The sequence below is a fragment of the Toxorhynchites rutilus genome, chromosome 1 (genome assembly GCF_029784135.1).
Source record: "Toxorhynchites rutilus septentrionalis strain SRP chromosome 1, ASM2978413v1, whole genome shotgun sequence".
Lineage (NCBI taxonomy): Eukaryota > Metazoa > Arthropoda > Insecta > Diptera > Culicidae > Toxorhynchites > Toxorhynchites rutilus.
This window is the reverse complement of record NC_073744.1, coordinates 177833676-178110331: the sequence shown is the minus strand read 5'-3', so window position 1 is coordinate 178110331 and position 276656 is coordinate 177833676. Positions and strand designations below refer to the sequence as shown.

General features: G+C 39.6%; 8 protein-coding genes across 11 annotated transcripts; 4 read left to right on the top strand and 4 right to left on the bottom strand.

Annotated features, from left to right (window-relative positions):
* Positions 1–9945: 9945 nt before the first annotated feature.
* LOC129761608 (leucine-rich repeat-containing protein 38-like) lies at positions 9946–11657 on the bottom strand. Its single transcript, XM_055759343.1, has 3 exons — positions 11568–11657; positions 10445–11414; positions 9946–10358 (listed from the first exon to the last, which is right to left on the bottom strand). The coding sequence occupies exons 2-3, from the start codon at positions 11397–11399 to the stop codon at positions 9946–9948; spliced, it is 1368 nt and encodes a 455-aa protein (XP_055615318.1). The 5' UTR covers positions 11400–11414; positions 11568–11657.
* Positions 11658–22281: 10624 nt separating this feature from the next.
* On the bottom strand, positions 22282–46248 carry LOC129777162 (uncharacterized). Of its 2 annotated transcripts, none has more exons than XM_055783373.1 (2): positions 38215–46248; positions 22282–22386 (listed from the first exon to the last, which is right to left on the bottom strand). In XM_055783373.1, the coding sequence occupies exon 1, from the start codon at positions 44657–44659 to the stop codon at positions 39425–39427; it is 5235 nt and encodes a 1744-aa protein (XP_055639348.1). In that variant the 5' UTR covers positions 44660–46248; the 3' UTR covers positions 22282–22386; positions 38215–39424. The 2 variants fall into 2 exon arrangements, with proteins under 2 accessions (XP_055639348.1, XP_055639273.1); XM_055783298.1 differs by lacking the exon at positions 22282–22386 and adding an exon at positions 35306–37785 and having other exon boundaries at positions 37883–46248.
* On the top strand, positions 24664–64544 carry LOC129777267 (actin nucleation-promoting factor WASL-like). Of its 3 annotated transcripts, none has more exons than XM_055783572.1 (10): positions 24664–24894; positions 25382–25710; positions 56808–57035; positions 57111–57243; positions 62296–62412; positions 62472–62698; positions 62859–63005; positions 63087–63260; positions 63323–63493; positions 63558–64544. In XM_055783572.1, the coding sequence occupies exons 2-10, from the start codon at positions 25591–25593 to the stop codon at positions 63840–63842; spliced, it is 1602 nt and encodes a 533-aa protein (XP_055639547.1). In that variant the 5' UTR covers positions 24664–24894; positions 25382–25590; the 3' UTR covers positions 63843–64544. The 3 variants fall into 3 exon arrangements, with proteins under 3 accessions (XP_055639547.1, XP_055639624.1, XP_055639476.1); XM_055783649.1 differs by having other exon boundaries at positions 24665–24894; positions 57111–57210; positions 63084–63260; XM_055783501.1 differs by having other exon boundaries at positions 24665–24894; positions 63084–63260.
* Positions 64545–77577: 13033 nt separating this feature from the next.
* Positions 77578–78831, bottom strand: LOC129761738 (splicing regulator SDE2). The gene is made up of 2 exons (XM_055759484.1): positions 78648–78831; positions 77578–78590 (listed from the first exon to the last, which is right to left on the bottom strand). Exons 1-2 carry the CDS (start codon positions 78741–78743, stop codon positions 77880–77882), a joined length of 807 nt encoding a protein of 268 aa, XP_055615459.1. The 5' UTR covers positions 78744–78831; the 3' UTR covers positions 77578–77879.
* Positions 78832–94551: 15720 nt separating this feature from the next.
* LOC129762042 (high affinity copper uptake protein 1) lies at positions 94552–115728 on the top strand. The gene is made up of 3 exons (XM_055760012.1): positions 94552–94969; positions 95035–95222; positions 115337–115728. Exons 1-3 carry the CDS (start codon positions 94910–94912, stop codon positions 115536–115538), a joined length of 450 nt encoding a protein of 149 aa, XP_055615987.1. The 5' UTR covers positions 94552–94909; the 3' UTR covers positions 115539–115728.
* A 3700-nt stretch (positions 115729–119428) lies between these two features.
* LOC129761607 (uncharacterized) lies at positions 119429–120118 on the top strand. The gene has a single exon (XM_055759342.1). The coding sequence runs from the start codon at positions 119429–119431 to the stop codon at positions 120116–120118; it is 690 nt and encodes a 229-aa protein (XP_055615317.1).
* Positions 120119–141437: 21319 nt separating this feature from the next.
* Positions 141438–263559, bottom strand: LOC129775645 (paired box protein Pax-1). The gene is made up of 2 exons (XM_055780628.1): positions 262513–263559; positions 141438–150852 (listed from the first exon to the last, which is right to left on the bottom strand). The coding sequence occupies exons 1-2, from the start codon at positions 262520–262522 to the stop codon at positions 149975–149977; spliced, it is 888 nt and encodes a 295-aa protein (XP_055636603.1). The 5' UTR covers positions 262523–263559; the 3' UTR covers positions 141438–149974.
* Positions 168405–169136, top strand: LOC129775654 (uncharacterized). Its single transcript, XM_055780641.1, has 3 exons — positions 168405–168545; positions 168604–168801; positions 168865–169136. The coding sequence occupies exons 2-3, from the start codon at positions 168665–168667 to the stop codon at positions 169061–169063; spliced, it is 336 nt and encodes a 111-aa protein (XP_055636616.1). The 5' UTR covers positions 168405–168545; positions 168604–168664; the 3' UTR covers positions 169064–169136.
* Positions 263560–276656: the final 13097 nt, after the last annotated feature.

The window sequence follows — 276656 nt, the reverse complement described above, 5'->3', positions numbered from 1 at the left end:
GGTGGTACGATCCCGCTACGTTCAGTTCACTCCAACCCAGTCGCAGGACTCCACAGCCGGATCTGAGGAGGACGGTGCAATCGGCACGAAGGAGGAACCAGCGGCCCGCGAGAACGATTCGGTATTCTACCAGCAGAACGCAGCGGCGACGGCAGCTTGTACTTCTATGATTTTCAGGGAAACGACGGTGTAAATCCGGACCCAAACGGCTAAAGTATCGTTTATTTAAAACCGAATAAGATGAGATATTTTTTAGGTTAATAACTTATTCCAACAATCGATATTCCTCAACCTGATTTTCGTCTAATAACATACTTATTATTTTGAGCAGGGAGAACTTAGTCAATTGTACATTTCCAAAGAATATAATTGAATGTCATCTAATGTATGCCAAAGTATCATTATACACAGATATAAATATGAACTAAATTATATCTGCTAGAGACAAGTACTCTGAACAGATATATACTCGATACTCTAACGAAACATTATGATAAACCATATCCACCAGACAGTAGAATACAGACGACAATTCCATCTTAAGGACAGAATGAACTACACACTAGTGCCAGAATAGCATCCAGCCTCTGAAAAAAGAAAAATGTTTGAGCTTAGTAAATGTTTACGCTTTTATACGCCGTCCCATCTTCCGGTTGGTACCGAAAGTGGAGAACGTCGAATCAGATCGATCACACCTCTAGTCAAGCCCTTAACTTGCCCAAAAACATGTTAACCAGTCGTACAGAAGAAGATACCTTCCTTAAATAATAATTAAACAGAACTATCCACCATATTGACTTAAGCGCTCATCCAATGCAGCATTTCATTTAGACCAGAATATGTAGTGTGTTGAAAAAGCAAAGGAGGCCATAGAAAGTTATACGCATAATCCAAGTATGTCATGCCATTTACAACCGGCTTTCTCGGTGAGACAGGTTCTGATTTCATAATCAAAATCGTAATTATTCAGTTCTAATTTTTGTGAAATAGGACAATTATTTCACCCAGATGTTGTATCCCAGCTGAGTAGTGAACAAACTCCTTGAATAGAGTTTAATTTTGTGTAAATAGGCGAGTCAAACATTCGAGATTTGATAAGATCGTTCGCAAAAATTATGGAGTGAATGGAATGTGTCGCTGGAGTGATCTCACAATAGGCAATATGTTGATATTTTTCGGGATATAAGCGTTGTTTTTTTTATGATTGAGTGTACTTACGTAGGAATGCTAGGATTACAAAAGTACTTTTTTCGTCGTTCAAAACTGATTGACGGCCGCAAAACCAAAAAGAAAAACGGATATGTATTTCATGAAGTGATTATTGTTGGCAATAATTTTTAAATAAACGTAATCAATATTAAACAAATTGAGCTACTGTAAACAGGTAAATATGAGAGATTTAACATAATGTTGAAAACAAGATATCCAAATACCACGTTTGATGTGCAATAAAAAGCTGATAAAGTTATATTTTGTTCTTTCGACTAAACAATGGAACAAGAGAAACCCAAATAAGTCAATTTCGGTTGGTGGTTTCACCTATGTTTATTTATTTGATTATTTCATTTCTTGTCTTCGGAATTATTCGGCTCTCAGAAACGCCCTTTTGGCCACCGTGTTTTACTTGTCAGTCCGGTTTGGTGCCTTCCTGACATTAGAAACACGTAGCCCAGCCTACTTAATTGTCTGCTGGACGAACCACTTCGACGAGTTGACCTTTTTGGCCACGTCTCGGGTGGAAAGGTTCGGGTTCTTCTTAAAGTACTGCCTTATTTTCCGCGCCTTCTCTGGGTATTCCGTTTTCGGTTTTCGGCCGCTTCAAAAGTTATGTATTTAAAAAAGAATTTTTTGGAAAAAAATGATTTTTTGGGCAACCCTAAAATGGAAATGATCACCCTAATGATAAAACAGGAAGTGGGTTATATCTATGGTATAACCGCAAGGGTGACGTAGGACTATCGTTGATTTAGTGATCATTTGTATGAAGTTGAATCTGAATTCATTCTGAATGAATGAATATTTGGAGAACTTCGAAAACAAGAGCGTTAAGGCCCATTTATACGTTGCTAGTAGCTGACTTGACAATGAGCAGCTACTGACCCGGTGGACTCGCTTGACAATTGGTTGACTCGCCTTGTCCGTTCACACAGTGTGAGCTGCTGGCGAGAAACTAGATACTACGGCACGGGTTTACCAGGGATGCCAGGCGACTTTTCAAATGTCCATCAAATAGTCAGAAACAGCAATCAGGTCCGAATTTGTCAAATGATTGGTCCAAAATCGACTTCTTTATTGGCAGTTTTCATCTTAGGTTTTCAGTTGAATGTATCATCACACAATTTTATAGCAAAACAAACGCTGATCGTGTTTAAAAATACATACTTTGTGCTGAATTTCTTTGAACTGAAGGTACTATCCGAAAAAGCAGAAAGAGAAAAGGATTCGGGCCAGGAATTAGATGCAAAGAAAAAGAGCAACAAATACAATATTGAAGGAACTCTACGATGAGGATCCCCGAGATTACAGAGCAGTGTTGATAATAACACCTGAACAAGTGAAAAAACTGTTGGATTTAATTGCTCCACGAATACAACGCCAAGATACAGTCATGAGGGATGCTGTACCTGCAAGAGTTAAATTAGAAATGACATTGATGTGCCTTTGTTTTGGAATATCGTTGGGATTGTTGTCGATATTTTTTAGAATCTCGAAAACATCCATAGCTCAGATAATTCCGAAAGGATGTGATGTTATAAATGGTAGTCTAAAAGATTTTTTTTTTTAATTTTATTTATTTTGTGAAATGAAAATGATAGTCGATTTGCAGGTGCAATAAATACGCTTCAAAAATTTTAATAATGAATGAAAATGTACTTTTTTAAATCGAATATGTATTCTGTTTCTTAGAACAATACTTTTTTTTGTAAGTTGTGATCTGATAATGATTCTATATTAGAGATTCTCAAGAAAACTATCTCAAAAAGAAAGCGTGCCCCGCCAGCGTGCAAAACGAAATAACAATTATTTCGTTTAGAAACTATGAGGGTTTTATTTGTTTTTCCAATAATTTTCAAGTCTATAAATATCTTCACATATTTTCAAATATCTTAAAAATAGAGACATTTCATTACATTTGGCATCACTGATTCGAACGCTAAATTCTGTTTTTGACGTTGTGAAGCATGCAAGTGCGAGTAAATTCAAAAAACTTTGAAGTAGCTCGCACGCCGGATCACACATGACAATAACTGGCATGATGTGTTCACACGGTGTGAGTAGCTGCACTGCAGTAACTGACTAGACCGACTCGTATGCTTACTCGCACCGTCTGAACCCGGCTTTACGTTGGAGGCACAAGGTTTTATGCATCCAATATTGGATACGGAAATATCCTACTGATGGGGAAGAATAATCTTCAGAAGCTATCCTGTTGATTGCGATTGATTGAAAAATCACAAAACCTAATGTATTTGGTCACAGTGTTACATGGATAGAAAACATTAAAATAAACTCTTTCATATGAATGTAATTTTAAATTCCCAGAGGAACTGGCAGATTATTTCCAGTAACGATTAGATATTTCCACATTTTCCTCGATACTGGAAGCCCACCAGTGGTTAATGCTAACTCGATAACCATCTGTTAATAGCACTTGATTGAAACATATTTGGTCACAGTGTTACATGGTTAGAAAACATTCAAATAAACTCTTTCACATGAATGAATTTTTAAATTCCTAGAGGAACTGGCAGATTATTTTCCGGATCTTTCTCGATCCAAACGGAAAGAATTCCGTGCGTGTATGTGTGTGTGTGTAGCGGCTGCTTCGAGATCTTCCCGGGGAACCGTTTGTAGCATCACTCTCCTCCTGATGGATTCCCTTCTGGCCTAAGGTGCACAAACAGGCTCTTGGTGACACCGTTCATCCGCGCTTGCATGATAAATGAAGAGCTTCAGGTGAAGGTGGAAGCTAGCCATTGTAGTAGTATAGGTAAACCCACGTGTAAAAATGGGGTAATAGTGTTTGTGAGAGAAGAGCAAAGCACACGTAAATAGATCAATTCACTTATCTGACTGTGTGGCGCTTCATTGACGCGGGTCTTTGAATACATGTGAAAAAAAATTAAAAACTCAATACTGAAGTTAAATGTATGAACGATATGTTCCGATGAACAATTTCAAACATAAATATATATAGAAGGTGCATTTGCATATGAACTAAAATTCTAATTATACGCGAGCGTAACATGAGCAAATTTATAACACATGCGAATTGGGGCTTTTTTGATATTAACAGGTTCTTCCGCATCCGCATATTAACTCGATGCTGATCATTCCCTCATATTTTCCTTCGTTGGTCGTATTGTTTTCACACATTCACGTTGGAGAGCCTTAACCCTTCTCTTCGTTGGCCGAGGCATTTCGATTGAATGTAATACTTTTCCGTTTATTGTTTTTGAAAGCATAGGCAGCCGTGGCAGTGTTCCGAGCTTTGCAATACAATTTTCTTACCCAATGTTAAAGTTGCTAAAACTTACATTATAGACCCATTAAACGTAAAAATAATTATTGTATTGATATCAACACAATTTTATGCTATTGATTCTCATGACATGAAACGCTATGACTCAGGAATATCATTTTATTGAGTGGTTTTGATAGCTGTTTCGATGATGTTGTCTGGCACCAGTGTTGAAAATATAACGATGCTTTCACCTATACAAACAAAACGGTGACCGGAATAAATCGCCACAGTAAACAACTGCAACAGAAACAACCGCTTAGAAAAAGTGTAGTAGGCTAGAAATATTTGGCGCGGGAAAAACATCATGTGCCTCACATTTCTATTATAAATTTATTCTCTTGTTCTCGTTTTTCGAAATTTATTCTGAGGACAATGTAATGGGGACGAAGTCCCCATTTGGCGAGGATAAGGAATCGAGGCGGCCCATGCCGCCAAGATGACGCAATCCGAGTCCACCGCCGACCCGCCGTCGGAAGCGGCGGTGTCTCGCACGCAAACCTGGGATCCACTGATTGCCCGGTTAGTTTGAAACATAGGATACGATCCTTTAGCAATGTCCGACCGAGCTCTAGCGAGCGTCGGACGGTATACGTCTGCCCGGGGCGTTACGTTTGCCTGGGGCGATACGTTTGCCCGGTTAATTCTTGTTTTGAAATACAATACCGCGCCACAATATTTATAGCCTACTACACATTTTATAAGCGGTGGTTTCTGTTGCAGTCGTTTTCTGTGGCGATTTATTCCGGGAACCAAACAAAACCATGGCCGAAGATTGAAAAATGAAAATCTAACTTTCAGAGCACTTGCTCGAGTTTTCCGACGTTTTTCACTATACAGTGCGACAGCTGATGAAAATCTAATATCTTGTGAGTAATCGATTAGAGTTTGAGTTTTTTGCGAAAACGATCATTTTCTTCACACTGTTTCGCAAAATTATTGATTGTCGGGCGAGGGGTGAGGGAGGGAGATGAAAGAAATGAGCGCCATTGTGGCAGCCATTTGTGGCTAGCTTCCACCTTCACCTTCACCACAACAGCGACAACATGCTCCAATCGCTGTTCAATTAGAACTGAGTGGATTTCCGAGCGGCGCTCGCTTATATACCGATTGGTGATTTCAATAGCCTATTTTGAAAGCAAATTTAAGACTATTGAAACAAGTTTTTGGATCAGAAAGTAACAAGTATAGAACGCGTAGACATTTTATCTTTCGAATGAAGTGTTTATCATACCATTTCGTTCAGTTGTTTAGGAGCTATTAACACTCAAAATCTCGGTCTCCGGCGTAACGCTTTCGTTTTCGAAACTTTGATTTTACACCCCGGTATAGAAATGAAAGACGTAGTCCTACGTCAAAAAATACGGGTCTAATGTTTTGCGATAATGATCAAAACTACCACTTTACACGAAAATCTGAGAACCACTGTATCGGATTAACACGAATGTTTATATTCATTTCCATTGCACTCCTAGGTGGATTGACACTGTTTTCGTAACTCACATAATCATTCAAGACACTTACATGTTGTTAAATTATCTTGAAATAACTGAGAAAATGGTCTCTAAACACAATTCTTAATAGAAAGTAGTGAATATTACTTTGACCCATTGTCACCCCCGCTGAGCGATGAAATTAGGTCAACTTTCATGTAATCGTAGTTCAGTGAAAAATTAATATTATTCAACGATTCCTTGAACACTCACAAGTGTTCATCATTAGAGAACATTTCTATGTAAGCTAAAGTGACCAGATGGTCAGAGGTCTAACGCGGGACACAAACAAACAAAACGTTATCTATATACGTTATTCGAACATAAACCATAGTTTAGCGAGTCTCAACTGATCAGTATTATTTCTTTCTGAATATCGACACTCAGTTGTGATTTTTCGGTGGTTTAGATTTTGTTTACGCTCGAAAATCACCAGCTCAGTCAGAGCATTTACGCCTAGCAAGCACGATTTAAATTCTACAATTTTTTTCAAATTACCGAATGGAATGCTCGAAAATTCCAATTCATTTTTCATCTACACAAAAAAATGGACTAATTTCGGATGGCGATGAAAGATAATTTATAAGAACAAATTTTCTTTAAATCTTACGTTTATTAAGTCTACAACAAAAATGATTCAAGGCCTTTGAACCGCAGCAGCAGCATTGTCAACCAACTTGATGATTTTTCCATACTGCAAGCTCCACCCCACAGTGAAGGAGTTGGACATCCTGAGGCACTTTGTGTCCGCCAGATATAGCCGATCTGGTATTTACAATATCATCTCTTTGCCGCTCCTTAAGCCGGAAGATCGAAGCAACCGGCCAAACGGTGAAGAAACTTTTGGGCGAATGGCCAAAACAGAGCGTCAGACGACCACCAAAGCCACGAAAAGGTAAAATAACACGCCGATATACATCTTTTCATCGGCTATGGTTCAGGTTCCGGCCAACTTCCGTAAGACCGCCCAATGCTTCATTTACGATACTTCATCAAACAGCTCTGCCTCTTCCTGTCGAGTATACACTAGTTCTCCCGGCTTATTTAAGACGTTGAGCCCGAACCGAGCTAGGGGACCAAAGATGAACTTTTCGTCTGATTCACGTTGGTCCCTGCGGACCAATAGGGGACTTTTATGAAAAAATCATTTTACAATTTTATTGCTGTCGCTTCCAGTTGACACTCTCTAAACAAAAAGCCTAAGGCGGCGGTGACACTGGATGCAGAAAAGTGGTCGTACGAATTGTATGCAATAGTGAAAGTAAACAACCACATTGAGTTGTATTGGTGTGGTTACATTGGTTCCCCCTTGCTTCGTTCGAATTCGTCAGCTTCTATCGAACAAAATTGTTTGTTTCTATTCGTACAATCAAATTTTCGTGCGTACTCCGAGCCAATGTCACCTTACCCTAATGTCGGTGCGATGAAACCAGCTCAATGTATTAATCTTTGGATGCCTTAGAAGCGCTCTTGAACATCCTGCCAAATAAAAGTTTTTTTTTGAGGTTCATCCATTTAAGAAAATCAACATGATCAAATTGTGATATTGAAATATATAGATATCGCGGGACATTTTCGTTTCTTTTGCCAAATGCGGGACATTTTGTTGAAATGCGGGACTGACGTCTGGTCAGTTTCATGTAAGCGGAATTGTGTTTTACTCTAATTTACGATAGTTATTCAACAAAAAGTTCAGAAACTACTTTTTTTGACCCATTTTCACCCCCCATCGACGGGATTTCAATAATTCGTTGTGCTCATTCAAATATACTTCCAGCTCGCCGCCGATACGCCTGTCCTTAGGCGAGGTGAGGTTATTTGCGAATATGTGGATGAATGTTCGATGTAGCGGGCGTAGAGCCATCTGTCATTTAACAACATAAATAAATTCGTTCTGTTTGAAAAACGAACGACGGTTGAATTATTTGAATATTTTATGTACAAAAATACTAAAATCACGATTAAAAATAGGGTATGGGGGTTTAAATTTGTGGTTATATGAATTGTTTGAAGCCACATTGAAGAAAAAAAAAAGATTTTTTTTTTGCATAAGGCCACCCCAATGAGGTACATATCGAGGTGAAGCAGTAGGCGTAGTATACTTGTATTCGCATGCAAAATTTCGTATTTCGTATTCGTATTCTAAGTCTTCGGAAGCATCAACATTTTCGGTGAAATGCTGCTTAATTGAACACTATTTTCCCACATCACAGACACCAATACTGAGAGCCATAGTAATATCTATATGGAACGGTAAAACTAACGAAACTTTGTTCGTTTCTATGGATTCTATTATAGAAATCGAATCGAGGATTCGATACAATCACTATCACTATCACACCGAGTAAAATCTGGAATTATAGAAATCGAGGAAAACTGCTCGATTCGTATCTCTGCTCGAATGTCAGTGGCGATGCAGAAATATTTGGAACGAGTTTGAAATGTTTCACAAAGCACTATAGAAAGGATGCCAAATTTTTTATTGGGACATCTGCTATGCAAATTATAAATATCTATATTTCCAAAAGTGTTAATATGGTTATGTTATGGCAAAAACTGATATTCCCTCAACGAATGAAGCTTAATAGGCGTAATGCATACATGGATGTGTAATAAAAACGACATCATGGAACAATTTGCTTTACAAAAAATACAATTATTGGAAAATGAACTTTTTCATGTATTCTCACAACTGCAATCTATGCATATGGTATAGAAAGTTTGGTATAGTATAGCAATAAAAAAGAAAATTTCAGACAAAAGTAACACGTAATAATGTACGCTAGCAGGAATAAGCAATCTTTAGGTAGGAAATTGGGTTAATAGTAATTCAAAGAATATGATAAAATTTACTTATGAAGTTATATGTATCATAGAAGAAACGCTTACTTTCTGCCATTCTGAACCAAGACGCATTGATGGTCTCAGTGCATTAAGCTCCTCACTGAATGGCTCCCAATTTTCCTTAACCGGGATTCTATTTGAATTGCCTCCACAAAAACCTCGAGCAATGTTTACATTCGCTTTTATTGGTTCAACGAATCGTTCAAACTGCTGGTGATTTGTCTGTCCATTCATTTTCAGCCACTGAAATATACGCTGGAAGTAAGTTCTGCATTGTAAATTGTAACATGATTAATATAAATAATGCTGGATTGTACACTTTCCTTGTATAGACTATTCTGGCAGCACCGTAAAACAAATACTGATCAAAACAAACGAATATGTGTTGAAAGTTGCATATATCTAAGCGTTTCTGAAATGTTTCCCAAAGGGAAATATCAGGGACGCAAACCAAAACAAAATAATTCTCTGAAGATATGCAACAAGCGAACCAAACAGCCCGACAAGTTCTGACACTTGCATCGATAGCTATCACTCGCTCGGTGCTATCGAATTGCTCGATTTCTATAATAGTTAAACAGAGCTGACGAGCAAAATTCTTATCGCCTCGATATCTATAATAGGGCCCTATATTCATAATCAGCGGGAGCTTCAATAAAATGTATGTTTTTTATTGATAAAACACATACTGAAAATAGCAGTTTCACATGGACGTGCTAGGCAATCGAATATAAACACAACGACTGACGTCACTATTTGAGAAATAATTATGGCAGCGCATGCTATGTCGCTCGAAAAATTACCATCTTCATTACGTTTTTTCCAGGACATTGGGGCCACCCTAATCTGTATATTAAATATATAGTAATCGGTATCCTATCGGTATCGTATATAGTTTACAACCTATTTTCATGCCTACCAAGTTTTTTTTATGCAAAATTTAATCAAAATCGGTTGAGGCGTTTCGGAAGAGTTCAGTAACAAACACCGTGACACGAGATTTTTATATATATAGATAGATTTCTTTCGAATTCAATTTTTATTTATTTTGTTTTTGTTCCATATCATCCTTCGATTGGTAAGTACTTAAGTGTCGACTTCGAGATCGGGCTCGGATATTTGGCGAGGCAGCGAGGTGGTGGAAGGGGACCATCTAACTGTGCGACGTCCTCTCGGCATGGTGGCGTATTCGTGAGCTGCACTGCCTGCTAGCGTTCGGTCCTCCGTTTTCTTAGGGTACTGCAACGTTCTGAAATCGGCAAAAATTGTACCACCGATAGAAGCTTCCAAAATATCGTCAATGTCGTCCAGGCTGAGCTGACTGGATAGCGAAAACGACTTGTCGAATGATTGATCATGCATGGGTATGTTTGACTCCGGATCGAGTGACTGGGGGAAACAAGCCCGCAGGAGATCCCGCAAATCCGATGGCAGATCGTCTATCGATTGGGGAGTTATATTTGACAGACGAATCGAAGCCGTACTTTCTTCCTGAGTGGCTAGATGAAAAAATGAAGATATATATATTTTTGTTAATTAATTTTACGAAACAACACGATATTCCACCCATATTATGAAGACTCACCGAATCTGGTTTGTCCTTCCACGTTTGTCTCCGCCTTGGTCTGCAAATTTTCCTCCAACTCAATCGCGACCGAAGTTACTCGATACTTCGAATTATTCAGTCCTTTCGCGATGATGGATGTGTATTCCCTAAGTATCCTTGTTTTACAGTTGATGTAGCATAAGATCGCAATTGTAATGATCATGAGTGATATAACAATTACGGAGTATATGTGGTTCATTATAGCCAAAGGATTACAGGATAATTCATCCAGTTCGATGGTGTCGTTCAATCTCTTGCCGGTCAGAAGCGGGGGATCAGCACATATTATTGAATCGTTGTATAAACCACGGATTCTAGCGAACTCGGCGAAATCGACGAAATCACAGCTGCAGTCCCAGGGATTGTATCGCAACGAGAGGCTGTTCAGCTTTGTCAGATGTATAAATGTCACAAGATGTAAACTTCTCAGCCCATTAACGTCCAGGTTCATATAAGACAGCATTGGAACGTGCAACAGCAGAGTGTACTCTATCTGCGTAAGTTCGTTGTTATTCAAGATAAGATGACGTAATTCTACCATATCGTCAAACAATCCGGGTTCCAATCTCTTTAGTTGATTTTCCTGCAGATCCAACATAATCAGCATTGACATGTTCCGAAACGCATCACGATGCAGTCGTTGGATCGAACTGTTCCTGATGTATAGCTCGAGTAGATTTTCCTGGTTGCGATACACAATCTCATAGGCTCTGATTTCTACGATCCGATTGTAGGACAAATCGAGCGCTTGTAGGTTCGAGCTCAAGTTGTACGGGATGAACGACAGCTGCAGGTTGGAGCAGTCCGCCCTCATTATCTCACAGCGACATTTGCCGCACTGTTGGTCGCGATTCTCTACATCTGCGTGCGCACCGCTCGTCAGCAACACGGCCACCACGATTAGTGTCCAGTAAACCACCAACTTTGTGATCATATCGCTCCCGGTATACTGGGATAAAAAATGAAGTCTTAAATTATTAAACGGATGTATTAGTCTTTAAAAAATAAATATAGAGAACATATTTCAACTTGTTCCAAATTTAACTAATCCGGAAGTGTAGTTAAATATGCTTTTTGCGAACAATATGAAATGCCCGTTTACCTTTTCGCTACAATTAGATAATAAATTAACTTTTAGCACATTCAAACTTTACGTTTGAACTGAATTTCAATAATGGAAGAATTCAAAAATTTGAAAACGCGCTTGGAAAGAAGATCAAACACTGCAGCACTACGTAAACAATGCGAATGAACGGAGTGCAGAGTTGCCAGAAGCAGATACATGTCTTCATTTTGAAGACATTTGGATTATGGGTTCAGAAAGCCACAATGTCCGTCACGTTCCGTTGACGGTCTATTTTTAAGATGTGTGTTTCCATAAAGGCGCCGAAATGACGCATCGTAATGAAAAAGGTTGAACATTGTTATTACTGGATCACTTGGAAAGTTTACCCGTTCGTAATTTAATTTTTGAATGAGAAATTTTCTTTTATTGAAAACCAATTTCAATTAAGTACAGTAGAACTTCGATTACCCGCGAACGGGTTATTCCGGTTGAAGCTTACTCAAATTGAGTCAGTCGGATTGCAGAATGCAAAATTGCATAATTGCAAATTTTCTTCGATCAATTCCAGCAGAACCTTTTCCCTGCAAAAAAAAAAATCATAAAATAAACTGGTCAGCTTGTTTACCAAATCAAAACCCTATCAAGAACTTATGAGGAGTGTTCGGACGGTTAGTAGATGCAGCTTACAAGCAGTATGAGTGTTTTGAAGAGCTTAAACGAGCAGTATCCTTTGCATAAAACGAGATACGCATTACAACATGGCCCAGCTTGGTCGAAACCACCCCGAATGGGTTATTTGAACGGATTACCCAGCAAACATTAAATCGTAAATCGTTTTGCACGTGCCAAGTCTTACAATAAATCCGAATAAATCATAATCGCATATAATATCAATCAAAGTATGTTTCGTGTATATTTGATATCGCATAAAATGTAAAAACCCGATTTTATATACCATTATCAAATTAAGTCGCAATTCGGTATAATAAACATCAATTTTATGATATACATTGTCGTAAAATATATTTAATCCGTATTTATTTAATCCGTGTATTTAATGTCGTATAAGCGTATAATTTAAATCGATTCAGTACTGTAGTAAATCGTGTTGCATGCTGAAGAAAATCATGAAACAGTTAATCATATTAGATCCTAATAAAGAACATATTACATCATATTGAAATGTCAATGAAATGCTGATGCACTTTTAACCGCTGTTGAATTAAATTCAGATAGCTTCAGATAGCCGCGCGAGATAGCTGGTGGATGATAATCCAGACGACCGGAGTTCGAACCCACATCGGAGCAGTTTTCAGTGCCATTTTGAACATTCATATTCCACTCCCAACACAAGTCAATCAAACAATTATTATTTTTACAAACATGAATACTCATATATAAAAATGGCAATTCGTGAGGCTATAATAAACATTTCACGAAAATATTTTGCGCCGTTTGTTTTTTTTTTCTATGTCTGTAATAAATCGTATATGAGTATGGCAAAAGTTGTATTAGGTGCTTTGACAATTCATGTATATATTCATATTAGATCGCAATTCAATTTCAACATAATCGCTATTATAGCCGGTCAAAGTTGCATATTCATCCAAACAAATTCGGTAAGCATTTGCCATGTATGTATATGGCCTCCACTTTTGCATGCATATGCCAGTTAGGCGCATCATATGCCAACCAAATTTTAGGACATATGATGTTATATATACGCTTGTTATGCGATTTAATGTTTGCTGGGTTAGAACAAAAAAGAGTTTGTGAATTGATCGATCAAGTACGAATTATATTGTTTGAAGCTAAACAAGATTATTGAATAACGCTTGTTCTAGGAAGTTGAGTTCGTTTAACCAGGTTCCGAACATTCAGCCTCAGGATCGCGAATCTGAAATGATAAAAAAATAATTAATGGAATTCGATAAAAGAAAGGTAAAATAATAATTGAAAATAATCTAAAGAAATATTCAATTGATCATGAATTAAATTCAAACAGGCTCAGTAGAATTTAGAGCAAAATTACAAATTTACGATTCGGGTAGAACATTCGAGAAACCACGAAATGTAAGCAAATCTACCATGCATTTTATTAATGTCTAATAACGAATAATTGTAATTAATTACAGGAAATTTTAACCGTGCCATCAGAAATACACGCGTTTAAAATTCATAAACTTGTTTTTCTCGTTGCTAAGCAATAGTGTTTTTGCGTCAGTTCTGTCACGCGTAAATACGGTTGTTGGTTTGATGTGCTGTCTGACAGCTCCGCTTAGTGTTGTGAAGCATTATTTTCTACAACCAGGAAGCATCATGAATGAAAATCAGATACACTCCATTTTTTAGAAACAAAAAAAAAGTTGTATGAATACATATCGTTCGAACAGAACCTATAATCATTTTAGCAAAGTAAATATAGTTCAAGCTTCTCTTTTCGAAAGATCTTATTCAGTAGATTCAACAATAAATAAGAATAGGGAATTCATTGCCAAAACTGGAGGCGATATACTTGATGTTTTTTTTATTGGTTGTAAGCGCCAATACAGCACCATGGTGATCAAGTAGGCTGTAAAAATGCAGTGGAGGAAAATCGTGGCATGTTAAAATTATAATTGAAGACTCATCAAGAGGTGTTTATAGATAGGAGTTGGGTGTCAGAGAACAAATAGAGTAGAGCATTTAGAGAGTTTTAACTTGATCAATAGAAAACAAATGATCTAACATTCATCCAACGTTTAATTACTGACGACGAGACATGGGTGTGAGCTTTTCCTTTTTCCGAAACTCAAATTGCCGCTTCGTGGGACCCGTTTTGACAGCATTGAAGACATAAAAACGAATTCGCTGCGTAAACTGAGGGCAATTCCTGAATAATAGAATATAATAAAAATTTAGACGATAAACAAACACAAATTTGCGTTTATATTTGACAGAAAGTTTTTTTTGGAAAAAATAATAAAAACGCATAAATGAACATTAACTTCCAAGTTTTTTACTTCTAAAGTTTTACTTTACAATAATTTGAATGTTTCACAGCTGTATTTAGTACTAAATTTCTTTCATCTTTCAAATGGAAGCAATAGAATCGTTTTAAATAGCGCACTTTTTGGAAGCCAGTTAAAGGCAAACAGTCAGTCAAGAGAAGTGTAATAACTCTGTCATAGTTGAGATCAGGGCACGGCATAGCCATAGTCAACTGAGGATAGTCGGCTGACCAACCGACTGAATATATCCGTAGTCAGTTAGTAATGGCTTTTGGCTTCTTCACGCAGTTTCTCCGCCAAAACGACTGAACAGTCGGGCGTTTAGTCGCTATCTCCCTCTACCGACTCGACTATATCATATCCAAGGCGGTATAATAAGGTGGAACGTTATGTCAGAATTGCCGGATTTGAGTTCAAATTGACAGCGACCAAACGCATTAATAAACAAACGGAGAGTTTTCCGAGGAAGAGGACAACAAAAGAAACATTCATCAATTTGTTAATGGTGTTCATTCAGAAAATTACTGTTTGAATAGCTCAAACTGATGTTTGGAAGATTTGTTAGAGTCTATTTGTTGACTCATTTCGAGGTGAGGATTGTTTTTCGATTTTCGGCTTATCGCTATTCTTATAGTTGCTACTATTATTGGATTTGCAGGAGGACGATGATGACCTATCCCTAGTGATTTGCTGTACGGCTACCTGTTGCGACCAACAATTTTACTAATACTGGCGATCAAATCGCCACCATCTCCGATAGTACCATCGTTGGAATTACGGTTGCTGTCGATGCCTGTACCGCAATCCATCATTGCTGAGTTCAGCACCGGAGACTATTCGGTAGCAGTAATACTGCCGCTGCCAGCTGCCAGTGCTGTATGATTAGGCTGTTTTCGAGAGCATGGCTATACGACAAAATGACCGTGTTGTTGCTGAACCAGTCCCTGTCCATAGACTGAACCCCTGGACACAAAACATCGATATATTCTTGTTGTTTTTACAACCTGTCTCATCCGGAGCATAGTGAGAAGCAACGGTTTATTGTTTAGAAAATCAACATAAACATCGGTAATTTTGAACCATGGAAGTTAAGGTTATGTTTCTGGAAGTGAATATGTGTGTTGTTTATTTGAAAAAAAAACAATTTATTGAGGTGATTTTCAATGAAAGTGATACGCAATGCATTGGTTAGGTTTTGGTTCGTCACCTCTGGTTTCAGGTATAATAACAAATAAACGCTTTCCAATATTATATTAGCATAAATATGGATCTCATGTGTTAACCAGTTGGCTGAAGACCACCACCAATCACGTCCCTCAAATCGTTTTTATTCATGATAATAGTTTAGTATTTTTAATTCACACATTCGGATTGGTTGAAAATATCGACCGATTGTGAATGCCGTCAATGTCTCTTTGCTACTGCTGATGACCACCGTTGTGATTGATGAACTGGTGTTTGCATGGGCAATGGAAAGTGCATACTGCTGTCTTTGCTGCGCATAAACGTTGTTTTCGTTTACGCTGTTGGCACCATTATTGTGATTCGGTGACTGCTGCAAATTATTGCTGATGGTTATATGAAAGAGCAACTACCGGCGGACTTGTGTGTCCCATTCGCTTTGATCACAATAGTCATTGCCGAGCTGTCTATCTGTCTGCCTGTTGCTGATTCTTGTTGCTCTGAATTCGGTTGAGACCGACTTAGCGGTGCGGAGGAAACACTCTGTAGCATAAAGTCAAAGCCGTCTGTTTGTGCGGAGAAAACGCTCTGTAGCATAAAAATTAGACCTGGTTGATCGGTGTTATCTAATTGGTTTGGAATTCATATTGCTGCATCTAAATTGAAAGAAAAGAATGTGCGTTCATTTCATTAATGATATTTTCGGATGTAGGCAATGAGTGTTAGTTTAAAATGGCTTACTATTGTTTCCATACTTTGTTTTACACAAAAGGGTTTCCAACGCTGAAATATCCAGATATTAATGTTCATAAACAAAAATAGTCGCTGTCATTTTTCATCCCCTCGCGCATCTTCCATGCCTTATCCTCATACTGTCGAAAACGAACCACCTGTCAATTCCAGCTCCTTGGAAGTGACTTCCCCCAAAACGAATTCGTTCCTCTCTCTCTTTCCTATGTATCTTTATGCATAAATCGATGTTTGAGTTCACCGTAGTTTGACAAACGCTATAGGTGAGCTAGATTCTTTTGTATCGTACACGAAAATTACTCACACGTATAAAATAGAGTGCTGTGTGTGAGCTATTTTGCACGCCTAATACTAACTGATACTAACGCGAGGACCTTTATAGCATACTTGATAAATGTGTAAATCCGTTGGTTTGAGTTCACGATGGGTAGAAAATAAACCGTCCATTGATGGGGTAACTTCTTTTTTGCATCAGGAGTCAAGTTTTGTTCCTCTTTATATGGACGTACAATAAGATTGCATACGGTGGAGGCAAAATTAGTGTCAGGGGGAAATGGAAATGTGGATTGAAGTCAGTTGAATGAAGAGGCAGATGTGTATTCATTATGGGCACCTTACACGATCAAACTGATTGACAATAAGTGTCTTCAATATCGTGACAGCTAGGCTTTCGACATCCGATATAATCTCAATCAATATTTTGCCACCTTACACGGTCAATATCGCCTTCAACCCGAGACAACGAAAATATCCGCGATGACTAGTGACGACATTCGAGTTTGGGATCCAAACTATTCTCCATCAGATTAGAAGGCTAAAAGGCAATTTTCAATTGGTAAAATTTGAATGAAAATTTATACTTGGCATTATTCAATTATTTAAACCACGTAGTTCTGACCCTAATTGAACCTTTTTCCTTTAATTTTTCGGATATTATTACTAAAACATACTATTATAATATAAAATCAATTTCAAATACAATTTTTGAATAGGATTTTCTAATCACTTACAAATAGAAGTAATTTGCATTAACATAGAATACTAAATTGATTCAGAAAAGTTCATTTTTATTCATAATTATTGTATTGAAAGTATGCCAATTCTACCTGGAAATCGTTTATTGCCTGTGTCAATACCCAAATTCGGATTACAAAGTTCAAAGCGTCAATGCCAGCCTGAGGGCATCCGTATACTAGCACATAGGATTTGACAGCGTCAAACATGTCCGGGTCGCAAATGCAATTTGCGACCACTGTCAAGCCGGGTTCAGACGGTGCGAGCAAGCATACGAGTCGGTCTAGTCAGTTACTGCAGTGCAGCTACTCACACCGTGTGAACACATCATGCCAGTTATTGTCATGTGTGATCCGGCGTGCGAGCTACTTCAAAGTTTTTTGAATTTACTCGCACTCGCATGCTTCAAAACGTCAAAAACAGAATTTAGCGTTCGAATCAGGGATGCCAAATGTAAAGAAATGTCTCTATTTTTAAGATATTTGAAAATATGCGAAGATATTTATAGACTTGAAAATTATTGGAAAAACAAATAAAACCCTCATAGTTTCTTAACGAAATCATTGTTATTCTGTTTTGCACGCTGGCGGGGCACGCTTTCTTTTTGAGATAGTTTTCTGGAGAATGTCTAATATAGAATCATTATCAGGCACAATTTTCGTTCAAAATTCACTCACAACTTGCGAAAAAAAGTAAGGTTCTAAGAAACAGAATACATATTCGATTTAAAAAAGTACATTTTCATTCATTATTTTAATTTTTGACGCGTGTGAATAAAATTTTAAAAAGTCTTCTAGACTATCATTTAAAGCATCACATACTTCCGGAATTATCTTAGCTATGGATGCTTTCGAGATTCTAAAAAATATCGACAACAATCTGAACAATATTCCAGAAGAAAGGCATATCAATGTCATTTATATTATCACTCTTGCAGGTACAGCATCCTTCATGAGTGTATCTTGGCGTTGTATTTGTGGAGCAATTAAATTCAACAGTTTTTCCACTTGTTCAGGTGTTATTCTCAACACTGCTCTGTAATCTCTATAAAATTGTAATGATTGTAATGATACATTCAACTGAAAACCTAAGATGAAAACTACCAATAAAGAAGTCGATTTCGGACCAATCATTTGACAAATTCGGACCTGATTGCTGTTTCTGACTATTTGATGGACATTTGAAAAATCGCCTGGCATCCCAGGTAAACCCGTGCCGTAGTATCTAGTTTCTCGCCAGCAGCTCACACTATGTGAACGGACAAGGCGAGTCAACCAATTGTCAAGCGAGTCCACCGGGTCAGTAGCTGCTCATTGTCAAGTCAGCTACTAGCAACGTATAAATGGGCCTTCACTCGCGAGAACTGCCAAACTCTCAAGCTGGTGTAAAACAAGGCACTTAACATACTACCAGGTGGGTCAAAACGTGAAGTGGTTTTCTGCAGCCATTTAAAAAATACACAAAAGTAAATTAAGACGATTGAGCACAATTTGTGGAATATACTGATACTTTATGAAATACTCATTGCTATATTCATTATATTCATTACGTTTTACGCTGCAAGCGTTTCATTTATTGTCTTTGCGTTGAAGGCACCATAATGATTTGCGCCATTTGGAAAACGAAATTAACACACTTCTAGAACAAAAAATAATGAATGAAAATTTACTTTTCTGTATTCAATATGTATTCTATGTAATAGAGTAATACGTTTCCTCGAAAATTGTGAAATAATATGAAACTGAAATTGTGTTTGATGCTGATTTTATATTATAATGGTGAGTTTTTGTGATTATTGTGTTGTAAAATATTTGGAAATATACAACCAAATGGCTAAGTAAGCGTCAGGACTACGTGTTTTAAGTAATCGAATAACTTAAAAATCTACATACTATTTATAAGATTTCAAAACTACCTTCTTTAAATTTTCACGAATTTAACGATTGTTTCGAGTTAAATATGACGTTTACGTTTACGTGCGTTTTAAGCCAGATGTAAAGAAGGTATTTTAGTGCGGTGATAGCTGTGTTCTTCGGCTGAAAAGTAAAGCTAAAAATTTGTTTCGTTTCGAGTGATGTCGTCACACAACTGATCCGGTTCGAATTTTCGATTGTCATTCTGTGAATGGTGCTGCATAGTATAAATTGTGGATTAGATTTTTACGGAAATGATGTTTGATGATGAGCGTTGGAGATGTTATTTTGCAAAGATATACTAAAAAAACTAATCAAATATTCAATAATTCGTTTAATATGAGAAAATTAGTTTCAAAAAATTATTTCTTTTTATTTTTGATTTGCGTATATTATATTATCATTCAGACCCTTGTGATCATCATGATCATTACATTTCACATAAATTTTTTTTTCAAAAAACAATTCTTTTTTTAGTTAGCGAATGGGCGCACCTTGTTCCATAGATTTGCCTTGAGTTCGCCGAGTAATTTGATAGGTTTGGCAATGACAGCTAAATTTGTAGCACATCTTGACTCGCGGATCATATCCCCTTGCCCGGGGCTTGGTCAATGCGGATGATTTAAGCATTTGCGATGACGACGGTACGGTGTCGACATCTGTGTGTTTATTGGTTTGTGTGAGACAAACTATTCTCTATCAGATTTGTCGGCCCGAAGGCTGTTTTAAATTGCTAAAATTTGTATGAAAATTTTTTCTTGTTATTATTTAATTACATTAAATACGTTGTCCTGAACCTAATTTGAACTATATTCTATAAATTTCCAGATACTCTCACTAAAACTTAGGCGAACCGTCAAGACAAATAGCAAATGAGATTGCTCAAAGCTGTCAAACTTAGCTTTGTAGTAGCACTCTCGAAAACAAATTTCAGCAATTACAAGTGGTTCGAAGTGATTCATTTTTTAAACGTTTTTTTTTCGGTTTCTATCTACATAATGGATAATCGCAAAAAAGCTTATGTAGCTATCATTTTGGCACTAGCAACTGCTCGTCGTGTTAAACGCAAGAACTGGATGAAAGAATGGCTAAAAAAGAGAGATGAATATTCTCATCTAGTGCTGTTAAATGAAATAAGCTTTTGTGATGTTGCGGATTTCAAAAACTATTTCCGAATGGATGAGGGAAGCTTCAACAGACTATTGATGCTGGTTGAACCGTGTTTGAGAAGAAATGACACGAACATGAGGGTCAGTATAAGTGTAAGGGAAAAACTAGCTCTAACCCTAAGATACTTGGCGACAGGGAGAAACTTTGAAGACTTGAAATTCTCTGCTATAATGTCTCCAGCAAGTATCAGCAAAGCGGTCATAGAAACCTGTGAAACCTTAAGATATGTTCTACTAGACTACATGAAGGTGAGATTTATTCCATTTGCTTTTTTTTTAACAATGAACCTGTATATTGCATTTATAGTTTAAAAAAATACTATTGTGCATGTATCACGCTATTTATTTTTTAAATTTCGTGTAATTATGATCATCGATTCCTGTGATTCCTTCACTTTCTGTATTATGATTTGGAGTGCTTGAATGACGTGAATTTATCTGGATGGAATCTCGATGTAGAGATCCCATGCTTGCTTCGAAAAGAATATCATTAATTCCTTTCTCTGCAATGGCTCGTTGTCTAGAATCCAGTGTCAGCAACTTTTCCCCCCAAGCTCTTGCAATTGTCGGGATTTCAGGGTTCGAAGAAGCTTCCAGGAGTGAGCAAGCTTTTTGCAAAAGCATGTTTTGCTTTGATATCGGACCTTGCGATTTCATCTTCCTGTTTTGATAAGTTTGAGGCAAGGGTGGAGGTAGTATCGAAGATGTTGACGACAGGTTATTTACAGATGTCTGTCGAACATGTTCGCCATGACTATCCTGTTGTTGCTCCAATTCCTAAAACATTAAAGATTACAGATTATATTTTGGTCAAATTTTTAAGATAACACTCAAACATTTTTTCACATATTGTCATTTTGGTTGTTTTCTTTCAGTTTCCGTCAACTGCAGAAGAGTGGGATAACATAGCAAAGGATTTTGGAATGCGACATCAATCCGACATGCACTCTTGGTGCATTGGATGGAAAACATATAGCCATAACAAAACCATACAACTCAGGCTCCTTGTATTATAATTACAAGGGATTCTTCAGCATCGTATTGTTAGCGCTTGTTAATTCGAAGAAGGAATTCATTATGGTTGATGCTGGAATGAACGGTCGCATTTCGGATGGAGGAGTTATGTTTTACTCCAAATTTGGAGAATTGTTCCAGGAAGGAAAGCTGAATTTACCAGCACCTACACCATTGCCGAATACAGCTGATCATTTCCCTTGCGTATTCATTGCAGACGAGGCGCTCGCATTACACTAAAATTTATTAAAGCCTTACTCTCAGAAATCATTGAATGAGTCTCGACAAATATTCAATGAAAGATTGTCACGAGCTCGAGTTGTCGTTGAAAATGCATTCGGAATTCTAGGTTCACGGTTTCGTGTGTTTCAAAAACCGATTAATCTAGAACCGAAAAAAGCTACATCGATTACGATTGCCTGTTGCTACCTGCATAATTTTTTGGCGAAATCAAATCCACAGTACCTCACCCCAAATGATGGCGGTCAAGTAGAAAACTTGTCAACATTGCATAGCACATTTCAACGGAATAGTTCAACGGTGGCCAAGACGACCCGCGACAAATTCTGTCATTATTATAATAATGAAGGGAAATACTGACAATCCCATCAGAAAGAAGAAACCAAAATGACAATAAAATTATGATTTGTATTCAACAATAAAACATACCTGCTCAATTACTTCCTCTGTTTCCTTTTGTTCAACCGGTTTTTCGAACCTCTCCAGAAAGGACAACGCGAAAAAAATCCATGACGAAGGCGTGTAGATTTCGTCTGCACTTCTCCCCGACCTCTTAGATGCGCAATTCTTTTTTAGTTCTTTCCTGTAATTAGTTCGAAGACTGTTTATTCTTTTTTTGACGTGCTCCCTTGTGTTGTTCGTTGGATTTATCCGCTCCAGAAAGGAATGAGACGATCAAGAGCTAAATTTCTTGCAGTCTTGTTCTTATATTTCCCGTTGGTTTGATTCCAAAGTTCTGGTGACAATTCATATTGCTCGATGAATTTACGCAGAGTTTCATTTTTTTTAATATCAAAACTGGTAGATTCTTCGGAATAATTTTCCATGAGATCATCTTCATGAAATGAGTCGACCATTTTTAACACGTCTACTGCAATGGGGCGTGAATTGAACTAAACAAAAATGGAGCAAAGGACAAACAAAGCAACTCAGATAAGAACAGATGAAGGCAGTTCCAAATTGTGAAAAATTGAATGAAAATAAATATTTGGTAGTATTTTAATACTAGAAAAAAGTAGTCTTGGTCTTTCTTTACTTATTATTCAAAGAATTTTCATAATATTTTCTATATTCATCATTATAATAATTATAATCATTATAATTCAAATTAGAAATTTATTTATATTCATATTTTTTTACTACTCGCAAAAAATGTGTTATTATACAACATAGAATATTCTTTTAATACAGAACAGTTGATTTTCATTCATGATTTTCACTTTAAAATGAATTTTTCCTTCTCAAAAACACATCATAATACTCGCTTCACAAATACAGACTGTTTCTTTCAGTTTTTAGAGATGCCAGATTATTTTAATTTGTGAAAATATATGCAAGTTATATTATTTGCAAGCAAATGTTTTTATTCCATAAATAAGACTATGACAGTAGAACCCCAATTATCAGCGAGCGGGTGATCCTCCCTGTGGATAATTCGCGACTGCGAGTTCCATAGTAAATCAATAGGCCTTTCCGGATTTTGTTAGTGAGTGGTAGGCACACGCTCTTTTGTTGTGGTTATGACTTTTACATTATTTAGCCACGGGTGTACACGACGTTACAGATGGATAGTTTAATTATTTCTGTATTAATAATACATAGTTTTTATGTTGAAACATCATCCCGACTATTCGCGGATAATCGGGATTCTACTGTAACCTGAACTAACACGTGATGTTTTTACACCTGTGATTTCTCCAAATTTTATAGCGGAGTGTGAAGAAACACACCTCTACACAACTTAGACTAAGTGTATTCGCTAGCGCAAAGAATGACCGAGTTCAACGTTAGAAAATTTCTAAGACGTTGTTAATTTTCATTCACTCTCTCACCATCACATTGTCAGTTTACTTTGAGGTTTTGATTTGTATCGTGATAGTACTGTATTTTGCAATTTAAAGTACAGTAATTTACATTTTATACGACACTTTTCTAATTGGACAGACCTGTAATGCTTTCATTTATGATTCCTACAATTTCAGAAGTTTATAAATTTTAATTGCAATCGCAAAAAAAGACTAACAAAAATTAAATGTCCGCTTGCAAATCTGGCAACTCAGTTTGGAAGTCCGTGAGGTAAAACGTCAACATCATGCATCCATATGAAATGTCACGATATTGATGCCCGAAAATCAGAAAATCCGGATTTCTGCGTTGTCGGCCATGTTCAGCTGTCATTATGCTCTCAAATGTTATCATATTGTCAATAAATTTGACCGTGTAAGGTCCGCTTTAGTCGAGTCAGTTAAAATAACCACTGACTGGACTAGTTTACCAGTCATCCTCGCTAGTCAGCGCTAGTCAATTCATTTTCTAGTTAAGTCATTTTTTTGTTGGCGGTGACTGCCGAAGCAGCTCTAGTCGAAGCGGAGCTACTGGGAGTAGAGTCGGTCTTCATTTTTCACCGTTGAAGATTTCGGGCCCTGGTTGAGATTCGACCATTTGCGTAGAAGAGTCTTTTTCGAAGCCATATCTGAAATATTTCATATCAGCTACCTAACACCCTGTAGAAAATAATTTGCGTTGATCGTCATCCCAGTAATAATTCATACCAGCGAGCCCCTCGCCCAACAAGCAATTTGATACCAGCCAACATGCTAGAGAGTGTTGCTGGTTATATTCGTGAATGATTATTTGTATCCGTTTATAATTATAAATGTTGGAATAGGTGTTCTACAAAAATCTTTCGTTTAAAAATTATTGTTTGTTAACCTTATTGAAAAGTTGTAATGGATACTGCAACCGAAAAAGTTGCGAGCAATTTGTTCTGTTTTGAATGCCATTTTACACAATAATCGAATAAAAGTTGCACATTACCCCGATGGTTGTCAGGAATGGCACCACTGTACCCAGCCAGCAATCAGAAGTAATCAAGAAAAATCCATCCTTGTCCGCAAGCGGAACACATTCGAAAGTTATCATTCGAAGAAGCGAGTTGCATATTTACGGTCTAGACGAAAATTTCCGGAACGTCGGGGGTGATTTGTGTCGAAAAGAATCTAAAGTTGTAAACTGCCTGCCAGGCAGGTGAAAGGCTGCAGGAAATATAGAGGAAAACGACTGCTCAGGGCTTGGAGCTCAATTTCTCAAGGTCTGTGCGAAGTGGAACCGTCTCCAGACTTGGTGACATCATTCTTTCCTAAAAGTCCTGCGGGATGATATCTGGATTGGTAGAAGGATTGTTTTCATTGTGCTCCTTCGGTATGAGGAGACGCTGACAATGGACTGCATTTCGCAAATCGATGTGTTTATCTTGAGAGTGTTCTGAGAGCTGGTTCAATAGACTAAATACAGTGTTTTGTGATAAGTATTGTAGGCTATCGTTCGCACTGAGGATCGGATTCGGGCTTGCCGTATTTTCTACCTTTTTTCTGGAAGAAACCAATTTAACCATCTGTTATTGGTTCGATACAGACGCGATCATATTTCCGTTCTGAACGATTCTCATAATACAGTTACATTTTGTGCAGTTCATTATCCCCCGAGGCGATAACGGAAGATAATATTTTGCTTCACCAATCATTTCATTAAGATCTTCTGAGCATAATGCATCAATGTTGTTATATACTCTTTTGCAGCACTGACCGTTAGTTCCACCTGAGACCGGACAGGCGAACGAAGAATAACTAATTCCATGTGTTGTGTGTGTGTGTGTGCATTGAAGAAGTGTTCAAGTGCTTCCGTCACTATCTAGGAATGATCGGTGGAAATAACTAGGAGGGCGTACACGAAAAACAAAAAAAAAGCGATACAAGTGCTGTGTGCTGCAGCTAGCAAACCCGCCGGTATGAAACAACCATCGGCCGCGGCAGATGTGGACCGGGCTGGCAAGGCTAATCGTCCCAGCCAGCTGCTAACCAATGACGAGAACGAACAGCTGTTTGGTCTGCTCGGACGACGATGTCAGGTGAGCTGATGATTAAATACGCGAGCGCGAGTGCGCTGATAAGTGCCGTATGAGTCAGTCCCTCTTGTGGGCGTGGAGTCGCTTATTTCTTGACTGACTAAAAGCTGCCAATTTTATTACCATTTTTCTGTTATTGCTTTGGATTGGTGTCGGAGCACAACACAATTTTCTAACTTCGTCATGTCCAAAGAAGCGCAGAAAAAAGATACAATTTTTGTTTAATTTTGGCCACTTCATCTCTTTGTTTTTTTTTTGGCACGATAACGGGTGGAATCTGAAAATGAAACAGCGGCGCAGCATCATGTTGCTATTTTGTTATGCAAAAGCTTGAACGCTTAGCTTGTGAACTACATTTGTTTGATATTTGATGAATGTTGTTGCCTCACAGATGTGAGCGCCGCTGGCAGAAAGGTGAAAAAAAAAGAATGAATACACAACAATGAAGCTTATGAGCATACGCCTGGGGCCCCGAATTGGTTTGATCCCAGTGATTACGCGCAAGCATTAATGAGCACTGCGAGTGTGGGACAGGTGAAAAAAAGGTATGCGAAGGCGTGAGATTAGTTTCAGTATGTGATGTATCTTATCTGCTTATCTGAGCAGTCTACATGAGATAGTTCTGCAGGCTCGACAGTGTCAGTCGTAACATGTATTTTAGTAAATGAGTTTGTTCAAAAGAAAATCATCTTATCTTTTAATTGGACTGTTCATCGAGTTCATCGTTCATGGGTCCATCTTATTATTTACATTAATATAAAGAAGGGATTCTCAAAATAGACACAAACAAGAGACCCTTTCCAGAATGTAGTGATACCATCGATTCCTCCAGCTAAAACTCTTTAAAACAATTATCTTCATCTTACTCATACAAAATACAGGATGGCGCATAAGTCACGCAACCGATTTGCACAGAAAAAAATCGTATAAAAAAAAGTCTCACGACACAAAATCTTTATTCTCGAATAAAAAACGATACAAAGTCGACAACTGAACCGCTTAGGAACCAACAGGCTCGATAGCTGCAGCGCGAGCGTTGCGTGACTTATACGTCAGCCTGTACTTGCTAAAAAATTTGCGTTAAGTGAGTGAACTTGACATTATTTTCTCATCAATAAATAAACGTAAATAAACAAGTGTAATCATTAATTATTAATACTAATTACAACAATAATACTTTCTACTAAATTATTAGTCGTTCTTATAATAAGTTGGTTCACGAATCACAACCCGAGAAGAGTTAGTCTTAGGATGTAATATCTGTTCTAGGAATCAATATTTACATTTACGTGAGATTGTCTATGCACCACTAGTCGTTAAACTTAAAACGATTGAGCCAGTATTCTGATAAAAATATACATGAAATTAGGTAGCTGGTTCGGAATATTTCAGGAGGTTTTTTTTTTGTACTAAATTTATTTTCAAATGGCTCAGCAACATTAAGTAACAATGAGCCGTGTTTATGAATAGGAAAAAGCCTCTTTGAGTAGAACAATGCCAATGTTCTTTCTCAAAAAGAATATTTCAGGAGGTGATAAAGGATAATATTTGGTGAAAAAGATCCTTCTACGCATATGCTCAATTCTCAACTATGAGAGAGTTGTTGAACTTTTCTTGAGCCTAATCTTATGTCTTGAACTGACTCTATTTTAGAACGTGCGCTACTTAGAATGATTATGCTGCTCATTTGATAGATATTTTTTTTGCGTAAAATGCAGTTATAAAACATTCAAATTAATGGAACAAAGAAATTTTTAAAAAGTCAAGAAGCTGGATTGTTTCTATCAACCAAATTGAAGCTCTCCACTTCACTCTACAATTTCTTCCTTGATGCCACACTGTTATCCTTCTTGTTATCTTCCACTAATTCAAATGTGTCACAACATAATTTTATGCAAAATTTTCTCAAATGGAAATCGTGCTTAGCAGCGTACTTTTTGAATTAAAGTCAGTTTAAGGCAAAAAGGAAAGTTCAACAATTCAAGTTTGACCATAAGCGTGGACAATTTTTTTAATCAAATATCTCTCACCTGAAATATTCCGGATCAGCTACCTAACAACCTGTATATAATAATATTTCATTCAACTTATATGAAAGTTTCTTTGAATTTTCATAGAAAGTTGATTGATTTCTCAAAAACATGTTTGAATCGGGCAGCAGGTTTCAGAGCTATGATTTTTTTGGGAAACAAATTTAATAGAAATGGGAAGGATCGGTGCAGTGGCTGATGAATCTCGTAAGTGATGTTTTGATGAGGATTTAAGCGGAGGAAAATCAAAACAACATAAATGGGAGAAACTAAAGAGTAGCATAAATAACTTTTCGGGCAAGGTTAGTAATACATCGATGAGACGTGAGTTTTCTGATGTGATTTTTCCCCACGAGCACTCTGGAAGCCATCTAGACACTCAATGCAGAATGGCCAATAAGCTGTTGAAAAATAAAAAAAATATATATTGAAAATATTCTAATACCCTATTAGTACCCTTAAAAAATTATACAAAGAACTACACTCGATCAAAAAATAGAGGAGCAACATGCGCCATCGATTTGAGTGATTTTTGAAACGCTGTAACTCTGTTTAAAAAAATGCAATAATGTCAAAGCAGCAACTGGACCTTTGTTCCGTCTGGTGGGAACTGGGGGTGGACTGTATATCGAGGGTTGCTCCACTCATGGAGACAACCGGGTGCGTGGAAGGAACCCTTGTGTTCCTCACGCTTTCCTCTTCCGGGTGGGAGCCCTTGGGCTCCACTCCATGCTCTGAAAAGAGCATGTAAACTCTTCCGGAATTGTTTAAGAAAACTTTTTATGGAATGCGGGTTGGAGTAGCGCAGAGTGAAAGCATGGTGCTCAAAACTATTTACACTGTATTCATTTTCTCTGTTTAATACTAATTTACAAGATATTCACAAGTTGTTGCTGATGTTCTTATTTCGCCACTCTGTGATGATGCAGTACTGCCTGATGTTCTTGCCAATTAGCTGCTACTCTTGCTGTCGCACTTTTGCGATGATTTGTTTGCTGCTTCTGTTGCACTCTTGCTCCTTGTTGCTGGTTCGACGATTGGATTGAAATTTCTTGTTGCTGCTACTGAACTTGATGTGTATTGCTTGATGGTTGAAATTCGACTTACCTCCGCGCTTTTTTTTTCACTTAAATTCTTTTTATTTCTTAATTTTACATGTATTTAATAAAGTACTACATATCAAGTGATCAACCTAGGGTTCTACATCTTTAAGTTGCAATGTCAAGTTTTGTAATGATTTGTATCATACACATTATTCGATTGTTTCATATTCCTATTGTAAAATCATGCCTAAACTTTTCTAGTTTTTTGTTACCTTTTTTACCTAAATCTAACTTATAAGATACCCTCCCCAAATTATTTACATTATCCCAACTTACACTACTTATCTAACTGGAAATAAATATATCTACCCTAACCCAAAGCCGTTACCTTGAAAGGTAACGACTATGAAGTCAGGTAGCATACTCATACAGATTTTGTATTATTCCGTGTGTTGAGAGAGCGCAACTCTGTTCAAATTTCATACAATTGTTATTGATAATTTCATCCAAGGTTTTAATCCCGGCCAGCTGATGTATCTCCGAATTTCGCGTTCTGGGTGGAGAGTTTAGAATCATACGAAGAATTTTGTTTTGTATGCGTTGAAGTTTTAATTTGTGAGTTGGAGCACAGCACTCCCAAATGGGCATCGCATATGCGATAACTGGAAATATTATTTGTTTGTATACTGCAAGTTTATTCGTTAGAGATAATCGAGAGTATCTATTGATCAGGGGATACAATGACCTGATTAAAATGTTGCATCTTGTGTCTGTTTTGTCAATGTGTGCTCTGAAGGTAAGCTTTCGATCGAAAGTTAGACCCAGATACATTACTTCTGAAGACTATTCAATACTATTGCCATTAAGACTGACTGTCATATTTTGAGGGGGAACAAGTGTAAACGAGAAGAAGGATCTTACGCCATTCAGTGGCGTCGACTTTCGGATTTGGTAAATTAATAAACACAAACGCTATTCGTACAAGCGTCGCTTCTCTACTGTATATTGTCAACTGGCATCTGTGTCCAAAGAAAAGACTCTCGGGGCTTAAATACTAGTTTACAAAAATAGGCTTAAACTCTACACAGAATATTTACAAATTATGCTGGGCGGAGCATCGCACCAGCAGTTAGAGTGGGCTGTGATGGCCTTGGTCAGACGCGTTCTTCGGAGAGAGAGAGAAAGCACTTCTTTGTGGGTCAAAGTAAATAGGAAAAGAAAGTGCTGAAACATGTGTGCCGGATGCGCGCCACATGTTTGGTTAAATTTCTGCTGCTAGCTAAACTCGCAGCGGGGCGGAAGGAAGACAAACTCGCCGCTGCCGTTGGTGCGCGTCGAGTTATACAATCATAAATAGTAAACGAACCCTTGGGCCAGATTGCTGGCTCGGGTATCGTATCACATTTTATGTTTATATCGCCCAGCGCCCTCGGGGGTGGTTTATTGCCTTAGAGGTCTTGAATATTGATGAGTTGGGTTTAAGCGTGATCATATTACACCTTTCCCCTTTCGGAGAATGACGTAACATTGAGAAGTCATTCAAGTTAAATTAGGTGGAAAGATTCGTCTGACCTTACAATTTTAGTGTTTATTCAATGTTTGTGATATGTACATTTTTCGTGTATTCAGGTAAAAATTAAGTTTGTTTATAAAGATTATCCTTATAATATGATTATACGGATTGTCTTCGTTGGGTGTTCTATTTGCTTATAAATATATTTATTTTTAATATTTGTTTAATATATACATTTTACATTTGATAATAACTGTCGGAAGGATTAACTGCTAACTAGGTATCCCTTTCCCCTTAGGGTGGGGTTGCTCATATGGTATTATTCTGTTTTTATGTACAGTCTGGACTTTATTGGTTTGATCATCTCTTATTGTTACGTTAGGGTGTTTAATGTCAATTATTATATATGGTCCTACGTATACTTTGTCTAATTTGGATCTGTTTTCGTTTGATAGAAATACTAGATCATTAATGGCTACTTTTGATGGTCTAGCCATGGTTTTCTGTGTCTCATTTCTGGCTTTTCTTACCTTATCAATTATTTCCCTAGCGGTATTTGATGCTATTTGTAGTTTATATTTAAGTTCTTTGTAATATAAATCCATGTTGTAAATTGGTTCTACATATGTGCTTGTTGTGAGGTTTTGTGGTAATTTAGCATTCGTTCCAAAAACTAACTCGAATGGAGTGTATGAGAAATCTGTGTGTGGTGTTGTGTTGTAGCAGAATGTGTAGTAAGGCAACCATTCATCCCAGTCACTCTGTGCTTGGTTGACGAATTGCCTTACGTACTCGTTAAGACAACGATGGTTCCTTTCCAGGCTTCCTATTGATTGAGGGTGATATGGAGTGGAAAAATTTTGTTTAAGCTTCAGTAATGAAGCTATGTTTTCGAATAACTCGTTCTTATATTCAGTTCCTTGGTCTGTTTGGATGAGTTTTGGAATTCCATAGACCAGAATTAAGTTTTCTATGAAGGCTTTGGCTATGGTGGATGCTTGTTTGTCTATTGTGGGTTTAATAATGATGTATTTTGTTAAGTTGCATTGAATGGTCAGTGCGTATCGGTTTCCATTATTGGATCTGTTAAATGGTCCAATTGTGTCAATCGATACGCAGTCGAATGCTTTTTGGGGTGTTTTAATTTCGACGAAATTTTCGTTTGTTCGTATTGTGTGTTTATTTTGCTGGCATTTTATGCACTTCTTGATGTAGCTACTGATATCTTTTTTCATGCCACTCCAAGAATAGAGTCTGCTTAATTTTTTGTATAGTCTGGTGACTCCTGTATGTCCACCAGTGGGTGTATCGTGATTGTTTTTTATAATTTCGAACCTTTCGTTTTGGCTTTCTATCACACGCTTGGGTGTGTAGAGCACTATTTGCAAGTCTTTGAGCGTGTCATTACAAATCTTCTTAAAGGTTTGCACGCTGCATATTTGGAAAATTACGCTTGATAACGCTAGAGCTATCATGCTAATTTTCAAGTTTTTGGCCATATTTTCAACTTTCTTTACTAGTTTTCCCAGGGATTCTTTTGTGTTGCTTGCATTTTCAATTATTGTCGACGACTTTTCTTCGGTTCTTTTTTTATTCATTATTGCGCATTTCAAATTTTTGTTTCCGCTAGCGTTTGTTTCTTTATTCATTTCTAATGCGCGTCCGCATAGAAGTTTAGGTAGGTTTTGCCATTCTCGGGGTTCAATAGCCTCGTACGCTCTGAGCTGATCAGACTCAGTATCGTCGGGGTTTGAATTATTGTCTGTAATTTCTGTGTCGTTATTCGTTTCGTTTAGTTTTCTAGTCATTGCTCTGGTTTGTATACCCAGGACTTTTATAGTTTTAAGTGCCTCGGAATTAATTGCTATTCGTGATAGCGCATCTGCAGTCACATTTAGCTTACCTTGAACGTGTTTTACATCAAAATGGAATTCTTCAAGATCCAACCTCATTCTTGTGAGTTTTGATGAGGGATCTTTCATTGAAAATAAATATACTAACGGTCTGTGATCCGTTTTTACTGTGAATTTCCTCCCGTAGAGGTATGGTCTAAAGTACGTAATTGCCCAGTGAATTGCTGTCATTTCCTGTTCAATTGTCGATTTATTGGCTTCACCTTTTGTGAAGGCTTTGCTTGCGTATGCAATGGGTAGTTCTATACCGTCGTTTTCTTGGGCTAAGACGGCGCCGCATGCTATTTTTGAAGCATTGGTTATTAGGGTGAATTCTTGTGTGAAATCGGGGAATTTGAGAACTTTTGGTGAGATAAGTTCGTTTTTCAATTTATTGAATGCATTTTGGCATTCGGGAGACCAATCAAATTTTGCGTTTTTTCTGAGCAATTTGTTTAATGGGTACGCTATTTCTGCGAAATTTTGTATGAACCTCCGGTAATAGTTGCAAAAGGCAACAAAACGCCTCACTTCATCTGCTGATGATGGTGTGGGGTAGTTTGTTACCGCTGAAAACTTTGATTGGTCGGGCTGTATACCTGCCGCTGAAATGTTGTGACCTAGATATGTTACGTCTGGTCTGAAGAAGGAGCATTTTTTGGGATTTAATTTTAAGTTGTAGTTTTGTAATTGTTTGAAAACGTTTTCCAAGTTAATAAGGTGATGGTTTATTGAGCAGCCGACGACGATGATGTCGTCGATGTAAAGGAATGCACATTCAGGTGGGAGTCCGCTAAGTGCTATGGACATCATTCTCTGAAAGCTATTTGGTGATATATTTAGACCGAATGGTAACCTATTGAATTCGTAGTGACCGTTAGAGGTCGAAAATGCTGTGTACTTTTTTGATTTTTCGTCAAGTTCGATTTGGTGGAAACCTGACATTAAGTCTAGGGTTGTAAAATATTTGGCTCTGCCCAAATGATCGAGGATTTCGTCGATTCTTGGTAGGGGGAATTTATCTGGGGTTATCTTTTTATTTAGTTGTCGAAAGTCAACCACTAATCGCCATTTTTTATCTTGAGTATTTGATTTCTTTGGGACTAAGAGGATGGGAGAATTGTATGGTGAGGTGGAATTTTGGATTATTTTGTTATTTAGCATGTGGCTGATTTGGTTATTTATTTCTGAAATTTGTGCTTCCGGGGTTCGATAATTCTTTATGTAAACGGGTGTCTTGTCTTGAAGGTGAATGGTTTGCTTGTAGAAGTTGTTGGTTGTCAATATGTCGTCTTCTAGTGCAAAAATGTCGTTGTATTTAGTGCATAATTCTGTTAATTTCTCCTGGGCATGTTGGGGTGTATGATTCAAATTGAGTTCCTTAATCAGTTTCTCGTGTCTACCTTTTGGGTTTTCTCCTAATTCCGTTGTAATGTGATTTATGGTGTATTCTTTAAGGGGGATAGTGGTGGGGGCGAAGGTTTTTGGGATTGATGTTGGTGTGGTATTTGTGTTAATTATTGTAATGAATTGTGAGTTTGGGTTTATTATTGTGTTTGCGCAAAAAATGCCTGGTTTGATTTCTTGTGCGATCACAAGGGCATCATCGTTTAGGTTGAGTGACGGGAAGTGTTTTATAATTTGGCATCTAGGGGGAATAATGTAATTGTTTTCCCAGCTATCTTGAATCGGAATTTCAATTTTGGTGTTTTCATAGTTGAAGGTCATTAGCCATGTTTTGAGGCATAGGTTACATTCATATTTGGTGAGGAAATCTCTGCCTAAAATGCCATCTGCAATTATAGGAAACTTGTTGTTGACGATTTGAAATTGGTGTGGAATTTGGATATCGTCAAAAATGATATTTGTATTTGTGCTCGCTATAGATTCGGTCTTTCCCTCCGTAACTCCATTAATAATGCATCTATTTCCGGGGTGTATTAATTGTTTTCCGTTAATTTTTTCTTCTTTTACTATTGAGATGTCAGCGCCTGTATCAATTATTAATATACATGGTTTGCTTGACATTTGTAAGTATAGTGTAACGAACATTGAACAATTCACGTCGCATTTAAAAATATTTAATGTTGGTCTCCGTAATGTTTGTTTTCCTCCAATGTCAATGCCGGTTCGGACTGGAGGGCATCCGTCGGTTGTGACTCGTTTCCCGTTAGGCGGATGTATTGCTGAGGGCGGTTAAAATTTGTATTCCGCCTATTGTTGTTGTTGTTATTTCGCTGTGGGTTTATGTTTGAGAATTGGTCTCGAACTTGGTTTTGTTGGCCAAAACGGTTATAGTTATTACGCGGTTGGTTTTGGAAATTATTTTGGTTGAAATTGTTGCGGTTGAAATTGTTTTGGTTTCTACCGCGGTTATGGAAGTCGTTTGGCCTGCGCCTGTAATTATTATAATGTGTGTCAACGTTGTTGTTGAAACGGTTGGCGTTTCTGTTGGTTTGCGAGTATGCAAATACTGATGCGCTCGCATTATTTAAGTTTTCCTCCAACGCTTTAGTCATCGCGTCGGAGTATGAATTGAAATTCCCTGCTCTTATGATGAGCGAGGTTTTTTCGTTTTTTAACCCTCCGGCTAAATGTTTGACGCCTTCTTTGTTTGCCATAGATTTGGCAACTTGGGGCGGAATTTCTTTAGCGGTGTACGCTGTTTCCAAACTGAACACCAATTTTTCTAAATCCAGGCAAAATTGTTCGATTCCACCGTTTTGTTTCAAGTTAGCCATTTTAGCTAGAACTTGTTCCGGTGGGCTGGTCGTTATTTTAGCTTTTAAAATTTTGCTTATCTCGCTCACCGATGTCGGTGTTTCAGTGAATGCATTTCTCGCCCGTCCCTCTAGTTTGGTTAGTATGACGTTAATTATGGTTGCTTTGTTTTCCGGTGTTTCAAATGTTTTCACCAAGTTTAAAGCGTCAGCGAAGGCTTTCAGTTTGTCTATGTTTCCGTCGAATTGCGGAACTATAGACGATGTAGTCTTGATTATTTCGAGTATGCTAGCCATTTTCGGTTTTCTTTGTAACCTGAGGCAAAATAGGACGGCTAGCGCAATTTCCTTGAGTGTTCTTGGTCTACCCTTTTCGATTGACGCCTTAATTGCGTTCAAAAGTTGGTCCGCCTTTTCGGTTATTTTTATGATTTCTGAGCCGTGGGTTGTGTCTAGTAACGTAGACGACAATTTTTTAATCTGTTTCACAAGCGCTTCCGCTTCCGTGAGGCGTTTGGCTAAGGTACTTTTCCTTAGTTTTCTGACCAGTTCCTGTTGTATAGTCAGGTGTATATGTTTTAGTTTTTGTATATTCAATTGGATGAGCTTTGTTACTTCGTCCATTCAAGGAGACAAGGAAAAATGGTTATCGGTAAAGAATTTATTATGCTGAGGCTGCGTTCGAACGCATGTTTTAAAATTTTCGAATTCTTTTAGACGGTGTCGACTACGGCTGCGTGAGCTTTTGCCGCTTGCATAGCATGTGCATTCATGCATGCCTTATATGCTTTGTATATTTTCGAAATTAGTAGTATGGATATGAGGGCAAGTGTGACGCAGATAATCGCTCCTTGAGCTTCGTGCATTACACTGTGGTTCTCTAGGTGATTTAAAATTTGGATTTGAGCGTCGCCCGTGTTACTAACGGGTTTGGTATTAAATAACCCCATTTTCAACGGTACATATGTAAAACCAATTTTGTGGGTATTGTAATTGCTTTTTTTTTTTTTCTAATTCCTACTACCTATTCCTACTGCCGCGTGGGTATTACGATAAAAAATATTTTGTGCCTCGACTATAAATTTATTACATGATATCCGTATATAAAAGGATTAGACTAACTCGAGTCTGACTTACGCCACGTTTTCTCCGCAAGTGTCCTCTTCTCGGGGGTGGGGGGGGCGTGGGTGCCTCTGCGTCCGTCAGATCTCAGGGGTGTCCAGTTGGATCCAAATCGATGTTCATTTTTTTTTTTGAAATACTGCTTGGCTTGTAACTGCTATTTATTCTGTTCCACTACTTCACTGTCCGCTGTACGATTGTGGTTCCACTTATGTTTTATGCTCGTACACTGGTCATTCGTCCTTCACTTCAACGTGGTTACAACCACTTTACACTAACGGTTTTTCGTGGGGTTCAATTTCTTCGCCTTCTTGGCGATTTTCACTGAATTTTTCTTTATTCAAATTACCCGCACTCACACTGCACCCGGGACGGTTCAAAAGTTCGTTTAACTTCTTTTTTTTTTTTTTGTAGAGAATTTTTCAGTAATAACCAGTCGGGTCCAAGGTCCGCATTTTAGGCTGACTTCAACACGCGATCACGGAATCGGTTCACTGATCGTAGAACTTGGTTAACTGATCGTGGAGCGCGGCTATTGGTTTCTGTAACGATAGCGATAACTGGCCATTTGCCACTTTGCCATCACGCGGGCCATTTGCACTTTTTCACTAGTTCCGAAGTGACTCGGTGTCACTGGTCGCCATGTAAACGAGAAGAAGGATCTTACGCCATTCAGTGGCGTCGACTTTCGGATTTGGTAAATTAATAAACACAAACGCTATTCGTACAAGCGTCGCTTCTCTACTGTATATTGTCAACTGGCATCTGTGTCCAAAGAAAAGACTCTCGGGGCTTAAATACTAGTTTACAAAAATAGGCTTAAACTCTACACAGAATATTTACAAATTATGCTGGGCGGAGCATCGCACCAGCAGTTAGAGTGGGCTGTGATGGCCTTGGTCAGACGCGTTCTTCGGAGAGAGAGAGAAAGCACTTCTTTGTGGGTCAAAGTAAATAGGAAAAGAAAGTGCTGAAACATGTGTGCCGGATGCGCGCCACATGTTTGGTTAAATTTCTGCTGCTAGCTAAACTCGCAGCGGGGCGGAAGGAAGACAAACTCGCCGCTGCCGTTGGTGCGCGTCGAGTTATACAATCATAAATAGTAAACGAACCCTTGGGCCAGATTGCTGGCTCGGGTATCGTATCACATTTTATGTTTATATCGCCCAGCGCCCTCGGGGGTGGTTTATTGCCTTAGAGGTCTTGAATATTGATGAGTTGGGTTTAAGCGTGATCATATTACACAAGCTTTGGAGTGTTCTTGTGGGGAAACAATATAACTTGTGTCTTTGCGGCATTTATGCATATTTTCCAATTATTGAAACATCCAGACAAAGCGTCTAACCCTCTTTGAAGTTTAGATCTTAGTTCTGTGATACTTCTGCCCTTGTAAATGATGGCAGTGTCATCTGCAAATAGTGACAGTTTCCCATCAGATGGGAGTGCGGGAATATCTGAAGTGTAGATATTGAAAAGTATTGGTCCCAAGATGGATCCTTGAGGAACATCTGCATTCACAATGAATTTCTCCGATGAAATATTGTTTATAGAAACATTGAACGCTCTATCAGAAAGATAATTTTTGATAATTTTTATCAAGTATGTACTTACCTCCGCGCGGTTTTTATACCCTTACTCTTGTGCAAGTGCACCGCGATGAAATCAAAAAAGGGCGTGGCTAACGAAGCGAGTTGTTCTTCCTTTTCCGTTCGTTTCGCGGACGGAACAACCTTGTATAGAATATTTTCAAGTTTGCAGCTGGCAATTTTGGCCATCGATTTGTTGTGCGTTCATTATTTCATGAAAAATTCTTAATTCAAAATTAAAGCATAATTTTTCATTCGATAGAGAATACCTCTATAATCTAAGGAACTGGAGTTCCCTAGATGCTTGCTATGAAGGCAAGGCTTTTCGCTCGTCCTCTCTCGAGCGCTTCGTGATTAATCTAGGGAACTTATTTCCCTAGATGTCGGCAATTGAGGCCTGAGAATCACGGTTTAAATTTATTAAAGCCAGGGATCTATTTCCCTGGACTTGGTTGGTCTCTTATGGGCTAAGCCCCTTTGCGTGAACAAATCCCGGCTAGGGCAGCCACAAAACTTCAACCTCTTCCGGCTCCAGTGCGGTCCGGTGAAGCGAAGCAAATGGTCTGCTTTTCGGATTGGGATTTGTTCCTTTTGGTTATACCTTTTATAGCGTGGCGCCTGGTTGCCAACGCTTGGGTGTATCCGGATTCTGATGCGTGACGCCTGGTTGTCAACGCTTGGTGGATTTTCGGATCACGAATTGAACTTTGAACTACGAACTTTGATTTTGAACTAACGAATTAGACTTCTGATTTGAACTGTTTGATTTGAACTGTTTGATTTGAACTGTGAAATTGAACTGTGAAATTGAACTGTGAAATTGAACTGACTTCCTAGGCCAGAATCCCCAGTATATATACCCAAGAATTCATTCCTAGGCGTTAAAACTATAAAGGAGAGAAGAGATCTCTCTTTCCTTCTCAGACAACCGAGCCCATATCGATTGTCTGCCTGCTATTTCCCTACATGTTATTACTACCCGCTTATCTCTGCGGACCTTTGTCGCTCTCGCTAGAGGGGTACAATTTAGAAAGTTTATTACTCATCGTCGGCTTAAAATGTTATTTTTGTTTATAGCCCTTCGTATATTCGATAATGGGCGAGGCCAGGCTTATTACCAGCAATAATCTTTCGCCTGGTGCCTTGTTGTCTTTGTGTATTCCAGGCGCCTTATCTGTCTATGCTGCCTGCTCACGGTCTCAAATGAACACGTGATTTCCTATCTTGTATGCCTGCGCTACACTATGAGTAATACGATCTATTCAGAGGATCGTGCGGGTCACAGATTTGTTTATTTATTTGTCCCTACTTTCTGGTGCGTCATGCACCGCTTGTCTGAAGCTATACAAAAGGAAAAGAAAAATAAGAAAGGGATGAATCACATGGCCGTATCTGGTGATTCATTGGGCTATAAATTTTCTATGCGCTCGTTTGCACTTCAATAACATTATTTTGTTTATTGGCCGGCCTTGCTATCTAAATTGGGTCCGTAACATTCCGGCCCTGATAAATCTACTTGTTCGATTTATAAAATTCCTGAACGGACCCTATGCTACCTGTGTTACTTATATCTCTATTTGTTTACATGTTTTCGGAGCATCATTTATTTTACATTCATCCTTATATTCTAACAGAGTTTAAAAACACTTTTAAATTTCAATTCTTCGGCACGTTGCCTGGTTCCAAAGGATGTCCTCTTCAATGCTTGGTCCATGGATCATACATCTTAGCTCTGACGCGAGCTTACATCAGTTGGCTGCATCTTTCGGATATTGGTGCTCTGGTAGCGAGCACTGACGTCTTCTTCCTGATTAGTTGATGGCTGGATCATTTCCCTTGATAATGTCCAGTACTGCAATTTTAACTGCCGGTCGTTTCAGGACACCTTTCGCGGTTTGGATCTTTGCTTGGCGAACTTGCCCGTCGCTCGCCACAAACGTTTCGATGACTCGTCCTTTAAGCCATTTTCCTGGTGGTGCGTCGTCGTCCGTGATTAAGACGATGTCGTTGACTTTGATCGGTTCTACTTTCTGCGTATTTTTATTACGCTTTAACAGAGTTGGTAAGTACTCCTTCTTCCATCGGTTCCAAAACAACTTGGAATAATGTTGAATGCGTCTCCATTGCGCTGTGTCATACTGACTGGTCGTTGGTGCATACGGTGGGGCATACTCTCCTGCTCTTCCTATTAACGCGTGGAATGGCGTCAACACTTCATCGTCGATGCAGGAGACTGGTATGTGTGTCAACGGTCGAGAGTTGACTAAAAATTCCGCTTGGATGAATGCAGCTTGCAACGTTGCTGCTGATGGCTTGCTCCTACCCCAAACTTTCAGGATCTCTGCTAGTGCTACTTTGACGTTTCTTATTAATCTCTCCCAAGCGCCTCCAAAATGTGGTGCTGAAGGTGGGTTGAATCTCCACTGGATTTCCATTTTTGCTGCTTCATTTTTGCCCATCTTCTCGTTGATTTCATTGACTAGCGACTTTAACTCTCGCTCTGCTCCAACGAAGTTCGTTCCGTTGTCGCTGTAGATACTGGTGACCTTTCCTCTTCGGTTCTGGAAGTTCCTTAACACGACCATGAACGCATCAGTACTGAGATTTTCTGCCATCTCAATATGTACTGCTCTTGTTGAGAGACAGGTGAATATGACGCCCCATCTCTTCTCGAGCGATCTCTTTACCGCTACTTCGAAAGGTCCGAAGTAATCTACTCCGCAGTTTGTAAATGGAGGTATATGCGCTTCTGTGCGGAAATGTGGTAAATCTGCCATCATCGGCTCTACCGGAGTTGCACGTCGTATTTTGCACCTATTGCAATTCTTCTTGACGTTTGCTAATACTGTTCTTATATGCAGTATCCAATACTTCTGCCGTAATGCTGCTATGACGGTGTTTTCGCCGTGGTGGAAATATCTTTCGTGTGTTGCTTTCACGATCAAATATGTATATGGATGCTTTTGTGGGAGCAATATTGGCGTTCTTGTAGTCCATGGTACTGACATGGCTTTCTTCAAACGTCCTCCACTTCTCATTACCCCTGCCTCGTCTAGGAAGGGTGCGTAACTGACCAATGGTCCTGACGATATTGTTCCGCCATTGAATAAAGTTTCCATCTCTGTTGGAAATGCTTCCCATTGCATCTTTCTATAGAGCACGTTCTCAGCTCTTTGGTAGTCCTTGTACTCAATGTCTGGAATATATCCACGACGTAATCTTTCCTTTGTCCTGTTTAATACACAAAGGTTCTTCACCAATTTCCACCAATCTGAGTATTCCTTGTACTTATCGATGAAACTAAGTTTGCTTAGTTCTTCGTGAACTAGCACTGTTTCTCTCAACTCTTCGTCTGTTTCCTTCTCTTCAATGGAAGGCCATGACGATTCTGAGAGCTTTAGGAAATCAGGTCCCTCAAACCATTGTGATTTTCCTAGCTTTTCCTTTGTGCCTTCATCGGCTGGATTTTCATCTGTTGGCACCCATCGCCATTCATTTTTCCTGTTATCTTCCAGGATTTCACCTACTCGATGCATCACAAATACGCTTCTTCGTTTTGGACTCTTGATCCATGACAATACGGTCTGTGAATCACTCCAAAATGTTTTGCTGACGATTTTCAACCTCGTTTCATCTATTATCGTTTTGGTTAATCGGCTTCCTAACACGGCCGCTTGTAGCTCTAGGCGTGGTATGCTCAATGGTTTGACTGGTGCTACTCTAGACTTTGCTGATAGAAGTCTTACGTGTGGTGTGTTTCCAGATATACTTCTTACGTACACACATGCACAAAATGCTTTCTCAGAAGCATCTACAAAGGTGTGTAGTTCTACTTCACCTGTTCTTTCTTCGAGGATGTATCTTGGTATCGTTACGCTATCAGCAGATTCAATAATTTCTAACCAGTGTTGCCAGTCTGACTGCAACTTCTCGGGAATTTCGTCATCCCAATCTATATTTTCTATGTGCAGCCTTTGCATGAGGATTCTTCCATGCACAGTTATATTTGAGATGAGTCCAAGTGGATCGTAGACACTCATCACGAAAGCTAGTACCTCTCTCTTTGTTGGTAAACGTAGCATTTGTGTAACATCACTTCCTAGCTTGTCTAATTTGATTTGATAGCCGAGTGTGTCAGACGTGGTGTTCCAATATACACCAAGTACCTTTTCTGTCATTGAATCCTTTTCTTCGAACATTTTGATTCCGGAAATTTGTACACGTTCCGAGGGTAAACTTTGCAGAAGTTCTCTGCTGTTTGACACAAAGTTTCTGATGTGGAAACCCGCGTGATCGTGAATTTTCATAACATGTAGTACTATCTCTGCTGCCTTATCAAGCTCTTCGAAACTATCCAAATAATCGTCGACGTAGTGTTGCTTGATGATTGCTTCAGTCGCCACTGGACAATATTTTCTGAATTTTTCTGCGTTGTGGTTTTTAACCGCTTGTGCACATGACGGTGAACAGGTTGATCCGAATGTCATCACCTGCATTACGTATACATCAGGTTTCTTACTGCTATCACAATCTCTCCATAAGAATCTCTGAGCGTGTTGATCTTCAGCTCGGATTCGTACTTGGTGGAACATCTCTTTGATGTCTCCACATACAGCAATTGCTCCTTCTCGGAATCTTACTAAAACACCGAACAATGACGTAGTAGCATCCGGCCCTGATAACAGTTCCGTGTTGAATGATACACCTTGTATCTTTGCCGCCGCATCGAAAACCAACCTTGGCTTAGGTGGCAACTTGTTTTTGTTGTGCACAATAAAGTGTGGAAGATAATACACTCTTGATATCGGCTTCATAATTTCTTCCTCTGACAGTTTGCGGATGTAGCCTTTCTTCTCGTAATCCGCAAATGTTTCTATTGCCCATTTTTTCAACTCTGGGTCTTTTTTTAACGTTCTCTCACTCGTTGTCAGCCTCTTTGCTGCATTGTTGTAGCTATTTGGAAATTTCGTTTCCTCATCTTTCCATAGAAGTCCAACTTCGTATCTACCATCCTTGTATTTCATAGTACTTCTTAGAATTTGTTCAGCCTTTTCTTCTTCAGCTGATTTTGGTAGATTCTTGACTACCTTAACGCCGAAGTCTTCGGTGGAGAAATATTTCTGCAAAGCCTTGTTCATTTCATCTTCTTGCTGAATGACCATGATGTGTCCGCCTTGCACATTGGACGATATGTTGCCGAACATGAACCATCCAAGTTTGGTTCGTAGCGCTGTGGGCTCGTTCGGTTTTCTCATTCGCCTTTCGAATGGAATTAACAAGTGACTGTGACTCAGTCCAATTAATATCGTCGGGCGTATACTGCTGTAACTGCTCAACGGCAGATTCTTGAGGTATGGATACCTTTTCTCCATCACCTCCTTGTTGAAGCTTTGCTCTGGGAGTTGGAGATTCTTTATCGTTCTCACTCCTTTCATGACGTATTCTTTTTCATTGTTGCCGTTGATTCGTACCTGAACTCTACGGCTGTTTTGTTCGTTTCTCGTGACGTTCTGCGTCCACTTTAGCATTAACGGATCAATTCTTCCGTTGAGCCCTAACTTGTTCGCAATCTCCTCGTCTATTAGAGAGAGTGATGACCCCGCATCCAAGAAAGCGAACGTGTTGATGATTTTGTCATTATTTTTCAACGTCACAGGAACTATTTGGTAGAATACGTTGGATTTTGTTAGTTGTTGGTGATTGTGTATCTCACCATCTGCTTGTGTATCTGGACTATGCTGTCCTTCCGACTGATTTGAATCACTTGATTCTCTCTCATGAGATTTATGAATTAATGGATGATGTTTGAACTTACATCCATTAATTCCACATTGTTTTGCTCTTTTGCAGTCTCGCATCATATGGTTTGTAAATGCGAGACAGCTCAAGCATACCTTTGCCTTAAAGGCTAATTCATTTCGCTTTTCAGGCTTCATAGCCTTAAATCTGGTGCATTCGAGGAGTTTGTGGTTTCCCCGACATGCTTCACAATTGCGTTTTATTATTGTCGATCTATTTTCCTGATGCGTATTTACGTTAAATCGACGCTCAGGCCTCGTGTCTCGCGGCTGCGATCTGTTAATTTCTCGCGGCTGCGGTCTGCTTGTTTCTCGCGGCTGCGGCCTGCTGGTGCCATTCAGCAGTCTATTGGTTCTCGAATGAGGCTTCAGCCACTCATTGAGATCAGCTAAAGTCTTTGCCCCGTCGTACATTTCTTCAGTCCACTTCACCTGTAGACCGTAGGGCATTTTCCTTATGATCTCTTCCACCAATCGGTGGTCAATCAGGAATTCTTCTCTATCCATAAGAGAAACATTACAGACGAGATTATCCAGTGCTTCGGATATCTCGGTAATCAAATTCCGACTCTCCCTTTTGATATTGGTGAGTTCGGCTAGTAGTTCTTTATAGACTAGTTCGGGTCTTCCGAAATTATCTTCTAGTCTATCAATTATTTGGTCCATATTATTTGGATCCATCATTAACTGTCGGACGCTCCTCTCTGCGTTCCCGTACAGCACTGTTTGCAGGCGATTCAAATTTTCAAGCCTGTTAAATTGACCTTGTTTTGTGGTCTCATCAAAGGCTTTTTTAAATTTCGGCCATTCTCTTGCCGCACCTCCAAATCTTGGCAAGCTCATCAATGCCTGCCGCTTCAGATAGACAGTCCATTCTGGCTCTGCCTCCTGATCTTGACCTTCGTTACTTTCATTCATTTTTGGAATCTGCGTTCCTAAATTTACTGTCCTCACGGACTTCACCAGAGCTTCCATCGCTGCTCTGTTCTCTTGCAAAATTTCTTGCAAACTATTTCCGGAAACTGATTGTCTGACTTTGACTTTCAGTTCCATCATTTCCCTTTCTGTGCTCATGCACTTAGGGCATACCCACCTTTCATCTTTCTTGGGTAGGTATGTGAGTCCCACACATGAAATGTGGAACCACCGATCGCATTCATCGCATGCGACCATGTCCTCTTTCTTGTCTTTGTCCGTACACAGACGGCAGTGCCCATTAGGGTTGGCTTTATATGCATATGTAGCCATTTTAATTAACGTGATTCCTTCTTGAATACACGTGAGTTCAATTCAGATCTTTTTTGAGTGCTTAAATTTTCAAGTCTTATCTCTTTCTTATAAACGTGATTCCCTTTTGAATGCACGTGTGTTCAAATCAATTTCTATGAGTGCTTGAGTTCCAAGTCTTATCTCCTCTTACAACGTGATTCCCGTTTGAATACACGTGAGTTCAATTTCACTCTCTGGCGCGAGAGTTCAAATTTCAATTCTTGACTTCTTAGTCTTTTCAAAAAGGCGTGATTCTGAGCCTCCCGATTTACTCCTCTTGCGCGAGGGATCGTGGTTCTTGTCTTGGCGAAGGTGTGAGTTTTAAATCTCCTCTCTGGAGCCACCAAAATATAATCTAAGGAACTGGAGTTCCCTAGATGCTTGCTATGAAGGCAAGGCTTTTCGCTCGTCCTCTCTCGAGCGCTTCGTGATTAATCTAGGGAACTTATTTCCCTAGATGTCGGCAATTGAGGCCTGAGAATCACGGTTTAAATTTATTAAAGCCAGGGATCTATTTCCCTGGACTTGGTTGGTCTCTTATGGGCTAAGCCCCTTTGCGTGAACAAATCCCGGCTAGGGCAGCCACAAAACTTCAACCTCTTCCGGCTCCAGTGCGGTCCGGTGAAGCGAAGCAAATGGTCTGCTTTTCGGATTGGGATTTGTTCCTTTTGGTTATACCTTTTATAGCGTGGCGCCTGGTTGCCAACGCTTGGGTGTATCCGGATTCTGATGCGTGACGCCTGGTTGTCAACGCTTGGTGGATTTTCGGATCACGAATTGAACTTTGAACTACGAACTTTGATTTTGAACTAACGAATTAGACTTCTGATTTGAACTGTTTGATTTGAACTGTTTGATTTGAACTGTGAAATTGAACTGTGAAATTGAACTGTGAAATTGAACTGACTTCCTAGGCCAGAATCCCCAGTATATATACCCAAGAATTCATTCCTAGGCGTTAAAACTATAAAGGAGAGAAGAGATCTCTCTTTCCTTCTCAGACAACCGAGCCCATATCGATTGTCTGCCTGCTATTTCCCTACATGTTATTACTACCCGCTTATCTCTGCGGACCTTTGTCGCTCTCGCTAGAGGGGTACAATTTAGAAAGTTTATTACTCATCGTCGGCTTAAAATGTTATTTTTGTTTATAGCCCTTCGTATATTCGATAATGGGCGAGGCCAGGCTTATTACCAGCAATAATCTTTCGCCTGGTGCCTTGTTGTCTTTGTGTATTCCAGGCGCCTTATCTGTCTATGCTGCCTGCTCACGGTCTCAAATGAACACGTGATTTCCTATCTTGTATGCCTGCGCTACACTATGAGTAATACGATCTATTCAGAGGATCGTGCGGGTCACAGATTTGTTTATTTATTTGTCCCTACTTTCTGGTGCGTCATGCACCGCTTGTCTGAAGCTATACAAAAGGAAAAGAAAAATAAGAAAGGGATGAATCACATGGCCGTATCTGGTGATTCATTGGGCTATAAATTTTCTATGCGCTCGTTTGCACTTCAATAACATTATTTTGTTTATTGGCCGGCCTTGCTATCTAAATTGGGTCCGTAACAACCTCTGTGGTAAATAGTTCTACTGAAACTTTCTATGAATCAAATGGAAGCGAAATAATTAGGTTGATTGGATTGTTATTGGGAATATATTTTTAAAAACGATAGAAACTTTGAAAGCAAACCAAAATCGCTTTATTTAGTGTTGCAATGTCATTCGTCTACAACGCATATACACATCAAACAAGTCAAGTAAAGATCTATAGATATCAGTACATGCTTCCTACTTTTTTTTTCTTTTCCTGAAATTCTTTTCAATTGATAAAAACATCTATGCATATGAAATTGTTCAGTTAGTTTTTGTGCGCTCTCTAGAATTTCGGCACTGATGGAGCTCATATTATGATACAATATACAATTCACTTCAAGGATTGTTGTTGCTACTGCCAACACCTCAGGTAGCCTTAAGGTCCAGGTCCAGATGGAATAAGCACACTTCTGAAATAAAGGCTGTGAACGTAAATTAACTTACTAGTATGTATTATATATACCAGAAATCTATCTTTGTATGTACAGGTAAACTTCGATATAACGTACATTTCACTTTCAAAATTGTACGTTGTACCAAATTGTACGTTATATCGAAGCATAATAAAGTACTCACAAACGTAGTCTATAATACATTATTGTGTTGCTGTTTTAGTACAGTTAATGAATAACTTCAATCAGAAAACGAAGCCAGCCTTTCTCATGATGTTTCCCTTCGTACTGTTGATTAAAACTTGATTCATTTAGAATCCGGAATTACAAAACCAGCTGTATTTCGGGATTGATTGAAGGTACAAAACTTTTTTTAGCATCACAATACAGATAATTCATTGTTCTATCAGAAAAAAAAAATTGAAAACAAAATTTCTTTACACTTTGGAAATGTGTACGTTATATCGAGGTAAAATATACGTTATATCGAGTGACGTTATATCGAGGGTACGTTATAACGAGGGTACGTTATATCGAAGTTTCCCTGTATGTTCGGAATTGTGTGGTTTATATTCGATTGTGGATTGTTGAACTGTATATTGCGCGTTTCCGTGTTGACTAGCCAGATAGCCTTTACATCTTCGCAGATAATAGAAAAACAAAGTATTACTAGTATTTCAAAATTAAACTCATATGAAACATATGCTTTGTTTTGATATTCATTTAAAATTGGACGGTTTCTGTCCACGTGGTATGAGGACAGCCCCTTATTGTTTAATTATTCATCAAAGTTTTTCTCTGGTTTTGACCCATTCTCACCCCCATTGTAGCTCCAAATCTTTCCGCTGAACATTTTTCAAACTTATTTCTTTTAGTTGGTACTACTGTCAGTATTCTTAATGTCAATTTTGAGCGCGTTTGGTTTTTTTACAGCATCATTGAGAACAAACTTTTTTTTGTTCGGCGGTTTTTGATATAAACGAATTTCATGCCAACTCGCCTGGTCATTGGCAGCGCCATCTCAGATTGAAGTGAAACGTTGTGGGTGTAAAAACATCGGTTATTTATACTTATTTGCATACTTGAAATCTAAAAAAAATAAGACTACTTTTCGAAAAGGGACAATGTTTTTTCTTTTAATTTTTTACAGAAATTTATAACTATAAACCTATAATACCTACACAATTCTGGTCAAAGATGAAATGTAGAAAATGGTTTGAATAAAAATTATAGGAGGTTGTGTTCAAGACACGACCGCATTGTTGATGTGAAACTACGCTGTTGTTTAATGCAAGTCGCTTGTTTATAACTGCGGATATTATTTTATAATGCGACGAAAATTTTGAAATAACCATTCTACCAGTTTGGTCGCCCTGAAATGTTTTTTTTTATTGTAGAATTATTTAACTATAATTGTTTGATGATTCATACTTGTGTTCGCAGAACAATACATGCTCGAGATAAGCGCAGCTGTCATCCTTAGTGGAGGCAGAGCTGCAATCCATCACCGTCAATGTCACAAAAAAGCTTTTTATTTAGAGTTAATCATTACCAGAACTATTGAAGTTTAGTTAATAAACGTGAGATGATCACACAAATTAAAAATTCAACTCGATGTGGTAATTACTGCTGATGGTCCTGATTTCCACCTTCAGGTTCGCGGGCGTTGTGAAGTTCATTATATCATTGCGTAGTCGTTTCGCGCCCGATTGGTAGTTTCCGCAGCAGACACATGATGCGAGTTTTCTTACTGGCCTGGAAGGACCGTAGAACATGTGGGAAGTCTCCCTGGGAGCAAAGATTAATCAGATGCGTAACTTGCGTTTTGTGGCAGTCCAGTTTGGACAGCTGGCGCGGTCGGTAGCGGTCAACCCAGAGAGACATAGTACACAAAACTATTTGATGTATAATGTATACAAAAATACTTGGTGACTTGTCATTTTCGTGTTGGCATTTGTCAGAGTAAATGTCATCATCTCCAGAGATGCCAGATGATTTTTTGTGAAAGCCTTCGACAAAAAACTGAAATGTTGATGTGTATAAATGGCAGATATTTTTGTAACCGCGAGAATAGCAAAGTAATGTATGAAAAAAGGGGTTGTTAGCGCAGGGAATCAAGTCATAAAGAGTAGAAATACCATATCCCTGCAGTCTGCAACTGAAAATATAAGTCTGCAACAGAATAGACAGGACACTAAATATCAGTAAAATTGCGAACATGTCTGCTGATTTAGTATCCTTACAATGATGAGAAACAAATTTGGTAAAAAAATCGAAGTCGAACGGGTTACAAAATGCATCATTTTGCTAATTTCAAACCCGATCGGGAGCCGGAATAGAGGGGATACGCAAGGCGTGTTATTCCACGAACTAAGTACTAATACAAATGACACGTGTATTACTACGTATAGTCGGCGAAGTGCCGCTAAAAACGTTAAGGCCGTCTGAAAAGTTGAAAAGAAAATACATGCCTGAAAACACAATATTCTTCAAATTGTATTTAAAATGAAACTGTATATTCACATCTGGCATCCCTAGTCACGAAGAACGAACACAAAGAGGCGAATGTTGTGAATATCGCCAAACACCAAACCCTCAGCTAGACTTTTGAGTGTCGCACTATTCTGACATTTCAGCGACAGGACACTCACCAAGGAGCTCGGATTTCTACTGTCAAGTAGAAGCTCACCATGTGTTAGTGTTGTGATAATACTCTTCTCACACTATTGGACTGGCTTTGGGATGGTCACCAAAGATAATCGTAGCACAAAATTTGTTGATTATCTTTGTGTGAGTACCATCACTTGATTCTCACGACAAATCGCAGCTCTGAGTGGAGGCTACTGGCAATCGAAACCAAATCACATACAAAATTGACTTTTTCTTTCTAGGTGACTAATTAAACGAAATAAACTCTATCTGTTAATCTCCATAACCTCGGAAAGAGTAGCACTGCTTCATTATGATCAAGATTAGCGCAAATGCAATCCTAATTGAAAGCAGTTTTGCGACTGGCACGCGAGCCCAAATAAAGTAATAACTTAATATAACTTATTGAATAACTTGGTATTCCCCAAATTATTTTTTGGTGCACAACCTTAACAGCTTCTTCGCCATAGCGTCAGTTCAATACATTGATGACAGAAAACAAACAATGTTAACTGCTTGGAAAAAGGCTGAATATTTGCCTCAGCAGAGATTCACTACTAATACCCTACCGTTAATATTTCCCCTCCCGCTATCTCTCCTCCTTTTTTATATTTATCATTATGACTGCATAATTTGCAACACCAAACAATCGTCAATCATAGCCTAGTCTAGCCATGGATAGCCTAGCTTGATGATTCCCCACACAATTGTGTAGCTCAGGACCTTACTGTAATGGCGTCAGTTTGATGCAATGATTGCAACGCCAGAGACATCAGCGAGTGAGTAATTTGGTCGCGTCCACAGCTCAATCCGGAACGAAGACATGTGATGACGCAAAACAAGGAAGAACAAGCGATGTTCATTGCTTTGAATACAGAACGATACTGAGAGTTTGCCTTCTTTCCTTGCTTGGGACTTTAAACTTCTTCAGTTCATTCGTCGCTAACCTTCAAAAAGGCCATTGGTGAACTTTACTTTATACATCATATTACTCCTCCACCCCCATTGCCTTGAGAAAGGCAATCGATCCCTCGCCTTCCAGCTCGCCCAGCAACGATGTTGTTCAGTCGATTTACTCAATGAAGAATGAAGGATTGTCGTTCGTTCGTTCGTTGTTGAATTATAGAGGCTCTAAACTCATAGAGTTCATTCGCCTTTACGAAGGTTTGTCTCAGCGAGGTCCACTGTTTAAACTCTAGGCAAATATTCCCCTTCGTTCTTCTTCTGTTCCTTTGGGAAAAGTCGGGAATCAAAATCCATCGGGAAAAATGCGGTAAAAAGTCGGGAATTGTTTCGTGACGTCGGGATTTTTTTGTTCAGTGTTTTTTTTGGCGTTCTAAAATTTTAATGCATGTGTTTTAGCATGTTACGAACTTCAGCGCGAATCTGCGTTTTCAAAGAAATCAAAGTAATTCAATGTTCCACGGATGGCCCAGCAGTAAACTGGAAAATCTTTAAGGATTTTACAAGCATTGGAAGCTGTGGACTCCATATGGTTCATAATTCTTCCAAGGAGGGGCTGCATCCCTCTGAAAAGTGCAGATTACACGGTCGTAACGGGTTCAACTGTATTTCCGTTGAAGGTTTGTGATGTTCGCTGAGTGGAGAACGAACGTGTTGCGGGACGTGCAGCTTAAATGCTACCCAACCTCAGACGGTTTGTCGGCGAGGCAAAGAATTCTCCTCTTGTTTCTTTGCCTCGCCTAAGATTAAGAAAAGCCATCCAAACTTTAAACGGAGTTTTGCAGTTTTCCGATTAAAGGTGTTCGAGATTATCGTCAATGCCGTGGATGAAAGGCTGCTGGGACCGAAATTTACTTTTTGTATTACGGCAGCATCGACAGTTGAATCGTTTTTGCATGAATATCAGACAGAGGTACCGATGATTCCTTGCTTTGTGATTGCCTAAGTTGTTATGGACAAAATTATGTCCGATGTTATGTCCGAACGACTAAAAGTGGAATCCGAATCACTTGTTGAACTTGAACTCACAGAAACCAATCTACTGCTACCTGGAAGAATTGCAAGTATTGGAAGTCTTTATGGGACGCAGTTTAAAGAAAAAGGAGTTAGATTCAGGGTAATTAAAAAGTGCAACTTGCTTCGTGTTATTTACTTTATCTCGTCTTTTCTGCTCTTCTGCTTCTGTTTTTGATAAGCATTTTTGTTCAACGTTATTTTAACAAGACAGGTTTTCTGTGTAATTTTATTTGTGATAGTTGATGAAACAATTAAGCGCGGGTTATTACTTTAAATAAAAACCTGAACAATTCTACATAACTCACTGAATCACGTAATGAGCTTTAAAACATGATTGCTTAATCTTTTCATTCTGATTGTTCAGGTATGCTGATGAGATTTGATTCAAATAACTTACTTACTTAATTTGACTTACATCTTACATTCATTGTAGAATTCCGATTGCATAGAAAAGTCGCATTATAGATTTTTGGTTCAACTCAGGAACTGATCACAGACGGTATCCGAGACATGCTCAAAATATGTTTGGATGTGATCAATGATGTTCTGGCCTGTTATTCGGATAAATTAAAGTTTTTGAATTCTAAGTAAGTAGAGGTGGGGTGGATCTGACATGTTTTAAAGCGCTTCAGGTCCCAGGTGCATATATCCCAGAAACAATGCCGATAAAAAGTTGACGTCTTCGAAAAATATTTTCATATTTTAATAAGATCTAAAACTTTGTCGAATACATTATATCGCTATCTTGACTGTACACATAATTAGAATGCGTTATAATTCTTTCAATGAAAACATGAAAAAGTTTCTCCATGTAAAAGTGCCCATCTTCCGATGCATGGGTGACATGTTGGTAATTGTATGGGCTACTCATATATTTTTTTGAGAATTACAAAAATACGTTCTTGAGAAAATAAATTTCAAACTTTAAAATATTTTTCTTCAGTGTAATTTTAATTATTTGACCAGAATTTTGTAGGTACTTTTGTTTTTGAATTATATTTTTTTGTGATAAATCAAGAAAAAAAATTCTTTGCAAAAAGTAGTCTAATTCATTTTTGGAGATTTCAAGTACGCAAAGTTGCTTAAATCACCGATGTCTTTATACCCACAACGTTCTACTGCAATCTGAGTCACATACATCCGGGTCTCGATTGTTGGGACCTCAATAAAGACGCCCTAGTTGGCCGGAAGAGTCGTGGTGTCCAAGATATTACAGAAATAAATATGCAACATTCACGCGGTAAGTGCTAAATCGGCTTTGACCATCTCGGCTGATAAAATGTCGATCCCTGGGGCTATGTTGGATTTCATACGTCAGATTAATCGGATAACTATTGACCACTCGCGTCCTTTACAGTCATCTTTGTATTTATCCTGGCTTCTTTCAGGCATCGTGAAATATCATAAAGGAGACGGATGTCACCTGTTGCGACGGCTCTTTCCCCTTCGCTGGCAAGGGAAAGTTTCCATTAGTCGGCGTGTGTTGAGTCGACGCCTGAGTTTTGCAGGAATGATGCTTGGAAATCGTCATTTAAATTTGAGAGAGCTAGCCCGTGAATTGAATATCTCTCACGAGACCTCTGGTCATATTTTGGTTGATGTTTTGGCATAAGAAAAGTCGCAGCACGACTAGTGCCAAAAGAGCTTAATGTTATTCAAAAATTAGAACGCTATCAAGTGGATGAAAACATGCTTGAACAATCAAATTTTGATCCCACCAGCTTCGTGGGACCCATTCTGACAACATTGAAGACTTGAGAACGAATTTGCTCAATAAAGCATTTTATTCAAAAACACAAATGTCCGGTATATATTTAACAGAATGTACATTACAGTCCACCACTACAGTCGTATCGCGTTTCATTCATATTTTGAAGTTTCAAAATGAAAATGGGGGGGGGGGGGGCGGTTATAAGAACGCTTAAAAAATGACTTTTGACGTAGGACTACGTCTAACCGGAAGATATAGGGTGTGAAATGGAAATCTAGGCACTGAACAAGTAGGAAAAAATGCTAGATTTGGAACGCTTATAACTCGAGCATTTCTCAATAGATCGCAAAGTTTTTTGCATCAATTGATAGGAAATATATCTACGCATCTATCATAACGAATAACATTTCATTTTTCTTGAGATAAATAATTGAATAATTGTGAAATATCAAGCATTGTCCAAATGCACTATGTGCCCATTTTTGATTGGTCCATTTTGTGCTCCTCAAATCGTACCGACCAAAACGGGCAACCAGAGCAGCAGCGAAATAGAATGAAGCACGATTGGAAAAGAAAAAGAAAAAAATGAACGAAACATTGGTCGCAGTCTCACACATGCGTAATTCTCGAGCCAGCCAGTCAGCTTAAAAATCCCCGCTCCGCTGCCGTAACGATCATTCTTTGTGTGGACACCGACTGGACAACATCGTTGCTGGACGAGCTGGACGGCGAGGGATCGACTGCCTTTCTCAAGGCAAGAGGCCGGAGGTGGTAGCGCTGGAGTAGAGTAGCGTAGAGTTTTCAAAGGGCCTTTCTCAAGGCTAGAGACGAATGAACTGCAAAAGTTTAAAGTCTCTATAATTCAAGACCTTCCTTCCTTCCGTAACGATCATTCTCATCCAAACCGTACACCACATCGGTTCGCATCACAACACATCAACAAACCAACCCAAGCAGCCATGTCTGGACCTGGTAAAGGAGGAAAAGTGAAGGGAAAGGCAAAATCCCGCTCGAACCGTGTTGATCTGGAGTTCCCCGCAAGGGTAGCTAGGCCGAGCGCTTTAGTACCAGTGCACCAGTCCACCTAGCCGGCGTTATATAGTTTCGGCCGCCGAAGTGATCGAATTAGCTGGCAAAGCTGCTCGCGACGATAAGAAATCCCGCATTCGGAGCAGAACACATTCGGTTCGGTGGACATCAAGACAACAACAGGCAGTTGCAGCGAGTGGCGAGTGGCAAACGCAATCGCAAAACGGCATCAGGTAGCAGAAGAAAAAAGTTTGTTCTTTATACAAACTGCTTTGGTGGCAAATCCAGAACAAGGTGGCATCGAGGGCGTTCGAAATGGTTTTTTTCAAAACCACGAGTACTAAGTTTTCTAAATTGGAACCATTCCATAAAACAAGGCGCTTTTCAGGGCCATTAAACCTTCCAAAAAAGAGTTTAGGAAATACAGTTCAATGCTTTCTAAAACATTATCCAAAATAATAATAAAACACAAATTGATGTTTTCATAATTTTTTTTGCCAGGATCTGATGAGTATGTGAATTTGGCAGTTGTTCTGAGCTTATTGATAGTTGGGGCCTTTCCTGATTATTGAATTTACACCAATTCTTAAATTGTTTCCAGATTAAAAGTACATTAATTTACAATTAGTTCGACATTTAGCTAATTGGACGGCATGTAATGCGACTTATTTAGTTGGACATTTTTGTAAACATAGAGATCCAAATTATGACCCCACATTGAAAGTCGACACTGTACCACTGTCATCGCAAATGTTCAATTACAGGCTAAAATCGCCTCCAATGTGACACTGAGTGGCGCTTCGGCATGTCGCATTGAATGTAATTTACTGTACAACATGTCACAAAGCTGGATGGGAAGAAATTTTCCAACTGTGAAAGCTGTGGCGAGTGGCAAACGCAATCGCTAAACAGAAAGGTTTAGCCGAACAAGATGGGGATATCGAGAGATAACAAAACAATAAACTCTTTAGATTGAAGATAATGTTGTGATCCTGCAAAGGACCCTTTTTAGCCTGCATGTGAATCCAACGAGCGAACAAACCGTAATGAATGTATTTTTTTGCCATCGCTCCCTTTTAACGCTCATTCGTTCGTCTCGTTGGACTCGCCCCTCTGGCTGAGTCTGTCGATTTGTCTCTATCCTGTGAGTGTGTACCGCTAGAGTACAAAACGCGCGCTGATGACCACCTATGCATTCCCTATCACAGCCATCATTTTGATTGTACGATATGTGCATACGCCAAAAGTTGCCCGGCGTTGATAAGTACAAAGGTTTCAGAAAAAACGCAAAAACACACCGCCAAAGGTTTTTTTCAGAACCACCAACATGTTCATAAAGAGTAAACAGTAAACTAATCCATTTTTCAGGTAGATAGGTAGGTATTCACGTAGGAGAAGAAAATCAAACAATATATTTAAAATATATATTTAACAAAAGCTGTCCTACGACACTCCGGTTATGTCCCCGACATTACCCACCCGTCTTTTTTTGTTCCTACTTCCGATGGATATCCATTGAACCATAACTTATTGTTAAAACAATGTTCAAGGCTGGTAATCACTTACTTCCTGAAGCAAAACAGTACACTGACAGTCAACCTATTGCATGCTATCCGAATCGGTTTATTGTCAATACGATAACAGCTTTCGAAGCAAGTTATATCAAATTACTGGGAGCACTTTAACGAAATTACGAACCGAGTACAGTAGAACTCCGATTATGCGTGAGCGAATGATCCGCGGTGCGGATTATTCATGACAGCGAGTTCCACAGTAAATCTATAGTCCTTTCCCGGGATTTGTCAGTGGGTGGTAAGCTCATGCTCTTTTGTTTTGGTCATGGCTTCCACATTATTAGACCACTGATATACACGACCTTATCGATGGATAGTTTAATGATTTCAGTATTGATAAAATACAATTTTTCATCTGAAATATCATTTTTTCGAGTTTGCACCTCATTTTAAGTCCTTTATTGCGTTATCCGCGAATTTGGTTACTCGCGGTGATCTTGCCAGACTATTCCCCGGATAATCGGGGTTCTACTGTACATTTGTCCCATACGCTGCATAATGGCGAGCTGAGTGGATTCATTCAAATTCGTGTGATAAAAGCACTAAACGCTTGCCAAACTGCTGCAAACTTTCAGCAGACGGAAAGCTTATCCAGTTTGAAGTAATCATTTTGAAATTCAAGCTTCCATCAGTGCCCCTAGAGGTACAGACCCTTCTACTCTTAGTCTTTTACACTACAACTTATCGTGCATCCCTAGTTTCGTTGACTGAAGCTGGAAGTGGTCACAACCAGTGGCATATCAGGAAGCACTGAATCTGAGACAGCATTCTGCAAATATTTTTTCCAACAGACTTGCCCTGGAAAGCGCCACCACACTTGGTCACTGCTACTGCCAGCTAGCCCAATGGGGGAACTAACGAAAGTAAAATCTGTTTCAGAAACTAGTTGTTGCCAGAGAAGAACGCGTTGAACGTGTTGTGCAACAGGTTCACCGTCCCAAATAGAGTCAACGCGCAAAGCTGTGGTTGCATCCGCACCACCACCATTCGTGTATACATCCTTCCGATACGTAACGGATAGCAGATAAATACAAATTCCCCCACAGTTTTATCATTTTTCCTCTCACAGCAGCAATCTATCGCCATAATAATAATAATTGTCTTTTACCTCTTCCATACCGTTCGCCACCGTCATCTGTGTGATCTCCGGCGCGGTTCGACCACCAACCACCAACCGACACAACACACCAATCAGACCCAGTGCACCGCGGTGGTGCAGCTGTACGTGACGCAATCGCCAGCGCACGCTTCCTGGGTGAAGAAATGGACCGGTGCGCTTTGCTTCATCAAGGACAACATCCGCAAGTCGTACTTCTTCCGGCTGTACTGCCTGAAGGCGAACAAGCTCGTGTGGGAGCAGGAGCTGTACGACAAAATCGACGTCACGAAGCCGCGGCCGTTTTTGATCGTGTTCGAAGGGCATGTAAGTAGAGTGATGGGTTGCTACGATTTGTGGGTTGAAATTCTGTTTAATGTCGTTTTTTTTTTCGTTTCTTAGGATAGCATTGTGGCGTTCAATTTTGCCACTGAGGAAGAGGCGTCCGCGTTCATGTCCACCACCACTTCAACGATTACGAACAGAAATCGTCGGAGAGATGGTAAGGACGGGAGTATTTGTTATCCGTATCAAGGTATTGAAAAGACTATGTGTTTTGCTTACTAACAGGTTAAGTTTCAATAATAGATTAGATAGCAGCCAGTGGAATTCCGTTGCGATAAAATTGGAGCATCCGTCCTCCCGGGGTTCATTTTTTAAATGTTTCGATGTTTAAAATTCAGATTCCTTCACAGCGGATTATTGATTCTTTCTGCTATCGGTTGAACCCGTTATCATTTGTTTTAATGACAATAAGTTTGGACATGTCACATGATCTCATGGTTCGCTTGTACCTAAATCTGAATATCGGCAAATCAAAATTTATTCTGAAACCATTATTAGTTTACAATATTAAGGTGAAGGTGGAAGGAAGCCACAAAAAGCTGCCACAATGGCGCTCATTTCTTTTATCCCCCTCCCTCACCCCTCGCCCGATATGCAAAAAAAAATCAATAATTTTGCGAAAAAGTGTGTAGAAAATCAGCGAAAACGCACTTCCTATCAAGTAATCTCAACCAAACTCTAATCGATTACTCACAAGATATTGAATTTTCATTTTTCAATTCTCCGCAATGGTTTTGTTTGTATTGTTATTTTTTCGACACTGATGCTAGACAACATCATCGAAACAGCTATAAAAACCGCTCAATAAAATATTATTCCTAAGTCATAGCGTTTCAAGTCATTAAACTCAATATCAATACATTTATTATTTTGACGTAGGACTACGTCTTTCATTTCTATACCGGGGTGTAAAATCAAAGTTTCGAAAACGAAAGCGTTACGCCGGAGACCGAGATTTTGAGCGTTAATAGCTCCTAAACAACTGAACGAAATGGTATGATAAACACTTCATTCGAAAGATAAAATGTCTACGCGTTCTATACTTGTTACTTTTTGATCCAAAAACTTGTTTCAATAGTCTTAAAATTGCTTTCAAAACAGGCTATTGAAATCACCAATCGGTATATAAGCGAGCGCCGCTCGGAAATCCACTCAGTTCTAATTGAACAGCGATTGGAGCATGTTGTCGCTGTTGTGGTGAAGCTCTTCATTTATCATGAAAGCGCGGATGAACGGTTTTACCAAGAACCTGTTTGTGCACCTTAGGCCAGAAGGGAATCCATCAGGAGGAGAGTGATGCCACAAATGGTTCCCCGGGAAGACATCGCTACACACACATACACGCGCGGAATTCTTTCCGTTTGGATGCCATTCAGCATCGAGAAAGTTCCGGAAAGATCTAATCATTGCTGGAAAATAATCTTCCAGTTCCTCTGGGAATTTAAAAATACATTCATGTGAAAGAGTTTATTTGAATGTATTCTATTGAAGTAACACTGTGACCAAATATTTTTCAATCAAGTACTATTAACAGGAGGTTATCGAGTTAGTATTAACCACTGGTGGGCTTCCAGTATTGAGGAAAATGTGGAAATATCTAATCGTTACTGAAAATAATCTGCCAGTTCCTCTGGGAATTTAAAATTACATTCATGTGAAAGAGTTTATTTTAATGTTTTCTATCCATGTAACACTGTGACCAAATACATTTGGTTTTGTGATTTTTCAATCAATCGCAATTAACAGAATAGCTTCTGTAGATTATTCTTCCCCATCAGTAGGATATTTCCGTATCCAATATTGTATGCGCCCGCAATCGATTCTTGCTCGGTCGCCGAAAGTTCCGAGCTCAGAGAGTTCATTCCCCTCTAGTTTGCCTTCCAAATTGCCATCGTAAACCACACCTTCTCTCGATTCAATCACACACAAAAAGCATACTTAAGCGATATTCTGGTGGTGAGACACATTCATTTTTCGTGAGGACATCGACAAGACAACATCGTTGCCTAACGTGCTGGAGGAGGTGGACGGCGAAGGATCGACACATACACGCGCATAATTCTTTCCGTTTGGATGCCATTCAGCATCGAGAAAGTTCCGGAAAGATCTAATCATTGCTGGAAAATAATCTGCCAGTTCCTCTGGGAATTTAAAAATACATTCATGTGAAAGAGTTTATTTGAATTATTTCTATCCATGTAACACTGTGACCAAATATTTTTCAATCAAGTACTATTAACAGGTGGTTATCGAGTTAGTATTAACCACTGGTGGGCTTCCAGTATCGAGGAAAATGTGGAAATATCTAATCGTTGCTGGAAAATAATCTGCCAGTTCCCCTTGGAATTGAAAATTACATTCAAGCGAAAGAGTTTATTTTAATGTTTTCTATCCATAAAATATCCATATAATACATTTGGGTTTGTGATTTGTCAATTAAGTACAGTTAGCAGGTTAGCTTCTGAAGATTATTCTGATTATTCTGAAGATTGTGCCTCCAACGTAACGCTCTCGTTTTCGAAGTCTCCCTAATATTCATTTATTCATTCATTCAGAATGGATTTAGATTAAACTTCAAACAAATGATCTCTAAATCAACGATAGTCCTACGTCACCCTTGCGGTTATACCATAGATATAACCCACTTCCTGTTTTTACGTTTAATGTGTCTATAATGTTAGTTTTAACAACTTAAACATTGGTTAAGAAAATTGTATTGCAGAGCTCGGAACACTGCTACTAGCTGACCCGGCGAACTTCGTCTCGTCCAAAATTATTGTTTTGATATGAATTCTTTAGAACAAATTTCTAATCTTTTTCTCATCATAACATTGTTCTATGGGCAGAATACAACAAATACAACAAAATGAATATGGCTCGAAAGGGACCTTTCCTTCTTCGTATTTTGCGATTAGCAACACATTTGGCTTTCCATTTTTATTTATATAGATAGAAGATATATGAAGGCGTTATTTCGCCTGAAAATCAATTTCCACCTTCGAACAAAGATCAATTTCGTGGGCGCAAACATAGAATGGAAAAAATATAGCGCCCTCTAGTCCAACGCCATGTATACAACAAAAAACAAATATTATCAATAATAACGAAAACCAAAATGAAATTTTTTACTAGTAAAACATTTCTCCAAAAAAAAAGTATAGCCAACTGGCTTTAATTTGATATATCGATCATCTGAATCGGTTGAGTATTTAGAATGTTACGATTTTTTTTAAAAAGTCATTTTTGGATAAAAGGGGAAAAAGTTGATTTTTCGAACCACCCTCAAATGGAAATGGGCACCCTAATGAAAAAAAAAATACGGGTCTAATATTTTGCAACAAGGAACAAAATTATTACTTTTTATGAAAATCTGAGAATCACTCTATCGGTTTGGCATTGACTGGCTGTATTGTGAAGTGCAAAGTTTTTTTTAAAGGTCTAGTTGATTTAGGAGAAATACAAGAGGCTATTAAAAAAAAAAACTACAGAATTTTTTTTCGATAGTACATTGGAAAATGGAAGACCAGTCTACAGGAAATACAATAGTAAATTGTGTTTCAGTTAAAATTTGGTCGCTTATTTTTATTCATTACAGCGACCCTAGTTGTCATGTCGAGAAACTAATGTCAGCGTGTTGATTCGGATGGTTTATCTATTCAGTAGTGCAAACTTCATCGAGATTGAAGCACACATTCAAAAGTTATCGACGATAGAACACGCAAGGCGGGGAAATGTGCAAACTCACGTTGAGAACCCGACGTGATCAGGAAGAAAGATTCCAAAATTCTTGTTTGCTAAACCAGAGAAGCTGCTCAAGACACTCTCGGTGAAGGTTAGGCCGTCCGCACACGGGTCAACTGACACTCGATCTCAACTTGTCTTCATCTCAGCTGTCAAACTTGAACTCAACTTCGATCCGCACACAAAGCAACTCGAAACTGACAGGCGGTGTTGCCACACGTACAGACTTAACTGGAATGGTACAGATTTTTTCGTTATTTTTGGTACAGATTCTGTACGGTACAGAGTACAGATTTTCGTCAAAAAGTACAGATTGGTACAGCATTTCTCCATTTGTCAAAATTATTCCATCTGAACAAAGCAACATTGAGGTACATGACGACTTTTACGCCGCAGTATCGCTTGTTGTTGTCAGTTCCATAAGGAAGAAATTCCTCATAAGGATCGTCTGAAAGGATTCGCGTTGGACGGTGCGACGTATATTTTGCTCCAGATCAACAGAAACGATTCAAGTTTGTTCCAGGCTGAAAACCCTGAATTCATGAATTCATTATGCTACATGAAGAGCAGAAAGATTCTTATTTGATCATTCTCACTAATATTGCCACTTGAGCCATGTCACCTCATTCGCATTCAATAAAGGGGATTGTGTCCTTCGCGCATAGCAGAAATAGTCCCCTTTATTCCGCGCGGCGAATGAGGTGAGATGGCTCAAGTCACTGCATTCCCGTAGACGAATGGCGTGACTATAGTTCGTCACTAGGTGAGATTTGAAGTCGTGAATAAGAGGGAGTGTTTCTCTGTGTTGGGTGTGTTGAGGTGAACACTTTGAAAAGACCCAAGAAAAGGCAATATTCTGAAGAAAGCCAAAATTATGAATGGATGAATATGATGACAGTAAACTCAAACAATGATAAATGCATTATCTACTTGAGAATTCGAATGTTTTCATTCATAAATGGTGATTCCTAAAACCGGACAAACCATGATCATTTATTGGACAAACCATGATCAGAGGTGGTCAAACCATGATCATAATTTCTCTTTGAGGAAAGTCGTTAAAAAACATAAAAATTCGAATAATCTCAACGGCTTATGGTAGTATTAGCAACTAGAGACTTGAGGCTTTTCAACAAACCCAAACTCGTATCGATTGTATTTGATTTCAATGAAGAAAAATCGATTTGCATTTACTAGTTGCGTAAAAACACCCCAAATCGGACAAATCAAGATCATTTACCTTCACATTTATTGAAATAAACTTCAAAACCTCAAGGTAAGTTTAATGAACGGAATTTGCGAATGAATGCACTCAAAACTATAGTCAAAGTAAGCCACTTTAATGTTTGTCAATTTCGTTCGGGGATGCAAGATGCACTGTGGAAATTAAATTTTGGTAAAACTGTGAATTTTCATTCATTGAAAGTGAAAGCTAACCAATTGCTATGATAGATGTCGGATAAAGTAAAACTTTCCCTAAATTTTCACAATCTCATTCTAGAGCGGCTCAAGCGGAACAGCACCCGCAAGGATCCACCACCGGCCCGGCCGCCTCCGGTTGCGAACCAAAACAATGCATTTAGCGATAACACGGTTACACTGCGTAACAAACCATCGTGTAAGTGCTGTGCTGGGTGCGTTTTCAACTCCGATAACCCAAATGAATTCTATCCGCAGTTACCGCTCCGGTAATTCCAAACACGGCCTTCGTCCAGCAGAACTACCAGCGGCCATCCAACAAAGCCAAGGGTAAGACTCGCCTCCGCAAAGAGGACATTGGCATGCCGTCGAACTTCAAACACGTGACGCACGTTGGCTGGAGCCCAACCAGCGGTTTCGATCTCAGCGGCGAGGAGGAAACGCTCAAGCCCTTCCTCGAGAAGGCTGGCGTGAGAGATCAGCATGTAAGTCCGAGAGTTGCTTCATCACGCACCGCATATTGGTTGTTGGGGGTTGGGTTGTTTTGCTTTCACAGCAGCGATCTGCTTCTTTAACGATGCTCTTTCGTTCCCTTTCGTTGTATCCCCGTTCGAATGGCGCTGCTTGTCTGTGGGGCGTATGCAGTTGAAGGATCGTGAAACGCGGGAGTTCATCTACGACTTTATTCAGAATCATAAAGTGCTGGATACGATGAAGTCGGAACAGAGCGGCAATCGGAAGCAGAAGCCACCGGCTCCACCACCTGTCCCTTTGCGAAACCATCACGATCAGGTTGAACATGAATGATTATGAAAGTGGTTCTTTAGCTTGAAATGTTTCACTGAATGTATTTTCTCTTCCCCCTTGTAGCAGCATGTCAACGGGAATGTGCAGCATCGTAATCCGCCGCCTCCACCTCCAAACAGGACACTGCCACCATTACCAGCAACAACACCGCCAAAGGTAAACCAGGCACCTTCACGGCCGCCTCCCATGCAGCAACAGCAACATGGTAATCTTCCAGCGGCAACCACCATTCCGGGACCAGTAAGTGTACCTTTAGAATGTTGGTTAAGCCGTCGTTTTGTACTTTAATCCCCGTCAAACAGCCTCCACCACCGCCTCCGCCTCCTGTTGCCACTGGACCAATTCCGCCTCCCCCGCCGCCGATGATGGCTTCACCTTCGCTTAAATCACCCGCACCCGCTGCCCCCGCGCTAGTGATAGATGATGGCAGATCGGCACTGCTGGACAGCATTCGTAAAGGAACGACACTCAAGGTAGGCCAGTCGCATCCTTTGGAGACGAATTAACCCAAAATCTTGATCTCCCATTCGTTTGCAGAAAGTGGACCAAAGCGCACTGAGTACCGGCAGCGGTGGTAGTGCCGATCCGCGCAGTGATCTCCTGTCACAGATTCGCGACGGCATCGAGCTGCGGCCGGTCACCGATAGGGAACAGGGTGCGCAAGTCGATCGCAGCAGTGGCAGTGCCGGCAGCGGAGAAGTCGGCACCGATGCGCTCGCTGACGCACTGAGACGGGCGCTGGCTGAGCGGGGCCGAGCGATTCGGTCATCCGATGAGGACGACAGCGATTCCAATTCCGCTAACGACGAGTGGGATGATTAAAGCCCGAGGGGCCCGGGGGATGGGAAATTTTGGCTTGGGATTTTAATGATTAGACAACACGGTGCCAAATTTATGGAATGATGATTAGCTGGAGCAGCGAGCTGAAGCGATAATAGGCCTTGAAAATTTTACTGTTCAGAATTTTATGTATGTGTCAGTTTGTGTTTGGCAATGTTTATTGTGTATTACTGTTCATTTTTTGTTAATTCCGCTTCCTTCGAGAACTGAGCAATCAGACCGCACAAGGTTTTAATTTCTTATCTTAGCTCTTGATTTTATAACCTCAAAGTTAAACATTTTACCCATTTTGAGTTGTCCTGTTTCGTTGCAAGTGCAGAAGGGGAAGCTCCTGATTATCATGAACAGAGCAACCGACATTCGTCAGCCAAATTCTGCACACAAGAGTTACATCAGTCGTTATAAGCTTTCTTATCGCGGTAAAACAAAAACATAAAACTGGTCTCTGTAACAAAGACCAGTAGGTATTGCCCTAGCCTCAAAAACTACATTTATTAACAGCAACTAATTAATATCTAAACAATCTATTCGCACTACCAAAACGCATGTCTTGTATGCGTGTATTGTAACATATACGGCTCTAGTTTATCAAGAACCAACTTCTTGGTCTCGTTGAATATTTTTTTAACCTTTTCATTCTGCATTAGAATCATTTTTACAGTAAAACTAGCAGTATAATTCACAGTTCAATGTTTGTTCGCCCAGGAATATTTGAGAAAGCCTTCTGTATAAGTTTCTTGTTCGAAGATGGGCGTAATGGGAAGCGACTTTCGTACGGTGGCAAATTATGCGGATCACACCATGCCGTAGGCGAGTCGATACAAGAGAAGTGGTTTCACCAGTAGCTTTAAAAAATCGCGTTCGGTGCACAATTTGAAAAATCTTTTTTTTTGTGCGGTAGATAGGGACTGCATAAGGAAAGTTTCCTCCAAGAATTTTTTTCGGTTGCGCATGACTGTGATGTGTTTTTAGTTGCATGTCGAAACTTGTTGCTGTTAGAAATCATGTCATGCGCAGCTTATAGCATTCGATGGAAGGATGGGAATGATTTGAGAAGTGTATAATTTAGACGCAAATATGCTTTGTTCGCACTGAAGTGCATACGGGAATGCTTCCAATTTTCATAATTTAACCTATATACAGACTATGGGATTGTAATGTATAGTATATAAAACAAATCTTAGAAAAATTCCGATTCGATTGGTATACGAATCGTTTAAATCCGTTCGCATCAATAATAGTTATTAACGTTAACTTTATTTCATAAAAACGTGACCTGTGTTTTGATTCGTCACCCTTAATGAAAGACGTAGTTCTACGTCAAAAAGTACGATGTAAAAAAGAAATTTAAGTGCCCGACCTATTCCGAATGTTGACTGTGGCATATGGTGAAGCTATCTTGGACCTACCTTGAATCGATCGACTTAAATTAGTGAACTTGCCATCCAATTAAAATGTAACTGGGCCTGTATTGAACTGGTTCGAAAGTTGCCTGGAAAGGCAAACACAAGTCACTATTTATACAGACATCAAATCATCGGCGGAACCAGTGAATCTGGGTGTGCCTCAAAAAAGTGTTCCGGGGCCGCTATTTGTCATGCTTTATATCCATCTGAGTCGAGACATGACAACTGATGAACAACAGGGGTGCCGAACCATGCGAAATGTGAAGTTTCCTAATAAGATAAGCAGCCCAATTCTCTATTCCGACGGATTTCCATTTCGTTCGAAACCGTTATTTCGTTCGAGTTATAATTTTGCATTCCCTATTTTGAACATTTTGCCCATTCAATGTTCGAAGAGAAACAGATCGAACGGAATACAGAATGGAATTTCATCAAGTCGCTCGAAATATTTCGAATCGGTCGAAAAACAGAATAGGGATGAAGGTTTCTGGAGATTATTTTTCTACGCCTGTAACATGTTTTTCGTATCATATGTTCTATGAATAGTTACATTTGGATGATGTAGAGCAAAGTTGTTTGATGTTTTGCAACAAATTATACTTTTCTGTTATGCTTTGTCATGAAAACTAGTTTAAGAGTATTCACCATGAGTTCATTATGTAGAAGTGTATTTTGAAATATATTATTTAAATAATAGAAATGATCAATCAGCAGCTGGTCCTAAAACTGGTCCAAATTCGATCCCTATATTGTCTAGTCTCGTCTTAGGACCACACAGATTTTTCAGACTTTTTTAAACCAAGAATCTGTAGATACAGATTAAAGATTTTTTTTTGGTTTTCATACAGATTTACGGATACTGCTTTCTCATGCTCAATCTAAGGCGAAAAGATTCTGTTACAGCTGAATTGCTAAATGAGCCTGATAAAATAAACTGTTGGGTTAAAAAAAGACGAAAAGATGCAAAAGTCGATGACGTAGACTTTTGCATCTTTTCGTTAGCTTTACAATAAAAAAATTTCACTGTTTATTTTTTCCTACTAAAGCATAGTGAATACGAATGTTTATGTGGTTGATGGTATCCACGTAAACATTCAACATTCAACAAGATTATGCTTCAAGATTGAACTTATAAATATAACCCTTTGCGGTCGTATTAAATTACGACATGTGTGTCGTACTGGTCCCATTTTTTTACATGATGTATAACTTTGTGAGATTATGAAAGATGAACAAGATTCAATTATTTTTTTTTGTAAAGTTCTGATAAGTATTTACTAAACCTAGGTAGTGCGGACTGAATCAAAACGACTGTCAAAAAAGATCCAATTAAAATGTCAAAAGAGATCCAACGATCAGAAGTGTTATTTCTCTTATGATAATCTACACTATAAAAAGGGTATTGTTATCAAGGGCAAAAATAATTAAAATTATAAAATGAACGAACTACATTTTTCCGTCAATTGTTTAATTGACCATTGCATCTCTGAAAGAGCATCTCAGCATTTCACTGAGCAACGCATTTTGAATGTCCCCTTTCTTTGACATAACGTTTTTCCGAACGAAATAAAAACAAACGAAGTCAGAGTCACGTAAATGTTTACTCCTGCGATTTGAAAATATTCGATAAAAAGTGGAACGAAGAGATGCCAGATGATTTAAAAAAAAAGTCTGTAAAAACATGTGAATGTCTGTTAAAAATATGGAAAAGTCTGTAAAAGTGTGCAGATCTATAGAAATGTCTTTTAACGATAATTTTCACATATTCATTAATACTTTGTACATTGCGATGCACGTAAGATTGTATTTTTTATATATACAGCCATTCCATGTCAAACCGATATAGTGGTTCTCAGATTTTCGTCAAAAGTGGTAATTTTGTTCTTTATCGCAAAACATTAGACCCGTATGTTTTCATTAGGGTGTTCATTTCCATTTTAGGGTGGCCCATAAAATCAATTTTTTCCACTTTTTTCCCAAAAATGACTTTTTTTTAAATTCATAACTTTCGAACCACTTAACCGGATTTAGATGATCGACATATCAAATTGAAGCCAATGACCTTTGATTGAAAAATATTGACCTTGCAGAGAATATGGATCCTATTTTCGTAATTATTGATTGTAGTCGTTTTTTAATGTTTTAATGGCTTTGGACTAGGGGGTGCTTTTTTATATTTTTTCTTGAAAGCTGAGAATTTTTTACACAAAATATCTCGATATCAGAGATACTATTTTTTCGTTTTTGAGATTTTTCTAAACTAATCAATGGTTCGGAAAACAATTTTTTCCCATTTTTCCCACTACAAAAAGTCATAACTTTTGAACTATTGGACCGACTCATATCATTGACATATCAAATTGAAGCTTATGAGTTATTCTTCTTTGAAAAAAAAAAACTTGCGAAAAAATTGAATTTTTGTTTTTGTAATTATTGATTGAGTTAGTTTTTCATAGTTTTCTCGGTTAAAGATAGAGGGCGCTATATTTTTTTATATTTTTTATGGAAAGCTAACCTAAAATATCTCGATATCAAAGATGCTATAATTATCGTTTTAAGTTACAATTTTGTAAATTTAACATGTTTTATGTCATCGATCAATATTCCTATGTGACTAAACTAAACCTATGCGACTAGAATCCAATCTTCCAGCAAGTGTGATATTGTTTTAAAATTTTGCTTATTGGCTTCAATTTAATATATCAGTCATCTAAATCGGTTCAGTAGTTCAAATGTTATGATTTTTTGCAGTCATTTTTGGACAAAGGGGGAAAAATGATTTTTCGAACCACCGGTTAACTTTGAAAAATAATATCTAAAAAACGAAAAAATAGCATCCATGATATCGAGATATGTTATGTAAAAAATCCTCAGCTTTCAAGAGAAAATATAAAAATATATAGCGCCCTCTAGTCCAAAGTCATTAAAAACACTAAAAACGACTACAATCAATAATTACTAAAATAAAATTATTTTTTTGGCAAATTAAATATTTTTTTAATAAAAGGCTAGGTCATTACCCAGCAAACATTAAAGCGTATAACTTTGCACATGATAAGTCACATATAATTTCGTATCAAATCACAATCGCATAAAATATCAATCAAAATATCGATCATATATATCTAAAATCGCATAAAATGCAAAAACACGATTTTCCATGTCATCGATGGATTGAGTGGTAACGTTGTCGTATCAAATCGCATATCAGTCCAAAAAGCATCGCATATCGTTATATACGGCTTTATATGCGTGCAAAATATGGCATATACGTATATCGCCTCCACTTTTGTGTGTATATGCTAGTTATCTGCATCATATATCATACAAATGTGTCTTGGTTGTATGTATATCGCCTCCAATTATAGCTATTCATACGACTTAATGTTTGCTGGGTAGTTTCAATTTTATATGTCGATCATTTAAATCGGTTCAGTGATTCAAAAGTTATTAATTTTTATTTGTCATTTTTGGGAAAAAATCTGAGAACCACTATATCGGTTTTGCATGGAATGGCTGTATACAAACCCGGAAAACGTTCTTCTGCAATAAAAAATATTTCTAGTGAATATGTTAGTTGTAAAATAAAAAACAACTTATGTGTTGTAAGTGTGTTTAAATGTTTCAACGATCTACACATACATACATACGTTGTTAATTATTATAAAAATCAGTATTACTTCGTAGATATATTGGACAACCACCAAGGCTTGCGGTCTCGTCGTTGGTGAAATTTATAAGAAAATGTAGTGTATCTTTTCCATCCGCCATGCAATGCTATACAAGTTTTAGATCACCACACGGCCATGAACCATGTCTGTGGTAACAATATCGAACAGTAACCCATATTTCAGACCCGAAAGCAAATGTAAGTTGTTGAAAATAAAGGGTGTGTCACATCAAATTGCATCACGGAAAAAACGCTGTAGAAATTTAATTTTTAGGAATTATATCTTCAGCTTTCGCTTATAATCAGATAAGAGTGTATAGATCATGTTGGCCATGCTTCACTGTCAATTTTTCGTAAATTTGGAAAAATGTCGTCGAACGAAAAAGAGCGTCGTGAATTAATCCTGTGCACTCATTTCGAGAATCCGGAGTTGTCACATCGGGACATCGGTAAGATGCTGGGAATCGTCCAATCCACGGTCAGCAGAGTACTAAAACGATACTTCGAGAACCTAACCATCGACCGGAAGATGGATGCTTCGTCAGTGAAAAAGATCACAAGCGCGTAGTTAAGCAGTTTAGACGTGATCCGAGAAGTTCGGTCCGGGATGTCGCCAATAAGCTGAATTTGTCAGGTTCATTCGTCAAGCGGACCAAGCAACGGGAGGGCCTGCGTACATACAAGGTTCAGAAGGCTCCTAACCGCGACGAAAGGTAAAACATGGTGGGGAAGACGCGAGCCCGGAAGCTGTACACCGAAATGCTGACGAAGCCGCATTGCCTGGTAATGGACGACGAAACCTACGTCAAAGCGGACTTTCGTCAGCTGCCAGGTCTGTTGTTCTTCTCCGCAGAGGACAAATTCAGCGTTCCGGAGGAGATTCGCAAGCAGAAACTATCCAAGTTTGCCAAAAAGTACAAGGTGTGGCAAGCGATCTGCTCTTGCGGAAAGCGGAGCGCCCCCTTCGTGATGACCGGCACGGTAAACGGGCAGGTTTACCTTAAGGAGTGCCTACAGAAGCGCTTACTACCGCTATTGAAGCAGCACGAGGGCCCGACCATCTTCTGGCCGGATCTCGCTTCGTGCCACTATTCAAAGGACGTGTTGGAGTGGTACGAAGTCAACGGGGTCACCTTCGTGCCAAAGGATATGAACCCGCCCAACGCGCCGGAGCTTCGCCCAATAGAGAAATATTGGGCGATTATGAAGCAGGCCTTCCGGAAGAACCCAAAAGTTGTCAAATCGGAGGCGGACTTCAAGAGAAAATGGATTTCTGTTCAAAAAAACTACAACCTGACGTTGTACAGAACCCTATGGACGGGGTAAAGAAGAAGATGCGAGCATACAGGCCTGGGCTCGAAGTATGAATAAAAAGAAAATGCCAAAAGTTGTTTAATAGTTTTTATTTTACTGTCTAAAATTCTCAAAAGGATCGGTCTACTGGGTGAATTCCTACAGCGTTTTTTCCGTGATGCAATTTGATGTGACACACCCTTTAGAATGAAAATTTTTACTCGATGTTGTTTAAATACTTAAAAGACATAGTCCTGACCCTAACTTAACTATTTTTCTATAAATCTTTTTGCATTTCAGCAAAACATTCTTATCCAGAACAGAAAATAATTATCAGAGACAATTTTCGGTCAAGATTTTTCCCTACCTGCAGAGAATGCCATTTTTCATTAATTGTGAATAATCCGTATCCTCTTCGTCTGCAATGATGTCAGGGCAAAAGTACTTATGTGTATGAGTTCTAAACTTCATACACACCAGATGGACTAACCAGAAAGTCTGCCGGGTCGCAGGTTGAGTATCGCTGGTCTAACGTCATGTGTATTGATATAAACTAAATATAATTACTTTTCTGTATTAAAACTATGGAAAAATGTCATTCGGTGAGTCAAATGTATTTGAAGTGATGAATAGAGCCTCTTATTTTTCAAAAACCTGTGAAATATTGTTATATCCAAAAAGTCTGCAACAAAAAAAAAAAGTTGTTTCACAGATATGTCTGTAAATTTACAAACATATTTGAAAAACTGGCATCTCTGGTGGTCTGAAAATTGATTGCAAGAAAACGTTTGAAAACATGCAAAAACATGCATGAATTTGCTTGAAAATGAAGTGGATTGAGTCCGAACACTTAGTACTAAACAATGTTTTTATTTTTATGTTTAAAAAATATTTGCCATAATTCTTCTTCGTACAGAAAATAACTTTCGCATATATCACAAAAATAATTAATCTGACGTCTTTTGCCTTTTATTTTTCTGTTTGAACATACAGAACAATACTCGTTACAACTACACAGTGCCGCAATACATGGAGTTTTCCTTTGATCCTTTCCTCAAGCATGAATGGCAAGTTTTGTTTATACTGAGTACCGTTATCTATTATTCATAGCAGCAACGTTTTGGTTCGAAAATAAGTTCACAAGACATTAAAATTTGTTTAGAAAAAGTGTGAACTGGTATATTGTTGCATAAATTATATTATTAGTATACTTCTTTGCTGTGGTGGCTGAAAGCAGACAAACGACTGCAATTTTCTGAGAAAAAACACAGATAAAAGGATTTTTTGAGACCAAAAACACAGATTTTATTATGGCAACCCTGGTACTCGGCTAAAACAATGAACATACCTTTTTTTTTAGCGATTTTCTATTGGACTTCTATTTGATGCAACTGAAAAGGCAAACTATGTCGAACGATAAACCATAAGCGCATGACAAGCGCAATCAGTGTATTCTGGATAGTAGGTCCAGCAAGAAGAACGTCGTTTAGTGAAACACCTGACTGAGATTTGCAGGACGCATCGAATACCGTCCGCAATTTTGTCGTAGAGCTTTCCGGGCGTAATATTGCATGGTGCGGCAAGAAATATTGAGGTGAATCATCGATTTCTTCGGGGGAAATTTCCTTCATATGCCCAAGGTTGACATATTCATGAATAAATTCACGATATAGTTGTTTCATTTCAGAATTTGAATCAAATTTCCGCTCTAGTGCTAGGAAGCGACGCCGAGCATTGAATTTGTTATCAGTCAGTTGTGGTAATAAATCGTTTCTTTTTGGAAGTTTCACAACATATTTTCCTTTAGAGTCCCGCGAGAAATTATTTTTGAAGTGTGTTTCACATTGCTGCTCTGATGGCGACCAAGCGTTTTCCGTTGAGCAAGATTCAATTTCCAAGAATTTTTTCACTAAATTGTCGATATTATCGAGACGACTGATATGATATGTATGATGAGGAACGGAGTCAATATTCTCTTCGCATTTCCCCGACACAACCCATCCAAATATAGTTTTTTGTAAAATTGGGTATTCGTTCCCGATTATTTTTCTACCGTATCGTAGTATTTCGGAGAAGATTTCATTGCCGAGGATAGCATCAATAGGACCTGGGATATTAAATGTAGGATCCGCTAGTGTTGCGTGGGTGGGAATATTCCACTGAAAACAATCGACGACCCGAGATGGCATTACATTAGAGATCGACGGCAGGACGAAGAACGACATTTTCTTCCGATACAAAGCACAGGTTCGTGATGAGATGACAGTAACTACAGAATGTTCGATCTTAGTGATACTGGAACCAATTCCAGCTACATTCATCGGCGAGATAATAGTATCGAGTTTCAGTTGACGGCGTAACGATTCGCTCATAAAACTGCATTGTGAGCCACAATCCAGCAGGATGCGAGCGGGAAATGGATTTCCATTTTTATCTTCGAAGATGACCAGTGCTGTCCATAGGAACACAATATCCTTGTTGGTACAATATTGAGTTGTGAGTGTCTCAGGTGGGTTGTTTGTTAACTCGTCAGGTGGGGAAAAATCTTCTACGAAAATTGATGTGTGTGATGTGTTTTAGTTGGAACATCATTTTCCAATATATATAAAAATGGTCGATTAAGCTCAGCACTATATGTTTTTATTAATCAAATAACGTGATTTTATTTTTATTCAATTTTCAATATAAAATTCAATTTTTATTCAAATTTCAACAGTTTAAAACTGCCTTCGGGCCTGCTAATTCGATAGAGATTAATCTGCCTCCCTAAATGAATATTACCAACAGATGTCGACACTGTAGCCAAGCGTAGCTACCTGTGGTTGAACCGATGCCGAAACGAAGAACGACGAACGCACCCATACCACGAACTTCGACATTTGATTTGTATGTATAGCGCTACTACGTTCCGCTATATACATTTGAAACACGCGATAATAGGGTAGATAGAGGCAATATGGTCCCCCTAAGAACGGAACGTCCTAAATCGTGTAGGAACATCTATGAATTATGCTACATATTAAAACCTCACGATTTGAAACCTTATTGATCGATGTAGATTGTATGAATACGTTTTAAAAATGATTTATGTGGAAAAATTACACTTTTTAAAATGGGACCCATGCGGGGCAATATGACCAAGTTTATTGTTTCAATTATTTAAGCATGTTTTCGTAGGAGAATAACGTAACGAGTTCATAAAACGAAAGATTATTCTATTTTGCAACTTTTACTTGTATTTCATTGGATTCCATTTAGTTTGCATGTACAGAAAATAACAATGTGATCAAAGTGATTGGACTACAATTTTACGTTGCCCAAATCAGGAACAAAAAATATCTGTGCATCGATAGCATTGGTTCCGTTTATCGCCACCCGAAGAGGAACTGAATTGTGTCCCACAGTAGCAACGTAAGGTGTCCTGTGGAATATTCTATAATGGTTATTCCTTGCTCAGCACCCTGCGCTCATCTGCCTTTTTCTCCACAATTGCTGAGATTTTGGAATTTTTGGTCTGCACCTGTTGAATAAAGATAATAATTTTTAGTTTACTTGCTGCTCCTATGGAAACAAAGATAAAGGGTGTGTCACATCAAATTGCATCACGGAAAAAACGCTGTAGAAATTTTATTTTTAGGAATTATATCTTCAGCCTTCGCTTATAATCAGATAAGAGTGTATAGATCACGTTGGCCATGCTTCACTGTCAATTTTTCGTAAATTTGGAAAAATGTCGTCGAACGAAAAAGAGCGTCATGAATTAATCCTGTGCAATCATTTCGAGAATCCGGAGTTGTCACATCGGGACATCGGTAAGATGCTGGGAATCGTCCAATCCACGGTCAGCAGAGTACTAAAACGATACTTCGAGAACCTAACCATCGACCGGAAGGTGAAGAACGGCAAAAATGGATGCTCCGTCAGTGAAAAAGATCACAAGCGCGTAGTTAAGTAGTTTAGACGTGATCCGGGAAGTTCGGTCCGGGATGTCGCCAATAAGCTGAATTTGTCAAGTTCATTCGTCTAGCGGACCAAGCAGCGGGAGGGCCTGCGTACATACAAGGTTCAGAAGGCTCCTAACCGCGACGAAAGGCAAAACATGGTGGGGAAGACGCGAGCCCGGAAGCTGTATACCGAAATGCTGACGAAGCCGCATTGCCTGGTAATGGACGACGAAACCTACGTCAAAGCGGACTTTCGTCAGCTGCCGGGCCTGTTGTTCTTCTCCGCAGAGGACAAATTCAGCGTTCCGGAGGAGATTCGCAAGCAGAAACTATCCAAGTTTGCCAAAAAGTACATAGTGTTGCAAGCGATCTGCTCTTGCGGAAAGCGGAGCGCCCCCTTCGTGATGACCGGCACGGTAAACGGGCAGGTTTACCTTAAGGAGTGCCTACAGAAGCGATTACTACCACTATTGAAGCAGCACGAGGGCCCGACCATCTTCTGGACGGATCTCGCTTCGTGCCACTATTCAAAGGACGTGTTGGAGTGATACGAAGCCAACGGGGTCACCTTCGTGCCAAAGGAAATGAACCCGCCCAACGCGCCGGAGCTTCGCCCAATAGAGAAATATTGGGCGATTATGAAGCAGGCCCTCCGGAAGAACCCAAAAGTTGTTAAATCGGAGGCGGACTTCAAGAGAAAATGGATTTCTGTTCAAAAAAACTACAACCTGACGTTGTACAGAACCCTATGGACGGGGTAAAGCGGAAGGTGCGAGCATACAGGCTTGGGCTCGAAGTATGAATAAAAAGAAAATGCCAAAAGTTGTTTAATAGTTTTTATTTTACTGTCTGAAATTTTCAATCGGTCTACTGGGCGAATTTCTACAGCGTTTTTTCCGTGATGCAATTTGATGTGACACAGCCTTTAGTTACTGGAATCACTGATGTTTTATCGACGTTGAATTGCCTTTCTGGTGGAGTGTTCTATTTCTGCTGTACGTCCTCCAGTAAATCGTTGAATTTCCCAACTGCAACGCGATTGAATCATTTAGTCCTAGCGGCGGATATTGCTTCTGGTGTCCGAAGTGAGATTTGTGGGTGACACTTTCGAAAACCAGCCAGCCAATCTATTCCGGCTAATTGCTTTTGACTATTGAAAGGGTGAGAAATATGGAGCAGCAAAGGGTCTGCACAACGTAGATAACGTTTAAGTGTTTCGCGTGACACACTGCACTAAGGATGCTTGTCACACTTTCGTACTTCTCTTCGCTGCATCGGTGACCGCGTTCAAGGTCTGTGACCACTTCTTACAATCATATGATCTGATATAATTTCGCACCATGATTCCACATTTAACTGTTACTAACCATGTTTACAAATTTTGACAGATATTTTTACAGGTGATGTTGAAGAAATACCTGGTCATAGGGCCCTATTCCAGAAAACGAGACGAGCAATTCGTCTCGTCTCGGCTTCAGTCACTGTCGAGACGAGCAAAATATCCCATTCCAGTACACGAGTTTCATTGAAATGTTTTATTTGGTAGACTGGAGAGACTTCAGTCGGTTTTTCTCGGTATGATCAGTGATGTCAGATGAAAAGACATGTTTTTGTTTTGAGAAAAACAACAAACAGTTTTAAAATTGATCAATCGATACTCTTTTCTCAGTGCCAAAATATTAAAAAAAACATAACAAAAAGGAATAAGTTTCATATATCTTTTGGTTTCATTGATATTTTTCCTCGATCATATGGTTTCATCACTCAGAAGTTTTGTTATTATGGATTTATTGTTTGTTCACTTAATCAACGTTTTATCAAGAAAAGTTTTATCTCCATATATATGTATTTCCAATAAAGTAGTTGTTTTGAATTACCCATTTTCGTTCAATATGTGAAGACCCTTTTCGTACCGTGTTCATATATTAAAAACAGTCATCTAGCATCCCTGGATATGAGTTTAATGTTCACATTTGGTTGTGTTGTTTGGAAGAGGCCCACTTGAAAATCTGTAAAATCTTGCAATTACTGAATTGAATTTGATGGTTGCAGTTGAAAACATACATTGCTTATGCTATACTAGTTTAGCCATGAAACAATTTTTGAAGATAAAGGCACATCAAACAAACTAGACGATTCGACTGATTCATCGACGAGCGCGGCCAAACGGTCGTCGAGCCAGACGAGCTACTGGTCTGTTTTTAGTCGAGCTCGGCTTCTGGAATATAAAAACAAACGAGACGAGCACTCGTCTGCTCGTCTCGTTTTCTGGAATAGAGCCCATAATGCCCCAAACAGGTGTGCCCATTCCGCCCCGTACATTTACGCTCAATAAAAATGAACCGTTCGTTGACATGAAACGGCAAAGCAGCGCAATAAATCAGTGAAAATGTTCAGAAATAATACCAGTACGAATTGATATAAAGAGCAGAGCCATAAATTTCAACATAGAGCGTACAGAGCTTATTTCGTTGACTGTGTTTTTATGTTTTTTTGTGATAATCAGTCAGTGTGATATTTCTCTCAATATCTTTATACAACAATTGAATTTGAATACGGTTTTCACGGAACATAAAAACGGATACTTAATAAAAGTATTTTTAACATATTTGTTGGCAAATATGTGTTATTGGCCCAAACGAACGGTGGCCCATTTCGCCCCGCCTGGTCATATTACCCCTATCTACCCTATCTGTCTTGCATGAAACGTGCCGTGCCGGTTACGCTACGTGCCGGATAGTATAATATTACCTTTAATCGCCACGAACGCGAACACAATACATTTCTACCCAATATGCAAAGCATAAACACATGCTTGTAGCGCAAAAGTTTGTTTTATACGTCATAAATTTAACCATTCGGTCGTATTAACTTTGAACATGGGTATCGTACCGGTCGTAATAATTTTTACTTGAAAAAGCAGTGATGCATAACTTTGTGAGATAATATGCAGTGTATTCATAACTTTTGAGATTATGAAAGATAAACATGACTATTTTTTTATCTGTAAATTGCAGATAAGAATTTATTAAACAAGTGTTTCAATGTGTTACTTTCCTATAAAGAATATGTGTAAAAAATGTTCTTCGTGTGATATCCTTCGAAACAGTCCCTAACAGCCCTGGTTTTCGAATTTATCACAAAAAAAAAAATAGTTTGGTGCTTCCGCCTTTAATCTTTCTGTTTGAACATACAGAATAATGCTCTTTACATCTACACATTGCCGCAATGCATGAAAAACAAGTTTCTTCTGTAGGAGCATTGTACCACTGCGACCATTAGTTTGATCTAAAAACAAGTTTACTAAATATTAAAATTTGTTTAGGAAAAGTGTGAACTGATAAATTGTTGCGTAAAGTATAAGATTAGACCCCAAAGAGTTAAAACCAAACAGAAGAAAAAACTTTGAAATTAATTTCCTCATTTATTTCAATATTTAATTAAACTTCCAAACAGTTTGGAATGTTATACAACATATGTTATAAACTAAATATTAGGGTGTGCACGAGTGTCCTTGTCGCATGATGCAAAAATCTTATAAATCCATCAAAATGATTAAATGATTAAGAATCAAAATGATCAAAATTGAACAATTTTGGTGACGCTACAGATTTTTCCTTTTTTAATTTGTATTCCCAATGTGTTGCAGAATGCAGAATTACGTAATCCTACGTCAAAATAATGGATTTATTTTTCCCCTGATAGATTATTGCGAAACACCTTGTTCAGTGTTCCCTATCTTTTCTCCATTTTTATCCTCATCAGATGTAACGGTTTGCTGGGCCTCTAGGGACGAAGCAGACGTCGACGTTCCGGCAGAGGAACAGGCAGAATCCGAACCTGATTCGGAATCACTATCGGAAGACGATCCCAAGTCATCAGCTCCGAGCCAAAGTACTCCTTTGACTTTCTTTTTCTTGGTTTTATTCGCTGCCCCCTGCTCTTCCAACTTCCTCTTGGCACTTTCCTGGCCAGCTTTCTCTGCGCTCGCGGCCTTCAGAAAGCCCTCCTGGACGGCTTCGTCTATGTTCTGGGTTAAATCACTTCTCGCGCGGTTGTAGCCTTCGTCGTGGAATTCGTGCTTTGGCTTGGCCAGCAGTTTGTCGATTTTCTTCTGCAGTCTTGCAGCCTCATCCTCCGGGGCTTCCCGTTGCTTCTCCAGGTACGTCTTCAGTCGCTTTTCCTCGTTTATGTCACGCAACCGACGACCGCTCAGATCCCGACAGGCTTCCCTGTTCGTGGTCTTCTCGATTTGTGCCCCGATCGCCCGGAGCATAGAACCAAAGCCACCCTTTCCTCCGATGAGGCGTTCCTGCAACCGAAGGGGAATTCTCGCGTCGAGACGACTGGAAAATGTAGAATTCGCTGGAAGACGTTTCCCATTCTGGGTTAGATAGTATTCCGAAGGTAGCAAACCCTGCAAAAGATGTTCATTATTTATTCCGAATACACAACATTTTCACAAATTACTTACCGTCTCATTCGCAATCAAAGACTGAAAATCACTTTCCGTTAGTGATCCTGAATATTCGATGGGAATTGTTCGATTGTTATAAACAATCTGGATCATTTTAACAGCTGTGGGGTTGGAAATTATCGCAAAAATATATTCACACCAAATATCAGATGCTCTAGCGTACAATTTGTTATGATTTGAAGGTGTCAACAAAACAAAACAACCTGATTTATACACGTTAAAATGGACTACCTGTAGAGTAGGTAAATATTATGCTTCATAAAATATGGGATGTGAGCAAAGTAGCAATGGCCTTCATTTGGTTAACAATATCACGTACAGATGGACTCAGAAATTATCATCTCAAGAAATTGACGAATTTACGTTGGATTTACTACCGGATGGCGCAGCGAGTAAAATGATGATGTTTTGTTTTTTTTTCTGGTGTGAAATTTGCTCAAATTAAAAAAAAAAATCAGAATTTATCTTCCAATTTTCCGGTTTCACGTATTCTTTCTACGCTTTCTATTTAAAAAGGTTAGAAAATCGCCATTTTACAATGTGGTATGTGTATTTTGAAGAATTGCTTGGTATAAGTATCATAACTTTATTATTTTTCAACTAGGTAAATGATGAGCAGCATGTGTTGCGCTAAAAATACTGCAAATCCTTCTCGTATCGGCCTCTATATAATCAATGATATCAGCAAATTTGATATGATATCGATTTCATCGCAATTATCCATAGTATCAATAGCCGGTATGCCTTATCAAACTTCAAATTTTCGAAGATTATCTATGACATTGGTCAAATCGCGTCTTGAAACCATCGTAAATATACAAAACTCCAAATTTCTTACCATATACTGACGACATTAAATTGCTAAAGTGAATCTAAATTGAAATAAAATGAATAATCACAACCAAATTTTGCTTTTCAGTGCGTAAAATAAACAAACACCCTCACTTTTGTGGTTCTGAGCTCTAATGTAGATGTCTCATGAGCTGATTCAGCTTTGCGTAATTTCGTCAATATGATATTGGCGATCTAACGCAAAACGTAAACGATCGGTGAGACATCTGGATTTTGTTTTTGAACTAAGAAAATGATACTAATGTAACCTAAAACTCAAAAAACAAATCACGTATATTTTACTTCTGGACATTCCAAGGTAGTTCTTACATGCAGAAATCGTGCATTTTTCTACTTGTGTTTGATTGTGCTCTTGAATTTCCTTCTTTAATTCAACCATTATCAACATTTTTATAGTTTTCACTACTGAAAGAGGTAAATAAATAACATGTTATATATAAAATTGCGCAGAATTAAATTTATTACACACTCATCGCAATCAAATATTCTTTTATGATTATAACATTGTAATTTGTGGAAAGAACTACAAACCTTCCATAAGCTCACATGGCAAAATTTAAAACCATCATCACTTTCACCGCAGCGCCGCCTAGGTGTAGATTTGTACGTTAGATCGCCATTTTCGTAAATAGACGAATTTACGGTACATTCACAATCAGATAGCGCAGCGAGTAAAATGATGATGTTTTTTTTGTTATGAAATTCGCTTAAATTTGTTTGAATAATTCGAATTTTTCTTCGAAGTTCCCGGATTCAAGTATTCTTTCCACGCTGAAAAGGTTAGAAAATTATGATTTTGAAATGTGGTACGTATATTATGAAGAATGGCTTGGAATTGACGAATTTACGTTAGATTCACAATCAGATGGCGCAGCGAGTAAAATGATGATGTTTTGTTTTGTTTTGGTATGCAATTTGTTTAAATTTGTTAGGAAAATCTGAATTTTCTTCAATTTTTCAGGATTCAAATATTCTTTCCATGCTGAAAAGGCTAGAAAATCATCATTTTACAATGTAGTATGTATATTATGAAGAACGGATTGGTATACGTGTTGTAACTTAATTTTTTTTTCAACTAGGTAAACGATGTGTAGCATGTTGCGCTAAAAATACTGCAAATTCTTCTCGTATCGGTCCCTACATAATCAATGATATCAGACAACTTAATACGATATCGATTTCATCGCCATTCTCTACAGTATTCATAACCTGTATGCATTATCAAACTTGAAATTATCGAAAATTATCTATGACTTTGGTCAAATCGCGTGTTGAAACTATCGTAAATACACAAAACTCTAACATTCTTACCATATACTGGCAACATTTAATACTTGAAATGAATCTAAATAGTTATAAAATGAATAATCCCGACCGAATTTTGCTTTTAACTGCACTGAAGTCGCTTTTTACGCGGATTATGGAATTTACGCGGTTTCTTCACGTGGCACGTATCAATCGCGTAAAAAAGTAACTCCAATATAAGCATATTTATTGAGCGGATTTCGTAATTTACGCCGTTTTCTTTTACGCGGCACGTATCCCCCGCGTAAAAGGCGACTCCAGTGTACGTAGAATACACAAACATCATCACTTTTGTGGTTCTGAGCTCTAATGTAGGTATCGCAAGAGCTCAGCTCAGCTTTGCGTAAATTCGGCAGTACGAGTCGATAATATTCCATCATGACGACGCCCGGCCTCATGTTGGTGTTCGAACTAAAAACTATTTGGAAAATAGCGGACTGGAAATTCTGGTTCACAGCCTTAACCTTGCCCCTTTCGACTACCTTTTGTTTCGATCGAGGCAGGTTCGAATAGAATAGAGCAATTCCAAATGAAATCGACAAATGACGAAACATGAGTATTGTTGATTCGAATGAAAATTTGTATTCCGTTTGGGTTGGAGGAAATATAAGTTTTCAACAGCAATTAAGAGTTTTTTGACTTAAGTGTAACTTTCTAGAAGGGCTATCGATTTTAGTAAGAGAAATCTTTGATAATTTATATTTTAAAAACTATGAGACGTACCGAAATAGAATCTTATAAAGAGTTATAGAGTATTGATGTTAAAATCTGAAAAAAATATACACTCATAAGAAAATTAGTACACTGAAGTCGCTTTTTACGCGGGGGATATGTTCCTTGTAAAAGAAAACTACGTAAATTCCAAAATCCGTGTAACAATCTAACAAACAGCGGATTATTAGTTTAAAATGCAACCCATATTCTAACACTTAATTTACTGAATTTTTTTGCATGCTACAATCATGATATCTGCATCTCCTTTTATTTCTCAGCTACTAATCAGTGATAGAATACAAACTTATTTGGTCATATCAATCATATCAATTAGCATATTGAATTTTTTCGCGGTTGATACGTGTCGCGTAAAAAACCGCGTAGATTTTGAAATCCGCGTAAAAAAAGCCACGTAAAATAAAAGCGCGTATAAAAAAACCGCGTAAAAAGCGACTTCAGTGTATTTTTTTCATTTACAAAAAAAAAACAATAATTTGCAATATCTAAAATATATATATTTTTAATTTTATTATATTTGTTTCATATAAAATAGAAGTCATGTAGAAAATTGAAAAATTAGTCCAAGATGGTAAATCTGTTTTAACGAACTTTGTGGAACATCGAATTTTTATCAATTTTCGAGACTTAGAATTTTTGTATGTTAGTAATCATTTTTAGCCACAAATTATGAATTCTGATGTGATTTAAAACAAAAAAGCTCTTCATCAATCTCCTTCTAAATGCAGCCATTCTCGAGATATTTAAAAAAATTGTTTAATTTATTGTCTTTTTTATAGTAAATAGGCTCTTTTAATAAGTTTGTCGTGTTATACCGTCATGTTCATGTAATTTTATGATTTTACTAGTAATTTTCAACAAATTTTATAAATACATCATTATGGTAAAATATATATTTAGAAGTTACTCATGCTATGTTTAGGAGCTTTAACCCACATGTCTTCAATTGTTTTTCAACGTTCAATGAAGCAAATGTCTCCTCTCCGTCGTGCATGCTCTTTTCACTACATATTCCTTTTTTATCCTTCCTTACAATGAAGTTTGGTTGGTAAATGACTGGACTAAGCGTACCATCGGTACTTCGCGTACCTGCAGGCATAAAATAGACCGCATTCGTGGTCCTTAGCTTCCTGTCCAGTAACTCCTATCCCTACCTCCCCGTGGTACCGGCTGGGGTACGAGTAACCATAGTGAAGATCGGGTAACCAACCCCGGTGGGATCTTGGTCGTATGCTGACAGGGAAGGGGGCCTATCCGAGCGTCTGTTCACCATGGAGGTGCGGCTCAAAACAGCGTCTGATCCCCATGTTAGGGGCGGCTGATCAGTGTCTTCGTGCCAGCGGGGACTCTAAAAAGAGCTGTGCACGACGGTCCTCCGGCGAGACAGGGGGTTGGTGCAGGCCCTGCAAGCCATCCGTAAAAATAAAACGCACAGGAAAATTCACAAAGAAATTCGAGACAGGACAATCGGACTAGACCTACGCAAAGAACACGGACTAGAGATTGGAAACTCGGAACATGGAACTGCAAGTCTCTCAATTTTCTTGCGAGTACCCGAATTCTTTCGGAAATATTGAGAGCCCGCAATTTCAACATCGTAGCGCTGCAGGAGGTGTGCTGGAAAGGTTCGATGGTGCGATCGTTCCATGGTGGATATACCATCTATCAGAGCTGCGGCAACACACACGAGCTGGGTACAGCTTTCATCGTGATGGGGGAGATGCAAAAACGGGTGATTGGTTGGTGGCCGATCAATGAAAGAATGTGCAGATTGAGGATGAGAGGCCACTTCTTCAATATCAGCATTATCAACGTCCACAGCCCCCATCTAGCTAGCACCGATGACGATAAAGAAGAATTCTACGCGCAGTTAGAGCGTGAATACGATCGCTGCCCTAAACACGACATCAAAATCGTCATCGGTGATTTGAACGCTCAGGTCGGCAAGGAGGAGGAATTCAGACCGGTAATTGGTAGGTTCAGCGCCCATCAGCGAACCAACGAAAACGGCCTAAGACTTATCGACTTCGCTGCCTCCAAGAACATGGCCATACGTAGCACCTTCTTCCAGCACAGCCTCCAATACCGTTACACCTGGAGATCAACACAGCAAACAGAAACACAAATTGACCACGTTTTGATCGACGGTCGGCACTTCTCGGATATCATCGACGTCAGAACCTATCGTGGCGCTAACATCGATTCAGATCACTACCTGGTGATGGTCAAACTGCGTTCTAAACTGTCAGTCGTCAATAACATAAGACACCAGCGCTCACCACGGTACCACCTACGACGACTACAGGAGTCGAACGTTGCTGCAACATATTCGCAGCGTCTTGAAGCTGCGTTACCGGGGGTAGACGAACTAGATGCTGTTCCCCTCGATGAATGCTGGAACTCCTTAAAATCAGCAATTAGCAGCACAGCAGAGACCGTCATCGGGTATGAACAACGAGGACAACGGAACGAATGGTTTGACGACGAGTGCCGAGCGCTCCTGAACGAGAAGGATGCAGCACGCGCAGCCATGCTGCAACGAGCGACTCGACAAAACGTGGAACGATACAGACTGAAACGAAGGCAGCAAACACATCTCTTTCGGGAAAAAAAGCGCCGCCTGGAAGAGAAAGAGTGTGAGGAGATGGAGCTGCTTTATCGTTCTCGAGAATCGCGGAAGTTCTTCAAGAAACTAAACGCCTCGCACAAAGGCTTTGTGCCGCAGGCCGAAATGTGCAGAAACAAGGAAGGAGGCATCTTGACGAACGAACGCGAGGTGATCGAAAGGTGGAGGCAGCACTACGATGAACACCTGAACAGCGCGTAGACAGGAGACCTAGACGGCGTTGAGGAGGACTACACCGGTGCAATGAACAACGACGACGTACCACCCCCGACGATGGGTGAAGTTAAGGAGGCCATTAATCAGCTCAAGAACCACAAAGCAGCTGGTAAGGATGGCCTCGTAGCGGAGCTCTTCAAGGGAGGTCCGAGAAAACTTGTATAGTGTATGCACCGGTTGATAGTCAGGATCTGGGACACAGAACAGCTACCGGAGGAGTGGAAGGACGGGGTAATCTGCCCCATCTATAAAAAAGGCGACAAGTTGGATTGTGGGAACTATCGTGCCATCACAATCCTGAATGGTGCCTACAAAATTTTGTCTCAGATCCTCTTCCGCCGCCTATCGCCAATAGTAAGTAGATTTGTGGGAAGTTATCAGGCCGGATTCATGCCCGGTTGCTCGACGACGGACCAGATTTTTACACTGCGGCAGATCCTCCAAAAGTGCCGCGAGTATCAGGTCCCTACACACCACATCTTCGTCGACTTCAAGGCCGCATATGATACAATCGACCGACGACAGCTATGGAGGATCATGGACGAACACGGCTTTCCCCGAAAGCTGACAAGACTGATTCAGGCAACGATGAACGGTGTGCGGTGCAGTGTGCGGATCTCAGGTGAGCTGTCGGAATCATTTGAGACTCACAGGGGACTTCGACAAGGCGATGGAATCTCCTGTCTGCTCTTCAACGTGGCGCTGGAAGGTGTTATGCGGAGAGCGGGCTTCAACATGCGGGGCACGATTTTCAACAAGTCTAGTCAGTTTATCTGCTTCGCCGACGACGTGGACATAATCGGAAGAACACATGCGACGGTAGCCGACTTGTATACCCGACTGAAACACGAAGCAGGGCTGATTGGGCTTGGGATCAATGCGTCTAAGTCTAAATACATGCTAGCTGGAGGGACTGATCGCAACAGAGTTCTTCTTGGTAGTAGTGTTGTGATCGACGGCGACGAGCTCGAGGTGGTAGAGGAATTTGTCTACCTTGGCTCGTTGATAACAACTGACAACAACAACAGCCGTGAAATTCGAAGACGCATTGTCAATGGAAGTCGTGTCTACTATGGGCTCCGCAAGTCCTTGAGGTCCAACAAACTCCGACCCCGTACGAAGTGTACCATGTACAAATCCCTAATTCGACCGGTTGTTCTCTATGGGCACGAAGCATGGACGATGCTTGAAGAGGACTCAAAGCGCTTGGAGTTTTCGAACGCCGAGTGCTCAGAACAATATACGGTGGTGTACAGGAAAGCGGAGTATGGAGAAGGAGAATGAACCACGAACTGGCGCAACTCTACGGCGAACCCAGCATTCAGAAAGTCGCCAAGGCTGGACGAGTGCGATGGGCAGGGCATGTTGCAAGATTGCCGGACAGCAGCCCTGCAAAGATGGTGTTCGCATCGAATCCGGTAGGAGCAAGAAGGAGAGGAGCCCAGCGAGCGAGGTGGTTGGACCAGGTGGAGCAGGACTTGGCAAGAATCGGTGCAGCCGGGAGTTGGAGAACTGCAGCCATGGATCGGGACTATTGGCGAAAAATTGTGAAGAAGATCTAATCTCTCAATGGGATGTAGTATCATTATAAATAAATAAATAAATAAAATACAATGAAGTTTCCAGTTTTTAAAGCGAATTGAAACAGTAATTTATTCGAGACTGTGATGTTAAAATGAAAGTTTCGTCGAACACCCCTTTTCGATAGGGCTTAGAACAATACATTTTGATGGTATGAACCTCTCAATTTAAAGCTGCTGGCATCCTTTAACTTTCGAAATTAATCTATTTGCCAATGGTAGTGAATATAGTTCATTCGAGCAGTTTCAATCATCAACGAATGTTTCTGCCTTCCGAATAGAAAGTACAAGTACGGCCCATTACACGAGTAATGGGCCTTCATGATCTAGTTGTTGATGGTACAAAAGTAAGAGAAGCCGAAAATGCTATCGATCTGCTATTCTGCTATGTCAGCTGTAAAACAATGTGGACCCATGTGCAGAGTTGCCAGATGTGAAGACAAGTATTTATTTTATAGACATTTGACTAACTCCAAAGCTATGAAAATATTAGCGAATTCGTTTTTGAAACTGAGTCAGTGCCAAACTGACTCTGTAATAAAAAAACTTTTTCAGTTTCACGAATGCGGTGGTTTGTTGGTGTGCGCTATATAGTCTGATTTGTTTATATTTGCGACGACAAATGTACAGTGTCGACGTCTGGTGGCGATATTAGTTCTTGGGAGGTAAATTATTCTCTATCAGATCAGAAGGACCAAGTGCAGTGTAAAAATATAAAAGTTTGAATGAAAATTTTTACTTCATATTGTTTGATTACCTAACACATGTAGTTCTGACACTCACTTAACCATTTGTCGATGCATTTCCTGTTTGTTCCACGAATAATTACTATTATAATATAAAATCATCATTAGACACAGTTTCCGTTCAATATGTTTCTGAGATATCGGAAAAAATCTCTTATTTCCTAACATAAAATAAATATTCGATACGTTAAAGTAAATTTCCATTCATAATTTTGATTTTGAAAGCAGGTTTATTCCACCTGGATATCCATCATTATTTTCGCCTCCCAATGAAAGCACAAGTAGCTTAATGCTGTCTACTCGAATATACTCTTCAAAATCAGAATCCGAATTGGATTACGATTCCAAAAATACACAAGCAAAAGCAGCAGGTTTTCCATTTTCATAGTCTTTATTTTTAGATTTTCCAAAACAATACTCGAAACTTGACAGTTCAGTGTAGTTGTATTGGTGAACCCGAGTGCCAACCCGTAAAACATCTCAGTGCGAAACTAACAGTTTCGGGGCGATCTTAGTGCGACACTAGGTTGAAACTGGGTGAATAAAAAAACATTTTGACAGCAGTTAGTGCGGAACTAGGGTTGAAACTGAACAAAAACGAATTCGCTATATGTAAAGACACTTTGAAGGCATTTAAGAAATATGTGAATACATCGACAGACTTTTCAAATTTGTGTTTGTAATTTTTTCTAAAGAGAACGTGACAGTTTGTTTAGTGTTAGGCCATGTTCTCACTGCAGCGGGGCGTGTTCACTTCTTGCTCCGATATTTTAATTCACTCACATTGCACCGTGCCAGCGGCGTGTCTTCGGCGTGTTCTATGAAAATTGTCAATGTGTGTTTTTGAATGAAAGAATGAAAATTGGTTTATTTTTCAATATTCCAACATCGTTGGATGTATCCGGCTAAAAACTCGGAGGGTGAAATTCGTAAAAAATAAAACAAAACAAAAACTTTTAAATTATGTCACTACTACAAACAAACATATGCTAGAGAGAAGCGGAGAAGTACAAATATCGCCGGCGTGAAGTGTTTTCGTTTGCACGCCAGCCACACGTCAAAACCACGCTCACGACACGTCAGTCTGGTGTGAACACATCAGTAAGAACACACACGATTAATCGTAAGCGTCACACGCCCCGCTCAAGCCACGCTGACGCCCCGCTGCAATGTGAACAAGGCCTTAGTGTTAGGTTAGGATTCTTGATATTAAAACATGTGCCATTTATGGGCGAAGACATTTTTCCGTGTAGTGTGAAGACATTTTTAAAATAAAATTCGCATTCCTGCCCATGTGGTTATGGTTGTGTCAGGGACATGACCGCATAGTTAATGTAGGATTGCATTACGATATTTGACGACATTGTACAAACTGCCAGATTTGTGAACTGGAATCATAGAAGCGGTTTTCCATAAACTCGGGAAGCATCTCTGTTCAATTGAGCTGTTGAATAGCATCGTCAAAGGAACCGCCAACGATGCCGCACATTTTTTAACTAACAACGGCGGCAGAGCATCCACCCCGGCTCCTTTTGAAGCATCCAGTTTAACCAGTGCACCGAGTACTTCTTCGTTGGAAAAGCTGAAGATCGGAAGGTGGATATTATGAGTTGGTACGTTGTTGAAACATCCCGGCCGAGGTACAGGTGAAGTAGAACAAAACACACTTTGGAAGAAGTCAGAAAAAAGATTGGCGGCTTCGTCAGCTGTACTGGCTGTGGAGTCATTGTAGACCACATTGATTGGCACGAGGTTGGTAGCCCTTTGTCCTTTAACGTACCTCCAGAACATCGATGGGTTTTGTTTCAAGTTAGATTCCAGTCTGCATATATATTGTTGATAACTGGAAGTGTGTAATTCGTTGTATGATGATTCAATTTGACGCAACCAGTCTCTATTCACATCTGATCTGAGAGCAAAGAATCGTTTACGTGCTTTCCTTAGTCGGTTACGCAAGTTGCGCAGCTCAGCTGTCCACCAAGGTTTCCTGCTAACGCTGCTTAAGTTACGACGACGGCGCGGGACATTTGAGCGAATAATTTCGTTAAGTTTGTCGTAGAACAGAAAAACATTTGCGTCAACAGACCGTTTGCTAAGAAAATGCTGCCAGTCGATGGACGAAAACGCGACGTTCAGCGAATCAAAATTGCATCGCCTGAAGTCCATGTCGTTCTCATTCGAAGCTGGGAAGATTTGGTGGCAAGTGACCGAGCTTTGTAAGTCCACGAGCAGGATGAATGGAGGGTGATGTGCGTCAATGGGCAGCAGTGGTAGTGGTGGCTGAAATACCTCAGTGATATCCGGAGAACTCGTGAAGGCTAAATCCAGAAGCCTGTTGTTCGAATTGACATGCGAATTCACTTGAACCAAGCCACACGACGAGATGGGATCAGCTAGATTTGTCTCTTGTTCACTGGACGCGTTTGATGGTAAGTATCCGTTGATGTCCTCCTCGAAACACCATTGTAGATGAGGAAGATTATGATCACCAATAAGCACGATAACGTCGTTCGGTGATGAACGATTCAATAAATATTGAGCAGTCACGGCGTGAGCTGAATATAGCCCAACATCTGAGCCCGGAGGAATATAGACAGCAGAGATAAACAGCGATCGGTGAGGAAGTAATATTTTTACAGCAACCTGTTCTAGCTGATTGCAATCAACTATGGACACCGCCGTGCAGTGCAGTGTCGGTTTCACAGCAACAAGGACGCCACCTCCTCTCGAGTGGTTAGTAGCCTCGTTGCGATCGCACCGGAATACGGTGTAGTCCGATGTAAGCTCTGTGTTGCAGATATCGGATTTGAGGCACGTTTCGGTAAACACGATTATATCGTAGTCACAGCACGATAGTTTCAGCTTTAGTTGTGTCGTTTTAGTGCGAAGGCCTCTGACGTTCTGATAGTATATAGATAAAGAGCTGTGATCAGGTTGAGGCACTCCGTTGCTGACGCTGACTGTTGTCATGGTACGTGAACAATCGAACCCGCCGGCGTGGCAGTTGGACATAACGTTGCCGGGAACTGCAGGTTTGTTGCGTCCTGGAGTTGAAACACGTTTTGTAGAGAAACTCGAGGGTTGACGATTAAACGGAATAGTACTGAAACCAAACAACGAATCAGGGGCTGTACTGATCGGTGAATTAACGTACTTGCCTGATGAGACAGGCTGGACAGCCCCATCACCATGTTCGAACACAGGGCCGGGACGACTGCGGCAGGAACCGATGAAATATGGCTCGACTGTGCTGAAAGGATAAGGGCTGTCCATAGAGCCTGTTTGTGCGCGTCCCGGGTTGACCACATTGACAGATTTACGTGCTGGTTGATCGTTCTTTACAAGTTCTAAGTCGAGTTTTGACGAGATGAAATATGACCGTTTTTTGGTCGTGATCGAAAACACGAATGTTAACTCCTTCTGGCCAGTACCAACCATCGCCGACCACGTTGGATATAGCTTTATTAACGGTCACTTTGAATGATACAAACGATAGATCATAAAAAAAATTTTCCACGAGGAACCAGCTTGACCACCTTGACCAGCGTTGAGTCCACGTTTGTGATGTCATGAATGTGTTGTTTGATGTCACTTTCTTTCTGGTCTGGGGTGAATGGTGTCACGTAGTAATCGATTATATCGTCAGTAGTCTGCCTAACTTTGGCAACGCTTAGAGTTCCAGTTCTGTGCCGATTAACATTGTCAGTATTTTGATTGTCGTTGATGGGTAGGGTATGACCGGAGATAACTGAAATAGACCGGTTACTATTTCCTCCGTTCTGAGCGTGAGGTGGAAGTTCGTTGCCGGATAATTCACAGGGCTTTTCGATTGGTGCTGCCGGTGTGGATGCAGTCGCCTGAGAAGTGGACCTGGAATGATGATTGGACAAAATTTTCACACGTCTATTTCCCACAACGAGTTTGTCAGGTTGTGCAACTGAGCTATTGACTTCGTCCAGAGCTTCGAAAAACGATGATTCGTCACATGATCGCGAGCGGTTAATAGGATCAATGGTGTCATCTAGGTTGAGCTGATCGATGTTGTTGAGAAACGTTGACTTTTCGAACGATTGGCTGGTTTGTCTGTGTTGCTGTTGTGATCCAAAGAGTGTTTTGTTGATAGTGCGGAGATTGTCGCCGTAGTTGCCTAAACGTGTGTCCATGGAGTCCGTGCGTATTAACAGCTCACGTAACGTAACAAAATGTCGAGTTTTGTTTCGAACAGAGAACATTTTCGGCATTTGCTATTTTGACGTAGAACTACGTTTTTCATTAAGGGTGCCAAATCAGGAAACAGGTCACGTTTTTATGAAATAAAGTTAACGTTAATAACTATTTTTGCCACGAACGGATTTTGGCGATTTACATACCAAACGAATCCACTAAGATTTGTTTGATATGCTATACATTACGAATTCATGAAAACTATAAGCGTTTCCATTTCCCCATACATTTGTTCTGTCCATTTGTGTGCTTTCCCGAACAGAGCTGTCAATGACGGGCAACTTATCGACGAGCAACGAAGAGAAAATCCGTTAATTTGAAGTTCTCGTGAACAAAGGAAAAGATGTAGAGGCAAATGAACTGGAAAGTTTAAAGCCTCTTTGAAACAAAGAATGTAAGGTAAGGAAAAGATCCTTCTTAGTGTGGATACCGACTAGACAACATCGTTGCTGGACGAACTGAACAACGAGGGATCGAGTGCCTCTCTCAAGGCAGCGAGGGTGGAGGTGTAATGCAGGGGAAGTTTTTCCAAGGGCCTTTCTCAAGGCTAGAGAAGAATGAACTGAAAAGTTTAAAGTCTCTTTAATACAAAAATCTAACCTAACCTAAGGAGAAGAAGAAGAAGAATGAAGGGGAATACTTGCCTAGAACATAAACAGTGGATCTTGCTGAGGCAAATTTTCAGTCAAGTTCTGTATTCAAGGCAATGAACATCTTCGCTTGTTCTTCCTTGTTTTGCGTCATCACATGTCTTCGTTTCGGATTGAGCTGAGGACGCGACCAAATTACTCACGCGCTGATGTCTCTGGCATTGTAATTTTTGCATCAAACTGACGTCATTGCATTAAGGTTTTGAGCTACACAATTGAGTGGGGAATCATCAAGCTAGGCTATCGGCGGCCCATCAAGAAAATAAATGTTCTGGAATTTTGGTTTCGCAAACTCTCTCCACAAAGGATGAGAGCTAAGCTAGACCGGCAATACTAACAGGAAGGGCTTCTGTTGAGAAGAGCGCAAAACGGAGATAAGTGTGTGTATATTTAGTTGCTTCAAGCCATCGATATATGGATATTTGTGTGCGTACGTGCGTGCTTCATAATCCGCACGTAAAAATAGTGCATCTTCGCTACGCTGAAACTCCATTTGTATCTGCGCCCGTGTGCTTGGCCCTGTCACGAAATGTTAAAAGTTATTTGGGTTCGCGTGTCAGTCGCAAAACTGTCTCCAACTAGACTTGCATTTGCGCTAATCTTGATCATAATGCTACTCTTTTCGAGATTATTGAGATTAACAGAAACAGTTTCTTTCGTTTATTTAGTCAGCTAGGAAGTAAATTTCGTTCTGCAATTTTGTATGTGATTTGGTTTCGCTTTCCAGTAACAAAACTTTCTCCACTAAGGATGTATCCGAAGTTATAAACATGCGACTTATATAAAATAACAGCGTCAACAATGCGGTCGTATCTTGGACACAACCACCTATGATTTTTGTTTTGACGTAGAACTACGTCTTTCAGGAAGGGTGCCAAATCAGAAAACAGGTCACGTTTTTGTGAAATAAAGTTATCGTTAATAACTATTTTCGCGGCGAACAAATTCTGATACTTTGCACACCAATGGAATCGTAAACTTTCTAAGATTCGTTTGATATACTATACAGTACAATCCACTAATGCCTAAACAGTTTAAATTAATGAAAACTGGAAGTATTCTCATTTTGCCATACACTTGTTCTGCCGATTTGTGTGCATTCCCGAACAGAGCTGTCAATAACGAGCAACTGATACATTCGTAAGCCATCCGCGATTTGAAGCCACACCACTTCTCGTTTGGTGGTCATCGAAGCAACATGGTTGCCGCAGAGCGTTTTTATGTCGAGTGAAAGAGGAGTATGGAATATAGTTTCTTTTCACAAGGGTCTTTCTCAGTGCTAGAGGCGGAAACCAAAAATAGAATAGAATGAAAACATAGATGCGAGTGAGTATGCGACGAGCGAATATCATTCATGTCTAATGCTGATTTCATACACATACATACACAGCCCGATACAAGGAGAGGAAGCCCTCTGTATCGAGGTGTGCTACGACAAAGAAGAGCAGCATACGAGAATCTTTTGTGCGGATATGGAAGAGTAACCAGAATTTTGGAATATAGATATACACTGCATTTATTTAGGTAAACGTATATTTCATAAAAGTATGCTTTCCAGCAGGGTAACCTTACTGTTGCATGTTGTGGGGTTCGATCACATCTCAAGCGGAATATAGGAGCAAAAGGGTTCATAGTTTGTGATCAATATCTGAGTGGGAAGGAGAAAGTCTGATGAAAGTTGAACCAAATAAACGGGAAGTGCTGATAGCTTTCGACTCTACTCGACTCTTTCAAGTCTACTGAAGTGATAAAAAATTAAATAGCTGAAAAGATATTACAAAAATTTCGATACATTCTAAAACAATATCCGAAGTGATAAACAAGTGGATCGAATAATATAATTCCGTAGTTCTGTCGAAAACTGCGGTCGTGTTTTAGATACAACCCATTACATTTTTTTTTCATTTGAAGTTAACGTTATTCCGAGAACACTGAGCGCAAAAAATCATGGGTTCCACCTGGTGAAGCAAACGAAAGACTCGCTGTGTGTGGTGGGACTAGGAGGGTATGGTGTACGTGGCTACTAAAACCGAGTGATACGGTGATTCCGACAACAAATGATAAATTTAAACTTTGCATTGATGGAAAAAAGATTGGAATGTGCTCGAAGGCACGGTAAAGTGATGTTACAGTATGACAAAGTCCCGGCGTACACCGCTAAATTCGCGAAGGACGCAATAATAACCCTTAATTTGGAAACGTTATCGCATTCACCGTATTCTCCAGACTTGACCACGTTCGGTTATCACCTTTTGCTTCGATGGGACATGCACTTTCAGAGAAACACTTCGCTGAATGTAAAGATGTCGAATGGTCGATGATGGGTCGGCGAATGGTTCTCGTCGTAACAAAAAAAAAGTTTTATTGGAAAGGAATCCACAATTTGTCTGAGAAATGGGCGAAATGTGTACAATCAAACGGGGATTACTTCGAATATAAATATTTTGTGGTTCTCCTGAAAATTATGTGTTTTTCTGGTATGATACCATCGTTTTTATAAATACATTTCTAACGCTGCTTAAGATGATTTGCTTTTTTTTGTATGTGCACAACTCTCCGCAATATTTATAAGGGCTTAGACGCTAGAGGAAGATTCTTTTGTAAACGTTGTTTAACAACACTTTCAAAACGATTTGAAGATTTATCGCTTACACGAGTGTGTGAATCGATCAAACCTCCCACAACAATTTTGTCAAACTTGCTTTAATTCAAGTCATCGCTTGTTATCACGTTTGAAAGAAAGAAGTAAAAGTCGTTGAGTGGGAGGAAAACAATGACCTGGATGTTTACCTGGTAACAATCGGTATCGGAATGAGCTCGGGTAGAGTAAATGGGAACGGGTGCACTTTTGCGCACGACTTTGACCATTTGATGCGTTCCACACGGCACCACAGTGGTGCGACAGTCCTTATCACGACGCGCGCGTCGATCAGAGACTGATTACCATTCGCTTGGGTCACTGTCCAGCGCACACAAGTGCCCCGGACCCACCATTCGTTCGGAGTGCTGTTGATTATTTTGGATATAAACCTGGCCGTTTACCACCGCGCCGATTGATAAGACGAAACCCCGTAGCCTCAATACATGTTTACAGAAAAGAGATTATAAACTTCAGTTTCAACTTTCCTTTATCGGGATGGGTTAGGAAGAAACGCTATCAATCTCCAATTGCTTCGGTATTGGACATACACCGGTGCTGTTATCATTTTTTTCTATATAACCATGCCGCAATCGAGGGTCACTCAATCAGTTGTGTAAGCCCTTTCCGCCTGACCGGATTCCCTTGTGCGTAGTTTTTGGAGTGCGTGAGCAAGTTCTAGGTGGGAAAATGGATCATAACCATGGCGCACCAGATGATATGGAGATGGCATGTCCGATGCAGATGTCTGTACGTTCTTCAAAGCATGTTGGGTGGATTGTGTTGGTTGTTGTTTACGCTTTGTGTACTTGTAGTTCCACGGCGGGACCTGTGAGATTATTCTGTTTCCATCGTGGGCCACGACGGACGTGGGGAAGTTTGTCGGAGCGTGGCTTGGATTTTTCCTGATGGCGCTGCTGTACGAAGGACTGAAGTTCTATCGGGAGATCCTCAGTCGCAAGGAGAACAAGAGGGGAGATTTGAATGAGCAGAAAAGTATCAGGTGAGTGGAATGTGAGTTGGTGTATATCAAATAATAACTTTATTCAAACATCAGTGACAAAATAATACACGACCTTACACTGAATACAATTTATATGTTAAAAAGTAAGGTGAATAAGAATTACAAACCGTTTGTATCTAGATCCAAGCAGTTTATTGTCTCATCATTATTTGTATTCAATCGGGACTAATAATTCGTAGATTATGTTTTCGGATACTCCCAATCGGCGCCAAGTTTTGTATTTAAATCGACATATCCTAAAAAATTTGCATTAAAAAATGACGAGTGGGTAATGTCGGGGACATAACCGGAGAGACGTAGGACTACACCAAGAGATGTCAATTTAAACAACTTATCGAATGTCTGAGTAGTTTTTCTGTACCTATTAGCAAAATTACATCCCCGACGCTCCCAAAAACTTAATTCCCAAACATGTAATTCACAAATTATACTATTTATACCACAAATTATATTCTAGCTGTAACGATAGCTAGAATATAATTTGCTAGGCTATGCCTTAGCATATGAGCTCTGCTTCGCGGTTAGAAAATGAATGATGTTTTCGAAAAAAACAACTGTAAAATTTATTTGATTCGACTAGCGGTAGAATCACAAGTGGCTTACAACACAATTCTTTGCTTGTATTCAAATTGTATTTTACCGTTACTCCGGTTGCTCCTGTTGGTCGGAAGCACAAATTGGACCAATCAATAGCATTTAGACAATGCTTGACACTTCATAATTTTTAAAATTGTTTATCTCAAGAAAGATAAAATGTTATTTATTGTGATAGATGCGTAGAAATATTTCCTATCAATTGATGCAGACATCTTTGCGATCTATTATGAGATGCTCGAGTTATGAGCTTACAAAATCTTTCATTTTTCCCTACTTGTTTAGTGGCTAGATTTTCGTTTTACCTCCTAAATCATCCAGCTAGACGTAGTCCTCCGTCAAAATGGACAATTTTCGGATGGCGATGAAAAACTACAACTAGAACTTCCGCCATTGCTGTCAAAAACAAATTTGTTCGCATGTTTTTCAGTTCTTTCTTAGCTTGATTTATTGATTTCTCCTCCGTTTTCGCCACTAAATTGTTGGAGTAGACCCTACCGTACCTACGGTTTCTATAATTACAGAACTCGATGTTTTTGAAGTTCTAGTGTAATTATAATTTTCCTGTGAACTTTAATATGTTCATATAAGTTTTTTTATTTTTTTTTATTTTAATTTGAATGTAAGAGATAATTATTTATATTAATTCTAATTGCAGGTTAGATTACAACAACTGAATAAGTTTTCTTGTCATTGGCTTACTCAAATTCAGATTATTGTAGTTTATAATTTCATCTAATTGTAAAGCAGGATCCAGATCTAGTTCTATTGTTTCTAGATTTTATTAGGTTATGTGAAATCGTAGGTAATCCTTGTAGTAATAATAAAATTAGGTTTAGGATATGTTCAGAAGTTATATCTATCTATATATATATAAAAATGGATTTCTGTCTGTCTGTCTATCTGTCTGGTTCTTATGGACTCGGAAACTACTGAACCGATCGACATGAAAATTGGTATGTAGCGGTTTTTGGGGCCGGGGAAGGTTTTCATGATAGTTTGAGACCCCTTCCCCCTCTCTAAGGGGGAGGCGGGGGCTGCCATACAAATGAAACACAAATTTCTGCATTGGCATTCTGCATTCTGGTGGCTAGATACTCCTCCCCTTTCTTTTTTTGGGGGGACTGCCATACAAATGAACAACTAATTTCTGCATAACTCGAAAACTAATCAAGCAAATGGAGCCAAATTTGGCATGTGAAGATTTAAGATGGCACGAAATGCTTCTATGGTGAATGGACACTCCTCCCCCTCTCTAATGGGAGAAGAGGGGAGAGCTGTCTTTATTTCATCATATTTTCTGTATCAAACATTTATTCCATGTAACGGAGAAACATGTTATTTGCAAGTGGTTGAAAAATCTTGAACGAGAATTGTGTCTGAAAATAATCTGATATTATAATGTTGAGTTTTGGTAGAGATACTAGGATTTTTTTAGCAAAAGGCGGATTCATGAACTTGCGCTTAGTAAGAAAACGTGAATGTTTGAAGGTATTGATAACGAAAAACAAATTTTGGGCGAGACGAAGTTTGCCGGGTCAGCTAGTTTAATATAAGTATAATAAGTATAATATAAGTATAGTAAACTTTCCCCAATTTCTGGACTAAATTATTAAAATTTACTACGGTTATTTCATAGAATTGTTTGTTAACTAATGCTCTTTCAAGTAATTAACAAGTTTTGCCATTTTTGATGGATTTTGTTTAGATTATGTTTCTTGCTGATAAACGGACGTTTTATTGTGAATATGCTCTTGAGTCCATGTTCAGCGAGTCTGCGGCGTACGGCTCTTGCCGATACCGCGAGAGGTTTTCCTGAATTACTTTGACTGATACTTTTGGAGATTTCTTTACTTTCCGGATGATTCGTTGATCCGTCCGGCTATCGGTCTTCTGACGACGGCCTCTTTCGGTTCTGTCAGCGAGCGAACCGTATGTTTTGTGCTTGAGCACAATTTCACGCACTGCTCCCCGGCTTATCCTGAACTTCTCTGCAATCTTTCGCTGTGAAATCTGCTGCAAATGAACCTGAGCAACAAGATTTCGGAGTTGCATGCTGTTTTCCTTTTCACCCATTTTGATTTTGTTGAAAACTCTTTGTGTAGACAACAACAATCAACTTTTATGTGCCAACGTAGAGAACACTTCATTTATATCGCGTCAGCCGATTCCCTGAGAAAGGTTGTAAATAATATCGCACAGCCCTAACTGTCATAACATGTGGAAACCAGGGGTTAGACATCAATTGAATATAGGCTACCCAAAATCAAAATCAATATGGCGTCATTTGTTTATCAACATATCATTTACGAGGATTGAAATCGAAAAATGCGCTGCTTTATTCTAACTGCATGAGCGATTTTCATATTTCGGTTTCACATGGAGGTGTTCACATTTAACATGGAGTTTAAAGTTAGCCACTATTCGACTATATAACCGGACCGAGTTGTAAACAACAGTAATAGATTGAACCAAAATGTCAGTAAACCGCAGCAATATTGGGTACACTGGCAATATGAGGGATTTGACGTTTTAGTCGTACCCCTGGTGGAAACGAAGGGTTACTTAACGGTTTGGAAGGATCTCAATGTTATTTTTTGAGGATGGGCTTTTGACATAGGACTATGTCTTTGATTTCTATACAGGGGGGTCACTCTACGAAAAATGTAACGGTTTATTAAGAGTTTTCAAACGCATATTACTCAAAATGGTTATTGCGACATATGTTGTGTTATATATCATTAGACAGGAAATTTATCCAGATTTTTTTTGCTTGAAGCATGAACAGAGAATATAGTAAAAAAGGTAAACAACGAGCAATCTTTTCGCCTAAATCCGGGCGTTAGCTCATAATGTGAGTTGATGCGTAAAATGAATTATTCTCCATTTACCGATAATAGGCATTAATTTTATATTATATTGTATGTTGTCCGATTGGACTCAATTCATGTTTTTGTCGTGTTTACAATTTGTGTAATTGTGGTCTAGGATGTCAAAATATCGAGTATGTTGTTTGGTAATGTGAAAATGCAATAAATGGCTGCTGATTTAGAAGATCGAAAAGGTATACCCACGTAAATCAGATCATGATCTCACAGGGCTATAAAGTTATTACAAACAATGTTCCGGACAACGTGGTAACTAAGAAGATAATGCTATTTTTATCTATAATATTAGGCTGTCAAAAAAGTCCTGCGGTATTTTTTTTGAATTTTTTTTTATCTTTCCACGCAAGTTTAGTTAACACAATTGAGAAGTTATTTTGAATGTACAGCTGAACAATTTCAGCGCGTTGTTTAGGTGTGTATTGTTCCATGGTTAAAATTGTACTGAAATGACGCTTCCAACGCGGTATGACATTTGTTAATCTGACATCTCTGTCAAAAGTTATGGGGTTGCCAGATGCTTCCACTTTAAATGGCCCACCCTGTATTAGTCTTGTAACTTGTAACTTGTAGATTACTGTTGCATAATACAGTGACAGGCATAAAAAAGTCATATTGCATTTTTTAAAACTTTTCTCAATTTCTGGACTATTTCATCAAAAATTATTACCGTAATTTCATAGAATTGTTTATTAGCTACTAGCTGACTCGACAAACTTCGTTCCGCCCAAAATAGATTTTTTGGTTATCGATACCTCCAAACATTCACGTTTTCTTGCTAAGCGAACGTTCATTGGTCCAATCGCAGAACTTTTGATTGATTGATTTTCTAATTGACTCCCTACAATTTCCTCTTACTATAAATTTTCTAGTACTTCTACCAAAACTCGTCATTGTAATATCAAATTATTTTCAGACACAATTCTCGTTCAAGATTTTTTAATGACTTGCAAATAACATGTTTCTCCCTTACATGGAATCCATATTTGATACAGAAAAAATAATAAAATTATGACATCTCAAATATGACATTTCCTTTCCAGAGTTTTGTGCTTACCCCTTTGCTTGATTAGTTCCCGGGATATGCAGAAATTTGTGTTTCATTTGTATGACAACCTTCCCTTGAAGAGAGGCGAGGAGTGTCGTACCACATTAAAAACATTTCTTGCCTCTTAAAACCTTCATATGCCACATTTGGCTCCGTTTGCTTACTTACTTCTCGAGTTATGTGACCTCCTCTTCCCCTCTTAGAAAAGGGGAGAAGTGTCGAGCCACCATAGATACATTTTGTTCCCCCGAAAACCTCCACATGACAAATTTGATTCCATTTGCTTGATTAGTTCTTGAGTTATGCATGACTTCCTTAGAGTGTGCAAATATGCGATTACAAAACTAAAAGTTGATGGGTCTGAGCCTAGGGGCACGGATGGGATCTGACATAGGACTGTAATTGTGTGTAGTAATTGCATTTAAATTGAGTTTTTCATTGTTCAAAATTTGTATTTTTTTCTCTCCTTTGATACATCAAATGGAAACCCTGGAAAAACCGTTTCCTGTATGTACTTGTATCCTTTAAACGGGTCAGATGACATAACGTGGTAGAATTCGGTACCGCATTCTGTTCACAAATGTACACAAAAATACCATTAAAGCCATTGCTACCCTTTTCTTCTGTTTATTCAATCATGCAGAAGAAGACAAAGAGTCATCTTGTATCATTTTTAAACACAAGTCTAAATAGTTAATACCTACATAAATATAAGCCTGAGTCAAATCCATCTTTGACTACAAAAATATATTAGGCTGTCAAAAAAGTCCTGCGGTATTTCCGCGAGGTGTCGTGTAGAGGTCGTCGAAGATGCGCCCCAATCCGGAAGGCCTGTCGTCGAAAATTGCGACAAAATCGCTGAATTAGCCGAGAAAGACCGGCATAGTAGCAGCCGTAGCATCGGCCAAGAGCTGGGGATAAGTCATCAAACCGTTATTAACCATTTGAAGAAGCTTGGATTCACAAAGAAGCTCGATGTATGGGTGCCACACACGTTGACGCAAAAAAACATCTTTGACCGTATCGACGCACGTGAATCGCTGCTGAATCGCAACAAAATCGACCCGTTTCTGAAGCGGATGGTGACTGGCGATGAAAAGTGAGTCACTTACGACAACGTGAAGCGCAAACGGTCGTGGTCGAAGCCCGCTGAAGCGGCTCAGACGGTGGCCAAGCCCTCATTAACGGCCAGGAAGGTTCTGCTGTGTGTTTGGTGGGATTGTCCAGGAATAATCTATTATGAGCTGCTTTCCTATGGCCAAACGCTCAATTCGGACCTGTACTGCCAACAACTGGACCGCTTGAAGGTAGCACTCATGAAGAAGAGGCCATCTTTGATAAACAGAGGCCGCATTGTCTTCCATCAGGACAACGCCAGGCCACACACTTCTTTGGTGACGCGCCAGAAGCTCCGGGAGCTCGGATGGGAGGTTCTTTTGCATCCGCCGTATAGTCCGGACCTTACACCAAGTGACTACCACCTGTTTTTGTCCACGGCGAACGAGCTAGGTAGTCAGAAGTTAGCCACAAAAGAGGCCTGTGAAAATTGGCTATCCGAGTTTTTTGCCAATAAGGAAGCGAGCTTCTATAACAGGGGTATTATGAAGTTGGCATCTCGTTGGGAACAAGTCATCGAACAAAACGGCGCATATTTGACTTAAAACATTGTAACTATTTTATGAACAAATCTCTCTAAGGGGGAGGCGGGGGCTGCCATACAAATGAAACACAAATTTCTGCATTGGCATTCTGCATTCTGGTGGCTAGATACTCCTCCCCTTTCTTTTTTTGGGGGGACTGCCATACAAATGAACAACTAATTTCTGCATAACTCGAAAACTAATCAAGCAAATGGAGCCAAATTTGGCATGTGAAGATTTAAGATGGCACGAAATGCTTCTATGGTGAATGGACACTCCTCCCCCTCTCTAATGGGAGAAGAGGGGAGAGCTGTCTTTATTTCATCATATTTTCTGTATCAAACATTTATTCCATGTAACGGAGAAACATGTTATTTGCAAGTGGTTGAAAAATCTTGAACGAGAATTGTGTCTGAAAATAATCTGATATTATAATGTTGAGTTTTGGTAGAGATACTAGGATTTTTTTAGCAAAAGGCGGATTCATGAACTTGCGCTTAGTAAGAAAACGTGAATGTTTGAAGGTATTGATAACGAAAAACAAATTTTGGGCGAGACGAAGTTTGCCGGGTCAGCTAGTTTAATATAAGTATAATAAGTATAATATAAGTATAGTAAACTTTCCCCAATTTCTGGACTAAATTATTAAAATTTACTACGGTTATTTCATAGAATTGTTTGTTAACTAATGCTCTTTCAAGTAATTAACAAGTTTTGCCATTTTTGATGGATTTTGTTTAGATTATGTTTCTTGCTGATAAACGGACGTTTTATTGTGAATATGCTCTTGAGTCCATGTTCAGCGAGTCTGCGGCGTACGGCTCTTGCCGATACCGCGAGAGGTTTTCCTGAATTACTTTGACTGATACTTTTGGAGATTTCTTTACTTTCCGGATGATTCGTTGATCCGTCCGGCTATCGGTCTTCTGACGACGGCCTCTTTCGGTTCTGTCAGCGAGCGAACCGTATGTTTTGTGCTTGAGCACAATTTCACGCACTGCTCCCCGGCTTATCCTGAACTTCTCTGCAATCTTTCGCTGTGAAATCTGCTGCAAATGAACCTGAGCAACAAGATTTCGGAGTTGCATGCTGTTTTCCTTTTCACCCATTTTGATTTTGTTGAAAACTCTTTGTGTAGACAACAACAATCAACTTTTATGTGCCAACGTAGAGAACACTTCATTTATATCGCGTCAGCCGATTCCCTGAGAAAGGTTGTAAATAATATCGCACAGCCCTAACTGTCATAACATGTGGAAACCAGGGGTTAGACATCAATTGAATATAGGCTACCCAAAATCAAAATCAATATGGCGTCATTTGTTTATCAACATATCATTTACGAGGATTGAAATCGAAAAATGCGCTGCTTTATTCTAACTGCATGAGCGATTTTCATATTTCGGTTTCACATGGAGGTGTTCACATTTAACATGGAGTTTAAAGTTAGCCACTATTCGACTATATAACCGGACCGAGTTGTAAACAACAGTAATAGATTGAACCAAAATGTCAGTAAACCGCAGCAATATTGGGTACACTGGCAATATGAGGGATTTGACGTTTTAGTCGTACCCCTGGTGGAAACGAAGGGTTACTTAACGGTTTGGAAGGATCTCAATGTTATTTTTTGAGGATGGGCTTTTGACATAGGACTATGTCTTTGATTTCTATACAGGGGGGTCACTCTACGAAAAATGTAACGGTTTATTAAGAGTTTTCAAACGCATATTACTCAAAATGGTTATTGCGACATATGTTGTGTTATATATCATTAGACAGGAAATTTATCCAGATTTTTTTTGCTTGAAGCATGAACAGAGAATATAGTAAAAAAGGTAAACAACGAGCAATCTTTTCGCCTAAATCCGGGCGTTAGCTCATAATGTGAGTTGATGCGTAAAATGAATTATTCTCCATTTACCGATAATAGGCATTAATTTTATATTATATTGTATGTTGTCCGATTGGACTCAATTCATGTTTTTGTCGTGTTTACAATTTGTGTAATTGTGGTCTAGGATGTCAAAATATCGAGTATGTTGTTTGGTAATGTGAAAATGCAATAAATGGCTGCTGATTTAGAAGATCGAAAAGGTATACCCACGTAAATCAGATCATGATCTCACAGGGCTATAAAGTTATTACAAACAATGTTCCGGACAACGTGGTAACTAAGAAGATAATGCTATTTTTATCTATAATATTAGGCTGTCAAAAAAGTCCTGCGGTATTTTTTTTGAATTTTCATTTGTTCATAAAATAGTTACAATGTTTTAAGTCAAATATGCGCCGTTTTGTTCGATGACTTGTTCCCAACGAGATGCCAACTTCATAATACCCCTGTTATAGAAGCTCGCTTCCTTATTGGCAAAAAACTCGGATAGCCAATTTTCACAGGCCTCTTTTGTGGCTAACTTCTGACTACCTAGCTCGTTCGCCGTGGACAAAAACAGGTGGTAGTCACTTGGTGTAAGGTCCGGACTATACGGCGGATGCAAAAGAACCTCCCATCCGAGCTCCCGGAGCTTCTGGCGCGTCACCAAAGAAGTGTGTGGCCTGGCGTTGTCCTGATGGAAGACAATGCGGCCTCTGTTTATCAAAGATGGCCTCTTCTTCATGAGTGCTACCTTCAAGCGGTCCAGTTGTTGGCAGTACAGGTCCGAATTGAGCGTTTGGCCATAGGAAAGCAGCTCATAATAGATTATTCCTGGACAATCCCACCAAACACACAGCAGAACCTTCCTGGCCGTTAATGAGGGCTTGGCCACCGTCTGAGCCGCTTCAGCGGGCTTCGACCACGACCGTTTGCGCTTCACGTTGTCGTAAGTGACTCACTTTTCATCGCCAGTCACCATCCGCTTCAGAAACGGGTCGATTTTGTTGCGATTCAGCAGCGATTCACGTGCGTCGATACGGTCAAAGATGTTTTTTTGCGTCAACGTGTGTGGCACCCATACATCGAGCTTCTTTGTGAATCCAAGCTTCTTCAAATGGTTAATAACGGTTTGATGACTTATCCCCAGCTCTTGGCCGATGCTACGGCTGCTACTATGCCGGTCTTTCTCGGCTAATTCAGCGATTTTGTCGCAATTTTCGACGACAGGCCTTCCGGATTGGGGCGCATCTTCGACGACCTCTACACGACACCTCGCGGAAATACCGCAGGACTTTTTTGACAGCCTAATATATTTTTGTAGTCAAAGATGGATTTGACTCAGGCTTATATTTATGTAGGTATTAACTATTTAGACTTGTGTTTAAAAATGATACAAGATGACTCTTTGTCTTCTTCTGCATGATTGAATAAACAGAAGAAAAGGGTAGCAATGGCTTTAATGGTATTTTTGTGTACATTTGTGAACAGAATGCGGTACCGAATTCTACCACGTTATGTCATCTGACCCGTTTAAAGGATACAAGTACATACAGGAAACGGTTTTTCCAGGGTTTCCATTTGATGTATCAAAGGAGAGAAAAAAATACAAATTTTGAACAATGAAAAACTCAATTTAAATGCAATTACTACACACAATTACAGTCCTATGTCAGATCCCATCCGTGCCCCTAGGCTCAGACCCATCAACTTTTAGTTTTGTAATCGCATATTTGCACACTCTAAGGAAGTCATGCATAACTCAAGAACTAATCAAGCAAATGGAATCAAATTTGTCATGTGGAGGTTTTCGGGGGAACAAAATGTATCTATGGTGGCTCGACACTTCTCCCCTTTTCTAAGAGGGGAAGAGGAGGTCACATAACTCGAGAAGTAAGTAAGCAAACGGAGCCAAATGTGGCATATGAAGGTTTTAAGAGGCAAGAAATGTTTTTAATGTGGTACGACACTCCTCGCCTCTCTTCAAGGGAAGGTTGTCATACAAATGAAACACAAATTTCTGCATATCCCGGGAACTAATCAAGCAAAGGGGTAAGCACAAAACTCTGGAAAGGAAATGTCATATTTGAGATGTCATAATTTTATTATTTTTTCTGTATCAAATATGGATTCCATGTAAGGGAGAAACATGTTATTTGCAAGTCATTAAAAAATCTTGAACGAGAATTGTGTCTGAAAATAATTTGATATTACAATGACGAGTTTTGGTAGAAGTACTAGAAAATTTATAGTAAGAGGAAATTGTAGGGAGTCAATTAGAAAATCAATCAATCAAAAGTTCTGCGATTGGACCAATGAACGTTCGCTTAGCAAGAAAACGTGAATGTTTGGAGGTATCGATAACCAAAAAATCTATTTTGGGCGGAACGAAGTTTGTCGAGTCAGCTAGTAGCTAATAAACAATTCTATGAAATTACGGTAATAATTTTTGATGAAATAGTCCAGAAATTGAGAAAAGTTTTAAAAAATGCAATATGACTTTTTTATGCCTGTCACTGTATTATGCAACAGTAATCTACAAGTTACAAGTTACAAGACTAATACAGGGTGGGCCATTTAAAGTGGAAGCATCTGGCAACCCCATAACTTTTGACAGAGATGTCAGATTAACAAATGTCATACCGCGTTGGAAGCGTCATTTCAGTACAATTTTAACCATGGAACAATACACACCTAAACAACGCGCTGAAATTGTTCAGCTGTACATTCAAAATAACTTCTCAATTGTGTTAACTAAACTTGCGTGGAAAGATAAAAATAAAGTTAAAATCGCCTGGAGACAACACTATACGTCGATTATATGCCAAATTTATATCGTCTGGTAGTGTTGGTAATGCCAGTTATCTGTCCAGACAACGACCAAGACGTTTCAACGAGAAAATTGATGCCGTTCGAGCCAGTGTTGCAGAGACTCCATCGACATCAGGTCGCCATCGTTCGGACAATGATAACCGATTTTTTATTGCCATTTGTTCGTGAAAATGAATTGGACAATTACTGGTTCCAACAGGACGGCGCTAAATGCCATACAGCGGCTGCCACGACCAAATTATTGCGCGAAATGTTCCCCGGAAGAATAATATCGAAAAACGGCGATTATGACTGGCCACCGAGATCACCTGATTTGACGCCTCCTGACTTTTTTTTATGGGGATATTTAAAATCCAAGGTATACACTGGTAAACCAAGGACTCTGGCTGTGTTGAAAGACAATATCCGACAAGAAATTGCTGCCATATCGGCCGAAACATTGGGCAAAGTGATGGAAAATGCCGAAAAAAGGGCACATTTTGCGGTCAAGGCCAGAGGCGGTCATTTACGAGATATCATAATCAAAAAGTAGTTAGAACAAATCTCCTTGGACCAAAATAAATGAATTTCAAAAAAAAAAAATTTAAAATTCCACTTCTTTACTTTGCTATTGCAAAAACAAATCCTTCCACTTTAAATGGCCCACCCTGTATTATTAGTGAAGTTAAGGTGAATGGATGAAAAAATGTTTTTTTAATGCAAGTTTTGTATAGAAGCCGTGATTATTATTTTTATTGGATTTTGGAATAATCTATATTTACCAAACGTCTCGGTAACATCATTAAGTTATCAGAATTTCTAATAGAAATGCTGAGAGCAGGAAAAATTAATCTCTTCGAGATGTAACACACGCAATGCACTGAATTGGATTTCACCCACCTCTTCAACACTCTCGAACCGATCTTATCGCACTCGTAATCCATTTCTGCTCAAACGAACCGATTGCCAAAGAAGAATCAAACAGAACTAGCAACGCAATCCGGAATCGATTTTAATATTAATAAAAAAGAAAAGAAATAAGCCGCATATATTGCTGCTCGTTGCAGGAGTCGACAGTCGAGTGGGCGCCACGGAGAGACGGACACGTGTCGTAAAATTAAAAAAACTTTTCATTACAATACACTCCAGCTTCCTCGCTCGCTTGTTCAAGTTCCGGCTTGGCTGTGGATCTTGCACGCGTTAAGGTCATCATCTTCTGGCATCTTTCTTTCTCTCTGTCCTTATGTCACACAGCAAGCGCTGGATATTTATCAAATAAAACGATTATTAATTTCCGTTTTCATCCTTCCTCCCGACGCAAAAAGTTGTAGATGATGGAGTGTGTGTGATAAAAAGGAAAAGTGCAGTGAAAAAAGCGCCCGTAGACTGTGAGAGGGTCCTTCCCGACCGACTAATGAGCAATTGAAACTCAAAGCAAGTGGCAAACGCAGTTCAACTATTGGAGCCGAGATTTTCACCTCCCACTTGTTGTTATTGTTGTTGTTGTTGACGTTTTCCAGCCGGGGACAGTCTGTCTGCGAGGCAGTGGGCAATCCCGTTCGTAGAAGGATTTATAATTGTTCCCACTTTGTGCGTGTCAGGAAATTTGAATTCTTTCATCTTCCGGTGCAGCCGTCAGTCGAATGCTACCCTTTTTTTCTCGTCGTAAAGACTTCGTTGAGACGATTGATGATGATGGTTATGATGATGTTGATGATGTGCGCGCGCGTCGTCATTCAAACACACCGCCTGCTGCTGCTGCTGCGTGGGGTTGAGATTTTCCTTTGCGTTAAACTAAACGAGAGGAAAATGCGTCCCTTTGAACTCAACCCTTTTTGATGTTGGGTTCCACTTAGGGGAGTGGGGGTGATGTATTCACGCAAATGAGCAGCGCGTTGTCGAGCAAATTGGGGCCGGGATTTATCAAATGATTTCCACACAAAAAAGCAAGACCAAACAACAGTACTCTGATGTTTATTTTCACTTTGATTATTAAGTAAAATGGAGGTTTAATAAAGATATTCGGATGTAACATGAATCGTCTTTCAAATCATTTTGGGGTGAATTGTAAACGAGCAATATTAAATAGAAATTTATTGTGGACTATTGCTCCCGCAACGAGTATTGGTTTTTATACAAATTGAGATGGGTCCTCAATCCAATTTGCACTGATATGCGTGATCGTTGATTTCCAAACTTTAATCTATAATAGGAAAAAATAGAAGGATAGTGTCCAAGACATGACCGCATTGTTAATGTAGAGCTTCAAAATTATTGCCACCGAGAACAAACATTATAGAAAATTTAGAATGTATTATTTAGTGCAAATAATTGGTAGCACTGACAAGGGCAATTTGAGCAAATTGACAACATGAACATGCACTGTTGATTGCTCGCTGTATAGAGCAGAACGGATACACTGAACTCATTCAATATATAATTAGTTCCTTAGTATTTCTTAGCAACATTACGGGTCTTATTCCCGTATACACTTCACGGTGAATGAATGGCACGTTATTAAACTTCGTTAGTGAAGCGTCAAAGATAATAGTGGATATTCAGGCAGAATGAGCACCTTTAAAATAGAAAAAATGAATGAAAATGAACTTTTCCGTATCAGTTTTCTATTCTATAATGATAAGTTCTAGTGGAAAACTAATTTCGTATCCAGATGTCGACACCGTACCGTTGTCATTGCGGATACACTTCATTTCGTGAAGTGTATACGAGAATAAGGCCCTGCATCTTCTGAAATATTCTTTTCCAAAAAAATAATCCACACATTATATGCGGCATCAGAAAATCCCAACCGAATTAGTAGTGTGGACTATACCTTAATTACTTGGAATACGCTGCACTTTGACGCCCCTTTAACCCAGAAACAATGCACAGCATTCTGAAGCTTCAAAACTTTTCACAACTTCGAGAAAATCAAAGTGTTGCCTACCGTAGTTTAAGCCTCTTCCTCTGCCTTCCTTCAGCTTGGATACGTCTGGAGCGAAAAGCAGCACCGAAGTATTGAGAACTCCTTCGATTAAATTCCCAATAAACCACACGCGAGAACCGGATAGCACAGAACCTCTCTTCAACTATTAATGTTGACTCCTCTTTGCAGCGTTTATGGTAGTCTCGACACAGTGAAACACAGGATAAAACTTTCTACTTCAGCTTTGACGGTTTGGTCGTGAATCAAACTACAAATCAGTGATCCAGAGGAGTTGATTGCGTCACAAATTTCTGAAAAATGTTACAGATCGAAAGCTGCCCTCTGGCTTACTGTAGAGGCAATTAAGTTCAATTTGAATGATTTTGGTAAGACTCGCAATGATTATTTGATAGCGTTCAAAGATGGAATACGAGAAGTACGGTGGAACAATAAGAAAAAAATTGAAAAAACAATTCAAAGGGTTTCTGAATATCTGATAAGGTCGGTTAGGCTTTGCTTGGAGTAATAGGGTTTCGCTAGTTCTTAATATGTTGGTTGTGAAAAAAAAAATCAAATTATTTTCCAATATTTGCTAAGGTCGGTTAGGTTTTGCTTGGAGAAATTGGGTTCCACTGGTTCGTAATACTTCAATAATTAACCCCGAGTTGCCGCGGGTAATCGGTATTGCTAACCTTAGGTTTAGATTAGATTAAGGTAGGTTAAGTTAGGTTAAGGTTTTCTAATCTTTTAAGCAAACGAAAATGCTAATTCAAAGCACAGGTAATGGATTGTAACTGATGAAAATGAAATAAATAAAATGAATAAAAAATGGGTGGGTTATATCTATGATATAACCGCAAGGCTGACGTGGGACTTCCTTAGCTTAGCAGTCATTTGTTTGTATTGATTAAATTTTTGATTTAATGAAACAATTTCCGAATTCAGTTGAATTAAACATATTTGCTTTGTGAGTAAAACGATTGAACAAATGCCATGTAAGGTTAATTCATGCATTGTGATAGATTATGTCCTTCGTTACAAGTAAATTTAATGACAGCCCATTTATGTTTGGTATGATGCCTAGGACGTTAGATTTGCAACCAGATGGCGCAGCGAGTAAAACGATGATGTTTTTTGGTATGAAATTTGTTTAAATTTGTTAGAAAAATCCGTCAATTCTTCTTTAAAATAACCAAGAAAAGGCAATATTCTAAAGAACGCCTAAATTATGAATGGATCTATATGATGACAGCAAACTCAAGCAATAAGAAATGCAACATCTACTTGAAAATTCGAATTTCTTCATTCATAAATAGTGATTTTTAAAATATGATTATTTTTCGTACAAACCATGATCAGAGGTGGACAACCCATGATCGTAATTTCTCTTTGAAGAAAAATTAACGAAAACGTATAAGGGTCAGAACCTAGGAGTACGGACGTAAGTTTGACGTATGACTGTGAATATTCAGAACGATCGATTTCATGATATTTGAGGCAAAGTACACATGAAATCATAAAGTTTATTTATTTTTAATGGATAGCCATGGTATTGTGCATTCTTTCCACTGTTTCATTCTTATCATAAGTCTTATTCTAAGTCATCGGAAATAGCAGTTTTTTTTCGGTGAAATGATGTTCGTTTGCAAATTACATTTCACGTCACACACGCTGACACTGTGGGCCATGACAATATCACCTTGGTATCACTGGGACCAAGGAGAAAGAAACAATGCATAATTTTTGATTTACCATTGCAATCGGTCCCAAAACTCTTTTGTTCGTTAAATTGCTCTCTTGGTCTACTATTTTCGCTGTAGCTATCGCAGGTGAAAACATTGCTGGATAAATTTGTCGGCTAATGGTATACATTATAACATACAGGGTCTTTCAGATCAAACGCTCACGCAAAAAAAGAATTAATAGCTCCATATAGAAATTCACATTCCCCACTTCTGGACGATAATATTCGGCTACTCCTTCAGTCTAATCGGATAGTTTTTAGTGTCAAGGTGTACAATTTACAAGAATGTGTATTTTTAGTGAAATCATATTACTCGAGCAACCGAAGCCTTAATGAAACTTTGTTTTCTTATGGTAAGTATTTCAACATTTCTCGTCGTCGATTACTTCCTTTGGGGGTACGTGAAGGACCGTTGCTATGTTAATAAGCCACAAAATTTGGTGGAGCTTAAAGAAGAAATAACTCGGATTTTCAACAGCATCGAATCGTAATGTGAGAGTTGTGCACGAAGAATTTTGTTTACCGTTTAAAACGTGTTATTGAAAAAAGGGGCGGTCACATCGAAAATGTCCTGAAATAAGCTCTATTTTTGTTTTTAACAAATAAAAATCGGTTTACTTTTGTAGAAGTTATGAAAATTTGTTGCATGAGCGTTCAATTTGAAAGACCCTGTATATCGTAAGAACGATTTTGCGTAATATGCAATTGAAATCTCTCAGTTTTTTCGTTACATTTTTCGTAGAGTGACCCCCCATATATAAATCAAAGACGTAGCCCTAGGTCTAAACATAAAAAATTGGATAATTTGAACACCTCATGGTACTACTAGCAACTAGAGACTTGGGGCTTTTCAACAAACCCAAATTCGTCTTGATTATGTGTGATTTTAATGAAGAAAAATCGATTTGCATTTGCGTAAAAACACTTTAAATCGGTAAAACTAACATCATTCACCTTACGCAAATAATAAGCAATTGATGCGTACAAAGATGTACTATTTTGAAAATTACTGTGAATCTTTCATAACATAACTTTGTGGAATAGTATCAAAATTAAAAGTAATCCAAGGAAAAAACTTGCAAAATTTTGTTCAATGAATGAAATGTTGGAAATTGTTCAAAATTTTCATGTGAAAATGAATATAAACAAAATTACACTGAAAAAAATAGTTTCAGATTGAATTTTTTTTTCTTGAAAACGTATTTTTTTAAATTGTCATATAAATTACCAAAAGTAACAATGCCCTTCTTCCAATGCATGGGAGATTTGGTGGTAATTGCATGGAATATTCATATAAAGTGACTAAAACTCGTAATCGTACCCCACCATGCAGATCGTTTTTCCATTACTTCTGAAGGTCGAAAATTAGGTTTCGAAACATTCTATTAAGATAATGATATATACATCATGTTTAAGCTCAGCCTTTAACTTTTAGAATATTTCATGAACATATTGCAATCTTGGTGTGTGTAGAGGTAGTGGACAAAAATATCGAGAAGAAATAAAAAATCGATTTCTTTCTGTTCTTAAAGAAATTTTGTGAATTTATACAATTTTTTGCTATCCAACTTAATAGCAAATTCAATTAACCTCATCGACCAGCTTTCATTTGGTACCATCTTTGGTTCATGTAGGACCTTTCCGTACAGAGATATTTTTGTTTGAATGAAAAAGTACCCCTTCGTCTTTGATGAATTCAAAATTTGAAAAAAACATGTTTTTGAGAAAATCATATTTAAATTTAAAAAAAATTGTTTAAATAATTTTTATTTTGCTATTTATAATGAAAGCTTTAACAATTTCCCGTATTTCATTGCCTGACCAAAATTATGTAGTTCTTATAGTTTTTGAGTTTTTTTTTATTTAAAGTTATTTTCAGTTTTTTTTTCGAAAACAATAACTTAAAAACAAAACCTTAATTATAGAACGGAGTATAACAAATAATTTTATCTTTCAAAAAAAAATACATTTTTTTTTAATTCAGAAGGCAAATCTTATGAATGGTCCATACAACTACCAATAAGACTCTCCACTGGAAAAAATTATAGGAGGTTGTGTCCAAGATACGACCGCATTATTGATGTAGAACTACGCTGTTATTTTATATAAGTCGCTTGTTTATACCTTCGGATATTATTCTATAATGCTGTGAAATTTTAGAAACAACTGCTTAGTAGAATAATCTCTGAAATGATTTTTTCATTGTAGAATCAGTTGACGATAATTGATTAATGATTTATTCTTGCCCTCGCAAAACAATCGTATGTCGCAATTTATTTCATGTCAATGCATTGAAAATTTACCTCGAAGGCTATTCCGGTGGCCTTTTTCGAAATTGACATAGACTCGGCTACAGTCGATTATATACATGTTGCACCAGCACCATTATTCCATATCTCATCTTCTTCTTCTTCAATGGCACCAACGTTCCTAGAGGAACTTCGCCGTCTCAACGTAGTATTACTTGCGTCATTTTTATTAGTACTTAGTTGAGATTTCTATGCCAAATAACACGCCTTGAATGCATTCTGAGTGGCAAGCTCTAGAATACGCGTGATCACAGTGCAAGTCGGAGGAAATTTCTTTGACGAAAAATTCCCCCGACCAGAATGGGAATCGAACCCGAACACCCGGCATGTTAGTTATGACGCTAACCACTCGGCCAAGGGAGCACTCCATATCTCATAACTACATCAATATATCTTTGGCACCACATGTAAACGATAACAATGACAATACTTGCAAGTATCAAATATCATGCTACATGTTATTTAGTATTGCCTCAAAGGAATCGCACCTCTAGATATCGTTCCGTCAAACTAAGCGTAAACCAAGCGCCAAACAAGCGTTCACCATAGCATGCATACAGAGCCATACATTGGTGGCTTGAAACTACTAGCAATATAAACACTTCTCATCATTTTGCGCTATTCTCAAAAGAAACGCTTCTGTTAATATTTCTGGCCTCGAAAAGAGTTGCATCACTTTCTCATGCTCGAGATAAGCGCAAATGCAATCCTAGTTGAAGGCAGTTTTGCGACTGGCACGCGAACCCAAATAACTTATAACATTCCAGTAAGATATTCAAGATGCTTAGTATTCCCAAATAATTTTTTGGTGCACAACCTTAACGTCTCCTTTGCCATAACGCCAGTTTAATGCATTGATGCATTCTCAAAGGCACAAACGAAGCCCTTATGAATACAGAAAATAAACAATGTTAACTGCTTGGAAAAAGACCGAATTATGCCACACAGCTTGTACTCTGCTGTAACACCCATCGATGCGAATTCGCTGCTGAGTTTGTCAAGAGCGACCGTCTTCACCACCAGCGGGGGGAGCTTCATTTTGGTTGCTGCCTGGGCGTTTACATTTTCGACCGACGGTCCGAAATCGCCCACTTCGCTGTTGTTTGGTGCGGTGTCACATTCGCGAAGGCTCGGTTCAGTGCGAGCGCTTTTCACTGCACCAACACCGCGTGCATCATTGGATGACGCTTACCTCGAAATGTTATTGCCCCTGGCAATGCGTTCGGTTTTTGCAGGGCTCGAGCCTGCCTTCCTCTTCTTCTTGCTCATCGCACACTACGCGAAGCGTCCAATTTATGACGCGGAAAGAAGAACACACGATACGAATAACGCGAAAAACGAACAGAAAAATCAAACGACGATTTCCAAGTTGGATTACCACTGGTGGGGTCCAATCTTAGATCGAAGCGCAGCGAAAGCAAAGTGAACTCTCAACAGTCCGATGCCGAATGAAAGTGTGCATTGTTGTTGTTTCTTTGTTTTTAAGAGGCTTTAAACTTTGCAGTTCATTCGCCTCTAAGTGTGCATCAGCGAGATCCACTGTTTATACTCTAGGCAAGTATTCCCCTTCATTCTTCTACTTTTCCTTCGTTCATGGGGACTTTGAATCCTACGATTTCCCCTCCGTTGGTCGTCGATAAGTTGCTCGTTATTGATAGCTCTGTTCGGGAAGCACTCAAATGGACAGAACAAATGTATGGGAAAATAGAAACACTTAAAGTTTTCATGAATTTTAATAATTTACTAACAAGGGGATTCTAATGTATGGCATATTAAACAAATCTTAGGGAATTTCCGATTCGTTTAGTATTTAAATCGCCAAAATCCGTTCGCGGCAAAAATAGTTATTAACGTTAACTTTATTTCATAAAAACGTGACCTGTTTTCTGATTTGGCACCCTTAATGAAAAACGTAGTTCTACGTCAAAAAGGGGAACAGTTACATGGAAAAAGGTTTTTTTAACCAAGTAATTTTATCTATTTGTCCGCAATCAACAATATGAAGGAAAACATCATGAGAAAGGTTGGATTCACCTTCTAGTAGGATTTTGTCACCATCATTTACTAACTCTACCCAAACAGCATCACAAAAAATAATATGAGCTAAGCTTCTGAGTACTTTATTACAACGATACAACGTACAATTTTGAAAGTGAAATGTACGTTATATCGAAGTTGCCCTGCAGTTCGTTGATATACTACTTATTTCCGTTGATTTTCGCACTACCATCTCTCACTATCCATTTTCCATTTATTTCAGACACTTCCTGTCGAGCAGACTCCACATCCTGCAGTCAGTCCTGCATCTGATCCAGGTCAGCGTCTCCTACATCCTGATGCTGATTGTGATGACGTTCAACCTGTGGCTGTTCTTTGCGGTGGTCCTAGGCGCAGCCATCGGCCATTACTTCTTCGGTTGGATTCGCCAGAGCACGTGGGATCCGAACGAGTGCTGCAACTAACTTCCTGTGACGAATGGTGGACGAACGCAGTGAGAGGAGCAGGGACAAATCGTTACCACCTAAAAGTATATCGTAGTTGATCCGGATCGATTCCGGAATGGGATGGAACCTCCACTTCATTAGTTTATAGAATAGGAAATTTAAATAAAAACAACACTGTACAGTAGGTTTAAGAAGCAAGTACAAACTAGCCTTTGATTTATTTCGTTCAAATAATTGGCCTACCTACAGTCCACACCCGTTATACAAACCATCCAAGTAGACAATGGAAAGCAAATATTTTGATTACTAATTTGTAACCTCATTGTATCAATTTTGCTCCTCCTGCGCCTCTAGAAGAAAGTGATCCAGGAAAGAAAGGCGAACAAGCAAGGCAAAGCGAATTGGGAGCAGCGGCTACGGCATATCCCACAAAAGGGTCCCATTGTTGCAGCCCATTCTGTTCCATTGATCAGGTAAAGAATGAAGCCATAACCATTACAAACCAAAACTAAACAGTGATAATGATAAGCCAAAAAGATCTCTCCATTCATGTTTTCTTTTTCAATCTTTGGAGAACGAGTTTTAGCACACATCTTCGAAGGTGGGCTAAAATAGAATCCGAGTCGCTGCTACCGGCTGCCACAGGACAGGCAAGAAATTCGTTATTGTTATACTTTCGCCATGCGTTTTCCCAGACCGCGCGGCAACTCCACATCCACAGCAACACCAGTGATCCTACTTCGGCACCGATTATCCCATTCCTCACTCCTTTTGAGGAATAGTAGAGATCATTTCCAAAGCAAACATCGGCACTATGCCCCCGAAACAAAAGCGATAATGCAACTGTGTGCGCGCACAGGGTAATCCTCTTAGGCGAAAATTATGATCTGGCCAATATCTCGGATCTCGGTTTTCTTGACATGACGATCCGTACTGTTCTCTGTGGGCTGTTGAATCTGGGCGCACCGACATCAAAGCAAATCCTAGGGTCCACATATGGCACTGTGAGTTGCGCTGGGACAAGACTGCGAACATGTGACAATTGTGTGTTCTTGCTTTGACGCCGCCGCCGAAGCTACCGCGCTAGCTGATGCTGCTCGGACACAGCGAATTCGTTCTGTTAAATGCAGTGCATGCGATGAAATTTCCTCGAGCGGAAATGGGAGGTCCTGGCTGGAGCGGTGTGATCAGTTTTTGGGTGATGTTCTCTTCGGAGAAAATGTTGCATAGGCTTAGGCAAATGAACGATTTCAGTGCTCGGAAGAAAACTCATGTGGAATCAAAAAAACTAACACCCTGCATGTTCAACATATAAACTTCAATAGTAAACTTCGATTCATAAAACAGCAAAGCAACACTACTTTTTTGGCTCTTTTAACGGGTGAGTCATAAACAGCGGGATTAAACGAAAACACACTTAGTAATTTTTTTGACGTAGGATTACGTCTTTCGGGAACATATTGGGGGTACAAATTGAAAAAGAAAAATCGACCGCATCGTGAAAAAAATGTCCAATTCCAAACACTTATTGCTTAATCATTTAATGATGCATTGGTGAGCTTTTGCGTCAATCGTTTTCGACACTCTGAATTTTTACATTGAAGAAAATAATGTATGTCATGAAACTGATTATCGAGTAATTAAAAAATGTCAACCGTTATCCAAACGGAAATACCGTGTTCTGAAAGGTCGGAATCGATAAAATACAAGCTTCCTCTTGTACTCACTGCTCAAGTCAAGTCTTGATGTATTTATGTATCATTTAGCATCAATCGATTTGAGCACTCCATGACAATTCGTTACAATGAATAAAACAATATATTTATGAAACTACAACAAGTTAAAAATCTCAAGCATTATCTGAATGAAAATCACGCATACGGAATGATTGATTCATAGAAGCAATCTTTCAGTGACCACTGTAGAAATTAGAATACGGGACTGTATAGTGAAATATAAGTTTGTTGTTTGATTTTCTGCTGATGTGCGTCGCATATGTCACATGTATCTGAAAACGGAGAACTCAGTTTCAGTAGTTTTTGACATAGGACTACGTTTCTGATTTCTATATAGGGGGAAAATGTGACGTTTATTAAGAGTTTTCTAATGCATATTACGCAGAATCGTTCTTACGATATATGTTATAATATATACCATTAGACGGCAAATTTATCCAACAATTTTCTTGCCTAAGATATCAACAGTGGAATAAATAAAACAAGTGAGCAATTTAACAAATAATAGTGGTATTTTTTGCGAGCGGATGCGAAAGAAAATCATGTATAATGCATTCTTTCTTTCAACTTCGTTCCCATGAATGGTGTATGCAACACAAAATTGTAATAATCCGTTCTATCAAACAAGTTTGCAAGACCTTTTTCGAATATTGAAGTAATCAGATGCAAGATTTCATCAAAGTAACAAGGAAAGTGTCACCCATACAGTGATCGTTCGTTAATTGGGCCGGGAAATCAATACAATTATCGAATTTTACCCGCAATTTTACATTTACAGCAAAAGCAATACTTCAAATTGAAGATGACATCTATTATTGATACATAACTGCTTCGCAGCCCAGTTGACGTACGCTCTGTTATAGAGAAGTCCAGTTGAAGATAGTCCAGTTAGCGAATGACTTTTGTATATGACGGGGTGATGAACATCTTCCGTAACCTATGGTCACTATTGGCTGCAGTTGGCGTTTGTGAGTCGAGCACTACCTAAAAAACCGTTTATTTGGAAGCAAAGGCATGAAAAAGAGATTTTGTTGGTTGATAATGCTCAGCCACATGTTGCGAATCATTTGGAAAGCAACTTGAGAACGTAGTCATTGAAAGTCTTTTGTTTATCACTTGTTTCGATCACTTGGAGAATGATCTCACATACGAATGAAAGAACATAAAATAGCTTTTTTATTCATTTCAGTTGTTTTTTAAAAAGAGTACTCTTCAGGTGGAAAAGACCGACTTCTGGCTGAACTCTATAAACACGGTAAAAATATACTGGCAACGGCACTTCATTGGGTAATATCCAGGATTTGGGAGGAGGAGAAATTACCGGAAGAATGGATGGAGGGTATTGTTTGCCCCATCTATAAAAAGGGCGATCGGCTTGAGTGCGGCAACTACCGCGGCATAACGCTAACTAACGCCGCTTACAAGCTGCTCTCCCAGATTCTAACACGTCGTCTGTCCCCGATAGCCAAAGGCTCCGTAGGGCTGATGTCACATTAGGCGGATTCACTGCCGCGGATATCGCGACGGTTTTTTTTCTCGATTTGAAATCGCTTCCAAAACCGCCCCGCTCTGTGTTACATGGCTCATTCACAATACACTGTAGATCCTCCACAAGACTGATAAACAAAAGATAAACAAAAGGCTTCATGGGGGCCCGCGCCACTACGAACCAGATTTTTGCCCTCCGACAAATCCTCCAGAAATGTCGGGAGTGCAACGTGACCACTCATCACATATTCATAGACTTTAAGGCAGCTCATACAGTCATATAAGGCAGGCATACAGTCGATCGAGAACAGCTATGGCAGATCATGCACGACTACGGTTTTCCGGGACAAACTGACACGGCTGATCAAAGCTACCTTGAAGCGAGTTATATGCTACGTTCGTGTTTCGGGGGCACTCTCGAACCCTTTTGAATCACGCTGAGGTTTAAGGCAAGGGGATGGACTATCCTGTATGCTATTTAATATAGTCCTTGAGGGTGTAATCCGACGTGCGGGCATCGAAACGAGGGTCACGATTTTCAACAAAAGTACCCAATTCCTGGGCTTCGTAGATGATATTGACTCAATAGCAAGAAACTTTGCGACGGCTGAGGCAAACTACGCCAGACTAAAAGCGGAGGCCAGGAGGGTGGGACTACTAATTAATGCGTCAAAAACCAAGTACATGGTGGGAAGAGGCTCAAAGGAGAAAACAGTGAGCCTCCCACGGACAGTGACAGTGGACGGCGATGAACTGGAAGTGGTTGATGAATTCAAGTACTTGGGATCTCTGATCACCACCGACAACAATATCACGAAAGAGATCCAACGACGCATTCAAGCTGGAAGTCGTGCATACTTTGCGCTCCGCAAGACGCTTCGGTCAAGGAGAATACGGTGTTGCACAAAGCTAACGGTGTACAAAACCTTAATGAGACCAGTGGTCCTTTATGGACTCGAGACTGTGACGCTGCTCACGGAGGACATACGCGCTCTGGCCGTCTTTGAGCGGAAAGTGCTGCGGACTATTTTTGGTGGAGTACAAACGGAGAGCGGAGAGTGGCGCAGATGTATGAACCACGAGCTACAGGCACTACTTGGAGAGATTCCCATTGTACACCTGGCGAAAGTCGGGAGGTTACGGTGGGCCGGACATGTCGCGAGGATTCCGGACGACAGTGCAGTGAAATCCGTTCTTTTCAATGACCCCGCCGGCACCAGAAATAGAGGGGCTCAACGTGCCAGGTGGCTCGACCAGATCGAAGCCGACTTGCGAGTGACGGGACGCTTACGGAATTGGCGACGAGTGGCCCAGGACCGAGTAGATTGGAGACGAATAATTGAGACAGCACGAGCCACCGCGGCTCTTAACTGATTATGTATGTATGCATGTACTCTTCAGGTGGTCTTTCTCTTTTGGCCTTCTTCAGTTTCGCATTGTTTGTTCTTTGGAATAATTGAACGAAGCGAAATGGTTCAGCTCAGTTTTTGCTTTCAAGAGACTTTAACTCGATGGTCATTCGTCCCTTGCTAAATTGTATTGTAAATCTTCTAAATAATTATACCGCCCCATTTGAACGCCCGGAATTTCTTCTGTCATCTAATCCGTTTCATAGCAACACTGAGTTTCCCGCTTACTACAAGCGTTCCCGTTCACAAATTAGTTCTTTGAAAGTACCGCTCAATTATCCGACATCCACCTTCGATTCGCACACACCCTATTCTTGGCGGGTGAGCAAAACCTTGTGTGAGGCGTTGAATCTCAGCAGGCTTATCGGCACCTGTCCAGCGCTCTATGCGACGCACGCAAATAGGTGGTGAACGATACAACCTGTGCACGTGGCGCCTACTTTGCCGATCTGCCACGAGCGTTCGAGCGGTCCCCCGCTAGCGATTCGTTTCCAATTAGGTAGCAATCTGGCCGGTTGCCTAGTTTCGAGCTGCGAAAATGGCAACAATCGCACCGGTTCTAACTTAAAGCCCGGGCGGCAGCAGAATCAAGGCAACAAATCTCTTTCCGCTCGATCTTTTTAAAGCATCATCCATCGGCGGGACACAGGAGTGGAAATAAAGAGGCAGCATCTTCCGTGTGCGTGGTAGGGCGTTTCCAGGCGATAGGCAATAAAAGCATAATCGATGCGATATTTCTGATTGCTGGCCAGAGATAACGCGCGCATTTTCTTCCCCTAGTTGGGTTCTGGTCCTTTTGTGTGGGACCGAAAAAGGCGAGCAGACAGCCAGCTTTCAGCCTGATCGCTCCGAGACCGAGGCGGCTGTAATCAGTGCAGAAAATAACTCAATAATAATAGTAATCATAATGGTTTTACGCGTACCTCCCGGTGTGTGTGTATGTCGTTACGCGTAGGGGAGGTTCGGAACAGTATTCGCGAAACGGGTCCGCTTCTATCGTACCCCCGTGCGACGGTAAGCTCGTTATTACTGTAGCACGCAATTACCCACCTCGGTGCTGCTGATGCTGGTTGCTGCCCGAGGGTTGCTTCGGAAGATTGTCCTGTTTGCAGCCGGAACCATTCGACTGGAACTGTATGGAACAGAATCGCAGGAGGTTTGTCAAATTACATGAGACAGTTGATGAAACTGTAATTTAATTGTAGTGGCTGAAACCACGGCGAAGTCGTTTTTTTGTTGCTAGCTTAATCGGGAACCATGCGGTGTACGCAATTGAATCTCTCCAGCTAGCGACAGATGGTTTGTGGAATTGTCAATCATATTGTGTCGAGGGATGTTTGGTCGTATTTGCATGAGGCTAACCCCAATATATAGTTAGATAGCTAGTTCCATATTTGATAAAACCATTTCTTTACCATTTTCATGTTGTCAATTGTGTTCAAAACTGTATTAGCATTAATGAGAGCCCTACCTTTTTTCTAATATACCACCTATATCATCACTACCACAAGTTATTTCCCGCTGCAATTGATATAGTCTTTCCTATGCACTTCGTCAAAATCTTGCTGTACAACTTTCGAGCGCGTCTCTTGGCCACCAGATTTTGCTTCATCGTTCTGTTCGGTTGCAGGCACTGAAATTATGATAAACTTTTCGCATACAGATTCTCCGGATGGTACTTTGATTATTGTTGTGTTTTTTGGTGATTCCGTAGTCCGGGGTTTGTCCCGGGTTTGTCTTAATTATCCTTAATACGTTCAACCTCAGCTTCCGACCGTAAGTTCCACTACACGACGCGTCCTCTGATTCATCCGAACAACAGTTGTACGTTCATGCAAACGTTTCAGCATATCATACACGGTCGCTTTAGACACTTGTGCGTTTTCGTGATTTTAGTGCCTGACCATATCGGATTTTTGATGTGGGTTTCCAAAATCAAATTCTCTCGGCTTCCATCCTGCACAACTTTTTCAAAACAGAACGAGTCAACGTAAAAGACACAGGTTTTCCCAATAATCTGCTGTCAAAAGGCCTACTACGACCACTGCCATAAAATGAACATTGATTCCGGATTCTGAAGGTGGTCGTACACAGTTTGTCCAGAGGTCAAATATTTGACACTTTCTGGCAGATAAAGTTTGGTTTGATACTTGTACAAACACTATTTTGTTGGCCACTCTTCAATTATCGAGAGTTGCAAACAATGTCGAACATCGAACATGGAAAAAAATGACTGAAATATTCAAAGTAACCTAATCATGTACAGGTTTGACGAACAGACCGAACAAATATTTTAGGCATCCAATAACTGAATATTTTTTATTTAATTTAAACCTATGTTTAGTAGGTTTCGACCGATTAAATATACATCAACTGCATATAGCGGATGTCGCCAGTTCCCAACACGTCTCTAACAGGAACATAGGGTTGTCTTCCTCGGGCCTCAAGGGCATTCAAAAGATACTCTCTGGCTGTGTAATTATCTGTACATTACCAAACTGCGTGATCGATGTCATCGTAACCGTTTCCACACCGACAGACATGGCTTTGAACAAGATTTATTCTGTGGAGATGCACATCTAACGAGTAGCGATTGGACATAAGTCTACTCATTGCACGAATGAAGTCACGACTTACGTCCAAACCTTTGATCCACGCTCTCGAAGAAACATTTGGAATAATTGAATATAACTACCGCCCAAGAATTTATAAGCTCTTATTCCATATATTTTGATCAGATATTCACATTTCTTTGGTAAATCCCAAGCAGTTTATGAAGTGGCCTATTTTTTCTCAACATTCGCTTTTAATAAGTTTCTCTTTTTCATGTCTGCACTGGAGAAATAGTTTAGTAAAAGCAGCTACCAAATCTTTAGTAGCCAAAACATTGGTAAAATATACATATTTTTTGTAAATATTACCAGATTCGCGTAAAAGTGGTGTCAGACGCAATGAACGTTCTTACCAAGGATTCGTATATGTTACTTCATACCATTAGTAACCTTGTTTTTTTTGTCATACCTGTTGTTTTTGTGAAGCGCGCAGTTTGCAATTGCCATTTCTCTTTTGGAGACGAAGATATTCGGAGGTGAGCATTTTGTTGATGTTATGTTTCATTACATGTATACATATTTAATATTATTAACATATGTTTTTCCTTTGTTCATGGGGACACGAGAGAACAAAATACGGATGAAACGTGCTGTGCTACCAACACTCTGTTAATCAGCTATCCCCGTCCCTAAATAATGCAAACCAGAGCGATGCAGCAGGAAGAGGAACGGAAACTTTTTCGAGTACTCGAGACTTTGGAAATGCATATTAAAATTGATGTGGTTGAGGCTGCGATAGTAATTTTCCCCTTGTACGCTGCTCATAGAATAATTGATGTTATTAAGTACTGTTATTATTATTCACAATGATAATTTTTATATTGTAGAATAATTGATACTGTTTATAGAATAAGTTATATGTTATTAGTATAATGTATTCTAAGTATGTGGAGTTAAATGTAATCAAATATATTTTTTGAATTAAAAATAATTATTAAAAAATATTTTCATAATCCCTGATAGGTAATCATCACAAATGAGAAGCAACATTTTCACTGATATTGCACCAATGTTGGACCAACAAATCGCAGTTTGTTTGATATTTTTCCTACCATTTTTCTTTCGTAACATGTACCAATGATTGGTAGGGTAGAAAATGACTAGAGAATTGGTAACATGTACCAAAAAATTCGTCATATTTACTAAATTTTCCTCTCAGTGTGAAGCAATGATACGAAGAGCATTCAGAAACAACTGTCAGTGATTTTCTTAACACTGGTTACGGTTGAAATCAGGGATGCCAGGTTAGAAGACATTGGACTTACTGTGAAGACATTTGATTTTCTGAAGACATCGGAAGACAAAACCACATCGTGGGTTTTCGAGAGATATTATTTCTATGAAATTCTGACTATCGGTCGAAAATATCGTCAAAAGAAGTAGGGGTTGTCTCAGTGTCACTTGTTTACTTTTGTTCTAAGTAATCAATGGAGACTTTTGTGTCGGGGTCATTCACTTTCTTTTTTTTCAAACTTTTCCAAGCAGAAAACCACAAGCATATATAACAAATTCAACAACAAAGCGACTTTCACCTCAAATTCTGGAGTACTTCCAGTAGTCTGAATACATATTGTTTCTAGAAGGCATTAGTTCAATGGTGCTCGAGAAATAGAATAAACATAAACCCCTTGCGTTCTAAGCCCCTCATTTGAAAAAATCACCTGGCATCCCTAGTTGAAATGACCTCGGGAGCGTGTAGAGCGTGGTTTTTTGTTAAAAAATGTCACATTGTATACTGAGCTACAAATACAAGCTTAAAATTACCAAATATATCATAAAATAAAAGAGATGATTTTTGAACATTAAAATTTGATGCGGGGTGATTTGGATCGTCTGTGGGGTGATTTGGTCCAGTGTGTGTTTCACCGAAAAAAACATACTTATGTTTATGTAAAGTGTTTAGAGATAATGTTACAATCAGTGACAGTGTTCTGGGATCGATAACAGGTGTCTTGGCCAGATTCCAGACCAGAAAAATTGGATTGAGACCATTTCGAATTCTGCCTGAATCTTTTCACTGTTGTTCGAGCGTTTTCAAACACTTTCAATGCTTGGTCAAAGAAAATCCGTTCTTGATGGCCTGCGTCGCTCTTTCAAGCTCCTCCTTCTTCCAACTTTGTCTGCCATCCTTTCTTTAGTAATTCAGCGGCATCTGGAATTAGACCAAAGAAAAGCCTCAAACCTGTAGGACCAATTCACCCCACAGAAACGTATCCATGTCACAGCATGCAAAAATTAAAATGCAATCAATTGCATTCATTGCGCGGTTCGCGCTCAAACGAAACCCATCCCAGGTTCCACTATTCGTCGAAGGCCTCCCAATCCATGGTGGGATAGCCAATGTTCCAAGCTTTATCAGGATAAATCGAATGCATTTAAAGCTTTTCGGAAAAGTGGAACCATTAAGAATTTTTAAACGTATTTATCCCTTGAAAATCAATTTAAAAACTTGATCAAAGGGAAAAAACGTGCTTATTGGCGAAATTTCGTGGGAGGTCTGTCACGAGAAACGTCAATGAAAAAATTATGGAAAGTGGCTCGAAACATGAGAAATCGCTCTTCAACGAATGAAAGCGAGGAATATTCACATCGATGGATTTTAAATTTTGCACGGAAGGTATGTCCCGATTCCGTTCCTGTACAAAAAATTGTTCGAGATATTTCACAAGATAGGTGCGATCTTGATTCCGAGTTTTCGATGGTAGAATTCTCTCTTGCTCTCCTTTCATGTAACAATTCTGCGCCGGGATCGGATAGAATTAAGTTCAACTTGCTGAAAAACCTCCCTGATGTGGCGAAACGTCGCTTGTTGAATTTATTCAATCGGTTTCTGGAGCATAATATTGTTCCAGATGATTGGAGACAAGTACGAGTTATAGCTATTCAAAAACCCGGAAAACCCGCGTCCGACTTCAATTCGTACCGCCCAATAGCAATGCTGTCTTGTATACGGAAATTGTTGGAGAAAATGATCTTGTTTCGCCTTGATCGATGGGTTGAAACGAATGGCCTACTCTCAGATACACAATATGGGTTCCGCAGGGGCAAGGGGACGAATGATTGTCTTGCGTTGCTTTCTTCAGAAATTCAAATGGCTTACGCCGAAAAAAAACAAATGGCTTCAGTATTCTTGGACATAAAGGGGGCCTTTGATTCTGTTTCAATAGAGGTTTTGTCAGACAAATTACACTCTCGGGGACTGCCGCCTCTATTGAATAATATGTTATATAACTTGCTTTGTGAGAAACATTTGAACTTTTCTCACGGAGATTCGGCAGTAAGTCGGTTCTCTTACATGGGCCTCCCCCAGGGCTCATGTTTAAGCCCCCTTTTATACAACTTCTATATAAGCGACATCGACAATTGCCTTACACAAAATTGCAGCCTAAGACAACTTGCAGATGATGGAGTGGTGTCTGTCGTAGGATCAAACGAATCCGACCTGCAAGGACCCTTACAAGATACTTTGAACAATTTTTCAACCTGGGCCATTGGGCTAGGGATCGAATTCTCCACGGAGAAAACAGAGATGGTGGTTTTTTCTAGGAAGCATAGACCAGTAAAACCAAAGCTTCAACTTTTGGGTAAACCGATCACTCATGCTATGTCATTCAAGTATCTTGGGGTCTGGTTCGACTCCAAATGTACTTGGGGGGCCCATATTAGGTATCTGAGTAAAAAATGTCAACAAAGAATAAACTTTCTCCGTACAATTACCGGCACCTGGTGGGGAGCCCATCCCGAAGATCTTATAATGTTGTATCGAACAACTATTCTCTCAGTGATGGAGTATGGCAGTTTCTGTTTTCAATCAGCTGCCAAAACACACCTCATTAAACTCGAGCGAATTCAGTATCTTTGTCTCCGTATCGCGTTGGGATGTATGCCCTCAACGCATACCATGAGCCTCGAGGTTTTGGCAGGCCTACTCCCACTAAAAGATCGCTTCAATTTATTATCTCTTCGGTTCCTCATCTGGTGTAAGGTTATGAACCCATTGGTGATCGGAAATTTTGAGCAGCTGATCGAGCTAAGTTTTCATTCTGGATTCATGAGCTCATATCATGAATTCGTCTCCATGCAGGTTGATCCTTCTTCGTATATTCCCAACCGTGTTTGTTTTCCTGACTACATCAATTCCTCTGTACATTTTGATCTGTCCATGAAGCAGGATATCCATGGAATTCCAGATTATCATCGATCGGGGATCGTTCCTACGATTTTCGAAGCAAAGTATGGGCGTGTCAATTGTGATAATATGTACTTTACTGATGGGTCCTCTATGAATGAGTCCACAGGATTCGGAGTGTTCAACGAATTTTTTAGCACCTCACACAGTCTTCAGAATCCTTGCTCAGTGTATATTGCTGAATTGGCAGCAATTCATTGGGCGCTGGACAGCGTCGCCTCACGACCTGTTGAACACTATTACATTGTAACGGATAGTCTGAGCTCTGTCGAAGCTATCCGTTCAGTGAGGCCGGAAAAGCACTCGCCGTACTTCCTTGAGAGAATACGAGAAATTTTGAGTGCTTTAACCAGACGCTGTTATGTCATTACCTTTGTCTGGGTCCCTTCACATTGCTCAATTCCGGGTAATGAGAGGGCTGACTCATTAGCAAAGGTAGGTGCAATTGAAGGCGAAATTTATCAGCGTCAAATCGCCTTCAATGAATTTTATTCTTTAGTTCGTAAAAATACCATCGCTAACTGGCAACGCAAATGGAACGAAGATGAATTGGGCCGGTGGCTCCACTCAATTATCCCTAAGGTTAGCCTCAAACCATGGTTCAAAAGTCTGGACTTGAGTCGGGACTTTATTCGCACCTTCTCCCGACTCATGTCCAATCACTGTTCGTTAAACGCGCTACTCTTTCGTTTTGATCTTGCCGACAGTAATATCTGTGCTTGTGGCCAAGGTTACCACGACATCGAACACGTTGTTTGGTCGTGCGAGGAGTATCTTGTTGCCAGATCGAATTTAGAAAACTCTCTTCGGGCTAGAGGAAGGCAGCCCAATGTGCCGGTGAGAGATGTGTTGGCTGGTTTAGACCTTGATTACATGTCCCAAATATATGTCTTCCTAAAAGTTATCGATCTTCGTGTCTGATTATCCTTATATCCTTATATTCTCCTTTTCCTTTTTCTTCGCGAGAAATCAAATCCCTTCTTATTAACAATAGAATAAGGTGAAATGTAAAAACATTTTAGATATAAGATAGGCTTAAGAATTGAGTGTAATGAATGTGAGTGTGAATGTGAGAGTGAACATTGTCAACATATCCTTTTATCCCTTCCTTTTCCTGAAGAAAATATGTCAGCCTTCTAAACTCGAGTAGACCGCGAGTAATCGGTTTTCTATACCATTAACATTAGAATTAAGGAAAAATGTTTATATATACTTGTAACAATACAGTCAGGAGTTTGGCTCCTTTAAACTTATGTAACTGAGCCTGTAAAAATAAACGATTTAATAAAAAAAAAATTGCATCCATTGTTATCAAACATACAGTTTCGCTGCATCAAATTGTTCCTCCTCTGTAGGCGAACAGGACTTTACTGCACAATACACGAAAAGTTTGTTTAAGCAGCGGAAAAAAACCTTAAATCCACGATCGAAAAATTCACATTTTCTGACAATCAAAGAGCTTGCGGTGTTCATGCTACCGTTTCCTCCTACTTGTGAAATTTGGCCGGGGTATTCATACGTTGCCCGACGTTTAGGAAGGATTGTCGTAATGGACCCACTTTTCATCGCCAGTAACGATTCGATGCCAAAAACCCTTTCTTTTATGCCGTTGGAGCAGTTTTTCGCACGTGAAAAAACGGCGTTCGACGTCTCGTGGCTTCAATTCATACGGCACCCAATGTCCTATCTTTGGGATCATTCCCATTGCTTTTAAACGATCGGACCTGATTTGCTGAGCTACTCCAAGTGTATCTGCAAGTTCTTGTTGCATTTGTGACGGATCTTGATCGAGTAAAGCCTCCAATTCTTCATCTTCAAACTTTGTGGGCGGTCCGGAACGTTTTTCGTCTTTTAAGTCAAAATTTCCACTTTTAAACCGTACAAACCACGTCTGACATGTTGGATCAGTTGGAGCATTAAACATCATATTGAAGTAATGAAGTAACACTCCCCGCAAAAACACTCTCGTTGATACGAATTTCGACATATTCGAAGTGGCAAAGTACTATGTTGTTCACGCTTCAAATTTTTGACATCTACTGAAAAAGACGCGCAATGACAGCAGCTTTCCAACGAATGTCTGGAAATTTGATTCACTGGAATAACGCCATCTGTTGTAAAACCGAAGAAACTTACCGGTACACCTAATAGTTTAGACTGTAATGTTTACATGTGCAAAATTTTGTCACAATCTGTCATTATCGCGATGGCTTCCAAGCAAGAAGTGCTTCGAAAACTAATATGGGCGCGGTCGTTGGAAATCCAGGCCAGTCCCACAGGTGGATCGCGAAACAGTTGGGTCAGGGTCCCGTGGAGTAAAATCATTCAAGGAGACCCAGACGACCCAGCGGCGAGTTGGTAGCGGAAGAAACGCGAAGACGACCGACCCCGTGAAGGCAAGGAAGGTGAGGGATTACTTCAAGCGCAATCCGAGCCTGGCCAAGAAAGTCGATTGTTCCGTCCGGTTCGTCCAACAGACAATGAAGCGGGCCGAACCTCATGCCTTCAAGGTAGAAAGGTGCTTAGCTGAACCGATAAACAGAATATGGTGCCAAATCCCGCGCCAGGACGCTGTACCGCTAGGGGTTGGTGCAGCCGAATGCATCGTAATGGACGACGAATCGTACATTGAAGCGAACGCCAAGCAGATCCCCGACCTGTCAGCAAGTCCCGTCTGGATGTTCCGTAGAAGTTCCGGAAAAAGAGGTCGACAAATTTTCCAAGAATTGGATTTTCAAATCATGTCTCTTCTTAATCCGTCAAGAATATAGGCATATCGATCCTTCGAATATAACCTACGACTTTCTGGTCCAATCCGAGGTAACTAAAACCGGGGTTACGTCCAACTCTTGGTAGATCCTTCAGAGGATCTACCAAGAGTTGCAAAATTTCTCACCTGTCCGTTTCACACTCCCATGGCAAATTTTGGTCCTTTTCGCGATTTGATTGTATGTTACACCCTTCTCGGTGCTAACCCAATGAGCTACATATAGAGGTGGAGCAGTAGGCGAAGTATATCTGTATTGGCAAGCAAAATATCGTGTCGTAATTATTTGCATTCAATATGGAATGTATAAGGAAGAAAAAAAAACAATGTCGAATGTACTCACGGTTGCATGATAATTTGAGCCAAAATTCTCATTAAATCATTCAACTGGTTGTTTTTTAACAGAGGAAAATTATAACGTGGATTATTTCGATTATTCATGATTATTCATAATAATGAAACTTCGTTTGTTTCTATGAACGTGGGGGAGTGAAAATGGCAAATGGAAATATTACTTTTATCCGTCTTTTTCGACGTGATTTCATAAATATTCACTCCACGCTATCACATTAGCCTTGTTCAGTCTGGGAACAAAGACTAGGTTGCGGTGGACTGTATTTGGGTGGAGCTCTCGTCGGGGATCGTGTTCGGATGCGGGTTGATTCGCTGGATCGGAAGCCTTGAGAAAGGCTAAATACTCTTCCGGAATGATTGCAGAGAAGAAAGATGGTAGAAAACTTTTACTCTAAAACGTATATTTCTTTCTATCTCTACAACTCTTGTTTCTTCGGTGTTCGGCTGCTTCTTCGTTTGGTGTTGCTGCTTTTCTGTGATGTTGTCGTCGCGGTGGTCGGTGTAAAGGTGATGATTTTCGGGCAGTGCACCTCGCTTTTATAGCGAGCGAGAATTGCGTTGTTGTTAATTTTCTCTGCTGTGGTGCGTAATTTCTTCGTTGGTGGTGTGGCATACGACGGGGGTTTTTCGCTTCCGTTAGGACGGAACATACTCCCCGGCGAGAAGATCAAGGGTTGCGTTATTCCGGAGATCAAGTTTCCATTGGGTTACTAGACCGTTCCTCTCGAGTAACAGACCAATCATACTTGGTTCACTTCGGCGATGGTGTGCTTTATAATCTGTGGATCACGCTGGTCAATTGTGATGACGCATCAGTTGGACATGCTGTAATAATCCGCTCATTTTTGTCGGAGATGTTGTACTCCAACCGCGGTGTCCAAGCAACAACTCGTTGAAGTCTTATGAAGCAGCTGTACCTTCGATGGTTGATGCTGAGGCCACTGCTTCGGATGTCACATGTCGGGGAATTCTGTTCTCCATCAGTCGTGAAAAGAATTCTCTCGCGTCGTTCCATTTCATTTTCATTTCATCTGCAATGGACTTGTTCCAGTCCAGGTGGTATTGATAAAGTTGTTGAATTGATGTTTTTTCTCGGTCTTCGATGTCACGTGATTTCCACTCGGTATATGCTCCATCATTATCGGGATCTTAGAGCACAATTTGTAGAACGGAAAATCAGCAGTTTTCGCCTTCGCTTTCGGTTGGTGGGACGCTTCGACGGCTTGTTCGGTTGTTTCGGTGCAAGTACGCCTCGCTTTTCTTCGATTGATAGCACTGGTTCACATTGTCGATGATGTTCCAGTTCTTCTTGCGGGGCTGCAGGATAATCTTCTGGACTACGCTCTCCAAAAGCGATGAGGCATCAGTTGGATTTGTTGGAAGAATCGGTTTACTTTTGTGGAAATGGTTGCTCTGCGGTTCACCACAAGCAACAACTCGTTGGAGTCTCTTGAAGTAGCTGTATCTTCGATGGTCGATGGTTAACACTGAGATGACAACGATGGGGTTCAGTTTGAATGAACCGTAATTGGCTAGCTTATAACAGACTGCTTCTGATGTCATTTGTCGGGAAATTCTGTTATCCACCCGTCGTAAACATTGTAAACATTTTCTCAGGTCGTTCCATTTTACGTTCATTTCGTCTGCAATCAACTTATTCCAGTCCAAATGATATCGCCAAAGTTGGTGAACTAGTGGTTTTTCTATCGGGAAACTTCGCTCGGTATTAATTGAACGGTATTTGGGTGCCGGCGTCTCATCCAGGAGAATGTCGTCGGAAGATGACTCCCGCAGTTGGCAGGAAATGTTGATATTGTTTGGTTTTCTCACTTCGATGAACTTGGATGTCACTTGCTCTTCACTAGCTGTGTGCTTCTTCATTATCGGCAAGTTTAAACACAATTTGCGGTTCGGGAATTCAACAGTTTTCGGATTCGTTGTCAGTTGATGGAATGGCTGTACATTTATTTCTGGTTTGGAAATCGTATTTTTCTCACAAGTGTTCTTGATATTTGCTGCGGCAGAAAATTCTTTACTTTCGTCACTCACTAGTTGAGTCATGTTTCGGGATGGTTCAGCTTTGGCATCGATAACAGGTTCACACTTGGTAATAGAATTAACAGGTCGGAGTGCTGCGTGATAAGCCATAATGTATGCCTTCATCGATGGACTGTATTCATATTCGTTCACATTTCGATAACTGAGTTCACGATTTACGCGCATAACATTTTCATACTGCGCATTTTGTTCAGAGTTTCGTTGGAATCGGTTTTCTGACACTTCTGACGCATAGCAACTGTCTATCGGGATCACGTCTTCCTTGATAGACCTCTTCATTGTAAACCTCTCGGTGGGTTCGCGGGAATGTGTTGATGTGAATTGTTGATCGCATCGTTGTTCTTCTGATGTAACAGTAGAAGCGTCTGTAGTTTCTTCTTTTTGCCAGAATTGCTGCTTCGATTCCTTAATCGTTTGGACCAATGATTCACCGGAAAACAAGACCTCTGCGCTGGGGTTCACAGATCTTGTCACTAGAGATTCACTGCAGATACCACACTTTCCGCTCAGCGGCTTTCGAATCAACGAAACAGCATTCGATTGTTGGCTCACAATCTTCGGCAAGGATAACACACCACGAATGTGCGTCTCTGGTGGTGGGTTTGATGAATGTGAAAAGTGTGGCGTCTCCATCATCTTGATAAGCGAATCGATGCTGGCGGCTGTCAAATCGAACAAATTTTGGAACTCTAAATATTCATGCTCCTGGTGATTTATTTCGCTCTCGGGGATTATAGCAACAACCCGATTGTGAAAGACGGAAAACTCGTTGAATGCTGATTTCATCTTCTTCGTGAATACTTTCAGCAGCGCAAGCGTTACTGGAACCTTCTCATTATTAACTGCGTCGTGGATACGGGAAACCTTCTGCATCACGTGTTTTCGCTGCCGGAATAATGGTGCTAACTGCTCCATAGGTTAACTGACGGATAATTCACTCACTGTAATAATGTTCTCGAAACGGTTCACTTCTTTCGTCCTTGTGTTGACTGTACTTCGTGCTACTTTCGTTTTATTGCACAGCGAGGGGATAATTCATCGCCGGGAGGATGTTACTGCACTGATATTGCTGATGTTGTTTTGCTGTTCGCTGCGTAGGGTTAGTTTTGCTTCTTTATCGACTCATCGGCACATTGAATTTGCACTTTTTCTTCCGAGAAGCTTTTTGCACACTGCTTCTTTCGCGCACTGTTTTGTTTTCGTTGTAATCTATCGGAAAAATCTCCACACGTCCTCGGGAAGGGCACTCAGAAGTTCCAAATCCGGTTCGTCAGGACCATGTTCAGTCTGGGAACAAAGACTAGGTTGCGGTGGACTGTATTTTCGGGAACTTCTGAGCTCGGGACCAATTGGCTGAACGGGTGGAGCTCTCGTCGGGGATCGTGTTCGGATGCGGGTTGATTCGCTGGATCGGAAGCCTTGAGAAAGGCTAAATACTCTTCCGGAATGATTGCAGAGAAGAAAGATGGTAGAAAACTTTTACTCTAAAACGTATATTTCTTTCTATCTCTACAACTCTTGTTTCTTCGGTGTTCGGCTGCTTCTTCGTTTGGTGTTGCTGCTTTTCTGTGATGTTGTCGTCGCGGTGGTCGGTGTAAAGGTGATGATTTTCGGGCAGTGCACCTCGCTTTTATAGCGAGCGAGAATTGCGTTGTTGTTAATTTTCTCTGCTGTGGTGCGTAATTTCTTCGTTGGTGGTGTGGCATACGACGGGGGTTTTTCGCTTCCGTTAGGACGGAACAAGCCTCATATTCAGCGGGAGCTCTACAAAAATGTACGTTTTTAATTGATTAATTACTTCCTGAAAATAGCATCTTTACATGGATTCGGTGGGCAATCAAAGATAAACACAACGACTAACGTCACTATTTGCGAAATAGTTATGGCAGCGCATGCTATCTCGACCATCTTTATTACTTTTTTTCCAGGACATTCATGCTAACCTGAGAGAGAGGAGCCAGCTCGCGTTTGTTGTGATAACCCTTATGTCAGCGCGAACCAGTCACGGTGAACCAAGGGGAAGTATTGAAATATGTAGAAAATTTGAACATGACATTTTTTTGCAAGACATTTTATGTGAAAATAATTCTGACGTCGGACTACATTTTTCATTTCTATACTGGGGTGTAATTTCAAAGCTTCGAGAACGAGAGCGTTACATTGAAAGAACAGGATTTTGAGCATTAATACCGGTTGAAAGAAATGGTATGATAACCGCTTCAATTGAAAGATAAAATTTCTACGCGTTATATGTTTGTTACTTATTGATCCAAAAACTTGTTTCAATAGCCCAAAAAATTGATTTGTAAGCAAGCTATTGAAATCACAAAAGTCTGTATATAAGCAGGTGCCAGCTCGAAAATCTACTCAATTATAATTGTACAGCGGATGGATCACGTTATCACTGCTCAAAATTGATATGGCGAAACTACTTATATCACACACAAAGGGGAGAAAGACTCTTGACCCTTTTAGTTTTGACAGACTGATTGATTCACCTTCACTATCGGTCAATTCCGTCAATTGTGCACCCGTGGCCGAGTGGTTAGCGTCTCAAATTATCATGCCGGGTGTTCGGGTTCGATTCCCGTTCTGGCCGGGGGATTTTTCGTCAAAGAAATTTCCGTCGACTTGCACTGTGGTCACGCGTATTCAAGAGCTTGCCCCTCGGAATACATTCAAGGCGTGTTATTTGGCTTGAGAAATCTCAACCAAGTATTAATGAATGACGCTAGTTAAATGCATTCGTTGAGACGGCAAAAGTTCCACAAGGGAACGTTAACGCCATTCAAGAAGAAGAAGAATCGGTCAATTCAATCCGAATCGTGATCACTACCTATTAAAAATGCAGACACAGTTGGTTCTGCATTCTTTTTAGTCAACCTAGTAATTTTTCCATCGGACACAACAAAAACTTTCCTCAAAACGCACCTTGGAGAAATCAATGTTGATTTTTTTTAATGGGGGGATTAGCACTTATTTTATGTATTCCACATACGCTGGATATTCACATTGCATCGGAGAATATCCAATCATCGCCCACATTGCAAAAATCGATTCACTGAGCTTCCAGCGATAAATCAACCTGGAAAAACAAAAAAAATCAAAGTATCTTTCTTTTTGAAGTTCAATATGTATAAAAGACGGAAAAAAATACTCAGTTAAGATTCCGGTCGACCTAGTCCAAATTGGCGAGCTTTCCGTTTGACGCCTGCCATCACATTTTGTACAGTCACCTTATCCACTTTCTTCGCCGCAGAACGCCAGTTTGAACTGCTTCTCGATGCTAACAGTTTTTTGGGTCTTCTTACGGTTCTGCTTAACTATCGCCCAATATTTTTCGATTTCTGGTGTGTTGGGAGGGTTCCTATCCTTGGGCACAACCTGCATCTTGTTAGCGGCATACCACTCCATGGCCTTTTTTCCATAATGGAAGGATGCCAAATCCGACCAAAACAGCACACACAAGTCATGTTTCTTCAGGAAAGGCAGCAAACGCTTTTGAAGACACTCTTTCACGTAAATTTCCCGGTTGATGGTCCCGATTGCAACGAAAATGTCGCTTTTCAAGCCACAGGTACAGATAGCTTGCCAAACGAGATATTTCTTGGTAAACTTTGATAGATTAATATGCTTGAAAATGTCTGCCACCTTTCCCCTTCCGGTTGCTGTATAATACTCTTGTCCAGGAAGCTGTCTGAAGTCTGCCTTGACGTAGGTTTCGTCGTCCGTTACCACGCAATCAAACTTTGTCAACAATGTCGTATACAGCTTCGAGATCTTGTTTTTGCCGTAAGGTTTTGCTTATCGTTGTGATTTGGAGTCACTACCTTCTTATAAGTCGATAGTCCGGATCGTTTTTTAGCTTCATGCACGGTTGTAGACGATATTCCCAACTTATTTGCGACATCTCGAACGGAGAGGTTGGGGTTGCGCTTGAAAGCGCTAGCCACTCTTCTGTTCGTCACTGCGGCTCCCGGCTTTCGATTTCCCCCAGATCCAGGCTTTCTAGTTGTCGACAAACGTTCCCTGAACACTTTTATTACTTTGGTGACGGTTGATTTGGCCACATTCAACGATTTTGCTATTTCTGCGTGCGTGTAGTTTGGATTTTCACGACGCATGTACAAAATTTTGATTCGTTGCTCCTCTTGCTTTGACGCCATTTTGATAACTAAAGATCTAATGTCAAAATCCAAATAGAGGCATCATTCTACACACACACACACACACACCTACAAAATGAGGGGTGATCAGGTTTTTTATATGAATGATTAGAAAAAATACGGGGAATTTAAGTTGACCACTTTTTGATCCGAATACCCTTTATTGTTTTATTTTCATTTGTTCGAATTTAGGTCAAGTTATTCCACTATCGAAAAACAAGCTCTAAATACGTAATCCATTGTTTGGCTTTTTATTCATATTTATATACAGCGCAAATGTAATATAGATAAACTAAATGCGCAAACCATTATCAAAGCAGTGGAATAATAAAACTTCCGAATTAACTCTCGGCCTCAACATTAGCATGTTGATTGTTTGGTGCCTAGAGCAACCCTGAAACACTGAACTCATTGAATATCAAATTAGTTTTTCAGTATGATTACAGCAAAATTTAATCTCAAATGCTCTCAAAAGCATCATTCCCAAGTAAATAATCCACAAATTTGCCTATACACCACCTTTCGGGGAACGGCAACAGTTATCCTACCCGAACCGTTCGGTTTTGGCAACCGCAGCGAAACGAATGTTCATCTTTTGTTTTCAATCGAAGAAAAAAACCTCTCGCCGCTGCAAAATGCCTTCTTCGCGTCCAGCTTGACTTCTAACTCGGAAACAATGAAATAATTTGCGATAACTGAATGAACGATCGGGAAAAGTCACAAATGAGCCCAAAACACCCATAAATCCACACAAGATCTCCACCGTCTGGAAGCCATGATGTGGACTGACCTGGTACATCTTTTATTATTTCCTACATGATCAGTGTTCAAATTATCGTTTTACCACCCATATATTCCTGTTAGACGTATTCCTAAAGGTGGCCGTACACTGTTTGCCCGGAGGTCAAATATTTGATATTTTTTGACAGATAAGGTTTGATTTGATAGTTGTACAAACTCTATTTTGTTTGCCACTCTTCAATTTTAAACAGTAGTAAACAATATCAAACACCGAACATGGAAAAAAATCAACTGAAATATCCAAGGTAACCTAACCATGTACCGACAGGTTCGAAGAACAGACTGAAAAAATATTTAAGGCATCCAATAATTGAATATTTGCTTGTCGTGTTTTGTGTAGAATATATTTGATCAGTACACGTTGACCAAATTTTATCTTTCAAAAAGAGTCAAATATTTGGCTTTGGTCAAACAGTGTATGAGCACCCTAAGTCAATAATCAAAGCGGGGTTAAAAACGCGTAAATGTACTCACAAACAAAGATTCACGTCAAGTTTGAACACATTTCTCATAAATGAATGACAACAACTTGCTTGATTGAAATTGTCCTATTTGAATTTTCTTGATGAGAAAGCGTAAAAAGAATAAGAAGAAAACAAACTATCTGTCATTCAGCTGGCTCCTCTCTCTCAGATTCAGCTGGCTCCTCTCTCTCAGATGCTGATAAAGGCTGATTTAGACTATGCCAGTCAGCGCTCTAGTTGAGGTATCCAGTGAACAGAGAACAGACACTCTGTTCAAGTTACTTGTACCAGTATCGAACAAGTAATTGGCCTCTAAAGCGGACCTTACACGGTCAAATTTATTGACAATATGATGACATTTGAGAGCATAATGACAGCTGAACATGGCCGACAACGCAGAAATCCGGATTTTCTGATTTTCGGGCATCAATATCGTGACATTTCATATGGATGCATGATGATGACGTTTTACCTCACGGACTTCCAGACTGAGTTGCCAGATTTGCAAGCGGACATTTAATGTTTGTTAGTCTTTTTTGCGATTGCAATTAAAATTTATAAACTTCTGAAATTGTAGGAATCATAAATGAAAGCTTTTGGTTTGGAAAACTGATATAGTAATTTACATTTAATGCGACATGCCGGAGAACCACTCAGTGTCGCATTGGAGGCGATTTGACCTGTAATTGGACATTGAAGATGAGAGTGGTACAGCGTCGACGTCTGGCGGCGAATGTCAATGTGGGGCCATAATTTGGGCCCGAACTCGATGTTTACAAAAATGTCTAACTAAACGTGTCGCATACAGGTCTGTCCAATTAGAAAAATGTCGCACCAAATGTAAATTACTGTACCTAAAATAGCAAAATACAGTACTTTTCGCGATACAAATCAAAACCTCAAAGTAACTGACAATGTGATGGTGAGAGAGTGAATGAAAATTAACAACGTCTTAGGAATGTTTTGACGTAGGACTACGTCTTTCATTTCTATACCGGGGTGTAAAATCAAAGTTTCGAAAACGAAAGCGTTACGCCGAAGACCGAGATTTTGAGTGCTAATAGCTCCTAAACAACTGAACGAAATGGTATGATAAACACTTCATTCGAAAGATAAAATGTCTACGCGTTCTATACTTGTTACTTTCTGATCCAAAAACTTGTTTCAATAGTCTTAAATTTGCTTTCAAAATAGGCTATTGAAATCACCAATCGGTATATAAGCGAGCGCCGCTCGGAAATCCACTCAGTTCTAATTGAACAGCGATTGGAGCATGTTGTCGCTGTTGTGGTGAAGCTCTTCATTTATCATGAAAGCGCGGATGAACGGTGTCACCAAGAGCCTGTTTGTGCACCTTAGGCCAGAAGGGAATCCATCAGGAGGAGAGTGATGCTACAAACGGTTCCCCGGGAAGATCTCGAAGCAGCCGCTACACACACACACATACACGCACGGAATTCTTTCCGTTTGGATCGAGAAAGATCCGGAAAATAATCTGCCAGTTCCTCTAGGAATTTAAAAATACATTCATGTGAAAGAGTTTATTTGAATGTTTTCTGTCCATGTAACACTGTAACCAAATATGTTTCAATCAAGTGCTATTAACAGATGGTTATCGAGTTAGCATTAACCACTGGTGGGCTTCCAGTATCGAGGAAAATGTGGAAATATATAATCGTTACTGAAAATAATCTGCCAGTTCCTCTGGGAATTTAAAATTACATTCATATGAAAGAGTTTATTTTAATGTTTTCTATCCATGTAACACTGTGACCAAATACATTAGGTTTTGTGATTTTTCAATCAATCGCAATCAACAGGATAGCTTCTGAAGATTATTCTTCCCCATCAGTAGGATATTTCCGTATCCAATATTGGATGCATAAAACCTTGTGCCTCCAACGTAACGCTCTCGTTTTCGAAGTTCTCCAAATATTCATTCATTCAGAATGAATTCAGATTCAACTTCATACAAATGATCTCTAAATCAACGATAGTCCTACGTCACCCTTGCGGTTATACCATAGATATAACCCACTTCCTGTTTTTAACATTGAACTCGGTCATTCTTTGCGCTAGCGAGCGGGGCAGCCACTTTAGTCTAAGTTGTGTGTTTCTTCACACTCCGCTATAAAATTTGGAGAATGAGAAGATCTGGGTAAATCACAGGTGAAAAAACATCTCGTGTTAATTCAAGTTACAGTAGAATCCCGATTATCCGTGAATAGTCGGGATGATTTTTAAACATAGAAACTATGTTTTATCAATACAGAAATAGATACAGATACAGATAATCGGGGTTCTACTGTCATAGTCTTATTTATCGAATAAAAACATTTGCTTGCAGATAATATAATTTGCATATATTTTCACAATCTAAAATAATTTGGCATCCCTGAAACTGAAAGGATCAGTATGTATTTGTGAAGCGAGTATTATGATGTGTTTTTGAGAAGGAAAAACGAGTTTTAAAGTGTAAATTATGAATGAAAATTAACTTTTCCAAATCAAATTAGTATTCTATGTGAATGCAAATCACTTTTTTTCTGCAAGTGGTGAGAAAATCCCATACAAAAATTGTATCTGAAACTGACGTTATATAATAATAATAAATTTTAGTAGGAATATCTGAAAATTCATAGAAAATAGGTTAAGTTAGTGTTACGACTACGTGCTTCAACTAATTAAATAATACCAAGTAGATATTTTCATTCAAATTTTACCAATTGAAAATTGCAATTTAGCCTTCTAATCTGATGGAGAATAGTTTGGATCCCAAACTCGAATGTCACCACTAGCCATCGCGGATATTTTCGTTGTCTCGGGTTGAGGGCGATATTGACCGTGTAAGGTGGCAAAATATTGATTGAGGTTAGATCGGATGTCGAAAGCCTAGCTGTCACGATATTGAAGACACTTATTGTCAATCAGTTTGATCGTGTAAGGTGCCCATAACTTGAACAGATTGTCTGTTCTCTATTCACTGGATACTTCAACTAGAGCGCTGACTGGCATCGTCTAAATCAGCTTTATACCATGGACAGACATACAACTGTACTAGCGCTGTACGTGTACAGCGTTGTACAGGTACCACGATAGCATGACACACATACTTTGGTTGTACATTGTACCGCATGTCAGACTGACAATCAGAAGTTTGAATTTATTGCATTGTATTTTCACCAATATTTCAATAAAAAATGTTTTTATTTAACGTCTAAACTATCGAACACAACAAATATGTTTCCAATCTGAGTTATTAACTCAAGAGAAAGTCAACGAAAAGATTGTATACCAAATGTTTTGATTCGTTTTGTTAATGCTACCCACCACTAATCGTCTATGGCGCTGCGCACAGTACAACTGTAGCCATGTACAGCGGTAAAATAGGTCGGTACAGGTACAGCGATTGTACCGAGTTGCTTGCATGGTTCTAGCGCTGTACATGGTGACAGACATACAATTTTCGAAGTACAACGCAAGTACAGCTGTATGTCTGTCATAAGTATTAACCAACGATGGAGCAAGGTGTGTAAATGGTGAAGAGGTAATCGTTGTACCTCGACAGCTTCGACGCCATTTTTACAACTGAATAGGAGAGGGAAAACATACACATACAAAATGAGGGGTGTTCAAGTTTTTCATATGCAAAAATGTCAAATTTCAGTCGATCAGTTTTTCACCGTCCCACAAATTAGTACGAGGTGTTATCCTTCATTTCATTGTACATCAAACAATCGATTTTGAAAGACTTGTTCACCTGATTGTGAATAGTAAAGTGTCACCGACGGTTCCACGATCTAGTTTGGCTTTGGGATAGTTTTAGCTGCACGGACAACAGTGCGCTGGGCGGTGTTCAGTTTTTCATCGATACAGATCGCGCTCTCTTGTATTCGCCATATTCTGTTACATACTTAAATTAGAATATATTCACATTAAACTAAATTAGATATAAATTACATTGTATCAAAAACATTCAAAATGTTATGTTTTTTTTCCACTAACTCTCTCAACTTCTTTAACTGTGTTTTCCGTCACTCATTTTTTGTATTCCTTTTTCACCTTTCATTTGTTATGTTTATTTTGGCATTTCGCCCTCAAATTTACACAGTCACCTCCCCGTCAACTCTAAACTCTATTTGCATCTTAGATAATTTCCTACTTATCAATTTGTTTTATTTTTTTTCTCTCTGTATTTTCGTTCGTTTTTTTTCTCCTCTGTTAAAATCATATATTTAGATTATTTAAAATAGATTCTCTTACTACTCTTAGTGTTGACTGTTACTTTAATAGTTTCCGTTCACTTGTGTTTCATCATTTGTAGTTTTTAGTTTGTGTTTGCAGGTTACGTCAAGCTCTCATTCCTCGTGTATGTGTGTGTGCTCCGTTCTGTTCTGCACTTTTCTCTCTGTGTGTTTTTTTGTTTTCTTTTCTATCAATTATACACAAATTTACAAATTACGACAGCACTCTGGGGTGCACCGTGTCAATGTTTTGAACTAATATGTATATTAACAAAATGCTCAGGGTTTCGGGAATTTTCGATGACAGCACTGAACTCAGAGCACTGGGCATGCGGTGCATGAAGCTGGATACATTGCAAATCGCTGTATTCACGTAGAATCGCGTAGACTAATGGCGTTTGGTTTGTTTGTTTTTTTTTCGCTGCTGCCGTTGCAACGATCGCTGCAGGCGCGAGAAGAAGTCACGTATAATTACGTGTTTCCCACTTGCCCCCATGAACGGTTAAAAAACGCGCGTGCGCAACCAAGTGGCCACTTGGTCAGTGGCCAGGAAGCGAACGACAAAAAAGTGTGAATGAAAAATGGGGGGCTCTGGGGCGCGTCCGGTTTCCAACGCTCGCCGCTTCACGATCAGATCCCCGATCGGTCGCGGAAATCTGCTTTGGTCTACGCGTATGACTGTTTTTGCTGTTGTTGTTCTGTTATTTTTTTTTCTCTCTCTCTCTATCTGGTTGCCATTATTGCTATTGCTGTTATGTACAAGTTTTGCAAGTTGAGGAAAAAGAAATCGTTCTGTGTTGTGATTTGTTTACTTCTCTGTAATGTTTGTATGTTATAGAAAAAGGCACACATCTGGGGATATACTTTACACCTCTTTGTTTTTATGCATAGTTTAATTTAATCTATTTTCCGTTCTGCGGTTTTTAGTTTCTCCGTACAGTGTTTGTTAAAAATAGACGATTCGCTAGTATTACTCGATCCAGTTTTGAGACCCGATGCGGTGTTGCTTTTTTTTTTTTTGGTTAAGTGTGAAATATTGCTTTAAACTCGCTCTCTTATCTGATTTGTTGATTTGTTTCGTTTTGTTTGTTTGTTTGTTGTTTTATTTGTGGCGGGTGCAGAAATCGCATTTGAGCATCGGATTCGGATTCTGTTTTGCACTACGGTTTCCTCTATACAAATTCGTCCCTCACATCTAAACGCATTATCAGAAATATAGGTCTGCATCATTTTTGAGTTATCATTTAAATTTGTACTGTCGGTAGGTTGCTTTGTTGTTGTTGATGTATATTCCGAGTATTTCGATTGTTTGTTGTTGTTTTTTCTTCAGTTGATGCGTGCTCATCGTTCTGCGAATCTGGTCTCCCTGCTCCGCTTGATGCGTTTGCTCGCTGGGTGGGAATTTCTGACATAATTAGGGAATACCAATGTAACTTGTCAATACACCAACGAAGATGGCCACGGATAGTGATGTCTGGTAATCGTTCGATTAATCGAATACTTTCTACAAGTGAGCTTTTGCTTTGTTATTCGTCATTTCCGATGACCGCATTGAGCTTCGTTTTACGAAATCGGGGAGCGTCAAAGATTATACTTAATTTTCAGGAGGAATGAACACGCTTTTAAAATGAAAATTATGAATGAATATTAACTTCTCCGTATCAAATTAGTATTCTATGTAAATAAAAAATACTTTTTTTTGCAGGTGGTGAAAAAATCTCATACGAAAATTATGTCTGAAGACAGTTTTATATTTTAACTAGCTGATCCGCCAAACAGTTTCCCTCCCTTAGAGAGGTGGCAGGAGTGTTGAACCACCTTAAAACCATTTTTTTTGTGCCCTATAAAATCTCCACATGCCAAATTTGATTCCGTTTGCTTGATTAGTGCTTGAGTTATGCAGAAATTTATGCTTCATTTGCATGGCAGCCCCCCCTTAGAGAGAGGGAGGAGTATCTATTCACCATAGAAATGCTTCGTGCCATTTTAAACCTTCACATGTAAAATTTGGCTTCATTTGTTTAATTAGTTCTTGATTTATGCAGAAATTTATGCTTCATTTGTATGGTAGCCACCACCCCCCCCCCTCCCCTTAGAGAGGGGGAGGAGTGTTGAACCACCTTAGAAACCTTTATTGTCCCCTAAAACCTCCACATGCCAAGTTTGGTTCCATTTGCTTAATTAGTTCTCGAGTTATGCAGAAATTAGGATTCATTTGTATAGCAGCCCCACCTTAGAGAGGTGGTAGGAGTATTGAACCAACGTAGAAACGTTTCTTGCCCCCTAAAACCTCAACATGTCAAATTTGGTTCCATTTGCTTAATTAGCTCTTGAGTTATGCAGAAATTTATGCTTCATTTGTATGGCATCGCAAATTGGGGAAAATTTTAAACGAAACTGTGCTTGATGATGATTCTTTATTATAATGGTGAGTTTTTGTGGAATTATTAGTGGAATTATGTGTAGACAAATGGTTAAGCAAAAGTCAGGTTTACGGGTTTAGAGTAACCAAATACGATAATGTAATACTTTCCATCCAAATTTCAACATTTCAAAACTGCCTTACGGCTAATCAGATGAATAAAAATTTGGGTCCCAAACTCAAATGTCGCCGCTAGAGGTCAGCGTACAATTGTCATTTTGTTTCATCAACCATTTTCATTTTAGATTGGTCCGAAAAATCAATTTTTCCCCACTTTCCAAGAATGCCTTTTTTCTAAAATCCATGACTTTTGAACTACTGAACCGACATATCAAATTGAAGCCAATTAGCTGTTCTTTTTTGACAAAAAATAAGTCAAAAACGAAAAAAAAACACTCTGATTTTTGGACATGTTATGTAACAAACCTCAGCTTTAAAGAAAATTATAAAAAAAAATATAGCGCTCTCTATCTTTAACCATGAAACCATAAAAACGAAATACAATCAATATTTACGAAATTGACATCCAATTTTGTTTCAAGTGTAAATTTTTTTTGGAAAAATACTGACTTATTGACTTCAATTTGATATGTCAATCATCCCAATCGGTTCAGTAGCTCAAGAGTTATGAATCAACAAAAGTCATTCTTGCTTAGCATTGAAAACTCAAAACTTAAAAATGGAAAAAAACGCCTCTCTGATTTTCGGATATGTTATGTAAAAAACCTCAGCTTTCAAAATAAATATTTTTAAAAAATATAGCGCACCCTCTCTATCTATCTAATACTGCAAGTGCAGTATTTTTTCCAATGACTAGCGCATTGACTTTAATTTGATATGTCAATCATCCGAATCGGTCGAGTAGTTCAAAAGTTATGTAATTTTGAAAAAATCCCAAAAACAAAGAAACGCATCAACTTAAAATCGGACTTTTCACAACGTTTTCACACATTTGTTCCGAGTTGCGTTATATAGTGACCCGCAACAAAAAACTAGAAGTGGGTGATATCTATGATATAACCGCAAGGTAGACGTAGGACTACCGCTGGCTCTGTACCCATTTGTTTGAAATTGAAACTTAATCAATTCTCCATTAATGAATGAATAATTATTTTTATAAGATTGCTGAAATTTTTCTTGTGTGTTAGTGGATGAGTATGAGTATGGAATTGTTATTAACATGAAATTCAATTATTTCGAACTTGTTGGTGGCCCAGAAAAGAACCGTTGGGTTAGCGTGGTTTTGCAAAAGCCACTGATGAAATTTATTTACATAAATCTGTTTTGTTCTCGTGAGAATAATACACGAGAGTTTTCATGACCACTCCACGCGGTCCAAAGTTTTGTTGAACTTTGCCTTCAAATGTTTCGTCAATTTCGTCCTTGAAGCTCCGCATTGAGCCAATACATAGTTCTTCGCTTTCAAAATAGAGTCAATAATTGTGGGTGCCAGCCGATTTCCGGACTTTTTTTTTGTTGGCATTGTAAAGTGAAAATATTCGCTCAACACACACTTATGAATGTTATCAAAAACTGTCTTACAAACGACCTTAGCAATGGATACAAAATTCCTCATCTGTTGACATCCAACAGTTAGGACCAAGTTATATCTCAGTCACTCATTTTTTGCCCTATAAAATTCCTCCAGAGTAGCCTGAATTCGTTATCCAAGTCTTGTCTGTTACCTGCTTAACGCACTGAGGAAACTGACGCAAAACATTAAGGTTTAGTAACTTGAAAATTTATTTTATCAAGGCCGCAGTTTCGATAACCAGATCTCTGAAATCAAATCGCTTGAAATCTGTTTCACGAGTTCAATATAGGAGACACGACAAATTGATTTGAAGGTCAGTTTCCTAGCTGCATTTAATCTTTTTTCAGTCCCTTCCTGCATCGATATCATTGTAAACATCCTCAGGCTTCTTCTGAAAGTCTTCAAAAATTTTCACATCAAGGTCAACATCACTGAAGCGTTTCACGATTGAAAAGTGTAATTGACGTTATTAAAGAGCAGAAGAATAAAGTTTAGAAACTTCATAATCGGTTTTGTCGTAGGATCGTTTAAATGAGTCATTTTTGGCGGATTGGTTATGGTCATACTTAACATGGAACGAAAAGAATAGTTTGAGCTCTTTAAATCGCTCAAGATTTCGCTCAATGATTTTTGATTTTTATAAATCAAGCTATCTATGAATTTAAAAGCAAAATCTATATCATCGCTGAAGATTTGTAATTCTGTATATACAGATTCTGTATCTGAAATTTGGCGAAAAATCTGTAAAATACAGAATATTCTGTATATGTGGCAACCCTGCTCTCTGATACGATTGCATCACGGGAACCGAATGCGCAAATCTTTCTTTGCTCGAGCGTATTTACAAGCGAGTAAAAGGAATTACAGCCTACATGTATTCACGATGACGGTTTCTCCAGGTGCTCCAGGTGATGTTGCATCCGTGTTTGGGAACATCGGAACCACCACAAAAGTAATCATCATCAATGAGCTAGATTGTTATGATTACAACAGCCTGTTTTCAAAGCAATTTTTAGGCTATTGAAGCGATTTTTTGGACCAATAAGTGACAGTCATATAACACATTGACATTTTATCTTTCGAATGATAATAATCACTTTGTTCAGCCGGTAGAGAGGTATTAACGTTCAAAACCTTGCACTCCAAGTGTCACTCTCTCGTTTTCGAAACTTTGAACTTACACCCCGGTACAGAAATGAAAGACGTAGTCCTATGTCAAAAAATCCACCCTTATTCATAAACTTTTTCATAGCTGAATGATTAGCAATATGTGGATGATAATTAAGGTAACCTCAAATGGAAGCTCATATGAGCCGTTATTGAACAGCATTGGATAATTCCAATTTTATTCGCAATTCGCAATTTTTTAAACTCTATGCAAATTTGGTAATTTTTGGTTAAAACAGGTATGACGTGGATGAAAAAAATCCACTGGAAAATTACACAATATCTCGTAACAGAACATTAACGCATCCCTTGTTATTGGTGTTGCCTTATGTCAAAACTATTTGTACGCGACATTTACGTTCGATTGAAGCTGTGCTTCATTTGCCTATCCTTGAAAAGAGTGTTAGAGCTTGAAGAAATGGCTGGCTGGTAAACCAATTTCAGTTCCCATCCGAAATTAGGTGGAAAAAGACAATCTATCGCAACGGGAAATTGCTGTAAAATATAGTATCAGTCGTGGTGCTGTACAGGAAATTTGGGCAGAGGACGGGTGTGCGTAAAAAACACCGTCGCACTGATTCAATGATGATCCGAGACATAAAAAAGATCCATCGGCTTTCAGTATCGGACCGAGCGTACAATTAGCCGCAGGATCAGGGAACATAGATTGCAGAGCAAGTTCGCTCGTAAACTACCATACGTTAGTCCCAAAAATAAAAAAGCACGGCTAGAGTTAGCAAAAAAATATATCTCAACAAGTCGGTATATTTCTGGAAACGTGTTTTGTGGACTGACAAATCGAAGTTTGAGGTCTTTAATCAAAAAAAGTTGATGGGTCTGAGCCTAGGGGCACGGACGGGATCTTGACATAGGACTGTGATTGTGTGTAGTAATTGCATTTAAATTGAGTTTTCAATGTTCAAAATTTGTATTTTTTTCTCTTTTGATACATCAAATGGATGCCCCGGAAAAACCGTTTCCTGTATGTCTTTTATCCATTAAACGGGTTAGATGACATAACGTGATACAATTCGGTACCGCATTCTGTTCAAAAATGTACACAAAAATACCATTAAAGCCATTACTACCCTTTTCTTCTGTTTATTCAATCATGCAGAAGAAGACAAAGAGTCATCATGTATCATTTTTAAACACAGGTCTAAATATTTAAGACCTACATAAATATAAGCCAGAGTCAAATCAATCTATGGCTACAAAAATATATTATAGATAAAAATAGCAATATCTCCTTCGTTACCACGTTGTCCGGAACATTGTTTGTAATAACTTTATAGCCCTGTAAGATCACGACTACTAAAGCTATCATAATCTGATTTACGTGGTTATACCCTTTCAATCTTCTAAATTAGCAGCCATTTAAATTCATTTATTGCATTTTTACATAACCAAACAACATACTCGATATTGTGACATCCTGGACCACAATTACACAAATTGTTAGTAGTGAGACCTACACGATAAAAACATGAATTGAGCACAAATTGATTGGACAACATACAATATGATATAAAATTAATGCCTATTATCGGTAAATGGAGAATAATTCATTTTACGCTTCAACTCATATTATGAGCTAGCGCCCGAATTTAGGCAAAAAGATTGCTCGTTGCGTCGGGGAGGAAGCGAGTGGATAGTGCAATCGAAAGAAAACATACCCAATTAAATCGTCAAATTGTTAACTTTTTTTACTATATTTACTGTTCATGTTTCAAGCAAAAAAAAAAAAAAATCTGGATGAATTTCCTGTCTAATTATATATAACACAACATATGTCGCAATAACCATTTTGAGTAATATGCGTTTGAAAACTCTTAATAAATCGTTACATTTTTCGTAGAGTGACCCCCCTATATAGAAATCAAAGACATAGTCCTATGTCAAAAGACGAGTGTGAATTTGGAGAAAATCAGGTAAAGCGCTACAAGATTGTTATCTACAGCCTACGGTAATGCACGGTGGTGGAAACATCATGTTCAGGGGCTGGAGTAGGAAACTTGGTTCAAATCAACGTCATAATGACAGCTGCCCCCAATATTGACACCATTAATGAAAATATCCGTGAATCCGCTGATTCTTAATAATTTTTCTATGAATTTCACGATACTCAAAATTTGTTTACCAATTGAAAAGGATCGCGATATCCTATTACATAGAATACATGTTTGATACGAAGAAGTTAACTTAAATTATCATATTTTCATTTCAATATGAGTTGACATTGTTTCCGGTAGAGTTTGTTGCACGATCCATAGTTCGTTTTTCATTTTTACGGCCGACGAAGAAATGTTTTAGACACGTTGGTAAACCAAACAGCAACACTAGTACAAATAATTATAACTGCAAAAACATTCTAGCAAATGAGTAATATTAGTCAAACAAATTATTTCTCTCGGTGTGGCGATCAATCGGTTAATCGATTATTTTGAGACGATTAGTCTTATCGAATAACAAACAGTTGAAAAATATTCGATTTGTTGACTAACGATTAATTTCAAAAATCCGACATCACTACCCCCGGAATGTGTAGCTTCGAGGAATAAATTTAGAAGATAACCTGGATAGAAAGCACTCCATTTGTCTCGATCAAAATAATCACAACAATCGTTCACGGGTTGCTTCGATTTCTAAGAGATATCCCATTGTGGGATGTTAATCGACATCGATGCGGAGCAGAAAAAGAGATGTTCCATATTTTGTCGCATGAAAACAAAAATTCAGTATTGAATATTACATTCGTATTGCACTGGTTCGATATTAGCGTCTAATCACTCTCGCTCCGTTTCAATCAACTCCTCCAACTCCACGTATTTCTAACCAGCAAGTATTCTTATTCCGCTAGAAATTGCTATTTACGTTCCTAATACGAACAAAAATTTCGAACAAAAGAAAAATGAAAACAATGAAACCTAGAGGTTCTTACATATCTACACACTAAAAACTGAACAGCTTCGGGTGCTATACTTTTGCTCGGGGACCCCTAGTACAGCACACCGCTGGTGCGGGCGAGCAGACCCTGTGGCTCCTATAAGCCGGAAGCGCTGGCCAGTCCGCCGTGGTGCATTCCGCCGCTCTGCAGATACATGTAGTAGTTGTACGAGTTAGGCGACTGGTGGGCGGCACTGTCCTGCATCTGGTGGTGGTGGTGATGCTGCTGCATGTTGTTGGCGGCTCCCATGTTCGGCATGACCGCCCCCAGCGAGGGCGGTGGGGGTGTGGTGTGACACTGGGACGACGCCGGGATGTTTCCGCTGTTGCGGAGGGCGGCCACCGCCGCTTGGTGGTGCACGTTCGCCAGGATGTCCGTCACCGAGTGGGACGATGGCCAGCAGTGGGGGTGGGGTGATCGCATCGGGGTTACGCCGGTCGGTGGCGATGGGCTTCCCCCGCAGGATAGTTCTGATTTGAGCGAGTTTGTCGTGTACGGGTACGAGGGATAGATGGAGTTGTAGAGGTGAGGAGTGTGTGGGGTGTGGCTTCCGGTGTGATGGTGCGTAATGTTGCCCAGCTTATTCCGGAGGATTCTCGAGATCGAACTGACGCTGGGGACGTTGTTTTTGTCGCACACCCCATCTGACAGCAACCGGTCGCGAATTTCCCACGCGAAAATTCCCGGATCTTTCTGCTTCAGCTCGCGGATGTACGTCACCACTTTGGGGGTGGTGACGCGTGGCTTCGAACCACCGATCGCTCCCGGCAGGATCGATCCGGTCTCGTGGTACCGGGCGAGGATCTTCGAAACGCACCCGTGGCTGACCCGCAGCTGGCGCGAGATGTCACACGGACGGATGCCGAGTCGGGCGAGCTCGACGATCCGCATGCGGGTACTGTTGGGGAGCGGTCGCCCATTCACGAACACTCCACCCAGCTGGTTCACCTCCCCGTACTGTTGGGCTTGGTTCTCTGGAAACGGGAAAAATACAAGAGAAAAGGGGAAAATTAGCATGAAAATCTATTCTGCAAAACAAACAACGGTGTGTAGTGCGGAAGTTAGTGTGGAGCAAGCGAGGTAACACGAAACCACGCGATTCTAGGTTAGTGAGTTCGCGTACGAACGAATGACGGAACATGCGTTCCTGCTGGTGTTGTGACAAGATTGTTTACAAAACATGCGTTCGCTGGGAGAAAAATAGATTTCCACTGTATGGAAGAGTGCTTGGGAAATAAAATGCGGTTTCAGGTTCGCGAGAAGAAGAGAAAAACATTCGTGTTCCGTGGAATTCTAGATGATACTCAGAGTGGACACTTTCACGCGTTCCACAATATGTCGCTGACAGAGACGCTGGGTGCTTAGTTACTTTAGTATTGAACAACTGAGCGATATGTTCTATTTGATTACTTATGATTATTGATTTATGGAACGATCTGATGACGTGGGCAAAAGACCCAACACTTATCGAAAAGATTCAGAGTGTTATTATTTGATTCAAACCATTAGGAGATTTGATTTCCTACGAAATTTCCACCGAGTTATGTTTGAAACGTTCCGAGATGTACACATTGACCCACAGTTGACTGGCCTCGTCAATTTAAACATATTTATACGACACTGGTGAACACTTGTACTGCTCATGTTTGTATAGGAGACGTAAACGACAAAATGAACAAAATCGACTTTTTCGCTGTTTATTTGTTCATTATTTGTTCATTTGGAGCAAGCAAAAGCCCATTTTAGTGTGCTTGAAGCTTTTTTCTCGCGAAAACGCATTCTACACAATGTAATACGTATGCTCAACATGCAAACAAACATTTTTTGTTCGTAAACATTTGAGCAATTTTGAAAAAAACGTTTCCGAAAAATCACTGTTTGTCCGCATAACAGACGTAGTTCCATACAGCTATCATACATCATTCGAAAATCAAAAATTATCAGTATTATGTGCTATAAGCAAAATCTACATTTGAATCACATTCTTTGTAGAGTCTAAACATGCCTGTTAACATAGTGTCTTATTACTTAGTGTTTCCTAATAGATGAATATAAGAAACCATTGAATCGCTGCTCATATAATTACTATTCTCGCAGAAATTGAAGTAGTTACAACATAAAAAACGAAATTGCGTCTCTACGTTCATGCGTTTTTATGTTGTAACTACTTCAATTTCTGCATTTAAATTTTCAAGTAAATAATGTAACAATCAAATCAGTAGTAAAATATATATTATGTTGATTCTTAGCATTATCACTCATCAAATTCTACATCGAATATTCCAACATACTCAACATTTACTCATAACGTTAGTGTAAGTAAAAAAATCATACTTTAAATAACCAGTCAGTTTAATTTGCCATTTTTTACAAAAATGAACAGCCTATTTTATCGTGCGTTATCAATATAAACAATACTTCTTCAGTATAAATGGTATCAAGCCGAAGATTTACGATTTAGACAGTTGTTGTATAAAAATTTTACTGCAAATTTCAACTGTTTAATTTATTTTTCGAACATCTGAATACTTAACCCAAGTTCAATAAAACACATCGATATTTTTTAAAAACTTATTTAATGTTTTATTCTTTATTTACTAATCTAATACTAATCTTAAAATTTTAATCTAATTGAGTCCCTGGCAAAATTATCCAATAGTTATATATATCTATCGGTATTAGAGCCAAAACTTTTTTAATTATAAAATCCTTTTATGATTTTTGTAGCTGAAGCTGGTCAATGAAATTGAATGAAGGCTTTAAAACATTTTTCAGTAATTTTTTGTCAATATCTTCAATTTCTTCATGTGATGGTTGGTCGATTGGAATTTCTTCCAAACCAATTTGATGTTATCCGACAATAACCGAAACTATCGACGGAGACTTTTTGACTATTATCGGAAAGGTAAATGCTTCCACTATAGACAAAGCAACCTGGTGATTACGTCTAGCTATGCGAACAAATGTTCATTGAAACGATTGATTGTCCGCATAAATAGACGCAAGCGTTTTCCAAATGGGAAAAATATGTTATAAACCGCAAAATCATCTAGGCCCTCTTTTTGCCGATAATATCCTTCGAATGGACATATTATTTCATTGGAAATTTGCATGGTTATGCTTGTAGGCCAAAGACAACAAAAATGCGTTTTTCCAACACTAATGGTGTTGGTGATTACGTTTCCTATGCAAACATGGGTAGTATAAAGGTCCTCGCGTCAGTATTAGCGTGCAAAACAGCGTACACACAGTGACGCTATTTTATACGTGTGAGTAATTTTCGTGTATGATACAAAAGAATCTAGCTCACCTGTAGCGTATGTCAAACCACGCTGAACTCAAACATCGATGCATACACACGTGCATGGGAGAGAGAAAGAGAGGAACGAATTCGTTTTGGGGGAAGTCACTTCAAAATGCAATGAGGACAATTTGACTGGGAAGAATGAAATGATATAGTCGAGACGGTAGAGGGAGATAGCGACTAAACGCCCGACTGACTGTTCAGTCGTTTTGGTGGAGAAACTGAATGCATTCAAGGCGTGTTATTTGGCATAGAAATCTCAACTAAGTACTAATAAAAATGACGCAAGTAATACTACGTTGAGACGGCGAAGTTCCTCTAGGAACGTTAGTGCCATTGAAGAAGAAGAAGATACTCTCGGAAAATACGGAAAGTGTTTTTTGAGAGTAAAAAAGAGATTATTTTATCGTGAATGAGTGTTTATTCGCACAGTGTCTCTTTTTGTCTCTCTTATATTGCTCTGGCATATATACCGTTCTGAATCATATTTCGGACACTTTGTTCTAATATCTTGGAAGACTTAATGCACTGATGACTTAACTATAAAATTAATATCACAATTGCTTCTTCAGAGTAATCCCTTGGTTTCATTATCATTTCAAATCTGACAACACTACTCATTATCGGTTGTGTTTGACGTTTGCTTAGCGTGAGAACGTAAAATAAATTATCAAATTTCTTCCGTGTTTCAACAGTTTTCATCACCGTTAACAGTTTCCTGGGATTGCATGGTAAGTGAGTCGCAGTTGATTTTAAAATATAATCAAGTGTAATGTGATTTTCGTCCAAAAAATTACAAAATAAAGTGTCCGAAATTTGAATTCAATCTGTCCGAAATTTGATTTAGTGTCCGAAGTTTGATTCTTATTCGCTTCATTTGAAAAGCATTTTATTCGATGATTTTTTTCATGTTTTCAATAAAATAGGTACCAAAGTAGAAAGCTTAAATGCATATTGAACTAATTTATTGAAAATATCAACCATATAATACCAGTGCATAAAGTTTAGATCTGTTCATATGCATCATATGCCTTAAGCGTCCGAAATATGATTCAGAACGGTATTATACACAAACTTGCCTTTTGCTTGAGTAAATGGTGACCAGTATTGGCGGATAGCACATTTAATGAAACCTTTAAGCTCATTTATTGTAATGTATGAGGATGCTAAAAATTTGTGAAATTTTTATTTTGGGTGTATATACGAAATTGTACATAAGACAAATAACGGAAGTGTTTAAAGATTTCAAATGCATATCATGGAGCATTGTTATATGATATATGATATACAACAGGGATTCTCAAACTAGTTTGGGGCATAGACCCGTTTAAATTACTTACCAATTTTAAAGTTTGGTAAAGTGAGTAAAATTCAGTAAATATGAGTTCTGGTTCTCAGATTTTCGTGAAAAGTTGTAGTCGAAAAATATTTAACAGTATTTTTTTTTATTTTTTCATTATGGCATCCTCTTCCGTTTTAGGGTGGTACCGAAAAATCTTTTTTTTTTCATTAAAATCATTCAAAATTCATTACTTTCGAACTACTGGACCGATTCAGATGATCGACATATCATATTAAAGATAATTAATTTTAAAAAAAAGTCTTTGGGAAAATATTGCACTAGCAAACTGGGTTTTTTTTCTCGTAATTATTGATTAATTTTTGTTTTTATAGTTTACATAGCTTCGGAGCGCTATATATTTTTATATTTTTTTTTCTTGGAAGCTTGAGAGCTGATTTTTTACAAATCATATCCAAAAATCAGAAGTGTGATTTTGATCGTTTATGGTTTTTCAAAGTTGTCCGATGGTCCCAAAAATATTTTTTTTCCCGAAATGCCTTTTTTCAAAAAATCATAACATTTTAACCACAGGACTGATTCAAATCATCGGCATATCAAACTGGAGCCAATGAGCTAGCCTTCTTCCAAAAATATCACAACTGGAAACAAATTGGTTTTTGTTTTTGTATATATTGATTGTATATGCTTTTTAATGTTTGCATGCTTAAAGATAGGGAGCGGTATATTTTTATATTTTGACGTAGGACTACGTCTAACCGGAAGATATAGGGGGTGAAATGGAAATCTAGGCACTGAACAAGTAGGAAAAAATGCAAGATTTGGAACGCTTATAACTCGAGCATTTCTCAATAGAACGCAAAGGTTTTTGCATCGATTGATAGGAAATATATCTACGCATCTATCATAACGAATAACATTTCATTTTTCTCGAGATAAATAATTGAATAATTTTGTGCTCCTCAAATCGTACCGACCAAAACGGGCAACCAGAGCAGCAGCGAAATAGAATGAAGCACGATTGGAAAGGAAAAAGAAAAAAATGAACGAAACATTGGTCGCAGTCTCACACATGCGTAATTCTCTACCAGCCAGTCAGCTTAAAAATCCCCGCTCCGCTGCCGTAACGATCATTCTCATTCAAGCCGTACACCACATCGTTTAGCATCAGAACACATCAACAAACCAACCCAAGCAGCCATGTCTGGACATGGTAAAGGAGGAAAATGAAGGGAAAGGCAAAATCCCGCTCGAACCGTGTTGATCTGGAGTTCCCCGCAAGGGTTGCTAGGCCGAGCACGTTAGTACCAGTGCACCAGTCCACCTAGCCGGCGTTATATAGTTTCGGCCGCCGAAGTGATCGAGTTAGCTGACAAAGCTGCTCGGGACGATAAGAAAACCCGCATTCGGAACAGAACACATTCGGTTCGGTGGACATCAAGACAACAGGCAGTTGCAGCGAGTGGCGAGTGGCAAACGCAATCGCAAAACGGCATCAGGTAGCAGAAGAAAAAAGTTTGTTCTTTATACAAACTGCTTTGATCCAGAACAAATCCAGAACAAGGCGGCATCGAGGGCGTTCGAAATGGTTTTTTTCAAAACCACGAGTACTAAGTTTTCTAAATTGGAACTATTCCATAAAACAAGGCGCTTTTCAGGGCCATTAAACCTCCCAAAAAAGAGTTTAGGAAATACAGTTCAATGCTTTCTAAAACAATATCCAAAATAATAATAAAACACAAATTGGTATTTTTCATAATTTGTTTGCCAGGATATGATGAGTATGTGAATTTGGCAGTTGTTCTGAGCTTATTGATTTTCACCAATTCTTAAATTGCTTCTAGATTGAAAGTACAGTTATTTACACTTATCTCGACATTTAGCTAATTGGACGGACCTGTAATGCGACATATTTAGTTGGACATTTTTGTAAACATAGAGTTCGGGGTCCAAATTATGACCCCACATTGAAAGTCGACACTGTACCACTGTCATAGCAAATGTTCAATTACAGGTTAAAATTACCTCCAATCCGATACTGAGTGGTGGTAATGCGACGTGCCATTGAATGTAATTTACTGTAAAATATGTCACAAGCTGTATGGGAAGAAATTTTCCAACTGTGAAAGCTGTGGCGAGTGGCAAATGCAATCGCAAAACAGAAAGGTTTAGCCGAACAAGATGGGGATATCGAGTGATAACAAAACAATAAACTCTTTAGATTGAACATAATTTTGTGATCCTGAAAAGGACCCTTTTTAGCCTGCATGTGAATCCAACGAGCGAACAAATCGTAATGAATGTATTTTTCTTTCTTTCTTTGTTTTTAAGAGGCTTTGAACTTTGAAGTTCATTCGCCACTAATGTATTTTTTTGCCATCGCTCCCTTTTAACGCTCATTCGTTCGTCTCGTTGGACTCGGCCCTCTGGCTGAGTCTGCCGATTTGTCTCTATCCTGTGAGTGTGTACCGCTAGAGTATAAAACACGCGGAACCCAAAAAATATCTTATTTTCTTTCAAACCGTAAACCCGTGTGGTTGTACGGCATCGGCATCGTGGACGTAACAAAGGAGGACAAGTTAAGGAAAAGGCAAAGTCTCACTCGAACCGTGCAGGTCTCCAGTTCCCTGTTGGTCGCATTCACTGATTGCTCCGCAAGGGTAACTAGGCCGAACGGATTGGTCCCGGAGCACCAGTATACCTAACAGCGTTTATAGAGCTTCGGCCGTCGGAGTGCTCGAGTTGGCTTGCAAAGCTGCTCACGACAATCAGAAAACCCGCATCAAGAACAGAGCAGCTTCGGTTCGGCGCTCATCAAGGCAACAATTAGTTTCAGTGAGTGGCAAAGTGTTTCTCCGGCACGTCGCATTAAATGTAATTTACTGAACAACATGTCACAAGCTGGATGGGTAGAAATTTTCCAACTGTGAAAGCTGTGGCGAGTGGCAATCGCAATAGCTAAACAGGAAGGTTTAACCGAACAAGATGGGAATATCGAGTGATAACAAAAACACAACACCAAAGGTTCTTTTCAAAACCATCAACATAAAGGGTGTGTCACATCAAATTGCATCACAGAAAAAACGCTGTAGAAATTTAATTTTTAGGAATTATATCTTCAGCTTTCGCTTATAATCAGATAAGAGTGTATAGATCACGTTGGCCATGCTTCACTGTCAATTTTTCGTAAATTTGGAAAAATGTCGTCGAACGAAAAAGAGCGTCGTGAATTAATCCTGTGCACTCATTTCGAGAATCCGGAGTTGTCACATCGGGACATCGGTAAGATGCTGAGAATCGTCCAATCCACGGTCAGCAGAGTACTAAAACGATACTTCGAGAACCTAACCATCGACCGGAAGGTGAAGAACGGCAAAAATGGATGCTCCGTCAGTGAAAAAGATCACAAGCGCGTAGTTAAGCAGTTTAGACGTGATCCGAGAAGTTCGGTCCGGGATGTCGCCAATAAGCTGAATTTGTCAAGTTCATTCGTCTAGCGGACCAAGCAGCGGGAGGGCCTGCGTACATACAAGGTTCAGAAGGCTCCTAACCGCGACGAAAGGCAAAACATGGTGGGAAAGACGCGAGCCCGGAAGCTGTACACCGAAATGCTGACGAAGCCGCATTGCCTAGTAATGGACGACGAAACCTACGTCAAAGCGGACTTTCGTCAGCTGCCGGGCCTGTTGTTCTTCTCCGCAGAGGACAAATTCAGCGTTCCGGAGGAGATTCGCAAGCAGAAACTATCCAAGTTTGCCAAAAAGTACATGGTGTGGCAAGCGATCTGCTCTTGCGGAAAGCGGAGCGCCCCCTTCGTGATGACCGGCACGGTAAACGGGCAGGTTTACCTTAAGGAGTGCCTACAGAAGCGCTTACTACCACTATTGAAGCAGCACGAGGGACCGACCATCTTCTGGCCGGATCTCGCTTCGTGCCAATATTCAAAGGACGTGTTGGAGTGGTTCGAAGCCAACGGTGTCACCTTCGTGCCAAAGGAAATGAACCCGCCCAACGCGCCGGAGCTTCGCCCAATAGAGAAATATTGGGCGATTATGAAGCAGGCCCTCCGGAAGAACCCAAAAGTTTTCAAATCGGAGGCGGACTTCAAGAGAAAATGGATTTCTGTTAAAAAAAAACTACAACCTGACGTTGTACAGAACCTTATGGACGGGGTAAAGAGGAAGGTGCGAGCATACGGGCTTGGGCTCGAAGTATGAATAAAAAGAAAATGCCAAAAGTTGTTTAATAGTTTTTATTTTACTGTCTAAAATTTTCAAAAGGATCGGTCTACTGGTCGAATTTCTACAGCGTTTTTTCCGTGATGCAATTTGATGTGGCACACCCTTTATTCATAAAGAGTAAACAGTAAACTAATCCATTTTTCAGGTAGATAGGTAGGTATTCACGTAGGAGAAGAAAATAAAACAATATATTTAAAATATATATTTAACAAAAGCTGTCCCCTTTGTATAGTCCTACGTCACTCCGGTTATGTCCCCGACATTACCCACCCGTCTTTTTTTTCTTAAAAGCTTTTTGAAAGTTTTTTTACATAACATACCCAAAAAAAGCGATGTGATTTTTATCGTTTTAAGTTATGATTTTTCAAAGTTAACTTGTTTTCAGGCTTCGTTCAATATTCCTATGCGTTTAGCATCCAATTTTATCACAAATGTTTTTTTAAGAATACTAGGTCATTGGCTTCATTGTGATATATCGATTATCTGAATCGGTTCAGTGGTTCAAAAGTTATAAATTTTTAAAAAATGGCGTTTTTTGAAAAATGAGAAAAAAAATGATTTTTCGGTACCACCCTCAAATGGAAGAGGGTGCCCTAATGAAAAAAATAAAAAAATACGGTTTAATATTTTCCGATAAGGATGGCTGTGTATTGGTAGGAAGTAGAAAGTTCATCCATGACATCGTAGATTTGAAAAAAAAGGGTGTTTACCTTGATATTTACTGGATTTTACTCACTTAACTGAATTTTAACAACCATTTTTTTGAGAAGGGTCATTTTTGGAAAAGGAAACTGATTTTTCGTACCATCGGATAACTTTGAAAAATCATAGATCGAAAACAAAAAAAAGACATCTCTGATTTTTGGATGTGTTATGCAAAAAAAAACCTTATACTCCAACAAAAAATAAAAAAAATGTAGCGCGATCTAGTCTGAAGCCATACTAACTATAAAAAACAAATACGATCAACAATGACGAAAGTAAAATCCAAATCTTCTACAGATGCAATATTTTTTCAGAAAAGACTATCTGATTGGCTTTAATTTGATATGTCTATCATCTAAATCGGTTCAGTTATTAAAACAGAAATGAGCACCCGTATGGGAAATTAAAAAAAAATAAATACCGGTCTAATGTTTTGCGACAAGTGCCACTTTTCACGAAAATCTGAGAACCACTATGTCGGTTTGGCATGGAATGGCTATCCGTCACCCGGTTCAATAATGGTGAGTTGAAGTCTCAAATCTTCCTTCATTTTCGAATTGTTTCTTTGTTTTGGCAGAACTTGTTCACGTTTTTTTACTTGCCGAATTTTCTGTCTTGTACGTACTTGTGCACGCAGTTTTTGAAAATTACAACAATCATACTTTGTACAGAAGTATTAATCATTCTTATAAAAAAACAATATTTTATAACTTATACAGTATCTTTAATGTTTCAAATAAAAATTTGAATTATTAGGGGTAATCTGCCGTAATCTCGCATACTGACGCAAGCGCCAAAGTTGACGTTTTTCGTTTTTCGTTATAGATCGATAAAGAATACCAAATACTTTCAATAAACTGCAAAATTTTGTAGAAATGTGGAAAAATGACCCCGTAAAAGCTTGAAAACGAAGTGGCGTAAGCGCCATTTCCACTGTGAGGTGGCGCAAGCGCCAATTTTCACTATGATGAAATCAAGCTGATTGTGATTGTGATGAGATTTTTTATCTGATTTGATGGCATAGAATAAACGAGCTAGGACAGTAAATTTCACCCAACAACATATTCCGCGATGGACGTTCAGCATAATGAGAGTCACATGTCTTCTTTCTTGTAAGAAACCACATTTTTGAAATGGTTAAGCCAAATGTTTTAATAAAAAACAGTCCATCTCCACGCAGTACTACATTTATAATAATCATCTTTTATTAGAACTGCAAACCACGCATTTAGAATCTCTATTTATAAATCTAGTTATATATTAAAATTCATAAAATCAAAGTCAGCTTAAAGGAATAATTGTTCCTAGATTGAGATGTATTTCTGTTATCATATTGCACATTACAATATTTATTGTAATCGAATAATTAATCGTCATCAATGTTATTGTTGATCGTGAGGTCTTCCCAAAAGTATCGTTTATTCTCAGGCATCAAGGGACAAAGCTTCTTGACGATATTTTCTTTCCTCGACTGCGCAATTCCTCTTTCGGAAGAATTGAATCTTAGTGTTGATTGGAGGGTGAATGACGGTTTCTTCACTTCTTTCAGCTGCGTTTTAGTGAACAGTTGCACTCTCTTAAATTCTCCATCAAAACGCGTCTTGTAGCAAAACTCAAAGCATCCTCGCGTGAACTGTATCTGTTTTACATCGGATAATTTGGGATGCTGCTTCATGTGTTTTATAACGTGGATGGCTTTAATTGTATTTTGCTTTGGAAAAAATCGGTGTAGTTCATTATTGTTACGATCGGCTTCTCAGCTACATTAGCATGTTCGACGCACGTAACAAAGTCGGAAAATGTGTAGAGCTCTCCTTTCTGATGTTTCTTCATACTTCGCTCAACGGCGGCATGAAACGCGTCAGCAGACATGAAAGTGTGTCCGGATTCTAAGTATTTGAATAAGATTTCTTCAGTGTTCACGAGTGAAGAATTGACTAACAGAATCATGTGAATAAAAAAGGTTCCAATTCTTGTTCTGGCAATTGTCTAGCCAGTATAGAATCGTGTTCGTGAACCATTCAAAATCAGATGTTTTGAGAAAACACTCATCAAATCTGATGAATTTCGTCCGCTTATGGTTTCGTTCCATAACACAGCATGGACTGCTCCATTCTTTCCTCCTGCTAGTGGTGCAAATGTTTCATTCATGGCAACAATTCTCCTGGCAAAAATGACATCCTTAAATCGCTCCATCCTAGGCAACTGGATTACCTATTCTAGATTGAAGGAGAGATATAGGTATTAATAAACTGAAAAAATATCAAAAAAATCAAACCTTCTGCATATCCACGGAAACTTTGAGACCTTCAGCAAGTTGTTTATCTTTTTCATATTCATTTCGCGATGTGATAGCTGCGTCACGGTGTTCTAACCAAGCAATGCATTCAGCACATTTCTCATCATTCACTTCTGGTGTAGCTGAGACGAATTCGAAACTACAGTTACTTTCAGCCCGCTCAAGATGATTTTCATTCTCATCATATTTGTCGTTGGCCATTGAAACTTGGTTGCGAAACTCAATCCCTTCGTTGTTCTGCTTCCGATGACCAGTCGTTTTCATATGAATCTCTGCCACACGACACTTTTCACAGAGTTCATGACCAAGTTTGGTGAAGTGAATTTTCACATCCGATAGTATCCTATTGTAATAAGAATAACTGCATCCTTTTAGAGACTTATCTTCACGTCGGACCATGAATTATTCATGCAATTTCTTACACGTTAGATCCGACGGTAAGTAACGGACATCCGGCGCGTGCTCTCTTCTGTAGTGTGAAATGGTTGGATTGTAGGACAGTATATCTTGATGTACAGCTTGTGCAAGAGGGTTCAATGGAACCTTCCTTGAATTGTAATTATTCACAGGCAGCACCTTGTTGGTTGATTCATGTGTTCTATATATTAAATTGCTAGAATAAATTACACATTATGGAATATTGACAATTTTAGTTACAAATGATGAATGTACTCTGCAAATTACTTGCTGTTCGATTGATATTCTAATGTGTTTAGAAAGAATGTTAAGCATACTCGATAGACAGAATCACTTTCGTTGGTCAGTCTATAAGCATACGTATACGTCTGCTTGAAACCAGAACCACGTTCAACACGTCTACGTTTTATATCCTGACGAGAGCTGTGTTCCAGTATGAACGAACTTTTCTTATCCAAAGATATGTTCCAATAAAATTCATTGATTTCAAATCTTCTACTTTTTGAAATGTGTGAAGAGCACTTCAAATCACAGAAACAGTCAACCGCTATTACGCCCCGTGATAGTCTTCTACGCTCTGCATACTGTTGATGAGCTTCCTGGCGCTTGCAAAGTGGCTTTTTTCGGATCTCATCAGGTGCTTCACGGACCGCCGCTTCTTCAGATTCACTATCACTAGTGCTATCGTACTCACGAATTAGCTCCATATCTTTTCACTCACTTGTATTTAGGTGGAACTTGGAAAACACGAAAGAAAATTGACTGGTTATGTGCAAAAATAGTTGGAGACAGATTCTCGCATGCTTTGATGGATCTACGCCAATCGGTTGCGGAAATAGCGATTTTAAATTTGCTGTTTCCACAACAAACTGGCGTTGGTAATATTACTCAAATAAAACTGATTTTTTTCAAGAATCAAGCCGACGGCAATGTTTTTTCATCTATTGTACACATTTTGTACAGATCAGATTTTTGTAGTGTACACGTATGCTGATAATACATACAATTTTAAGAAAAGTCTCGTACTGAAAATTCTTCCCTCGGGCGCTTGCGTCACCTTGCAAAATTACGGCAGTAATAGTGATCGATTATCAGACCTCGTCGACCCTCAAAATCAGTTTTCGTTTTTGTCGACCCCTGTGAACCCAATATCGACTCCAAGGGGTCGATATCGACCGCTAGCGATTGTTAGTCTAAGATACAAATACACAGATCTTTATTCTTTTTAATTCACGTGACACTAAGTTAAGATCATAACATGTGTCTTCTAAATTGCATCGGTGCTAGACAACCACCCTTTTTACGGAACCCGATCGGATTAGTAATTAGCACAATGTTGCATTCTGTAACCCGAACTCGATCGACTTTTGCATTCTACAAAATTCCCAATCGACATATGCCAAGTGGCAACATTGCCTGGACGCGAAACAAAATTTCTAATAAAATTTTCTAATTCTTTGTCTGATTATGGTTTTATATTATAAAGTTTGAGCGGAAATGCTACGAAAATTTGAAAATACGGTCGATCTCGAACGGATTGTAAAGTTTCAAACCCGATCGGGTTCCGGAATATGGGTGAACAGTTGTTCCAAACATTCAATCGTGTATAAAACTTTGCTTTGAAATTTTTATTAGTTACGTGAAGGGTGTCTTAGACAGAAGTCGATGTACACGATGTGTACATCGAACACTTCACTGTGAAAATCTCTTCGCCTAGTCGATTTCCAGCTGAATTCCCGAGCATACTTTGTTACAGCCCTCACCATATGAACCATATTGAATGAAACGCACAAAGCCTCCTTAGCCTAGCGGACCACGACGAGATCATGACACAACGATGGGAATAGACAAACCAAACCAGACTGAGATAAAGAACCCAAGAAAAAAAAAAAATGAAAAAAAAAACATTCCAGATTCATCGCTCGTGTCAAGCGAGGCGTGCAATTTATTAAATAATTTGCGGTAAAAAGTTCCTTTTGAAGTGTGTTTGTGGGCTGGTTTCGGTTCGCCTATGTACACGGGCACTACAGTTTTGAACCCTGCGGCAGCAGCAGTAGCATAGCATAGCAAAGGGGTGATACAGATATGCGTAGATTCAAATTCCTTCCATCCATCCCTCCGCTGTGCGTTTCGTCCGATCGATCCACTGGCAATTTGATGATTGAGGGCAACAATTTTATCCCCTGGACTAGATCCTAGACCGAGAGAGCGTGTGTAGTGTGCAGTGTGGGGTTAGGAATGTGCCAAACAATGGGAAATATATCGCCCCCTTTCCAAGGCCTTGGCTAGGGATACAAAAAATAAAAGAATGTAAAAAAAAAGGAAATTGACGGTTTTGATTTAAATTTTGTAATTGGCATTGCGGCAGTGGCTGTGGCGGCGGCGGCGGCTGTGATTCGGAGCAATTAAATTGGTTCGAATTTGAAGAATGGGAACGAACACAAAAGTGAACAATACTGTGGTTCGGTTTAAATTTGGGGGAGGCATTTGATTGAATCGAGTCCGTGGCTTTTGTCACCTCGATGCATGATGATGCATTGTTCCTGGCGGTCGGTGTAGAACAAAACCACAAAAGACGGCAAACTGCAATTAGAGTGTAAGGATGAACAAAACATGTGATTTGTGTTTTTTTGTTATCGCGTTCGCCGGGGTCTTTATGTCTGTTTACAGCGGCACGGCCACGTTGTGCGGTGCAACTGAATCGAGTAATTGTCTCTATTCAGCAGCATCCACGCGCGTCCACTTCTTCTTTTTTCGTAAAGGGGGTAATCGCTTAGTTAACGCACAGCGCTAATTAAATCATTCAACGATTTTAAATTATTCCTTTTCCGACTAACGAACGCTTTTGTAGGTAGCAAACCCCCGAACAAAAGTATGCAAATGTGGCCAGCGGATGCTGCCTTGGCTCCGCACAGCAGTGGACAAAGAATGAGGGAATTTATCGTGGACCCCAACAGGCACATGGACGGACGGGAGGAGAAGTTAGGAAGCTGTCCGATTTCGATCCACCGTAACACAGTAGCAGTCATTGTTTTACTGCCTTCGGTACACTTGAGTGCAGAATCAGAAGCATTTAATCTTTCACTGCTACTGTTAGCCGATGCTGTCTCGCGAGATGATATCTAATATCCAAGGAAGGTCTCTGTCTCGATGTCTCGAGGATTATGAGATGGGGAGACTTGGGGAGATACGCGCGTGTGTGTGTGTGTGTATGTGTGATTTACATGAATAAATATGGAATTCATGGCAGCGCCAAGCGCCTTCGAAGAAGACGGACAAGCCAGACGGGAGAACAGGTTCCTCGATTCATTCCTGCGCGGACACCAAACTGCCAGTGGCAGTAGTGGCCAAGGTCATGGTAGAATCAATTAGAGGAACATAAATTCAATTATTGCGAACACTTTTCGGTGAAGCGATGAAAGACGACGATGGCGTTGCCCTGAAACCGGATCCAAATTCTGGCCGTTAAGGCAGATTAGTGAGTGGACCGTGCAGAGAAGCATCGGAGTGCACATGACTTTCTCGGCCGAATTGCCATTTTAGGCGCCAACTAATCTCATTACCTCTTTCCGGAGAGGGCGCGGTAAGGTGTACCAGAGGGAGGAGGATTGCTGTCAAAAAAAAAAAAAAAAAAGAGAATCGCAGAACAAAATCGTCGGGTAACGACAGGAGCGGCACGGGACGGCAAACAATCTTATGGTGTAACTTGAGATTTATGGCTCTTCTTGCTGTTACACTCCAACTCGCTTAACCTTCTCCGAATTTCTTGCTCCTCTAATATTTGACTTAATTAACTTTTACGTCACCGCATCGCTGCCACAGACAGTCGGGAATTGACATTTGTCAATTGATTACACCCTAACCGCTCGTGTGCGCTGGGCGGGTGGTGTTCCCGTGCCCATGCCCAGCGATATCCCCTCTCCACGAGTACACTAATTATCGCCGCGCACATTGATTGATTTCCCGGCAGGCTCTCGCTCACTCTCTCCCCAGAAGGAAAAACGATTCGGACCCCAACACAACAAATGGATCGAAACATCAATCCTAGTTGGCTTCGTTTGGTTTGGTGCATAGGTGGAAGCAATCACGAAGGCACGCGACCAAACATTAAGTGCTGCCCCCTCTCTGTCTCTCTCGCCGGTACGCAGAGCAAAAGGATCGATCAAAGCATGCGTCGGCTGTGTGTGTGTGTGTGTGTGTGTGTGTGTGCCGACGGGATGCTATAAATAATGCCGGTTCAAACACAAGTTAACCCATCAAATCCAGGAACATTCGAAAACATTCCACCAAAATATTGTAACGAGATAATTAATGGTTATTTGGGTGCTTAGGAGAATGTTTGGTTCCGCCTGATTGGCGGTTTTGTGGCAGGCAAGGTGACGACGAACCGAGTTTGAAGGGCTGGGGTTCGGGGTGGCACTCGTGAAGTGTTTTGTTGCCTACGGGAGTGTGAAAGCAATTTGGTGTAGAGCTGGAAATTATGACAAGCAAGTGAGGGTCTCACTATTTTTAATCACAGAATTTGCTGGAAATGAGCATACCAGAATTGCATAGTGCATTCGACGAATCATAAGTTTTGTACCCATACCCCGAACTGTTAATTTAATCCTCTTCATGATAAATTATTAGCAACATTGTCTGGTTTGACATCTAGCAAGGCATATAAACTCAAAACTACACAAGTTTTACTCGGCCGCATAAGTCGGGAAGAGCTTCGAACATTTCAGCTTTTGTGTCTGGGAAGTACGATTTGCGATCTGCATTGATTTTCTGCTACACTTTAAACAAAAAATCTGCTGCAGAATAGCATCGAATGCTTATGTCCGAGCTAACAGGGAACATGCTTTTGGAAAATTGCGAAGCTATGAGTGGTTCAAAAAAATTTAAAAATGGAGATTAAGGAGTGTATCGAAAAGTAGTCTTAAACTTTCAAATATCAAAATAAAACTGAAATCGTTTAGAAAGTGTTTACAAAAGTGAATTTTATTAAGTTTACACAGCAATGAAATGAAAAAAGCAAGCTCATTGTTAATTTCTAAAAAATGATCGAACCTTATATTTAACTCCACTCATCAAATTCTGCATAGTAGTCTTTGTGCACTTTCTGGACGCTGCAGACCAATTTTTCTTGAACTCTGACATATTTTTAGACACTGTACCTTCCTTCTTGAACTTGGCCTTGACAATTACCAATGCCATATCCGGCCAGAATAGAGGAGGAATCTCTTGCTTCCTATAAAGTGGAAGCAATCTCTTCTTCAAGCATTCTTCTACATAAATTAGAGCATTTATAGTCCCTTGTGTGAAAAAAAGTTTACGATCGTATGCCACACGTGCAAATGGCTCCTTTACGAATAGATGCAGATCTGTTCTTCTGAATACAATTCACAACTTTTCGGTCCAATTCGGGATTACTTGGTCCGGGGTTTCGTCCACGTCTGCTGAGATCCTCGAAAGAACACTCATTATCAAATTTTGCGACGATTCGTTAACTTTTTCTTTGGTTTATTTTGCTATATTGGTGTATGTAATACTCTTTTCGGTGCACCAATTGTGCAGAATTTTATTTTTAGTTTCCGAATCAATCCGCGACATTTGAAAAACAACTTTATGACCGCGACTAAATGACTTGTATTGCGATTTCTGACATGTAAACAAAGCGTGCTCTGATTACACTACAAAAAAAAGTTCACCCGTTTGTGTGTAATAACGTGTTAAATGTTCAAGACTACTTTTCGATACACTTCTTAACTATGAACGAGAATTTCTAACTTGAGCTTTGAGTTCGTGTATCTGTGCATGAACATACACACAGAAGACAGATTACTAAAATAAGTTACCAAATCTTTGGTAAGCCAAACATTAGTAGAATGTACATATTTTCTGTAAATATTACCGACCGTTAGTAAAATAAATGTCAGATGCAATACACATCCCTACCAACGATTGGTACATTTTACTGCGGGTAATCGGTAACTCAGACAATTGTCATCCTTGGCAACCGAGAAAAACTATCTGTCATTATTTCATTTTTCGCCGTGCTTATAACAACAATAAAGGTAAGTTATTTTGAAATTTTGAAAGTTATTTTGAAACTTTGCTAGCAGTTTAACGTGGCCGAGCTGCCGGCGCCGCAGATTGTCATAATACTTTGCAACAGAGCTCGAACAGAAAGTGATGTGTAACTTGAACCTAGCTCTGTACAAGCTGTCTCGGACGACGTCACCGAACTACGACGAGGTTAACAAACTGCGTGACTCGCTCAACGAAAATCTAATCAACACCGATCTGAGCAGCTACTCACCGTAGTGTGTAGCCACGGTGCTAAAAAAGTTCTTACGGGAGTTGCCCGATCCGATCATTCCGGTTATGTTTTACGACAAATTCGTCGTAAGCCTCAAGTAGGATATCCGATACTTGTTTTATATAACTTTTTACGAACTATCCATGTAATTACAGTAATTACCAGTGATGCGTAGCAATCCGATTGCATCCCCTGGATCTGCCAATTTACCACAACATGACGCTCAAGTATATTGTGATCCATCTGATACGAATATGCCAAATGCAGTACCAGCGGGAACTGAAAGAGGAACCGACAATACTGATACAAGTGTGGTGCCATATTCTAATGCGTCCTCCTAGGGTGAAAATTGTGTAAGTATGCCTGTCAGCCTTGTCTGACTGTCACATGTTAATGCGTTTGTTTATTTTTTCCAGTCAAATTGTGTATAACACGAAAAACCTGCGAATAATGGAACTGTTGCTCTACAAGCTGAACTGGAACGAAAAACTACCAGAATTTCTGTCTGCTCCTGCGGTACCACCACGGAAAATCTCCCGAAGTATGGCTGTGTTACAGCACCAGCAGCAGCAACAACAAATACCCGGTTCATCCACTGTTTTACCAGCAGCATAGGCTACTTCAAAAAGCCTGCGATCACATCCACGGCATCTGTGATAGGAGAGCCCTTGATTGGGGTGTATAATAATGCCGGTAGGAATAGTAGTAATGGAACACTGGCTGCTGAAAAACGGGGGATAGCGTTGATACGAGCAACCGGTGATGCAAACCCACCAGCTGACCTGACGGATCAAATCGACTGATTCTTTTTTTGAGTTCCAATTTTATTTGTATAGAAATAAATATTTATCATTTTTATTGATTACAATAGATAAAAAAAAGAGTTTGTTTTCATTACAATTGAAAAGAAAATATTACTACAGGTATAGAATTCTGATCAAAATACCATTGAACCGACATTGGACTGACAAATGACCCCGTGTTGAACAAATTACATATATATTTAGGGTATATGTTAAACCAACGTTGAACCAACCGCTTATAGTGGGTCATACTGGACGGTTTGACATTTGTTTACCATTGTTATTGTGTAATATATATGAATAATTCGTAATGCAAAAATTTATTAATCATTGATAATATTTACTAAAAAAATCGTTATATATACCAGGAGGCGATCTGGCGTAGTGGTAACATCCATGCCTCTCACGCTAAAGGTCACGAGTTCAATTCTCACTCCCGACATTCTTCCAAAAATGGAAGTAAAAAGTGACGAACCAGCCAAATGAGTTGAAAATCACTATAATACAGATAAAAAAAAAAAAAAAAAGTTATATATACCTATTTTTTGGGTGAGTGTACGAAATACCCATAACGAGGGATTGTATTCGTTCACACAATTTTTTTTCAATAAATTAAATCAACCCTCGTATAAAGTCGCGTTTAACTAAAAAGTCTTGAGAAACCGACAGTCAAGTTAATCTATATAAATAAAAAGGTAAGGCAAAATCTGTTGGTAAGCGGAAAACCCGAAGAAGGGATGGTCCGATTTTAGCCTCCTGTATTTTGTTGTATTCGTCTCTTCCCGCAGATCAATATAGTGGAGAGAAAAATCGGAAAATTTTCGGAAAATCCTGAAGGAAGGTCGGAAAATTGAATTCGCACATGTTCGAAAATTACATCATAATAAGCGTTGTTAGTCCATTCGATATCTGCGCTAACGAAATTGATTTTTGTTCGTAAGTGGAAACGGATTTTCAGGCGAAATAACGCATTTCCATATCTTATATCTATAAATAAAAATGGAAGGCCAAATGTGTTGGTAAGCGGAAAACCCGAGGAAGGAGCGGTTCAATTTGAATCATCTATATTTCGTTGAATTCGTCTCTTCCCGTAGATCAATATATAGATAAAAAAAATCGGAAAATTCGGAAAATTGAATTCCCATATGTTCTACAATTAGCTAAGCGTTGTTAGTCCATTTGATGTTGGCGCTAACGAAATTGATTTCTGTTCGAAATTGAAAAAGGATTTTCAGACGGAATAACGCATTCCTATATCTTCTATCTATATAAATAAAATTGGAAGGCAAAATGTGTTGGTGTGCCCTAAACCCGAGGAAGGAATGGTCCGATTTGAGCTGTCTTTATTTTGTAATATTCTCTGTATCAAACATGTATTCCATGCAACGGAGAAACATGTTATTTCCAAACGCGTAACCAAGTGGCTACAAAGACCCCCCTGTAGCCACTTGGTTACGCGTTCGCTTACCAAGCGATCGATCGTGAGTTCAAACTCAGGGCCCTCAATTGACCATCTTTGTGTTGTTATAGAATAACTACGTCCACGCAACCATCATCAGCTATGGAGATCGATCCACGGTGGAACGAAGATCGGTTCATCCATACAACTGCTCTGCTCTGCAAGAAACATCGGGCTGCTGTTCTATAAATAACCCAACAATGATCAATATCAACTGTCTCCGCTGTCCGGTCTGCTGAACAATGGAAGAACAGATAGAATACCCTTACGCCTAAATGGCTACTACAGTGTAATTTACCATAATGTAATGGAACAGAAAACCTAACAGCCTAAATGGCTACTACTTCTACTGTGTAATTTACAATTTATAGAAACATAAACATATGTACATGTACACGATAAAAACCCGGCTCTGTTACAGATAAAATGCTAATGAGCCTGATAAATGAATAAATGGGATAAAAAAAAAATGCTCGAAGAATCTTGAACGAGAATTGTGTCTGAAAATAATTGTATATTATAAGGACGAATTTTTGGATGATTGCGCCGGCTAGTGACCATTCTATCCTGGATTCCTCGAGGCGAGAAAGACGCACCACGCTAGATATGGGGTACAGACTAGGGGGGCGTTGCTGATTAATGGTCAGCTGTATCCCAATAGGAAGTATCCCGTGTCGGGCACACGTACAGAGCATCGAAGACTGCGACATACCAATTATGAGAACACTAGTAATACTAACCTCGAGTCAACCGCGAGTAATCGGTTACATATTACTAACATAGTCTAAGCAAACATTGTCAAAATATTGAACTCCCGGCCCCGTTAGGCTGACGCCATATGAGCCTTAATAAAATATATATTTTGGATAAAAAAAAGGACGAATTTTTGTAGAAGTACTAGACAATTTATAGTAAAAGAAAATTGTAAAGAGTCAAAGGGTAATCAATCAATGAAGAGCTCAATGATTGGACTCACTAACGTTCACTTAGTAAGAAAACATGGATGTTTAAAAGTATTCAAATCAAAAAATCTATTTTGGGCGAGACGAAGTTCGTCGGGTCAGCTAGTTCACAATATAGTTCTACGAATCTGTTTGGGAGAAGGATTTCGATGCAAAGAAGCTGTACAACAGGGATGCCAGGTGATTTTTTCAAATGTGGTACTCATGGTACGAAAAAATGTCTTCAAATGTCTTCACAATCATATCGAAGGAAAAATTCATAGTTCTCTTTTGGACAATTTTTGATAGCTTATTCAATGGTTATTCTAATTGGCATTGTTATATAGCGCATTCCACTAAACTTGCCTTGAGGTTTTCAAGTTTGTCTGAAGTTTGTCCAAGGTCAATAAATGTAAACAAAGAATATATTTCACAACTGCGAACAAAATTTCATGAGTTTAGAAATGATAATTGGCTTGATATACCGTTGATTGAGTGAATATCGCTCCAGTTTTTCCACAAAAACGGAACTGCGAGAACACAATTTGTTTATTTCAGTTTTGAAGTTTTGGTTGTAACTCAAACCATATTCATAAAACAGATTATTGAAATGGAATGTAACCGGAATACCTTCGTTTTGTGAAGTGGTCGTTTGAAAGATCTAGGTTAATCTATCGTATAATAATGGTACAAAACAATAAAAATACAATGTCACAATCATTCAAATTCTCTAGTGCAAATGAACTAATGTCTTCTAGAGACAATATGTATTCAAACCGTTTGAAGTTCTCCAGAATTTGAGGAAAAGGTGCTTTGTTTGTTGCATTCATTCTATAAAGGGTGTGTCACATCAAATTGCATCACGGAAAAAACGCTGTAGAAATTTAATTTTTAGGAATTATATCTTCAGCTTTCGCTTATAATCAGATAAGAGTGTAAAGATCACGTTGGCCATGCTTCACTGTCAATTCTTCGTAAATTTGGAAAAATGTCGTCGAACGAAAAAGAGCGTCGTGAATTAATCCTGTGCACTCATTTCGAGAATCCGGAGTTGTCACATCGGGACATCGGTAAGATGCTGGGAATCGTCCAATCCACGGTCAGCAGAGTACTAAAACGATACTTCGAGAACCTAACCATCGACCGGAAGGTGAAGAACGGCAAAAATGGATGCTCCGTCCGTGAAAAAGATCACAAGCGCGTAGTTAAGCAGTTTAGACGTGATCCGAGAAGTTCGGTCCGGGATGTCGCCAATAAGCTGAATTTTTCGTGATGACCGACACGGTAAACGGGCAGGTTTACCTTAAGGAGTGCCTACAGAAGCGCTTACTACCACTATTGAAGCAGCACGAGGGCCCGACCATCTTCTGGCCGGATCTCGCTTCGTGCCACTATTCAAAGGACGTGTTGGAGTGGTACGAAGCCAACGGGGTCACCTTCGTGCCAAAGGAAATGAACCCGCCCAACGCGCCGGAGATTGGCCCAATAGAGAAATATTGGGCGATTATGAAGCAGGCCCTCCGGAAGAACCCGAAAGTTGTCGAATCGGAGGCGGACTTCAAGCGAAAATGGATTTCTGTTAAAAAAAAACTACAACCTGACGTTGTACAGAACCTTATGGACGGGGTAAAGAGGAAGGTGCGAGCATACGGGCTTGGGCTCGAAGTATGAATAAAAAGAAAATGCCAAAAGTTGTTTAATAGTTTTTATTTTACTGTCTAAAATTTTCAAAAGGATCGGTCTACTGGGCGAATTTCTACAGCGTTTTTTCCGTGATGCAATTTGATGTGACACACCCTTTATACTTGTGGATTTTCTGCTAGGAAAAGTTTGAAAGCCTAAGGCAGCGGTGACAGCGGTGATGCGAAAATGTTGTTGCTTGGGGTGCCATAGAATGGTACAATGTTGATTGTATTGGAAAAAAAGAAACAGTTTTTATTATTGAATATTAGTAAACTGAAAAATGAAAAATTAATTCAAAAACGTGGAGAAACAATCTAAACATCATCAGATCTTGAGAAGTAGTAGAAAAGAATGATAGATAAAGTTACCATTATTACTGTGCAACGAATTGTGGTATTCAGTGGTCATTCTTGTATTTGATGAACCTTGCCTAAAGACGCTTCGTGCTTATTGTTTATTTTGCGTTATTTTTCGGTATGGTGCTTATGTGTCATTGTAAATAAATTCGAAAATTTAATACAATTCGACCGAGAATAACGATTGTTATTGTAGTTAAATGGAAGGAAGAGTGTCTATAGTTTTTTTGTGTTGAAAGGTGAGACCTGTCAGATTTCTTTAAAAGTTATGTAGTGCTGAAAGCAAGCCAGTCTAATGAAATGAGGGAAAATGTAACATTGCTATGTTTTCTCCGTAGGGTTTTAAAAAAAACATTGAATAACGTTCATTACGAAATCGGTTCATTCAATCCCACCACAACAACCCATTTTGTGCAGCCATATTCTAAATGAAACAGACTTTTTGTCTCTCAAGAAGAGACACTATAGTCGAAAAAAGTAAAGATGCTTTTTTATTTAGGAGAGGAGAAGAAAACTCATTTTTCTCAAAATTGTTACCGACCTATAGACAGTTTTATTAATGTGTTCAAGTTAGCAAATTGTGACGTATAACACTGTATTTATCATCAATCATTTTATTAGAAACTCAGCCACAGAAAAACGACAGCATGTTCCTCTCGACAAAAGTACATGCAAACAGCTTGGAACGGGTCAATATTTGTCTTAATTTCGGCATACTAACACGTACCAATCAAAACTCCAGCAGCATTACGTATCTAGGGGTAGGCCGGTGATCATCCTCTTCTCCCCCTTTTCTATTTTACAATAACTTCCCCTTCGATGTCGTCTCATCATTTCTCAACGATTTTATGGAAATCTCGTTTCCCTCGCGCTCCACGCCAGGGAAAAACATCAACGTTGGCAAATACATGCATTCTATATTCGTTGCCGTCGCGCGTTATGTTTCTGATAGTCCTGGCCTCCCTACACCCTGCGAGAGGTTTAATATCTGTTCACCATTTTGTTCTCACTCCAGAAATCGGAAATCTACGACGTCTCCCTCTGAATATTCCATTTTTTCCATCTTCCAGCCGGTGTTGTTATTCTCGTCAGGATTTTCACCGAAAAAAAAATTGCCAATCCAATCTAATGTACCCCGCGCCTTCCTTCTGGCGAGCGATTTCTGGTGAAATCCAATTTCCACACAAAATGAAATTTCACCGACTCACCTATTTACTATACATCTTTTTTTTTTTGAGAAACTCCCCAATTTTTCTGCACCTATGAGGCGAAATCAGGATTCCGGCGGCCTTTGGCACAAAATCAAGATCCGTCCGTTTAAATTTCGTATGATAATTTTAAAAGATTAAGAAGCCGTTGCAGACGACAAGGTGCAGCAGCAACGGTGCTCCACTCACCCCTCCTTGTCGAACCACCCTCCACCGAACGTCGGACAGAATTTGAGTGTGCGCGCCGCCGCCAATGCCATAAATCAATTTCGGTAATGAAAGCTGTGGAAATTAAATGTGTGACGCATGTTTTAGCTCAACTCACATATGAAAACGGCGGCAGCGGCGGCGACACCGTCCGTCCAGTGGCCCCCACCGTGGCCGCCACTGCCGCGCGATGCTGCACAATTTCCATCAAAGCAGGCAGTGGAGTGGAGTCAAGTTTGAGTGGTGTTAGATGACGACGAAGTGGTATGCCATGGCGACATGGCATGAAAGGACTCAACTCAACACGTATTTTTTCGGGTTGATTTTCCGTCGCTTCTGGAGCATCGCTCTTGTTTTGTTGTGAGGATTTTCCCCCCTGCTCCAAGGCCCCGCTTGTTATTTGACAACACGCATACAAACGCTCGCGCAGGCACACATACACAGACAGTCGAACAGAGAGGAAGAGCGAAAATTAATCCCAGCGTTACAAAATGAAGACCCCGGCAAATGAGAGAGCAACAGTGAAATAAGGCGAAAAAAAAACACTTTAAAGCGTTCGTTTTACAAATTACTCGAGCATAATAACAATATTAATAATAATGAGAGACGAGCGGACGGACGAAGATGGTCCGGGTTCTCGCGGAAGGGAAGAAATATGGGATTTTCTGCCGGCTGTGTGTGTGTGTATATCATTAATGGAGGAAAAGATATTAAACGCACCGAAGAATCTTCCTTGCGCTGCTGCTGCTGCTGTTGCTGCTCCCATGCTGTTTATTTATAATTTCGGTTATCGAGGGTTCCTCCGCCATGGCTGGCGATGTCTTCAGCGGCACTGTTCAGGAGCGCGAATAGGCAAGACACAATCGTTGGAAAAGGGTTCCAGAGCACTATGGGAATCAGTGCTGGGATCCGGTTTTCTGATTCGGTCGCGGAACATATCCAATGTTTCCGTGTTAACTTGGTTGCGGAGAGTTATTCTCGGAAGGATAAACATTTTCCGGTGCTGTTTAACATATTGGGACATTTACGAGGTCTGTTCAAAAAGTATTGCGACTCTCGAATTTACGCGGGTTACGTATATTCGATTCTAGATTTTGACGTAGGACTACGTCTTTCATTTCTATACTGAGGTGTAAGCTCAAAGTTTCGATAATGATAGCGTTACGTTGGAGAACGAGATTCTGAGCGTTAATAGCTCCTAAACAACTGAACGAAATGGTATGATGAACACTTCATTCGAAAGATGAAATGTCTACGCGTTATATGCTTGTTACTTTTTGATCCAAAAACTTGTTTCAATAGCCTTAAATTGCTTTCAAAACAGGCTATTGAAATCACACCAATCAGTATATAAGCGAGCGCCGCTCGCAAATCCACTCAGTTATGATTGCGCAACGATTGAGGTACGATCGCCGGAATGGATGTGTGTTTCCCTAACACAGATTTGGAAACCATGGAGCCAGGGGAGATCGACATTGCAAAATAGCTGCAAGCAGCAGGTACTTTTGTACTCGTTTGTGTTTCTGCAAATCGGAATGTTTCCCTAACACAGATTTCTAAGTACTTTTGTACTCGCTGGCGTTTCTGCAAATTGTAATGTTTCCCTAACACAGGTTTCAAAACTATGGAGCCTGGGGAAATTGGCATTGCAAAATAGATGCAAGCTGTAAGTACTTTAGTACTCTCTTGCGTTTCTGCAAGTCGTACTATTTCTCTAACACAGATTTCCAAAACATGGAGCCTGGGGAAATTTTGTACTTTTGTACTCGCTAGCATTTTTGCAAACCGGAAAGTGTTTTCCCAATACAGATTCCGAAAGCAAGAAGTTGGGAAAATCGGCATTGAAGATACATTCAAGTCGGCAATACTTTTATATCCCCATGCATTTTAGACTCCGGAATTCGTTTTGCTAACACGGTCTTCAAAAGCGGGTACAAATGCAACGCTCGATTATTCATTACTGCATTGGAATATATCTTTTCATTTCATGCTCACTGAACTTCTTTTCATGCCGTTTGATGATTAGGCAAAATGTTGATAACTTTTTGCTGCGATCACTACTACCGTAATGCATGAATTAACTTAAATTGTTATTTGTTTGCAGTTGTATTCGTAAATAGTTTCATTCATTCGCTAGTTTAATCAATAATTTAATCAATACACACAAAAGATAGCTCTGCGCAGCGGTGATGTCGTACCCAATGAGGAACATCCGAGGTGGGATTATTGCTGATTGAAGAAATACAATTGATTACTAATTCAACGAAAGTCCTACGTAAACATTGCAGTTATATCATAGGTATAACCTATCTATAGTTTTTGTGCCGAAGGAGGCAAATCCGCCAAACTCGCCATAACTTCGTCCGATAGAAAAACTATGAAGCGCATGTTCCGGAGTTGGAATAAACCAACTTTGCAAAACATAATCAATATCAATATGTTTTCATCAGAGTCTTTACAGTGTCATCCGGTACCAGTTTCTCAGTTTTTTTTTCCATTTTCTTAACATGTCCTTCTCGTGTATCACACAGCAGCCATATTTTGTCAGCATCTTCTCGTAGAGCTTCCGTGCCCGAGTTTTAGCCGTCGATTGTTGCCGCTCATCGCGGTTTGGGAAGTTCTGTACCTTGTATGTATGTAGTCCAGCTCTCTTCTTTGCATTCTGGACGTAGCTCTGCGACATGCCGATCTTTTTAGCTAAATCACGGCTTGAAACGTTGGGATTTGCTTTAATCATCCGCTTCACCTTTCCCTCCGTCTTTTTGTTCTCCGGTCCCGGTTTTCTTCCAGCTCCTTTGCCGTGGTCCAACGTCAACCGCTCCTGGAACCGCTTCAACACTCTGGAGACGGTTGAATGGTGAATGTTCAACATTTTTCCCAACTGCCGGTGCGACAGGTCAGGAAACTCCAGGTGTTTGGAAAGAATGTGTTCTCTCGACTCTCGTTGGTTCACCTCCATTTCCGTTGAATCGAAAAACACGACTTCGAGTTTGACAGCATGTAGACAATACTCATCAATGAGAAAGTGTGCAAAATTTGGTTGATTTTTACCCAATGGTAAAAAAGTTATGCCCTGTTGAATGTGTCGCAATAATTTCGTGTTCGCCCTTTATCGCATTTTTTACTTTTCTCGCTTGCAGATGATTCTTAACTGTCTTTTCATTTAATGGAACTCCTGGTCCAACAGCCTCGGACAATCGCTCCAAAAAAAGTTTTGTTTCGTCCCATTCGTCAAACGAAATGAGAAGCTTTCGAAGTTTGCATTTGCTGATCGGTCGATTTTGCAGAATGCTTCCTCGCTATCCAAGCCTTTGTATCGTAAGCAATTTCTTTGAATGTGCGTGCAGAACTTGCTCTTTAGTTGCTATTTCCGCTTGAACCACTGATTTGCGTTGCCATTTCGGAGTAACTTCAGAAATAACTGACTACAGAATAAGTAGAGCAGTGTCTCAATGAGAGAATCATACACTTGTCAGGATATTGAAAAGGGGCAGTCACAACATTTCTCACAATTCAATGGCAATGAATAACAGTTCGGCTGAAAAGTTTATAAGGTAACACAGTGAAACTATTTTATTTTGCAAAATTCAATTTTATTATTCAACATAATTGCGATACAGCGATTATAGCGATCTAGCAATTTTTCGATACCATTTTTGTAGTACGCTTTCGGTTTTTCCTCAAAATAGGCCTCAGTTTCGATAATCACCAACGAGCATTCTCTTCAGGTCTGCGAACAGAAAATAGTCACTGGGGGTCAGATCTGGAGAATATGGTAGATGCGGAAACAATTCGAAGCCCAATTCATGCAAATTTGCCATGGTTTTCATTGATTTGTGATTTTTCCATTTTTTTTTCACAATAACAAAAGTTGCTTCACTCTCAATGCTGTAACTCACGAACCAATCGACCGATTGTTGTCAAATTTTGACACGTATCCATTAAAAGATGGTGCTTTGTGATAGTCAAGTAGATTTTTGCAAGACGCGCCACGTCAGCCTTATGAACTATTCAGCCGAATGACATGCAAATTTGTAAGATCTCCAAACTTTTACCTACTCCAAATGCCTGTTCAAGTATTCCTGGTGGAGCTAGGACTTAAAGATTCTCAGGAATGTAGTGCTGTTGAACAAGAAAAACAAATAAAGATCAAATGCAGTATCAGTTTTTGTGCCCTCTAATGACACATAACCCCTAAACTTTCGACCTCTGTTCTGTCACCGCGCAACAAAGCATCCATTCCGAGTAAACATGAAAAACACATGTCTGTTCGTCGTGGCAGTAAAAGACAACCGACAGCAAATGTCGGTAGAATGTGATCCTTCCATTCATCTTAGCACAACCATCAATCGCGCGTTGGTGGAACGAAAGCGAAAAAAGATCGTAATGTGGTGCCCCCTCGAAAAGAAGACAAAAAAAATCCACCACGGCTGCGATATCTGTGGATTCAAATGACAAACTATGCGACAGGTTAATTTTTACGCGTCTCATTTTTTCCGGTGACACCCTCATGCCGCGGAGGAATATTTATCGGTTGGTCGTTTGTTAAAGATGTTCAACATTTGTCTGCTTCAATTTGTCGGCGGTCATATTTCTCATCTCGCCCCGATGATAGGTGATGATGTTTTACAAGACAGTTCATTAATTGATTCTGGAACGTGTATTCACCGAATGAGCTTTGATTGTGTCGATTATTGGAATCCATTTTCGTGACCACTCGTGCAGCAATCGCTCACTGTCACACAACTGGTGAAACGCTAATATGCGAGCAAGATCTACGACCGCCAGAGGCTGGATGTCAGCCATATTTTTTCCTCTGTCCCCAGCCAGCATGTGTGTGAATCTAAACTGCATTTCTCACCGCCGCTCATTCCGCCACCACCGTCTCCCTGTTTTACGTTTAATTAATTCAATTTGTAAATCACGTTCTTCAATTTGTACGAACACAACGGCGGCAAAAGAAAACAGAACGAGTGCGACATTAATTTATGACCATTTTCCAGTCCTTTTGCATTGCGAACTCACACACAAACACACGCGAATGACGCTAGAGGTTAGGTTATCTTTTCATCGCTTGTTCGACTCATTTTCACCGTAATTTGTGCGTCGCCTGCTACTGCAGAGTACCGAGAGAGAGTCAAGGCCTGCGCTAGAACGAGAATTCACTCTCGAGATCTCGAGAACGTTTTGGCTGACATTTTGCATTACTTCAGTGCCGGGTAGACGTCACTTCACTAGGTGCGGTCAGGCGGTCGATCCGCGATAGGAGCGTTTTACCGCGCAACTTGCGCTTGTCTGCCATGGCTCATTTTTAACTCAATTTGCTGTCAGGGGCGGCTGGTTTTTCCGTCCGAAATTTTCCTTTAGAAGAACCAGACGTGGGACACCGGGAAGGGCGCGAGGATGGGGCTAGATTTATTTGATAAAGCTAATAAATCAGCTTCATTTGCGCACGTTTTGCTTCCGTCTCCGTGTCCACGACGGTTGCGCTGCGCGGTTTGGCACTAGCCTTGACGGAAACTTTGTTGGCCCGAGCCGGGCCGGTGAGTCAGTTGCATACGGTTGGGGATCGTAACGATCACCCGATAGTGTGCCAAGACCCAGCCCAGAGAACCCTAGGGGTTCTTCAACACATTGTGTTAGGTGGTGGTCGAGAGATAATCTCGAAGTATTACACAGCTCATCACAAAATTGAAGAGGTTTTTTTTTCTCATCTCAACGAAGCCCAAAATGTTCCGCTTCCGTGGATCAATCCGGAGGTGGACGTGCGGCACATTCCAATTGATGTTCTCGGTGACGGAGTGCCGGAGGAGCGGAAAAGTAATAACATGTGGAAATGGCAATAACTCACGTTAAACAGGGCATAGATCGGACTGTTCTTGGCAGACAAACTTCCAAACTTCCTTCGGATTTGTTTTTGAACTTTTTATGCCGCTTTCGCAGCGTACCGCGCATTACGCTGATGGAATAGTGTCCCTCCGTGTCTGTCGGTCTTCACAATTTTATTACCAATTTGGGACAGATTCGAACGGTTTTTTTTTCTGTTTCTTGCTCCCTCCGAGGGGTGCGTATATTTGTTTTGTGTCAGTTTTATTATTTTTCAGGGCATTACACCGAGCGGTACTAACAGTTTGTTGTCTAATTAGTTTTTTTCTTTCCTATTTTTCTGGGGGGGGGGGGGGAAACGATCCTGCAGGCAAACATCTGCACTTTGATCTATGACCATTTTTTATCGGCGAAAAAAAACACAAGACTCATCAAAGTTCGCACGACAGAATGTCGTACAAAAATGGAGTCATCGAGGTGTGGTTACAAACGTACCACACACCGATGAATGCGAACGTTCAAATGTGGCCCCGAGGCCAAAAAGCGCCTATCCGGTGAGGAGGGTAGCTCTCGCAAGAGAGATGGGACGAAGATTCACACCACAATAGATAGTTGGATAAAGATAGAGAGCGCAAAAGGGAGGGAACAATCGGGAATTACACCACGACAGACGCAAATTTGCACCTTCGCTGCACGCTGGCTGGACTCAACCCGGGCTTGTATGGGGATGCGTGGCATGAATACGACGACGACGAGTTTGATAGCACTCCCACTGTGGCAAATTGTTTGTCAACATACGCAACTGTCAAACGCAGCATCAGTCAGCGGGGGAATTATTTCGATCCGACGTTTTCGGGAAGGATTAGGTATTTAATCCCAGCACACAGCATACAGTTCGATGCCCTTCCATTTTTTTTCGCCGCTTCGCCCAATAAAACAATACTTGTCGGTATTTTTCTTCCTTGCTCCCTACTTGCGTACTGGCACTGATAGAGGTGATGCTTTTGTTGGTGTGCGGAATTCTGTCAGGATTCCCCGAGAACTGGCGAGGATAAGGGCCTTGTGCGTCGTTTCAGAAAGGAAATCAATCGTTGCGTGAAGGCTTTATTCCCTTCTTCATTCGGCAATATCGATTTGGGAAAAGTTTCTTCTGAGGGGCACAACAACAACAACAACAATAACGCACACAAGTTTTGAGACGAATCTTTAGATGGCTGGCTAAGTCAGCTGAACAATGTGGGAAGAAGTGCCGGAATGGAGGGCTCGAGGCTGAGGGATGATAAATTTGGCTTTAATATCATCTTGAGATGAAAATTGCGTTCCATCTAAGGAGGTCGAAATCAGGCAGCTTTCAGCAAAATACTTTTGGATACTATTTGAAACATCTGAGATGTGTAAAACTATGCCAATAGCTACCCTAAGTTTCATAACTGCAGAGCCACTCAATTTATTTGAGTTTCCAGAGATAGATGAGATCTTGGTTGGCATTATGTAGATAATGCTGGATATGAAAACTGTTTTTATAAATTTCATTACAGCAGGTATAATATTAGAAGAACATTTTTTAACTGCTAATAATCTGCAAATATTTTTCTAACGATCAATTTCCACAACTTTTGATTTGACAAAGAAGCTGACCAGTCCAAAATCTGAAATTTCTGGTAAATGATGTTATGGTTGCTTAGCTTTCATTAGCAAATGCCTTATCCTGTTGGAATACTCAAACATCCCGGTATCAAGTTCTTCCATGTACTCCTGATTGTTCATTGGTGTTAATGGAAAAGCAATTTACGACAGCCCCATCCAAGTAATACTCCACAAACTATCAACTATCACCTCAAAATAATGTGGTTCATGAAGCTAGTCTGAAACACGAATATAGTTATTATATTCTACATTATATACAAAATTCAAACCAAGCTCTCATCTATCTCTAGAAACTTAAATAAATTGGGTGGTTTTATAGTTATGAAACATACTAGCAAAGAATAACAATGAATAATTATTGTCCTGCGAAAAGTTCAAACATTCAAAAATCGGCACATCTTTTTGAAGTGTGCTTTTTCATCTTGAATAAGTTATCCCAATGACTGATTTCGTTACTTCCACTTATCCATGTTTCTTGCGATTGAAAAAAGTAGAATAATATTCAACTTGTGAGAATTCTGGGGTTAAAAAAACTGTGTTCACCTTAAATTTCGGGGGTTTTTCCATATTGGAAACGAGCCCTAAGATGCGTATTAATTTTGTTACAGCGGCACGCACGGATTGTATGTATGTATCAAATATGGTGATTGATTTTTGGGACTAATAAAGACAAATTAAATACATTAAACACACAAAACAAATAAACATAGAAAAAATGAATGAAAACTACCTTTTTCGTATAGAATTTTGTTTTCTACACAATAGAGAATCAAATTTTCCGCAAATTCTTATTATGATTTTGCAGTAATATTACTGTTACAGGTCACTGTTATTTTTCATTGAGTACTATTGGTAAAATTCTGTTCATTCAATTAAAAATCAACATCAATTACTACGTCATCATGTTCATGTTTTGGTCATGTTTTGAAAAATGATTCCTTGCTCCGTGCTACGAAACTAATCGCAGATTGAAAGAATCTGATCTGTTTTGGACACAGTAGAGAGAGGACTGAATTTAAATTGTAATTTTCTTATGACAAGATGGCAGTTTCACAAAAAAAAAGGGTTTTGAATTTGGCGTCTCTATTTTGTTTGTTTTTTTTTTGCTTTTTAGATGTTATTTCACTGATAAGCATCCCTAATTACCCCGTATATTATACTTAATACTCTGTGTTTAGTGAAATGTTGAAAATAAATCAAACTAAGGATCAGGACTACGTGTTTTCACCATTCGTATAACATGAATTCATGATATTTTCATTGGTGATTTTAAAATTTCAGGCGTGCCAATCTGATAGAGCGTAACTCAAAACTCTTGTAGGCGGCGACACTGTGAACTTAAATGATGCGAACTGACAAAGTATCCGCTTCAATTGTTTATCAACCTCACATCGACTTAACAGATCGAGATATTGATAGTAACGTAGCGTCACAGTCATCCTTGAAAAAAAAATACGACCCAATGATTTCGTTGGTCGCACCAAACAGTGATTTTTTCTGGATGCATTGGCAGTTCTTGTATTGCCTATAGCAGCTCTTCACACACAACACAATAATTTAGTCTCTTGACGCAACAGAATCCAGAAATGAATCATTGCTGAACACAATAAAACAGTCTAAGTTTCCGAGATAAGCTTTTCATAGAGCACCCATTTTGATAATATAAGATCTGAAAACGTTACTCGGGTGTAAGTCTTTCCATGATGAAATAGCGATACAAGCTGAGTATTTTAACGTTGACATCAGTGTTGCCACACATACAGATTTATCTGGAGAGGTACAGATTTTTTCGTTATTTTTGGTACAGATTTTGTACGGTACAGGGTACAGATTTTCGTCAAAAAGTACAGATTGATACAGGTTTTTACCGCGTATGCAATTTCTTACATTTCAACAAAGCAACGTTAAGCAACGTTTTGGAGATGAGTTGGATTTCTGTACTGTTGTCTTTTTTTCTTCATTTAATTAAATCGTACGATAATTCGTATATAAATGAGGGGCTTAGAATGAAAGGGGTGTAAGTGATTTGATCGATTTCTCTACATTGACTCTCTCTTTTGGTCATAGCTTAGCCTCAAATACATTCCCAGCTGTATTTGACAATGTGGAAGATAGGTCAGAACCACACCTATCAGATTCTATAGCAAACTTAAATTGGAACGTTTTTGCAATTGAGCGGCTTAGAATGCAAAGGGTGTAAGTGACTTGATCGATTTCTCTTCATCGGCTTTCTCTTTTGATCATAACTTAACTGCAAACACATTCCTAGCTAATTTGACAATGTGGACGATATGTCAGATCCTCAATTGTCGGTTTCTAACAAAATCGAATTGGAACGTTTTTGTGTGCCGAGTTATTCGCGAAAGAAAAAGTTGATGAAGAGAAATCGATCAAGTCACTTACACCCCTTGCATTCTAAGCCCCTCAAATATAAACATTCCCACCATTCATCAAATACCTCATTTGAAACGCAGTTGGCCATGCACTGTTACGCGAAACATGATGAGTAAAAATCAATGAGGTACATATCGAGGTGAAGCAGAAGGCGAATTATATTTGTATTGGCGAGCATACTTATGGTGTCGTAATTATTTGCATCCAGTATGTTGTGTATATGGTAAAAACAAAACAATATTAAAAATACTCACGGTTGATGATTTGAGCCAAAACTCTCATGCAATATTGCTGCTGTTTATTTTCCAACAGATCCTATTTCTATTATTTATGTGGTAAAAAGAACTATAGAGTAATCGTATGCTTAGTCCTCGAAAGCAGTAACATTTTCAGTGAAATGCTAATTAATTAAAGGCTATCTGTCAAGATCGATCTTTTTCTAAAGATCATTCTAATTCTCACGACACAAAATCAAAAAGTGCATTAAATATGATTTTGAATGTATTGTAGAAAGCCACATACTAATTTTTATGTTAGTTTTTTTTCATGAATTCTTCTCATTTTCTTTTGAGACCTCATTTCCTCTTCCCAGAACCCAACCAATAATTTTTCACACACCAATTATTTTCTTTGCAGAATTAAAGTGCAATGGGTTAAATAGAAGTTTTGTCAATGCTTTGGGCCATTCATCGTCTTTCCGAAGTGGAATTCAAGTGTGTATGAAATGTTCTCAACGCGTTTTTAAAGAACCAATCATTTCCACGGAAAACGGAAATTTGCTCAAATAAATGTTCAAGAATTGCATCCAGAGAAGATGATGCTGGTTCATCCATACTGTGACAATAGTTATTGTAGAATTTTCCTGCCAATTGACGATCTCATTCAATACAGTAGTGTTATACATTTTCACACTGTCATATTATGTCATAAAGGGTGTGTCACATCAAATTGCATCACGGAAAAAACGCTGTAGAAATTCGCCCAGTAGACCGAACCTTTTGAAAATTTTAGACAGTAAAATAAAAACTATTAAACAACTTTTGGCATTTTCTTTTTATTCATACTTCGAGCCCGAGCCCGTATGCTCGCACCTTCCTCTTTACCCTGTCCATAAGGTTCTGTACAACGTCAGGTTGTAGTTTTTTTTGAACAGAAATCCATTTTCTCTTGAAGTCCGCCTCCGATTTGACAACTTTTGGGTTCTTCCGGAGGGCCTGCTTCATAATCGCCCAATATTTCTCTATTGGGCGAATCTCCGGCGCGTTGGGCGGGTTCATTTCCTTTGGCACGAAGGTGACCCCGTTGGCTTCGTACCACTCCAACACGTCCTTTGAAAAGTGGCACGAAGCGAGATCCGGCCAGAAGATGGTCGGGCCCTCGTGCTGCTTCAATAGTGGTAGTAAGCGCTTCTGTAGGCACTCCTTAAGGAAAACCTGCCCGTTTACCGTGCCGGTCATCACGAAGGGGGCGCTCCGCTTTCCGCAAGAGCAGATCGCTTGCCACACCATGTACTTTTTGGCAAACTTGGATAGTTTCTGCTTGCGAATCTCCTCCGGAACGCTGAATTTGTCCTCTGCGGAGAAGAACAACAGGCCCGGCAGCTGACAAAAGTCCGCTTTGACGTAGGTTTCGTCGTCCATTACCAGGCAATTCGGCTTCGTCAGCATTTCGGTGTACAGCTTCCGGGCTCGCGTCTTCCCCACCATGTTTTGCCTTTCGTCGCGGTTAGGAGCCTTCTGAACCTTGTATGTACGCAGGCCCTCCCGCTGCTTGGTCTGCTGGACGAATGAACTTGACAAATTCAGCTTATTGGCGACATCCCGGACCGAAATTCTCGGATCACGTCTAAACTGCTTAACTACGCGCTTGTGATCTTTTTCATTGACGGAGCATCCATTGTTGCCGTTCTTCACCTTCCGGTCGATGGTTAGGTTCTCGAAGTATCGTTTTAGTACTCTGCTGACCGTGGATTGGACGATTCCCAGCATCTTACCGATGTCCCGATATGACAACTCCGGATTCTCGAAATGAGTGCACAGGATTAATTCACGACGCTCTTTTTCGTTCGACGACATTTTTCCAAATTTACGAAAAATTGACAGTGAAGCATGGCCAACGTGATCTATACACTCTTATCTGATTATAAGCGAAAGCTGAAGATATAATTCCTAAAAAATAAATTTCTACAGCGTTTTTCCGTGATGCAATTTGATGTGACACACCCTTTATTATGGTTCAATCTCCGAATCTATTCCACAGAAACTTTGGTCATTTTGCGATCATGAACAAAAACTAACCAAAGGCAGTCTGTACTGGGGAATTGCACAAGATCATCTAAATTGAACGACGACCAGTGGTGTGGAAAATTGGGTCACGAATGTGGATCGAGAATGATTACGCTCGCGCGGCATCCGTTGGACAACAACAGAAAAAAAATTCTGCCAAAACGTGTTACATTTTCAACTAACCACAGCCACATTATTCACGCCTAATCAATTCCGGGGCATATCAACGGACCCGAATGATTTCTTTCCCATCTCTCACTAACCCATATGTGGAAAAAACGCTTCCTTTACTTTCAACATTACATGCCGTATCAAGACTTTATATAAATACTCGATAGAACACACATTCGGTCTCGGTCTCTCTCTCTTCCCTCGGATGTCTATAATAATCTCGTTGACCCTTGAAACCATTATCGCTGAGACATTGAAACTGACCGACCGAACGAACCGAAGATCGGTTGCTGGATTCTTCCGACGGGCCAACGAACAGCGATAATCTTTTCCTCGGCATCAAGTCACTGACATCCCGCTGCCGTTGGCGTTGCGATGAAATCACGCAATGCAAATCGCTACCGCTCCACAAGAATTTTCCCAGAAAACATTCCCAATCAATCTCCGTCAGCGTTTCCAACCTTTTTTTTTTTTTCCTGTCGTCAGTCAGTCAGTAAACCCGAAAAGCCTTCTCGCTTTTCACTCCGAAGGTTTTTCTTCCCACCCGAATTTGCGCCTGCGTCCGCCACCATCCACAACGGCAAATAACAGCAACAACAACAAAAAAGAAAATAAACGCACACACAGTTTGAACAACGCCATTTTGAATCGCATCGTTATTATTATCTGGCATATTTATCCCTTCTCCCGTCGTGCTTACTTTTTATGCGCGCGTGTGTTTCCGCTATGCTCTCCCCCTATTCCCCGGCAGTTATTTACACGCATATTGTTTTATTTTCCCCTCGTGTCCTTCCCCTGGCGCTTGCCCCTTCCGGCCGTGGTTTTCAGGGCTTTCCACGTCACCGCCAGAGCGAGTTTCCACCCTTTTTTTTATTGGTTTGTGATGAAGCACAGGAAGAACGAATACGAACCAATGTCGAAGCGCAAAAAAAAACCAACCCAATCCAACCCTGCACATACATTCGTTTATCGAGTCGGTTTATTTTAATCCTTGTTTTGTTTCAGTGTTTTTCGCTCGTAATCCAAATGCACCGCACACGGTTGCCTGCTCGATGCACAGGAATCGTGCGATCGCAGCAGGCTGCCGGGCGTTGGGAGGAGTAGCTGGGAGTGCGTGTAACTGTAATCAAATTGTTCAGCGAGCTAAATTGTGGCTATCCGACCGAAGGGACGCGACGCAAAAAGGACGAAACAAGCTTATTACCCTGGACATGCATGAGCGACGTGGTTAAATAGTGGAATTACACACCACGGTGGATGGAAACGGTTTTTTGATCAGCGCAATGCATTTGTTGCGTGGTGTTATGTTGACAGGCATCTGCATCGGGTGTGTGTGTGTGCATAAAAAACAATGACATTCGGATTGAATCGTGGTGAGCGCCCGTCATGGCCTACTATCAGGGCGATATGGGACAGAATTAAAGCGATACGCGTGCTCCGGGGGGTGCACCGGTGGTGCACTTCCACCCAATTTGAATCCAATTGTCAATTCAGCAATTCAGTAGCAGCAATGCATTCCTAATGTGTGATTCACGTTATAATCAACTGTTTATTTGCTTGGTGCAATAAAATAATGATAGCAACAACAAAAAATGTTCAGAAGCGAATAATGTATTCCAATGCGCTCCGAGGCGGAAAAAGAGCTACATTCATTAAAAATAATCAGTGCCACAGCGCACAGGAATAAGAGAATATAATTTGTTCAAGTCAAGAGCTGCACTCTGGCACAGACGCTTGGCTCGAGCGTTTTGATTGAACAGGAAAGATTGTCTCGTTCTTTCGGCGGAGCTGGGCAGCGGATGGGGAGGCGCGAGTGGCGTGGAGCACTCATCTTTATAGAAGCACACACAAAACAACGAGATATATGCCAAGAAGGTTGTAATTAAAAATGGGAGATTTCTTCCCACAGCAAATGCGCCGCGATCGAACACAAACGCACAAGTCTTACCGACGCGAACGGTTGAACCGTCGAGTCGGGCCTCATCGATTATCATTATTCCATATAATTATTTGTTTTCACAGTTTTTTTTTTGTTCGAGACGTTGTTGTGAATGTATCGCTCATGAACCATTCAATTTATATTGCCGGCGTAATGTGATTGCCTTTTTTGCTGTTGTTGTTTCTCCTCTTTTCTGCTTCAGTGTAAACGAACGAAATTTTTACCGGATTAAGTAATGGTGAAAATAACGGGTGCCCTTCTGCACTGATCTTGTAAAGATGCCGAAAATGTCAAGAGAGTTATTTCTGCTCCGACGCTACGTTACCAACCTGAAAAGAGAAGAAACAAATTGACGGATTAATGACAATTCAATCGCATTGAACGAAAAACTTTCTGTATCAAATCGATCGAACACGCCTCTCATGCGGCGTGAATAGCCAAAGTAAGCCATGAAAATGATCACACCTTACCGAAACAACTTTGAACCCCTCGGCGGAGTGCAAATCGACAACGGATGACAGTGCTTACTTTGATTGATAACTCGTGATGAACGAAACAGAAAAAAAAACAAAAACACGTAAATCCGCCAACAATTTCGCAAATGATTTTGCATAAAATTTCAGCGTTGCGTAAAGTTTGGCTAGGGCTCTGTCATTACTCATCTCGATTCCCCGTGCGTTGTTGTTTCTCGTCAGCTTCTCATCCCCTCATTCAAATGAATTGATTCACGCACACACACACACACACACACACACACACACAGTCATAGACTGCGCTGATAAGCGAATCCAATCGGTGCAACTGTCAAACGAATCGAACTGAGCTCCCCTCCCACCTTATTCTTCCTACTTTCGACGGATCGAACGGACGGATGGCTTCGAACCGAAAGCTTGCGTGGATAATTTTCATAAACTCCTACACTGGGTGAAGAAAACGGGAAAATAAGGATTTCCTAGGGAGGGGGGCGGCGGAGTCTTGAAACGAATCGTACCCACCGTCGGCGCGCGCTCAGACGACACACGCATGAAGAATCGTGGCCGAACGTCAGTCAAGGATTTTCCGCTGAGATTTCCGTCGGAATCCGTAGAACGTGGGGTGGGGTTTTGAGAAGTACGAGCGCACTTGACGTTTTGAAGTGAATAAAGCGAGTGCACCCCTACACGGGGCGCAACAAAAACATCGTACCGAATCGCGGGGGTCGTCGTGAAGTGTGTAATCGATTTTATTTAAAGCAATAATTGCTCGCCCGATTCGAGTAGGCTTTGCGCGAAATCAAGGGCGTACGGCAACAACAACGCCGAGGGATCGCTTAATTAATCATCGGGAAGCCTCCGTGAAGAGTGCTGGAGAAAAAAAACGAGAGCTAGGAGGGATGGAATGGATCGATTTTTTGGCTGACGTTGCGTTTAAAATGAGTTGACATTGGGACGCATCACCGTGATGTCACCAACAGTTCGCTAAATACCCGCTACCTTGGGTACGAATCAGCGCTTCGACTCGTGCTTCGCGTTAACGTTTAAGCACAAATTAGTTATCATCGTATTTTGGATCGTTCACAGATACGAACTAATTGGATACGTCACAGAATCCCCAAATCGGACATGTTTTTCGAATTTTTGCTAATTTTGGTCACAGTATCCGACCGGTCTCTGGGAATCTAGCTTCTAGTGTTGACAAGAATCAATTTTGCTCAGAACTTCCCGAAATGTAATCACTCTTAATTTAGAATTCGACCGGAAGAATCAGAATTATTCGAACGGAACGCAATCATGCATTCTGCAATCCGATTGATTCGATTCGAGCAAGATTCGATCGGAAATCAAACGTATTCCGCAACTCGACATTGACGACATTGATTTTCCTGTTCGGTTTGTGTGAAGCGAAAATGATAATGGAATTAGAATCTTTAGAATGAAAATTAACTTCTTCGTATCAAATGTGTATTCCATGTATTAGAATAACACATTTTCTGCAAGTGGTGATAAAATCTCGAACGAAAATTGTGCCTGGTAATGGTTCATGTTTTAAAAACTGCCTTCGGATCTGCCTGTTAACTTTGTGTGAAATGTTTGACAGTTGTTTTGAGTTAAGGCATTGTTGCAAGATTTGATTCCTGAAAATCCATCATCATTTTCGCTTCACACAACCGGAACACGAAGCTCAATACCGTCGATGTCGAATTGTGGTATATGTCGATGAGATCGGATTGCGAAATTGCTTTACAATTTAATGGTTTTGATTCGATCTGATTCTAGAATAAGTGTGATTATCTTATGAATAAGGTGGATAGGGCAAGACATCCCTTTTCAACATTTCCAAGTTAGTTTTCATTGGCTTTACAACATAGAGATACGCTTTTAATATTATTTTTAAGTTTCACTTATAGAATACAAAAAAAAGAGTTTAAAAAAAACCCAACGAGTATTGAAAAAAAAAACAATTACAAGTAAGCTTCGGGTCGTCGTCCTGCTGAAATACGAGCTTCTCTTCGAGGCCTGTTTGGATCGGCTAAACCTCCAGATTTTCCCGCAGGAAGTAGATATAGGAATCTGTCATTATACCGTCGATTTGCACTAGACTCACTACTCCATCCCATGAAAAACGTCCCCTGACCATTTCATTCCCTCCTCCGTGCATCACCGTGATCTGAATGTGGCGCTCCTGAAGCTCCTTTCTCAATCTGCCCCACATACAAACCCGCTGCTTTCGGTTAAACAGCTCGAATTTTTGATTGTCCGTCGATAGAACCGTTTTTTCAGAACTCTGGGGGCTTTTCAGCCTACCCCTTAGCAAACATAAGCCATTTTTCTTTGTTTGCCTTGCTGATAAGTAGGCGCTTCCGGGCAAGTTTGTTATTCAACTGCTGTGCTACTGGACGACGACGAACAGTTCGACCGGAAACTGATAGCTGAAGCATTTCCCGGATCTCGCGGACAGTTACCTTCGGGTTTTTCTTGATTTCGCGCATACTCTTGGTATCCGTTTTGCGCTATCTGCCTCTCGCAGGGCGATCCATCCGAACGAAACCACCGATCCGAACGTGTTTAGTTCCTGATACTGTTCTTGTTGTATTGTTTTGATTTTTCACAAATCACCAACTTTTGGATAAATAAGAGAATTGCTTTCGAAATTACAGCGTTCTCTATGTTTCCAACCGAATCAAATGTGATCACGTGTACAAATGTACCAGATCGAGCAGCTTGCTTCAAAATAAGTGAAAATGTCAAAACTTCAACAATCGTGAGGTCTCCCCATGGTAATTTATCGAAAATATATCAATTTCCAAAGTGGGCACTTTTTTTTTTTTTTATCCCATTTATTTATTTTAGGCTCATTAGCATTTTAGCTGTAACAGAGCCGAATTTTAATCGTGTACATGTCACATGGTTATCATATCTATAATTAGCACATTACACAGTTGCCATTCGCCAGTATTCCTTCTATACCATTACATATGGTACATTCACACAATAGCCATTTAGGCGTAAGAGTTTTCTATCTGTTCTTCCATTATCCAGTTAGACCGGACAGCGGAGACAGTTGATTGATCATTGTTGAGTTATTTATAGAACAGTAGCCCGATGTGTCTGCAGGGCAGAGCAGTTGTATGGATGAATCGATCTTATTTCGACCGTGGATCGATCTCCATCGCTGATGATTGTTGCATGGACGTAGCTATTCTGTAACAACACAAAGATGGTCAATGAGGGCCCTGAGTTTTGAACTCACGATCGATCGCTTACTAAGCGAACGCGTAACCAATGTGGCTACGGAGACCCCCTGGGCACTTTTTTGTCAAGGCTTTTTTTTCTTTTCAGTACAAATTGATTTTGTTTGTTTCTAGAGCTTCATCTAGAATCCAGAATCACCAGTTGTATCTCGGGATTGGTTAAAAGTACAATAAATGTTTTTTATCAAACTGCAGATAATTAATTTTTTTTCAGAAAAATATTCAAAGAATTTCTTTATTTTATTCCGTTACTGTTCTGATTAATTTTTGAACTTTTCTTCGGATATCCTCCATCAAAGTTTGGACTCTTTGTTGGTAAAGCAGTAGTTTTATTCCACGATCTCTTCATGTCTGTTGCATCCCGAGTCACTTTGGCACCCTTCTTCGAATTCTGTTTGACAATCGCCCAATATTTGCCGATTGGGCGAAATTTGGTTAAAACTTCAACGGACCTTTGTGAGTCTCCATAAACGGAAGGAAACGTTTCTGCAGGCACTCTTTCTTATACGTTTTCGAGTCCATTGTCTTGTTTGCGACTGTCCACAGCTGCAAATCTCTTGCCAATCGATGAATGCCTTGCAAATTTGACAGCGAAAACGAACTTAAATCTGCTGTGGACATCTTTTTTTTTAAGTGACCATATACGATTTCAAGCCTGAAAGCTATCCATCAGCATGCATCCTTTGTACTTCGTCAAAACTTGTTGTACAACTTTCGAGCGCGTTTTTATTAGCCATCCGATTTTGCTGCGGATTCTCCGGATGGTTCTTTGGTTAGTGTTGTGTTTGTTGGCGATGTCGTAGTCCGAGAGTCCCGGGTTTGCCTCAATTGTTCTCAATACCTTTAACCTCAACTTCCGATCGTAAGTTCCACTACGACGCGTGCTCTGATCCATCCGAACAACAGTTGCACGTTCATGGAAACGTTTCAGCACATCATACATGGTCGATTTTTAGCTGTTTCGCGATTCTAGTGCCTGACTACTCCGGATTCCAAAAACAATTTTTTTCTCTCGGCTCTCATCCTGCACATTTTTTTTTTCAAAGCGTTAAATAAAACGGGGAATTTTTTGCCGTACAGGTTTTCCAATTATTTGCTGTCAATAGATTTCAGATACGCCTACTACGACCGCTGCTATAAAATGAAGAGTGCTTCCGGATTCGAACTTTATAAATCAAACCTTATAAGTAAAAGTCTTTTTTTTCTGTATTTTATAAGTGAAACTTTAAAACTTTAAAAGAAAATTTTTCACCGTCAAATTAACTTCAAGGCATACTGAAATGAACCATTCTCAAACTGAGTTCGTTTCTCTCTCTCTTATTTGCAAATTGTGGAGTTCACGGTGCGTAAACAATGGATCCTTCCATTGATGGTGTAACTACTATTTTGCATCAGAAATCAAGTATTCGTTCCACTTTATATGGAGGTTAAAATAAGATTGTGTTCACGGACAACGAGGTACATATCGGAGCGGGGTAGTAGTGGTGGAGTGAAGTAAAGTTGAATAGAGAGGCAGATTTGTGTTCATTCTCCACGTCAATAAGAACAACAATTTGATTCAACTAGATATGAATTGACGAAGAGCGAAGATAACTGATGAACGAACCATGTTTGGCACGATTCCGTTCGTTGTGACTCAGTAGCAAGAGAGAGAAGGACGTTTATGGAACTAGTACTGCTCGAAGCGCAGCGACTGAAATGAGAGTTGATTTTCATGTTTCGTTTTCGAAAATGTTGTACCCTGGTAAATATATTTAGGAATACTGATGAATTATTCTGACGTTTGATTTGCGTTAAGACAATGTCGCTGCTTTTGCATATATAAATTTGGTTTGTGTTCTGAAAGAATTTCAGAATGTAAAAGTCGATCTCGATCGGAATGCGAAGTTTTAAATCCGATCGGGCTCCGGAATATAGGTGATTGTTTGGTGTCAACAATAGTATTTAACTCGAAACAGCTCAGAGAATATTAGGATGTCAAGACTGAGAATGTGCACACTTTCGATTCAAAATAAAATCTTGAACATATTTTTCAGCAAACTCATATAATTAATAATATTGATGGTGTTGGAATACATGAACTACGAAACATGAAGTCGTTTAGAATTTTAAAGACGAACCCAATTCCTTTCGTCGCATCTCGCATCTCTGCTGTCGCCCTGACAGTTGAAAATGAACGTTGATTTCCCGCTAAGCGGACCTTGATTCTATCTTCCCAGGCCGAATTCTTCCTACGAAGAAGTGTTCTTTTTATTTATAAATTTTACCGCCCCCATTTCTCGCTCTCCCCCACATCATTTTTCGCTTCTTCCAAGACTTCCCCGAGCAAACGGAAGATTGTATCCCCAATTCCGTTGAACTCCGGGGAGGAGAAATTTGGGTCCTGCGCACTCAGCAGCTGTTTGTGATAAGAGAAGAAATGCTGTTCCGACTGCCAAATCTGTCCCAGCCTGTGGCACTTGGATCGATAAATATATGATTTATGCCATAATGTGGAGCGAGGGGTTCAGCGCCCGATAAACATCACGAATGCCATAATCCATAATTTCCATAACCGCAATCGCGTCCAAACTGATTAATCTTTCGATTTGGCAACAATTTGTCAGGCAGCGCGCTCGTAATGACATTTGTCGGAGACAGAGGCGGCGGTGAAAAAAGGGTTCAACTTTCGGTCGCTCTATCAAAAAGACATTTCAGATTAAATCTTTCACTTGTTGCAAGCGAACAAGCATCGTAACGAGAGAACGGGAAAAGTGAACATATGGTACGCATACGCACACACATTCGTCCAGCTCTCTAATCTGCTTTTGTCTCATCGTGAGGGAGATTGCTCGGGAGAAATTAGTCCACCGAGCGTTGCTACGGTTTCTTCGCCGAGTTTCGTCGAAATGGACAATCCGGACTTGTGACGTAGGATCTCGCCACGCAGTTGGAACGCAACGAAGCGAACCGAAAGTGATCGGAAGTAACCATTTTTCGTTCCTGGATTCCTGGAAGCGGTTCGATTCGGGTGGAAGGAAGAAAGACCGCCGGTGCGGGATCAAATTTGACACCCGAGTTTCCCTCGAAATTGAGATTTACCTTCGATTTACTTTCACCGTTGCGTTCGTAGCGTCCATCTGTCTAGCGGTGGTCAAATTTGGTTCTAATCCATATGTTATTATTGGGTATTATTATAGGTTTGTTCGGTTCAAAGTGGCCGAAAGAGAGAGTGAAACGTGCGGGTATTAACTTACATTACGGTTAATGACAGGGGAATCGATCGAATTCGAGGGAAACGCGTAACTCAGGGAGCGAAGACGGATGGATTTGTCAATAATTCTATGGAAAATTAAAAACCCAAATGAATTCCAACGCGGCGAAGATGACCCGTTTTGGTAGCTGCCGATTTGTTTGCACAATTCGTCTGTAATGTACCGACAGAGCAAAAACAAAACACACAACCACTCGGAGCGGGCAAACATTGGTGATGAACGAGAGAAGAGCCAGACGAAAATACTGAAAAAACAAGAAACGCAAGGGGCAAGAAGCTTTTAAGTCAGAAAACTAATAAAGCGAAGACGTAGAGGGAAAGAAAAAACCAGAGCTCGAATAAAAGTGTCACCCAAAAGGTAAACATCGCGAACGTGAGTATAGTGCTGATGTCTCTTATGTTTATTTGTGTTGCTTGGTTCAATTGTTCAAGGAACAGTCCGGATCGCGACAAGACCATCAGAAGCACAAAGGTGTGGCTACCAAAGCCACCAACGATGACCCAACCGACACGTTGAAGGACGCCAATGATAGCTTCCAATTGCCTCTACTGTAACGAGGTCTAATCGATGACGAAAACAAATAAAGCAGTGGCGCCCTCGTGAGGGGCACGGTGAATGGTGTTGCATCATAATGGATGGTGTTGGATAATGTGTCTGTATACGAAGTGAGGTCTGTTCGGGAACTTCCCAGTGGGAATTTGGCAGTTTTCATCGGTTTCTGAAGATCCAGGAACTCTGCTCGTTAACACAACAAATTTTAAAGATTATTACCCATTAATAAGTTGTGATTCAATGGAAGTCCCTACGCGTACATTGGATGTGAAAATGAACCTATTATTTCCCGCTAAAAAGCTATCATTATCGTCATAAAAACCACTTCATCAACAAGGATTAGGCCACACGCAGTGTGCACAGACCGGTCGCACGCTCCGGCGCTTGAAATCCTTTTAGTAGTTCTTCCCACACTGCACACTGACAAGACAAAAACTGACAGCAGCGGGGTGCCGTTTCCTCGGCGAGAGTGATGGGAAAAAAAGGAAATCACCGCATGCTTTGTTGTGAAAAAGTGATGAAGACATCTCCAAAACGGTTCTCTCTGTTCTCGTGCACTATCATCACAGACAACTAAATGGGCCATCATTAAGCTTGAAAGGATCTATCGGGGGAGGAACACCCGATCGAGTACCGCACAACTAATAAAAATATCGCCGGCACGCGACCCAAAGTGCGGTTTTCAAGAGTTGTTCCTACGTTCGGTACAAAATGCATTTTCCATGTTCTCCGACAGCTTCTGGGATCTGCGTCTGTCTTTCCCCCTGCACCCATTAATTATTGAAGTTTTCGTCCCCCAGGCCCGGGTGTATACCTAATAACGGATCATAACGCGCGTCCGGGATGATTATTCGAATGTAATTTGGCATGTGACAATTTCATGATACAGCCAACCGCCGCGCCGTCTGAGAAATCCAGTTCCAACTGGCGGCACGTGCGCCGCACGATGATGCTGCGAAAAATCTGGTTTATTTCACCCAAAGTGAAGCTGGCGGGGAATCGATTGCACACTGGAACCCTGGAAACAGCACTCATCATACCCCGAACACGAGCGCTACGAGGTCGATGATGGCGCGCGATGGTGATGATAGGAGCGAGATAAGTGTACGTACGCGCGTTATTATTTGATGGTTTTCTTTCTCTCTTTGCAATCAGATCACAATCTGGCAGTCGTTGTTTGCGTTGATTAAACGATTAAACTCCCTATCCATGTCATTACTGTCATCGCGAGTCATCGATACCGATCTGGTGACGATGGTGTTGACAGTTCAAATGTCAACCGGGCACGCGCGTTCGCAATGACGTAAAACGGGTAATAGCTGCAAACGTTCAATCAACTAGATTTTTGGTTATGGAATCTGTGAAAATTTGAACAAAATGTATTTGACCCATTTTAGCGTGGCGTGTTCACTTTTCGACTCTCTGCAAGCAGAATGTTGCACATTTTCATATATCAATCACATGATTTTCCAGAAATAAATTGCTGTAGAGTTTTAAAAATTGCAGTCGGCAATATGCTTTTGTATCGTGGCAACTCCTGACTTTTTGCGGTTATCCTCTGATCAGTTCCGTTTCAAAACATACACACATACAAACTTACAAATAAACTTCATTACTTCCCAATGAACAATCCAGTAGCAACGTTCCACTTTTTTTTATCCCATTTGTTTATTTCTGGCTCATTAGCATATTAGCTGTAACAGAGCTGAATTTTTTAATCGTGTACATGTCATATGTTTATCATATCTATAAATAGTACATTACACAGTTGCCATTTTTCGGCGTAGGAGAATTCCTTCTATACCACATACATTACACACTAGCCATTTAGGCGTAAGAGTATTCTTTCTGTCCTTCCATTATCCAGTTAGAACCACCAGACAGCGGAGACAGCTGATGTGATCATTATTGTGTTATTCACAGCACAACAGCCCGATGTTTTTCTTGTTGCAAGCAGAGCTTGCATATGGATAGAGAGAGGCCAGGACTCCGACACTGAATCGATCTCCATCGCTGATGATTGTTGCGTGGACGTAGTTATTCTGTAACAACTCAAAGATGGTCAATGAGGGCCCTGAGTTTTGAACTCACGACCGATCGCTTACTAAGCAAACGCGTAACCAATGTGGCTACGAAGACCTCCAACATTCCACTTTAAGTGTGAAGGTATTTAGAAGATTTTAGACAAAGTATGCATTTTATTACATGTAAACGGGGATAGAAGGGAAGCCAAAGGTTAACTCTTTTTCACGTGACATAATTAAAAAATAATTCTTCCATCTGAACACAACTTTGGGAAACTGGAAAGGTATAGTTTTCATAGTATAATCTGTTTCCATATATACTCATAGAGAACTTGTTAACGTAGGACGGCGCCTAACAGGAAGATATCGGGTGTAAAATGAAATTTCAAAAGAATTAGAATTAGTCGCTTGCATCAATTGTTATGAAATTTCTGCGTCATTGTTACAATATAAAATATAGTTTCATGAAACAAACCATTGAATACTTGAAGAGTGCCAAACAATGTCTAAACAAAAATCTCACATTCTTATTGGTTCGTGTACGAGCAATTATTACTTTTGTAAACGGACCGTCGAAAGTGAGAACTCAACGCAATGATGAGCTACGTTTTTTTGACGTAGGACTACGTTTTTAAAATTGGCATATCTGTAAACAAGTCACGTTTTCATGGAATAATGTTAACGTCAATAATTATTGTCGCTGCAAACAAATTTTGATGATTTTTATACCAATCAAATCGAGAATTCCTCAAGAATTGTTCAATATGCTATACATTACGACCCCCAAGATCTAATATGGTTTAAATTAATGACAAATTGACGAAAATTGGAAGCATTCTTATTTTTTCATACATGTGTTCTGTCCATTTTTGAGCTCATCTACAACCAAAATTAATTTTGAGCACATTTATATGACATCCTGATATATAACATGAAATGAGCTTAAAAATAACAAAAATGTGCTACCCTTCCATACTAGTACAGCATTTGTATGAAATATATGACACAGCAACATAAGATCAATATGAGAGAGCGAAATAAGAGACACATTGCAAGAAAGCGCGCATCAACTCTTTTCGCATACTTTACCACATACAAGGGCGTCCGGAAAGGATACAGGGTCACGTTTATGCTCTCTTCTTTACTCTTAGGGAACACTCTCCATGTATACTTTTAAGATCCTACTTCATTTAATAATGTGGTGAAACATTCTCACGTATTTGCGCAACAGCACCACTGGTTATGTTGATAGCGTAGTCATGTAAAACAGCCTTGCACTCCAACCGGCCCTAGTTATCAATCCCTGTTTGGCATCCTTTAGCCTTTTTTTAAGGGTACAATTCCAAGCTGACGTTCAGTCTGAGAGGAAGAGAGATCTGCTCCCATACATACAACCATTTGAAAACTCTTGAAAACAGTGCTTTTATTCGTTCATTTCACCCTTCTGCACACGAAAAAGCATTTTTTTTTCTGTCGAAGATGATTTTTTTTTTCTACAAATGGTTATTTGGGTGCTCCCATGCCGTCAATAACGAGCAAAGTAATGTAATGATGATAATATAAATAACGTAGGATATCGATAATAGAATGCTCCTGACTTACACTCTATTCTTGCACATCTATTACACTGTTGCTAGCCTAGCCTGCGGTCTAACGTTATTTTTTTTCATTCAGATTGTTAGTTATTTGATTTCTACACATCCAGTTGATCGACCACAGCCTGATCACCAGAGAAAAAAATTCAAGAATGTTTTTAGGTATATCATTTCCTAAATGAAAAATTGAAAATGCTGAAACCAATTATACATCCGACATAAGGTTTCGAGTTCCTGTGGCCGTGGTTCGATTTCCTTTCTGGCTAGGGGATTTCCACCAAGAAATTTCCTTCAACTTATACCGGGCTCACACATATCCTAGAGCTTGCACAGAAACGTCAGCTAAGTCGCCTTTGAAGGTAGCAAATTACATAATATGATTTTTTTTCTTAAATATGCCATTACAGACCAAGCGAAGATTGAGCTTCAACACATAATTTAACAATTCCGTAGGATGATTAGTGAAACAACTATTTACACTAGTTTACATTACAATTCATAGTAGTTTTTCCCCTTTATTTATTTTTTATCCATTCTTATTTGTTACCAACAACGCCATATTACTTCCGCTTATTAAGTAACCGATTATTTTCTTTTTATAGCATAATTTATCATGGTATATTTATTTGTATAATATATGTTTTCTTTTTGTATTATCGTCTAGTACTACATCCGGGTTTCTAATCATTCGTTAATACAGTGAACGTTGGTACACCACAGCCTGATACCCTAAATAAATAATGCACTATCACAAATGTTTGGTCTCACTCAACACTCAAAGCAATGAACATAGCTTGTTCTGCTTGTTTCGCGTCATCATAGGCGTCATTTTCCCTCGAGCCGTGGACACAAGCGGATAACTCACTCGCAGCTCTACATTTTGGCATTGCAAACAACGCATCGAACCGACGGCACTACAGAGAGAGAGAGTCATCAAGCTGAGTTATCGTCGTTCAGCTCATTGTGGCAACCTTACTCGCTGTTGTACGCTATTCTTCAATATCGATGTGACAAAACGGGACCTCGTTTACCTTGTTTCTTTGTGTTCATGTTGAAATGCATCCCAAGCGACTAAGCGTTTTTTTTTGGATTAAATCATGTTTGTTTGGCTTGATTAAAAGAAGTTATCCAGTGTGGCCTCCATTTTTGTCGATCATGACAAAAATGAACATAGCGGCATACCTTACGAAAATGATCGTCCAACAATGACTGCCATGTTCGGTGTATAACTGACTTCAGATGCCCAGATTCGACCAGAATTCCATGTTTTCCATCAGCCAACGTTGAGTCCGATTCGACGTATGACAAGGCGCACTATCCTGCCGTAGAAAAACGGGTTGGTCAGAAGAAGAGTTTGCCTTCGCCCAGGGAAGCTTCTGGTTCTTCAAACTACCCATATTGTGGAATCCATTATGTTCGGGCCGAAGAGAATCGCCCCGAAGCACACATGAAGGACTTACTTCGTAGACGGACGAATATCGAATGCTTGGTGTTTAAGCCAATGCCGAAGTAGTCGAGACGACGACAGATCGGGCCACGGTACAAGCGCAAGCCAGTGCGATATTTTATCCAAGGGGTTTTAAACCCCCACACAATTGAACTTCAGAATTGATTTGAACGCGAACATAAATAAACATGTTCAAACCATTAGACGCCACCACTGGCTGAAGTCAGTTTACAAACTTACTTCAATCTTGGATTATGGATAAACGATTAGATTGCTATCGTTCACATCCGGGCTACCAGGGCTTAATATTATACTTTGGGCAAGCAGCAGACTGGTAACCACTTGTTTTTTTTTTTGTAAATTTTTAGAAGATTACAAATAAATACTGCCCATCTTGTCATGAGTTAATTGGAACAAATGACACTGCGAAAAGAAAAACCCCCAAAAGATACTAAAAATTGTAAGGGGTTGTATCCCGGACACGACCGCATTTTAGACGTACAACTACGCAATTATATTATGCAATTCACTTCTTTACCACTTCGAATATTATTTCAGAATGCATCGAAATTTTTGAAATAACTTTTAGTTTTTTTTATTGTTGCTACTTCAGCAGTAAAAATTTTCATTTGGCCTGGTACTGATAGAGAATAATAGGGATATCGCTACCAGTCTGTAGATTTACATATTAGAAGTTTATATAATTTTGAACAGTTAGACTACCAAGGACTACCAAAATATGTGAACGGAAGAATTGTCAAACGATCATTGTATTTTACATTTTCCTCTGAAATTATTGCACATCTCATGTTTACGTAGTTCTCGAACCGCGAAAGTTCATTCATCTCTAGTATCTGAAATGACGATTTCCTCAGGCTTCTCGGTTTAAAAGTACGTTTTAGAGAAACATATTCCGGTCTGCACAACGACAAGCGAGGCCAAAAGTATTTAACACCAAAAAATATCCCCGACTTGCATGTATTTGCAAAGCGGATTTCCACAGGTACATCGATTTTGAAGTCTGTGTTGGGGAAACCGTAAATCGGGCCAATCAAAACTTGGCAGTTAGAGCGTTTAGATAACGCTTGACATTTTCAGTTACTCAATTGTTCATCTCATGAAAAATAATATTTTATTATTTGTGATAACGCGTAGAAATATCTCCTATCAATTGATGCAAACATCTTTCCGATCTATTAAGAAATGTTCGAGTTATAAGCATTCGAAATACGGATAGGGTTAGCACCAGTGCCACAAATTATCAAAATCTGTTCACGAATGAAGACATTAGCTTTTTCCCAGTGTCGGATGAATTTTCTTCTGTTAAAACTCAACACCATATATGTCATAATGAGTATAACACAAGAGTCGAGACGCGTGAACTTTGTCTGGTATATTGAACGAATAGAGCATGAACGAATTTCGGAAAGCCTGCATTCAGGCACTTCCATTACTGTCAATAATTTCAGGTGATTATCACGAACGTTAAGTTGATCCTCATCGCTTGCAGTGAATTTCTATTGAAAACGTGTTTGATTTCCATATTTAGAAACAAAGGAATCCGAAGAAGGCAGCATTAGCTTTCGTTGAGCGTTGACCGTTGTGCGGTGTTGAGCGGTTGAGCGACATCTTGCGTTGAACGGCGTTGAGCGTTCCGTTTCCGTTTCCGTTTCTTTTTCTTTTTTATACTGTATTATAATGACTTTCAACACCTTTTTGGCTGGCTTGTCACTTCCATTTTTGGAAGAATGTCGGGAGTGAGAATTAAACTCGCGATCTTTATCGTGAAGGGTACGGTCCGTTCCCGTTTCCGTTTCCGCTTTATATGATCTTTTACTATCGCCATTTCGCTCTAACACGATCTTAGTTTCTAACACTTTCTTTATCTAACTCCATTTCACTAACTCCATTTTCGGTCTCCTAGGGCGGTTTTCAATGCACCGGAAGCCACCGGAATACGACATTCGACTTCCGCTGTTTAAGCCCTTCCATCCAATACCCATATCGTAGGGGTTTTATATGATTGCTAGTCATTTATAGCCAGTATCATTAAACCGGAAATCAAAACAAGATTATGTTCGTTTTTCGCTCGTCTGTTATTGTCACCCATTGCCCATATAATTGGGGTGTGCGCCATTTCTGGCCAATCGGGAGTAAATTCATAAAATATAGCTAGAGTTATATCATACATTTCATTGCCAATGTCAAGAATTTTGTATCCCTTACCATTAATCGATTTTACTCTCAATTAGTTGACATTGAATTTTATGCTTTGATTTTCACTAACACGCAATGATATTTAATTTCGACGTTACGAATATCATGGCGAAAATGAATATGCAAATGAAAAATGAACTTTATGGCAAGCTGATGTTGATGTTCATTGCACTGATGTTCATTGATAGTGTTGTTCCATATTTATCGACTCTCGCTTGAGCAGTAGGTTGTCAATACAAGGCATGCTGAAATTCGCCGTATTTGAATGCCGTGAACGTGAATATTTTCGGCACTGGTTAGCACACAAATCGGCGGAGCAAATGTATGGGAAAAAGAAAATTCGTCCAGTTTTAATGAATTTAAACCGTTTAGAGATCAGCGAATTGTGATGTATAGCATATCAAACAAATCTTAGAGAATTTCCGATTCGATTGGTATGCATATCATGAGAATTCGATCACAGTGAAAATAGTTATTAAAATTAAAATAAATAGTTAAAGACGTAGTTCTAAAGGGTGTGTCACATCAAATTGCATCACGGAAAAAACGCTGTAGAAATTCGCCCAATAGCAATATCCTTTTGAAAATTTTAGACAGTAAAATAAAAACTATTAAACAACTTTTGGCATTTTCTTTTTATTCATACTTCGAGCCCAAGCCCGTATGCTCGCACCTTCCTCTTTACCCCGTCCATAAGGTTCTGTACAACGTCAGGTTGTAGTTTTTTTTGAACAGAAATCCATTTTCTCTTGAAGTCCGCCTCCGATTTGACAACTTTTGGGTTCTTCCGGAGGGCCTGCTTCATAATCGCCCAATATTTCTCTATTGGGCGAAGCTCCGGCGCGTTGGGCGGGTTCATTTCCTTTGGCACGAAGGTGACACCGTTGGCTTCGAACCACTCCAACACGTCCTTTGAATATTGGCACGAAGCGAGATCCGGCCAGAAGATGGTCGGTCCCTCGTGCTGCTTCAATAGTGGTAGTAAGCGCTTCTGTAGGCACTCCTTAAGGTAAACCTGCCCGTTTACCGTGCCGGTCATCACGAAGGGGGCGCTCCGCTTTCCGCAAGAGCAGATCGCTTGCCACACCATGTACTTTTTGGCAAACTTGGATAGTTTCTGCTTGCGAATCTCCTCCGGAACGCTGAATTTGTCCTCTGCGGAGAAGAACAACAGGCCCGGCAGCTGACGAAAGTCCGCTTTGACGTAGGTTTCGTCGTCCATTACTAGGCAATGCGGCTTCGTCAGCATTTCGGTGTACAGCTTCCGGGCTCGCGTCTTCCCCACCATGTTTTGCCTTTCGTCGCGGTTAGGAGCCTTCTGAACCTTGTATGTATGCAGGCCCTCCCGCTGCTTGGTCCGCTGGACGAATGAACTTGACAAATTCAGCTTATTGGCGACATCCCGGACCGAACTTCTCGGATCATGTCTAAACTGCTTAACTACGCGCTTGTGATCTTTTTCACTGACGGAGCATCCATTTTTGCCGTTCTTCACCTTCCGGTCGATGGTTAGGTTCTCGAAGTATAGTTTTAGTACTCTGCTGACCGTGGATTGGACGATTCCCAGCATCTTACCGATGTCCCGATGTGACAACTCCGGATTCTCGAAATGAGTGCGCAGGATTAATTCACGACGCTCTTTTTCGTTCGACGACATTTTTCCAAATTTACGAAAAATTGACAGTGAAGCATGGCCAACGTGATCTATACACTCTTATCTGATTATAAGCGAAAGCTGAAGATATTATTCCTAAAAATTAAATTTTTACAGCGTTTTTTCTGTGATGCAATTTGATGTGACACACCCTTTACGTCAAAAACTCATCGAATCATCAAAGTGTTTTCACGGTATGACTATGTCCAACCTCATGTTGTAAATGTGGTAAAACATTGATGAAAAAATGGCATCGGTTCGTGAATTGATTCGACAGATCGTTGTTAACGGGTTCGAACGGTTTTCACAAACTGTACCTCCCACGTCTGTTCATCTATCAATGTTTATCAACTACCGATGAGTCATAGCAACAGACGGAAACCCCTCTACCGAATCAATTTCGTCAATCGCGCTTGATTACGCGATTATCAATTCGACCCATTTAGCACCTGTCTGTTGCCAGGCCTAGCCACCGTGTCCGAATGTCACGCGGCGAATGACCCTAAGACGTAGCCGAGCACCGGGTTTTGCGGGGCCTGTCGGGTCTAAAAAGTGACGCGAAGCAGCAATTGTTTGTTGTCGATGCCATTCCGGCTTTTTTCCTCTTTGTGCGTTCCCAAATGTCCCGAGAGTAAATGGATGTTTACTCATACCGGAGAAAGAGTGCGTGCTGCTTTGTTTTAGATTCTCCGCCGGGCCACGTCAGCCACATATTTCGCGAAGTGTTAATTGTCAAACAACGACTCCGCTCGGACGCATCCTCCGGGCAGGTAAACATGTGATTGGCTGGAGAAACGCACCGTCAGATGTCGCACTTCTGGTGCGCTTCATTAAAATTCCTCGATCATTATGGGCGGGTTACTAATTGGGCACCGTCCGGCAATGGGACGGTCGAGAGCAACGCCTCGTCGCAAGTGCTAAATTACGGGAGCCTAGCAACCGCCTCGCTGTCAGCCGCTGGGAGTGACCCAATAACCAGGCCAGATCTGTAAAGCACACAAAACGTTTCTTTCAATTTGATTTGTCGTAGCTCCCGCTGCTGTCTCTCAATGGGATCGTTTAAATTTGTCAACGCATACGATTCACGGTATGTCCGAATACACACGCGAGCAAATTGAACGCAAATTTGGCATGAAATAAGATTTGTGCAATTTTGCATTCTAATTAACTTTTAATTAAACTTGTGCATTTGCTGGTGGCGTCTGTCCTAGTTTTGGGAGCAGGAGGAACAGCAGCCGCACCATACTCTCTCTCGTTCGTGGCTGGGTGAAAACAAAGCGACTCAGTTTAAAAAGGCGACTCGTCGCACTGTCTTACAGTTGCCAAAGTAATGTCACACTACTGTCAACATGATCATCATCGGAGAACACATGTCACAATCGTTCGCGGAATGAGGTTATGTCTAGCCGTACTAATGGCTCATGGGATTGAATATGCATTGTTCGTTGTTCGCTCTGCTCTGCGAGGCAAGTTGATTCTCGAACAAGTGTCCAATTCTCCACACTCCTTGCTGCTCGCTAAGGGAGGGGTCGCACTCAATCAAAAACCACACTCACTATCAACCGCTTAGTTTCAGTGTCGTGTTTTTTAAAGTCATAGGACAAAAAATCGAATCGCTCCTCCATTCATCGAAAGGCTCGCATCGAATCCGATTCGACGCGGTGAGTTCGGTGAAACACTCACGTGCGCCTACTGCGTTAAGTGTGAAAATTCACATCGTTCGCGTGCGTGGAAAAGTGATCCAAGCGAGCGTGAAGCAAGAACAACAAAAAAAAACTGTCAAAAGCGAGAAGGGGGAAGGAGGTAAAATTTATGTTGCTTTCCAATTTCCATCATCTCGCGAGAGTGCCACTCGAAAGATTATTACAGTGAAAATAATCATAATTTACACCCGGCAGTCGGATTTTTGGCCGAAATACCCTCCCGTGTAGGGTTGGGTACTTGACGCGAGAGTGGTTCCGCTCAACCCTGTCTGGCTGTGATTGCTATCTCCCTCGTCCTCATCGTCGTGGCTATTATTATCACATAAAACTGAATTTTAAGAGTCGAGAGCGCGTAATCGTGTTTTGCTGATAATATTTTATCCCCGGGTTAGTATTTGGGGATCGGGATTTACACATGTTCGCTGTTAACAGGAATAATAGCATTTTCTCAAGTACTTTGAATTGAAAATTTGTTTATTTTTCCAATCACAGTTTGACGCCGATTTCGAACCCTGATGGGGGTGAATAAATCAGTGAGATTTATTCACCCCCATCATTCCATGAGATTATGCACAACTGAACCGAATTTTCAAACAAGTCTTTTGAAAAATATGGGTTCATACTCAAATAAAATTAACTATTTTTTTTCTATTACCCTCTTAATGTAGTCCATATTTCAAAGAGGAAAAAAATAATGCTTGAAAATAGTGAGACGTCAATTTACCTATATACGACGAGCCATTTCGTAAGGTTTCTGAGCGGGTTCTGGATTTGATAAATTACCTAAGTTCTAATTATTATTAAATTCTTCAAAAAAGTGATTTTATACCTTTGGCTAGTTCCGTAAACCCATTATCTATTTGGTTTTCTATTTATCAGCTATTTATCAAATCCAGAACCCGGAGAACCCACGCAACATTCATTAAGTGACGGTGATTCAGCTCCTCTCCTTTCACACAGGCTATGCTGCTTGCAGCATGAAACGTCGTACTATTTGTGCTATTGCATACACTAAAATTGGAACAAAAGGAATACTGTTACGCCGCAAAATCGACATTGTGTAATTTACCACATGTATCGATACACAAAAAACCATATACACAATTGGATAACACCCTATTACAGCTGAAATGCTAATGAGTCTAAATAAAATGAATGAATGGGATAAAAACCAGACCGCTCAGAATAACCACCCTTATTCCGGAATTCGATCGAGATCGACCTTTACATTCTGGAATTCGTTCGACTTAAATCCAGTCGGCATGTGTAAATGTGGCACCATTGCCTTGACACAAAACAAACGTCAAAAAAATTCATCCGTGTTCATAAACAGTTCCACTCTATCAAATTAGCAGAGCCGAAGGCAGTTTCACTTTGTTAAAATTCGAAGGAAAATTACTTGATTACTTGATTTGAATACTTAGAAACTATATTTTAAGAACATCATCAATTATCTTGTTCTATATACATGAAAATCTCGTGTCACGGTGTTTGTGGTCGAACTCCGACCGATTTTGATGAAATTATGCACAAAAAAAATATAGGAGGTTGTGTCCAAGATACGACCGCATTGTTGACGTAGAACTACGCTGTTATTTTATATAAGTCGCTTGTTTATACCTTCGGATATTATTCTATAGTAGAATACTCTCTGAAATGATTTTTTCATTGTAGAATCAGTTGACGATAATTGATTGATGATTCATTGTTGCCCTCGCAAAACAATCGTATGTCGCAATTTATTTCATGTCAATGCATTGAAAATTTACCTCGAAGGCTATTCCGGTGGCCTTTTTCGAAATTGACATAGACTCGGCTACAGTCGATTATATACATGTTGCACCAGCACCATTATTCCATATCTCATAACTACATCAATATATCTTTGGCACCGCATGTAAACAACAACAATGACAACACTTGCAAGTATCAAATATCATATTATTTAGTATTGCCTCAAAGGAATCGCACCTCTAGATATCGTCCGTACAAACTAAGCGTAAACCAAGCGCCAAACAAGCGTTCACCATAGCATGCATACAGAGCCATACATTGGTGGCTTGAAACTACTAGCAATAAAAACATTTCTCATCATTTTGCGCTATTCTCAAAAGAAACGCTTCTGTTAATATTACTGGCCTCGAAAAGAGTTGCATTACTTTCTCATGCTCGAGAGAAGCGCAGCAGTCACCCTCAGTGGAGGAAGTTTTGCTACTGGCAAGCAAAACCTAATCACATACAAAATTCCAGAACATTCACTTTCTTGATGACTAAACAAGAGAAATAAACTCTTTTTGTTAATAACAATCTCGAAAACAGTAGCAATGCTTCATTTTGATCAATATTAATGCAAATGCAATCCTAGTTGAAGGCAGTTTTGCGACTGGCACGCGAACCCAAATAACTTATAACATTCCAGTAAGACATTCAAGATGCTTGGTATTCCCAAATATTTTTTTGGTGCACAACCTTAACGTCTGCTTCGCCATAACGTCAGTTTAATGCATTGATGCATTCTCAAAGGCACCAACGAAGCCCTTATGAAGACGGAAAATAAACAATGCTAACTGCTTGGAAAAAGACTGAATTATGCCACACAGCTTGTACTCTGCTGTAACACCCATCGATGCGAATTCGCTGATGAGTTTGTCAAGAGCGACCGTCTTCACCACCAGCGGGGGGAGCTTGATTTTGGTTGCTGTCTGGGCGTTTACATTTTCGACCGACGCGCCGAAATCGCCAACTTCACTGTTGTGCGGTGCGGTGTCACATTCGCGAAGGCTCGGTTCAGTGCGAGCGCTTTTCACTGCACCAACACCGCGTGCATCATTAGATGACGCTTACCTCGAAATTTTATTGCCCCTGACAATGCGTTCGTTTTTTGCAGGGCTCGAGCCTGCCGTCCTCTTCTTCTTGCTCATCGCACACTACGCGAAGCGTCCAATTTATGACGCGGAAAGACGAACACACGATACGAATAACGCGGAAAACGAACAGAAAAATCAAACGACGATTTGCAAGTTGGATTACCACTGGTGGGGTCCAATCTTAGATCGAAGCGCAGCGAAAGCAAAGTGAACTCTCAACAGTCCGATGCCGAATGAAAGTTTGCCTCAGCGAGATCCACTGTTTATACTCTAGGCAAGTATTCCCCTTCATTCTTCTACTTTTCCTTCGTTCATGGGGACTTTGAATCCTACGATTTCCCCCCCCGTTGATCGTCGATAAGTTGCTCGTTATTGATATCTCTGTTCGGGAAAGCACTCAAATGGACAGAACAAATGTATGGGAAAATAGAAACACTTAAAGTTTTCATGAATTTTAATAATTTACTAACAAGGGGATTCTAATGTATGGCATATTAAACAAATCTTAGGGAATTTCCGATTCGTTTAGTATGTAAATCGCCAAAATCCGTTCGCGGCAAAAATAGTTATTAACGTTAACTTTATTTCATAGAAACGTGACCTGTTTTCTGATTTGACACCCTCAACGAAAGACGTAGTTGTACGTCAAAATGAGAATAGGTTGTGAACTATTAATTATACCGCTAGGGTACCGATTACTATATACAGGCAAACCTTTTTTGTGCGGGGGATAGGGACCCCCATGTTGCTGTTAGAAATAATGTCATGCGCAACTTAGAGCATATGATGGAAGGATGGGAATTATTTTAGAAGTGGATAATTTAGACCCAAATATGCTTTTTTCGCAATGAAATGCATATGAACCATCGAAAAAAAAAACTAAATGTACGATAACTTCGTCAAATATGCTTCTATTCATATACCGCACAAAAAAAAATCTCACAAGAACAAAAACCGCACAAAAACAGGTTTTCCTGTATTAAATACCGATTAGGGTGGCCCTACGCAGAAATTTTTTTTCTGAACAAATTTTTTCTCTTAAATTTGGCTTCAAACAATACATATGTCCCTCAAACTCCCCTTTTTTAATTCCGATTTCACTATTTTCGCATAGACAATATTCAAATAATTTAACCGACGTTCATTTTTCAAGCACAGCAAATTTATTTAGGTTGCTAAATGACAGATGGCACTACGTCCGTTTCATCGAACTATCATCCACATATACGCAAGTATCTTCAATTCGTGTAAAATCAAGTACATCGTATCAAACATGTATTCTATGTAAGAAAGTAACACATTCTCTGCAAGTGGGGAAAATCTTGAACGAAGATTGTGTCTGATGATGATTTTATGTAATGAATCAAGTTTTGGTGGATATACAAGGAAATTTATAGGAAAACGTTAAGTTAGAGTCAGGAGTGTGTCTTTTTAATATTCAAACGACATTGAGTTATAATTTTTCATTTGAATTTCAATAAATTAAAAACTGCTTTCGGGTCTGTCAAACTGATAGAAAGTACAGTAGAACCCCGATTATCTGCGAAATAGTCGGGCTAGGCCATCGCGGATTATGCAATACAAGACTATAAATGAGGTACAAACACCAAAAATATATATTTTAGCATGAAAACTATGTTTCATCAATACAGAAATTATTGAGCTATCAATCTGCAAGGTCGTGTACATCAGTGATCAGATAATGTGAAAGCCATGACCAAAACAAAAAAGCAAGGCTCTACCACTCACTGACAAATTTCGGGAAGGTTTATAGATTTACTAGGGAACTCACTTTCGCGGATAATCCGCACCGCGGATCAACCGCTCGCGGAAAATCGAGGTTCTACTGTAAATAGCTCCACCAATACGGATGAATTATTTTGACGATTGTTTTGCGACAAGGCAGGGTTGCCACATTTGCATGGAACGATCGAATTTGAGTTGAACGGAATCAAGAATGCAAAAAACTATTTCGATCGAATCGTAAAAGCCGATAGAATTTCAAACCAATCGGATTCCGGAATATGGGTGACTGGTTGCTAGCTACCACAAACATGGTTCATGGCCCATGCAGTGATCTGAATCTTTTATCGCCTTTCATGACAGATGGAATATGAACAAAACGTTTTGCTAGGGAATTCAACAACGACACGATTACCAACGTAGGTGAATATCCAATATATCAACGGATGATCATTCGCAAATATCAACAACGCAGACATTGACATTGAAAATCGTTGTGTAGTATCATATTCAAAACATTCAATGCTCATATTAATGTTGGGTTCTGCAGAGTGACGGACAGCAATGAACACCTTCACAATACATTTTTATTTCAATAATATGAGTCCGTGAATAAAGGAAGCCATATGGTTGTGTTTTAAATTCAGAATACCAATGTGAACACTCATCGTTTGAAAGGAAACGACGAAATGATACGGTTCCAACTAGGCAGATTTTCCAATTTATGGAGGGACCCAACAGTTATAAATCCATCTTGAAAATAGCTAAGGCGTATTTTCCTCCAAGGAGACAATAATTAAACGAAATCTTCTGCTAAACGACAAAAATTATATTCCTTTTTTATGTTTACATTTATCTTTTAAGAGATCAAACATGTTAGTTACGTTAATGAGATACATTAAATCAAGATACATCATACAAACTTTTGTTCAAATCGTTTCATTCGTTCGTTTTTATCGATAACATTTGATTAATTACGATACATTGGTTATGTTATATTTAACAAAATTCACTAGAAATAATTTATATGACAGAACAACGTTTGCTGGGTCAGCTAGTTATCATATACAATTGCTGTTTAAGATTCTTTCACCACGTGCAGAAAATGTGTCACTCTATTACATATTTGATACGAAAAGGTTGATTATCATTCATACTTTCTATTTTAGAAAGCCCATGTTCAAAGCCTCATATAAAACCGGCGACAATTGAGGAATTGTATGGTAACATTCTTGCAATGCTTCCAAACTTCATCGAAAGCAGTATATGAACCTGCAGATATTGCAGATACGAATTTTCGAATGTTTTAAGCTACAGACATCAAATGCGGATGGTCCTTTACATTCGGGCAAATCGATAGTTTTGCCCGCTGACAATCGCAGTGAGCTGTGGTTTTCACCTCCTGATGCCCGAGGTTTCTTCAAACGAAAGAATCTAGAAGGCAGATTGTCTTTGGTATGAACTTCCCTAAAGCCGGGTTCAGACGGTGCGATTAAGCATACGAGTCGGTCTAGTTAGTGCTGATGGCATGATGTGCTCACACCGTGTGAACACATCATGCCAGTTAGTGTCATGTGTAATCCGGCGTGCGAGCTACTTCAAAGTTTTTTGAATTCACTCGCACTTGCATCCCGTCAAAAACGTCAAAAACAGAATTTAGCGTTCAAATCAGGGATGCCAAATGTGCAGAAATGTCTCTATTTTTAAGATATTTGAAAATATGCGAAGATATTTATAGACTTGAAAATTATTGGAAAAACAAATAAAACCCTCATAGTTTCTAAACGAAATCGTTGTTATTTTGTTTTGCACGCTGGTGGGGCACGCTTTATTTTTGAGATAGTTTTCTTGAGAATTTACAATATAGAATCAGGCACAATTTTCATTCAAAATTCGCTTACAACTTGCAAAGAAAGTATTGTTCTAAAAAACAGAATACATATTCGATTTCAAAAAGTACATTTTCATTCATTATTTTAATTTTTGACGCATTTGACGTATTTATTCCACCTGCAAATCTACTATCATTTTTATTTTACAAATTGGTACACGAAGCTGCTGGCAAGGCGAAATAAATAAAATTTAAAAAAATCTTTTAGGTTGTCATTTATAGCATCACATACTTCCGGAATTATCTTAGCTATGAATGCTTTCGAGATTCTAAAAAATATCGACAACTATCTGAACGATATTCCAGAAGCAAGGCACATCAATGTCCTTTTTTCATTTCACTCTTGCAGGTATAGCATCCCTCATGAGTGTATCTTGCCGTTGTGTTTTTGGTCCAATTAAATCCAACAGTGTTTCCACTAATTGAGGTGTTTTTCTCAACACTGCTATGTACTCTAGAGGATCATCATCGTAGAGTTCCTCCAAGATTTTATTTGTTGCTCCTTCTCCTTACATCCAATTCCTGGCCCAAATCCTTTTGCCTTTCTGCTTTTTCGGATAGTACCTTCAGTTCGAAGAAATTCAGCACAAAGTATATTTATACACGGTCAGCGTGTATTTCGCGATAAAATTGTGCAACTAAATAAAATAAATGCAATTGAAAACCTGAGACGAATACTGCCAATAGAGAAATCGATTTCGGATCAATCATCTGTCAAATTCGGACCTGATTACTGTTTCTGACTATTTGATGGACATTTGAAAAATCATCTGGCATCCCTGGTAAGCCAATGCTGTAGTATCTAGTTTCTCGTCAGCAGCTCACACTATGTGAACGGACAAGACGAGTCAACCAATTGTCAAGCGAGTTCACCGGGTCAGTAGCTGCTCATTCTCAAGTCAGCTACTAGCAACGTATAAATGGGCCTTAAGCCGGGTTCAGACGGTGCGAGTAAGCATACGAGTCGATCTAGTCAGTTACTGCAGTGCAGCTACTCACACCGTGTGAACACATCATTCCAGTTAGTGTCATGTGTGATTCGGCGTGCGAGCTACTTCAAAGTTTTTTGAATTTACTCGCACTCGCATCCCTCAAAACGTCAAAAACAGAATTTAGCGCTCGAATCAGGGATGCCAAATCTTTACATTGTCTTGACATGTCTCTATTTTTAAGATATTTGAAAATGTGCGAAGATATTTATAGATTTGAAAATTATTGGAAAACTAATACGTTTTCTTTTTGAGATAACTTTATTGGGAATCTGAATATAAAATCATTATCGGGCACAATTTTCATTCAGAATTCACTCACAACTTGCAAAAAAAAGTATTGTTCTAAGAAACAGAATACATAATCGATATAAAAAAGTAGATTTTCCTTCATTATTTTAGTTTTCGAGGCGTATTTGTTCCTTCTGCAAATCTACTATCATTTTCATTTTCCTCATCTGACAAATTCGGACCTGATTGCTGTTTCTGACTATTTGATGAACATTTGAAAAATCGTCTGGCATCTCTGGTAAACCCGTGCCGTAGTATCTAGTTTCTTGCCAGCAGCTCACATTGTGTGAACGGACAAGGCGAGTCAACCATTTGTCAAGCGAGTTCACCGGGTCAGTAGCTGCTCATTGTGAAGTCAGCTACTAGCAACGTATAAATGGACCTTTAAGGCCCATTTATACGTTGCTAGTAGCTGACTTGACAATGAGCAGCTACTGACCCGGTGGACTCGCTTGACAATTGGTTGACTCGCCTTGTCCGTTCACACAGTGTGAGCTGCTGGCGAGAAACTAGATACTACGGCACGGGTTTACCAGGGATGCCAGGCGACTTTTCAAATGTCCATCAAATAGTCAGAAACAGCAATCAGGTCCGAATTTGTCAAATGATTGGTCCAAAATCGACTTCTTTATTGGCAGTTTTCATCTTAGGTTTTCAGTTGAATGTATCATCACACAATTTTATAGCAAAACAAACGCTGATCGTGTTTAAAAATACATACTTTGTGCTGAATTTCTTTGAACTGAAGGTACTATCCGAAAAAGCAGAAAGAGAAAAGGATTCGGGCCAGGAATTAGATGCAAAGAAAAGGAGCAACAAATACAATATTGAAGGAACTCTACGATGAGGATCCCCGAGATTACAGAGCAGTGTTGGTAATAACACCTGAACAAGTGAAAAAACTGTTGGATTTAATTGCTCCACGAATACAACGCCAAGATACAGTCATGAGGGATGCTGTACCTGCAAGAGTTAAATTAGAAATGACATTGATGTGCCTTTGTTTTGGAATATCGTTGGGATTGTTGTCGATATTTTTTAGAATCTCGAAAACATCCATAGCTCAGATAATTCCGAAAGGATGTGATGTTATAAATGGTAGTCTAAAAGATTTTTTTTTTAATTTTATTTATTTTGTGAAATGAAAATGATAGTCGATTTGCAGGTGCAATAGATACGCTTCAAAAATTTTAATAATGAATGAAAATGTACTTTTTTAAATCGAATATGTATTCTGTTTCTTAGAACAATACTTTTTTTTGTAAGTTGTGATCTGATAATGATTCTATATTAGAGATTCTCAAGAAAACTATCTCAAAAAGAAAGCGTGCCCCGCCAGCGTGCAAAACGAAATAACAATTATTTCGTTTAGAAACTATGAGGGTTTTATTTGTTTTTCCAATAATTTTGAAGTCTATAAATATCTTCACATATTTTCAAATATCTTAAAAATAGAGACATTTCATTACATTTGGCATCACTGATTCGAACGCTAAATTCTGTTTTTGACGTTGTGAAGCATGCAAGTGCGAGTAAATTCAAAAAACTTTGAAGTAGCTCGCACGCCGGATCACACATGACAATAACTGGCATGATGTGTTCACACGGTGTGAGTAGCTGCACTGCAGTAACTGACTAGACCGACTCGTATGCTTACTCGCACCGTCTGAACCCGGCTTTAAGGAAGACGATAGAAAACCAACAACACACCGTGATTCGAATAGTCCGCAGCCGTAAAGGATACCTTCTTCTTCTTCTTTAATGGCACTAACGTTCCTAGAGGAACTTCGCCGTCTCAACGTTACTTGCGTCATTTTTATTAGTACTTAGTTGAGATTTCTATGCCAAATGACACGCCTTGCAATGCATTCTGAGTGGCAAGCTCTAGAATACGCGTGATCACAGTGCAAGTCGGAGGAAATTTCTTTGACGAAAAATTCCCCCAACCAGAACGGGAATCGAACCCGAACACCCGGCATGTTAGTTATGACGCTAACCACTCGGCCACGGGAGCACATAAAGGATACCTTCAGAACAAGATAAAAGAGGTTAGTTGGTGGATTCCCGATAATGACGAGAGAATAAAGTGTGGAGCTCACTTGTCGATGGAAATCGGGACGCCGAAGCTGAGTTTGACAGCGAGTTTGAATGAAGCAAATATAAACAAAATATAATAAAAATTGTTGGCCAATATCTCAATGTATAATCAGGAACGAAGAGGTAAATCGAGCGACAATTAGTTTCAACGTTAGGACAATTCGTCCAACGTTTCAGGTCTCTTTTCCATACGTTCTGATGAAAATATTTAGGAATTTTTGAATAATTATCATATAAGGGTCAGGACTATGTGATCTAGACATGCAAATAACATTTAAAAGTAATTTTCATTCAAACTTTGAAAATTTAAAACTGCCTTGAACCAACCAACCAAGAGAGTACACTTATTCGATTCTGTATTGTGTATCAGAGAAATAAAAAAAGGTTCCTGATGTGAAAACTGCTTCCCTAAGTTGCACTCTATCTCTACGTATTCCTATTTATTCGTAATTCGAGGAAAAACGGAACTCAAAGTACAGTTGTAGAACACATGGTTTGTTTACATTTGCTTCATACAATATTATACGAAATCGATTTTTGTTTCTCAATAAAAAAAAAGCGCGCGAAATGCTCGGAACATCTCCCGTGCACAGCTCATTCAATTTTGGTCCACCCATCCATCCGTTCATAGTGCTTTGGTGTTTCGTTATGTTCCCTGTCTGTGCCCCGCTTGCCGCTGACCACGGGTCACTTTTGCCCCCGTTGTTTACCAACTAATAATACTTGAGCCTTGAAGAGTTCAGTTTTGTTTGTCTTAACCTCGGCTCGGCCGGTTCGGTTCGCTTGGGTTGGAATCAATAGCGCTGCTGCCACCAAGATACGCTCTGGCCGCGCATAGCCGTAGCATCAGTAGCAGCAGCAGAACCCTAGCCAGAGCCGGTACCTATGACTTCAAAAGTCGGCGAACCGACCTGTGGCCAGTGCGCTCGTCGAGGAGAGCAAACTGCAAGCGGCGATGAAGCAGCACACATCCGAATTTAGAGTCCCATCGCGCCCCGGCCGGGGGCGGGCGAACATAAATTCATTACCGATCGGCAAACAAAGCGCGCGCGGTGCGAAGCGTTTTTGTGCGGGTTTTTGTTGTTGACGGACATTTATGGCACACATATGCGGTAGTGGCTGTTTAGCTTCTGGTCGGTAGCCTATTTGCCTAGCCACTTACGGGTGGACGGACCACTCTCCTGGCGGGTACAAACAAAAAAAAATCACTATGCTCAGTCAGCACGGGCAGCATATGGACCGATGCAGCATAACAGTCACCGCAGCCAGCTGCGACAGGAAGTTCTGAGCTTTCTTCGATCTTGCCAAAACACACACAGGAGATGATTTCCCAATTGTTTACCAATTGGAGACTAATCTCCTAATCCCGAAACGGTGGCGACGACGACGACGACGACGATGAAGAGGATGAAAATGATGATTATTGGCAATTTGTTTGTTGGCTGGCGATGGCTTCTGTTGTCGTCCGGGCTGAGAGGCATCGCTTCCGGTTGTTTGTCGAAGCCATCAACGACGACGACGACAACAGTAAACCACACCGGCTGGATTGAGATGTCTTCTCAACAACTGGCAACTGTTAGTTTTTCCCTCTCGCGTGCAGTGTTCAATAGTTTCAGTTACCTAGCCCAGCATCGATTGGGATTGCAAATTTCTGTCGCCTATTGTAGTATCATCATTACCTGGGTCGGAGAGAGGAACAAAAAAAAATATGGAAAGATCAGTCATCTCAGCTGGGACTTACACATGGAGGAAAGGTAATCCGATTAATTCATGTTAAGGAGAGAGATGTTGATGTTGCAATTAATGGAATGTAAATAGTTTCAGGGCGGTGGAGAATGTAGGTCTCAGGCGCAATTGCGAAATTGCAACATCCCATGCTCATTAAAATTCGCCGAAACGCGCTCTGACAGTTATTATTACCCAACGCCCCATCGCAATCTAGTTTCGGCAGCCATTAATTAATCTCATTAAAAGTTGGCGAAAATTTTCTGCGAGAGATAATAAATTAGCCGCATCAACAACGACGATGACGACGACGACGGCGAGAAGTGAAGCTCAAATTATGTGGCTGATTGAGTGGAACAGTTATAAATGACCTCGGCTGGCCGCTGTCAGTCGATCCGAAAAATAAGCCAACCAAAAACATTTGATAACGGATCCGGGACAGCACCGTCCCGGACCTGTGTGCCGTTCGTGTACTCTCAAATTGAATTAGACAGCCTAATAATGGACCGGAGGGACAGCGGTAAAGGTCCTGGAAACAGACAGACAGAGGGAGTCATTTAGTGCAAGAACATTAACTTTTATCGTCGTATAGAGTATACAGGACAAGAATCCAACAAGTGAGCATCAACCCCGTTTGCTTCGGCGAGGGTGCAAAAGTCAGTTCGATGGTCGTTCCAAACAAAACAACATTAAAAGTACGTGTAAGTGAGTGGGAATTGGCATGGCAAGGGACATAGTTTGGGATGGATTTTAATCTCAACCGAGGTATCATTGTGGACCAGAATCACTAGTCATTAGAAACTACACACGCATCGTTCGCTCTTAAAAGGTAGCACAACGATCGGGCGATTGCTAGGTTTTACCTTGCCGCTCAAAAGTTTTTGGAAGAATCTGTTTCCATGTTGAAATGCGAATTTTGGATATGGTTGTTCCTACTGTTATAGGAGAAACCATAAATTTAACATAGGAGTTGCTTATCCAAACTACCATTTACAAACAGTTCTTTAGTAAGAAAGTTGCTTAAAAGATGGAACAAACAGAACTCAATGAACAATACATCGAATGGCTAAATAAATTAGTTACAATTTATACGGACCCATAAACGATAAAGAACAACATGCCTTTGTTAGGGGGTCTCCGTAGCCACATTGGTTGCGCGTTCGCTTAGTAAGCGATCGATCGTGAGTTCAAAACTCAGGGCCCTCAATGATCATCTTTGTGTTGTTACAGAATAGCTACGTCCACGCAACAATCATCAGCGATGGAGATCGATCCACGGTCGAAATTAGATCGATTCATCCATACAACTGCTCTGCTCTGCAAGACACATCGGGATGCTGTTCTATAAACAACTCAACAATGATCAATCAACTGTCTCCGCTGTCCGGTGGTCTAACTGGATAATGGAAGAACAGAAAGAATACTCTTACGCCTAAATGGCTACTGTGTAAATGTACCATATGCAATGGTATAGAAGGAATACTGGCGAATGGCAACTGTGTAATGTAATGTGCTATAATTATAGATATGATAACCATGTGACATGTACACGATTAAAATTCGGCTCTGTTACAGCTAAAATGCTAATGAGCCTAAAATAAATAAATGGGATAAAAAAAAACATGCCTTTGCAATATTTATTACTATTATTCAACACATAAAAACCTTCAAAGAAACCTTATAAATGTTCTCTTTCAACGAAAATTGCATTTCTGAATAATTTCTTTGCCAAAAACACAGTTTGATTGTATTTCTGAGTGACTAGTCCATATATACTGGTATACTAATCAGAAGAAGTTTGAGTTTCCGAATTGGTGGATGTATTCGGGTGAATGGCAAAAGCGAAGATTACCTCATTCACACAGTTGCAGTTTGGTTTGGTCAACAAAATACGCACAGAGGAGATCGATAATGTAATTTCCTCAGAAATGCCAGATCCGTCCACTCATCAACTTCTCACCCATGTTCTGAAATCTGATCATGTCAGAATTACCTGGACGGATCGCAATTTTGCATTCTGTAATCCGTTCGACTCGAGTCCAATCGAGTTGTGCAAATGTGGCAACCTATCAGAGTAACACATTTTCTGCAAGTGGGGCAATATCTTGAACGAAAATTGTGCCTTATTTTATATTATGGATGAAGTTTTCGCGGAAGTGTGAGGAAATTTATAGAGAAATAGTTAAGTTTTGGTCAGGACTATGTTTTCTAGGAATGCAAATAACATTGAGTAATAGTTTTTATTCAAATTTAAACATTTCAGAACTGCTTTCGGGTGTGCTAATCTGATAGAGATAAAATTGCTCTGCAAATGCGGATAAATTATTTCGACGTTTGGTTTCTTCGGTAAAACCTTCACGTATATCAATAGAGCACAAGATTCGCATACGTTTCGCGTTTGTTTATCGAATGACAATACGTACCGTAATTTTCTGCATAACATTAAACACACTTTTGTTTGAATCGTTTCATTCATTCTATTTTATCGATCACATTCGACTAATTCTATAGATCGACATTCAAACAGATTTATAGAACATTCATATACACTAACACTGCATTAATTATGTTTTATGTAACAACCCAATGAGGTGGAGCAGTAGGCAGAGTATATTGTTATTGGTAAACAAAATATGGTGTTGTCATTATTTGCATTCAATATGGAATGTATATGGAAGAGACGAAACAATATTTAAATAACCCCCAATTTGATGATGTCATGAGCCAAAATGCTGATTGTTTTTCAATAGATGATAATTGTATTGTGACTTATTCCATCATTTAAGCAGCAAAAACGTCCAGAGAACAGTCTTATTCTTAGTCCTCGGAAATAGCAGAATTTTCAATCAAATGTGGCTTAATTGTAAACTATTTTTCTCAAATCACATACACCTGTACTGGGAGCCTTCAAAATATCATCATATCACCGCGAAAATAACGAAAATTTGTGTGTTTCTATGATGGTGGGAGAGTGAAAATGACACACACAAAAAACCACTTGAGTTCATCTTTTCCGACATAATTTCACAAATATCCACTGCAAACTGTCACAATCTACGCATACTCAGTGGGAACTCTATGAAAAGATCTGTTTTTAATTGATAAAAAAACATGCCGAAAAAAATGCGTTTTCGCATGGATGTGGAAGGCAATTGAATATAAACACAAATATCGACGTCACAATGGGAAAAGTAGCTATGGCAGCGCATGCTACGCTCGCAAATTCCAACACCTAATAATCCTTCTCACGGGTAACAACCAAAATATTCACTAGAAATAATTCATATGTCTGAGCAACGTTTGCCGGGTCAGCTAGTTGCCCATAATTTTTCGGAAGCACTTATTGCTTGGAAGCCATCCCAATAATCACTTGATAGATTATGACGAAATTTTTCACATGTAGATATTACACTCTAAAATAGTTTTCCCCAAAATGTTATCATTTTTTTATTTGAAACAAATAAATGAAAGAAATTTTTAAAAAACGATGACATGAGCACTTTATTTCGTCTATCATTTGTATGTTCCTCATGTGATAAGGTGTGGGATTGATTCGCTTGACATGGTGAAGATTGAAAAAAGATAGAATAACGATTCTAGAGAGATGGCGAGAAAGTCGTCACGTAAGTATTTTTTTAGTTATTGAATGATTTAAATATCGGACCAAATCTATATAATAACCGATTAGTCTGTCTATTCAGGAATATCGGCCAATAATGAAAAATTTCACAACGACTCAAATGCATGTTGTAAGGTTATATTGTATGTTTTTCCGATTTAAGCAAGTACAAAGATACAAAATCAGACTTCGAAAGAAGCCCCACTGACACTCACTTGTGGATGGCCCAACGTATGCCAGAATAGAAGAGAACAGACTTCCAGGCCTAAAATTCTAGACGATATCTAGAATAAATGTCCACAGCAAGTTTGAATTGGTTTGGGTTTTTAATGTATGGATTTGTAGTTGCGGTTAAAAACCCCAAGATCTCGTTACAGGCAAGTCGTTTGTGTTTAGAAAAGGGAACCTGAAGAAACGCATTCTTCTGTACCAAACCAGACTTGGCAAGGAGCTACAGCAACTGGGTATAACCTCAATTGCACGATAAGGACAAGAAGAATTCCATTGAAGAGGAACACAACCACATCTAATTGCCCTTATTTGCTCTCAATCGGGGTATACTGCGAGAATAAGATCCGTAAAATATGGACAGATAAATTTTGGAATGAAACAAATTAAATGACAATGAGAAGTTGATAAACCTGGGAGTGTGATCCAGCTATGATGGTCAATGCAGACTTTTCTGTAACTAATTTGGTGACGTAACTACGACTCTTCGGAACATATTTAAAAACGGAAAATCGGTCGCGTCGTCATTTCTTGATGGATTTACGAGATTTTCGCATCAATCCGTTTGGGGACTTTCTAGCAATCTGTTAAAAATGGAAATTCCCCCGTCGCCACGGCTAAATTGGTCGAATTGCACTACGAACTGCTGCTCCATCCACCGTATTCTCTAGATTTGGGCCCGTGCGACTTATTTTGGTTTCCAAACTTGAGTCGAATAAGGAGGTCGCCACAGAGGCCTACTTTGCAGACCTCGAGAAAACGTTTTTTTTTTCAGATGGACTAAGAAGTTGTAGCATCGCTGGTTCAAGTGTATCGAGCTAAAAGGAGGCTATGTTGAGAAATAAATCGCAAATTTTCCAATTTTTTTTGTATTTTTTTTTGTAGGCTAAGTACTTATCGGACTGACCTCGTAACTATCGAACAATTGGAAAATGTTAAACATTATCTAAACGGAAATAACGCGTTCTGATTAGCCGATTGAAACAAGCAATTTGTACTCTCCCAGTTGTTTTCAGTGCATTTGCACACTTAGAGAAAAAGAATATGGAACTGTGTAATGAAATTATATGCTTGGTGCTTGAATTTATGCTGCACTAAATCCTACGTTTCATCGTCTGAAAGGAGTGAGTAACATAGCGACAATTAATAGTGCTCGTGCCGGAAGTATAAAAGCCGTTTTCCGACATTTTAAGTGTTTTAGGGTTACTTTAGACAGCGAGCTGTGCATGTTAATGCTGAGAGTTCATTTTTCAACCTTGCCTACCAGTACTAGGTTGCCATGGGAACGAATATTACTTGAAATGATGATGATATAGGTTACTACGATATTTTCGGGAGTAGACAATATCGAATCGGTTTCATGTCCTGTTCTTGTTTCCATATACCACTACCGCTACGAAGCCTGCTACGCAAATTTGTCGTCCGTTAATCGCTCGCTCGAAATGCAGTGCAGGAGAAGGACAATATTGCAACGTAAGCTCCACCTCCCCAAACATAGAGGTATTGCCCGACGCAGATGGGTCTTTTTCGATTACCGTAGAGAATAATTTCATAAAAAAAACACATATCATTTTTATTTTATTTTATTTTTTGTATTTGAAACGCCACTTCCTCGTTCCGGAAACATCCAACCGTCACTGTGACGCACCGAAAGCCAGCAGGATTTATGGCCATCGTTAGGGGTTTCTGGCGTCCACATTCGATTAAAGTGCGTACATAATCTATCCTCTTGAAAAGAAAAGGGATTACATGCGACTGTGACACACGCACGTACACGAATTTTCTGCGAAAGCTGTCAAAAATTAAAATGCAAGCAATTTATGCGTTTATGCGTATGTAACTCACTCGCTTTCCCAGTGTCGCAAAATCGTCGGAAATCACCCCAAAAACGTTTCTCGTGGAATCGAGGAAAAGAAAAGGATCCCGACGAAGGAAGGGTCGTAATAACATTAGTTTTATTTCAATTTTGTTTCCTCCCACAAAACGGATTTGTCCTTTGGCGCAGCAGCACTGGCAGCTACTGGCAATAAAGGGGTATACGAACGTGGACGGGCCAATTTGTTATCTTCCCGGCCTGTGTGTGAATGGGAGAATAACCGAACGCGTGTCGCTGTATATATATTCCTGCATCTTCCGGGTGAGGTGTCGTAATCGCCAGCTTTGCGATTAATGACAGCATCAGGGATCATCAGGACGGGGACAAATTGTCCCCGAGGGCCGATCAGGCCCACCCAGAGAAAAGGGGTTTATTTACGATTTATGAAGTTCGATTGCCACTTGGTCGAATTGTTTCCAGCATTCGATTGGAAGTTAAGAAGCTTCAGCGTTCGAGAAGTACAATACAACACCTGCCGCTGGTCGGTGGGAAAGTCATGAGTAAACGTTACATTGTTTTTCGCTACATGAGACGCAGCCAGTCGTAAACGGGAACGCTTAAGTCGAGTGGCACTTGGGACTGCTAGGCACCACTTCCTCATTGCCGTGGCGGTTCTCAGCTTTCACGCTGCTAGAAATTATATTTGTGCGCGGTCTCGTGCTGCGCGCCGAACGGTTAAGTGACTGTTACACACAAAGCAAACAGCTGATTGAGATGACCTTTTTCACTGTGACTTCCTGATTCCGATCTCCCCCGGGCCAGAACCAGAACGAATCTCATCTACGACGATCGCAACAAACAACAAAACACTTCACGATTCGTTCCAGCAACGGTTCTTGTCACACACGCGGGGATGAAAAAAAAACGATTATTATCCCACGCGCGCGCTCTCGCACAGGGTGTGTCCTTTGGAAGTACCTCTCGCTGGAAATGTCATCGATTCAAGTGGAAACTAAATAAATCTTTCCAAATGTCTCCTACTCTCTCGGCTGCAGTCAGTTGATAATAAAGTGAACTTTAAATCAACTTCCCTGCTCGGAGCAACAATAGGGCACCTACTGGCACTATTTTGTACGCCACCGCCACGCCGAGGGGTAGAACTCTGTCAGCATCAAAAGTCATCGCCGAGGAAGGGGTTGTTGCTCACAACCGTGGAAGTTGGTTTTTATTACAAAACTCCTTGTTCCCCGCTTCCCATCGCTTTTCCTCCAGTGGCTCTGCCTTTGTATATTTTTATATTGCTTGTAATTAAATAAACGAATGGCTATAAAAGTTTTGTCCTCGGCAGCACGATCCAAGGGGTTGCCTGCATTGTTGAATTAGGACGGATAAATTACATTTGCTGGCTGGCTGGCTCGAATTGAGTTGTATCTGGCAGAAATCTACATCCCCGGAACAAAGGAGGAATATTTCACCCTCCTATGATTTTCCATTATTACAATCATCACAATCCACCCCTGTTGCTACAGGCATTTGCTGCTGATGCTGCTGCTGCTGCTGCTGCTGCTGCTGCTGCTGCTGCTGCTGTGGCTGTCAGTTTCAATTCAGTGAAAGAACGCAGAAAGGTTGATTTTTTCACGCAAATTTGGCACCTTGGTGGTGTCTTGGTGAGCCGTTCGCACAACGGAGCAGCAGCAGCATGCCATGAGCGGTTACCCCGGGCTAAGACAGCGAAGGAACGACTGTCAAATCGTTACATTATTAGACGAAATCACATTAGAATAATTCGATTACGGCGAAAACCGAACCGAGTGGCGCGGGATATAATTCCTCCGGGCGAAACCGAGTGCCGAGTGATTCAGATTACGCGTTTATGCCACAGAACAGAGCCTCCGCGCGTGTAAAGGTGCTCTGGTTTTTGTCATCGCAGCACCAGCAGACCACATTGCCATCCTCCGCGAGTAGCGATGTCCGATTTTTGAAAGTAATCGTTCATCAACTAATCGAATATTTTTCAGCTGTTCGTTATTCGACACCAATGCCCTGGGAATGAAGGTAATGAAGATGGTGGAGTTGAGTGCGACATAACATGCGCTATCATAACTTTTTTTTTACATCGTGACGTCAATATTTGTGTTTATATTTGATTGCCCATCACATCCATGTAAAAATTATGGATGTGTAAGTGTTTTATCGATGAAAAACATACATTTTATTGGAGTTTCCGCTGTGACAGCGTGCGTGGATATTTGTGAAATCACGTCGGAAAAGAGGATAAAAGTGATATTTTAGTATGACATAGATACAAACGAACATCCAATATTTTTGCGATACCATATTGCTATTTCTAAGGCTCTCAGTGTGAGTGTGTGTGATGCGGAAAAATAGTCTTGTATAAGGCAGCATTTCATCGGAATTTTGCTCATGAAAATTATCGAACAAATAGATGCTAGTCCGGAAAATTGATCAACATAAAGTTACATGAATGTTTCATGTTTTTAAATCGCTGCTGATGATTTCTAGTATGATATGAAGGTGCGAATAGAGGATATTGAGAAATATGTACGGAACAATAACATTTTGTTGATAAAACTTGCGAAAAGTTTTCCTCGAATTTGAAAATAAAAAACATTTCGGGTTGTATGATTTTAGGTGTCAAAAAGAGAGTAAGATGGACTGAGGAGTTGTGAGATGTACGAAATGATCGGAAGCTCAATGATGCATTGGGTCCTCATGGTAACGTTCAGTTAACTCTTTTCGTTAAGATTTATCTGTGTGTTCCTTCGAAGAATGTTAATAATTTTTTGTTTTTCAAGGTCTGGATAAAGTGCGCTACACATACAACGTCACCGTCGCCGTCCCGTCAACTATTCTCTTGGACTTATTTTGTCGACGTCAAAGTTGCCGATGATGGTGTATGTGAATGCTACCATACGATTTCCATGGGAGAATATTTGACATTTCATTCCTTTACGTTGACTTTACTGTGACGGGACGTTGTATGTGTAGCGCACCTCACTCGGCGCCTTTTTGGAGATTGGAAGCAATGGTATCATGAATCCATCAATGTTTCAATGACGGAGCTATTGTTTATGGACGCTGTCAACAAGGCATACGATGCTGGGTTTTAAGTCAGCCGTATCAGACTGCAGTAGAAAAACGTTGGATTTTTTTAGGAAGATATAAATATAAATATTAATTTCTCATTAATGAATAAAAAATTTAAAAAAAACTATGCAAAAAAATCGTTATTGAAGAAAAAATCGTACTCATTGTGAATGATTGTAAATCCGGTTTCAATCGATTAATCGCCACACTGAGAGGGATAATTAGTTAGACTAATTTTCTAGAATTTTTTTACTTTTATAATTATATAAGTTGTATTTATAATTATTTTAGTTATTAGTGATGCTGCGGTTGCTGTTTGGTTTACCAACGTGTTTGAAACATTTCTTCGTCAGCTGTAAAAATGAAAACAAGCTATGCCTGAATTGTGCAACAAATTCTAACAATTTTAATTAATATTGTAATTGAAATATATGATTAGGAATTAACTTTTCCGTATTAAACAGATTTTCTGTGTGATAGAATAACATGGATTTACAATTGGTGGAAAAATCATGAATATCACAACATTTATAGAAAAATGAGTATGCCATGTTTTCGTCTAGTGCAGATTATTTCATTGATAAAACAGGTATTTTTATCGATTTAAGTATTGAAAACAGGAAGAAAACAGAAAACGCTTTTATATACTATTTTATAGTGTATATTCTTTGTATTCATGAGATTATCTTTCTACACCAAAGCTGTCAGAGTCGACATTGTATAATATTGTAATAATATTGTTGTAAATCCACACACACTCAAATCGCTCTAACTTTTAATCAAAATGGCGACGAAAGAACAGTATTGCACGAGTACTTCGAGAATAAGGATCTGTCGCATCGTGCCATCGAAAAAAGCTGGGAACCGCGAATTTCACGGTGTTTGATATCATGAAACAGTTCGAAGAACGTCTGACTGCTCATCGGAAGCAAGGATCCGGATAAAAAAGCCGTCAGGTCAACGAGAACGATCACAAACACGTGGTTGGGGCCTTCAAAATGGAAACCGAACGCCTCAGTTCGTGATGCGGCTAAAAAGTTGCATGTGAGCAAGTCTTTCGTGCTGAATACCTAAACGCGAGCTGGACGTCGTACGTTTAAGGTTCAGGAGCACCCCAAACCGTGACGAGAAACAAAATACGATCGCAAAAATCCGTGCGCGGAATTTGTACGACCAATACCTAACGGATGACGAGACATATATGAAGACAGACTACAACCAGGTTCCAGGAAACCTGTATGTGACTGGCAAGGATAAGTTGGATAAGCTGAACCTCTGGACACAGATAGTGTCGAAATTTTTAATTTGTCAAGCGATTTGTACTTGCGGAAAGCGGAGTACACTTTTCGTTACCGCAAGCACCAAGAATGGACAAATGTATTTGGAAGAGTGTCTCCAAAAGCGGTTTCTCCCTCTCCTCCTTTCTCCTCCTTTGGTATCATGCCACTACACGAAGGATATGGTAGAGTGGTATAAGGCGATGTCGATCTGAGCCCCCCAAATACTGAACTTCTACATCGGATATAAAGGCGAAATAAATGAAACGAATGATGCCAAAACTAACTTTATTTGTTATTTTTATTCCCTGAAAATTTGGTGATAATCGGATAAAAACTCGAATTTTGAGAATGAATTTTATTGGTGCGGATTTAAAATGATACATCCTTTAGAATGAGTAGAATCAGATGGAGAACCATCTCTCCTTTACACAATTGAAATAAATTTCAAATGAATTACAACCAGTTTTTAATTCGAGGATCACACAACTAAAGTTCTCAATCTGTTTAAATAACTTATTTGGCGTGGTTTCGTCCAAGCTGTGGCATGTTTTAGTTTGTACTCTTTGCACGCATAGGATACTGCTCGATTAATCGATACAAAGGACTCATACTGCTTGTTAACAACGTATACTATTCGTACGGTCACTCTCCATAAGTTATCGATTGGGTTTTGGTCTGGTCTGGCTGACCAGTCCAGATTCTAAAAATCCTATCCATTATATCATGTCATGGCCATCCGACTTTTATGAACTTTACCCTATCGGATTACCCAATTATCACGGTGGTTTTGATGCCCAAGTAATCAAACTTCCGTCTCCAATGTTACGAGTTTCAATACGAAGTAATCCTGTCTAGGTTGAATTTATTTTCATCGTAGGAGATCACTCGAAACAGTGCACCCGATGGGATTAGCTGTTTCCCGACCCGCATCTTTGAAGATAGAATTTTGATGGCTTGAGAAGAGTTTTCTCAAAAACGCCTTCATTATGACAAGAATGTCCAGAATCGAATTATCATGCCATCAAACGTGCATAAAAATAACAATTTAAACGAAGCGAGGACAAATGATTCCGAAGAAAGAAACTGTTACTGTTCATTTCTTTTTTTTTTCTTATCTGAGCTAACCCTGTTGTATCAAAAAGGAGAGAATGAATCAAATGATTTAAAAAAACTAAAAAAAACCCTGAAGTTTCTTTTATACTTCCCAGCGATTTTTTTCACTCGCATTAATGTTGTTTCTACTATGCAAAAGAACACAACAATTAAATAATTTGGTTAAACAAAGTTATGAATGACAAAGCAAAAGTCCACTGACAAAAACATGCAGACCAAGGCGTTTACTAGGTCGCATCAACCACTACATTGTAATCTCAATATAATCAAATACCTCTAAAACAATGAAAATTGCAGAGGCCGTACCGCCCTTCTTTCTTCTGAATTTGGATCGATTAATCGACGTAAATTATTCGTTCGCGCCGATTATTGGTTGCACAGTATTCGTTCGATTGATAACCGATTTTTGTAGAAAATATTCGATTAATCGAACGATTTACGGACATCACTACCCGCGCGAGTCTTATCAGACGCGACACGACGAGGTGTGCCCGCGTGCAAGAAAGTGTAACAGAAACAAGCGTCGTCAGTTTGTGTCGAACATTATTATCTCCCGTATCGATTTCGGACAGATTTCACGCCAGGGCTACCGTGCGATCCCCAAAATATTGTATTACAACACACGCAAGGATCTTAATTAGCATGGGTGACGTCGTCGTCTTAGCAAATCCCGACAGTAAACATTTGCTGACGATCCGAACGCGCACAGTGCTCGAGAGTGGGCTGTCAAAATAGGTAAACAGAACTCGAACAACGAGGGACAACAATATTTTTATTGCTTACAATTACCTTCATTAAGGGATGACGACTGGCGTTCGGTCTTTGCTGCAAGGGATGCTAGGGATCTCATATTTCCTCCCCGAGAAAATTCGGATGGGGGAAAAATGTCAACAAATATTTACACACGAACAAGTACGACAATCAGCGGCAGCATTTCTCATCCAGAAGTTTATTTGACTAATAATATTCCGCAGCCTAGTCAAGAGGAAAATATTTCCACTCGGAATGGAGAGAGAGCGAGCTAGCGAGGGTCCTTGATTAGGCAATAAGAGAAACGACATTTCGGCTTGAGCCGAGAAATGTGGACCAAGGGTTCGGTTTCTGTTTATTTTTGTTATTTCCACGTAATTAACTTGTTCCAAAATATTGTCACTGGGATCTGGAACAATGCGTCAGCACGGTACTTTTTAGTGCCCATTTCATGGCTTTTCCCTCGTGGATCGCGCGTATTTACCAAATTAATTAGTAGTAGACGGAGCCCGGTCACGGTTTAGCCAAATTGTTCACCTTAACGCACCATCTCCACAGTCCGTTGCAAGATGCGCGAGCAAGCGAGGGCGCGAACGGTGCATGTTATAATTAAAATTTACATTTTATATTTCACCGCCTGTGGCACGCTTCACCGCTCCCCGGAATGGCGCTGGTTGATCCCTCGGCGCTCGATGATGGATCGCGTGTGTAGCTCAACTGGCCGAATCTACAAAGCAACGCATTCACTAGCGTGCGTACGCGCGCATCGGACCACACGCGTCGTAGTGCGTTTTGACACCTGTGCCACTCTGTGTGTCGCGCGTTTTTTTGGAGGGGGCGACACTTTGTCGCTAATCAAAGGGTCCAACGGATGCTAATTGACATCGTCCAGCAGCTATGGATTTTTCTTAGAAGATCTTCCAAAACCGGATTGCGCTGTGCGAACTACTCGTGAGGTCAGTGAAAATGGAACAGACGGAACAGTGAGCCCTTTTAGCCGCAGGGAGAAAGGCCCATTGTGTTTGCAACCGTAGCGAAATTTGCGCAGCCAAATTGAACCGAACAGATGTGTTGTGTAACATTTTGCACGGCAAGCAGGAGCCGGAGGTCGGTAACAATGCAGCAGCAGTTCAGGATTTCGATAGAGCGAGAAATCTGCCAAGGATTTTTGTATGGTTTGCGTTTTTTTTTCCTTTTTCTTCTGCTCTGTTCTCTTGCATCGTTCGTTGGGTAATTGAATGATTCAAATTGTGGATTGATAGCCTAGGAGCTATGGTACACGATATGGATCATTTTGACAGTTGTTTATTTTGTTTGTGTTTGTCTTGTGGGTTCTGGGGCAATGAGCTCTAGAACAATAAGAACTGTGTCGAATCGAAGAAATCGAAATTATTGTTGTGAACAAAGGAGGCACTGGATTTAGTTGCTCAATGTGATCTTCGAACTTTGTGGTTAAAATTTTGTTATGTCCACCTCAGCTAATGTTTTAGTTAGAATACATGAACCGTCCTCTTTCAAATGCACTGTTTTTGGATCACGTAAACAAACCTAGCCTAGTTTTGCCGGAAAAAATGTAAAATAAATCAATACATTTTCGCATTTCTTTTAATCGGGCTTTCGAAAAACCTAAACACCCCTTATTTTGTAGGTGTGTACGTGCACAATAAAGTTTGACATTTCTTTTCAGTTAATCAAAACCGTCCAAGCAGGCTGAGCATTTTTTGCAGACTAGTGGACGTATATCTGTTCTTTCTGAAAATGCAACATTTGTTTATATTGCAAGCGCTCAGTGTAAAATGGCGTCGAAAAAAGAGCAGGTGCGAAAAGCGTTCGCAATGAAAATCTGGATTTCTCGATAAGAAAATTTGCCAAAAAGTTTGGATTTCCTCCAAGCACTGTTCACAGTTTTTTTTTCAATCGTTCGATGCTCGCTTGACAACAGCTAGGGAGAAGGGAAGTGGTACAGAAGCGGATCTGAGGAACCACCACAAGGAGACGAAGGTAAAACAAATATTACGGAGGAGACCAGATCTTGCTGTACGTACCATTGCTCGTAAAATAAAAATGTCGCCAACATTCGTGCACACTTCCAAGCACCGACAAGGCATGCAATCTTCTAAGGTGAAGACTGTGCCGAACCGTAAGCTTTATCATGAATATTTGAAGAAGTTTCCAAGTGTTATAATGGGCGATGAAACGTATGTCCTAGAACACTTTAAACAGCTTTCTGGAATGCCTTTTTACATTGCCATGAAATGGAATGGCGTTGCAGAGACAAAGAAGAAGGCCAAGTTCCACAAAAAATATTTAATATGGCAGCCCATATGCAGCTGTAGTCGAGCAAGCAAAAATTTAAAGGAAATCTAACGTGAAGAACGCCTGCGACAACAAAACTGATTTGGCATCCTATCATTACGCCGAGGATGTTTTGGAATGGTATGAAATCGAAAGCCGAAGACCACAGCGTCGACGAAAAGAGTAGCCAGAGCTTTCAAGTGGATGCAGGAGTTTTAGACGACAACTGGAAGGGAAAAGATGACAGACATTTTCAAGCATGTACTGTATTGGAAATAAATAAGTAAACAACTGGTACGTTTTGCAACTAGTAACGATTAATCGAATATTAACGGTAAAGTAAGTGATTTGATCATCCCTACAAAATCTAGGATACCTTTATGCAACAAATACAACTACACTGCGTATTCACGCATATTTACGCGATAGCAAATTTCGTCTGGAGCTTTTGCTGCCGGAAAATAAGAAGTAAACAAGGCTGGTTCATTCGGTCTCGTCGAAATATTTGCCAAAACATTGCGTTGTTTGTTCGTCAAGCTTTGTTTTCGGTATTGTGTACAAGGTAGAAACATCAGATATTTCCGAACTATGTGAATATTAGATGATTTCAAACATATTTATTTAATACTCAGGCGATAGGCCAATAGTCGGTGGAAATTCGAAAACTGATCGTTTCCGAAGTGAAAGCGAACATGAGCGAAAACGCAGAAAATATGGTATTTCGATCGGAACGATTTCGAAAATCACTGAAAAGCATAAAACGCTGGGCACAGTAAAGTTTCCGGAAGTGGAAGACCTCGTAAACTCTCAGTTCACACAGATCGCTTTGGTCCGATCGGATCCCGATAAACCTTATCGGGTGATCCAGGAAGAGTTGGGCCTCAACATAACTAGTGGAACTGTGAGCAACCGAATTCGTGGATCAGGTCTACAGAGCTTCTTCAAAAAGAAAAAGGCATTACTGCGGAAAGCCAATATCAAAAAGCGCCTGGATTTCGCAGAGAAATATGTTTCTCGCCCTACTGACTTTTGGAAGATGATTGTTTGGACCGATGAGAGTAAGTTCGAGCTAAAAAACACAAAGAAATGTCAGCGAACTCGATGCTTAAAGTCTGAGCGTTTGCTATCCAGATTTACTTGAGCAACAGTTAAGCACGGAGGGGGATCACTGCTTGTGTGGGGCTGCTTTTTCCTGGGATGGGGTGGGCAATCTTGTCAAGATCGATAGAAAGATGACTGGTGAATCCTACGTCAAATTCTTGGAGGAAAACTTAAAGCCGTTACACAGGAAAATGAACAAGAAAGGTTCTATTTTCCAACAGGACAATGACCCCAAGCACGTCTCGAAGGTTGCGAAGTGCTATTTTCAGTTCAAAACAGATTGAAATGCGTGAGTGGCCAACCCAGTCCCCAGACCTCAACCCCATTGAGCATCTATGGACAATACTGGCTGAAAAAAAATGGATCTTAACGATTTTTGGATGGGTATTCAAATAGCGTGGGATGGGATTCCTCAAAAAAAGGTTGCATAACGACTCATGACAGTAATGGAGAATCATGGAGGACATACTGAGTATTATGATATATTATCACTTTGTTTTCATGCTGTTTACTTTTTTACTTCATAACCATAATCACTGATATTTGAAACAAAAATAAATTGGAGTAATATAAATTTGAAAATGAATACAAACAATGGCTTGTTTACATTCTTCCTATTGTAAGAAATACTGCAATTTGTATACAACTCCAGTGTATTTTGCGTAATGCTGTTTGCTTTTTTCTTTCCAACACTGTAAAACATTCAATTTACTTTGAAATATCAGGTTTAGCAGGCTAGATGTGCATGTGGCTTGAGATGCGAAATTTTCATTGTAACCTGGACCGGCAACCAGGGAATTTGCGTAAAGGAATGTCTGGAAAAAATATCTATTGACTTTCCTAAATTTTGTTTGTTACGATTGTTATGCGCTGTTGCATTTTGCCGTTACGAAATATAGTTCATAGAGTGGTATGCTTCCAACAACCCAAGAATAGGTCGCTCCCCAACACGCCAGAGCTCCAGGCAATCAAGAAATATTGGGCCATCGTCAGGCGGAACCTCAAGAAGACCCGAAAATCTATTGAAAGCGGTTCTAGGCAATTTGAAGATTGCTTGTGGCAATGGTAAATACCCAGCAAACATTAAATCGCATAGCTTGGCATATTCTAGGTCGCATATAAAGAGATATCGAATCAAAACAACATAAAGTATCAACCAAAAGATACATTGTGTACATTTAAAATCATATTATATGCGAAAAGCTCGATTTTATTTGTCACTACAGATCAAGTCTTAATTCGGTGTAACAAGCGTCGGTTTTATGATCTATGATTATATTTATGACCATCGTAAAATAGATCTATGCGAAATCATATATGCATATAAGGCTGATGCACTTTGTGAGTCGCATGCACATATAAATTTAATCAATGTAGTGCTGTGAAAAATTGTATTACATGCATTACATTGTCTTTACCATATCCATCACTCATTTTGAATATTTATACCGCCCTCCCACTAAAAGTCAATTGAATAATTCCTATTTTTAAAAACATAAATGATGTCATATATACAAATGGCGGTTCGTGAAGTTATAAAAATAGCTAGAACCTCATAAACATTTTCCGCCATTCGTTTTTTGACGTAGGACTACGTCTTTCATTTCTGTACCAGGGTGTAAGTTCAAAGTTTCGAAAACGAGAGAGTGACGCTAGAGTGCAAGGTTTTGCACGTTAATACCTCTTTACCGGCTGAATGGAGCGGTACAATAATCACTTCATCCGAAAGATAAAATGTCAACGAGTTATATGATTGTCACTTAAATATTGGTCCAAAGAATCGTTTCAATAGCTTGACAGTTGCTTTGAAAGCAAGCTATTGAAATTATCATTACTCATTGGTGATGATTGGTGATCGCAATGTGTTCCCGAACACGGACGCAAAATCTAGGCACCTGGAGAAACCGTCATAGCGAACACGTGCAAGCTGCGGCTTCTTTTGCTCGTTTAGTTTTTGCTAGTTTAGTTTTTGGGAAACCACAGCGGACACATGCAAGGCGTGAGTACTTTCACTCGCATCAGTTTCTGTTCAGCTTTCGCATGGAACAGTCATGAAAAATTGTTTGCGTGTGAATGCGTTCAAGCGAACGAATATTCGACTTTACGCATTCGACTTGGTGTTCCCGTGGAGCAATCCAGTTGATGAATTTACGCAAAGCTGAATCAGCACATGCGACTCCTAGAACCACAAAAGTGATGATGTTTGTTTATTCTACGCACTGAAAAGCAAGATTCGGTCGTAATTATTCGTTTCATTTCTATTTAGATTCATTTCAACCATTATATGTCTTCATTATTCGGTGATATAGTTAGGGTTTTGTATATTTATGATGATTTCAACACGCAATCAGATCAAAGTCATTGATATCTATCATTCTGAGTTTGACAGTGCATACAGGTTATGAATATTGTGGATAATGGTGATAAAATCGATATCATATTAAGTTAGATTATATCATTGATAATGTAAGGGCCGATACAAGAAGGATTTGCAGTATGTTTAGCGCAACACATGCTACTCATCGTTTATCTAGTTGAAAAAAAAAATAAAGTTACAACACTTATACCGAGCCATTCTTCAGAATATACATACCATATTGTAAAATAGCGATTCTCATTTCTAGCGTAGAAAGAATACGTGAAACCGGGAAATTTGAAGATAAATTCTGATTTTTCTAAAACAATTGAACGACCAACAAAAAAAACATCATCATTTTACTCGCTGCGCCATCTGGTTGTAAATCTAACGTAAATTCGTCAATAGCATCAGCTTCTGTTCTGCTTTCGCATGGAACAATCATGAAAAATTACCACATCACGATAAAAAAAGAATTGAATTTTATGCAAGGTTATATAGACTTTATTTCGTTTTCACCGTGAAGTGGCGCCCTCAGTTCCTATTCTGTGCATGGAGTGATCATGAAAAATCTCGTGTTATTCTCACGAAAACAAAAATGAATCATGTATCAAACATCTTCAGTTGCTTTTACAAGGCCACTCAAATTCCATCGGTTCTTTTCGGAACCACCAACAAGTTCGAAAGAGTTGAATTTTATGTTAATAATAATTCCATATGTATATTCATCCAACCATACGCTAGCAAGAAAAACTTTCAGCAATCTTTCAAAATATTCATTCATTCATTCATTTAGAATTGATTCAATTTCAAATAAATGATTGCCGAGCCAACGGTAGTCCTACGTCTACCTTGCGGTTATATTACAGATATAACTCACTTCTTGTTTTTTTTTTTGACGTGGGACTACGTCTAACCGGAGTATATGGGGGGTGAAATGAAAACCGAAACACAGAACATGCAGGACAAAATGAAAGATTCCGAATGCTTATAACTCGAACATTTCTTACTGGATCGGAAAAATGTTTGCATCAATTCATAGGAAATATTTCTACGCTCTTATCGCAATTAATAAAATGTTATTTTTCATTAGATAAACAATTGAATAACTGTAAAATGTACCTACCTCGTTTTGATTGGCCCGATTTACGGTTTCCCCAACACAACCATCAAAACCAAGCAGCCTTGGGGAAATCAGCATGGCAAATACATGAAAATATGGGGACTTTTGTTCTCACCGAAATATGTTCCCTAACACAGACTTCAAAATCAAGCAGCGTTAGAGAAATCGGCATTGCAAATACATGAATTTTGGGGGTATTTTTGTCCCGACTGAAATGTGTTTCACTAACACAGACTTCAAATCCATGGAGCGTAAGGAAATTGGCATTGCAAATTCATGCAAAATCGGGGGCATTTTTGTTCCGATTGAATTACACAATCTTTTTACTCACAAAGCAAATATATTGAATTCAATTGAATTCGGAAATTGTTTCATTCAAACAAAAATTTAATCAGTACAAACAAATGATTGCTAAGCTAAGGTAGTCGCACGCCAACCTTGCGGTTATATCATAGATATAACCCACCCATTTTTTTGTTTGTCTTTAGCAAATCGTATATACGTATGACAATAGTCCTACTAGATATATGTGTAAGTCGTGTGTCTATCCAAACTTATTCGCAAGCAATTGTCATATGTGTATATCACCTCACTTTTGCATGTGTATGCCAGTTAGGCACATCATATACCACCCAAAATTTAGGATATATGAGGCTGCATATACGCTAGTTATACGATTTAATGTTTACTTGGTACGGACTTAAATATGGAGCCAGTGATTGATTTAACTTGAAAGTATGATCCATTACTCAGACTACATGGCCAAATTTCAACAGATATTCGTTCAAGTACCAAACCAGAAAAAGGTACACCAGCTGCCAAACATCCCTAGTGCTATATTCTCGAGGGAGGTCCAATTTGTCCTCCGCTGCGGCGAAAGCACCGCATCAAACTAGGAAGCAGCACTTTTCCAGTAATGCGATTCCTATTCATTCCTCGAGAGAAAAAAGGAAACCACTTGTCGACGGCGAGCGATAAACAACGGCTTTAATCCGTCAAAAGCAGATCGATATCTGATAAGAGCCTCCTCGCGCTAGGACGTAGGGGGAGATCTCGTCAGGCTGATAACCATGGTTTCTTGAATAATTGGATTTCCTCGGTGTGTCTTTTCCCCTGGTTGGCAGCGAAGGGCCCAGCCAGCGCGGACCAAAAATAATGAGTAAATTGATTTGCCCTTCCCTCTCCGTATGACGATTCGGTTGCAATCACCATCATCATCAGCATCAAAGCGGACAGGTTCCATCGATTGACCACCGTTCCGGGTCGCCCCGGGTAGGGTGGGAGAAGAAACCCGACTCGAGTGGTGTACTCAGTCTATTCAAAACCTCAAGCAAAACAAAGCGAAAGCCCTCTCGAGGTAAATCTTCTTGCAATCTTCTCGAGCCTTTTGAGGGAGAGACAGGCATCATCTCAGCTCTTTAACCCGATCGGCTCAGGAAATCTAATAAATCCGAAAAACCTACAAAAAAGTGTCGAGTGGCATCTGTGTGCAGGAATTTGAGCCCACACAAACAATAAAACAAATTTTCTGTTGATCTCGCACGCAGCAGCTTTCGGCTCTGGCTCAAACAAGAGGTCCCGAGGATCGGTTTCTAATCTGACACAGAGCCATCAGCCTTGCGGAGGGCAGGCTTTGGTGGGTTTTATTTTTTTGTTGTTATCTGTTAATAACTCTCCAGAGGACAAAAAGGGATAGATGTCGAGGGACAAGGAAAAATATTAAATCAGTTATTAGCTCTATTTTTTTTTTTGGTTCGGTGTCTTCTCTGCTTCTCCATTGGCATCCATTGTGTATCGCACCTCTGCACACCGAAAGAAGAAGGATTAAAATTTGAAAGTACATTGAAGCAATCGGATCGGTACTTGTGCAGATCTGCCACTTGAGGAAAGAAAGCACAGGGGATGGCAATTAAAGCAATAAAATATAATTATCGATAATCGATAATTATGATATTATGCTCAGCTGAGGGGTTTAGGCGGATCTTAGGCTCGAGAAGGGGCCTGCCTGGTACTTACCACTCTGAGAGGGATTCCAGCCCCGATAGATTGTTTCTTCCTTAAAACGCATAATCCGCACTTCAACACATTTGTGAACATAGTTGTTATTTTACTAAATTTGCTTTGCTGCAATCCCGTTTTGACCACGTGACAACGTTCGCAGGAGGAAACAAGTTGCCAATATCGAGACATATTTCATCCTCCATTAGAGGGCGCAATTAATCAACAAATTTACAACAATGGGCCAAACAAATTGACCAAATGTTGTCATTTTTGCAGCCTAATATCCCAGCAGGATAAACATGTAAACAAATTACACATCGCTTCAATTGACTCTTGGTTGCCGCTGAAATCCGAGGGGACAAATAACACTACTCGCGGAACATCCCGAAAATCACTGTCAACATATGTTTCCCGAAGGGACTTTCTGTCCTCGAGAATCGCACGAAAAAAGCCTGAGCCTGCCCAGGCCCAGGGGTGGAAAGGAGTGAGTCACTTCGGAAGCAACGCCGAAAAAAAGAGTCAGGATAATAAATTACTCCTGCTTTCGGTTAGTAGTTTCTGCCGCTCGTGAGTTGAAGTGGTGGCCCTCGACCCTCGAAGCGCGCGCGCTCTTCCGATAGATGACAACTTGTTTTGTGACCCAAGCACCCATTATTCATCATCATCAACGGCCGTAATCATGATTCGGAAAAGTGGCATCGAGGCAAGCTCCCGCTTCAGGGCGACTTTTGCGTTATTACACATTTCAGGCAGCAACAATTCATTATCAAACTGTCACCCGAATATAAATAATCGCATATCATTTTCGATTGTGCCTGCCGCTTCCAGTGCTCCTCTCGATAGTTCCGTTGCGTCTCGAGAGCAAATTATTTCACCCCTCGGCGGCGACAGGGGTCTCCCACTCCTAGGCAGTAGGCCATGGCGAGATTGTATCTCCATCTTTTTTTTCGAACTGTCAACGCTGTTGCGATTGCATTTTCGCCCCGCGTCACAAATAACCAAGTTCGCACACAACGACGGAAAACACAATCTAAACAAACATGTTTGGCTATTATAAATTCCCGTGTTCCTTACCCCCTGGGCCACATTCCGCCCCTCGTGAAACTGTAACAATTTCCGCCGATAATCCTCCACAGTAATCTTCTTGCAGTACATCTTTTCTCAAGTGTTCACTCTCCGCTGTTTCGAAAATGGAAATAATTAAAACATGTTCCATAGATTATCTGACAATCGATTGCACAAAGTGACCTCTCTGTGACAAAAGGCTGTTCAATAATAGAATACAAGCTCCGGTTCGATGATAGCCATCTCCGGTCATCCGGGATGTCAACATCAACAGACAACACACCCATTGTGTCCTGTTGTATTGTTCCGCGTTGCTGTTGCTGCGTCGTGTGTCGGTGCGGCATCACACGACACGACTCGAGACCGATCGACCGACAGACAGACAACAATTCCGATGACAGATGACAGCGTGTGAGAAGGACACCACCAACGGGGCGAGGATAGGCTCGCTGGTGGTAGCGGTATTGAATGACTAATAAATTGTGTTCTATTTTGCCTCGGGAGGACGATTCGAAGCGGAGTGAAGGTGCAGAGCTAGGCTAGGATCGCTAGCTAGGCGGATACATTCCAGAGAACCGGGTGCAACGTGATACGGTCACTGGAAAGTGCGTTTGGATGAAAATATGTTTCTTTTTTCCCGAATATAGATTTCAAATTCCGTGAAAGGGATAGTGAGGAGATAGAGGGAGTATTTCCAGTAGCGTCGGTCCCGGACGACGCGGAAAGCTGTCCTGGACAATGGTTTCGATTTCAGCCATCGGTCAGGTGATGATCAAAGCAAGCCTCGCCGACTCGCGGCAGCGGCATCAAGGGGGTTTCCATAGGTGGGTAAATCATACCAGCAAATCATTGTAAAACAACGAGGACAGTGTAAAACAATTGAGTAACACTTTTATTCCATTGTATGTTAGTTATCAGAATTTTTGATCAATGAAACATTAAAGACTGTTTTGAAAATTATAAATACACTTTTTGTAATTATGTCTGAAAAAACCCGTATGGGATTTTTTTTTCGTTATTTCATTTTCAAACATACACTGGAGAAATAGTTTAGTAAATGCAGTTACCAAATCTTTAGTAGCCAAAACATTGGTAAAATATACAAATTTTTTGTAAATATTACCAAAATTCAGTAAAAGTGATGTCAGATTCATTGAACTACCAGAGATTCGTATATTTTACTCCATACCATTAGTAATCTTGTTTTTTTTTTGTCATACCTAACATTTGTGATGTGCGCACTTTGTAATCGCCATTTCTCTTTGGGAAACGGAACGATTCGGTGGTAAGCCTTTTATTCTTATTATGTTTTATTGCATGTAAACATCTCCTTGGTCGAGACTTTCCGGTGAGAAACAAACGGATGTTTTAATAATAATGGCCTGATATTCGTCACTGATCATTTGGTATTTCTCTTCTTCAACTTCAGACTAATTGGACGGAGCGAGCGGCTGAATTTGAACCGCACAGTATACTATCAGGACAACTGTACTATCCAAAAGAAATCTCGGGTACAACATAAACATACATTTTTATTGCATCTTAGAGACGAATGAACTCTCAGAGTTTAAAGTCTCTCTAATTCAATACCTTCCTTCCTTCCTATTGCATCTTTTACATCATTAAAATATGTGTATTTTTCTTCTTCATAGGGACATGGGAGCTCAAAATACGGACGAAACCAGAGCGATGCAGTAGGAAGAGAAACGGAAACTTGTTGAAGTACTCGTGACTATGGAAAAGCGCATGAAATTGATGTGGTTGAGGCTGCGTTCATAACTCTCCCCTTGTACACTGCTTATAATATAATTGCAACGAGATTTATTGACGTTATTATGTATTATGTTATTATTATTGACGATAATTATTGTAGAATTGTATTGTATATAGAATAAGTTATATGTTATAATTATAATGTATTCTAAGTATGTAGAATTAGATGAAATCAAATACAACTTTTAAATTGAAAAATAATCCTCAAAAATATTGTCATTATCTCTGTTGATTATCTCTCACAAATAAGAAGCAACATTTTCACTGATATTGTACATATGTTGGACCACCAAATCGAAGTTCGTTTGACATTTGTGCCTACCATTTTTCTTTTGTAGCATGTACTAATGATTAGTAGGGTAGAAAATGACTATAGAATTTGTAACATGTACCAAGCCATTCGTTGTATTTACTAATTATTTCTATCAGTGTACGCTAGAATCAATTAGATACAGGTGGAGCAGTAGGCGGAGTATATTTGTATTGGCAAGCAAAATATCGTGTCGTAATTATTTGCATTCAGTATGGAATGTATATGGAAGAAACAAAACAATGTTGAAAGCACTCACGGTTGCATGATAGTTTGAGCCAAAATTCTCACGAAATCATTCAACTGTATGTTTTTTAACATATGACAATTGTATCGTGGCTTATTTCGATTATTTGTGTGATAAAAGGGTCCAGAGAGCAGTCGTATGCTTAGTTCTCGAAAGCAGTAACATTTTCGGTGAAATTTTGATTAATTGCCGAGTATTCTCTCACATCATACACACCGACACTGAGAGCCTACGAAACATCAACTTCATAACGTTAAAATAATGAAACTTCGTTTGTTTCTATGACCGTGGGGGAGTGGAAATAGCACATGGAGATACCACTTTTTTCTGTCTTTTTTGACGTGATTTCACAAATATTCACTACACGCTATCACATTAGTCTCATAATTAGCGGGAACTCTAAAAAATGTACGTTTTTAATTCATAAATTCTTTCCTGAAAATAGCATTTTCACATGGATGCGGTGGGTAATCAAAGATAAACACAATGACTGACGTCACTATTTGAAAAATAGTTATGGCAGCACATGCTATGTCGCTCGAAACTCATTACCATTTTTGCAGTACATTGCGCTAGAATTATCTTTCCTTTCCAATTTTTATTCAAGTTGTGATTATTTTTCCTCTAGCTCTTCTCAAGATGTGTGGAATAAAGGTGTGACCGTGTCGTCAATAAGTGCGCGAGGGGAAACGGTATAAATATACAGAGGACTGTGGAAAGGGATTTGACTGCAAATAGAGATGTCTAAATTTTTCGTTTATTCAATTGTCGATTAATCGTGGGGTCATTTTTAAATATTCGATTCATTCAAATAATTGTTTTTCAGTATTCGATTAACCGAGCGAATATTCATTTCTTGTAATCAAAAAGAACATACATATTTGTAATAAAAAAGTATGATGTCATAATTTTAAAAGTTACATGAAATATAATTTTGAAATAAACATGGTGCTGAATAATTGTTTTTGAATGAAATGGTATTTTAGTATATTGATAAATTTACCATTTCATGATTTTTTGAGGACGATTGAAAAAAAAGTACACAATGAAAATGATGCACAATATTATTATTGTACCAACATAAAATTTTTTCTGTTCAAAATTACCTGTTCTTTGAATGTTGAATGAAATAGCTGATTTGTTTGAATATTTCTGCTTGGTTCTTATAGCTACTAGTTCAAAAGAGGTACATTTATAGAATCATAGACCACTAGTATGGTATATTTTCCTCGGCACGCTGAATTTGAATACTACTATTTTAGAACGGGTGCTGAGACCACCTTCTTTAAGTCCGCAGTCGTTAGATTCATACGTGCAAAAGTAAAGTACAAATGTTTGACATTCGTATAGTTGTTGTTCACTAAATAAAATGGTCACGCATATACACACTTGTGAAATAAATGCACTTGCGGAAGAATTGTAAACTGTAAATTATAAATTAATCGGTGGCTTCGGGTTTTTTCTATAATATATGAGCTGAACAATATCGACGATAAAACAAGTCGCAGGAAGTTCCTAGAAATCCTTTTATATCATCTTTTTATGCCCCATCAAAAACAGGCATTAGGTTTTTGTTAACCAAGAACACAGAAACAAAGAATATTAGATATAGGAAAACTTGAAATTCCAGAAACGTTACAATCGAATAATTAACCGACGTCTCTAACTGCAAAACGCGGGAAAAATACCTCCATCACCGACCGACACCGAAAGTCGATTTTTTCTCTTGAGCTGAAACATATAAGATAGAGTATATTACAAACCTAACTTTAACCGTAAAAGACTTACCTTTCAACTTTTCAATGCTCTTATTCCCACCAAAACAATACCACACACAAAGAGCAAAAAAAAGATATTGTAAAATATTGCAGATTGTTTACATACAAAATCCAAGATGGCTGAAAGGCGTTTCTCATAAGTCGCGCTACCGTATTGTATCTATCGTGGCTCCTCTCTTACCACTGCTCATAAGCTTCTTCACAGAGCCTTCTTCAACCATTCTCAACAATTTTTATCACCTTGGGCTAATATTTCTACAATTTTTCCACAATTGTTCGCTGGTTTTATATCTTCCCTCAGCATGGTTTTCGTCAAAGCTCAGAAAGTTTCGATGGGACGAATATATGGTTGGAGTTTGTTGGATTACTTTCTATACCATTGTATATGGTACACATTTACACAGTAGCCATTTAGGCGTAAGAGTTTTGCTTCTGTTCTTCCATTTTCCAGTTAGACCGGACAACGGAGACAGTTGATTGATCATTGTTAAGTTATTTATACAACAGCAGCCCGATGTGTCTTGCAGAGCAGAGCAGTTGTATGAATGAATCGATCTAATTTCGACCGTTGAACGATCTCCATCGCTGATGATTGTTGCGTGGACGTAGTTATTCTGTAACAACACAAAGGGGCCCTGAGTTTTGAACTCACGATCGATCGCTTACTAAGCGAACGCGCAACCAATGTGGCTACGGAGACCCCCATTTCACTTCCTTTGGCACACATGTTATGTTTTTGGTTTCGTACTGCTCTAGTGCATCCCAATGAGGTAAATATCGAGGTGGAGTAGTAGCCGAACTATGTTTGTATTGGTAGACAAAATATGGTCCAAAAAAAGTAAGATTGCTATGTTGTTTGATCAAAGGTAAACTATCACAAGCCGTATCTACGACTTGAATCGGCATTTCTTCCCAAAACTTCAATGATTCCTAAAAGTGTCGAAAATTATGTGCTTAACTTCACTCAACTTTTCTAGCGTGTATCCTTGAATGTTCAAGTCCAATGGCTTCAAATTAATAAACGATACGGGACATCCATAAAATAAAACACCATCCTAGTAAGCTGTGTGCAAATGAAAAGTCCAAAAAATTCAAACGTGACATGGCGACCGTTATATTGTGACGAAGAGACTGTAAGTAATAACAACGCCTACTACGCAGAGTCGCACTAGACAGGAGGCTGAAAGTTTTTTGAAATAAAGATATATGAAAAAACGCATATTACGATCTCACGGCAGAACATATGCGAAATCTCTGTTTCGACTGCTCGCCGTAGAAACCTTCCTTTCGCGGAAACGAACCCACAAAACAGACAGCTCAAATCGAAGGATCCATTCTTGCCAGGAAATCCGACATCGTCGTTGTGCCAGGCACATTTGCACTTTTACCGCTGCTGCTGCCACCGATGTAGCTCGTATAGATATTATTTTGGGTTTCCCCTTTTTCGGGTTTCTTAGATTTGAAATTGGACATTCTTCACGTACGATTGATTTTAGTTTTTTAATTTGTACCCCCCAATGTTCCCGAAAGACGTAATCCTACGTCAAGATATTTAATTTTCTTTATTTTGATAGACACGTATAAATAAAAATATTAGACACGTAAACTATAAAAATATTATTAGATGCAAACATCTTTGCGATCTATCACGAAATAAACGGGTGATAAGCGTTCGAAATCATTCTTTTTTTCCTTAGATGTTCTTTATCTTCTTGTAAGACGTAGTCCTACACAGGAAGGTCTTACAGGAAGAAATAAAAAGAAACTGTCAATACAAATAAAAAATCTGAAAGAAAAACTGACGGGTGAATGTTGTTTTGAAAAATGCTATGAAATACACTCGGCAAAACAATTAATCAAGTGTAAGTGTAATCAATAGCTAACTTTTATCCTACATGTAACAGGTGTAGCAACGAAAGGAGAATGCAAAGCACGATATTCTGTTCAATCAATGTTCTGTGAGTATAGGTAGCGAAAATTAGGATAAAATCGACACTGTGGGTAAAACCGAAGCCCACTAATTTTTCCAGGCAGAAGCATTTTTTTTTTTTGCAAATTCTCCGATGTCCTCTGTACACAATTGCCATTTCTACTTTTCGAGTCACCCTACGGCTGCGGAAGTCGTTTTGCTGTCAAAATAAACAACACAACAAAACCGGTCAGCAAAACAGGAGACAATCCGTGTAAAATTTCGCTCATGGAATTTGAGTGTTTTTTTAGTTGGAAAATTTTGGAAAATTCGATGCTTTTTATTCGCCGCCCTGATTCGTCTAAGATGATTGTTCATTATATTGTGTGATGCGGTAGGTGGCTTTGTTGCTTATCGATGCTCAAAAACATTGGGCACTTGGGTTGGACACTCGACTCGAGCCTTGTGGCCAAAAATAACGATTTATTTTTCAATTAATGCAGCACAGTACTTTGGTTGCTGTAGGGTAACAAAACAAAATGTTTTTTAAAAATGTGTTTCTATGTTTAGTAGGCGATAATAAAAAAAAATAATGCACATCAGTCTTGTAAATCTAGTTCATTAATACATATTACTTCGCAGTAACGAGCGTGACTCTAAAGATGCACACGAGAAACGAACAAATTATTACCCCCGATATGTTCCACTTTTTTAAAATATAGCAAGGTAAAAATAGGTAAAGATTTTATAATAAGTACGGATCGGGACGACCGTACGATGAAACTGTTGAATGAAGGTGGATAAGCGCAGATCGAAACGACCGCACAAACGGGTACGGCTCGGGACGACCGTATGAAAAAATTATAATGATAAGAGTGCGGATCGGGACGACCATGCTGTGTAAAAAAAGAAGTTAAATTATTTAGAACGACCGTAGAAAAAATGATAATGATAAGAGTGCGGATCGGGACGACCCGTAAAATTATTTGCGGATAGGGACGACCATGCAGAACATGTACGACTCAGGACGACCGTATACAAAAATTATAATGATGAGAGTGCGGATCGGGAAGACCGTGCTGTGTAAAAAGAGAAGTAAAATTATTTGCGGATCGGGACGACCACGCAGAACATGTACGGATCAGAACGATGCACAGTATGAAAAAATTATAAGAAAATTAAAAATTATTAAAATTATTATCCTCCATCTTATCAGCGGGCAGCCACTGTTCGACTTTGGACGGTCTCCGATTACCCGCGGACGCTCAGAGACACACAAGTACGCGATGTGGGGAAAACCAGGGCACATCTGTATAAAATGTTGTGGGCTCCAAGAAGAGACTTGGTCTGTGGACATTCAATATGCAATGTAAGCCAAAAAGAGTTCGAAACAAGCATAACTCGTAGTACCGGAAGTTGTAGTGTTTTGGTCTGATTTTTCATTTCTTCACAACATGAAAGCTACTCTGAAACTCAAGAAACCGCGAAAATACCTGGAAATTAGAAAACATTTCATATCAACAAAGACAGTTGAAAAATTGAAGATCCATCTTGGATAAGGTAAATGAACAAAAGAGGAAGGAACCCGCGTTAGAAAGATTAAGAGCATATCAGAGAAAATGTTTTGCATTATAAAGGTAGAATTCAGAAACCAAATTAAAATTTTTTTAGCTTATTTGTAAGAGTGCAATAAGAATTTAATTAGTTTGTTTCGAATCAAATCAAATCGAAAAAAGGTAAAGGTCAGAACGCTAATATGGTATCAGAAGAGAAAAAATTTGCTTCAACTATAATCGATTGTTAACTGGATGTTTAAACCGTGAGTAATGTTAATGTTAAAAGTTAATGGATCAAGGAGATAGTAACAGCATAACTTGAACGGTGATTTGATGTACGGGAAATTAAATCAACTAAATACTGACAAGCGCGCATATACCTACTCACGAAAAATAATCCGTGAGTCCATTATTATCGCCTCAGTTAGGGATGCCATATAAAAAGTACTCAAAATTAATGCCATTTGTAATCCTTCAAGAGTCTTCAGAAATAATTCCTGAATCGTCGATAGACAAAACGCCGGCGAATGTTCTCAGTCTATTTTCCAGAACTTTAACTCCCATTCACCGATCCTTTAATGCTCATCGTCGTTGAGAACAAAAACCCAGACCCTCGCTTCCCACCGGCGCTGGCTGTTGGAAAGCCTCCCTCTTGGTGCCCCGCTCTCTGTGTTTCCCCTTGAGAGTCACACCATCAGTTGTTTGTAATCTAAAAAGGATACAAATTATTCCATTCATCCTAGCCTTGTTCTACTTTTCCCGAACCCGACTATCGCAGGCTTTCAATCTACACATAGATATACAGATGGATGGATGGATGGATGGATTTCAGCCAAAATAGACAGAGACACAGCAAGGCCAGAAGAGAGAGGGAGATTGTGCAAAAGCCCCTCGAACAAGAGCTGCAATACAACAATCGTACAGATGATCACCGCCGCCAGCCCGGAGAAGACAATCTATTCATCCATCTCACTCGCACCGAGTGCACCGTCCAAATAGGGCGGGAGAAACAAAAAAGAAATGAATTAAATTTCAATTTTCAACCACAAATTTTTAATCCGATTTTACGCAGCCCTAAACCGTACCACTATACCATCATTCGGGAGGAAGAAGAATCGCTCGACCTGATGGCGTGAATATGCGCTGAACTGAGACTGAGAAGCCCCGCTCTTACGCTTTTTTCCGCAATTGAACGCCTAGGCTGCTCTCGAACAAAGCAGGCCATTGTTGGCGTGTATGTTGGGTGAAAACTATGATTAATAATAAACTGTATCAGATCGGTCCGTTGCGATTCCTTTGGGACGCTGTGTTTTCTGTGTCTCCCGAGCCGAGAATCCTTTCTTCTGTGCCGTTTTTATAATTCTTATTCTTCGCGTTTTGCTGCTGGAGATTGTGAAATTTGAGATGTGCAATCCTTTCGGGTGCAAGATTTTGCGGTGCCCGTGTTGCGTCCCTCCGGAATGTGTGGTGCGTTTTGTACGTGGAGTCACTCATCCGCAAGAATGCGGATTTTCCCTGTCTCCCTGCCACCTTCGTGTAACATTTATTTGGCCCGGATTGTGGTTTACCGTTGGGATGGGTAGCCGGCTGAGGGAGCTGCTGAATTTGGAACAATCAATCATCACTCGACAAACCGCAAACGAAATTTACAAATACGACGCGTTTGAAGGAACTTGACATGCGCCTCTGCGCTAAATCGCACACACACACTCACAGACACCCCCAGAGGACCGGGAGCGAGGTCTCAAATCAGGCGAGTAATTTGCGAACACGCAGAATTGACCAGATTAAAAGGCAACATATTTTGGTGTCACGGGAACCACGGGAGACGACGAAAGCGACGGACGATTGAAAATTTGATCCGCTGATAGCGCGAGTCGGCGGTAGCCGTGCAGGCAGTAAAAAAAACTGTATAAACAGTGACCCGCAACGAAAAAAATCCACCCGAATTCATATACTTTTTCATAGCTGAAAGATTAGAAATGTGTGGATGATAATTGAGGTAGCCTCTCAAATGGTAGTTCATAACAACCGTTATTGAACAGCATGGAATAATTCCAATTTGATTCGCAATGATTCAAATTCTATGCAAACTTGGTAATTTTTGGTTAGAACAGGTATGACATGGAAAAAAATCCACTGGAAAATTTCGCAATATATTGTAACAAAACATTGACTCACCCCTTGTTTTTGGTGTTACCTTATGTCAAAACTATTTGTACGCGCTATTTACGTTCGATGCAAACTGTGCTTCAGTTGTGTTTATCGTTGAGTGTTGGAACTTGAAGAAATCATGGCTGGTGAACAAATTTCAATTCCCATCCGAAATTTGCTGGTGAAAGACTGTGAGGACAATGTAGCACAATGGAAACTAGCTGCAAAATATAAACATCGGGAGCAAACTCCGATCCATCATCCATCTCAGTATTTCTTGACTAACCGTGAAGCAGAAAGCTTCGAGAATGAAATTTTGAAAGACGTAAATATTTCTAGTGACGATTACAGTGAAAATGAGAAGGAAGAATAGATGTGGAATGGGAAAGAAAAGCAAACTGCAGTTTTGTTTATGAAATAAATAAGATGAAAATGCCACTTTTTTGTTTTGTTTTTGAAGGAAACTTGAGTAAATCCGAGTAAATATGAGGTATTAATACATAGTTTTATTTTTCAAATCGGTTGGATATGAGATTCTTTTGCCATTGATGCCATAAATGTGTAATTAATACCAGCAATGTGTATCCGAAACAGCACTTTTGACATTTGATAAACAAAGATTGTTTTACATGAGCCACTTATGAGATTATTCGGATGACAAACTTATGCAAACTAATTCTGATCTTTAATAACAACTACTTCAACATAATTTAAACCAGTAGTTACACAAGTAGTTACAAATGGTTTCTGCGTATTCCAAATGATCAGAACTTTAGATAAACAAAGATTTTATCGCTTGAAACATTTATGTGATTATTCAAATGGCATGAGACATTTATGCGAACAGTAATTCTGACAATTATGGACAATTTTTCCCAACACTTCAAAGTGTCACAATGGGGTCTTCGTAGCCACTTGGTTACGCGTTCGTTTACCAAGCGATCGATCGTGAGTTCAAACTCAGGGCCCTCAATTGACCATCTTTGTGTTGTTATAGAATAACTACGTCCACGCAACCATCATCAGCGATGGAAATCGATCCACGGTCGAAATAAGATCGATTCATCCATGCAACTGCTCTGCTCTGCAAGACACATCGGGCTGCTGTTCTATAAATAACTCAACAATGATCAATATCAACTGTCTCCGCTGTCCGGTCTGCTGAACAATGGATCAACAGAAAGAATACCCTTACACCTAAATGGCTACTACTGTGTAATTTACCATAATGTAAGGGAACAGAAAGCTTAACGCCTAAATGGCTACTACTAACGACTGTGTAATTTACAAATTATAGAAACATAAACATATGTACATGTACACGATTAAAACCCGGCTCTGTTACGGCTAAACTGCTAATGAGCCTAATAAATAAATAAATGAGATAAAAAAAAGTGTCACAATGACTAAATTCTGCTGTTATGTTTTTTGTCCCACATTAAAATGCATTCAACGCACGGTGCGTCGCACTGATTCAATGATCATCCGAGAAATCGAGAAGAATTCATCGGTAACATTTCTATCTATCGAGGAAAACCTTTAGCTTTCCGTATCCGATCGTACAATTAGCCGCAGGATCAGGGAACATGGATTGCAGAGCAAGTTCGCTCGTACACTACCGGTATCTTTCTGGAAACATGTTTTGTGGACTGATGAATCGAAGTGTTTGAGATCTTTAATCAAAAACGACGAGTGAGAATTTGGAGAAACTCTGGTGAACGAGTCCAGATTTGAACCCTATTGAAAATCTGTGGGTTATTCTGGATGAATGAGGAGGCCAAAACTAGCGTAACGAACAAGGACACGTACTTCACAGCATTATCGAGAGCCTGAAAAGATATTAACGCACAACATCTGAATAATTTGGTGGACAGCATGCCCAAACGTCTCCAGTCATAGTTTGCATCATTACACCATTTTTCTATTACGAATTTTTTTTTTTTTGGATTTTTTTTCTTGTCATGTTGTTTTATGGATGCATTTCACCAATTTGCTTCACATGCTTTGATTTAAGAAGAAATTGACTACATTTTTGTTTCAGTCTCTGTGTATATACCTTATTAACTGGTATAATACAAAACCATACCCTCATCTCACAAACATTGTTCATTTAAGTCCCACGGTATGATAATGGTTCAAGTGGTTTTTTTTTCGTTGCCGGTCACTGTACCTATAACCGAAACGACAAAACGCCGGTAGCTAATCAACTTTTCAAAATCAATCAGCCCAAATAAACGTGAAATGAGTCGCAGTCTGATTTTCAGACCGCTCTATCCATCCAGCTTCTTCTGACAGGTTCACGCGGTGTATATCTTGGGAAAGAACTTCAACCATAGGAAATCAAAACAAACGAAATTCGATAGTGTGGAATCAAAAAAAAAAAGAACCAAATCTTTTAAAGTCTCACTTTAAAACATTTCAGTTTTTTTTGTTACCCGAAATCAGCTGCAAACACATCCCGCAAATCAATTTCCAATCGGTTGGTCTTATTTTAAAATAGGTTACAAGGGAGGAAAATGCTACTGTGGCTCCGGCGCTCACTTTCCGGTCCATAAACGGCACACGGATATGGGAATGACCCCCGACTCGGCACGAGTCGGTCGTCCTCATCGTCGTCGTCATCGTCGTTGAGCAACTAATCGATAAAAGCAATTCCGAGTGGATAATTTATTCGTTTGAAGTTTTGTTTTTTTTTTTGGGGGGGGGGGGAGAAACGGAACCCTGCCGGAGGAAGTTGTTGAACTTTCACTTTTTCCCAGCGCGAGATGCCACAAACTGCGTTTGTTGGTGTACGTGAGGGCGCTGGATCCGAGCTGGTGCGCATGGACGGAACGATACTCGACGGTCTAGCAAGGCAGCAGTAGCCTCGCAGGATACCGACAAAGGACGGACCGACTGCGAGACCCACAAACAACCGGTGACAAGGAACGCGGCGGCAGCAGCAACGGCGAGGAAAAGGGAAGGTGAGTGCGCGGAGTAAGGAGGTGAGTGGTTTGTAAACAAACCAATCCCAGCAACGGTGCTCCAGCATCAGTAGGGAAAGTTGATGCTGATTCCTCAAGCGGTGGATGGCGGTATGTGTGTTTAGGACCGGATCGTATCAGGCTGTGTGCTATGCGCGGCGGCGGAAAAGAAATTTGTTAATTTGGCAGCTACCGTTGGTTCTTTTCCTTCTGCCGACTCTAAGATGCCGAGTCGATCGAAGGAAGTGTCCCGAATTCGAAAGAGTGCCAACAATATTTTCATTATTTGAAAAAAAAATAAAAATTCCAAAAAGTTTTTGTTATTTCCACCTCAATAATTATCGAAATGGATTTTAGTTAAGCTTTGCCAAAAAAATTATTTTGTTTTCAATTTTCACAGTTTACCCAGCTTTTTTATTGTTTCAGCATGTTTAAGATTTCTACTCTCCAAAATGATATTCCTTTATTCCAGTTATGAGAATCCTACTCCGCTCCACTCACATCGAAGACCTTTATGACGGTTATCGTCTTTCTTTGTCCATATCTTTATATATCTAGTATAAGCATACAGAAATACAGTATTTTTCACTAATTTGCCTCCCTTTTATTGATATTCAGTTCGATCAAGAAAGTTATGTCAGTTTGGATAATGTTTATATAGGTGCTGCTATCGGAATGTTGATAAATTATTATTTATCAGTATGTAAAATTTCACACAACGCCATAGCTGATTTCAATACCAATTTGATCAAGCCTTACATTATACTCTGCAATCAAGTTCTAAAACATTTCAATTTCAGTGATCCTTTAATCATCCACAAGGCGATAGTTGATCCAACTATTGGAATGGAAAGGAAGCATATGTAAATTGTTCTACAAAGTCTTTCAAATAATTACGATCGAAATGATATCCAGGAAGTATACGAGGAATTCTAGCTTTCAAAAATTATGTGGAAATCAAAAGTAATGAAGCAGAATAAAGCAAAGTCTGAATTAGTTAGAATGACACTAAATGTAAAACAGAAGTATAATGGTCAAATGTATGATCACAAACAGAAAAATCAATAATGCTACTAAATGACACAGTCACTAATTTTTATTGCTAATATGAACAAAATTGGCAATTTTCCCAGCTTTTTCAAAAATTTAGTTGGCATCTTTGCATAAGGGCCATTCAATAGGTTTCAATCGAAACTTTAAACGTTATTTCTTGAAATGAATCAGAGCACGCAATTGAATTTGTTATTAAATCGATGTGAAAAGTGTATCGAAGCTGGAGAAAACTACTCTTAAAAAAATATTGAATAGAAAAAATATTTGAAAAACTAACTTGCCTCGAAGTCCATTTTCACTACACCCAAACTAGCGTTGACAGAAAACATTTCATCTTTGGCAAAAATGATGCCATTTAGTGTGCTGGAGAGTCAAATGCGCAAATAATGAGCTGTCCTAAAAGCTTAGAAATGGTTTGTATGTATGCGTGCAGACATCTCTTTCTGTTTTCTTTTCTCATTTCATTTAGGATTGCGCCAAAAAAAGTCCATACGACGTCAATGGGGAACGAACCAAGGCCGGCTGGAATGCAAAGCTATTTACACGACCACGCTATCCGCATGGCTAATGATGCTTCAGCAGTTGTTCAGCAAATACGTGATAATATTGCACCTGATTATAAAATGAAGTTGGGAAGTGTTTTCTAAGAGTAAAAAAGGAGCGCATGAAGGAGAACAATATCTATCTCGGTCTGGGCCGTGTATGTGGCAAAGTATGTGGAAAGCTTATTTGTCATTTGTTTCGCTCGTATTAATCTTATATTGCTGTACCATGTATATTATACAAATACTTACCAGTATTTGTGAGTCATGACATTTTCTGTTATGTTATGTCTCATTTAATGTCATAAATCGGGATGACAAAACATGAGCTAAAAATCAATTTTGGGTGTAGCTATTCGCATCGATGGGACACGTACTTTCTGAACGGTGCTTCCCTTCTGACGGACATGCATGAAATGATTGTGTTTTAGATTCGCTTCCTGATAACAAAGTGTTTTGCAATCAACAAATTGCGTTGGGTGCTTCTTTTTCATTCAAAAAAGTGTGTTTTCTATATTTCGCCTTCACTTATTTGCAAGCACTTAAGTAACCCAAATTTTAACTTCCATTTAACATGTTGAAAAATACATTTTATACGTGAAAAAATATTATCAACTCAGTTGTCCAACGGCATGGCCCGACTTCCCATTTGTGAGTCTTAAAGCAACGTGAGGTCGAGCGTTGTCATGCTGTAGAATCGCTTGTGCCTCTGTTCGTTTTGTGGCCATTTTTCGCGCAGTGCTCAATCCAATCAATTGGTTTTTAACCGTTTCTCGGTGATGATTTCATTAGGTTTCAACAGTTCCTGATAAATAACACCATTCTGGATCCAACAAACATGAAGCATCATTTCGCAGCGTGAATAGTTGGCCGAGCCAAAAATTTAGAAGAAGAAGAAATGTGCTTTCATTATTCTTGGTTCAACGATTATTTCTGGCTAATTCGTCTATTTCAACCATGCGGAGAGTCAATAGAGTCAGAGTCAGTATGAGACATATCGGTCCGAATATGAGCCTCGAATTGGCTTTCAAACATCAACGTAAGTATGTAGCAATTATTGATCAAAATTCTTAGCAACAACGAAGCTCCTCTGGGAACGTTGGGGTCATCTAAAAGAAGATGAATACTACAGGGTGGTTCACTAACAGATCACCAAATTCCCAAATTACAAAATTCTGTTCTCAGGGTTCTGTTTAAAATTCCATCATCCCTAATAGAGAAAAAAACTATTTAGAGCATAAGATCCCACGGAATCCTGTCCATAACTTAAATCTCAGTGATATAGTCGAGATAATTTTAACATTTTAAAATGGCTAGAAGACGTTTGATCCAAGACGGCGAGAAATTATCATGCAGCCATTTGCAGAAATACAGTAAACATTCACTAACTGGGCGAAAAGAGAAGACCACTTATCGACATTCGCGTTTTAACTGGTCCGGCATGTTAAACGTCAAATAAAATCGAGGGAAACTTCAATGAATTGTTTGATTCGCTTAGTTCCTGTAATTGGATAAATAAAAGGATTCCAATGGAAGTTTCGCATTGAGTGCGACAACAGGTATGATATATGATTTGAGAAAATTGTTTTTCTGTAGTTTAATCAATGTTTTTGTCGTGCGAAAATAATGTCAACTTTCATAACATTTAAAATTACATTCGAATGCCCCTCACAGCAAATCTTCCATTTGAATATGGCGTCGATTGTTTACGAAATTGTGCTTTTTAACTGGTCCAAGGACCAGTTAACGTTCGCCCAGTTAAATAGCAAACCAGTTAAACCAGGACCAGTTAGCGAACGATTACTGTAGTTGTTCGCGATCAAAGTGGTGTTTTGACATTTATTACAGGTATGCCGTTTTTTATACCACACAGAATCGCTATCTTTTGTTTGAAAAATTGTAACGGTTTTGTGAATTTTGCTAATTTTGTGAAATTTTGTGAAAAAAAACAGACAGAGAAACGGAAAAAATTACTTGTTCTTAATGACGCTACAAACAATCTGAATGACAGATCACGCTCAAAATTGACATTAGGATCACTAAAAGTAGACCAGCTCAAAAAGAATGAAAAAATGTTCAGTTGGAAAATTTAAAATCACAAATTCGCGGTATATATTTGACAGAATGTAATCTTTTATGTACAATCTACCGTGAAACATAGTGATATACACTCAACAAAAACATTGTAGGAGCATCTTGCAATATCGAAATTCTTGAATGATTGATGTAAAAAAAAAACAATTCAAAAATGTCTTTTTCGGTTGTTTTTCAAAGCTTCAATGGAATAAAAATTTTCCCAACCATTCAGCTTTTATTCGTTCCATAAAACAAAAATCTTTAACGGAACGAAAAATTACCCATTCGTCTTTTCATGAAATTCAACGCATGAAATAATGAGCGCACAGCAAATCGCAGTTTTGAAAATTTGGAAAATGTTAATACCTTGTTGCTTTGACGAAAACAAATCTACCATAGATTTTTTTAAAGTACTAAAACTGGTTTGTGTTCTAGAAGATCTACCATAATTTTGCAAATATTGCAGTAAGTATTAATGTTAGAAATTTTGTACCTAGTGTATCTCCCAACCCCCTGCAAAATTTTATGTTGACAGGTATAACTTTATTTTTTCCTAGCCGATCATCTCAAGATGCTCATTTAACGCGTAGTTACAGTCTTTCAAAAATCTCGATGTTGCAATGTGTCTCGTTTTTTTTTTGGCGAATTTATGATCTGATTCACAGCATTTTCATATAGAATTGCTCCATTATCAACAGCTTCCTGATTAAAACTCCGAATATTTAATGTTATTGGGATATTAAGAATTCGTAATCCTGACCTTTGATTATTTTTTTTATAAATTCCCTGATATTTGCGCTGAAATCATTATTATAATATAAAATCATTATCAAACACACTTTTCGATCATTTTTTCGAGTTTCTGACTACATAAAATACATTTTCGATACCAAAAAGTTCATTTTCATCTCCCCTAGAGATTCTCTACTATTTTTGCTTCAAGCCCGCAGAACCACAGAATACAAAGCTCAATGCGGTCAACGTTAATTTGGAGCTATAACAAACGAAGGAGTTTAAATTTGAAACAATCGTTTGTCACGAAACAAGAGAATGTTTGTGTATCTTGTACAATTAGTGTATTTATCCAATGCTGACGGAAAAAAAAGAGCTTAGCAGTATTGAACAGTTCATGAATAGAAGGGATCCTGCTTGCAGCAAGCCCAAATACCATTATTGCTTTTTTATCCAACTTCCTATTGACGACTGGAATGAAGAGAGCTGTGACTCTATGTTTAGTTTCACAACTTGTCACCGAATAGGTTCGAATAAACAAACTCATCTAATTCGCCTGTTTTCAAAATTACAAAGACGTTACCACACAACGTTTAACCATTGTTGGATTTACACATACACATACCGTATCAAATTAACTCAGCGGAAATTCTTCCGTAATTTTTGGCTGAAAAGAATCTTTACAATCGCTATCTGACCTGTTCGAAGCACGCGCCATTCGGGAATTTGGAATTCTTTGTGGAGCTTCATATTTCAAAAAATTGTACCGCATATTGACTAGAATGTACGTTCTCAATTCGCGAAAAAGGTTCATGCGCCTTTTGCCATATGAGCTTTATTTTTTAAATTATATAGCATCACGTATAGAATCAAAATACGTAGTAAAAAAACATTATCCATTTTTTATCCGTACACAGGATTGCCAACTATAATTTCGCCATTTCTCCCGTAACTTCAAAATTATATCCTCCCAAAATTGAGATCAATATTATGAATTTCTTTGAATTCATCGTCCATACTTTGAAATACCCACCAAATGAGGAAAATAGATCAGCGGCGAATGAATTGTTGGATTTTTTTTTTCAATTTTGATGATATTTGATTCGATTTTAAAAATATTTACTACAGTTTCAGTATTAATATTGAGTCTCATTTGAATCGTACGAGCAAATGTTATACAAAACCTTATCATATTTATTCCTCAGATATTCTGGTTTCATGAAATTATCTAGAACTGTTTTGAAAAGCCTCGAAATATTTGTGCGTAGAGAAAATAACTCAGGATTTTCACTTATTCACACATTATTCATACATATTGATGAAATAGTCAAATCCAAATCTGTATCAGGTGAATTCAATTTAATGTAAGCATTATTTTCAACAGAGCAAACTTTGACAGGGATCCCAGTATATTTTTCTGCGGATTATTTTCATTCTGAAAAAATAAAAAGTACAAAAATCGGGGAAAATCAGAATCATTTCTGAAACGTTTGTCAGAATATCAGGAAACGGAATTCTGGGAAATCCTGAGAAATCAGGAAGGTTGGCATCTCTGTCCGTACACGTTGTGTATTTTATAGCGGCACGCTCACTAACCGCCACAAGAATTTTTTGACAGCGGTGTGTTTATAAAGTAGTAGGCTCTTTCGCTGGTGAGAGGTGTAGAGGCGAATGAACTGCAAAGTTTCAAGCCTCTTAAAAACAAAGAAAGAAAAAGAAGCTCGTGAAAGTCTCAGTGCTTTTCGTACAGTAAGTTAAATGTATTCCAGATGGGAGAGGGAAAAAGAAAGGTAATCTTGCACACTTATGTTGGAAATCTGTTTGCGACAATCGCAAAACAGTTGAATATGGCCAAACGAAGCGTGGCAACGGAACTTACTATCGACAGCTAAATTGGAAAGCGTTGAGAATCTTCAAAACAAACCCTGGACAGTCAGATAATAAAGTCACAATAAAATGCGGTGCTACTCGTACACTGGAGAAAAACATTAGTAAACGCAGTTACCAAATCTTTAGTAACCGAAACATTGGTAAAATGTACACATTTTTTGTACATATTACTAAATCCTTGTAAAACTAATGTCAAATGCAATGTACATCCCTACCAACGATTCGTACATTTTACTTCATACCATGAGTAACCTTGAGTATTTTCATGCTTAGCAACTGTGTGTGTGCATTCGCCATTTCTCTTGTGGAAGCGATGCAATTCGAAGGTAAGCAGTTTGTTTTTAATTAATTATAATTATACTTGTATATCTCTTTGAAGTCGCGAAGCTATTTTTGCTGCAGGGCCACATAGAATACAGCCCTCAAAAAGAACACTATTATGTCGCCTAGCAGCAGCGGTCGTTCAAAACGGAGTAGATGTGTTCCGCAGTTTGTACTGGCACTCGATAAAAATACATTCCTGCGCCTATCGTTGGTGAAACCATTGGCATATCACTTAAACAAGGTAAATTTTGTACGTACTTATCATTCCCTCGAACGAAACGAAATCAAATCTGTCTTTTTTCTTTCTAGGTTTACTTAAAGAGTTTCCGGGAGCCGGTTATGTAAACTTCATCAGTAAGTTTTCAGCCGGTCCATTCCGTTAATTGCACAAATATCATGCCAGCGGACTTTACGAACAATTCTTGTTCTAAGAAAACTTCAGACGGCATCGGCAACAAAATACCAGCACAGATATCAATTACAAAATTGCCAATCATCCAGCAAGAAAATCCAACATAAACCAGAGTCCAAACAAGTGCCCAATTCCGAAACAACTACATTTTGTATGTTGAAGTTGTATTTGATGGAAATAAATTAGCAAAACATAACCTTTTTCATCGTAATTATTGCAAAAACTAAAAATACAATAATAATACGAATGCAACCCGATTTCAATAAATTGTACGTAAGCCCGAAATCTCGAAAGCAGGATGGGGCGATATTCGGGTACATGTTTTGACACTTGTATTTACCAATTTACTCGCTTAAAATATACGAATAATTAGTACGGTCGAAAATGACTAGGTTATATGGTATTAACTCATACTCGAAGGTGGTATGACCAGATTCTTATGAGGTCCCAAGGAAGCCTGCTCATTGACTATGAAACTTGCGTGAGAATGGATTTTTCCTGGTTAAAAATTCAACTAGCCATGACACGAGGAGCTATCACCGGTAAATTCGCGTTCATGGATGAATTTTCTCAGAAGTTCATGATTTGATAAGGTTTCTGTCACAAAACAAAACTATGAACTCGAAGTTGTACAAAGAAGAATCACGTGTGCTGCCTTTCATCAAAGCACTTATGTGGCCTGTGAAATTTTGATTTGGTTAGCTACAGCCAAAAATTTACTGCAATACTCCACAAAGCGTTTCCAAGTGGTAGTCCGTAAATCTGGATGTATACGTTAAGGTGTCGGTTTCCTGAACTATAGTGATGCTAGAGAAACCTTCTCAGCGTAATGTTACTTGTGCTACGGATCCAAGGGAGCCAACGAACCGAAGGGTTTGAAAGCATACATTCATTTCAAAGTAGAAAACAAGCAAACCTCGGTAGCCATTGACTGCAAAGCCACGAACGCTACATTAAGTCCTTCTCGTCCAAGCAAGCTGTGCCCCGCGTTCGGCGAGGCTAAACCGAGCGTTGCCTAAGGTAAACGATGTGTTTTGAGCTCAAGACCAGAGCAGTGTCCTGGTCGGTTTCACTTGGTCGCTCGCAAAATTAACTAAACTGACCCACTGCCCGGGTTGGGACGAAATCGATTCACAGTCCTGTTTTCGTTTTCGAGCACGTTGCACCATTGTCAAATGGGTCGAAAATAGCGACCCACGATGGTTCCCCAAGCTGCACCGGATCACGCAACGCGTTTTCTCCCAGCAAAACAATCCTCAACCGATCGTCTCCCACACTCACTCAAGCTCAAGGCCCGAGCCACCAGCATCTAGCCGGTTTCGGAAAGGTGGAAACAAGAAAAGTCAATATTTGTTCGAACGGGAAGACAAGGAAGCCTCCGGCTTCGTGGGTGATGAGATGCGCCGAGGAAGATGGATTAGCCGGTGCCTGTTGGTGATCCGAGCACACTGGAACCCGTCTCGTCAATCCAAAGCAACCGACGTTTGGCTGATTGTTTTCGAGAGATGAAAACCTCGAAAAACTAAAGGCAGGGAGCGAAAAGTGATCAACTCCCAGATGAAGGTAAACTTTTGACATTTTTCGGGCATCTTGATATCATGTTTTCTCGGGTGTCAGACAACATTTTACCTCGCTCTTCGCTCCCACGGCTCACAGGACTCCACCGCGAGAGGTCGAAGAAGGTCGACGACGGGGCTGGGCTCACGTCAAGTCAGGTAGCTGTGGAATTTCTAGACCGATCGGATTTCACCCGCAGATAATGGCCCATGCCGGGATAGGCCGCGCGACTCACCTGGTTCCATTTTGATGATTGCCTTCCGCGTATCGTCCGGTTGCAGGAGCTGCGATCGGCCTGCGAGGGCCAATGATTTGTTGCAGAACTTGGGCAACAAATCGGTACTGGTGAGCTCCGCTGGTGGATCCAACTTTGTAGGCAAAACTTTAAACTGCACACAAAACTACTTATTTAGGGTTCGCTAGTCCCTGAGGTTTATCTTTGAACTAGTTTTCTTTATGGTTTTTTTTTTGTATTGTTTATATGTTGGTTGCAAGAGCTTCGATTGAGTTTTGTACTATTGGTTGATTTGTTGACGCTGATAAAAATTGTTATATTCCTGCTTTTCGGTCCTGTAAGGCACTATTCCTGGGATGAATTTAGTCACAATTTAGAGGTAATTATAGCTACTTGAGGTATTTCACTTGCTCTGAAACATGCACACACACGCACATCGTTTGGTTTTGCTTCGATAGTCTCAACATCTGCGTTAATCCCAGAATTGAAGTGTTTATTACGGTGTGCAACACATGGAATAACACTCTCCAGTCACCATTGCCACACGAACCGGAAACGATCCGGAACTGCCCCCCAGAAACAAGCAAAAGCTGCAAATTATTGACTTTAAATCCACTTGGCGTGTACAAAGCCACCCACACTACTAAGCTGCCGTGCACAAATGGGGTGCCCTGTGCTCCCCTTTTTCTTTCTATCGCACTCGTCCGGACCCTTTTGATGATGATGATGATGGGAAAACTCTAACTTTGGTCAGACGGGCGATAGTGACAGCTAGGAAAGTAACAGTTGATAAGCTGTAACGAATCTAAGCCAGCGGCAGCACTACAACGGGGCGGGGGGAATATGTTAACGGAATTCCACCATCGATAAAGCAGGCTACGGCAGCAGGGACAATCCACACGCGCGAAAAACAGAGCACAGCAGGCGACGGAAACGATGGTAATCACACGGCAAACGACGATGACGATGACACGGCAACGACAACAGCGACGACAACGACGACGGCAACACCAGCAAATACAATTCGCGTTTGGGCTATTCCTCCGTTCATGGCACACTGCGGCGATCATCTGCAGAAGCTGAACGCGCTCTCCCGCTCGAGCAATGTGTTGCCCAATCGTATCACACCAACACCAACCCAACCAAACGCAGCCAGCCAGCCTTGCGTTTACCATTCGAAAAGCGCATACCCACACACACACACACACTCGCACACAATCATCCCACAAGGCTTGCTCGAACGTTGTTGCGCGCGTGTATGCGTGTGCTAGAGTGACAGCGTGAAAAGGGGCGTGCCAGTCCGCCACGACTCGTCACAGTTGAACGGCCAATCTGCTGCCAGCGAGCATAGCTAATGGGGAGGAGTTTTCGGAAAAATGGTTGGTGCCGCACGGAAACCGGTGAGCTGTCGTCCGCTGCCGCTGCTGCTGCTACTTTTCACACACAATTTCATAATCAAAATCCATTTTATTGACAATTCCTCTCGGTTCTCTGGTTTCTGGTTACAAACAAAACGGCACGCACTTTTTTTTCTTCCCACTCGGTGTGTCTCTTGGCAGAGGGATCGGTTTGAATGTATTGGTAGCTAAATGCTTTCCGCTTCGCGCGGAAGCGAGACAACGGCAGCGTGCGAAGATTGCCGGAGATGCCTGTGCCACGGAAAGATTAAGGTAAAACGATGTGTGGAATATGATGCAAACTTTCGGTTCCGCTGCGTGCGTTTGACAGATAGATAGGAAAAGCCACCAGGGGAGCGAGAGCGAGGAAGAACAGCGCCAGGACGCACAATCCTTCATGCGCGTAAAACGGCAAATTACGTGAATGAATTACCACCACTACTAGTGTGGAGCAAGAGAGAGAGAGCACACAGTAGGACCTGAAACTAGCGAATCGATTCGGTTTGACAGAGCGGGAAACAGAGCGCGAACCTGCTGGCAGGATGAGTAGGCTCTGGTTAGCAGCTAACGAAGCGTTTTAATTTTTCGGCAATGGGTCAGCGGAAATAAATTTGACACTCAATATTTAAATTGATCGAGCAGACGGGAGACGCGCGCGTACAACGATTTGCAATGGCCGTGGAGGGCAGAAACAAAGGTCGTCTCTGGCGCCAGGAACGTTCGGAACGATGAGCAAATGAGATGGACGGAAAACAAGAGCGCGAGAAAGACAAAGAAGCACAAAGAGGAGTATCATCATTTGTTTGTAAAATGATGCGGTTTTAGGTCATCACGAACGACGCCCAGGAAAGCGAATCGGGCGGAGGATGGTTTTTGTGGCTCGCTCTTTTGCTGTCCTTTCCACCGAATGATGAATTGCAAAAAAACATTGACGCTAATTAGTGTCGTAAGATAACAACGACGTGAAGACGTTGATACTTTGTGCCTCATTGTTGCGTTGAATAACGCAATGTACTTAAAAATGTTTGAATCTGTTGAACGTCGATCAACTTTTCAACTGTTGTTGCCATTCAGGGTGAGATATGTCTCGTTGTCCATCACCACCGCCACGTCGCGATTCGCCGGGAAAATCGACTTGACCATCTTTTTCAGCCGCTGCCGCTGCGTCATTGCCTGCAGCTCCGAGACCAGTGGACGGGACTTCCGCTTCCTGACATGTATGTTCATGTTCGCCAGGTACTTTTTCACGAAGCGATGCACCCTCTTTTCCCTCGATCTTCCTCTTCGGCATCCTTTGGTGCTTCTTGTCGCTCAGGGTCGTCGGCCGTCCGGAATCGGGCTTTCTTTCGATGCTCTCATTGTTTTCCAATAGTGCCAAGATGTTGTAGATGCTGGAACGGACGTATCCGGCGTGCGCAAAGTGCCGCACGATGTCCGTTTTCGACGCGGTGGGGTACCGTTCTTTGAACGCGCATACTTCTGAACGGAGTAGCTTTACTATTTTCGCCATCACGGTTAGAGGTTGACTGATAGAGCTGTCAATTTTTTTCTGCTGACTCTTGGGCTACTATGATGGATTCTGCATGGGTAGTTTCGTCAGTGCGTGTGAAGGTAAACCCCTGAAAAATCCGCAATTTTTTGTCCATTTTTTTAATGCAAACATTAAATCCAAGAGACTAAAGTTTACTCAGGAGAATTTGGATAAACCGGTTGAGTGTCGGATAAAAATCCTAAGGACTGATGAGTTCATGTTTGAGCTTTTCGAAAAGAAAAATCTCACACATATGTGGCGCAAACCGGGAGCTGAGCCTCTCAAATGACATATTCAAAGCACATTTTTCCGTGAGTCCGAATTGGGACTCTTTTTGCGCGTCTATCTCGAGAGTTTATCGGTTGAAACTAATTTGAAATACGTTTCTGAACGTATCTGAAAAAATACGTTCCAGTAAGACAACGATCCTAAACACAAAGCAAAGAAAACCAAGTCTTTCATTCGTCCATTCGTTGAAAGCCCCACGGACCAAAATCCCATCGGGAAGTTGTGATAAATTTTAAATTATTGATAAATAATTGATAAAAACGGAGTCACAATAAAACGGAACTTTTTTAAGGCCCTTGAGAGATATCAATCCGTGCTCTCTGAAAACCTCCGTGGAGATTTTACGATTACTGTAGTTTCGCGGGACTACAAGTAATTATCAAGGAGCGTTTTAATAATTATCACTAATATATAAGCGATCAAAATATTGGAAGCATGAAAACCTTAGTGGAAATAAATGAGAACTTAGTAAAAATACATGCTTATTTAGATAAATTATTGAAATAACATGTCATTCATTGAAAGTATTGTCCATCGTTGGTTTGTTTTTCCATATTTTTGGTAATATTAATAATACTATTGTGTTCTTGAAAATAGTCTTTCTATCGATGTTGAGGAATGTGACAAACCCAACGAACATGATAAAATTGGTCGCGACAGATTTTTGATTTATAGTGTTTTGGAAACATGCAGCATTCTTGAAAGTTTATTGTATGCAAATTGACATTCAGAGCTACCCAGGATTCATCACTCATGCTTTGAGTGTGACCATGAATTGATATCTCCTAGCATTGGAGATTTTCGTATCAATTGTAATCATGTTTGTCGTAATTACATCGTTAATGTTAATCTTGAAGCTGATGAACAAGAGACAAAAACCTTTGAACATTCTGTTCAAAATGTTATAGGTGTTTCAGGTATAGCTTCCGATTAACACCTTGTATAATCTACCTATCTTGAAACACTTCATCAAGTCTTAGTTCTAGAAGGAATATCAGAAAATATTATAGGAAAAGGTTTAAATTAGAGCCAGGAGTACGTTCTCCAAGTAATTAAAAACGTCAAGTAAAAATTTTCATTCAAATTTTAGCAATTTAATACTACCTCTTAGAGCATCCCCACCAGTGGCTGAATTCGGTTGCTAAAAACGATTAGGCACACCTTCACCATAGCTTGGCAACCACACCGAGAGTTGCCATTCGGGTGAGTAAAATAACTACGCACCCCCAAAGTAGCAGTCAATTCATCATTTTGGCAAGAGCAACCCACTGGTGAGGATGCTCTTAGGTAGTGTTACTAAAGTCTTTTTTATGACAGAATATCAATTTCATTATCACGCATTGAAATTTAGTTTCGGCTCCATACAGCGGCACAACAGCAACATCCTTGTTTGGTAGACAGCGGGTAGGTACGTATGTATAGCCGCTGTAAACAAAACTATGGTCGGGAAACAAATATTGCATCTGTAAAAAACAGGTTTTCGTAATTATTGATTGTATTCGTTTTTTTGTAGTTTACATGGTCTCGGGACCAAGATCGCTATATTTTTTATATTTTTCTGGAAAGCTGAGATTTTATTACATACCATTTCTAGAAATCAGAGATGTGTTCTTTTTTGTTTTCGAGTTATGATTTTTCAAAACTAACCGATGGCCTGGAAGATGATTTCCTCCCTTTCATCCTAAATGACTTTTTTTTTCAAAATTCATAACTTTTGAATAACTGAATCGACTCAGGTAATCGACATATCAAATTGAAATGAAAAATATAACAAAAATATTACAAAAAATATTATATTATTAAAATAAAAAAATGGATTCTGGTCGCATCTAGTCTAGTTGCATAGGAATATTGAACGAAGACTGAAAACAAGTTAACTTTGAAAAATCATAACTCGATAACAAAAAAAACACATCTCTGATTTTTGGATATGTTATGTAAGAAATTCTCAGCTTTTAAGAAAAAAATATAAAATTATATAGCTCTCTTGGTCCCGAGACCCTGTAAACTAAAAGAAAAAGAAACACAATCAAACATTATGCAAAAAGGAAATGCAATATTTTTTTTGCGGATCTGGTATTTTTCAGGAAAGACTAGCTAATTGACCGAAAAAAATCGCACCAAAAACAACAATCAGAAACAATCACTCAGAAAAAGTATAATGTCACAACTAGTCTAAAAATATTGTGGCGCGGGAAAACATGGATATAAATTCCTCACCGAAAAAGCGTTATTTCTATTATAAATTCTTTTTTTTTCGTTTTGGTTTTTGAAAATTTATTCTGAGGTCAATGGAAGGGAGGCGAAGTCCCCATTGAACGAGAATAAGGAATCGCGATCCACCCGTCGTCGAAAGCGGCGGTCTCTCGCATGCAAACCTGTGTTCCCTTGCTTGCCCGGTTAGTTTGAAACATAGAGTACGATCCTTTAGTGAGGTCCGACCGAGTTAAGCGGGCGTCGGGCGACATACGTTTGCCTGACGCATTACGTTTCCCCGTTTTTTTTTTGGTTTGAAATATAATATTGCAATTCAAAGACGGTACCAGTGGTTGTGTGGTTAGCATAACAGCCTCACAATACGATCCTGGGTTCAATCCCAGCTGGCGTCGTTGGGATTTTCTGAGGCGAAAAATCTCTGATTACGTCTTCCTTCGGAAGGGAACTAAAAGAAGATAGCCCCGCTCATGATTTGTTGAGTCCGATAGGTAGGAACAGGTGGAGTAGCCTCCCTGATGTCGGTGATTGGCACTAAAAGAGGCAGAAATAGACCGACGAAAAATAAGCGAAGATAAAAAAAAATGCAATTGAAAAATACTGCACCACTATCTGAAGAAATCATAGTTATAGGTATTTTGGTTTGGACATTTAGCGCTAAATATCATAACCCGTATACTTGCGCACGGTATCATAGACCGTCTTATACCCATGATGTTTTTCCGCGTCAGAATATTTCTAGCCTACTTGTGACCTTACTCTTTTTCTGAGCGGATGTTTCAGTTGCAGTTGTTTTCTGGAACGATTTTTTCCGGGAGCCATAATTTTCGGTTTTTTTCTTCAATAGTATATTTAATGTAATTCAGAAATATGTGTTTCAACTTCAGAATTTATTTATTTTATTGTAAGACTGTTTTTTTTTATCTTCGCTTATTTTTCGTCGGTCTATATCCGCCACTTCAGTGCCAATCACTGACATCCGGAAGGCGACTCCACCTGTTCCTACCTATCATGCTCAACAACTCATGAGCCGGGGCAACAGCTTTTACTTCCCTCCCAAAGAAAGACGTAACCAAAGATTTTTCGTCTGAGAAAATACCAAACAACGCCAGCTGGGATTGAACTGTATACATTGTGTCAAATTTTACAGTGTTGCCAATTTAATATAATTCCACAGCTGAAGAATAGCAGTTTTCAGCTCATCAACCATTCAAAATTAACGAATATCAGCATAAATTCATTGAACCATCATTCTCCAGAGGTTCCCAGTAGAGTTTAAATCCGGAGAACAGTCCATATAATTTTTGTTACCTACGCCACCTCATCACTTCAGTACTGGTATGAATTCTGGAATTGTTTAGCTGGAAAATAAGCTTTGCACTTCGTCTTCTGTAAATCATTGGTAGCAAACCGGCTTCATGAACTTTAATGTAGCCAGAACTATTCATTTTGTGTGAAACAAATTGGAGTTCTAGGTTTCTGTAATTACAAAATGCTCCCCAGACCATGGACAGAAACTCCCCCTAAAGCACTGAAAGTTTACGGATAACGTGTAACTACAACTACCGTTTCAGGTAGTTAAACCTCCCAGAGAGTCCCACGAGACGGTATCACCGGGAATCATGGTTGGTATAGACTACTGACACTTGGATCACACGCTGACCAGTCATTAGAGAAAAGATCATCAACCCATTGCTTCCAAAACTCCCCTCGGTTGGATTGTGTAATTAATTGAACATTTTGATTTTAATTTGAAAAAATATCTTTAAATTCTGTATCTTTGCAGAAAATCTGTGATTCTGTGTATATTCTGTATCTGAAATTTGGCGAAATATATGTAAAATACGGAATATTCTGTATATGTGGTAACCCAGAGAATGTCTAATATCTTAGTAGAAAATATTATTGCTGTACATTTTAAAAACTCAACAAGACGATAAGTGTGCACGCGATAAAAATAAAAAAGTACAAAAAGTACAAGATGAGAAATTCGGCAAGTAAAAAAACGTGAACAGGTTCGTGCAAGATAATGTGTTTGAGGGTACGAGTCCTTCAGGCATGTTTATCATTTCTCTGTATTTTAAACATATACGCGATTCAACACGATGGAAGTCATCATCAAATTCTTGTCCAAACATTCTCCTGATATTGTACTGCATAACAAGCTTTCCCTTAGGTTGCAATTTCAAATGCGTTCTGAAATATGCTAGAGCTTGAATGATTATGTACTCAAATTCTAGTTTAATTCAAGAGATTACAAGGTATTTACATAACTAAATGAAGTGAACTGGAATAAAGTGGTTAAAAAAAGAATTTACAAAATGCTTGGTCATCTATGTGCATGGCGTAACAAAAAAATGGTTTTTTATTATTTCAGAAAACTTGAGATAGGTCGCGAAGAGGGAAAAATATTATTCAATTTATTATAGACCAGCAGATTTTCTCTCCAGCTGGACAAGTCTACATTGCCCAGCAATGAAGCTCTGTTGTTAGGGTATGTTCGATATATTATAGATGAAAATATGCGCCAAGAAATGATTTTTGCTAAATATATGAAGACTGATGCCAAAGGAGAATCGATCGGTTTTTTTCTACCGAAAAAGCTATTCCATGGAAGAACATTGAGACTGATGGTGCACCATCAATGGTTGGTCGTCATCGTGGTTTTACAGCTAACTCAAAGTTACAACTGCGTAAGGTATTGGCCATTCACTGCGTGATTCACAGACAGCATTTTGTAGCAAAAATTCTGAGCCCTTGATCGCATCAGTCTTTACTATATGTTATGAGCAGTGTTGCCACATTTTTATCTGTACCAGAAGGGAGAAAATTCTTTCTCGTCTATTACCTTTCTATATAAATCTGTACGTGTGGCAACACTGGTTATGAGTGCTATCAAAAACCTTCGAAGCAATTCTTTGAACACTCGATTATTTGCTCAGCTATATGAGAAAACGAAAAAAACTTTACTTGGTTACTTCTACACGCTGGAATCTCCTGCATAGCAAGATTTTCAGCTTTTTCGAATTTGTGTTTCAGCTGCAGGGTGACGATTTCAACTTGAATATCAATAATATAACCCTTCTGACAAAACTTTCAAAACAAAATTTAAGCAGAAGAGAATATTCACAGTTTCCGTATTTGTCAAAATTATCACAATAGCTTCAAGACCGTGTTATATTATCATATGCCACTCATTTGGATATAACACAAGGATTTTACTAAAATGTTTTCAGATCTTCATAATTTTAAAATTTTTCAATGGATAATAAATCAGTACTATATCACATCCATGTTATGACATGCTGAAAAATATCTTCTCGTGTTTCCATCATCATACTTTGTCGAAGAAGGCTTCATTATGATTACAAACAACGCGAAACCGAAGGAACCATTTGAAAATCAACGAACGCGGAGATTTAAGGCTTTAACTAACCAATATTGAGCCGTATTTTGATATTTTGGTAGTTATGGATAGATTGGTTTGCGATTTGAATGTCTTTATAGTTTGTGATTAATTTGTATTAATAATTATTTATTACACTTGATATTCACTTTTATCCCTATTTATTTTGTTGAATATGATGAGGAAATAATTGTTTTCTGTATTATAGTGACTTTTAAAACTTTTGGCTGGTTTGTCACATTACTTCCATTTTTTGGAACAATGTCGGGAGTGTGAATTGAGCTCGTGACCTTTTGCGTGAAAGGTGCGCATATTACCACTACGCCAGCTCGCCTCCGTGAAAAAATAATGTCAAGTTTATTCATTTAACCAACTGCAATGTTCTCAAATTGATAATTATTCAGTAAGAAAAAAAACTAAAGATGGGATTCTCAAAGAAATTTGGCTATGGGGGTCTAAGGTATGACTAAATTCTGGAAAAGGGGTCCCTTGCCCAAAAGAGTTTTAGAACCCGAACTTCGACAGATTAACTTGCTTGAAAGTATTAGCCATCTTTCCCCTTCTGGTTTTCAAGTTTTAGTGCACAGGAAGAAGTTTGAAGTATATCATGACGTAAAGGCTGGATACGAAAAAAAACAGATACCTCGGCATAGAGGCATTGCTTTTTTTTCTCAAATTTTCCTTTTTTTTCTTAATCACAGTAGGCATTGGTGGTCAAGAAAAACTTATTTGTTTATATTATGACTTCATCGGAGCAGCGCGCCGTAATTCGATACTGCATGCTCGACCGGCAAAGCCAGCGGATTTTAAAATACATCAGGAAGTAGTGAAAGTAGTTTCAAGCGAAACGCGCAGTGCAATTGACAAGAAAAATGCGTGTTTCGCAATCCTACGTTCAAAAAATAAAGAAGTGACCTGGATTGGGAAGTTTTAAGGGCCAGGTTGTGTCAGACCGGAATTCATAGTAGTGTCAACGGAAGAGACTTCTGCATTTTCTGTAGGAACATAAGGTGGATTGCTTATTCTAGTCGTACTTCGCAAGCTACCACTACTCAAATTTCACTAAGCACTGGAACAGTGGAAATGACGTTATAGTGGTTCCCAAGGAGATGAAACACACACTGAAGAAAAAGACTGGAATTGCAATTGAACTGAAGGATGTTAGGTGAAAACGGAATTCGGCAGCCAAACAAGTGGGAACAGTGCTCGTACAAAAGATGATGGAAAATGAAAAGTATTTTTAAGCCCCAACTAAATTTCCATGTCCGCATTACGTGTTCAATATTCATTGACACAATCGGCTTTTAATGTATAGCATATCAAACAAATATTAGAGAATTTCCGATTCGATTGGTATGCAAATCATGAGAATTCGTTCACAGTGAAAATAGTTATTAACGTAAACTTTATTTCATAAAAACGTGACCTGTTTTCTGATTTGGCACCCTTCCTGAAAGACGTAGTTCTACGTCAAAAATTAAACGTTAAAATCACTCGCTGTCTAAATTACCGTCCTAATGGTAGTTTTTAACTATCAATGATGTTAGTAGAGCGTAATATTACAGGTCTGATTATTCCTAAACCTAATCTCAACTTATAACGAATCTTGACATAGCCGCGATAGTTTTCAACTAATTCGTAGTATTACAACTTCGCTTAATCTTATGCAAATAAGAGTGTTGAAAGAAAACAATTTTCTTTGTATGTTTTGAATGCGAAAAGCCACCACACCCGCCACCAACTGTGCCTGCCTCACAAGCAATAAATAAAGAATTTGCTAATTTCCATACAAAATCAATCATTTTCAATTCCATTAAATACAGCTTTTCCTACTCAACGACATTAAAAAACCTCTTACTCACTCGAAGAAGTGTTCAACCGCCAGAGCACCACCGAAGACAAATGTAATTTCCCTTCCGAGCAGAGAAAATATGACAAATTATCTTCGTTTCAGCGATGATTTATGCCTCTCAGCGCTTCCCAATCACGAATGGTAATTCCACGTTCCCACAAATATCCGCAACTCATCGCGGCTCGAAGGAACGCCATCTGAGAGAATGGAATGTTAATAGAATTGAATACTTTGAAGCTTCATTTCATTTGTTCCATTTGGAAAAAAAATTAATCACAAAAAAAACCTTCTTGAAGGAAATGAATGAGAGAAATTATTTGTGTTCTTTAAAATTTAAATTAAAAAAAACAAGTCAAGGTCAGCGAACATAACTTACATCAGATGCTTCACAGCATCCGGCCATTCGCTTAATATTTTAATTCATCCTAAAACGTCCGGATTGACCACACGCGCACTGCCGGAAGAAGCCAGCATTCGCACAACGTGTCGCGAATAACTCTTCCTTCTAGCGTAAGTCATCCACCCACCGCGATCCGTGTGATGGCCTTCGTGATAAAACAGCGAATTATAAAACTCGTCACATTGCTGTAGCTTGCAGCAGCAGTAGCGCAACAGCCGTTTATTTCCGGTTGACGGAAACGGAATAATATGGATCGAGCGGGAAATGAAAGGAAATAGCAGACCGTGCCACCCCGGAGAATACACACGACAGATCTTTCAACTCTTTATTCCCACTCTGGAAAAAAGGGGTTTTCGAAGCCTTGGAGAGGCTGTGGAAAACGTGCGGTAGGTCGGACGGTGGGACGAACGGAAGGAATATTTTTCACTTCAGCGGAAAGGATGAAAGGAACTGGTTTTTCCGGGGAAATGTGTGCGCTCCGCGCAAGGATTGCCGGGACGGGGTTGCCAACGGTGTCGTCGGCAATCGGCTCTGGCACGGGGATGGGTTGGGAACCCTAATCTCAAACTCCACCGAAACACATTATATTCCATCATTCAAATAATTGCAAACGTTCGCATCATCCGGGAGCGTCTATCTGTGTGAGCTCTCCTCCTCTGTGTTCCATGTTCTGTGTTCTGCTAAGCGAGAAAAGCAGAATTTAATCTCCTTTCAGCTGCGTTTATACGTTTTTTTTTTCGTACTCCACCCAACTTCTAAAAAGTATATATCCTTCCCACTGAAGTTGGGAAAAAACGGTTTTCTGTGCGTTGGTGCGTACATTTCGTTTGACATTGACACGTGTTTGCCGGTCTGTGTGCTCGGCACAACGCGTTTGTCCGCGTGTTACAATGTTCACCTTAAAAAAAAGGACCCTTTCCGCCCGTCGGTACACGCTAGATGACACGACACGTCCTTGGTCCCTTTTTCCGACACCACACACTCACAAAACGGTGTACAATTGCACAGAGAATAAAGAGCAGCATTTTATGCTAAATTATGTGAGGAAGCGTGAAATTTTTGAAAAATGCCATTAATTCCACATTCGCTCGGTCCCCGTCCCTAGGTTGGGTTAAAGTTCGGTAAGCCCGGAATGAGCGGGACAGCATGACTAGATAATTTAACTAATAATGACATCGTTTGCTAGGGTCGGTCAAACTTTTGCGAAACAAGTGTTCGCTAGCATTATCATGCACCGTGATGCACTTAAATTAATTATTCAGCTCAATCTAGCAGCAGAAATCTCAATTATTAGTCTCTTACCAGTGCAGTGGTAGTTAATTTTTTGACTAGCGATTCATGTGATCTTTCGGCTGATCACAATCCGAACCATGCAATCTCACCGTCACAGGGCTCTCAGCCGGTCGCGATCGTTTAGCGATCGTTCGCACACGCGAACGCAACCGGCTCCAGAGCCTATCCATCAAACCTCCCTCAGCGTATTCTCGTACACGAACGGTGACAACAGTACTCGATTCCATTACAGCATTTTTCGCATGACTGACCAAGTGTGGACCCACCGTGACTACAGCCTCCGGTTCTCCGTATTCCTCCGGTAAACACACCCAGCGATCGCATCGCCATCCGTACTAATCAAAGAGGCGGTCGAAATACGCTACTAATGGGCCAAATTATATTTATCTTTTGCAACAAGTTGACAGAGGCATCAACTGTCATCACATTTGTCGGAGGGGCCCCGCCCCAAGTCGCGCCATTAGCCAAATTTGCTAAGAAGAAACCTCGAAAGAGAAAGAAACACGCCACATAACGCAGCTCTGTGCGTTCCGCACGCGTTGTGAGGTTATGTGCACGGCGGGTAACGAACCAAATAGCGAACGGTAACGCATCAGCTAGCGGCTAGACCGCCGCGCAGCGCACAGCCGCGTTTTGTTTGTTTGTTTTGTTGCAAACCGCTTCTAGGTTTGGAAGGAAATTTGAAAATTCCACCACTCGAATACACACAACTGGGTACTGGGCGGAAAATTTCCTGGGTGACAATTTAATTTTACATTCGGCGAGCAGCGCAAATGAAGGTAGTTCCTTTCGGCGGCGCGATGCAATTGGAGATCGAACCACGATCTATGGGAGGTGCTAATATGGGTGTGAAATTGTTTCCTCTGCAGCTATTAGCACCGTTTCCTGACCCGTGGTTCGAGCGCCGGTTGACCGTGGCGACAGGTTCCACAATATTTGATTTGACGTGGGATGATAAAACCCAAAGATTGAAGCTAATTAACAGCTTTCGATTGGACACAAACGAAATTTGATCAAATTTGATCAAAAATCTCTCGGAAATCATTCAATGTCTCTCAATTCAATGTTTTTTCTCACTGGGACTGACAACGAGTTGAGTCGTTGTGGTCTTTCAAATCGTTCGTACATAACGAAGTTTTCAGGAAAAATGATAGGATAATCTCTCAAATTTTAATATTACACCAATTGGAAAAAAAAACTTTTTTTCGAATGTTTCAGATTATAATAAGTGCTATGACAAAATGATAACAAATCTTCAAAAGCAATTTAGTAGTGTAAAATGACCACGATATGATTGAACAACAACATTCCTAATAAAATCTCTAACAACGCTTAACCTTTTAAAACAGGCTCTCGTTGAAACTTTGGGGATAACAGAGTATCTCCATCTTTCAAATCATCTCCTCTCCATTGATTCTGATAAATGCTTGCTATCGGCAATTGTAGAATTATTCCAAATACGCATCAATTCAGGAAAAAAAACATGTAAGAACGAATAGCGGCTAGGATTGGGCGATCTTGGATCGATTTTCAGAAGGTCGATCTTTTCCATTTCGATTTCCGATTTTTTGGATCGATTCATTGTACCCGAAAAAATCATGAAGATCGATCTTTTGACGTAGGACTACGTCTTTCATTTCTATACCGGGGTGTAAAACCAAAGTTTCGAGAACGAAAGCGTTACGCCGGAGACCGAGATTTTGAGCGTTAATAGCTCTTAAACAACTGAACGAAATGGTATGATAAACACTTCATTTGAAAGA

Bases quoted from the DNA above. Each gene is read 5' to 3' on its own strand.
- LOC129761738 (XM_055759484.1), bottom strand. From the start codon at position 78,743: ATGATCCAGATTGTTTATAACAATCGAACAATTCCCATCGAATATTCA. The intron at 78,591-78,647 runs GTAAGTAATTTG...CATCTTTTGCAG, and splicing joins CTTTGATTGCGAATGAGACG to GGTTTGCTACCTTCGGAATA.
- LOC129775654 (XM_055780641.1), top strand. From the start codon at position 168,665: ATGACGCTCAAGTATATTGTGATCCATCTGATACGAATATGCCAAATG. The intron at 168,802-168,864 runs GTAAGTATGCCT...TATTTTTTCCAG, and splicing joins CCTCCTAGGGTGAAAATTGT to TCAAATTGTGTATAACACGA.
- LOC129762042 (XM_055760012.1), top strand. From the start codon at position 94,910: ATGGATCATAACCATGGCGCACCAGATGATATGGAGATGGCATGTCCG. The intron at 94,970-95,034 runs GTACGTTCTTCA...GTGTACTTGTAG, and splicing joins CATGTCCGATGCAGATGTCT to TTCCACGGCGGGACCTGTGA. The intron at 95,223-115,336 runs GTGAGTGGAATG...CATTTATTTCAG, and splicing joins AATGAGCAGAAAAGTATCAG to ACACTTCCTGTCGAGCAGAC.
- LOC129761607 (XM_055759342.1), top strand. From the start codon at position 119,429: ATGGTGGGAAGAGGCTCAAAGGAGAAAACAGTGAGCCTCCCACGGACA.
- LOC129761608 (XM_055759343.1), bottom strand. From the start codon at position 11,399: ATGATCACAAAGTTGGTGGTTTACTGGACACTAATCGTGGTGGCCGTG. The intron at 10,359-10,444 runs GTGAGTCTTCAT...TTTTTCATCTAG, and splicing joins GGAAGGACAAACCAGATTCG to CCACTCAGGAAGAAAGTACG.
- LOC129777267 (XM_055783501.1), top strand. From the start codon at position 25,591: ATGAAACAACCATCGGCCGCGGCAGATGTGGACCGGGCTGGCAAGGCT. The intron at 57,036-57,110 runs GTAAGTAGAGTG...TTCGTTTCTTAG, and splicing joins TGATCGTGTTCGAAGGGCAT to GATAGCATTGTGGCGTTCAA. The intron at 57,244-62,295 runs GTATTGAAAAGA...ATCTCATTCTAG, and splicing joins TATTTGTTATCCGTATCAAG to AGCGGCTCAAGCGGAACAGC.
- LOC129777162 (XM_055783373.1), bottom strand. From the start codon at position 44,659: ATGGCTACATATGCATATAAAGCCAACCCTAATGGGCACTGCCGTCTG.